Genomic DNA, 288,358 nt, shown 5'->3' on the forward strand with positions numbered 1-288,358 from the left:
AAAGATACAACGTCAAGTGTAGTGAAGATGAAGAAACAAATATATATTTTTCTCTTCCACTCTGCTCTGCTTTAATTATCGCATCTGTGGCGGCATGGTAGAAATATCACCCCTACCAATAGTCCTACCATGCCAGAGTAGTTCGCAGTCGTTACGGTTTCCTTTCGGTATCGGTACCAGCTGATTTTCATGAACAATTAAAATGGACTGCCACTTTTATTTGGCGCTTCTTTGGCGACCTAAACTAACGTAGAATAGATCGTTGCACGATCTTCTCTCTCATAAGATATATTTCATTATCCAAGGGCACGGAAAGTGGAAGCTCTCGAATATACGATCAAATTGCTTCTATTTTGTTCAAATTGAGACAAAACAGGTCTATAAAAGCAAAACAAAGCATAATTTTTTTACGGAATTACGCAAGCTGCGCTATTTTCAATTCTACCTAGAAAAAAATAGAAGAATCATCAAAAAAGACTAAACAGATTAAACTTTGTCTTAATGTATATTTGAAACAAAAAAAAACATCGAATGGTTACTATCAGTTTATTTTTTTATATGAGATGTTATTTTACTACAGATTAGGTGGCAAAGGGGGCTGCCTAGTTTTCCGTTACGTTTATATAATGCTGATATGTATTGAAACAGTTAAGGTTCAAGCACAGTTAATGCACAGTTGTGTCTGAGTGCCGGAAATTTGACCGTTTTTTTTTCATATAATCTGTCAAATTTTCAGCTGCTAACGTATATTAATTGTGCTCTGAAGTTTATGGTAATCGTGCAATTACTAAAAATTGCAATTGTAGACAATACGCAAACACACTAGTAAACAAAGAGACAATAAGCAGAATCAATTTGAAACTACCAAGTGACGATAATTAGTGAGTAATAAATCTAATTCAAGTAAAATTAAAATATACAAACTAATGAGCTAGATATAATCAATATTTGACTTAAGTGACAATAAGGCAAAAGTCAGAACAATATTCGTATTTTTACGACAGTAAGTGAAAAAAAACATAACGACAATAAATATAATGTTTCAAATTTGAATGTATTTTGGACTTTCAAAACTTAGATAGACTAAGAAATATTACAATTCAGTACCCAACTTGTAATTACGTCAAACGTTTTCAATTACCAATACCATGAGAAACATAGAATATTAAGTTTACGTTATGGATTTTATATTTCCTCTTTGTTTTCAACCATTTGTGAACTAGCAAATAACTAGCCCATTAAACATTAAACATCACTTTTAACATTCATAATTTGTTAGCAGAGGGGATGTAAGATAATTGCATATTCGTTGTTTAACATATAGATGAAATCAAACAAAAAAACCTGTAAATTTCAAAAACGAAACTCAAACATAGGCTGGCGAAATGCAATTTATTCAATTTACTACAAAAAAAAAAGTTCTAACGAAACAATGTGGCACTCATGTTTCTTTCGTATTCGTGAATAAGTTTTTGGAACGGACCGAGAAAAAAAATCTTTTACTATCTGGGGGTAACGATAACATGCACGATGCAGGTGAAGAAAAACTGTATGTCGGCTCCACCCGAAATATTTATGTCACAGCACTAAGCGTGAACAAATTATCAACAAACACTTAAATCATGTAAATATTTCTCATAAATGCATGTCTGTAAGTTTCTGTAAGCCTATAAATATTAAAACAACTTGTAGGAAATTTGGAAACGACATCTGAACTAATAAGAAGACAATAAATGTCAATTAATGACAAAAAAAAGCACATAGTAAAGAAGCACCGTGAGGATGAACTCACGCACATTTTTGTTTATTGTAAATGTCAAAGCGTTAAGGAATGCGTATTAATTTGACAGTTCTCTGGCGGTAGCTTCTTCATTTGGTTGTCATTTTATTTTATTTTTTATTTCTCCCTTTTCGTACTTTGTACGAATTGTTCAAAGTTTAACTTAAATCCAACAACATTTTGAAGAAGATACCGATAAGAATAGGATGGAGCACGTGAAACGAAAAACCATGCTGGTGTAGAAATTTGGACAAATCAAATTAACCTGAACTAAACAGCATTGCCAACTCATTCGTAACGATTGAACCAAATATGACAATAATTAGCAAAGATCGTCCCGCAGGCAGTAATCAAACTTTACGACTGACGGATGAGGAGAATTATAAAAAAAACGGATTGAACGCAAAGAACTAATAATGAATTCATAAATTAATCTGATTCGGGTCGATCAGAACTCAGTTTTAAGTTAAATGACAGCATTCAATTTGAAACGCAGGTAAAACTGTCTAGCATCGCGGTTTCCGGGTCAAACTGCCGAATAAATGCATGTATCGTTTATAATTTCGAGTTCGAGTTTGCACGAACCCAGGTTAATTTATGGATTCGCTATTTAAGTAAAATAAAAAAAAGAGTGCTACATATACAAAAATAACAAAAACAAAGTTTAGCTTTTGCCGGTCCATCGTACGATAAACAGCTATCACTATAAAAAAAAACCATTCATATTTGCAGAAATACACGCCATTTGCTCACGTGAAACCGAAATCATAACTAGAATTAATCACATCTCTTTTTTACGCTGCTTATTCAAACGTAGCACTAAATTAGAAACGTTGGTAAGTCTCGCATTTTTCGCTGGCGATTCAGCTTGCGTATCGATAGAGCAAGGTTAAGTCAATCTCAGAGGTAACGATATTTGCTGAGTGAGAATCGAGAAGAAACACTATAAGGAAAGGGATGTACTAGCATTAAAAACGACAATAATAAAGTAATATCATCGATCAAGGATTAATTTTTTAAATAATAAATATCACATTCTTCCGATATATATTCATACCCAGATATTTTGACGTAAGGCTTTTGCACTGTATTTTACTTTAGTGTCCGTTACCGATCTTGCGCCGAACGAATTATGGTCCTCCCTTACTGTGGGTCCTGGGCTGCCGTTCTTCAATCCCCTCGAACGTGCAGCTTTTCCAACATTCACGTCCGTAAAGAGTCACCGGGAGGATTATTGTTCTGTAGAGCTTTAACCATTCGTCGAGCTCCAGTTCTCATCCGATTCATGACCCGGATCAACACCGGTCGTCGGCAAAACCTATCACAAGATGGCGGCAGCCGCCCACAAGGACGGTTCGAATGAAACACATGGACGGTTCTCCCTACCTCCTCGTGGTACCATCCGGGATACGTTCCTTAGTGAAAATCGGACAACCGGTCGAAACTAGGATCGTATGCGGACAGGGAAGGAGGCACTCATGCGAATGCTGAGTGTAAACTCTCCGCCTGCAAATATCGAACCTCGGTAGAAACAGGTTCGAATGAATCTATAAATACTAGGAACCAGAGCAGAGGGTCCAAAGTCCCAAAAGGAGAATGGTACCACGCCGGACACAGCGGACACAGTGTCGAAGGCAGTACAGACGGACGCCTGCCCGTTGACAGAGTGTCGCAACGCGGCCCACGAGGCCACGGAAAGCGCTACCAGCAGCCGTAAGGTGTCTGCCAAACGTCTGAAACAATCCCCGGGGGATAGCATCCCTTGTGGACCGAAAAAACGCCTGATCGGTAAAAGCCCTCAGGCAAGCGGGTAGGCAGAGCTAACCGATGAACCAGCGGGAAACTCCAAGACGGGTGGCCCGTGGACCGAGGTTAAGGCCAAGAGGAAAGGCAGAGGAGGCTCCACTAAAAAAACAGCTCCACCTAAACCGGCAAGGAAGCGAGCGAAGAAGGGCGTTGCTCTTATACTGAAAACCTACGGGTCGAAATACTCGGAGGTTCTAAAGGCCATGAGAGGAGACGCCCTACTCAGGGATCTGGGCGCGGACGTGCCGAGCATCCGCAGCTTACGTACGGCGATATGATCGTCGAGTTAAAGAAGGACGCCACCAAGAAGAGTTCCGCATACAAGTCCATAGCGGAAAGAGTGCTCGGGAACAAAGTGCAGGAGCGTGCTCTCACACCAGAAGTGACTCTCCAGTTTACGAACCTGGATGAGATCACCGAAGTGCGCGAGGTCGTACAAGCTCTCAAAGAGCAAAGTGGAGTGGTGGTAGCAACCGACGCGGTTCGCCTACGCATGGGTCTGGCCGGGACCCAGGTAGCCACCATTCGACTTCCGCTGGCGGACGGAAACGAAGGCCTGAAAGCTGCTAGGCTAAATGTGTGGTGGTGGGTATGCCCGCTGAGCGTGCTCAAGCTGCGTGCTTCGAGCACGGACATAAAGCCTGGAACTGCAAGGGGCCAGATAGGAGCCAATCGTGCAGGAGATGTGGCAGTGCTGGCCATAAAGCTGGGGACAGCGCGGAGCTTCCCAAGTGCCTGATCTGTACCGGTAAACGGGACGCAAAGCATGTAACGGGAGGTCCAAGGTGCAGGGCCGGTGTACCGGTGACTAAGCCACGTTCATAGTGCAAGTGACACAACTCAACCTGACCCAAGTAACCATAAGCATTAATCTAAAACCGTATATTGGAAATAATTCTGCATCCCAAGTGCCAAACTTTTGTATATTAGCAATCTTAATGCTTATAAAACGTATATTAACATTGTTGATGCATAGAAGCATTAACGTAAATCAGCATTAAAGAAAGCAATATATGCGCATATAACGTAACAATATAAAGCATTTAGTCAATTGCATTAAAACGAGCCGTAAGTGTTGATGAACGGCTTGTACTTGACTTCTTATTTTACTATTCTGCGGCCACAATTTGTGCCCTCTTCCATCTAACGGTTGCCGTCTTTTTCTACCCTATTGGTAATGCAGGACAAGTAACTATGATATGAGAGGGAATATCACCAAGATTTAAATACGACTAATTTCACCTCACTCAATCACATCCGCTATGGTTTAGATAGCAAAGGTGCAAGGAAACGAATGAGGTTGCATGACTAACTCCCGGTTCGAACCCTGTCTAGGTGGTAAGATTATTCAGCATTTTCAAAAATGGTTCGCGTTGGTTTGTATTCGCGGGATCGTGTTGGTTCGAAAGGTTTCGAAAAATATCGCTCTTGTATCGAAAATATCGTTAATTTTGATCACTAAAAATAACGTACTTAAACATTATATTTCATGTGCCAGTAGTACGCAATAATTGTATTGTGAAACGGAATTGTTATTTATGCAACTTTTTACAAATTAAATGCAATAACAAAAGCACAAGCATCGTTTGTTATCGATATTAACTGAATATGCGTTATAAACGAATAACGCATGGTTACGTTTTATTTCAATAATACGCATATTCGCAGTGAGTCAGGTAAAACAGTAGCTTTTTTAGTTTTTTAAATCCCGACCGAATCTATATTTTTATTTACCATAACAAGCAAACGATATACCATCGATACTTTTTCGATACGTCGATAATGTAGACAAAATGACGTTTCGTTTAAGCCTCAAACAAACACTGATAATGCTTATTGGATGCTTGTGGCGTAGCATTTTAACAACCCGCTATTTCGCCTTTTTAGCATTATGTGAGTTCTACAGAAGTATATAAAGAAAAATATGCTTTTAATCATAGTTCTGTATGCTTATACAATGTTGTCCAAGGACTAGTGTTTAGTGCTTACTGGTTACTTGGGTAGTTCCGCCAATGTTTTTAACTAATAAACGTCTCCAAAGACACCTCCGTAAAATCAAATGTTTGCACGTTATGGCACGGTTTAGATCCCCTGAGCGATATAGTTATATCTAATTTTTGCATAAAAATTTCGATTCAAATATAATAAAATGGCCATTACTCGGAGTATATATTTTTTTAATTGTTTTACGATGCTCTTTTGAAGGATTACTCGTAGATTACATGAAAACCTTTTACACACTTTTTGTCTGCTGACTTTTTGTTGTTTTGTCTTTTTTCACTCTCTAGTGCGCTGACTTGGCCTTAAGGGAAAGCATTTTACCGGAATTCCAAAATAAGAAAATTTTAAAAATCTCTTTCCATTTTTTTTGTTTGAAATCTGTCGGCAGTACAATGTTATGAAACATTTTGTTTATTATAGATGAATTCAAAAGTTACAAAACATTAAGTTGGATGATTTTTTCAACGCATATTAGGGAGAAGTTAAAGAAAAGTTCTCGAAGCCATCTAACGGAGAATAGAAAAGGCTAGAATTTTCTCTTTCCGCAACGTCATAATTTTCTTTCTCTATAGTTGCTCGGAATGTGGAAAAAAGGAAAGGGAATTATTGGAAGAGAAAGAGATTCTAGGAATTTCTTTTCTTAAAGAGATTTTTGGGAAATTTTCTTGAAGCACCGGAATTCGGCTGCAGATGGAATTTCCAAACTCGATACAAACGAAGTGCTTTTCCTCACCCGGATACTATAGCTCATTGTTAAGTGAAGATTGTAAACTTGATTGTAAAATATCTTAAAAATTGGCATCCCTGTCGATGACAAATGAAAATAATAATGACCATCATCACCATGGATGATGATGATTTACCTGTCAAATGAAGTTGAACTGCGAAAGTGTGGTTTTGCTATTTTCGTGGCTTATTACTTTGCTGACGGCGTTTTCTAATAATTTTGTGTCTAACTTTGAATTCACAGGAAACATTTGAAAATAAACATAGTAAATAAAATGAAGCACAAAACAACAAGTGAGAAAACCGGTTCTAGTTCGGATTCGCGATCTGTACCACCGATAGACTCCAGTCCAATCCGAAAGTACACAGACGTAAGTTTAATTTCTTGTGCTTTTACACCATCTTCCTAATGCTCCTTTTTCGTAGGATGGCCAAAAATTAATGGTAAACGCCATGAAAGCCGTATTGGCGCTTCCAGCCGGAAATTCACGGGATCTGTACTCGACTCATCCTTCATTCGTGCGAATCATGGATCGACAGGCTGATGGGATATTACACTCCATTTCGGACGTGCTTAAGATGCACGGCATCAAAGGCAACATCATGGTACGAGATCACGAGGAAAAGTTCGAGCTGCTGCAGGAGTTTAACGATTCAATTCTCGAACGGATTAATTCCAACTTGGACGAAATTGCCGGAATAAAGAAAAAGCACGAAACCGTGCTAGTGCATAGTGAGATTCAACTGCCAGCAGAGCCCAATCACCGTTTGAGTGGCACCTGGAACAATTCCGGCATTACTGGTAGCAAAGCCACTACAGCATCGGCTGTAAAAGCTACTTTGATAACCGCGACCAACATTGCTAGACCACAGGTTAATTTTAAAGTTCCGGTGGATAATTCGGCAGTCAATCCTTTTGTGCCGAAAATAAAAGACAAACCGAATTCCCTAAAGCCATTGGCTGTACTACCTGAATACGATGAATCGGGGAATATTGTCAGTTATTTACACCCTTACGAATTTGAACTAGACTGGTTTGAGCCTGCCAAAGATGGATTTAAACCGGTAGAGCCTAGGAAACCAAAATTACTTGAAGCAACCTCACTGGACATTATCGATAAAGTGGAACAGGTTCCAACGCTTTTGAATGAATTGAAGCAAGCGAAACAGCTGGCAATCGATCTGGAACATCACTCCTATCGGACGTACCAAGGCTTCACTTGTTTGATGCAAATATCCACTAGGGAAAAAGATTACATCGTTGATACATTGGCACTGCGTGAGGATTTGCAAGTACTGAATGAAGTTTTTACGGACCGAAAAGTGCTCAAGGTGTTGCACGGAGCAGTCAGTGACATCGAATGGCTGCAGCGGGATCTTGGGCTGTATATTGTCAACATGTTCGACACAGCAGAGGCGGCTAAGGTAAGTCAAACAAAGTTTTCAGATTGCCGATCTCTAACCTGATTGTATTTGTGTTGCAGGTGCTGGAATTCTCTCGCATAGGACTGCAGGCTCTGTTAAAACATTACTGCAACATCGAGACTGACAAAGCATACCAGCTAGCGGACTGGCGCATCAGACCACTACCGGAGAACTTTATACACTACGCCCGTAAGGATACTCACTACCTGTTGTACATTTATGACCGTATGCACAATGAGCTAATCAAGAAGGGGGCCAGTTTCCTGCAGACTGTGTATAACAAATCAACTTTTTTGTGTAAACAGCGCTATGAAAAGTCAATTATTAACGAGGACACAATTATGAACGTTTACCGCCGTTCGAAGTACGTGTTCGATCAACGTCAGATGTATGCTTTTCGGGAGATTTCATACTGGCGCGACCGAACGGCCCGCCTGGAAGATGAATCTCCCGGTTATGTTCTGCCGTGGCACATGGCACTGGACATCGCATCGAAGTTGCCCCGAGAAATGCAGGGCATCATTGCCTGCTGTACGCCAGTGCCGTCGCTTGTGCGGCAACATCTGCATACGCTCCATCAAATCGTACTGAAGGCACGGGATATTCCTCTGAACAAATCGATCCCGCAGGGCATCGAGCAGCAGAGGGACACCCGTCATAAAATGCAAACTACGTTCGACATCAGCAATCCGCTGTTTTGTCCACACGACAACAGCCACACTATCCATCCGGAAACCAATCTACCAACGTTGCTGGATTCGCCCGGAAAGCTGGGTGTGTGCGAGAAGGTGGTTAAAAGCTTAATCAAGTCTCGGCCCGAAGCGGAGGTGTTTGTGGAGGCAAAAACGGTACTTGAGTCGACCATTTGACTGATTGGTTTTTGAACTAATTGTGATTTCTGTTTTTTGTAGAGGACACTAGATGAAAAAGGGCGATTGATTGTTGATAGCTCGAACGCGGATGATGCCAAAATTATGAAATTTGTTGAGCTGCACTATCAGAAAAAGGTACAATCGACATATTTGTTGCTTTGCTGACTAATATTATTCGTTTATTGTTTCATTGTAGCCGGTGAATAGCACTCAGACTATTGGTGAAATACAATCTCTGTCCTATCAGGATCGTAAGTTCAACACTCCTTACGAACGGCACTTGGAAGCATGCCGTAACCGGCAACAGATTGAGGAACCTGAACCGGTTCCACAAAAACCTCCAGTTTCCATCAAGAAGGAACCCGAACCGGAACAAGATGAAGAAACCATTGAAATTAAACAAGAATCTAAACCACACAAAAAGTCGGCTGTGCCGCTAAAAGTTATTAAACGACGTGAGGAACGTGAAGCCAAGCGAAAACTGGAAACAACAGTAGATGCGGAGGATAAAATCAAATTCAATAACAGCGAACCATCGACGAAAAAGCAAAAGACCGAGCAAAGGCAATCCAAGGGTGAGTACCCGATGCAGATCAATCCGCGAACGGAAGCGTCCAGTGATGACGACCAGGAAGAGAGTGACGTTGCAAACCGCAGTCAAAGCCAGTCCGACACCAGCTTTAGATCGGGTGGTGGCAAAAAAGGAAAAAACAAAAAACGAAAAGGCAAGAAAGGCCGACAGAACTCGGACGCGAGACAAAATTCAAACAAACCGATCGCATTCGATTGCACAAAGGTCGACTATTCGCGGTTCCAAGGTGGCTCCAAACCTCTGCAGCAGCATCGTCGAGGAAAACGAGGAAAGCTTACAGCGCGACCGAGCGAGGAATCCGCCCAGCCGGGTGAAGGATCCAGCAACAATACCGGTCTGCGTAAAAACCTTCATCCCAACAGTAGATTAGCAAAAGGTGTCAAAAAGACACAGCAGATGTTCAACTTCAGTAGCAATATTTTGAAAAAGAAATGATGCTTTCTTATAAACTAACTACATTTGTACATTTCTGTGTGCACTAATTGTAAAAGAGAGAGAAATTATATATTAAAAAAATTAAACAAGACCTAGAATAAAAATTTTCTTAATCTAAAGCTCTTGCTTCGGATCGACACTGCTGTATAAGCGGTAGATCTTTTTGCTCAACTCCGGCCCTATTCTGCGTATCGATGAAGTGATCGGACCGGCAGCTCGGCGGATTGGAATGTCGGCTAACAGATTCGGTCCATCGGCCGCAAAACGGAACGCATCGATAAGCTGTTTCAAGCTTGGATACACACTAATGATCGCTTCCGCCACCTCGAGCGTGACAGACGGAATTTTGATCAGCTGGTTCTGATACAGCTGGTGTAGTCCTGCCGTACCTTCGACACGGACGCATCCTTTTTTCTCGTTCCCTAGATAGAGCTGTTCTCCGCTGTACTTCTCGTACTGCTGCTGCTTGTACGGTAGTTCGGCCAAACTTTTTCCCAGCTGAGATACAAAATTGCCAACTTCCTCAGCAGTTTCCAGCAACTGATGCGAGCACCCAGTAAACAGCTGCGCTTCTGTCAGGGCTGTTTCGGTCTCCGTGCGTCCAACGCAGCCACGATTCTGACGACAATAGCCAACCAGACCAAAAATTAGCAGTGAAATTGCTTTGCCTGGATGTAACTGCTGCAGATTTTCGACACACGACAATAAACTACGCTCCTTAACGTGGTGCACAAGATCCTTGCCCGGCATCAGGTAGATGAGGAAGTTTTGATCGATCGCTTTGCTGGTGAGGGTTCCTGAGGGTTGGACTAGCGTTTGCTGGCTAGTTCGGTAGAATGTGACAACTCGTGGCACCAGCTGCTGTTTGATTTCATACTTGAGATTCAGCTCCGTTAGTTTAGCGAGAACATCCGTGCCGTGGGCACCCTGCAGCAACTCGGGATCAATTACGGCGTGCAGGAACTGAAACGAAATAAGACAGGAGAATTTCAACGGTGGGGATTGAATAATAATCTACTATGGGAGATCTTTAGAATCCGTTGTCCTACAGTACGTCTGAAATAATGAACGAACTAATCAAACGCCACTACCAAGTCCCTCAACTTGTCGCCAAACTTTTTGCTGTTGCCTCTCTAAAAACACGCAAGCAAGTTAGTCCTACGAAATGCCATAGCCGGGATTATTAACAGTTAGATCTTTAGAATCCGTTCAGTCACCGCCACCGATGTTCTGCCGAAAATATCAACGTCGTCGGCAAAGCAGACGAATTACCTAGATTCATTAGAGATCGTGCCCCGCGTGTTGATACCCGCTCGGTTCATAACACCTTGTAGTGTTATGTTGAAAGACAATCCGCTCAAAATTCGAACACAGCACTGTGTACCATCCATCGCAGATTGAAACTTCCAGGCGAAGCTGTTTTAGTCCATGATTTTCCATATCTCTTTTCGGTCGATGGTATCATTTGCGACTTTAAAGTCAACGAACAAATGTGCGTGGAAGTTCTGTATTCACGGCCTTTTTGAAGGATCTGCTACAGAGTAAATATTTGATCCGTTGTTGACCGTCCTTCAACGAAGTCGGCTTGATGAATTCCCACAAATCTGTTCGCAATTAGAGAAAGTCAGCGAAAAAAGGTAAGGGACAGTACTTTGTAGGCGCATGATAGTTCTCATAATTTAAATTGACGCGCTTCTTGTAGATCGTGTAGATAACCCCATCTTTTCGCTCTTCCGGCAGCAGTTCTGTATCCCAAATTCTAACTATTAGCCGGTATAGACACCATCGAAATTGCTTTCCTGGTCGCCATGGTTCTCCGCCTGGGCGCCATTCAGGTGTTCACCGAAGTACTGCTTCCACCTTTCGGTCAACTCAAGATCGTCCGTCAAAATACTGCAATTCTTGTCCCGACACATTTCAGTTCGCGGCACGAAGCCTTTGCGGGTTCCGCGCAGTTTCTGACTTTTACGTTTCCTGAGATCGAAGCAGCCGCTCCAACTTCGCATGCTCCTTCTCTTCCAGGCAGCGCTTTTCTTCCGGAAGATTTGGGTTCGCTGCATCTTCTTCTGTCTGTGTATTTCCACTTTTTATTGTTTGGCACTACGCACCTTGGCCGCCCGCGTGTCGTTCTTCTCATCCATCACGCACCTACATTCATCGTTAAACCACTCGTTTCGCTGATTCAATGCCACGTGTCCGATGGAGCTCTCCACGACGGTGAACCCCCGTGCCGTGAATATGAATGACATTTTCTCATTCAGATTAAGCGACTCTTACTTTACTTATTTGTCCGTGTCCGCCGATTCGGCAGAACAAAGCTCCGATGCCGACGGTTACCCGCCATGGTTTCCTACGCTGTCCTGGCGGATTCCAATCGACTGCTTCTCTGAAAATCTCGTTCGCTCCTTACCTCAAGGTGTGTCCGATCCACTTCCACCTACGTTCACGAATTTCTGTGGCTATCGGCCGTTGATGACATCGATGATGGAGTTCCTTATTGGACATCCAGTTGTCGGGTCACCAGGCACTAATAATATATCGTAGGCACCGATCAATACCTGCAGTTCTTCCGTAGTCTCCGCTGAGACGCACCACGTTTTGCAGACATACAGCAGTACGGATTTTACCTTTGAATTGAAAATTTGGGTTTTCGTATGTAGCGTGATCTGATTTGAGCGCCCAAATGTTTCGCAGACCTGCGAAGACACCTTTGGCCCTCTCGGAGAGGTTATCTACCTTGCCCAGCACATCGTTTCTGCTCCATCGTTCGAGGATTCCAAGGCAATCCTCGATTTGGCCTACTATCAATTGCTCCAACTAATATCTCATTCATAACGATGCGAAACCCTGTCTCACGCCAGCAGTAAACGGCTAAACAGAATGCTGCGTCAGCGCGTTCGTCAGCGTTATTCTCACAGTTTTCCCATGGGCTTACTCACCCTATTAGCAGGCAACCGTGTTTTGGATGCCAACATGATTGCTTGAGCGGAAATGAGATAGCACTACGTCGCTACCAAAGCCGGCGTTTAGACCGGCAAACTCGTGCGGTGGAACGGAACCTCGCGCTTCAGGGGTCCTCGCGCTTGGTGATGACTAGAGAAGAATGTTAAAAATGGATACCATACACTTGGCTGTTCAGAACGGAGGCTTCGATCAAATGGGCACTTAGCTCTTTTGAACCTCGTTTCGTTTTTACTCGTTTTCTTACAATTATAATGTCCAAGCTTATCAACATTTTTCGAGCATGTTTCGCTTTGGGACAGATCCCGGAGAACTGATGGAAAGTAGGCATACCTAAGGCAGATAATAAAGAGAAACCCATGCAAAAGGATTTCAGACCAATAAGTCTGACGCTCTCAAGTTAATAGAGAAGATCACGGATAACTATATCCGCAAAGCGTTGAGGAAATCAATATACATATCAGCACGGGAAATCTATGGAAACCGCTCTGCACTTTGTGTTTTCCTTGATATTGAAGGTGCTGTACATAATGCTTCCTTCGCATCAATTTTTACTGCTCTTTCAAAATGGAACCGACTGCAATGAGCTAGATTTAAGCAATGCTTTCAAGCAGAGAAATCACAGCATCGTTGGAAGATACATCGGTCAGGATTTCGGCGATCGAAGGAAGTCCACAAGGAGCTCCCTCGCGCTTGCTTTGGTCACTGATAGCCGACGCATTCCTTCACAAGCTATCACAGCTTAGTTACAAGACTATTGCTTACGCCGAGGACGTAGTACTTATCGTCAGAGAAAAGTTTGACGCAGTGCAGCTAGGAGCTAACCATGATATGGGCTATCATGTTTACAAGATGGGCTTAGTATGAACCGCACAAAACAGTCGTTGTATCATTCGCTTGGTGAAGCAAACATACTGTTACTTCTCCTGTACTGATTGGTAGGCTGAGCTTCAATAATGAAATCCAACACCTTGGAATAATTCTAGATAAAAAAATAAACTTAGCTGCCCATCTAGATTATGCAGGGTTGTAGACTAGACAGTTTTTTTTAAACCTCTTTACTTTATTAAAACATTATGTATACAACGTCAAATAAAATCTTAAGCTAGAAATATTTTGGTTTGTTTTATAAATATAATGTACCTTATGAACATTTTCAAGACTTTTTTGATATTACTTGATTGATTCACAAACTGAATTTCTGGATTCAGTTAAACAGTGAGCTACGCATGATCATGGAACTCCCAACTGGTCCGTTCCTTTTTTATCATTTAAAGAGCGTGTGATGATTCCGACACATTGTAACTCTGAACTTGAAAGTTCGGCGCATGTGTTTTGCGATTGCGACGCTCTTGCGTTATCTAGGCATAACTTCTACAAAAGTTTGCTTCGTACTCCATACCGAGCATAGAACCTGATACTCAAAAGGTCATTGATTTTATTATCCATAAGTACAAAATTGGGACACAGAATTACAACTATCTAGTTCAACTTTATCATTGGCTGTGAGCAGTTTACAACAATCGAAGCCTGCTCTAAAGACGATCATTAAGACTGTCACAATGGCCTTTTAACCCACCGCCCTTATGGGATACTGCTGGATAAAACTGGGCCTCGCTGCTTAATCTGCACTGGGCCTCGCGCACTGTAACGCCGGCTCTGGTCGCTACGTTTCACTCGCCAATGTTTTGGGCCCGCTGTCAAATTTTGAGCCCGCGGGACATTTAGTCGCTGTCACTTACTGCAGCTCGATATAAGCACCCCTATTCTGTATTTCGAACGGGTTTATGTTTCGTTCGAAACTGACATTTCGTTCGAAAAAACAGCGGTTCGAACGAAAGATCTACATATGAAAAAAAAACAACTCGAACGAAATATTTGCCAAGTCGATCAAAATATTTCAACTCGTTCGAAATACAGAATATGGGTGAAGGTTTTGTACGTCGACGTTAAGGCCCAGATACAATGCATACGGATTTTACTACGTTGCGGCAATTTGACAGAAACCCCATGGAAAAACTATCAAATTGCCGCAACGTAGTAAAATCCGTATGCATTCTGTCTGGGTCTTTACGGATGAACGCGATTCACCCATTTGACATCTATTCGGGGTTTGTTAACAATCTGTTAGCCGAATTTTGTGAACGCATAAATTCGACTTAAACGTCTCAAAGGCCTATTACCCAGCTGTATTCCCCCCTCTAAACTACTTGGAAGGCAGTTTCGTGCTTTTCTGACCTGCCGTAAACGCCTTTAGCAATATTCACTTCCATCATTTTAACCCGCATGCTAAGTCCATGTAAACAAACTACCGATAAACGTCAAAGAAGCGAGGTTATGTTCGTCTGTGCAAAACTCTATGGAGATGCCCATAGGGTGGGTTTACTGTCAAATTGACGCTGACGGATGCGTTGACGCAGCATTCTGTTTGGACCTTAACCCTAATAAGGTCAGTCATGGGGGGCTCCGTAGCCGCAAGGTTACCGAGTCTGCTTTGACAAGCGAGTGGTCGTGGGTTCGAATCTTAGTAGAATCAAGCCATTCGATGTCAAGTGACTTTAGCATGGGTTTATTCTCAGGCCCCTCCATTTACCCTTCCTTCGTGCTGAATTCTATATTTACCCTCTGAAGCCTCTTGACAGTGCAAATGTCCCTCCTATAGTTAAGTGTACTGGTCAGAGGTACGAATGAGTCCTCGCCAGGGACGGCTATAATATGGGATAGTGCTGGCAGCGAGGAATAAGTGGGTAAAGTAGATTAAGCTTTGAAGAAAGGGTAAACCCCATTACACGCAAGCACGCATAAAATTTAATAAGCATATCGCTCACTCAATAGCGATTATAGCAAAAAGAAATGCAGTGCAGGTCATACAGCAAACACCCGGGCGATATTACAATAGATCAACTATACTGGTCGCAGTAATGAGTCCACACATGAAAAAAAAGGTCAGTCAACTTAGAAGTTTTCCTGCAATCAGTAATAACCTTCCTTTTTCAATAGCACTAGTTACAATTAGCAACATGACTTGTACATAAATTAAACAAAACTTTATAATTTATCGACACTTACTTTGTTGCAGACGCCTGGCTTCATATTTCTCTGCTCCTCCAAAAAGTTCTGCTGTTTTCTTCTTTCTATAGCATCATCACTATTAACTACACTATTTTTCTTATTATTAGGCATTACTTTAGTAAAAATATGTGATCCTATATTATGCGAAAACTTATATTTTTGAAATTTTCGTTGCTACCTTTAGTGAGACAGCCAAAACTTTTGTTATTACTAACGCTTACAAACAGCTGTTTTGCTTTTGCGATCACGACTTTAGCACTAGCCTATGAACCCAGCCGCTAGATGTCGTGCCGCACTCGTTAGGATTCTAATTAGATTGTCCACTCACTGCTCATCACTCACATATGTCATGTTAGAATACAACGGTATTTAAACATAAAACACGAATCAAACAAGATGTTCTATCCTGCTCGCGCTCACAAGAAATCCAGCGTGCAACTGTCAACCGGTGCGCACTGCCAAACGTGAAACTATCTCAATTTCTCTTTCTTTCGCACATAAAAACCAACCAAACATCAGCAACGGCGTCAGCTACTTGAATGAGAAACATTCCAATCCATTCTCAAAACCACAGTTCACTTTCTGCCACCCACCACCCACCACCCACCGCTCTTCTCATAAGCGTTGAGTTCGCGCGTGCGATGGTCGTCGTTCACGTCGTAAAGGTCTGACGGACGACACAGCGAGCAGCTCATCTGCTACGAACGACGGTGGTACGGTTTACGGTAGAGCAACAGTAACAGCAACACCGCGGCGACCTCAGTTTCAGTAGCAGAACAGAATCAGTGGGATTCGGTCAAGTCGGGTGCGGAAACTGGAAACGTTCATTCATTGCGTATGCTGCTCGCTTTGCTGTATGTGTGTGTGTACATTGTTTACCCTAAAAAAGTTACAATCTGAATCTAGTCTCTTCCATCGGAAGCAACCAACAACAGACAAGTGTGCCCATACTATTGTGCAATAGAAGTTTTGTACTGTGTTAACTCCGGAACGAGAACCTGCTACAGTGAAAAAAGCTGTGGCCTTAAAAAACCAATCTATACGAGTACCCTTCAAAGACGGCGACGTTTGTTTTTCTATGCGCTGAGGAAAGGAAAATCAATGCTCTATCGTTTCGTCTAACACACAAAAATGGCGTCGCGGCGTCCGCGCGGATCGAGTTCTTCCACTGCTGCTACTACTGACCCGGACTTGAAATGGGCATTTGATGAGCAGCATTAGTAAACCACGAAGGAGTCGAAAAAAATCTTAGAATCATTTCGAACATTTTGGTTCTATAGGTGGCCCGAAGATAACGTGAGTTTCGATATGGTGTGCTCTTCCCCACGGGAGGAAACAACCCACTAAATGGGAGACGATACAAAAATCGATAATTTCGTGTGCTCGTTTCGCAATCGCCTCCACCTCAAAAAGCACCACATCGCAAGTAGAGTAGAGGGCGATGTGCCAAGGGATCTTTGAACTTTCGGGTGCTCATTTGACCTCATGCCGAGCGAAGAACGGCGATAGTGGTGTTGTGCTACTGTACCTATGCACTGTACGACGGCAGTATCGTCTCAAAAGTGTAATTCAGTTATAGGTTAGAGCCGATAGGGGGAAAACGGTTTCGGTTGTATAGGGTCCTTCGCCGATTCAACCCATCAGTGATACGTAGTATAGCACAGAAGGTGGAAGCGACCGAACGAGGAGTGGGAAGATATCGATTTTTTGTTCGCTTGCCTGTGTTAACTCGTTGACCACAGGGGCGAGGAGAGCCCTCGTGACTAATCGGAACCCGTGCTGTGTGTCTGTATTGTTATTATTCTTTGCTTCCAGTGTCGATGTGAGTGAGCGAGTATACGCAACACACGAGTCAAAACCAAAGTTGTCCTTCAAGAGTCTCAAGTAGCTCAAGGTAGTTCACTTTTGGAAAGCAGATTAGTGTTTAGGAAGATACACGCGACAACGATGAGTTCCGGACAGTCCCAGCAATTTTGCGTGCGATGGAACAGCCACCTTGGCAGCATCGGAGCAGCGTTTCCACAGGTAAGTTTGCTGAAAAAAATGAAAAGGTCTCTGTTTTGGATAAAACGGTGTTTCCGTGCCAGCCTGTGAAGGGTACTTCATTCTCTGATTATTCTTTACCATGCACCCCTTATCAGCTTCAGTTGTAGCGACAGCATACATACAAACGCCGTACACGAGTCAGGGTTCCGTTTGCTTGTAGGGGTTTCCATTCCTCGATTGTATGTATTACACAACGACATAAGTCGCTGGGAGATATCCGATAAAAAGAAGGGTCCCAAAGATTTAAATACCCTCCGCAGTGCCGTTTGCTTGTTAAGCTTCGTTTAATACCGTGCGCCAATGAATCCCTTCGCATATGGCACCACATCGGTGTGTCGTTTGCCATCCAGAAGAAGCCAGAGAAGGCAATGCCAGTGCTGCTAGATTGTAAGGGTGTTTACACGTTTGCTATCAAGTTATCGTGCGGTTCGTGAATTTGCGGATAAACGTGACTCAGAAACGAAAAGTAATGCTATCGTGACTCGATTTTACAAATGAAAGATTTTAAATTCTCAAACAATAAAAAGTATGTTAAAATAATTCCTTTAGGTATAATGTAGTTTTTCTGTGCACTGCATGGAATTTCATCGTTAATATGTCGTTGGACAGAAAAAATATCCAGCAATTTTGTTTTACGATATTTGTAACCATTGTGCAGTTGCTAAATACAGTCAACCAAAAAAGTATTCGGACAGCAGCGCATAAAATTTTCTTTTAGTAATTTTGCACACTATTTTTGCAAAGAATGGTAACACATATTTTTTAAAACAATGTTTAACTAAAGCATATTTAGATGCACAACAAAAATTCGGGGAAAAGCTTTCCGTTTTGAAGATAGGGTACATATAGTTTGAATTGCTCAAAAACGCAGCCAAAAAAGTATTCGGACAGTTAACTATTAGTTGAAACAAATGTCCTTTCTCGCTCAACTACTACCTTGTAGGACCATTTACATTCTTGATGACCTGTTTTAATCTGTTTGGGATGAAATTAATAATTTTTCAAATATCCCTCTGCGAATTGCTGACTATTTTTTTACATGAGCTCGGTTTAAGTCATTGTGATAAGAAATCGAATGATTTCTCATTTAGAAATGAAATTATCTAAAAAGGTGTTCAAAAGGGTTCAAATCTAGACTGAATACTGATGTTTCGATAGCTCTAGGACAATTGTATGGTGCCTACCGCTTACAATTATCGACAGTATATTTAGATTCAACATTCCGGTACAATATATATGTACCACACAATTACAATTTTGCTTCAATTGCACCTAAAATTGTTCAGACAGTTGAGTTTACATTTAGTTCTATCCAAAAATATATATCTTTGCTGCCTCGGAGCTTTCCATGTACCCCAACAAGGTACGACATCAACAACCCCTATGCAAGAATAACTAAAAGAGAAGGGTTACAAGAGAAAAATCACTCGTCAGCAAGTAAACACGCAATGCGGTTAGTGTCATATCTTGTTGGGATACATGCAAAGCTCCGAGGCAGCAAAGATATATATTTTTGGATAGAACTAAGTGTAAACTCAATTATCTGAACAATTTTAGGTGAAATTAAAGCAAAATTGTAATTGTGCGGTACATACATATTGTACCGGGATGTTGAATCTAAACATACTGTCGATAATTGTAAGCGGTAGGCACCATACAATTGTCCTAGAGCTATCGAAACATCAGTATTCAGTCTAGATTTGAACCCTTTTGAACATCTTTTCAGATAATTTCATTTCTAAATGAGAAATCATTCGATTTCTTATCACAATGACTTAAACCGAGCTCATGTAAAAAAATGGTCAGCAATTCACAGAGGGATATTTGAAAAATTGTTAATTTTATCCCAAACAGATTAAAACAGGTCATCAAGAATGTAAACGGTCCTACAAGGTAGTAGTTGAGCGAGAAAGGACATTTGTTTCAACTAATAGTTAACTGTCCGAATACTTTTTTGGCTGCACTTTTGAGCAATTCAAACTATATGTACCCTATCTTCAAAACGGAAAGCTTTTCCCCGAATTTTTGTTGTGCATCTAAATATGCTTTAGTTAAACATTGTTTTAAAAAATATGTGTTACCATTCTTTGCAAAAATAGTGTGCAAAATTACTAAAAGAAAATTTTATGCGCTGCTGTCCGAATACTTTTTTGGTTGACTGTAGTCAAAATTTGTTGAAAAGTCTAATTTTTAAATTTGCATTTTTAACTAATCAATGCAGGACACTTCTTCCTTTGCGCGGACGACGATTTTAAACACCTGCCGCGATTTTGTTCACTTCGATTTTAGAAAAAGGTAACCAAGCCATACCGTGATTATTTGTTTCCAGTGAACCTAGACGAAGTCGATAGAGTAAACCGCATCGAACATGTACACAACCACCCTTATCGACCAATTTTGACGGAAATCTCATCAAAACTGATGTCTTTAGGAAAACGTAGATAGCAGAATGTTATATTATTCTGTGTATCTTAACGCAGTTATTCTTGGAATGAATGTGCCATTTTTTACTCTTGAATTTGTTGCATTTATTCTGATTCTCCTGCTGCCCAGCTATGTTTATTCATTCGCGTCTGATACCAATTGACACAGGGACATGCGCACGAAATGCATCCCTCGATTCAATCTGAAAAACCCTGTTCGTGAATTATGTGCCATAGCTGGTCTCGATCGACTGTATCGTATGCTACTTTGAAATCAATCAAGATATGTGTGGGCACGTTGAACTTCCGACATTATTGCAAGATCTGCCGGACGCATCCGGCGGACGGCAAAAATCTGTTCCGGAGTTGCGCGAGCCTCAATTAAGCGCAACCTGCTATTTTCCTGTGCTATCGATAACAGTCGGCATAGCAGGATCTGCGAGAGTACCTTGTAGGCGATGTAACTCTAGCCTGGCTGCAGCAATCGAGCCAATCACTTTTTTTGTAGATAGGATAAACCACTTCTTCCATCCATTCCGCCGGTAACTTTTCCTCCCTCTAAATCTTGGAAATAACCCAGTGCAGAGCCGCACTGCCAGCGTTTCTCTGCCACGTTTATAAAGATCTGCCGGTAGACGGTCCTTATCAGCGGCTTTGTTGGTCTTTAGCAACTCAATTTTTCATTTGACTTCTTGGAGATCAGGTGCTGGGTCATTACAATCTTCTATGGGCACTCTTAGGTAAAATTCAGTTCCGCCTCCTTATGCAACGCTGCCATTGAAGTGTGAATCGAAGAACTGCTCCCACCTGTCGACCACCTTGCGTTCGTTTGTGATTAGATTTCCTTCCTCGTCTCTATACATGTCAGGCTTCGGTGTGTAGCCCCTGCCTGCAGTGTCACGAGGCCGAACTTTCGTAGGTATGCCTCGAGATGGGGCTGCTGTCTTAGGTGCCGAGAGAAAATTCGCGAACTCAGCTTGATTTGGTAGCTTAAAAAATGATGTTTGAGATGTTTCTAGTGCTTTCTTTAGCGTGATTATTGCACTACGGACATAGTTATTAATCCTATGTAGTTTTCGAACAGTTTAATCGATTGCTTTGCAGCATAGAATTTCGTCGTTTAACTTAGCATTTCAAACCTCAAAAAAATGGCAGACTGTGTTGGTGATTGTTGTTTGATCGAAAGCGATCCGAATGTAGTCTTGTTTGTCCGTAATCCGAGTGTGTTTACTGAATTTACTGAAGAATTCGGTGTCGAAGGAATTCAAGTGGAAGCTGGATGAAGCTTAGATGAAGTGCACCTGTTTAAGTGGGATAAAGACGATTAACCAGCAGGATCGATTGTACAGGATAATCGTCTGGAAGCTATTCTCAGTGTTTTGCTGAACAGTAGTCACGCGGATATCAAACTCGGTTCGACACAGTGAGGTTTCACGAAGTTTTGCATTTCATTTGATGCCTATAATAGAGGACTAGCCTTGAGAAATGCTGTACAGATTTACACGGTGTATAATTCGTTCGCTCGTCAACTGTTGTTCGAATTGGATAATAACCATGCGAACAAGGATGAGGATGTTTTTCATTTCGTTGGTTATATTCCAGTTGACGGAAGATTGTATGTACTGGATGGTTTGAAAGCCGGTCCGATTAATCTAGGTGCTGTTGGTGCTGACGTAGTTTGGCTCAACGTTGTTCGACCTATAAACAAAAACAGTATGCAAAAGTACAGCGAAGGTGAAATTCATTTCAACTTGATAGCGATTGTTTCCGATCGCCAGCTGATCTACCAACGTCAAATCGATACGAGTGGGAAGGATGAGATGGAATCAGAAACGAAGCATAATGAAATCACTAGACTGCGTATTTCATCTAACATAAAAATTCTATTTCTGTGCAAATAAGTGCGATGGTTCACCGAACTCAAATAGTTCCTCCTTTCGAAAAAGTCCGGATGCATTCCGCGATTGGTTCGTTATATCCAAATGTCGTTCGATGAAATGTAGTTTGTAGCAGGCCCGTCGATCGTTGTGATATCCGGAAATTTACCAAGAACAACAGTTTTGGAGACTTGATTTCGCCATTGATTGGTTTAGCTACAAATTTCGCCTGATGCAGTTTGCGTCCGTGGTCGAGCGTGTCTAGGTCAATTAATTTAACGGCACCGGTTTGCATACGGTGGCAAGTTATCTGGATGACGCCAAGGGAGATGTCGCATAGCCAGTCGAACAAATCTTTTTTGCACACGTTCGATGCGTAGATTCCAAGTAATCTTCTTGGGAATCCAAACCAAATTCCAGTTCTCCAGCAGTGGCCACTTCGTGTGCAAGGATTTCAAATAACATCCTTAAAGTCTCGTCCAATCCTTGAAAAAATCCCAAGCTGTCGAGATGCATAATAAATAATCAATTCAAATGCGTGTAAATCAAATTTAGCATCCAGCAAGACACCCAGGTCAGTAACTCGAGCCAATCTGCGTAATTCAATATGGTTAATTGTGTAATTAAAGCGGATAGGGGTTTTGATGCGGTAGAAACTAATAACTTCACCTTTTGGTATGCTCACAATGAGCCATTTCTGTCTTCACCAATCGGCAAATAAATTTAGTAAATCTATATACACTATAGTCGACGGCAGTCGTCTTCTTCGCTAATAGCAGCGTACAGTAGTGTTGCCACATGTACAGATTTATCTGGAAAAGTACAGATTTTTTCGAATTTTTTGGTACAGATTCTTTACGGTACAGATTACAGATTTTTGCCGAAAAGTACAGATAAGTACAGAATTTTTTGAGTGTCAAAAACTCATACTTTTTTCTCATTGCTGCTTCTTAAAATCAATAGAGAAGCAATTCTTATTATGAATGAAAACAAAACGAAACGTTTTTAGGTCTAAGTTCAGTAGAGATATGTGCAAACATCATCAAACAAATAAATGATTTGAGGCTCGTGCATTTTTTAATGCTAACAAACCAAATTTTTCTATGCAATAAATATTTTTAATGGTACAGATTTTTGGAAGAAAAAGTACAGATGAAAAAGATTTTTGCCCCTTCCAGTACAGATGAATATGCGGCAACACTGGCGTACAGTTTCAAATCGTGATTGCGTACACTAACTTGCTGCCAGATTCTAGTAATAACGCAACATCGTTGAAGAATAGCAGAAAAAGCAAAGGCCTCATGTTGCTGCCTTGTGGCAAGGCACTCCAGATTTAATAGTAAACATCGAGGAAATGCTCGATCCGAGTTTCACACGTAGTACGCTACCGCTAAGGTATAAATTCAGTCATTCAATCATTTGTTGGGAAGCACAGAGACGAGACCGTTTCCGCAAAATTATCCCGTGGTCAATTCTATCAAAAGCCACCTTCAGATCAGTATAGATGTCTTCCATTCTGTTGTAGCAAATTCCAGTAAGCTAGTACAAACGGATCAACCAGGCATGCAACCGTGTTGAACAGTTGAAATGTAATTGTTAGTGCAGGATAGTATTGCACCACTTACAATTATTTCAAACAATATAGATGCCGCAGAAAGACTGGTGATCCCGCGAAAATCCCTAACATTATGACGGTCGCCATATTAATAAACGGGAAACATAAACGATTGCTTCGAAATGTCAGGGAATCTACATGAACACTTATAAACTAGGATATCACATAATAATTTGTTACACGTACACGAAAAACGCTAGCACTAACATTGAAATCAAACAAATGGTAACACTGGTAAACTGGTAAATGGTAACAAATGGTAAATAAAAACACATAGATCGAATGGGCTCATTTTGTGCATAATCCGTTCAGTACTGCTGAAGTTTTGTGAAATCCCGGCGTCGCAGAGGTCGTGGTACTACATTTATGTTTATTTTGGAGAGAATCCACGGTGCATCGATTTCCCCCAAGAACAGTTTGCCGACAAATTTCGCCAGATTTCGCCAAGGAAAAAGTCTTTAAGCGTATCTGATGAATCTCGATTGAACTTTTTCAATTCTGTGGATCCAAATGCTACGGAACGGACTCCAAACGATAGCTGCTATTTCAAACACCGATCGAACTAAGCTGAAGTACAAGGCGCGCAGGCAGTATGGGTCGCGGAATTCAGTTGAGATACGGACGATGAACCCGAGGTTCCGTCGAGATTTAGCAACGATATGACTATAATGCTCCCGGAAGCTTAGTTCTGAGTCTATCAAAATCCCGAGGTCACGTACTACATTGGATCTTTGTATTTCTTCGTTTCCTATTCTATAACTACATAGAATTGGGTTCTTGTTCTTCGTCAACGTGATTACAGAACATTTCGCCACGCTGATAGTAATAAAATTCACCAGTTGTAAAACTTGTCAACCCTTTTTTACAATAATTGACAGCAGGGATGGCACCTCCTCAGAAGAAAAAAGAGAAGAGAAAAATTCAAACTGTGCTCAGTCTTCAACGCGATTTATTCTGCTCCGTTTCATTTTAACTGTGCTCTTTCTTGCTGAACGCAGTTGTATGAGCAACCGCACACTGTGCTACTCATTGAGGAGAATGTTAATACACTTTGAATACGTTGATGCGATGCGCTGACGTATGACAACTACGGATAGTTTTAACATGGGTAGTGCGTTGAGAAAAAACGACGATTGTCAGTAGCGGTCATTGCCATCAGAAAAATATTAATCCATTAATGCAGTTGAATCATGATTCTTACATTTAGTATATTCAGTTGAGTTTGGCTGCCCGTGAACGCAACTGCATCATATGGTTAGGCATGTCACAACGGCAACAGTGCGAAAAATGTTATTTAGATATGGCAACATTTGAATTCCCATACATTTGCTTCTTGACGCGCACCAACAGGAAAGCCCCATTATAAACAAAGGCAATTCTCCGCTAAGATTCAAAATTTAACGACTTTTGATTGTCTTGACGCCTCTGAGTCTATAGTTGCTGTAGGCGCACCGGTTGTTTTGTTTTCACGTTTACTGCTGTAGCTACCGAGAGGACCGGGAGCAAAACCGAAAGTTGCTCATTTAAAGAGCGCATTAAGAAGTTTTTCTGCGCGTCAGTTTTTCTCATTGTGTTTAGTCTGTTTCTCATTGTGTGGATTTATTTCTCATTTCTGAAAGCAGTTCTGCTCATTGTGTTGAACAAAAAAAGTTGCACTTTTTGCACAATGAGTGAGAAAATAACAAGCCTGATTGACAGTCTGTGAGAGCACTGATAGTCCAGAAATTTTTTAGATCATCAGCATATAAAAGTTTGCAATTTCTCGGTAACACTTGGCAGACGTCATTAAAGAATATGATAAACCACAATGGTCCTAAATTGCTGCCTTGTGGGACACCTGACGGATTCCGTTGATCCCTATTTGATGTACAGTCGGCGATTAGTCAGATACGACTCGAACCAGCGAACAAGATTTGATGACACACCTAGAGGATTGAGTTTGACAAGCAGAATATAGTGGTTGACTCTATCAAAGGCTGCTTTAAGGTCGGGGAATATCGCGTCGACTTGAAGTCTAGTTTGCTATTGCCGGAGAGCAGCGTCGACTTTCTCCCGGATCCGGTTGAGGATTATCTTACAGAGTACTGTGAGAGTAATGCAAAGCATCACGATGCCACGCCAGTTACCGCATTCAGTTAGGTCTCCTTTTTTAGGGGACTTTGACCAATATGCTCTGCATCCAGTCCATCGGAAAATTGCGGTTTCCTTATTGCTAATATATTGCTAAAAAGCTGATGCATCATCTGGGCTGACAAAGATTGGTTTGCCACTAGCGGAAGGCTGCAAAAAGTAACGACGACATTCATCAGCTAGATAGTTGACCCTGGCTCTCTAGTCCAGCTTACAGGGCCCTTCCCAGCTTGGCGTATCGTTGACGGGCTGCTGTCTGAACTGATCCTTGTTTCGCTTATAGGCTGTCAGCAAGCTCATTACTCTCGTTTCCGCAGTGTCCAGGCACCCTGAATAATGAAACTTTGTTTTGGCGGGAAAGTTCCCTTAGTTGTGCTGCACTCTTAAACTTAGTTGGATGCACACTTAGTGAACTTGAGACCCAGTCGTGCCCAGGCTGTCCATAAAGATACCTGCTTTTCGGCTACTACATTATTTGAACTTTCACTTCTGTTTCGTGGTAGAATCGACGAGTGCACTCCATAGACTCATAGTAGAGTGATAGTTGCAAGCTTGCTTGAGCTTTGCTCTGCAATGTACACAGCATATGTTACCTTTATTTTATAACGGAAAAATGAAGGAAGTTTCTGTTGGGAAAAACTTGAATCCGATCGGGAAAAAGTCGGGAGTTTTTTTTTTCAAGAAGTTCTGTAGCCACCCAGGAAATGTAAGACTTCGCAGGTGTAAAAAGTTCTTTGTTTACCAATATTTCAAAAAATTTAGATGCGGCACATAAAAAGGTTACTCCACGGTAGTTAGAAATATTGCATTTATCACCCGTTTTCAGCACTGGGAGCATCATTGATTTCATCCAGCATTCTGGGAAAACTGCTTGTGTAAGGGACAGATTCATGAAAGTACACAGATTTCATGAAAGTCACTCAAATGAAGCTAAAGTTTTGATTTTAATGGCGAAATAATTATCGAAAGTCCAAGTTCTCTTTTTCATTTTTCATGTCCAACGCTCTATAAATTACTCATAGGAAGATTTATAGGTCAATCACTTTGGACTTCATGCTCTTTTTGTTCAAAAGTAGGAAAGGAGTATTCGTGCAATAATTTTTCCGCAATTTTCCTGAATTTTTGGTTTTGAAAGATGATCGCTTTAGAACGCATGGTCAGAATGTTGTGATATTAATATCAAGATGTTAGGAAATCTGTCCTGAACACATTTTTCATATTACCAATCTAAAAAAAAAACAAATCTCGTATCCGACTCTAAAGTTGCAAAAGGACCCCGTTAGAGGGTTAAGAAATTTTGCGTTGAAATGCGCTTATGTCTTATGTCGCCGTGGTAATCAGAAGAGAGTGACACTGAAAAAGATCTCTTTCTTTTTTTTTTTTTTTGTTTTGGGATTTTGTTGGCTAAGACCATGGTAAGATCTCTTTCTAAGTCCATAACCCTTCAGTCCAAACTTGCACGATAATTTTGAAAAATATCCTAAATATCAATCAATAGTTTCTTGGGTTACCATAAGCCGATAAACCTAAAAATTATAACCGAGCGAAACCAAACGGACAGGAATATTGCAAAACGGAAAAATGTTTCACCAAGTTGGCGGCACTGCCGTATTGGACTGTATGTAACTGTTCACTGTTATTACAGAGGGTTCGTGATATATGCTATGTGGGCCACACTGGCGCGGCGACGTACGTGGTCTTCGGCAGCGAGAAGATTTGCCCTCCGCATCAATGAAACGACATCAGAAGGGGCTTCGGCGGCTACGCGGAAGGGGATGAACAACGATGTTGCCGTAGCCGCCAGTTAGTTAGCATCACCCTGGTAGCTCTGGTTTTTTTGTTACGTGCTAACTAACTGAGCGCAGACAACGCAGCGCTAGGAAACTGAGGGTCGTGATGACAATCTTGATGCTGATGGCAATGCAATGACGATGACGATGACGAAGATGCCGATGATAGTCACTAGTCAGGTTCAGTTTAAGGGCGTTGAGGGACAAACGATCGGTGTGATTGTGTTGGAAAATTCAGCGAGGATGATGGCTTACGGCGGCACCGTACCGTGTATACAAATTGTCGCTTTATGGATGTAGAAAAACGGGTCAGTGTTCGTGGGTATCGGATTAGACTGATAATGGTTATGAGCTCTAGGCGTGAGGGTCGCTTTTTGGGAAAGTTCCACTGAGCATTTATACATATATTTTTTTAATCATTTGGATGCCATTTTAAATCGAATGAGTAATTCCCGCGCGGTAGATTTTTAAATCGTGCACAAATGTTTAAATGACCTTGCAAATTGCTACTTTGCATGGGCGTGCACATTTCAAAAGTGGTTAGCAAAGTCATAAACGTCTGTCCTCAGCATATTTTCGCTCCGTGATTACGTTATAAGAGCAAGAATAGCGGATGGCAAACTAAAGATTGTCACGTGCGGATTTTCTCTTCATCTATTTAACGAAAAGCACGCCGAATGCTAGGGACCTACACTGCATTTTTCTTAAATCGAATAACATTTATCAGACATCTGTCGAAACCTGTTCACGTAAGATTATTGCATAATGCCGGATAAACTCTTCTTCTTAATATACCATTTTATTGGAATATTTTCTACAAAAGCATCTAATTTGACCTGTTCAAGTTTCAGAACAGAAAATACACTGGACCTGACAGCCAAACAACATGACGTAAGCTATATTAAGCACTAGGATGTCAAACCATGTGCACAATGTTGGTCATTATGTAGCTGTAATGTTCTTGCAGGCCTAGAAGTGAAACCGCAGCCGTCCGTCGTTCACCTTCAAATGTAACACCATGAATGTGCTTACACAAACACTATAGGTACTACTGAGACTGATAGCCAAAGGAAAACATGATTGTGGGTTTCGAAAAGGATAGACCTGTAATCGGCTCCGTACCCTCACGTTAGCATGAGCGTTAGTACGTGACATATCGGTTCGTAAACGTATGTATGTAAGAATGTATGTCTTTCCGACTGGCTCTTAACGATGAAGTTGATGTTTACAGCTAGGCACACATAGGCTTTAATCAAAAAGGAAGGGATTCGAGTCTGTTTTATTAGTACGTAGAGCCGTAGGAAGTCTTACAACTTCCTGTTTTTGACTTCCCTGGTCATTGGCACGGTTTCTGTTTCTTGCTGTAATGGATTAAGACTTGGATCCACAATAAGAAACACAAAACATTTTTTGGGTTCAATGAATTGAACGGCGATAGTCTTATGTTTAAACCGCGTATAGATTTCGTTATTTTTCACCTGCTGAGTGTCTATTTTATTACTAGTGACTGTTTTCATCGTTCAAACCAGTAGTGGTTACTCGGTCAAATATCTAGTGGTGTGCCTAGCGCTGAAGCTCGTACATCGTACATCGCACTCCTTCTGTGTATCATCAGAATGTCAGGGGTTTGCGGACTAAAACTGCTCAACTACGGTTATTACTATCCAGTTGTGAGTATGTTGTTCTTATCTTTACGGAAACATCGCTTAGGGCTGACATTGACCAACAATCACTCACGGGGCGGTGGAGTATTGATTGCAATTAACAACTCTGCGGAATGCAAGTCCTGCATTGTTCTTGCGGATTGTAGTGAACTCGAACAAATCGCAGTCCGTATCAAATTGCTACGTCGCTCGATTTACGTAGTTGTTATTTATCACCCGCCCAATCCGAGCACCGAACCGTGCTCGGCTCACGCAAAAGCGGCACTATGTGTTGCGGATTGGCGACTTTAATTTACCCGACTTCAGGTTGCATATCGACGATGAAATTGAGCAACACTTTACAGATCCAATATTTAGCAAGGGCTTGAGACATATCAATCATTTTGTCAACACCAATGGTAGACTCTTAGATCTTGCATGTACCAATCTCCCGGAATGCTGAGTCATTATCGCACCATCTTCTCCGCTGTCGATTGTTACCACGAACCATTCATTTTACTACTGGACGAAATAGAAGCCATCTTTCTGATATTGGTTCAGTTGGCCAGGTACTTTTAGTTTTCTATGATTCGCTCTTAGACACGTTGTAGCTCGCCACGTACCTAAAAAAGAGCCAAATATTGGCCTCTAGTTTCGAGCAGCCATGGTGGATTTCTGAACTTCGAAACCTGCGTAACAACCTTCGTAGAATGCGGTACCATTACTTTTCAACTAAAAACGAATTTGATAGAGTCAAACTTCGTGAACGTGAGGTAGACTACAAAGCATTTTACGTCCGAAATTAGAATTAACGTCCTCTCATTTTACGTTCAAAATTTTAATTAACGTCCTCGTCAAATACCATGAGGTAATCTCAGGAAATCCGAGATAACCCTTTTTCTTTTTACGTTCAAAATTCGAATCACCGTCCTCTTTTTTACGGCTAAAACTTGAATTGACGTCCGCTTTTTTCACGACCAAACTTTGAATTAACGTACTCTCGTTTCACGACCGATTTTTTATGTCCTACAATTATGGACGAAAAACGAGACTTGAGTGTATATCCATCCTTTGCTGCCTTAATAAAGTATTTTATAAACGGATTTGAAACAGGACTTTGTACAGAGTAGTGGTACTGATAACTTCACGGTCAACACCAGTCAGCATGGACTCATCAAGCATCGCTCTGAACATTGTATATAATGTAACAACCAGAGCAATTGTAATCTAAACATTCCTTCCGCTGAGCTATTTCCGGCTTCCAGCTTGGGATCCCCACGTGCTTTCTGCACACGCCAATAACGTGGATGGTATTTGTGCATACTATCAGAATGTGCGAGGTTTAAGGACAAAAGTGTACAACCTATTCCTTACATCTAATGACTGCAGTAACGACGTAATCATGTTAACTGAAACCGGCTTATATGGCTGCATAGATTCTCTGCAGCTGTTTGGATCCGCCGTCAACGTGTATCGTTGTGATCGTAGCCCGAAGAATAGTAACAAAACAATACAGCTTAACAGTTCCCTAGTTCGCTGGTCAACTTAAGACATGGAACTTGTTCCAAACAAGTCTGTGTTTCTGCTGTCATCAAAGGAATGAAGTTTTTGCTTGCTACAATTTACATCCCACCTGACAGAAGTAAAGTTATCAAGTTTATCGACGTGCATATTCTTTCAATCCGTAAACTACGTGACAAAGTGTCTGCAGACGAAAGAATTCTCATTTGTCGTGATAATAACCGACCACAAATTTCTTGGTTTAATGGAGAGCATGGAATACAGTACGACAATTCTCTCCCGCTTCCTGCTGCTAGCGCTGCTGTGATCAATGGATTTGAATTCCTGAACTTGAAACAGGTTAATTCACTGCATAATAACCTCGGACGAATACTGAACCTCGTTTACTGCCTTCCTGAACAAGAGACCGCTGTGCATCGGACCATTTCTCCGCTACTTCCTGTTGATCTTTCCCATCCTTCACTGGATTTATTCATGAGTACTCTGGCATGTCCCGTTGAAGGAGTTGCACAGATTGAAACGGCATCGAAACAAAGCATAGACTGCTTCATAAGCAACGAACACCGCAGAAGAAATGCCCTTTCAAATATGTCAGCGAAGCATACCGTAGTAGGCTAACTAGTTCTCTCTACAAATCATATGTACTGCGGACGCAATTCCGATTGCGAACTATTCCAAAAAGCTTTTGGAAATTCGTAAGCTCCAAGTGGAAAGGATCTTCCATTCCTTCTAGTGTGATCTTGGGAGGAATGGAAACATCAACTGTCACCGAATATTGCGAATTGTTTGCTGATAATTTATCTTCTATGTTCTCCAATGGATGTACCACGCAGTCGGGTGTCCCCGATGGTGCTGTGTATCTGGTCATTTTTGACATCACTCCCTACATTTCTGGTGCAAATAAGTTGAAGAGCTCCTACTCACCTGGTCGCTGCGCTACTGCACTTGCCGTGCCAATGAGCTCATGCATCCGCACTCTCACGCTGGTCGAAGAATTATTTTACTTTAAACACATTTCTTCACGCGCATTTAGTAGAAGACTGACAACGTCTCTAGGATGCTACAATAGTTTTGTTCTAGATTTAAGTTTCATATTCATGTAGGTAATATCAAAACTGTCAGATGAATCAACCAAAATACAAGTACACTTATGTTACAAACCAGTTGCTCGAACCGATATATGACTTATATCAGTCGTAAATAAGTTGCTGCAACCAAAAGTACACAAAGTTTGCTGCTTGGGATACAAATACAGGATTGTAGACATTCAAACAGTTTATTCACCCAAATCCTGCAGGAGCTAAAAAACTACTGAACTTGACTCGTAGTGAACTACGCACAATCACGGGACCTAACTGGACTTTGTCCCGCTTTTATTATCCCAAGAAACATTTATGCGGTGATATATTTTAGCAAAATAAATAGGACGCGTTCCATTTTTTTTTTTAATTTAAAAATAGATTATTTTTTGGCTGCATAAAGGTTGAGACGATTAAGCGACTGAAAAATAATTGACAGCATTGGCGCAAATTGGTTATTTAAAAACACGCAAAAGCCTCTATTAAGCTCCATTGCACCTTTAAAAGCAGCTACCCAAGTAACAATTTTAGGCTGATCAAACGCTTTTATAGCTGAATTTATTCAATCTGTTGGTGAACTATAGTTTAGTTTTAGAAATATGTAATAAAAACCGTTTTTCAGTTCTTAAACATCTAAATCTGGTGATTTTATCAAACTTCGGGCTTGCTTATAGCTGCTTTCGAAGCTGCAATGGAGCTTAATAGAGGCTTTTGCGCGTTTTTGAATAACCAATTTGCGCAAAGCTGGAAACAAAACGCACAGAGGTTATATAAAGGGCGATATAAATACTTAACAAGTGTTTTTTCTGCCTCAAACGAAATAGGTTGTATAAGTTCCCCAATTTCGGCTGAATAAGTATTGTAGAATTGTTTACATAAATTTAATTCGATGGATATTCAGCTATGGCTGAACAATAATGGCTGCTAAAATGCTTAATTAGCGCATAAATGTTTCTTGAGAGGGCTTGTTTGTTAAGATGACAATAGTTTATTCAGCTAGCAGGGTTTATTTCTAATTCCCGTCGTAAAGCCATTCTAATTTTCATCACTTGTTGGATGGATTTAATGAATACTCCAAAAGTTCCTGTGCTGATTTGACTAAAACACACTTATCTTCCAATTCGTGAACTTTGAAATCACTGAAAAGCGATTATTAAAGCATATTATTGAAATTACGCAACTGACTTTATATCTTAAATTCGTCGTACCGTTTTAAAATCCGTCCATCAAAATTTTTCATCGTCCGAACTAAAAATCACAATAATGTTTACGAAGCTAACGCGCATGTATTTGTGTAGGACGGCATGACAAATGTTATTCTACAAAATTTCTGCAGGTCAGGCAAGTTTTTCTGGCTGTAGAATAACGACAATGCCTTGCGTGAGTTATTTTCATTTATGAATGACGGAAATTAAAACGATTAGTTGACATTTTCTCCTTCGTCGCACGAAAAAACGTAGGAAATTTGGCTGGTAGGAATTCTTTAATGATAAAAAGCATTTAAATAGATCTCAGCTCACTTTGTTTGATCACGCATGATAGACAACAAACTAAAATATTAGGGAATAACTAGTTTTGCATTGTGTGTCATAAAAATGCTTTGTGTTGGATAGGACGGGAATAGGCAATTACGACGAAGCAGCGACATACCCTATAACACAATTACTGCGAACATTGACGGATTGTGGAAAGGTTTAAGATGCGCCTAATCTGCTTGTGACACTATTATGTGTAGCAGGATGCTACTAGCAGCTGATTTACAGTGCATTCGTTAGTTGCTTAAACACTTATAGAATACAGAGGCCTTTGCTTAAATTTATTCAGCGTCTACCATTTGTATTCAGAGTTAAATCAGCTGTATCCAAATCAGTAGCATTTTAATTCAGCTTTAATACAGCTTAATTAATTCAGGGATTTAAAGAATATCGGATAATACTGCAACCTATCGCTTTTGTAACTCTGAACATTGCATCTACTCTGCAATTACATGGCTTTTTCTTTACTTGGGAACAACTTCTCCGGAAGTTTTCTACCTAGAGCTGAAATCCCTAAAGTTCATTACTTTTACCAGTACCAAATTGGGGCACAAGATTACAACTATCTAGCTCAACTCCATCAATGGGCATGAGCATTCCGAAAACTGTGCAGAGCAATCAGATACTGCCCCAGAAGATGATCATTTAGACTGTCACAGTCCAGTGGCATACAAAAAAGCCTCGCTGCTTAATCTGCACAAGGCCTCGCGCGATCTGAAGCGGCAAAACTGCTTCGCACAAATACCGTTCCTGATTGAGTGGAGATTTTCCAGGGCTTTCTGAACTTCGTCTGCAGAAAACTGTATAACCGGCAGCAGAAAGCCCTGGAAGATCTCGACACAACGAAAGGACCCAGAACAGACGGCCATTTTGTCTGAAAACATGTGCCACATCGATTGTGTTGTTACCAATTGCCGTTTTCAACCGCTCGCTCTGGGAAAGGATTTTCTCAGCTACATCAAAAGTGGCACCTATTAGAGTGCTACTTTGCTCGACCGGCCGATTTTTAGTATTACATAAGTCACACGATTTTGTCAAGTAGCTTGACTGAGTCGACCGCTAAAAAGCTAGTGACTCAACTGTCAGCAAGTGACGTCTTAGTTTGCTTTGTTTTAGTTGTGCATTGAGTCGCAATGCTGTCAATTTTGTCGGTATTTGACACTCGACAGTAAAAAAGTCGAGTCGAGTTGCTCGACGTGACTTATATAATAGGGCGCTATAGTTCCAATTCACAAGTCGGGTCGTTATAATTCGGTTACCAACTACAGGTATACCTCCATAGTACGTACCCTCGTTAGTACGTACCCTCGATAATACGTACCCTCCATAATACGTACATTTTGCCTCGATAGTACGTACATTTTCCAGCAATAATTTTTTTTAGTTTCTATATAAAGCAGAAACATTTTTATGAATATTTATGAGCCAATACAAGCAAATACGTATTCAATAATTATAAATTTTTGAATAATATCATTTATTTCTATTATGTAAAAAACCATTATTATAAAATTAAAAACAGTTGTTAAATAGTAAATTAATCAAATATACCTTCTGAATAACAGTTATTTTAGCATTCCGGGCAGACTCATTGTCGGTACTAGATTTTGCAGATTTTTGCTCAGAGAATTCACCTTTTCTGTGATTCACATTCTTCCCAACTGCGACGGGAAAATATATGTTGTCGTCATTATACAAGGATTATTTTACTTTCTTCGGAGAAAAAATTACGTTACACTAGTAATTAAACTATCCACATTAATTTTGTTGTAAAGTTAAACAAAAATGCATTTTTTTTCAAAATTTCGAGGATTGGACAATTATGCTTTTATTTACAAGCGATTGCTAAATGCAAGCATGTCTGTCCCATATGTATTTTTTTAAATTTTCAACAGTACATGGGTGGAGATAGTTCCTATGCCAATGTATGCGCAACTGGAACGCTCCTATAATATTTCAGGACTTTAAGATCGTGGATAAAGAAGTCAAGAAAGACGTCGCGGTCTTGGACATAGAGTCATTGGTCTGGTTTCGAAATACAAAATTTATAAATCCCAATATCTCGAAGGCATTTGAAATACTATATTTAAAAAAGCGCAGCTTCACTGCTAAATACAAACTTGATGAAGTTTGAATTTCGAACTTCAAGTATGCTCTGCTGTCGAAAAAACAACACGAGCTATTTTTTGAAAACTTCTCAAATGGAAAAAAAAATCACCATAAAGGACATTGTGGAATCGAATCGTAGAAAAGTCGCTCTATCAAATACTCTTCTCCATGTCACCGCCGAAGAAAATTGTGTCTGTGTGAAATCTTTGCCGATTAAGAAAAAATCGTGGTAGAACTTTGATATAAACTTATAAACAAATATAACTGTCATATTACTTTTTTGTTAAGTTATTATCACACTCAATAGAGGCGAAAATTAAAAGAATATTATTACCTAAATTGACAAAAAGAAAATGTTTATAATGGACAATATTATTATGGGACAGTTACGCTTTTATTTTGCATATGGAACTGTTCAAGTTTGATATTTTTTGGAATATTTTTCGAACAAAATCCGTCTAAATTACAGTTTTTAAGGTAAATTAGGATATAAATAAGCTTCTTCCGTGTTTTCTCAAAATTGATCAATATTCACATGGGACAGGTATGCTTTCATACGCAAATAAGCAGCTTTATAGGAACTTCTGCAATTTACGCAGCATACAGCTGAAGCTCCGATTATTGTAGTTAACTATTTTCTGTTCATAGCACTCACTCAACTTATTGTCCAGCATATAGACTGGAAGCTCACTCGATTGATATTAGTGGATTTGGAATGAAATATCCCGAATGATGCTTCCTCATTCCAGCATATATTTACAACTATGTACCAAACCTTTACCTAAATTTATTCGATTAAAATAGGTAAATTTTTAATTTGAGAGAGAATTTTGAAAAAAAATGTTTTTGGATTCCTTTTGCTTTACTTTTCAACTATTTTTTAACATTTGTAGTTTTTTTCTAAAATAATTTTACTTAGATAATTATTTAGTTTATAATATCTGATCTGATCTATCTAATTTGGAAGTTTTAGGTAAAATAAAAATAATACTTTACCTTAAAAATTGTGATTCGATAGTACGTACGTTTCGATAGTACATACGCTAAACGATGCGCGGGTGTACGTACTATCGAGGTATACCTGTATTTGTATTTGAAAAACAGATCCACAGAACATTGTACAGAGCATTGGTTGTGGACAAATTGAACCACATGGGATTTCCATCATGCTTCATTGAATGACCAGGCTCATACTTGTCCGACCGCAGGGTCTACGTTAAAGTGAATTCCGTGCACTACGTAATTTTTTTGCGTATCCCCTAGTGTACCCCAAGGCAGTGTGGTTGGCCCTCTCATCTTTATCATCTTTTTCAACGACTTGTTGGAGCTGCTTTTATCATCGAAGCTTCCTTTTGCCGACGACCTAAAAATGTGTGTGATTGTCACTCCCGTCGATTACGTCGCATTACAAGCAGATATCAACCAATTGCTTATTTGGTTGTGTTCCAAGTAACACAATCCCTTAGACTGTCGCAGTGGCCTTTAAACCCAATGCCCTTCTGGCATACAAAAAAAACACAATCCCTTGCAATTGACCGAATCCAGCTGAAATTTTTGCGATTCGTTATGCGTCAGCTGCCTTGAAATGATCCAGGTAATTTTCCAAGTTATCCACACCGTTGTCAGTGTTACTTAACCTGGAGACTCTCTCTGCCTGGCGTGTCAAACAGGAACAGCAGCGGGTATTTATCTTTGATCTGGTATTAGGAAACGTTGAATGCTCCGAGCTCCTGGATCAGATTCCGATGGAATGTACCTCGTCGGTGGCTTCGTAAAATCCGTCATCATAAGAAATTCCGGTTCACAGAACAATCTTAACGAATTCGTTTCGTAAAGTAAATATCAAACTTATGCAAAAAAAACTAGATCAAAACTTTCATTCAAGATTTTAAGCTAATAAAAAATGAACAGTTTTATGAAGTAGATCAGAAGTTAAAAGCTTTTGAATTGTTTTTCCTATTTACAGCTATTGGCTGGCCAAAGGTTTGTGGACGTGACGCTGGCCTGCGAGGGCCACCAGGTGCACTGTCACCGGCTAGTGCTGGCCGCCTGTTCGACCTTCTTCGAGAATCTGCTCGGCGAAAATCCGTGCAAACACCCGATCATCATCCTGCCGCGGGAAATCAAACTGTGGGCCATCCAGGCGTTGGTCGATTTTATGTACAAAGGAGAAGTGAACGTATCTCAGGCTGGTCTGCCAGATCTGATGAAGTGTGCCGAAATCCTGAAAATTCGCGGCCTGTGCGGTTCGGATGCGGCACTTAATCTCAACCACATCAACAGCCCCAGCAGTGGTAGCGGAGGAACCGGCAGCTTTAGTAATAGTGGTAGTACGGTGCCGATAGGTCCGACTGGTTCGTCGAATTCAAGTGGCCAAAGAGGAAGCAGTAAGTATATCAATTGATCAGCTGAAAAAGATTTTCTTTGAACAACGGTTGTTCGTTGCAGGCCCTCAACGTGCAGAGCACGGAAAATTACAGCAGAACAGTGCCCTCAAAGGTACCAAAACTGGTGGCAATCTTTTGCACAGTCTCAGTCTGCAACCGGTAGCATCGTCGACGCCATCGAAGGCATCTAGTCAACAGCAACTGCAAGAGCGGGAGCCACAAAGCAACCTTCAACAGAGCGGCGACGATAGCGACAACGGAGGCAGCGGAAATGAGATGTGCATCAAAACGGAAGATCTGATAATAGGTAATGGTAACTGAGTTTGAATCTCAGAAACTCACATTGAATCTTTTTCTACTATCGTAGATGAAGATGCTGACAAATTGGACGAGGAAGATGATGTGGAAATGGAAGGGAACGACAAAAATCAAGCAGGTTAGTAAGGCTAGAATACTGGTATACCATTGTATGATTCCATCCGAAACCGGACAGTGACTGAATTCTACCGTACCGACCAAATAACAAATAACCTTAACTTTCAAAAATGGCTTCTGTCAGGCAATTGTTTCCCAGTTCTGCTTTGTTTTCTAGCATTTTTTAACATTGCAATACCCCAACTATAATTTGACTGCGTTTGATTTTTACTAGAGAAAAATTCTATCAATACATTTGCGTATTACTAGAGTTTCTAGAAAAAAGTGAAATAATATTGTTATAAGATCCCGTCACAAAAAATGCTATAGCTTGATAAATCATTTCTCGGAAATAATGGCCTGTGCGCGGACCACAATTTAAGAAATTTTGACGTCCTTAATTTCCCCAGTTAGGTAGTTAGTGTCACTCAATGCAACCTAACACAAAGAGAAGCTTTCGAATCGATTCCAAAACCCGTTCCCCTTAGTACTAACACGCATGATAACTATCGGGCAGGAGATCTTCTCTAGTAACGACACGATGATGACGAGCGTGCGGCAGGTAGGACGATGCGAGAACTTGGTTTTCCGTTTGACACAATATCAGTGCAGTAGGCAAACACTAAAACGTCCCGGACCCGCGGTTGTCTAACTCTTCTGCCCTTCTTTCTTTCTCTCGCCCTGTTATGCCTTCCCCCCCAGTGGACGACGATGCCGTCGAGGATGAAGACATTGACGACTACATCGAAGATGTAGATCAGGAGGGCCTCCGGCCGCTCGACGAGCAAACTCAAGAACGTCCCGGCAGCCGGACAAGTAACAGTAACAATGAATGCACGATCACCGTCACAGACGACAATAGCACTGGCTGTACTAGTTATCGGGCCAATTCCAAACGGACACCTCAGACGAAACAAGTGACCTCTCTATCGTCATCCTCCTCCTCTTCGCCTCCTCCTCCTCCGCCGTCGTCATCGTTGCTGTCGATACTAACGCGTGGCTCAATCCGGGTGAAATCGAATGAAAATCTCTTTGAAAACTATAAACACCAACAACAGAAACAAAAGCAACAGCAAGATCAACCACGAGAGCACAGAATCACTAGGCAATCCGCGTCACGACAGCACTTTTTCGCGCCTTACGGTGTCGGTGGTAACGGTGGTGACGATGGTGATGGTGGTGGTGGTGGTGGTGGTGGCTTAAGTGTTGACGGTGGGACTGATCCCGGTGTACCCGGTCTTCCCTCTTCTTTAGTGTACAATCGAAACACGATGGATATCTACGTGAAACCAAAGACAGATGGAGGCGGTGCCAGCACAGCTAGTAATCCGGATATATCACTAGAGGAAGCAGGCAGCGAACTCTCCACCGATGGCTACGAAAACATTATTTGTTCCCCCAACTTTCCTCAACTCAGTGTTAGCGCGATGGGAAGCTATCAGGACGACGATTACGACGATGAGTTCGATATACAAATCCTACCGGATGAGAACTCACTGACGAACGGGGAGAGCGATGGTGATGAGTTGAACTATCATCCCCCGCCTTTGCTTCCATTCGGCAATTCCGAAACCAGCATCACACGTGTGCCATCCGCTGCTACCAAAGGAACGATGCGAACCAACGGTGGATCAGGAGGAGCCTTACTCACTCCTCGCCGCTACAGCCGCCAACCGGGTGGACGAGGTGGTAGACTTTTAAGTCGGCTTACCCGCGATGGTGGAGCCAGCAAAGGATCCGTATCCAACGGAATCGCGATTCCACCGTCGGCTTTCGTATTGCGAAACCCGCGAGGTAATCAACCCCGGTCGTACAATACGGACGCGTTGTGGTCGGCCTTGATGGATGTCAAGGCGGGCGAGAGCATATACAGGTACGTGCAAGTGGGGTCAGAGGGGTTTCTAAAACACGATTTTTTTTAACTTTCGGTCCATTTTTTGTAGAGTTCTGTTTGTGGTATTTTAACTATTTTTTCGACGAACAATTATCGTTTAGTGAGCCACTGACGTGTACCACCCGGCTGTAATTTCTGCTTACCAACTCTGGTCAAAACTTTGTGTGTCTTAATGAACGGTAGACTGCCTTTTTCGAGGTGCTCTTGCTTGTACACTTACGTAAAAAGCAAAACTTCTCGTCTTTCCTTTCGGGCATACTTTATACCAAATTCCTTAAAATTTCCATTTTGAAATCCTCCCATATTTCCGAAATTGCTTCTACCAATTCATCAATGCTATTCTATCGCTTCTTGTTGACACAGGCCCTGAAATCCATCGGATAATAAACTTGAACTTTCAGAAGCTTGTTTTGGCTTGGAAAATCAAGTAATCGTAGGATGGCGAATCTGTTACTTATAACAAATGACAGAAACCGATCGATTATGTTGATAATTGAAATTATGTTGAAATTGCACTTGAAATCGGAGCTTGACGTCCTATTCAAATTATACTTGACTATGGACTAATTTGGGCTTGAAGCTTTACTTTAAATTAAACTGAAATTAGACCTCAAATTGGAATTTAATTTTTACTAGAAATTGGACTTGAAATCAGAATTTAAATATAACTTAAAATTGAATTTAAAATTGGTATTAAATTTGACTTAAAATTATACATGAACACGAAATTAGATACGAAGTTTTATTTAAAATTAGAATTGGCATTGTTCATTTTGTTTTCTCTCTCGTTTACCTCTTTTCTGTTCCGTTTTTACTCTTTTCCTGTCCCGTTTTTCCACTTTCGTTCGTTTTTTATCCTTTTCTGCAATATTTTTCTTTGGTTTTTGCTCTGTTTTACCTTTCCCTTCCGTTTTTCCTCTTTTATTATCGTTTATTATTTTACTGTCCCGTGTTTCCTGATCCATTGTTCCGTTTTTCTTCTTTTGTGTCCCATTTTTGGTTATTTTGAATCCAGTTTCTGCTCTTGTTTTTCACTCGTTTTTTCCCGTTTTCGTCTTTTCACTTATCTTTTTCCTTTTTTCGTTGCTGGTTTTCATAATTAAAGGGTTACCCTTTTTATTTTTCTTTATCGTCATTCGTCTTCGTTTGGTTGTCCCGTTTTTCCTTCTTTTGTGTTACATTTATTCTGTTTTGGCTCCTTATTTTCCCCTTGCTTTCCGGTTTTCCATTTTTATCTCCAATTTTTCTTCTTTTTCTCTCCCGTTTTACCTTTCTCTCTGATTTTTTGCAAAAATTACCGTTTTTCTTCTTTTTCTGTCTCATCTTCCCGTTTCTTTCTGCCCCATCTTTTTCCTTTTTATATCCCGTTTGATATACAAATAAATATATTTCCCGTTTTCCTCATTTCTTTTATCGAGTTTCTTTTTTCTCTCTTTAGCAAGAAACTTCTAGTTCTTTTCTCTTTCGGTTTCACTTTGTTGGTTCGTGTTCCTTCTTTTTCTCTCCCGTTTTCCCACATTTTTCCGTCAGGTTCCTTTTCGCTTATTTTTCCTTTTTGTTTTCGTTTTCTCTCGTTTCGAATCTTGTTTTTTCCCTTTTTAACTTCTTTTCTATTTTTTCGTTTTCGTCTATTCCGTTCTTCTTATTATATCCTCCTCTTTTGTCACGTTTTCTTTTTCATTCCCTTTTGTCTTCCGCTATCATTTTTTTTTCTCTCGATTTTCTTCTTTTTATATTCCTCCTGTTCCTTATCCTCCTTTTCCATCCCGTTTTTCTCCTTATCTGTCCATTTCCTTTCTCGTTTTCCTTGTTTTCTTTATCGTTTTTCTTTCTCTTTACCATTTTTCTTCTCTTCCGGTTTTTCTGTCCAGTTTCCATATTTCCCTTTTTTTTCCTTCCATTAATTTTTTTTCGTTTTTTTCTCTTTTTGTGTCCCGTTTTTTCCCAATTTGTCACGTTTTATTTCGTTTTCCTTTCATTTTGTTCCGGTTTTTCATGCTTCCCTCTCTATCTCCCCTCTCTCTCTCATGTGTTTTCTTATTTTTCTATCCCGTTTGTTCAGACACGATTTTTACGTATCAAAAATGTTGATGTTTTTCCGTTTTTGCTTTTTTTTCTGGAGAGCAGCAGGAGATGTACTGCTTCTGTGATTACGCTTTTTTCTTTTCGTTTTCTCTCGTTTTAAATCTTGTTTTATCTGTTTTCCCTTTTTAACTCCTTTTCTTTTTTTTTCGTTTTTGTTCGTTCTTCCTCTTATGAAATCTATTTAGAAAAGGCGATTTTTCCAGAATTCTAAAACTTATTGATTTTTGAATTCATAGCACTCCACAGTTAAGCTGGATGTCAATTTATTTTTTTTCAAGTAAACTCGATAGCTTTAAATAACGCTTAATTCCGTTTGCTGTAGTTGACCGTTAATATGATTGAAAATATATATTTAAGCCAGCAAATTTAGAAAATAAAGGAACTATTTTTACGCAAATAATTTACAAAAATAGTGGCAGATTAAATTACAAACTGCAAACTTTTGGGTTACAAAAATTATTTTGTTTCATATTAGATTCTAAAGAGAAGGTGGGGTATGTGTCTGGGAACGCCAGTGGTTAATTGTTAGTTTAACACTGAAAGCGTTGCGATGACGCTTAGTATGGAGCATAGATTTTCGCATTGCATTACGACTCATTGAGCTTACTGCTGAAAAAGAGGGAGTCTTTTAATTTCTTTATTCATATGATTATATTTGTTTTTTGATTTTCTACAAATACATTGTTCTATAGCAGTAATTCCTATTGTTTCTTTGCATTGTTTGTAAACTTACCAATTGTTTTCTTTTTTTCGATTTTCTTTTTCATTCGTTTGTTCGTTGCTTTTCCATTCCGGATATTGCGCAGGGCCTCACAAATCCACAAAGTTCCTCGCAAGACGCTCCGCAACTGGATGAAACGGTGGGACATTAAGTCCGCCTACCCGATGCCCCGGCAGCTAAAGGAAGCCGCCGAGAAGAAGCGCATCATCAAAGAACTGACTGAACAGGCGCAACATCTCAGCGACGAACCAATACAGTAGTACTAGCGTTTCATTTCGCCATAGTGATAGTGAGTGCGGAACGACTTCCGGAACAGAAGCAGAACGGCAACGGAAACCAATATACATATTTATATATTCATTTTATACAACAAACAAACGCAAAGAGAATGATAGTCAGTTAGTCGGTTTGGAAGCAAACCGCAAGGGAAGACAAAGTAAAGAGCCCTATAAATAATTTAAATCTATATATATATTTTCAGTTTTAGATGCTAAGATTCGAATACCATAGAGAGCGAGAAAGCGAAAAAGTGCAAAACATTCGTGAGTAAAAAATGGAACGCAAAAGGTTCAAAGCAAAATCTAGTTCGGTAGCGTTAAGGTTATGTTTTTCGAAAGCATATAAATGTAATGAATAAAGAAAAATCTCCTAATTTTAGTTCTGCTAGTTTACGTACAACATACACACACACAAACACATTCAATGCGAGTGTGGGATTTGATTTCCCCCAAAGCAGCACTACCTTGGGTAACACTAATGTACCATGGTGTCGCTAGATCGACGTACTTTTCATGTAGGATGTAGTAGACTCTATTTCTAGTCAAATGTTGCAAAACCAACACCACTAACATTTTCCCAAGGGCTTTATACGATTCTAGTTTAGGTAAACGCTTTAGTCACGATCGGTTGCAATGTACCATTTTTTACCCCTATAAGATAGAATATTTCTTCTAATACGATATGTAACGTGTACTGCTAAGTTTTGTTTCGGCACCACTATTTTTCTATTCTAGTAGGTACTTATAAGTGTACGAAACCATACAGAGTGCGAGCAGAGTTTTATTTAATTATTTTATTTGAACCAATCTAGTGTCGTTTCATCACCAAAAAAAAAGTCAAGAAAGTCAATAAAGTGATTTCAACAAAACCAATCAAGTCGTTTCGATCTTGTGCCATAAGAAAAGAATTAATTTCTCAACAACAGAAAAATAACATCCCTGAGCAACCGTTTCACCCGCAGAGTTCGCAATGGCCAACGTAACGTGTGAGTATGACAGTGGTAGTAGCAATAGTATGCATCGATCGGCAACCGGCGCTACTCAACATCCAGCAACCGACGCATCGACAGCCGGTCGACGGGTTCGGCGTTCGGAAGACATTCTACGTCAAGCGGCCGAATGTGTCTCTCGCGGAGAAACATTCCAGACCGTTAGCGACATGTTCAGCATACCGATTTCGACAATAAGGTATAATCGATATTCTGCTTTACTACCGACATCCGTTGACGTGCGCTTTCCTATCGCTTACAGATTCTACATGGCCCGCAAGGGAATACTCCCACGTAGAAAACGCGGTCGTACAGCCATTCTGCCGTTCATGATGACCGCAAACAATCAGGCTCAGCAGCCACACTCACAGGGCGGTAGCCTCATGCAACAGCTGCAGCAAAATCCGCTGAGCCAAACGGCGCAAAACCGAAGTGACTCGGTAAGCCCTACGGAACCACCATATCATTTCGCCAACTACAAACTACCGGAGCTGAGACCCAAGCTAGTCTAGCCGCCGAATGACCCACCGAAATCCGAAACACAAAACAGAAACTCTCAGGACGGCCCTTTCACCGGACGAAATAAAAGTTCATCAATCAGTATTTTATGTGAGTGAAAGTGAGTGATTGACGGGAGAACTCGTTGAATAATGATCGGTACAAAGTAGACCCTTTATCTTGAGGGGAAATGTGGTTTGGTTGTTTAATTTTAATCCGTTAGTCAGGCCGTGCTCACTCATAATAGGATCAATCGATCCAATAAGTCTATTTAGGATATTTTCATATCGTGGTAAAGATGTAGCATTCCTCACAGTAAATTGCATATTTTTAACCCAGATTATATTAGGTCAGATTTCCGATTTCGACTGTAATAGTGTGCAATAGTAATACGTTGCGTAGAAAGCTACAATGTAATAATAAACTGTACCTTACAGCTAACTTAATGTTCAATTGGCCATCTAGTTATTACAGTGATTGTTATTATGAAGACGGATAACACCAAGCGAATAAAATCGATGTAAACTAGCATTTACTGTATAGTCGAAACCATGCCATGGTGGAACAATGGTTTCATGTTTGTCTTTTAAGTTGCATGACAGATTGTGGGCAAATCGGAACTACTCAAACAGAGAATTATTAGGCCATGGCCATATACTATTCTATGTAAAGTTAACTTAGTAAGAATCCAACATTATAAACAGAGTAGCGTTGGGCGTTAGCTTACGCATCAAAGCAAATGTTTCTTTCAATCGATTGTGTAATAAAATGCTTATTTCAAATTATTCTCTCTCGATTCAATAGATTTCCCCATTTCACTCGCCCTACCTTAGTCACCGTTAGCTCATGGATTCACTGAAGCTCATATGAAATTAATATAGCTTTCTTTCTACAACACAAATCATTCGAAAGTTTTATGTCATGGACCGTAACGGTGAGTCTCCTGGCATCCTAAATTAATCTCCAAGTCCTTGGGGAACCATACCTCATGGCATAACAGTCGAAACCAAGTTCTGAAGAGTAAGTATTCTATGAAATAGAAAGCTACAAGTTTTTAAATAACAGCCTAAACGAATTTCTTCTTCTAACAGCATAGAGACCGGGTGCCTCTTGCCGTATCAAGATCAAGAATTCCTCTCCACTGAACTCGGTTCTAGGCTACTCGTCACCAATTCGTTGAGTGTCTCGACACACGCAAGTCGGTTTCAACCTGGGCAAGCCATCTAGCGCGTTTGGCTTCTCTATTCCTGGTACCGGTCGGAGGCGTTCTTGAAGAGAACGGATTTCCCTGTAGAGTCGTGCAGCCGGCCCATGGTCCCAACTTTCACCAGGTTTTCGATGGGAATTTCTCTAAGTAGTGCGCATATCCTCCGTAAGCAAAGTAACTGTCTCAAGTCCGCAGAGGACTTTAGGTTTAAATCCAGAGATCCCAGATATACGAACCCATAAACCACATCCACTTCATCACCGTCAATAGCCACTGTCCATGGGAGACGAACGTTGTTTTCACTAAAGCCTCTTCCTACCATATATTTGTCTAATCCTCCTAGTCTCCGTTCACCCACTTCAGGGTAGCTACGATCAGCCGCGCCAATTTGTCCGGAAAGCCTTTCTTGTGTACTATCTACCATAGCTGTTTGCGCTCGACTGTATCGTATGCTGCCCTGAAATTCACGAAAATATGATGTGTGGGTGTGAACAGGCTGTACTCCCGACATTTCTGGAGAATTTGTCGGAGAGTGAAAATTTGATCCATAGTGGCACGGGCCTCCATAAGGCCGGCCTGGTACTATCCTACGAATCCTCTTGCTACTAGTGATAGACGACGTAACCAAATCTGGGAGAGTAACGTGATGCTGCGGTAATTACAGCAATCTAGTCGGTCGCGCTTATTCTAGATGGGACAAACCACACCTTTCAGTCATTCCTCCTGTTGTTTCTCCTCTTTTCAAATTCTTGAAATTATCCAGTGAAGTGCCGTTGCTTGCGGTTCCTGATTATTTTTGTAGAGTTCTGCCGTGAGTCGGTCATTTCCGGTCCGAGATTTGTAACCGAAACGCTGTTATCGTTTGTAGGCACTCCTAGGTAAACTTTCGTTCCGTCTCCTTCTGTTATATCGGTGTTGAGATGCTCATCGAAGAGCTGCTTCCACCGGTCGACAACCTTGCACTTATTTGTGACCAGGTTTCTATCCTCGTCTCTGCACCCTTACCTTAATCAATATTTGGCCAAATTCCTTCTCGCGGCAATGCATAAATAGTTTTTCCAAGCTCTTTATTCCCCTCCATCGCTTTTTCGCGTTGCCCGTGAAACCAATCATTTCATGCACTTGAGGTTTCTTCACCTAGCACCGTGGGTGCGGTCTCATTGACGGCCAATCGTATCCTGCTCCATCCTTCTTCAAGGGTCGAAGCACTTAGACCCACAGAGGAAGACAGAATTTCATTCAGTAGGCGCGCGAAGTTTTCGGTAACTCGCGGGTTGTTTAATTGCCAAATGTTTAACCGAGAAAAGCAGCTTTGTCGCAAGGTAAAGAATCCGCACCGGCCATCGATGAGAATATGTTCGATTTGGTTTAGGGTTCGTTGGTCAGGTGATCTCCAATTGGTTTTGTGGATATCTTTGCAGGGAAAAAGTGTTTCTGATCACCAGATCTCGGAAAGCTGCAAAGTTGATGCATCGCTGGCTGGCTGATGATTTTTATGTCCAGTGGCGAACAACTGTCATATGTTGCCTCCAGCTGCGTTCTCGTCGTCGAGTCTACCTTCGTGTGGACAGTGCACGTTTAGGATGGTGGTGTAAGCCCTTAATCCTCAGCATACAAATCCTTTCGTTGATCGCCTTTCAGTTCATTACGCGATTTCGCATTCTGCTCATCACTACAGAGCCTGTTTCTAGTTCGTTTGTTGCTCCACAGGTTCTGGCCTTTGCGACAGCGTCCATTTCTTGTCCTTGTTTGTGTCTATGCCGAATGGTCCAAGTCGATTTTCTTGATCGGTCGTAGTAAAAATGTTTAGGTAGGTAGGCTTACTAGGGCTACGCTACCGTGTCTCGTGACGGAGTGATGCCATCTTACGGGCCGAGACAACACAATGCCTTTTTCCCTGTCATTATACGACCTTAATTTCCACCCGGATGGTTTACTCGATCCCCGCGCTAAGCTTGCTCGTGTTTCGGGCTAGTGCCACGAGAAGGTAGGGATAGGAGTTGTTGGGTATATATATCCTAACTGATGGGCTCTCGATTTCGCCAAGAAACTCTGTCCCGGCTCAGAGATATTTTCGTGACGAGTCAGCTTCAATTGCAAGTGAACCTTCGTTTGCTGGAATTTTCTATAGCTCGCCTTTAATGCAACGATAAGGCTCTAGGATTAGACAGAAAACAATTCAACATGTTGAAGAATTTGGCTGACCAAAAAACATCTCTGAGACGCTTGGGGAAAATATGGAAACTTTTGAGTTTTTCAACTGATAAAAAATTTAAGCTTGGGTCCCTTCTCATAATGAGGTAATGAAAAGTCTGATCCGTTAGTTAAGGGGACATAAACGACTAAATTTTTTGAAAAGGTCATACATTTTTTTATTTCAGATTTTGATTCTGCAGTCTTTTCCGCTTATTTTGATACTAATTTTGTGATCCGACCACGGGAAGTGGCCGAAAAACCTTCGAGCACATAAGCATTCCAGTACGGCGTGGAAGAACCTCGCCGGAATAAAACGCCGCTCCTGTAAAATCAAACTTTTCAAACTTTATGTAGGGTATGTTGCTACATCGTCGTAATTGCCTACTCCCGTCCTATCCAACAGAAATTATTAAAAATATCAGCATTTTTATGACACACAAAGCAAAACTAGTTATTCCCTAATATTTTAGTTAGTTGTTAATCATACGCGATAAATCAAAGTGAGCTGAGATCTATTCAAATGCTTTTTATGATTAAAGAAGTCCTACCAGCCAAATTTCCAACGTTTTTTCGTGCGACGAAGAAGACAATGCCGATTAATCGTGTTAATTTCCGTCATTCATAAATGAAAATAACTCACGCAAGGCATTGTCCTTATTCTACAGCCAGGAAAACTTGCCTGACCTGCAGAAATTTTGTAGAATAACATTTGTCATGCCGTCCTACACAAATACATGCCCGTTAGCTTCGTAAACATTGTTGTGATTTTTAGTTCGGACGATGAAAAATTTTGATGGACGGATTTTAAAACGGTACGATGAATTTTAGAAATAAAGTCAGTTGCGTAATTTCAATAATATGCTTTAATAATCGCTTTTCAGTGATTTCAAAGTTCACGGATCGGAAGGTAAGTGTGTTTTAGTCAAATCAGCACAAAAACTTGGAGTATTGATTAAATCCGTCCAACAAATGATGAAAATTAGAATGGTTTTCCTTATTACGACGGGAATTAGAAAAAACCCTACCTTTTTCTCAGAAACTACACAACGGGTCGGAACAAACTTTTTTTTTTGTTTTTTTGGCAGAAGCTTGGCAAAGACTTTTATAACTTTTGAACTTTGTAAACGAAACACAGCCAGAGAAAAAGGAAAAAGAAGACAAATTTTAATTTTTTCAGCCATCTTTTTTTCTTCATTTTGTTTTTTCTCAAGCTGTATTTAGTTTACAAAACTCAAAACCTTTGCCAAGCTTCTACCAACAAAACAAAAAAAGTTTTTTCCAATACGTTGTGTAGTTTTTGAGAATTAAAGTTTGAAAATCGTAGTTTTACAGGAGTGGCGTTTTCTTCCGGCGAAGTTCTTCCACGCCGCACTGGAATGCTTATATGTTCGATCGTTTTTTGGCCGTGCGACTGATAACGTTAGTTATGGTAGATCAAATGCTTATAACAAATTTTTTGAAACTTTGCGTCAGAGGTTGCTCATTAGTTGGCAAACATCATGGAATATAGATGAGTTGGGACGATGGCTACATTATATCGGAGAGATACAATTTTGATGAATTTTCAATAAAGCTTTATTAGAAAGACAATTAATTTCTTCATATAAAAATTTGGTAGTCCTTAAAAGGACTGCTTTTTGATTCTACCACCTAGCGGTTATACGTTTACTTTTTAGCAGCAGTTTTTTTCGGAGCGGCCTTCTTGGTTGGAGTAGCAGCCTTTTTCGGGGCGGCTTTCTTGGTTGGAGCAGCAGCCTTTTTCGGGGCGGCCTTTTTGGCTGGAGCAGCTGCTTTCTTTGGCTTAGGGGTCTTCGGTTTCTCGGTTGCAGCCTTTGATGATTTGGTTGCTTTCTGCTTGGAAGCAGCGGCATTCTTTACTCCGGCAGCGTTCTTGGCAGATTTGGCCGGAGTAGCCTTGACCTTTTCATCAGTTTTATTGGCAACCTTTCTCTTGTCAGCTGGTTTCTTTGGTTTTTTAGCCTTCTTTTCGCCAGCTGGTTTCTTTGCGTCGGTCTTAACCTTGAAAGAACCCGAAGCACCAGTTCCCTTGGTCTGGACCAGCTTTCCCTCCTCGACACCGGATTTCAGAGCCCTCTTGACGAACGGAGCCAACTTTGCAACGTCGCAAAGATAGTTGCCGGCGATGTACTTCTTGATGGCCTGCAGCGAGGATCCGTTACGTTCCTTCAAGGCCTTGATAGCGCCCAAAACCATGTCGCTGACCGGCGGGTGCGTCGATGGTTTCTTTGGTTTCTTGTCGTCCTTGGAGCCCTTGGAGGCTGTGGTTTTCTTTGGTGCCTTAGTTGGTGAGGCTGCGACAGGAGCAGTAACAGCAGGGATAGTAGCAGCCATTATAGTTGACTTTTGACGAGTTATGATACCGACTAGCAGAACGAAGCAGCTTAAATATGATTGCTGAAATGCTTACCTATGCCTTATTTGACATATTACTACCTCGATCATGATTGGTAAAACATTCATGTAGGTAAGAGAATGGCATCAAATACGTAAAACACACTTTTCCATTATCACTACCTAAAGTAATTTTATTGTATGCGTTTATTAGCACCTGGGTATCGAATGAATCGAAGACTGGCACCACAGATATTAGGGTTTGTTTCTAATTCCCGTCGTAGTAAGTAAACGTCGATGCCAGAGTTTTCCAGTTTCCACGTCGCAGGTATTCGCACAGTGATTATCCACCAATAGTTCGATTTCACACAAACTTCCTACAAGATGACCTGTGGCCAGAATAATTCCGTCTTTCTCCAGAACTGCTCTGTCGCCCGAGAATACTACATCAATGCCCATTTTCGTAATTTTCTTCACTGACATCAAATTCTCCCTCAGTTCTGGCACGAGCAAAATATCCTTCACATTAAAGTGCACACCTCGATTGCTTACAGCGTTAATCTCTCCTATCTCCTGGACTACCATTGTCTGACCTTCCTTTGCCAACGCTGCCGGTTTTTCTTCCACGTACTCTTCCTGAGGGTCTGCCCGCTTGGATTCCTCTGCTACAAGCCTCTCCTTTACTAAATCCAGTATTAGCTCAGCCTCTGTTTTATTTTCCAAAGCGGTCACAAGGGGATCATACGATTCTGGCAGTGTTAAGAAAAGCTGCGATACCAGATCCGCCTCCACCAAAGTAGCACCAGCCGTCTTCAACTTTCTGACAAGTGCATCGAACTCCAAGAGATGACTTCTCATATCAGCTGCATTTTTCATATGAAATCGTGCCAATTGCTTCCGAATCAGGGTCGGACTAATGACCGATTTCTTGGCGTACGTTGTTTCCAAGCTTTCCCACATTAGTTTTGACGTTGTCTTCTCTCTAACGATTTCCAAGCAACCGTCAATTAGGCAGCTCACCAACAGCGCTTTTCCTTTGCGATCTTTTTCCATGAATCTGTTCTTCTCAGCTTCTTCCACTGGCATATTTTCAGTTAGAACTTCTGAGACTCCGGCTGCTTCCAAGAAAAGCTTGACACGGTAACTCTAGTTTTCATATTCACCAACGTTTCCACGAAACTGCTGTATTCCGTGAGCAAGGTCCTTATGCGTAGTGCCCATAACCTATTGAAAGACTTTAATGAAGGTACAGAAAAACGTAGTTTGAACGAAGAACTATTGATTACGCCTAAACTCCACTGAGTGTAATGTTGGAATGAACTGTTAGGAAAAAATAACAACTCTCGGTTTCTATGTGAAACGATTACATCTATATGTTAGGCGATTGCTACTAAGTTAACAGAGTGCTATAGTATTCATTTTGAACCGAAGTTAGGCCAATGTGCCTACCGCGTGTTAGTAATTAAGCTAAAAATTTATACGCAAGAAAAGGCTTACATTAAACGTAGAAAACAAAGTGAATACCATAAAAACCAAACGTCAGTTAAAATTTGTTTAAACCGTTGAACAGGAAAAATCCCATCGTTCAACGTGGGTGCAAATCCAGGATCATACGTAAGCAGAAAGGGCGCGTAAGAACGGTTCACCCTTTGTTTCCGCCCATGAATACGGAGTTAAGCACATCGCTAGCAATTTTCGGGAAATCTTCAACATCACCACCCGCTACTAGTCACTCAAAGGGGTTGACGCGAGCTTTCATCGGTGAGTGTGCCGATCGTTACGTTACAACTTCGAACCACGCTCTGTAAAATTCGTCGATTTTGCTAGTAGAATTGACTAGCCCAGCCGTGCGAAAAAGTTTGTGGACCGGCTGCTTCATTCCGGTGCTTACAGATAGATTTAGCATTTAGATTCGAAATGTTTAGTATGTAAGCGAAAATGTGTAACAGTTAAGCTACAGAGTCCTGTTACTGCTAGGCAGGAGAACACGTGAATATAATGCAACATTGAAAATGCTCGTGTGCCTCTAAAGTTTGTGTTCTTTTGTTAACCGAAATTGGCTCGCACTGTTATTGAAACTCGTTCGGCTCCCAAAATCCATTTATCAGTTCTGGCAATTGTCCTGATCCCATAACTATCGTTGGAGAAGCCAAATTTGATTCGAATATCCGAACATTCAACCCGCCCGAGGTAGAGTCTCTAGCCGAGCACTCAAAGTTACATCAGCAGCCTCTCACTCTGTGGGAGTGGCGCTTAAGCTGCTGACGGTACAAAAGGAATTCGTTACAACTTTTTGTTTCTGCTCACCAGACTTCGCAGCCAGCTGTCAGAGTACATACAGGACAATTGCAGAGCTAGGCTAGGGCTACAACCCTATTGACTCTAACAATCTCTCTCAGCCGAGATTCGAACATACGACGAGTGACTTGTTACCCTGCAGGAGCTTGGGGCTAACGTGGTGAAGACCCGCCGAACTCAGGCCGGGGATATGCTCTTCGAGCTCAAAAAGGACCCAACAGTCCAGAGCTCGAACTACAGGGAACTGGTTGAGCAGTCCCTGGGCAAAACGGACCAGATCAAGTGGGTTGTCGCAGCGTATTCTTGTCGAATGTAAAAACCTCGACGACGGCAGTTGACCTGAAGGAGGCTCTGAGGGATCAGCTAAACGTTGATGTGGCACCCGCAGACATACGGCAATATGCAAACTCATTATAACTCATTTCACGTTCGTTCTAAGATAGAAACAACCATATTTAAAAACCTTTAAAATTTTATCGGCTGATTTTGGTGTCGCAAGTCATGGATCACCTGTGCTACCATGGGACAGAGAGGGTTAACACTAAAGTAACTACAAATCGCCAAATAGCAGCGCAATGAAAACTGATTTGTCCATCACTCGACTCGCAAAATAGACCCCAATGATCCCCCCTACCATAAACGGACAAATCCACCTTAATTCACTATAACTGTCATACAAACAATGAAAACATTAGCTTCTTGTACCACAGAAGTACAATTTCCAGCATTTATTCCCTTACATATAATTATTTAAACAGGAAAAAATTGAAAAGAAGCCATAGACTTTCTACTGTCAAGAGCCTAACCTGCTTTCCCTTCCGTCGGTGCGCATCTACTTCTTACTGGGCGCCGCTTTTTTGCTGGATGCCTTCTTAACTTTCTTCGCTTTCAAAGCCGCGGCTTTTGCCTCATGCTTCTTCTTCGACTCGGCCTTCTTTGCGGCATCCTTCTTATCGCGCAGCTCGTTGTTCTTCTTCAGCTGATTCTCGCGATTCTTCTCCGAAGCTAGATATTTGAATGCCGCATTACTCTTTGAAAGCTTGATGTTGCGAGCCTTGCACGATGCTACGATGCGCTCGTACTTGCGTTTCTTGGCAGCCAACAGCGCACGACGCTTGGTCACTTCGGCGTAAGGATTCAATTTCACCATCTGGGCTGTGTTGGTCAACGGATTCAGACGACGCACGTGACGATGCACAGTCTTCTTGGCTGGCTTCAGGACCTTGCGGATTTCTTCGCTCTTCAGGAGACGAGCTAAATCGGTGTTAGCCATGATCGGGTTCGGCAAATTGTAATCCTTCTTAGTGGTGGACTTTGTCTTCCAGGTTCCGTAAATGTTGTTCAACTTAGCGAAAGCCGATTCGGTCCAGACGCACAGACGACCGACATGACCACCGGGAGCCAGTTTAAGCAAATTCATTCGGCTCACCTTCATAGTGTCGACTCCAGGAATGTTACGGAAAGCCTTGCGTAGGCCTTCGTCCTTGGAGTAGATGATCAACGGTCCCCGACGTTGAACGCGACGACGATTACGCATCTTACCGCGACCGGCACGGAGTCGCTGCGATTTGTAGACCTTCTGTACATCGGCCCACACCTTAGAACGACGCAAGAAGACAACGGCTTGCTTGGTCTTTTGGAATTTCTGGATATCGTCCGACACAACCAGTGGCAGCTCCGATAGTCCATCAATAACATGACCTGAAAGCAACAAAGGATAAGCGTCTGCTTGGCTACTTTTTTATACTATCACTTACCTCTCGATTGCACCAGAGCTGGGACACCGGAAGCGGCGATGGCAGACACCAGAGCATACCGCTTAAGGTTGACATTGATCTTGCGATGCCAACGGCGCCAGGTTTTAGTCGGGGCAAACATACGTCCACCACGGCACATATTACCGAAAGCACCCTGGCCAGAGCGATGAGTACCACCACCACGGACACGGGGAATACGTGCTACAGCACGACCAGTACCCCACGATTCGGCCGAAGTTTGGTGACCGGCGGCTTCGCTTACGGCATACGGCTGACGTCTGTTGCGGCGCATCAGCTGCGAAACTTCGCTTACCACATCCGGTCGAATCGGTGCCTTGAATACGTACGGCAACGAGAGGCTCTTGTCCTTCTGAGCTTCATTTTTGTCAGAGTAAATGCTGACTAGCGGGCGAGATGCCGTCAGACTCTGGAAGCAAATAAGAAAACAGGTTATCAACTAATGTAATAATGCAACTATAATTGCTATGCTTATTGCGTTGCAATTATTTTTATTGTTCATAATTCGTAACACTTCTTCGAAACAAGCATTTTCGCTAACTTGCTGGTCACACCAGCCATTTGTTTCCGTTCTGTCAAACACAGCACCGAATGTCAACACACGCTTCAGATCCGGTGTCACCACGCACATCAATCTTAATTTAGCAATTATTTCGCAAAATTGCCGCAAACCAGCACAAATATTTGATAACTAATTACTTTCCGCATAATTTAATACAAGTACTAACCATTTTCGTTTGCTATATCACTTGCAAAATTCAAAAATAACCACGACTTCAACTCTTCAAAGCACGTCCGCCATGCCACGGAGGACTGAAAAAGAAATAGCGAAAGCGGAAACAGCCAAAAGACACTTTTCGCGAGCTGTCAAAAAACCGGAAATTTCAGTTCACTGGATTGAAAGCGAAAGTTTCTCTGCTGCATGGGCGAGTATACCGAAACGAGTCTGCATGCGAGTTGTTCAGTGTCGTCAGACATGTACCGGATGAGAATTTAGTTCCCATGTGAAGTTTTTCATTTTTACAAAATCCTACAAAATCGCTATTTTTTATCCTTCTATAAAATGTGCACAGATTTGGAATAGAATTTCTCGAGCAAAATTCAATTTATTTTGTTTTATCACTTTGATTTATGCTTTTGTTTTTTCGATCACTCTGGCATCCCTGCAGACTGTTTTGTTTACCTTCAAAGGAGATGCAGCTCAGAAATTGATTGTTGAACTAAATCATTGTTAGTTCGCGAAGATCCTTCGAATTTAAGTTATTCAACTGTAAAAATGGCCGGTGAAGTGCTTGTTGATGCTCTGCCGTATATAGACCTTGGATACGATGATCCTGGAGTGCGTGAAGCGGTAAGATAAATTCACCGATGGTGAATGGAGTACTTTCTGTGCATTGTATTTAGGCCTCAACTATGTTCCGACTTTTCAGGCCATTGCAATGGTCGAAGAGGAATGCCGTCGGTATCGACCAACGAAAAACTATCTGGAACATCTACCCGCACCTAGCTCATCCACATTCGAGACGGAATTGATGACGGCCGAATTCGAGCGAATCCAAACCCGCTTACCAATGGAATCTCTCAGCATGAAGCGGTACGAGCTTCCACCGCCACCCGCAGGGAAAATGTCAGAAGTATCGGCCTGGACCGAAAGCGTCGACAACTCGATGGCCCAGCTGGAACACCAAGCCGTTCGGGCGATGAATCTAGACCTGATGATGGAGTACGGCTGTGAGATGTGGAAGTCCTATCTGGAGGTGCTGACTGCGATGCAGGCAAAAGCCCAGACCCGTCTGGAGGCAATCAAGAAGGAAATTCAGGACGTTAACTGGAAGCGAAAATCAAAGCAAACTCAAGGAGGTGAAAAATTGCGCTCTTTGGAGGCACAGTGGGTTATGCTGGTGTCGAAGAACTACGAAATTGAGCAAGCTTGTGCTAAGCTGGAGGAAAGGATTTATCAGAAGAAAATCGAGAAAGGCTTGCTACCGAGTGCTGGGGTCAACGGTGATGATGTGATGTAATATGCGAAATAAATGGCTTACGTACTGAATAATTGTTTTTTCATGGAAGAACTCGCAATTCCTGTTACGTAGTTCTTTCGTCTGCGATGTTTTCAGCTGGTATTTTTTTCCCTAATCAGTAGGTTCGAGTAGGCTGAATCACCTGATTTAGAGTCTACTAATCGCCCGATTTTTGCAACAACTTTTTTGAGAGCTTAAAAGAGGCATTTACTAATTCGTCGGTATGTTTATTCGATCGACTAAGAGCCCACTTGAGCATGCACCTCAAATTTATCTTCACAGGTTGTTAGTATTGATCAAAACAATGTATTTAAAGGTCTAAAAACATATTCTATCTTGGGTTTTTTGAAAAATTCAATTTTTAAGTTTATATTGCTAATTGCAAGGAAAATTGTCGCTCATAAAAGTGCTATCTCAGCTTAAATCGTTTCGGTTTCTTCGGCGCACTTATTGCTTGGAATGCAACGAAAAAGTGCGCCGAAGATCCCGATACGATTTAATGTAAAATAGCACTTTTATGAGCGATTTTGCTCTTTGGATGGTACAATTTTCCTTTCAATCAGCAATAAAGGGGTCATTTCTTCTCAAGTGATCTTACCTGTTGTAATCGACCATTTCCAATTTCAACCAAATTTGGTATAATTGCTCATTCTAACCCCACATTCAATTTCCCAAAGTTTTGTGCGGACTGAGCAATCCTCCTTGCAGCGACATGCAGTGAAAAATGAGTTTGTTTTTCGAAAATCTGAGAAAAATAGAGAAGCGGCACTGCGAGGGGGATTGATCAATCCGTATAAAACTTCGAGAAATTGAATGTGGTATTATACCAAATTTGGTTGAAATCGGAGGTGGTCGATTATACCGGGTAAGATCAGTTGAGAGGGAATAATCCGTATGGCCCTATAGGGGTGGTAGGGGCAATATGGGCCACCTAAGCAAAACGCGCCATAAAACATGTAGCGCGTAATCAAAATTCTGGTAATTGCCATAAACTTACGATTTGATATGTCTTTGATAAATTAACAATGTTAGAATATTGATTAACTATAAACAGCCATCAAATTGGAATGTTTAAAAAATGATACTTTTTGCTTCGTTCAAAAACCATACGGGGCACAATGGGCCACTATACGGGGCAATATGGGCACTTCAGTTGAAGTTACCATTTTAGCCAGTTTTTAATAGAAAATAACATAAAAGATTATATCAATACAAAGAAAAGAGAAATGGTGACTATTTTCATTTCATTTAGCGGTTGTTTTATGATTGTTTTTATTTCCCGATTTTTTTCAGTTGAACAACATAGGCAACATGGTGGTTTAAGTAGCAGGTAGATGAAAGACACCACTTTTGCTCTGTAACCGCTATTTTCGGGCTGATTGTTGCGTGCAATCACGCAGCATTATACTTGACTGTGTCATTTTAATGTTTATATTACTTTCCAGCGTTTATTGGTTATGTACAAATACATTGCCAGGTGTGCTCATTATGCCCCTTACAGCTATGCTAATCAAAAATAATTATAATAACGCGATAAAACAAAAAAATATCTCAATTATACATAGCGATTGTTCATATATGGTAATAGTAACCATATATGGAGTGGAGAAGTCCAGAGCACGCAACAAATAGCTATAGAGCTTATTTTGAGGGTTGCAATTCTTATAGTATTTTTACAATCCTGAGTCGGGTCGAGTTTTTTCTCAATATCTCAGACATGTCAGCGAATTTGGATGCAGTTTTTGTTGAGATGCTTATTAAGAACATTATCAACAAGTTCATTAATCAAATTAGCGAAATTGATTGTCCAATATGCCCAAACGAACGGTGGCCCATTTTGCCCCGTATGCTCATTATGCCCCTATTACCCCTATAAACATAAAAATTGAATTTTTCAAAAAAAACCCAAGATAGAATATTTTAAGACCTTTTTTAAATTAATCGTTTTGATCAATAGTAACATCCTGTGAGGAACGTGCTGCTCGAGCCAAAGATGCTGAACATCCTGTGAAGCGAAATCTGAGGTGCTTGGAAGTTAAATGTGGTTAAATAATAAGCGCCTTCGGACATAGCGTGCCCTACACTGTAAGTCACGTCGAGTATGACTTTGCTGGACTAAGTAGTCGACTTTTGGTATCGACCTTTTCGCGTGCTTAATGGCGGCTAGTGAAAGCCCTATCCACCTCTTCACGCGCGTAATGGCGGCTAGTGGGTACACCTTTCAAAAACGTTTATCTGCTTTTGGCAACTTAGCTCATGTAGTGGCTAGTGGGTACACTTTTTGACAATGTTTATTTGCTTTTGGGAACTCCGCTCACGTACGCTTGAAAATTCTATAACAACAACCAAGGCTGGAGATATCAACTTGACGTGTATAAAGTTGCCAAAGGCATGCTAACGTATTTTGAAAGTTGTACCCACTAGCCGCCAATATTTAAACGCTTTTGGCAACTCTGCTCACGTCAAGTTGACATTTTGCCCAGGGGCTTGCGATGGATGCCATGCTTTTGTCGCCAACATCTCAGCACTAGAGTGACTATATACAGAGTGGCGCCAAGTCATCCCAAATGTATGCAATGCGGTTTATCCTAGGTTTTTCTTTCTCTTTCCTGCATACGCGTTGGATAGGTTGTCTGCTCGATTGGAATGACACTGACAGATAATTATCATTCCAATTTTGACATTGTCGCCACTCTGTATATAGTCACTCTACTCAGCACATGCGAAAAAGAAGCAGCCAGTCGCTGCATACGTTTCACTCGACAATGTTGGTAGCAAATTTACCTGTCATGAGGGCGCTTTTTCTGCAATAGCGCCTTTCGTTAAGTCGACTGTCAAACACCGTTTGCAGGGATAGCACCCCGTTGATTTCCCTCCTTGATTGTTGTTTTAAAACTGTCAAGTGCACGTTAGCAAAGTTGCCAAAAGCGTTTAAATATTGCGATTATTATCTAAAATTTTTCTTTCGTAGGTTTAGTTGTGCGCCTAACAGTTGCGCGCAGCTCTGTTCTAGTTGCTCGCAGTCAAAGTATCTCTTTTACACTCACACGAAATCTCGTAAGAAACTGTCAACGCAAGAGTGATGAGAAAAGCAACAATATTTCTCTCTCGCTCATCAGCTGAATGCTAGGGTAGCTTGCTTCGTGTTTGTCCGTTCAAACATGGACAAATTTTTTACAAACGCAATCAGCATTTAAATTTTATCATTTTCGGTTAACGTAAGACATTGTAACTGTGTTGTTTGTAAGTCTGTACGTAATAGAACAAAACAAATGTTATTTAAGCAAAGAATAAGAGCATAAACATAGAAAACTTACACGTGCTTACACTGTCAATAATACATGATTTACCTTTGCGCACAACTATATGAAGCTGAAAAACGAAATATTTTCTCGGGAAGCACAATATTGTCCGAAAGTTGTGCCCACTACTGTTTTACCTGACTCACTGCGAATATGCGTATTATTGAAATAAAACGTAACCGTACGTTTTATTCGTTTATAATGCATATATTAACTGCATCGATAACAAACGATTTTTTTTATAAGTTGTGCTTTTGTTATTGCATTTAATTTGTAAAAAGTTGCATAAATAACAATTCAGTTTCACAATACAATTATTGCGTACTACTGGCATTCGAAATATAACTTTAGGTACGTTATTTTTAGTGATCAAAATTAACGATATTTTCGATACAAGGGCGATATTTTTCGAAACCTTTCGAACCAACACGATCCCGCGAACACAACGCATATTCGCAGTGAGTCAGGTAACACAGTAGCGAATAGCACTCCTCTGTAGAGTGACTATATACAGAGTGGCGACATCCCAAGTAACAAGAATTGCAAGAGCAATTGCTGTTTACGGGTTGGTTTAAGGGCACAAAGTGCAAGCGACATGCGACGCGACATTTCTTGCCGTAGTTATACGCGCAGCCCTTTTTCGCCCGAAGCAGGACTGTGCATTTAGCAACATGAGAGCGAAGTCGTGTCGCGTTTACTCTGTACGGGGTCTAAGGCGATCAAAGCTGCATAAAGTAAGCACTTAAATGGTGTTTGAATAAGCGATGTTTAAGCTACTTTAAGTTTTTCAAACCAGTTCTCTCCTAAAAGCTGACAAACAAGCTTAATAGCGGATTTTTATACTAAAAAATTTGCTTCTAAACAGCCATAAACATCAAACCGTTTTACGGCTGCTTAAAGGTGTTAAAGTTTAGAGTGGAAGCTTTCATTAGGCTCACAGCTTTCAAACTACTTTCAAACTGCTTAAGGGTGTTAAAGTGGCTTTACAAACTTCTACCAAGTTTTCTTTCGGCTCACTGCACACATACTTTCAGATCATAGAATTTCGCAATTCGGCTGACAGCAAAAATTTGTCCATTATCGACTGCTTCATGCTAGGCGGGCTAGGCTTCAGGTGTAAAGATATTCTCACTGTCTGTTCTGCAAATGCAAATGGGGCGAATCATACGGTGAGTACTTATGGATCAAAAGATGGCAGGTTCAATTCCGGAAAAAAGACAAGCATTTTTAATTAGCTCAGTAGCTTATCAGGAATCTTCGATCTAGCGAAACCTCACCCTATTATCACAGAGAACAGACATCCAAGCGAAAGGTCCCTTCTTGGATAAAACTTATGTCAAATTAATTGGGAAACTATAGTGATGATGTCGCTAAAGGCGTATAAAATTCTCCACTAAACTCACAACAGCTAGCTTCTGGCGCTAGCATAACGCTCACAGTCCATATATACTAGCGCCAGAGGAGCCAAAGGTTGTCAGTGTACAAATCAAAAGAATCATTTAGTTGGGAAACTATAGTGGTGGGGACGCTAGCATATTAGGTGATTTTAATTTGAAATTTTATCCAAGAATTCCCGAAAAATTTGTTTCTGAATGGATGTCTGTTCTCTGTGCTATTACACTCAACCCCCGCTAATATGAAAAACAGCTCGTTCAGATTGGGCGAGTTCATTTTTAATCAGAATATTTGGTAACTCTATTCATTTTCACACACGCGCAAGACGCGCACCCTATGAACTTGTTGTTTTGATTTGACGAAAACAAACGTTTCGAAAACATCTCAAACATGCGCGAATTCTAAAGGTTCGGTTTGTATAATACGAAATTGGCTCGGCAGTTTCGACTAAAATGGTCTATTTTGAGTACTGGAGAGAGATAAGTTGCATATGAGCTATATTGCTAAAGCTCCTAAGCAAGAGGAAACGCATTGTTCTGGCGACACTGGCCATTCAGCGCAGTCGTGAGTCGGTAAGCACACCCCTGCGGCTGACTACAGAGGTGACGTTATGTGAGATACATCAAAATCGAATATAAACAAAACAGCATAAGAAATTAAAGATCGAAATTGTAAAGGAGCAAGATTGCGTAGAAGAAAATTGAGTGGAAGCGAAAGTTATTAGCTACGAATTTAATAATTTTAGAAGTGAAGTGATAGAGATAGTACGTGAAAGGTTTATAAGGAGTAAATAGCTGCGAGTAACCAGTTAGTTGCAGATACGACAGGTTTAGAACCAACCCAATCGTTGCGCCGTTGAGAAGGATTTTAACCTAAACAAGTAACAAAAGGTACGAACACGCTTTTCCTTTTATTCGCTGAAAAATAACCTGTAAAACCAGAAAAACCCATACTTACCGTTGTTAGAACCTGTAAAACCAGAATAAATTATACTTACCATTGTTAAAACCTATGAACCTGTAAAGAATATTATACTTACCATAGTTTAAAAACTTACTCGTAGATTTGCCTTACGTTTGTCCGTGGCTGACCGTGAATTGTTCGGATGGTTCAGAACTACGGGAAAGACTAAAAGTAAGTTAAGCGATTTTCAAAACATATAGAGGCTAAAATTGTAAATAAATATTTCTAGCTTTGAGCATCAGTAAAAAGTGCTACAGAGAATCTGTGTACCGAATCAAACTATCCGAACACGCATTAAGAATTTTTGCTTTTTTTTAATTTACCGGTCCAATTTAACGTCAATTGTGTGTGACGCTTGATCGGTTTTTAATCTGAACGCATTCATACCACCGGGGTACAGATTAAAAATGTTCAGATCAAAGAAGGTCATACCAACGGGGGTACACGGTATTACATACGCATGCAGCACAAATTTAAAGTACCAACCACCGTCCATCAGCTAAAGTTTGGCTAATGCCTGCATCAGGGCATCAGCTGAGTCAATCAGCGCTGGCAGCTGTCAAACGTCTTGAGCCGACTCCTTAGTGCCACCCTGTCGTGAAATGGACCAATCACGGCTGCAGTGCACCTCTCGCGGACAGTGCGGTGTCTCGCGCTGTCATTAGATAACTTTTCACATGTGATTTTCGCGTATCGGTTTGCGGTGTCCTTTTGTTCCGTGCGGGTATCCGGTAGTGCAGCAAATAAAAGTTACAAAATAATAAATTTCGATTGATAAACAAAGCCAGTGAAATCGGTGAAAACGGGGCAAGTGGCAGTTTTAGGCCTAGACTGTATTGGAAAGAAAAATTTCGGAGCCAAAAAAAAAAAAAAAATAGTTTGCACGTGAATTTGGACGTCACCCGTAGCTGTTGCTGTTTCAGCAGAATATTTTAATCCGTTGTTACTGGCGGTGTGTTTGTGATGTGGGGGGAGATCAAGTGATTGGCGTGTAACCCAAAATCGGAAGAAGTGATGACATTTTATGGAATGTCCAATGATTGTGCTGAAAAATATGAATAGTTTTGTTCGATTGCATGCAGTAGGCGGCGTCGCCTAGAATTATTGTCGAGAAAGTATAAGTGAATGGTATGTGCTACCTATAAATTGCTACAAAGTATTAATCTTTTGGCGTGAAAGGTGAAAAACGTGGCAGTCTCAGTTTTGGCAGGCAATTACAGAAGTTATACATAGTTTTGATTAGCTTTGTTGGACCAAGAGATGTATGAAAAGTTATCTATTGGAAAACATAGGTTTAATATACAATATAATTCTTTTTGTGATTAAATGCGGCTGAACCATTGTAGATAATATTTCTCCATTGTGTATTAAATACGAAGAACTAAAATAATTTTATCACATGCGATGGAATCAAGCTCCAGCAATAGATGCTGGAACGTAAACAATAATAAATTAGACACTGTACATAACCTTACTTATCCATAAGGTCGATGATTTTCATGGTGGTTTAAAGAAACCAGGTACGAAACGTTTCTTTTAATTCAGGTACCTACTGCTCGAAATTCACGGATTTCCTCTGAACAAATTTGCCAATCTTACTTGAACTATAGTAGTTGAATTGCACAATGTTATTTGACTTTGGGTTCAAAAACTTGCCGACGTAGGGCTGCTCATTTAACTACAGCAATAAATATTGCGTCGAACCGCAATAATTTGTGTTCAATCTTAACATAAGGGTTCTATTCTAGCGGGTTTATGTAGCTTATATTTAAGGATTTTTTTTATACAAACGAATGCTTAGATACTGCCTACAATCATTTCCAAGTTATACCAACGGGATAGTCCTCGACAGTCAGCTGATCGGTTAACAGACAGGCTAGAAGCATGTGGTAGGTCACACCGGATTATAACCTTATCATTTATACACGAGAGCGATTGCACAACGGTGCGAAGTTTGTTATGAGTTCTCATCTTTACTTCTCTATTTAGCGCATTCGTGGCTTAAATAAACAAAAAACTGAGTTTATTTAAAACGTGACGCAACCAAGCCTGATACCGCTCAATACCCGGGATAGAGTGATGGCAAGATTGCAAACTTTCAAGATAAATGTTTTAGCATGTATGCCAATAAGAATTCAATAATAAACGAAACGGAAAGTTAATAATAATATACGTTCTTGCGGAATATATTCGGTAATCATCTATAATTCAAGATTGTGTTGATAAATTTATTGGACGGGTGCTTGTTTTACTAAAAAACAAGCTGTATTTCCACATCAATTCAGCAGCAGTTCCCAAGACTAGTTCAAACCTAACTATGCAATACCATCTAGCGCTAGCCGGCGGTAAACGAAAGTCATATCTTCAATTCATCTGCGACAATCCCTTAGCTGACATCCAGCCAAATCCTCGTTAAATGAACTCATGAACTGTTGAGCAAAGAAGCCGCAACTCTCGAGCTCAAGGCTTGCAACTTTAAGAATAATAGCTTCTTAGCCTCGTTTGGATGTTTGGATCTCGGGTGGGATAGGCTGCAAGAGTCAATAGAATCGTAGCATGAGCCTCACAGCTTCGTGTGCTTTCATGTGCTCAAATATCTGGCTACGAAGTCCGCAAAAAAAAAATACCAGGTCCAGTTCCGAAAGCGGAAGGCAGCAACCAAGCCTTTGCTTTGATTTTGGCAAAAATATTCCCTTTCGATTAAATCTATATGAGACTTAATAGAAATTCTTAATAGAATTAACGAATAAACGAGAAAAAAATTGTAGACTGCAGCACTTAACTTGCCTGGTAGTACTTGGTAGCCTACCGACTTTCGTCATCTGTACGATGGAAATCTCTACAAGCAGTGCCTGTAGCTTGTGATTCATACGCCTTCGCCACTCTACGCTTTCAGTTTCTCCGTGAGCAGCGTTTCGATGTTCGCTCGTCGGATCACCCCCTTAAGAGTGATGTTGAACAGCATGCAGGATAAGCCATCCCCTTGTCACAACTTTTGTCGCGTCTTGAAGGCACTCCAGAGTGTCCTTGAAATACGCAAGAAATACATTACTCGATGCAATGTAGCTCTGATCAGTTGTGGCATTATCTGCCATAGTTTTCTCGATCGACTGTATCGCATGCTGCTTTGAAGTCAATAAAGATGCGATGAGTGGGCAAGATCTGCCGAATGTTAAAAATTTGGCCCGTGATACCCACCTGACAATTTCCTACGAAGTCCTATGCTATCGGCGTAGCAAGATCTGAGAGAGTACCTTGTAAGCGGCGTTTACCAGCAAGCCCATGGCAGACAACCATGTTCTCGCCGCCAACATCTCGTGTGTGCGAACATGAGATAGCAATTCAGCACTGCGTTTCACTCAACTGCCAGCAGTCTGATTTGGGCCCGCTGTCAAATTTTGAGCCCCGGACATGCTGTCGCTGACGTTTACTGCAGCTCGATATAGAGATGTCGATGGGGTGTTTACCAGCGATATATCACGATAGATGCAGTAGTCGATCCGATCACCCTTTTTGTTTCCTTCTACCCATTCTTCCGGTAGCTTCTGTTCCTCCCAAATCTTGTAAATAATCTAGCTTTTGCCAGCTTCTCTCGGTCATGTTCACAAAGCTCTGCCGGTAGGCGGTTTTTACCAGTGGCTTCATTAGTCTTCAGCCACCCGATTTTTGACTTTTTCTGGTTGATTTTGAGGTGATTTAGATAAAAGTCTACACTTGGCTGGGTCGTGGTTGAGCTCGTAGACTGATACGGTTAAGAAGCCATGGACAATCGGCCCTCGCCATTAGGAGATCAGCTACAAGGATTGCTCAACTCAGATTTCTAGGGTGTCCAGTTCAATTAGCATCAGCATCCATATCTTGGTAACTGGAGCGGATTGTTCCAAGGCAGGAGGGTGATTGAGTGAATTTGCGTTGTATTTTCTCAAATCGATCAGCGCCGTTGAGATAACGGGGATTCCAGGCCGCCGAACAATATTCCAGCGTCGAACGGACACGCGCGCAGTACAAATTCTTCAAGCAACGTATGTCGGTGAAGCTTTTCGCAGTGCTTATTACTAGGCCAAGACTGCGGGATGCTTTAGCAACGATGTTGCTGATGTGCTGCTTGTAGGTCAGCCGTAAGTCAAGAAGAACTCCCAGATTCATGATGCAGGACTCTCTTTTAATCAGTTCACCGCCTAGATGATAGTTAAAAAGGATAGGCCGTTTTTTCCTGGAGAACGACGCATTCCACATTTACGTTACACCATCTAGAAAAGTTCTCCAGTTGCTGTTGCAGAAACATGGCGGCTTCTACTTTTTTGACTTCGTGATGGATCGTAAGATCATCAGCAAAGGAAAGCCTGGGTCCTCGCAGTGAAAAGTTTATATCGTTGAAGCATAGTACGAAGATGAGCGGACCTAGATGACTGCCTTGTGGAATACCGGACAAAGCAAAAAACTCGGTGGGTAATGATTCTCCGATTTTAACAGTCACACGCCGATCAGCCAAGTAGGACTTCAGTCAGAGCAGTAGGGTGCCGCCAAGTCCCATCCTGTCAAGTTTGGCAATCACAATCTCATGATTTAACTTACAAAAGCAGCAGAAAGTTCGGTATAAAATGCATCCGTTTGGAAACGGTTCGACATGGTATCCGTAGCATAAGTAGTCAATAAATTGCTTACAATGGTAGAACACTGGTTCCAAAATTACTTTTTCGAAAAGCTTGGACACCGCGCACAAAGCGGCGATACCTCGATAATTATCATTGCCCTTTTTATCGCCTTTCTTATGAATCGGAAACACAAACGACGTTTTCCATAGCGTCGGAAAAATGCCGCTAGACAGAGACCAATTGTAAAGATGACGAAGAGGAGCAAGTAAAACTTTGGTGCATTTCTTGAGAAGAATAACGGTTTCCCCGTCCGGTCCAACGGAGGTGGACGGCTTCATTTCGGATATCCGGAAAGCGGAGCATTGTTTGCAGCCAAGGAAGTTTGATCAGCTGACAGTGTCTCACATGAAAATGCACTGGAGAACTTCTCGTAGAAAAGCTTACAATTTTCATCTGCATTCGTTCCCGTTTTGTCTCTGTACTTCATTGCTGAAGGTAGACCGAATTCTTTCCTTTGTTCGTTGAAGTATCTCCAAGACGAGCGCGGCGCTGTTTTCAGTTTACTCTGTATATTACGCAGGTAATTCGCATAACAGCGTTGGCTCGTTCGTTTGTATGCATTGTTATTATCTGCCTGTAATGATCACGCAGCGATAGACCACCATATTTCGAGAGCCTTCTTAGAGCTGCTCTTTTCGATGTCTTCAAGCGTCGTAACTCTGCAGTCTGCCAAGGTACATGTTTCACGGATGGAGGTGTGCGTTTAGGAACATGTCGATCAATAGCCAGCGTAATTGAGGATATTCGAGAAAGTCTGCACAGCAACATTGACATCGTTGTTGTCAAGAATCTCGTTCCAATTTATATCTACTGTGTTACCTGACTCACTGCGAATATGCGTTGTGTTCGCGGGATCGTGTTGGTTCGAAAGGTTTCGAAAAATATCGCCCTTGTATCGAAAATATCGTTAATTTTGATCACTAAAATTAACGTACTTAAACGTTATATTTCAAGTGCCAGTAGTACGCAATAATTGTATTGTGAAACTGAATTGTTATTTATGTAACTTTTTACAAATTAAATGCAATAACAAAAGCACAACTTTCAATAATACGCATATTCGCAGTGAGTCAGGTAAAACAGTAGTAGTATATCGAGAATATCAGTCAGTTGGTCTAAAATCGTAGATAACGGCATCCGCTATGCTACTACTACTACCGCTTATTTAGATAAATTTCGGAAATCTTGGACAAACGCAGCTAAATTGGTTGCCAACAAGTCTGTACTGACCCGCATGGCAAGGGTTAACTCCAATTTTCGCTAATTTTTCATGTAGACCAAATAAGTAATGTTAATTTGTTTGATAATTATTAACGATACACCCATAAATGATATAAAATTGTTTCATGGATATGGATTAAACTTCTAGCAAATTTGTTTTATTGCATAATTGAGGCGTCCAGATTTTGTCGCGAACAAGCCTTACAGCTCTCCTACTAGGATACCCGCGCGTGCCGGTTCAAGTAGAGTCGTCCAGGTCCACACCGATTATTCCGTCGTGATTCATTTCATACACCGTTTCATAAGTCGGAGTCGCCCGTTCCGGATCAGTCGCTATTGTAAGCCGCCCCTAACCAAGAATTCAACCGCGTACTTGGTAAGGAAACTACGATCCGTGCAGAGGGGTCATCGTCATGAGCCGTCCCTAACCTGGAGACAGGAGCTCATGGCTGACAAGACTATTCCTTTTGCTAACACTCAACGGAAGCATGAGTGCCTCCTTCCTAAGTAGTCGGTATAACGATCTTAGTTTCCACTGGGGTTGGTTACACCATTTCCGTTATGATTGCTCGTAGCCCAGCTGGTACCATGAGAAGGTAGGGACAGGACTTACTGGATAAGAGCCTGTACAAGTATACCTTATTACACAAGTAAGAAATTAGTTCACTTCAAAAGTCTAACCTGAAAGAAAACAGAAAATTCGTATGCTTAGAACTAATAGTTGCGTAGTGTTTCCGACAAAGAAAACAATTACAAACTAAAATCAAGCTTTTGTTTTTTTACTCTTGGCCAACCGTGGTCATTCTTTGAAACACAAACAAAAGAAAACACGTCTTTACCTTATTTCCCCTGGTGGAAAGCAACATGACGTGTGTGCCGACGAACGAACGTTCTGTTCTAATTAACAAGATTTTGTTGTCAATTTCGTCATCATTGCGTCTTGACGTTGAGTTTTTTTTGTGTTATTTCCCAATTTTGAGATAAAAGTTTTCTAAAAATAATCAAAGTGGTTTTCGATTCTACTGTTCAACAAACGGCGAAAAAAATGCAATAATTGTTTAAAGGGCGTCCAACCTGCACAGCAGTTTTCAGGCCAACTTTTCAGTGTGTATATTTATTAGAGATGATCTAGAAGTTGATAAGCTTGCTCGACTCATCCTACGCTATTGTCCCAGAAAACGTCTCTTGCTGTGGTCGGTGTGGTGACCGAGGCATGGTTAGTTTTTTGTGCCGCCTAGCCAGGCAGCACGCGTTCAAATGCTGTAAGTATTCATCAATCGTCGAACGAGGCCGGATGTGCCAAAGGGCCGCCGTACAACAATTTACTTTTACCTACTGCGAATCTGCTTCATCGCAATAAAATGGATATTTTTAAATCAGACGCGCTTTTGCCCTGCCAGCGCGGGCGAATACGGTGGATGACCAAGCAGAGGTCGTTCGTACTGTAAACCAGCTGTTCTTTGTTTACAGCATACCGAATTAATTTTCGAATAAAGCGCTGTAGCACGTCACCGTTATTAACATTTAGTATGTGATTTGTCGAAGGACATTATGCGTATTGGTTATGCCAATCTAACCGGAAAGACTGGATTGACACTCAAAACTTAACACGCATGAATCGGTTAAAAATGCTAGCATTCGAAACAAACAGATTTTATGTAGTCCAATCACAGCAGCAGTCATGTGATTGGTATTTTCTCATCGTACCCTTTCTGGTCAATCACATGAAACGTCGTAGGTACAGTGTTTTTGATATATTTAGAATGGCCGGATATACATACAGTAAGTTGAACAAGAGAGGTATAGTAGCGACAATCGTATTGAATCTCTGTTTATTCATCGATTGGCAGGATCACACATACAGACACTAATGTGTCATAGTGTGGTTTCTTTCATTTTCATATTTAGTTTGTAAGCAGTTTTCTTTCTCGCTGAATAAGAAGAAGCGTTTCGCATATTTGCTTTGTTTAGGATTAGATAACATGTGCCGAGCAGAAAAAAGAACGGCATTTCTAACCATCTCTTTGGTGATCTATATTTGCAGTGAATCCCCAACCACCAGCCCTGTAGTAGAATCCAAACAGACACAAACCGAGAACGGTCTCGGTTCTGGAGAAGACCCCCCTCCCAGAACCGAGATATTCCCGCCTGCAGCAACCTGTAACGGTTAGGAGCCTATCATCGTGGAAGTGGATTCGCAATATTTATTAGTCAATACATTATACATAGAGCCTTAGAATATGGAATTTAAAATACTTAATGTGTCGGCTGTGCGGACAATTCCGACAGCGTCACATTTTACCGCAATGGGCCGCGGTCACATGTACGATGCAAGCTTTCAAACCTTTTCGGGAGAAAAGTGAGTAATCTTAGCTTTCACTATTGTTTGTCTTTGAAAAAAAAAAAAAACTAAAAATTGTTTTCCGACGCGCAGATTAATTCGTGGCTTGCCGTACAGTATTCCGGCGGTCAGTCACCACTATGGCAATGCTTTTACACCGAATGATGGTGATGAGGAGTTGGAAGAAGAGGAAATTGATACGGAGGAAGAAGGATGTACTGAACGACAGATTCAGCAGCAACAATTTGGCATTGCCGATATAAGCGACGGCGAGTACTACTACGAAGAGGAAGAGGTAAGTATCCTGTTGCTCGGTATGAGCTGTGATTCGAAATAGGTTGCTTCCTGATTCACAGGTTTTACTAGAATTCTAGCTAATTTTGACTACAGAAAGTACTAAGAAAGGACACAAAAGTAGCTTTAGGTGACACCTTGCCACGATTTCTCATAGACTATGGATTATTGTATAACTTTATTGAAAAACTTGCCTTTTTTCGTTTTTATAGCTTAACGATTTGGATTTTTTTGCATAAATTATGGTGAAGGTGTCACGGTAGGACATGACAAAACAAATCTTTTGATTTCATAGTCGTAAAAGTCGTGTTTTGGTGATATGATTTTCAGTCCGTGATTTTTACTATGAACCGGTTTGAAACAAAAGCAAACAAAACTGACAAAATGGTAAATTAAAATAAACGTCCAACACAGACAAATCCAGACGTATGAAGAATGCCGCCACTTTTTTTATGAGTAAAATGTTTCAAAATTTTGCTGACTTACGCTAAGACTGATGCATGGAGTCACAGTAGACATTCATTGTCAGAATTTAGCATCAGCTCGAGCAGCACGTTCCTCATAATCATGTGGAAGATTTGTGTCTGTTGACTATGTATCTATGAGACGTGATATTTTGAACCGATTTAAAGAATGTCTAACCATCGACAGGAAAACGGAAGATGTGACAAAGGCAAAATCAAAGCCTTGGGTTTAAACGTTTTCTAAAGACTTGACCCTTCTTTAGCGACAGACTTTGCAGCCAGCTGTTAGAGTACAGGATAATTACGAACTAGTGGCAACCATGACTGACTGACTTCTCTAGCTGCACCGCACGCACAGTCGACATACGAGCATACGACTTACTGGCTTGTTTGACCATCATGGTACCTCGAAGTTCACTGGGAGCCGAGCTAAGCCAATTGATTCTAAAACTCATTCGAAAGGATAAGTTTATTTGAAACGCAAGTTATCACCAATAGAAGCGACAAAAATTACGAATGAGTAGTTATGAAAGAACCTTTGTTGGCGACGGAGCAGAAATGTTGCGAGTTGCGACAAATCCTTGACAAATTCCAAGAATTCACCATTATAGACTTCAAGGCTTCGATTCAGTCAAGCGAAATGAGCTGTGGTGAATTAAGCTTGAACATGGTTTTCCACCAAAACTGACTAGACTACCCTTGGTGGTTCAAAATCAAGCGTCAGAATAGCCGGTGAGACATTAGACTCGTTTGTGACAACCCTTGCTCTTGACGGACTATCGAATTGGCTATTCAACATTGCATTGGAAGGTGCTATTCGAAGGGTAGGCGTGCAGGGAAGATCCTACAGTGGTCCATAGTCTCTTACTCAGCATTGCTACCTACTCGTGTACCAGCCGGGATACGAGCAATCTCGGTAGAGATCAGGTAACCAACCCTGGTAGAAACCAAGGTCTGAACCACTAGAAAACCAAAGCAATGAACTCCGTAAGTAATAATAACTCTAATCGGAACAATCGGCAAAGACCCAGACGACGAAAACGAACTAACGATTGGAAATTAGGAACATGGAACTGTCGGTCTCTAAATTTCCTCGGAAGTACACTGAAGTTGCTTTTTACGCGGTTTTTTTATACGCGGTTTTTTTATACACGGTTTTTTACGCGACTATTTTCACGCGGTTTTCGGAATTTACGCGGTTTTTTTACGCGGTTTTCGGAATTTACGCGGATGTGCTCAAAACGTCTATTTTTTCGCGTAGTGTTGAAATCCACAAAGTTTTTTTTACGCGAAATTTTTGTTTTTTTTACGCGGTTTTCGGAATTTACGCGGTTTTTTTGACGCGGTTTTCGGAATTTACGCGGTTTTAATTTACGCGGGACGTATCCTGCGCGTAAAAAGTGACTTGAGTGTACACACGTGCTTTCTATAGAAGTGAAGAGCCGCAAGTTCGACATCGTAGCGCTGCAGGAGATATGCTGGAAAGGAACGATGATACATACGTATAGGGATGGCATACCACCTACCAGAGCTGCGGCAATACACACGAGCTGGGCACAGCTTTTATAGTGATGGGCGAGTTGCAGAAGCCCCGAATAGGCAGATTAATAAACAAAAGCCGATTCATTAATATTAGCATAATTAACGTGCACAGCCCTCTCTTCGGAAGTACCGATGATGATGACAACGACGAATTTTACGCGCAGTTGGAACGCGAACACGACCGCTGCCCAAGACAAAATCATCGTCGGGGACTGTAATGCTTAGATTGATCAGGAGGAGGAATTTAAACCGCTGTTTGGACGGTTGAGTGCACACCCGCAAACGAACAACCATGGCCTAAGACTTGTCGACTTCATTCGGATCACGGAATCTTGCGAATTGTTGGAATACCATGAAAACAGCCATTAACGGCGTAACGGAGAACGTCCTTGGCAGTGTGGCACCGAATCGACGTAATCAATGGTTTGACGAGGATATTGGATGAGAAGAACGCAGCGCGGGTACAAATGCTGCGTAGAGTCACCCGTCACAAAGTGGAGACAACAAACCCGACTCTTCCAGGAAAATAAGCGCCAGCAGGAGGAGAAGGAGTGCGAAGAACTCGAGCAGCTGTAGCGCTCTCACGACACACGGAAGTTCTATTAGAGACTCAACGAATCTCGCAAAGGCTTTGTGCCACGGGCTGAAATGTGCAGAGATAAAGACCGTGCGGTGATCGAAAGGCGGAAGCAGCACACTACGGCGGAAGACCATGATAGCGGAGGAAGTGATCACATTGGTCAAGTAAGCAACGAAGATTTGCCACTTCCATCGATAAGGGAAGTTGAAGAAGCCATCCAGCAGCTGAAAAACAACAAAACAGCGAGAAAGGATGGCATTGGAGCGTAACTTATTAAAATGTGCCCGAACAAGCTGGCCGGTTGTCTGCATCAACTGATTGTCAAGATTACGGAACGACTACCGGAGGAGTGAGAAGACGGGGTTATCTGCGCTATCTACAAGAAAGGCGCTATGTTGGATTGTGAGAACTACCGAGTGATCACTATCCTGAATGCCGCCTACAAAATGCTGTCCCGCTAATAACCAATAGATTTGTGGGAAGTTATCAGGCCAGCTTCATGGAAAGTCGGTCTTCAACGGACCAAAACTTCACCCTGCGGCACATCCTCCAGAAGTGCCGCGAATTCCGAGTTCCCACGCATCATCTGTTCATCGATTTCAAAGCCGCATATGATAGTATAGACCGACAAAAACTATGGAAAATTTTAGATGAAAACGGCTTTCTGGGTAAGCTTACTAGACTTATCATGGCTACGATGGATGGGATCCAGTGCTGAGTGACAATCTCGGGTGGATTGTCGGACCCATTCGAATCTCGCAGAGGACTTCGACAAGGAGATGGTCTTTCCTGCCTGCTATCCAATATTGCACTTGAAGGTGTTATAAGACGAGCGGCGATCGAAATGCGGGCACGATTTTTAATAAGTCCAGTCAATTTATCTGCTTTGCTGACGACGTGGAGTTTTCGTACAGCGGGTGTTAAGAATAATCTTTGGCGGCGTGCAAGAGATCGGTGTATGGAGACGAAGAATGAACCACAAGCTCGCCTATATTCCCAGTACCCAGTATTTAGAAAATGGCAAAAGCTGGACGGATACGTTGTGCAGGACACGTTGCTAGAATGCCGGACAACTATCCTGCAAAAATGGTTTTCACATCGAATCCAGTAGGAACAAAACAAAAAGGGGCACAGCGAGCGAGGTGGCAAGATCAGGTGGAGCGAGATCTGGTGAGCACTGGGTACCTACGAAACTGGAGACCAGCTGCCATGGACCGAAATAGATGGAAAAATTTTGCTACGCAGGCCCTGTCATAAAACGTTAGGCCAACTAAGTAAGTAAGTAAGTAAGCGTGCAGAGAAGCGGTACCATCATCGCGGAATCTTACATGATCCTAGGGTTTGCGGACGACATCGATATTATCGGTGCTAAAAGGTGATAGAAGAGGCGTGCATGCATCTTAAAAAGGAAGCTTCGAGGATATGGCTCATAAATTCTACCAAAACAAAGTATATGGTGACTGATAAAGAGCATGGTAGCCCTTCGGGTGTTGCAACGGCAGTGGTGATAGATGGTGATACTTTTGGAGCGGTCGACGATGGGAGCCGTGAAGTAATAAGGCGGATGGTGGCTGCCGACAGGGTCGTATACGAATTACGTAGGCAGCTGAGGTCTCGTAGCATGCGACTTCGTACAAAACTCGCGCTATATAATATACCAATTCTCCCGGTGGTTCTCTACGGTCACGAAGCGTGGATGTTAAAAGAGAGCGATTGACGAGCTCTAGGTGTTTTGAGCGTAAGATCCTGCGACTAATTCCCGGCGGTATATCAGAAGAGTGTGGCGCAGGCGCATGAACCACGAAATTTATCAGTATTCAAAGATGCGGATATTTTGAGGCGTATAAAAAACGGCAGTTTACAGTGCGATGGCGTAGCACGGCTGCCGGATGAGAGATTAGCAGAAGTAATATTCAGAGGAGAACCCGACAGAGGCCGTCAACTTCGAGGCAGACCACATACCCATTGAATAGCGCTGCTAGAACAGCAGGTGTTAGGGGCGACTAGAGAGTGGTAGCCCAAGACCGTGAAGCGTGAATATGATTCCTAAATTCGGCCCAGATTTGATAAGCGGATTGTCGTTGAAAAAGTAAAGTTATAACGATGAAACGTGCTCTGTTGAAATATAGTTTGATTTTGAATACAGTCCTGGTCAAGAATATTATACCTCGTTCGATCGGCAGAGAGCCATGGCAAACTGTAAAATAAAAAACATGGTTATGTTCCCATAAATGCTTCTCGTTTAGCAAACAATCTGCCGTTACGGGCTGAAAAATAATGTATTCGTAACTTCTGGAAACGCAATCCAGAAAGTTTATCGAAACGAATGCTTTCAGAAGACGTATCTGCCTCTGCTGGAGCAGCATGAGGTTAATTTGTTTTTCTGGTCCTACATGGCAAGCTGTCATTACTTAAATTTTATTATTCAAGTGGTACAGTGACAATTGCGTCACTATAGTTATCGTGGATTGGGTTTGGCTGATGTTTCGGATCAATACTGGTCGATTGCGAATGCAGATTACAAGGCTGATGGAGAAGAAATGTGAACCGAAAAATTCGTCAAAATCGCGCTTCCTAAAGAGGACCAACTGGATGAAGAACCTTTTTTGTACATCGGCTGTGTGCATAAAGGCCAAGCAGGCTGAAGATCAAGATAGCGAAGGAAACGACTTCGTTGGAGCAGCAATCGACGGAGATATGCGTTCCCCTACTCACAGCGAATGATGAATTACGGTAACCCTATCCTAATAGGGTCACTTTATCTATAAGACAACAATCGAGTCGACAATCTGGATTGTGAGCACTATTCAGAATATAGCCAACAATGTGCTCTCCTAATTTATCTTCCGTGGACCGTCGCCACTAGCCAACAGATTTGATAGAAACTGGCAAGTTGACTTCATGCAAGGTTTGTCAAAAACGGACTAAATCTTCACTGCAGATCCTCCAAAAGTGTCCCGAATCTTGCAGGGAATTTCAACAGGGTCTTTCCTCTTCTTGCTCTTCAGTATTGCTGTGGTAGAAGGTTACATTTATGAGGCTTAACCGGATTTATATATGATTCCGTTTCCCAGAATTTAGGTAATTGCAATGCGACGAATGTTCGAAGGCGTTCGTAGCGATTGCCAAGTTGAGGTTAGATATCATTTCGTAACTGACAAGAAAATAAAAACGTGGTAGAATTATGGACAATGTTACGTTTCTTGACGACGCGAGACATTCCTTGATAAAATCGTTCAAGTGTACGTGGTAAAAAACCTTTTTTTTTGACAAACAACTGACTCTTCTACGATGTTGCTAGTAATAATGTCATAAGTTTCACAACCCTATTTCCATAGTTAATACAGAATTCTGATTACATCCCAATTTTACGAACCTGGCGCTGCTGTACGCTAATCGCCTCTTTACCGTTTGCAGATGGATGTCGAAATGTCACCGGCTATCGAGGTAATTTCGATTGATCCGAACTGTGATTATGATTCGGAGGAGGAAACCGACAGAGAATGCCTGCAGCAGCAGCAGCAACGGTCGACGACGGCAAACCAGTTGGAGTTTGTAATAGAACACCCCTTTGACCAGCCATCCGTGGCGGGAGAAACGGTCATCGAGAACGTTTGCGTTTCGGATGACGTCGAAACGACGGCGATAATAGAAGCTTTGGAAAGTGACAACATAGAAGCTGAGCTGGAGAATCTTCATCGTGATTCGGATGGCGAAGACTCCGACAGTAGTAGCAGTTCAGACAGTAGCGCTAGTAGTAGTAGTGCTAGTAGTAGTAGTGCTAGTAGTAGTAGTAGTAGTAGCGCAAGTAGTAGTAGCGACAGCGATAGTAGTACTGATAGCGATAGTGACAGCAGTAATAATGACAGTGGCGACAGTAAACAGAGCAGAAGGAACGCTTCCGGTTCGGAAAATGAAACCACATCTACAGCGTTCAGTCCTTTGGGTTTAAATCATTCTGACCATGAAGATGGAAGTGTGAAAAACAAAGAAAATCTGCAGCGTGTATTGGAGCGTCGGAAATTGATGGCCAAGGAACGTTTGAAGCGTAGAAATAGCACCGATAGAAAGTCGTTTTCTTTGCCGCACTCTCCGGTTGTGCCAGTTGAAGCAGCCGGATGGCCGCAAGACGCTACCAGCTTGAGTTTCGAGGACCTCGACATATCGACAATTGCCAACGAGCTAAGTCCATTGAAGGTTCCAGGGCGTGCTGGCGTGGCTGATGACAGCTTAATAGAAGAGATGGCACAAAGCAATTTCGATTTGGCTTCTTACATCACCGATGATAAGTCTCCTAATGTTTCCCACTCGGCTTACAACGCGGCACAAAAGAAACCGCAAAGTCTACGCAAAGCTTCCCCTGTTAAAAAACAACTCAAATCACGTGGGAAACAGATCAAAATGCTGCGAGAATTAATGATTTCACCGAAGTCTAGAGCCTCTGACTCGGCTGGTACACGAAGAAGCTGTACAAGCAATGCACGCCGAATCGTGGAGAATAGTGATTCCGAAACGGAACAGTCTGAAGTGGAAGCAGACATTACAAGCAGTAGCAAGATTTTTGGAATTGACCAATTAGCTAATAAATCGAAGCGAAAGGATGATGATACCAAGGCTGATCCAACATGGAATCCAAAACCTGTTCATCGAACAATGGCTCAGACTCACAAAATAACAGCCATTCCTACGCCAGCTGTTGCCAATGAGGCACTGCCAACGGAAATAGGAACAATCGACGTAAAACCCCAAGCAATCCCAGTAAAGTCAGTTGAAAGCACAAAACAAACCAGTTCAACAGTCAATAAAAGTAAAGTACTAAGCGCTAATTCACAACTGGCGCGCAATAAGGTGCTATCGTTGATGAACAAGAGCAAACAACAGAAGTGTCCTGTCAAAAAGAAATCCACCAGCTTCGTCGAACCAAAATCAAACAATGTCAGTAAGCCGAAAACTCCCAGTTCGTCAGAGCAACCAGAAAAGAAACCTCAATTTACCTCCAACATTAAACTTGATCATGACTATTGCTCACCAAAGAAAAAACTCACCGTAAACTCGTCAGCATCCGGTGTTTCGCAAAGGAAGGCAATTGAGATTCCCTTTTTGCTGCCTACCATAGACCAGCCGAAGAGAAAGAAGAAACAATTGAAAAGTGTCAACAAACAACGGCCCCAAGAGACGGATATCAAAAACAAACAAACGGGTAATAACTGTGATAAGAAAAATAGTCAAAACGTGGAACGCGTCGAAAAAGTGGTCTCCGTAAAATTAGAGCCAGTTGCAGAGAAAATAGCGGAGCATAGTAGTGCTATCGATTTGGCTAAGCCACAAGCGATACGGCAGCAGCAGCCGCCCAAGCAAGTTTCACTATTGAAGGTCAATCAGAACAAACCGTGTGCGGAGCAAAAACCAACAACTTACCCACTCAACGTAAATGTCAAGTCTGAACCCTTACCAATCACCAACACCCAATCGAACACCAAAGCTGAACTGCCTGTTAAAATAAAGAAGAAACTGAATCTTGAAGAATACAAGAAAAGACGTGAGTTACCAGCGGAGGAGAGTACACTCCCGGCGGCCGCTGCAGCAGAAATTAGCAGCAGCACTAGCAGTGATAGCGTGAGTACCAACAGCATTTCTTCCAGTAGCGAGGAGCTGATAGCAACGGATCAGGCTGCAAAGAAAAGCCAGACACCAGCGCGGGGCGTTCGTGCTCTTGCCCCTCTGGATCCGATTTCGGCAGCTAGACTGAAAGCGCTGCGAATGCAGCAACTCAAAAAGGAAGCAGCTATCAAGTCGACCGAAGCGAAGATCATTCCAAAAACTGTTCCTACTACCATAGTGCCGCTTGCAGAAATTACCTCCATCAAATTCGACGAGCACGGAAATCCTGTGCCATACGACAAAAATGCCGAGAAAAGCCAGTTGGAAACGAAACTGCACGTGGACTTTGAAGAAATCGTCATCGTTTCGATGGGATGCAATACGGACCTCACAATCGACCCTAGACGAGCAAAACAGGAGACTGTTAAAATAAAAAATACTTCCACCGAACTGCCAGAGAAGTGTATAGCTAAAAGCGAACTTCTCTCCAACATTACGGATACGATCAAGCGTTGCCAATCATCCGGACCGGCTATTATTTCCAGCAGCTCGCTGATTTCAGGCATCCACGAAATGGTCATCAAAAAGAAATCGGACAAGTTGTTGCTCACCGGCGGACTAGCCAGTCAGCAAGGTTCACCGAACATCGGTGGTTCCCCACCGAATGCATTTTCACCCGGCAAACCGGAGAAAGCAGGTGGTTCTTACGAGTCGTGTTCTCCCTCATTTGACTATGACGAAACCAAACTACGTCAAACAGCACCAGCACAAGAAGAGAAACCGGTGGAACATGGTGAAGACAAAATCATCATGCATTTACGTAAAGATCGGCAACGGCCCACCTGTATTTCGGTAGCAATTCAAACTCTTCCTCTGGATCGATTTCCACAGTTGAAGATCCTATCCCCAATCAAGAAGAAGCAAAAGTCACGCAGCGTGTCGAACAGCAGCGTTGAATCAGTACAACAACGAAGTCGCAGTCGACAGACGGAGGACAGAGATCGCTCGCGTCGACAGTATCGCCGACGACGCAGTAGAAGCTCTTCCGTTGAAGAATCAACAAGCCGTAATAGATCAGCTAATTCGTATCACAGCCGCAGCAAACACTCATCGTCCAGGCGAAGCCGCAGTCGGTGCAGATCTCGATCATGCTCTAGATCTGGCCGCTGCTCTAGACGCAGCCGTAGTCGCAGCCGTAGCCGCAGCCGGTCGTATCGTTGCCATAAGAGCATATCATCGGAAAGACGGTCACGCTACGATAGACGTGATCGCCATCGTCGGGACCAAAGAGGAAGAAAACGCAGTTACCGAAGCCGGTCATCAAGCTACTCGGACAGCAGTCGATCTTCGTACTCTCGTTCCAGGTCTGGTTCAAGGCGATCACGTTCGCGTTCGCGGTCGCGGTCGCGGTCATCTTCTCAGGCTAGTCGGATGCTGCAGCAGCAGCAGCAGCAGCAAAGCAACAACTACAGGCAGCCGGCAGTATCACCTGGTGCGTTTTCAAACAGTAAAGATGTAGCCTTGGCAATGTATTGAACTAGAATTTTATTTCTTTCCTTTCAGAACGAAAAATTGTCTACGTGGGGCGATTGGAAGCATCGTTGAAACGAGACGATTTAAAGCGGAAATTTTCGCATTTTGGTCGTATTAAGCAAGTCACGATTCATTATAAGGGATCAGGGTAAGAGTCAATGATCACATCTGAAAAAATATATCGTTATTCATAGCCTTTTTTAATTTAATTTGACAGTGCAAAATATGGATTCGTGACATTCGAGAAACCGCAGGATGCCTACAGAGCCATAGATGAAAGCGGATCCGATCCTAATCTGGGTGGCTACGATGTCAGTTTTGGAGGGCGTCGTGCCTTCTGTCGAACGGAGTACGCTGATTTAGGTAAGGCAACCCTCAAACCATCATGCTTTTGTAAGCATACCGAAGCATTAATCCTAATCCATCTTTTGTCATCAAGCCCGAAACCGTCAAGCTAACCTTTCGCGTAAACCTGTATCCCTTCGGAAACGAATCCTTCTGAAGCAGTCTCTGTTGAGGTTCATATCGCGTTCGGAAAAGATACCATCAATTAACAGCGTATTTCTTCTTCTTTTACTGCTATCGCAATTTACTTTTATTAGATGGCGATCTCTCCCAGGACCATGAAGCGGTACCCTATTTGGCTCCGGACGGAACGATGCTCCTTACGCCGAATCCTCTGAGCGTTATGCCACGTAATGACGGGCCCGAATCGTTTGAAGATATGCTGAGAAAACTGAAAAAGGAGATTATTGCCAAAAAGCCGCGCAAATCATGACCACTGTGCCAAAACGTGAACGTGAGTCCCAGGTGTATGTTTTTGGCGTGTTACACAGTACTGTCGGCGTATTAGGTTGGTTCCTGCTAGGTTTGTCGTTGTCCCCCGTTCGACTGATGAAATTTCAAAGAACAGCTGGACAGATTTTGTGAATAGTTAAAGTTGATTCATCGTTTTACAATGCTTGATTGTCGTTTTGGCACATTTCCCACGTTTTTTACAGACTTGTGCAGTTGTACTTTTTTTCATTCTAACATTTTAAAGATTTCCAATGGCACACCCGATAATGATTTTTGCAGCAAAAATATTCATTAACGGTACAAAGCTACCCCAATATTTTTTTTATTTTAAAACAAATGAAATAAACTTCAAAATTTACGCTAAGGTAGCTGCGTCTTACACAGAAACCGTGTGATTTTATAATTTATATTTATCATACAATCAAACTGTCAATAAAAAATAATTGGAGTCTGTTGCATTGTATCTGCTAGACAAAATTTTCTTCGTTGGTTTCTGATTGCGAAATTCAAGGAGAGTTTGGAAACCAGTTTTATAAATCAAATCAAATTTTATGTTTCAGATTTCTATTCTATTCGACTTCTTCGCTTATTTTGATACTAATTCAAAAACGATTTGACCAACGGTTTCAATTTTTCATTCATTTTATTTCATTCGACCACCGGAAGTGGTTGGTAAAATCATTCTAGTGACTCGCAAAACAAACTTTGTTGGTAGACGTTTGCAAAAGATAAGCAAACAATAAGATTTTAATTTTTCATTTACCTTTTCTTTTGTTTTTTAATATTTTTTAAAGATGAAAACACAATTTTACAAGAGCTAGGTAACATTGGATGGAGTTTTTTTTCGTAAGAAACTGGAATGTTTATTTGTTTGAGTTTTTTTTGCCACTCACACTTCCCTGGGACGGATCGCCGTAAAATTAATATCAAAATTAAAAGCCGAAATGTCCATAGAATCGAAGTCCGAAATAAAAACAATACGATTTTAACTCAAAACTTCGACTGCTGAACACCTTCAACGTAGAAGAATTATGGAGAACAGTATGAATGTTTACTTGTATCTGAATATGCAGCTCTATCATGAGTAATTTTTCATTGTCTCAATTTTATTCAATTGTTAATGGATTACTTGTTGAATGGTAAAGATTTTTTGCTCAATTTTCTATTAATTGTGTAGTTAATTAACTAAATCGGCAGGGTGGTTATTATTTGAAGTTTAATTCTTTCAAGTATGGCGCTCCAAACTATAGGTGTATGTATTGACCAGCATTCAAAAATTCGAATTAAAACAAAAAATCAGTGCTTAAAAAATACAGATAAATTTGCAGCTTAGCTTGTTTACCACCGCGATAAGCTGTAAAACCATATTCGAGTGACTAGACTATCATAAGTGTTGTATTTTGCGTAAACAATAATGAAAGAAATCAGGAAAACTAGACGTTTAAAATCTGTGATTTTTTTAATCCTAAACAAACAGTTCCCAGAGGGGCTATTTTCAGGATAGGAAATAAAATACGTTCACTTCCACGATTATAGAAGCTAAGTTTAGTGTTAGCAAATCGACCGTCTGTCAGGGCGGTTTTCTTTTGGTTTTGTTCGTCAATTAGTTAACAACTTAGTACATATTGAATGGATCTAGATAGCAGTTTTTTTTGGCAATTGATAGCTTTTCAATATTTTGACTTCGATTTGTTTTAGCAATAGTTTAGTCAGTTAATTTTACTTATATATACCTCTTTATTGAATTAAAAATATTGTCATATATTTGTTAAAATACAAAATGTAAACGCTTGTTCGTCACTATCCGAATTCCGAAGATCGGACTTTTGAACTCCATTGAAAATCTTTGGGATCAACTCGAAACTTGAAATTATTCAATTTCTAATAACCTACCTCTACTGTCGCAAAGTGCTGTGATATCAAAGATAGCTGCAAAACTTACGAGTTGGCAAACCGTTAGAGAAAATCATGCCTCTCGTTTCGATGCTCGCTCGTCGGATCACACCTTCAAAAGTGATCTTGAATAGCATCAGGACCAGCCGTCACCTTGTCTCAACCCTCGCCGCGTCTCGAAGGGACTCGAAAGTGTCCCCGAGATGCGCACGAAACACATCACTCGATTCTAGCTCTGTTCTAAGCTCTGTTCAGTCGGGTCAGTTTGTCTCGATCTCGATCCACTGTATCGCTTGCTGCTTTGAGGTTAATAAAGATGTGATGCGTGGGTACGTTGTATCACGATCTCTGTCCTCTTCCTGGCGATTTTTGTTTTGGTAGAGTTTATGACAAACCCTATCCTCGCAGGTTGCACGTCCAGTTACCTTCGGGGTGTAATGCTGGCCTAACAACCCAGACGCCGTATGCTCGAATCTCGGCTGGGTGCTGCTGCAATAGAGTTAGTAGAATCGTGGCAGTATCTCTGTAATTGTCTTGTACTCTAAAAACCGGATGTGTAGTCTGTCGAGGGTCAAGTTCTAAAGGACCTTTATATCCATGGCTTGACTTTTATCCTCGCGGCAGGTTCGTCCTCAAGATGCGTGTACCCCTCTTCCACAGCTCTACGGTTAACACCGATGATATCGATGCCGTCAGCGAACCCTAGAAGCATGTGAGATTCCGTGATGGTTCCGCTTCTCTGCACGCCTGCCCTTCGAATAGCACCTTCCAATGCAATGTTGAATAGCAAAATCCATAGTCCGTTTTCTTGCTTCGAATCATCTAACGTCACAAACGAGTCCAATGTCGCACCCGCTGTTCTGACGCTTGAGTTTAAACCATCAAGGGTAGCCCGCAATCCGGCACAGCTCATTTCGTTTAACCGAATAGCACGCCGTCGTGGAGCGTCCCTCTCGAAAACCGCACTGGTATTCGCCAACAAAGATTTCCTGCAACGGTCTCAGTCTTTGAAACAGGATACGGGAGAGCAGGGATAATTTCTCCTCAGAATAAAAAAAGAGAAGAGAAAAATTCACATTTTACTCCGTTTTGTTTGAACTTTTCTCTTTTTTACTGATCGCGATTGCTCAGCAACCTGCTCATTGTTCTTCTCATTGAGGAATAAACTGAGCAACAAAGTGTTAATACACTTTTTGGTTGCCCATGATATGGCACAAAAAAACTGTTTAGACTTCTCACAGCGGCAACAGTGCAAAAAATGTTGCATATGACGATGGTAGATGATAGATATGGCAACAATGTAATTCCCGTGCCGTTGCTTGCTGCAGCACGAGCGATTTTGAAAGTTTCTCATTTTTCGCACAATGAGAATCTAAAGTTTGTTTATATTTCATTTTATTTTTGGTCTGTTTCTCATTGCGTGGATGGATTTCTCATTTGTGGCAGCAGTTCTGCTCATTGTGTTGAATGAAAACAGTTGCACTATTTGCACAATGAATAAGGAAATGGCAAACCTGCGGGAGAGAATTTTTGTATGCAAAATTGAGGAGAGTATTACCACGATGGTTGCTGCATTCAAGTCGATGGTCCTTTTTGTAAATGGGGCATATGAGATCTTCCAACCAGTTCGTAGGTAGTTCCTCCTCAGTCCATAGCTTAGTATCACCTGACGGATTGCACAATGTAGCCATACGCTTTCCGACTCCTAAAAGTCGAGCGGGGATGCCGTCTTTTTCAGCTGTTTTGTCTCTTTTCAGCTCTCTAGCTTCTTTTTTAACCGCGTCCACAGTTGGTGGAACCACTGCTTGTCCATCCACCTCAATCATTATCCTGTTTTCGATGACAGCGTTATCTTGTTCACCATTCAACAGTACATCGAAATATTGTTCCCAACGCGTGACCACCTCTGATCTTGCGGTAATCAGGTCCCCCTCCTTATCGTTACCCATAACAGGAGTTGGCACGGTCTAGTTCCTGATTCCGCTAAACGTTTTAAAAAAGCTTCTCGTATCGTGCTTCTCGAAGCAGTTCTCCGTTTCGGCAAGACCGCATCCCAGTGCTAGCGTTTCTTACGATGGTGAAGTCTCTTTTCGGCAGCTCTAGGCCACTAGAACTCACAGGAACTGATGGTTACAGGATCCCAAATTTATGCATGTACAAATGTCTGCCCATCTAACATGGTTGGTTTATTCTACTGTTAACGCACAATTCTGTTTGATTTTTTATATACCAAACACATTGTTAATGGAATGCTAGTTAATACACTCAAGTCTTTTTTACACGTCAACGAGGCCGCAACCGCGGTGCTAGGTGAAGAACACCTCGAATGCACGAAATGATTGGTTTGACGGGGACTGCCAACAAGCCATAGAGAGGAAAAAAGAACTTGGAAAAACTATCTCAGCATATCCACAAGAGAGAATTTGGCTAAGCATCGAAGAGCGCGGAATGAGTTGACCACGATCCTGAGGAGAAAAAAGCATCAGGAGGAGGACAAAGATCGTGAGTAGCTCCTCATCATCCAACTCGTCATCAGGAACAACTCATCATCCGGGCTAATGACGCGCAAATTTTACGAGAAAGTGAACCAAACTCGCATGGGCTACACACCTAAACCTGTGTAGGGATGAGAGAGGGGTTCTAATCACAAACGAGCGTGAGGTGGTCGACAGGTAGAAGCAGTTCTTTGATAAGCACCTCAACGGTGATATAGCAGAAGGAGACGCAACGGAAGTTAACCTAGGCGGGAATCACGGCATCACGTTGGTTAACGCCGCCTATGGGCAAGGTGCTCTCCCAGATTTTGTTGCATCGTCTATCCCCAATAGCAAGATAATTCGTAAGGCAGTATCAGGCGGGCTTTATGGGGGCCCGTGCTACTACAGATCAAATTTTTACTCTCCACCAAATCCTCCAGAAATGTCGAAAGTACCACGTGCCCACGCATAATATTTTCGTGGATTTCAAGGCAGCATACGATACAGTCGAACACGAACAGCTATGGCAGATATTGCACGAGTACGGGTCTCCGGATAAACCGGTTACAAATCAATGCGTTGAAAACCAAATATACTAAATACCGTGTACCCCCGTTGGTATGATCTTCTTTAATCTGAACATTTTTAATCTGTACCCCGGTGGTATGAATGCGTTCACATTAAAAACCGATCAAGCGTCACACACAATTGACGTTAAAGTGGACCGGTAAATTAAAAATCAGAGGGGTTGTGTACAAGACACGACCGCATATATAGGTGACGCAGGACTACGTAAGTCTCTTTATAATGATAGTAGCATGTATTCATGCTTGTAATCATTCGATTCTTCATGTATACATGCTATATGCAACATATATACATGCTACATGCGTTGTACGTAACATTTATCAAAGTAGTAACATTGCATATGCTCAATTCTCAAAAGATTGTGCATTTGAAAACAATTTAACGAAATCAAGAACACAAACTATTGCTTTCCTGCTATCTTACTGAAATTGAAGATTGTTTTTATTACCCATGGTTCCCCACGTTGAAGGGATTTTACCAATTCAATCCTTTTTTATCAACAGCACATCTTTTTACGGCACTTCTAATGAAACGGCAAGCATGCGTATTCACAGAGTCGTATTACAACCGAACACTACAGCTGTAGCACATTTTTCCAACACAGATATCAAATTCGCCTAGGTTTAATCGTCTCGCAGTAAAGAATTTGCGATCTGTTGGGACAACGAACTTGTGTCATTTTTTCTGGCACACTTCCCTAACACAGACATCAAATTGAACTAGGTTTAATCGCGTTCGTAAGAAATCGTTTGGCACGAGGGGGCTTTGTCACTCTTTCTGGCGTACTTCCCAAGCAGGGACATCAAAATGGTCTAGGTTTAATCGCGGTGTTAAGAAATCTTGTTGAAATGAGGAAACTTGGTCACTTGTTTTGGCTTACTTCCCAAGCACAGATATCAAATCGGTATAGGTTTAGATCATCACAAAGAATCTTCCAACCAATCACGAAGCGAGAATTCTGGTAAAACATAGGTTCATTATTTACAATTTTTCAATAGTTCAACATCAAGAATCCATACTTTTCTTCATTTGGGTCAATTCTTAGAAGATTTTCCGATCGATTGGTGTAAGAATATTGAAAATCGATCGGAAAACCGCTGAGCTATTAGCGCTCAAAACCTTTCATTTTTCGTGACGCTCGCATTTTTCGATTTTTTGAAATGACACCCTATCTCAAAACTTGCCGTAAGACGTAGTCCTACGTCAAAAAAAGCAAAAAATCTTAATGCGTTTCCTCTTGCTTAGGAGCTTTGGCAATATAGCTCATATGCAACTTATCTCTCTCCAGCACTCAAAATAGACCATTTTAGTCGAAACTGCCGAGCCAATTTCGTATTATACAAACCGAACCTTTAGAATTCACGCATGTTTGAGATGTTTTCAAAACGTTTGTTTTCGTCAAATCAAAAGAACAAGTTCATAGGGTGCGCGTCTTGCGTGTTTGTGAAAATGAATAGAGTTACCAAATATTCAGATTAAAAATGAACTCGCCCAATCTGAACGAGCTGTTTTTCATATTAGCGGGGGTTGAGTGTATATGGTAGGAAGAAACTTCGCCTCCCACGAGCAGTCACTATTGACGGCGATGAGCTGCAAGTGGTTGATGAATTCGAATTCGTATACATACTTGGGATCTCTGGTCATCATCGACAATAACTCAACAAACATTTTTGTTTAAAATAGCTTATCCAACTATTGTACTGCTAATTCTCACGGAGCAAGTGCTTGATAAGCAATTATACAACAAAAATGTTACTTACTAGTAAGGAAATTCAACAACGCATTCAAGCTGGAAATCGAGCCTACTTTTCCCTCCGCAAGACGCTTCGATCAAGGAGTATTCGCCGCCGCACAAAGCTGGCGATGTACAAAACGCTACCGGACATACCAGCACTTTGCCGTATTTGAACGGAAGGTGTTGCGGATTATTTTTGGCGGAGTACAAACGGATAGCAAAGGATGGCGGAGGGGTATGAACCCAAATCGTGGCATGGCATTGGATTGGATTGAAGGGATTCCCTTCGTACACCTGGCGAAAGTTGGGAGACTACGGTGGGCCGGCAAAGGCCACCCCGGATCTCGGCTGGTAAAGTAAGTAAAGAAATCTTTGGCGTAAACTGTAGCGTAGCTGTAGTGGCGTAAAACCTTGTAAAGAATCCGCTTTAATCAAAATATCGTCGGAAACCGTGTTGACTCAAAAATCATCATAAGATCACTGAAAAAACTATTTAAAATCCAAAACTATTCGAAAAAACCGCTCGAATTTCAAAATTGTTTTAAACACTCACCTTAATTTGAAAAATGTTGTAAAAAACCAAAACCGTGTTCATTCAAAAATAGTCGTAAAAATACTTACTTAAGTGGCTTGCAATCCTAAGACAAAGCGTGTTGAACAGGGTTCTCCATATAACTCGGTTGTGGGCTACCGCTCTTCAATTCCTCGGACATCGAGTACTCTTCGCTAGATCTCGCTCCACCTGGTTCAACCATCTTGTTCACTGCGCTCCTGGTCGTCTTGTTCTTACTGAATTTGAGGCGAACACCATCTTTGCAGGGTAGTTGTCCGACATTCTTGTAACATCCCCTGCCCATCGTATCCGTTCAATTTTAACCACCTTTTGGATACTAGGTTTGCCATAGAGCTGTGCGAGTTAATGATTCATTCTCCGTCTCCATACCTCGTTCTCCTGTACGCCACCGCAGAGCGTTCTTAGCACTCGTCGTTCGAAAACTCTGAGCACTCGCAGGTCTTCCTCGAGCATTGTCCATGTTTTATGCCTGTAGAGAACAACCGGTCTAATAAGCAACTTGTACAGGGTGCACTTTGTATGGGGGCACATAGTAAGTACCCCAAGTAACCAAGAGTTCGAATAATGGTGTCTAGCAAGGGTTAAACAGCTTTATGTATATCAATCTATAACTTGCTAAGCAGTGTCACTTTTAAGTAATTAACCGAACTTTCAAGCTGTCTTGGGTTCACTGCATAGAACGCTAAGCAGCTTCGAAATAAACTGTCAAAAACTAAGAAAAAACAAATTTAGCAGCACTTCTATGTTCTATTTTTATACTTCTACCTAACTTCTATATTCGTTTCATTTGCCTGCTGTTGGGTTTGAACCCGGGTGTTACGCGTTGTAAACCTATACCGATCCACTGCGTCACCTTTGTCGTATACAAGCGATGTGAATTTTGCCAATGAGTTGTTAAGTAAAAGTTCGTTTTAGAATTTGCAGCAGATTTATGCAGCGCGAGTTAATTATAGAACATAAAGTTTGGAACCAGGCAATTAACTATAGTAGTGAGATACCGACAGCATATGCTACACAACACAGCACAATAATGAAGAGCATTACATTCTAATTTATATTTGTAATTAGAAATGTGCGAGGATTAAATTTATTGAAGTGAAATAAAAATAATTAATCTCCAATAGTTTCAGGTTCTGCTGGTTTGATCACCAGAAATGTAAACAAAAAAGCAGCACGCAGAACTTGTTAGCAACTCAAGTTAGTTCAGAACTTCATGTAGCATCCTAATAGCTTTGAAGTATCTATGAAGTACTCGCAGCACTTCTTAAAGCATTTAGTTCCACGTATACTTGATATACACTACTAATCAGCAAGAAAGTTCCACGGAACTGAATCTGAACTAATTATGAACTTTAGAGTTCGCGTGTCAAGTAATATTCGAACTTTTGGTTGCTTGGGATATGGTATCATTGTCCGCCGTTACCATCATTGAACCAAGGTAGACAAATTCGTCGACTATCGATCATTATACCTACTACTGCCCGTCGTAAAAATGAGTCGCGTTATTTAAAAAATCGTCACAAAAAACTATGTTTATACAAAACATTGTAAAAATAAGTCGTGTAAAGAAGACGAGTGTTCGAAGCAGTCATCAAGCCGCATGAAAAAAAACCTTCCCTCACCTTTGTATTAATTATCATTGATTTTACATTTACCTAGATGAAATATTTCAAGCTTCCAGTGAAGTTTTAGGTAGGTGGCGTTTAGTTTGAAAGCACCTGTCGCTGTCAAGTCGGTCGTATTTTGGAAGATTAACCAAAACAATCACAAGACGAAGACATTATCACAAAAACTGCAAGGCATCCGTGTTCATAGGAAACGAAGAGTAATTTATATGTGGTCTACGAAAATTTCCAGTTCAAAAGTTATTTACACATCGACCAGATATATTGGCGGCATAAGCATTGCTTGCCACAAACGATGGCTTACACTCGGTCGACCGAACTGTGCCAGATTCAATTCGAACTGGACACACTTGCTGATAAGCTAGAGGATGACTGGCGCACATTATTCTACCTAATCCCTCGGCAGATTGACGACATCGATCGACCACCGGGCAGCTATGCGATTAAGTATAATGGCACTCAAGAGCGGTGAGTCATATCGACCGTTGGTCACAATGCGTTTTATTATTGGAATTGTTTTTATAGTAAGAATTTTGCTTTTAGGGAGTTGGAAGATTACGGTGAACGACAAAACATTTCCCGTGCTAGACAGTTGCTGGAAGAATGGAGCACTTCCGGCCGTAAGGAAAACCGTCCCCGTCTTGGCCACTTGTTAACACTGTTGATTAAGGGAAACTTGTTTAGAGCGGCGGATTACATAGCTAGGGATATGCTTAAAGACAACCTTCCAGAGCGGCCCAGTTGTGGCCCGGCTGCTCCGATAGACATCGATCGGGAACTGGACTGTGAGCTGGAGAAAATGCTAGATGGGGTTACCTATCCCGACTCTGCAGCCTTACACAATGGAATGCAATCATTGACTTTAGAGGAAAATTTGGATCGTCCGGAGCCGCCGAAACGAGAACAGGTCACGGTTTTGGGTGAACTGATTGCCAGCGGTGTGTCGAACAGTGAGAACAATGAGCAGTCGAATACTGGTAGTGCGGTAATGCCGATGCTGAGCGCATTATTAGCGCCGGATGCCGAGGCAGGCCCTTCGGGTGTTGCTCCGGTGTTTTCGATTGTTGGTAACACTTTGTCATCAACTTCGGACAGTATGAGCGATACTAGTAGCAGCGCTAGTACTAGTACTAGCGAGAGTCGTTCAGCTCAGATGTCAACGACTTTAGGGACGATTGCCGAGGATGACGGAGTACCTAATTTATCGATATTCGGAGCGACTTCGTTACACAGTAATTTATCAAACGGAGGGTAAGGTTTTGAGTGTAGGTGTTTGATGGTTTTTAGACAATCAAATATATTTTATTTTTAGGGACAACCCCGTTCCTCGATTTTCAGCCATCTTCACTAGCACTCAGCAACAATCATCGGTAAGCGGCTCTCCTCAGTTGCCTCGGTTTTCCATTATTGGTTTGTCACAGGAGGAAAGAGGCGATATTTCGACGGTCAACAATTCAAATCTAATTCAATTTTCGTCCGTAAACTGCCCGATTTCTTCGATAGCTAACTTTCCGTACAGTTTGCTCAAGACAGCCACCGCAAATTTTGATAAACGTCCGTTTTCGAAGGATAAACTCGAAGTGGCAGAGGGACGATTGCTTGGCACCGGTGGTTTCGGTGAAGTTTTTCTTGGTATTAACTTATCTGCAGATATTGCCCTGGCTGCAGTCAAACGGCTCTTTCCATCTAATTATAAGTATCGGGAAAAATACGATAGAGAACGGGAGATTCTCACTAAATATAGCCATCCAAACATTGTCCGTCTGTTTGGTTACTCGGAAGACAACGAATTGTGTTTAGTTTACGAGTTTCTTGCGGATGGGAACTTGGAAAGCGCTTTGGAGCGTTCCCGCCGGCGGCAATCGCTGCTGACTGCCTCTAGTCGTATCGACTATCTGCTCGGGATTGCTTCTGCCATCGAATATCTGCACAGTCCACAAGTTCAGGTAATCCACCGCGATATTACATTAGCCAATGTGCTGCTGGACGGTGCATCGGTTGCCAAACTGTGTGATTTTGGTTTGGTCAAACGCATAGATAGCATGACGGCAACCAGTGTGATGGGAACGGGACCGTATCTCGCACCAGAATCGCTGCGCGGCACCGTAACACCCGCGATGGATATTTACTCTTTCGGAGTTGTCCTGGCTGCGGTTGGCACCGGCAAGGAAATATTGGTGTCGGTTCCAGGCGGAGAAGATCTGCTGGAACTGGTTACCAGTGAAGTAACTGATCCGCAGGCTTTAGTGGATCGCGCGGTGCGACCGGAGGAGGTGGATAGCTGGCTAGAGCTTGGTCGATGTATCCTTGATTTGGCCAAACGCTGTCTACGGGAGCGATTACAACGACCAACCGCACGGGCAGTTAGGGAGCGAATCGGTGAAATAGCGGTAGAAAGGCCGGAACACTTCAGTCACAATTATTCGACAAACCAGTAATCGAATTAGTTAGCTAGAGTAAGAGACCCCAGTTGCCTTATTTTGGTAAACGTTTAGTGCAATGTAAAAATTTTAAATGCTTAGATTAAAGACGTATTTGCTTGGCAAAAGAGAATGATTACTTGACAATGAGGAAAAGAAAAAAGCTTCCGTGTTTCACCGGCCATTCGCTAGAATCGGTCTTACATATCTTCCAGGAAATCGGCAAAATTGATGACGCAAATCAATTGATCAATTCTAACCGATTGCTGCCAGCCACTCTAAAACTTTCTATCGTTCGACTAGGTACTGCTCATGGCGGCGGCTCCTTGATACATTCTATCTATTTACGGTAGCTAGCTAAACGATTTTCATCATCATCATTATCATCATTGCCGTCACATTAAAGATCATGATCTTGATCTTCACAAATCATACATGTATACACACCTCTGCGTCACTTATTGTTCTCCAACGCTTCGACAGCGCAGAGTGACTTTCTTCTCCGTCCTTGAGCACAGGACAGAGCGCTAGTCGTTGGTTCCGCATTGGTCCTGCTCGGTCGCGACGACTATTCCAAAATTCCACGAATAAGGTACAACTGTTGTCCGTGTGTGCTCTATACGATCACGAAGCGTGAAGCGAAAAAAACAAAAAATAAATTGATCATTCAACAACGGTCAAATTTTAAGGTTCAACTTAGCAACATACGTAGTGAGAAAACCGGTTGAAAGCGGTCATCTTAACTGTTGTAGGTAGCTCAGTTTTACTTTTGCTGCCGGTGTCGAAGTATCCGTTCTTTTTGAAAGCGAAATCCGGGTGACCTTCGAATTGGCGAACAAAAAACCTCCGAGCACGATTCATCCGTCAATCTACGGCGGCGGCGGCGGCGGCAGCTGCGGTGCACTTGATCCGGTCATTGACAGGAAACAGGTACATGACTTCCTGTTTGATTCCGTTTTACACGTGCAGGAGAAGAGGGTGAAGAGGGCTAATTATATATGTTATTGAAATTAACGGGTTTTCGGGTGATTCCATGATAAAATCATCATGTTTTATAGACGTAGGTATGTAAATTTATTACGCAGCGTACAACATTTGTAGCATGAATCACAAGTCGCTGTTCAAGTTCACGAACGGTCGTTGCACCTTTTTTGCCTAGCCTAGGGCAATCCAGCAAATATAATATTATCAATAGCACATATAAATGTAAAATGTGCACATGCCTATAATCTGAAATATGATTAATATGATCTCGCGACCGGAAGCGGCTGGAGTGCACATAATTTTTAAATGAAATACCACTCAATCGTGTTATTGACAGTGTAAGGAACAATTTCGCTGATTCGCTAATAAGTGATAAACCCTTGAAATCGCTAATCACTAAATCGCTAAATGCAATTTTAGCAATTAAAAAAATATTCCAATGTTTATCTCGCCGTTTTTGGGCTTGCTCATTCCCTTCTCGCTGATCATCAGTCACAGAAGGACCTTCCTTGGAAAATTTGGTGTAATCGCTTACCTTATTGGCGGGGAGCGTAAAGTACCCGCTCCTTTGTCAATCGTTACCGTCCAACCATCCAATCCGGTATGTCTCGTCATCCATATTTTCGCCGGAAAGATGTTTTTCACGAGCACAATCAGCCGTGATTGCCTGTTGCCAGGATATGACCGACCTGGACTGACGCATCCACATAAAAATACCCATCTTAAGGTACCAGTACACTGTTTGCTGAATCATCCAATATTTGATCTATTTCATCAAATAAATTTGAAAACCCGTGTACTGACCCAACCAAATATTCGAACAAATTTTATTTTTCAAAATGTCGCCGAGCTTTTCCAATAAAATTTGGCGGTTTGTAAAACAGTGTAATATGCCAATCAAATTAAATTTGTTTTCGTAACATTTTGCGCTGTTCGCCGGTTTGTTTGCTTGAAACTTATCAAAAAAGCTCACAATGTTTATTATTTGAACTGCTGTCAAAATCGAATTTGGTACAGGAAAAATCGTGCAGAAAGGGAGTTTTGCAAAGGAAATGACACTGGAATAAATCAGGACATTATTAAATCAATAGTGAAAAGTTAAAAAGATTATGAATAATGAGGAGATCACTTAATAGACCTGTTTTTCGAACATGATTTGTTTAACGGGAAAATAGCAGTCATTAACTTTTCGTCGGAGAGCCTAATTTCGAAAGCAGTTTTTGGACCCAATAGCTGGGGTCTGGTTGTAAAAATATAAATACTGCCTTCTTCTTGCCAATCTGAACACAGCGAATATATTTTCATTAACAGAATTTTTGTTTCAAACAAAAAAACTGCTTTTGAAATTGGCAGAATCGATGACGACTAATTTCACCTTAAATACCCTCTAAAATTAGGCACTACCACGTATATAATACTACATATGTGAAACATTATTCTAGTAAATCTAGTAAATAGTCAGCATGTAAACGTTCATTTCAGGATCGAAAGGCTACATTCTGTTTCTGTTAACATGGATAATTTACTAGAAAATATGAACAATAATTGTATGCATATCCACCTTTTCGCGCGCTTAATGGCGGCTAGTGGGTACATTTTTCGACAATGTTTATTTGCTTTTGGGAACTCCGCTCACGTATGCTTGAAAGTTCTACAACGACAATTAAGGCTGGAAATATTAACTTAACGTGAACAAAGCCAAAAGCATGCTAACGTTTTCCGAAAGTTGTATCCACTAGCCGTCATTACGCACGTGAATAGGTGGATAGCTGTGTGACATTCAATTTTATTCTGGTTTTGTGTGTCGCAAGAAGTGCGCTGTAATCGCACAGTGATGCGCTATCCAGCTTTTTACACCATCTGCCATAATAACGGACGGTATCAGGATTGCTAATGTGCGACTAATACAGTGCATCGTGTTACAGTGTTTGTGTGCATCGTGAAAAATTTTTCGCAGCGAAAAAAAATTTGGAGATGCAAACAAACCGCGTATACGTATACGCGGCGAACTGTGCGTGCGGTAAATGTCAGCAATCTCTATAATACGTACTAGTACTTCATGAACTATGTACATTATAGCAAAAATTAGACTGCAAAAATGAAATACTGCGGAAAAATAATGTCCCAAATTTATGTGCATGCATAAATTTGGGACATTATTTTTCCGCAGTATTCATTTTTCTTGAATAGTAGGGGTATAGATTACCGGGTAATAAGCGCTTGATTAACTGTTATTCAACAGAAATGTTTGTTGCATATATCTGGCATCTGCTTACGACCTTTTGAAAAGTTGGTGCCGAACTTATTATATACCAAGCAATGCCTTTATGTAAAGAGCATTTTAAGCAAACTGTGAAACCCTCCGAGGGTAATAAGACGCAGTTAGCTCCCGACAATCAGTGGGAAACAGTGAAAAAGAAGAAGGCCAGGAAGAAAGAGGAGGATCGAACTCCACCGAAAGTGGCCAGAAAAAAGAGGAGCAAAGGCGATGCCCTTATCCTCAAAACTGAGGGGCTGAGCTATGCAGAAGTTTTGAAGGCCATGAGAGGGGATGAGCAGCTGAAGGGTCTTGGCGCGGATGTACGGAGTATCCGCCGCTCCCGCACCGGCGACATGATCCTTGAGCTCAAAAAGGATGCCACTGAGAAGGGTTCTGCCTACAAAGTGCTGGCAGAAAAGGTCCTTGGTGATGGCATACAGATCCGCGCACTGACGCCTGAGATGACTCTCCAGCATAAAAACCTGGACGAGATCACTGAAGCGGTCGAACTGACACGAGCTCTCAAGGAGCAATGTAACGTGGTGGTGACTACCGAAGCAGTTCGTCTGCGCAAGGGACCGGCGGGAACCCAGGTAGCTACAATAAGACTTCCACTGGTAGACGGGAATACAGCCCTGAAGGCGGCCAAGCTGAAGGTGGGATGGTCCGTATGCTCACTGAGCGTGTTCCAGCAGCCGGAGGCTTGCTTCCGGTGCTTTGAGCGAGGGCACAAGTCCTGGAGCTGTAAGGGGCCTGACAGAAGCCACCTGTGTAGAAGATGTGGCGGTACGGGCCATATAGCGAGGGACTGTTCGGCGCCGCCTAAGTGCCTGATATGTACAGGCCAACGGGACGCTAAGCACACAACAGGAGGCTCAAAGTGCCCGGCAGGCGCGCCTGCGACTAAAACACGGGCGTAGTGCAGGTAACACAACTAAACTTGAACCACTGCCATGCGGCCCAGCAGCTGTTATACCAAGCAGTTACTGAGTCGTTGACGGACATTGCCATCATCTCGGACCCATACCGCATCCCTGCCGGAAATGGTAACTGGGTCTCGGATAGGTCCGGGTTGGCGGCTATATGGACGACAAGCAGGTTCCCGGTTCAAGAGGTTGTGTCAACTGCAGACGAGGGATTTGCGGTTGCCAAAATGGGTGGAGTGTTCTACTGCAGCTGTTATGCTCCGCCGAGTTGGTCGATCGAGCAGTTTACGCGGATGGTAGACCAAGTATCAGTTGCGCTGACTGGTCTAAGGCCGGTGGTTGTGGCGGGCGACTTTAACGCTTGGGCGGTTGAGTGGGGAAGTCGTCGCACGAACCATAGGGGTCGGATTCTGCTTGAGGCTCTGGCAAAGCTCAACGTAGACCTGGCCAACGTCGGCACCACAAGTACCTTCAGCAGGAATGGTGCAGAGTCTATTATCGACGTGACATTCGGCAGCCCTGGTCTGATAGGAGACTGGAGGGTAGACAATGGCTACACTCACAGTGACCATCAGGCGGTCCGCTATGGTGTTGGTCAGATAACGAGGCGGCAGGCGGCGGGTAGAGCCAACACTCCAACCACCCGTGGGTGGAAGACATCATACTTCGATCCTGAAGTATTTGTGGAAGCGATCCGAAGAGAGTGCGGTGATCGCGATATGCCCGATCCGAACGCTGATCATTTGGTTGAGGTGCTGTCGCGAGCGTGTGACGCCACCATGCCTAGGAAAAGCCGACCTAGGTATGGTAGGTCACCGGTTTACTGGTGGACAGAAGAAATTGCGGAACTCCGCGGAGCCTGCTTTCGTGCAAGGAGAATTATGCAAAGAGCTCGTTCTGACGAGGGCAGAGCAGAATGTCGAGTAGCACTAGTTTCTGCACGCGCAGCGCTTAAGAGTGGGATAATAGCTAGCAAGCGAGCCTGCTTTGAAAGGTTATGTGCCAGTGCCAATGCGAACCAGTGGGGTGATGCCTACAGGATCGTAATGGCAAAGGCCAAGGGCGTGATGGCACCCGCAGAGAGATCGCCAGAGATGCTGGAGCGGATCATTGAGGGCCTCTTTCCGCGCCACGAGCCAAGGCCCTGGCCTCAGGCCGCTGAGTCGTCCCACGGCCGACGTTCCAGTATCTCAGACCATAGCGTAGGATGGTCGGTCTCCGTGCCGAACATCCAAAGTAACGTGGGCGACGGTGGTTTAGAGGTCGGGGAGGAAGTAACGGTTACGAACGAGGAACTCATTGAGATCGCTAAATCCCTAAAGGTGAGCAAGGCACCGGGATCAGACGGAATCCCGAATATGGCCCTTAAAGCGGCTATTCTGGAGACCCCCGAATTATTCGGGGCAGTAATGAGTAGATGCCTGGAAGCTGGCAACTTCCCGGACAGATGGAAACGACAGAATCTGGTCCTATTGCCGAAGCCGGGAAAACCTCCGGGTATCCCCTCGTCATATAGGCCGATCTGTCTGCTCGATACTGCCGGCAAGGTGTTGGAAAGGGTTATCCTTAACAGACTCGTACAGTACACTGAGGGTACAAACGGTCTGTCAAGGAACCAATTCGGCTTCCGAAAAGGCAAATCTACGGTGGATGACATCTTGTCTGTCACTAAGACAGCCGAGGTGGCAATCCAGCCCAAGAGGACAGGTATTCGTTATTGCGCAGTTGTCACGCTCGACGTGAGAAATGCGTTTAATAGCGCTAGCTGGGACTCCATAGCCAACTCGCTTCGGAACGTCCAAGTGCCGGTGTCGCTGTACAGGATCCTGGAAAATTATTTCCAGAATCGTGTGCTATGCTACAACACGGAGGAGGGTCAGAAGTGCGTTCCAATCACCGCAGGGGTTCCGCAAGGTTCCATACTGGGCCCGGTGTTGTGGAACGTCATGTATGACGAGGTGTTGAAGCTAAAGTTCCCGGTAGGGGTGGTGATTGTCGGCTTTGCGGATGACATCACCCTGGAAGTCTATGGTGAATCTATCAGAGAGGTTGAGTTGACGGCTGCCCACTCTATAAGCATTGTTGAAGATTGAATGCGATCCAGGAAACTGGAGCTAGCGCATCATAAAACGGAGGTTATCGTTGTGAACAACCGCAAGTCGGTACAGCATGCAAAGATCAGCGTCGGGGACTGCACTATTTCGTCAACGCGGTCCTTAAAACTTCTGGGAGTCATGGTCGACGACAAGCTCAAGTTCGGGAGCCACGTCGACTATACCTGCAAGAAGGCTTCCACAGCTATTTCGGCATTGTCTCGTATAATGTCTAATAGCTCTGCGGTATATGGCAGCAAACGAAGGCTATTAGCCAACGTGGTCCAGTCTATACTTAGGTATGGCGGGCCGGTGTGGTCATCGGCGTTAGGTACCAAAAGCTATCTAGCCAAGCTGGAAAGCACCTATCGTCTCATGTGCTTGAGAGTGGCGAGTGCGTATCGCACAGTTTCACATGACGCAATCTGCGTCCTAGCAGGTATGATGCCTATTGGCATTATCATCAGCGAAGACGTAGAGTGCTTCAACCAACGAGGAACTAAAGGCATACGGAGTACCACAAGATCGGCCTCGATGACCACATGGCAGCGGGCATGGTCTAATTCCACAAAAGGTCGGTGGACACACCGACTTATCCCGGAACTATCTGGGTGGGTCAACAGGCGCCACGGCGAAGTCAACTTCTACCTGACACAGATTCTGTCAGGGCATGGTTGCTTCAGACAGTATCTGCATAAGTTTGGGCATGCGGAGTCCCCCGTTGTCCCGAATGCGTGGATGTTGAGGAAACGGCAGAACATGCTTTCTTCATATGCCCTCGTTTCGCGGGCGCGAGACGCAGCATGATGGCAGTGAGCGGACAGGACACTACTCCGGATAACTTAGTCCAAAAGATGTGTTCCAGCTCGGACATCTGGGGAGCGGTCAATGCGGCTGCTACCCAGATTGTACTCGAGCTACAAACCCACTGGAGAGCCGATCAACGGCGAATAAACAGCCTAACTACCATAGTCCAGTAGTTATCTAAGCGAGTGCATTAAGCACAATACCCCTCCCTGAAGTAATACCGATAAGGTGGTGCCAGGGGGGATTGAGGCTGGAGACTCGAGTAGGGTTTTAGTGGGTCTGGATCCTCACGCCCCATTAGGGGGGTCGGGATACCTAAACCCCACTCCCTGAGGTATCTTCTCAGGTGTCTGATAGTACCGTATCTTCTAAGGCGCTCAGCAGATTTCCCAACTCGTAAAAAAAAAAGAGCATTTTACGTGACAAAGCGACATGCTGACTTGCTGATATCGATGTTGCGCTTTCCCTGTGCTGTGCTGGTACTTTGACAATCCGCAGATGCCCCACGGGAAAGCAAAACAGAGCTGCCACAAATACAGATATTTGTGCATACATAAATTTGGGACCCATCAATTATTTCAGTTGCTGTGATTCCTGGCGCTACTAATGTTCCTGAATTTTAAAGTAGTCCATAAACTATTTATGTTATTTAAAAGAATTGGTGAATGACCAATTGGTTAAAACCACATTAAATAGCAATAAGCAATTATGAAAAGATTAGATTGAGAAAATTAAATACTCCGGAGAAAACGGTAGGGTCCCAAATTTATGCATGCACAAATATCTGTATTTCTGGGAGCTGTGAAGCAAAATCAATATCAGCAATGTTGTTATGGTTCGTAAAATGGTCAATTCGGCTGATATTCCAATACCAATATCAGCGACACGGCTGACATTGGTATTGATATTAGTGATGTCCGAAATTTTTAATTATTCGATTGCCGATTAATCGATCGAGTAGGCACTGGTCGATTAGTTCAGTATTCGTGCTAGTAGTAGTGTTCGACATCGGAACGAAAATTGAGGTCCGGGTTCCGGTCCGGTAAAAATCGGCACGAATTTTCTTATTCCGACTTTATTCCGGTCCGATTTGGCTCGGTTCCGGTTCCGGAACCTGAGCAGAGCCAAATCGGACCGGATCATTAGTCTTTATAGTCGGAATAACAAAGTTCGTGCCGCCTTTTAACCGGACCGGCCCGGAACCCGGACTTCAATTTTCGTTCCGATGTCGAACACTAGCTAGTAGTATTCGACTATAAATATTCGAATATTTCGTTAAATTATTCGATTAATCTTTCGATTATGAACGATTAATGGGGATTATTCTCATTTTTTTAATCTTATTTAAACTATTCGCTTAATGAATTACTCGTGTCGGCAGTATTCGATTACAAATTATTCGATTATTCCATGCTGTAATCGATTAATCGAGAAATTACCGGACATCACTAAATGTAGAAATTGAATTTACACTCAAGTCGCTTTTTACGCGAAGGATACCTCCCGCGTAAATCAAAACCGCGTAAATTCCGAAAACCGCGTAAATTCCGAAAACCGCGGTAAAAAAACCGCGTAAATTCCGCTTAAAAAACAAAATTTCGCGTAAAAAAACTGTGGATTTCAACACTACGTGTAAAAATAGACGTTTTGACCACATCCGCGTAAATTCAGAAAACCGCCTAAATTCCGAAAACCGCGTAAATTCCGAAAACCGCGTGAAAATAGTCGCGTAAAAAATCTCGTAAAAAGCGACTTCAGTGTATATAAATTGCATTTTTTCGTACCGCAGTAATTTGTATTAATTATTTTGAATTAATAATAATGCCTGTATTAAAACGTGTTTAAAAAAATTAAAATGGATTTCAGCTTCCTGTTAAATGAATTGCCTCACTTTGCGAGCGTACTTTTTTTTGCGTATTTTCTCTGTTTGATCTGCACAGAAATCTGCTGGCGCAAACATTTTCGGGCCGAATGTATTTGATAATCTCACGAATTTCATGCTGTTTTGCAAACAGTGTACTGGCCCCACAAAATATGTCAAAATTTATTTGATTTTGTAACACGGGTAACGTCTCAGATCGAATTTTTGACATCAAATTTGACAAACAGTGTACTGGGCAAGACAAATATGTCTGTCAAATACCAAAATTTGCCCAAATTCTGACAGGAAGAAAATTTGACGATAAAGCAAACAGTGTACTGGTACCTTTAGCGAGGTACGTTTTCACCGTTTGGCTTCGACCTCTCCAAGACGTGGAAGGATGAGGCCACCTTGCTCTCCGTGTTCGTTTTCAGCTTCTGTGAACGGATTTTGCTGGATTACATACCAATCGACTCACAAAACGTGTGCCTATTCTGTGGTTTTTACAAAAAGGTGTGTCATTACAGCTAACTGCTGGAATTTTCACATAAAGTCAAACAGTTTTAGTGAATTTACCTAAGCTTCTTGCCAATCAAAGGCTGGCAAAGGGTGAACATGTGCATTCCATAACCTCAAATCCTGGGGCTGAGCGAGGTCCGCTGGCTGGGTACTGGCGAACACAAGACATCATCCGGACAAGTCTTGCTCCACCCTGGCATGAATGAAGTGGGAACCGCTAAATGAGAGAATAATCGTTGCCAGATTCAGAACACGGATTAGAAACGTTACAGCAATCCAGTGCTATGCGCAAACAGCGAAAACGGGGAGCTGTTTACAGAATTCTGTGGTAATAACAACATGGTCATTGGTGGATCGCTCTTCTCCCATAGACGTCACGTGGGTTTCCCACGACGGCCGAACAGAAAACTAAATTCACTACATCTGTATCAGCCGAAAATGACGAAGGAGCCTTCTTGATGTACGCAACTAACGTAGAGCTGATATTGCATCCGACCATCACCTGTTATCGCTGAGATACGTCTGCGCATTGCACGTGTCCAACGACGGGTGGAGAAAGTTGGGTGCCGTTACGACGTCCGCCGATTGAAGAATTCCGAGGTGAGAAGGGCCTCCCGGGCCTCGGAATTGCCACCTGGTGGAACCGACGCAGAGCAATGGACCGGCATCAAGAACGCCTTCATCACGACCAGTCATGAAATCCTCGGCAAAGCGCGCAGTGGGCGGAGGTAGTGGATTTCGGAAACTTGGAACTTGGAGGAAATCGACGAGCGGAGAGAGGCGAAAGCTGGCATTGAACGAGCGCGAACCAGATCGGCTAAGACAGCTGCCCGTTAACGATACGCCGAACTGGAGAGGGCTGGTAAACGTGCTTGTAGGCGGGACAAGAGAGCCGGGCTAACCCCCAATGGCCAATGGTGATATCCGTTTGTTGTACGATACATCTCGCCGCCCTAGTGGTGTCAGAATGAACACAAAGATGCCGCAAAACGACAGAGCTGGTCAGAACTGACTGACCGTACAGAACAGCTTAAACGATGGACTGAATATTTTGAACAACTCTTCCGAGTTTCGAATGTCAGAGACCAACAGAACCAGCAGCGTATGACGCCTACAGTTCGTCGAATTAATCGCGTCAACTCGGAGGCGCCATCGCTGGATGAAATTGTAGCAGCCATCAAGAGTATGAAACCCAATAGAGCGCCAGGGATAGACTGTATTTCAGCCGAAATGCTCAAAGCTGACCCATCTTTGTCAGCCCAGATGATGCATTTACTTTTCAGCAATATATGGGAAACCGCAACTTTTCCGGTGGACTGGATGCAGGGCATATTGGTCAAAGTCCCTAAGAAAGGAGACCTAACTGAATGCGGTAACTGGCGTGGCATCACGTTGCTCTGTATTACTCTCAAAGTACTCTGTAAGGTAATCCTCAACCGGATCCAAGAGAAGATCGACGCTACTCTCCGTCGGCAGCAAGCTGGATTCCGTGCTGGCCGATCTTGTGTAGACATATCACAACTTACTTACTTATGTGTCCATGTCCGCCGGTCCGGCAGAAAAAAGGGATGAAATCAGGACAGGTTCTCGTCTACAGCCCGGATATTGTTGGCTAGGCTGCGTTGCCATGAGCCTCGGGGTCTGCTTCTTCTACGCTGTCCTTGTGGATTCCAGTCGAGTGCTTCTCTGCAGATCTCGTTCGCTCCTTTCCTCAAGGTGTGTCCGACCCACTTCCCCCCACGTTTAAGAATTTCTGTGGCTATCGGCCGTTGATGACATCGATAATGGAATTCCTCATTGGATATCCAGTTGTCAGGCCACCAGGCATGATACATCGCAGGTACCGATTGATAAATACTTGCAGTTTATGCGTTGTCTCCGCTGAGACGCACCACGTTTCGCAGGCATACAGCAGTATGGATTTAACGTTTGCATTAAACATTCGGATTTTCGTACGTAGAGTGATCTGGTTTGAGCGCCAAATGTTTCGCAGACCTGCAAAGGCACCCCTGGCCTTCCTGATCCGTGTGGCAATATCTGTCTTGGTACCACCATCGGGCGTTGTTTGGCTACCAAGATATTGAAAGACGGCTACCTGCTCAACTTGTTGTCCCGCTACTGTAAAGTTGGTGGAATTGTCAGTGTTCACTACCATAGACTTAGTTTTCGCGACATTGACTGTGAGACCTGCTGCCTGGGAGCTCTTGGAGAGGTCGCCTCTGCACTACTTGCTCTGCATATCGTTTCGGTGTTGTGCGAGCAAGACAATGTCGTCGGCTATGTCGAGGTCATTTAGCTGCTCCTTCGTTAGAGGATTCCAAGGCAATCCTCGATTTGGTCTACTGTCAATTGCTCCAACTAATATCTCATCCATAACGATGAGAAACAGAAGCGGTGATAAAATGCAGCCCTGTCTCACGCCAGCAGTAACCCTTATAGGGTCGGACAAGACGCCGTCGTGCGAAACCTTGCACGAGGACGCCTCGTACTGAGCCTTGATGAGATGGACTAGCTTATCTGGAACTCCTCTACGTCTAAGCCTAAGCCCCAGATATTTTCGTGGTTGAGTCGGTCAAACGTCTTTTCGAAGTCAACGAACACCATCAGAAGAGAGTCCTGGAATTCGTTGATCTGCTCCAATATAATGCGGCGCGTTGTGATATGGTCTACACATGATCGGCCAGCACGGAATCCAGCTTGCTGCCGCCGGAGAGTAGCGTCGATCTTCTCCTGATCCGGTTGAGGATTACCTTGCAGAGTACTTTGAGAGTAATACAGAGCAACGTGATGCCATGTCAGTTACCGCATTCAGTTAGGTCTCCTTTCTTAGGGATTTAGGGACCAATATGCCCTGCATCCAGTCCAGCGGAAAAGTTGCGGTTTCCCATATATTGCTGAAAAGCTGATGCATCATCTGGGCTGACAAAGATGGGTCAGCTTTGAGCATTTCGTCTGAAATACAGTCTGTCCCTGGCGTTCTATTGGATTTCATACTCTTAATGGCTGCTACAATTTCATCCAGCGATGGCGCCTCCGAGTTGACGCTTTTAATTTGACGAACTGTAGGCGTCATACGCTGCTGGTTATGTTGGTCTCTGACATTTGAAAATCGGAAGAGTTGTTCAAAATGTTCAGTCCATCGCTTGAGCTGTTCCGTACGGTCAGTCAGTAGCTGACCAGGTCGGTCTACAACAGATCAAATATTTACACTGCGGCAGATCCTTCAAAAGGGCCGTGAATACAGAGTTCCCACGCACCATTTGTTCGTTGACTTCAAAGCCGCATATGATACCATCGAACGGCAAGAGTTAAGCTCATAAAACTGATTGTCAAGGTCATTCGAATCACACGAAGACTAAATCGCGAAGCAGAAAAGATTTGGTTAAAGGTAAATACGTCTAAGACAAAGTACATGCTGATCAGAGGAACCGAAGCCAACCGACGTCGCTTGGGCAGTAGTATAATGGTCGACGACAATGAGTTTATGGTAGTCGACGAATTGGTCTACCTAGGCTTATTGGTAACAGCGGACAATGATACCTGCCGTGAGATTCGGAGGCGTATTATCAGCGGAAATCATGCTTCGCTTGCCTTCACAAGCAATTGCGGTTGAACAAACTGAGCCCCCGTACAAAGTGTGCCCTGTGCAAGACACTTATTAGACCGGTTGTTGTTCTCTACGGGCATGAAACATGCACAATGCTCGAGGAGGACCTGCGAGCTGCTAAAAACGATCTGCGGCAGCGTCAGGAGAACAGAACCCAGTATCCCAGTACGGCGGTTAAAGCTAGATGGATGCGAGGGGCAGGGTATGTTGCAAGAATGCCGGACAACTACTCCGCGAAGATTGTGTTCGTCTCTAATCCGGCAGGAACTAGACACTCAGAAGCGCAGCGAGCAAGACAAGGTTAGAGACCAGGTGGGGTGAGATCTGGCGGAGAGTACTCGGTGTCCGAGGAATTGGAGAGCGGTAGCTCACAGCCGAGTTCGTAGGAGGAACCTTGTTCAACAGGTTTTGTCTTAGGACGGCAAGCCACTTAAACTTGCAAGTGATGTGCAGTGATAGTGTTGGTGACTTACTTGCTGGAAGTGCTTAGGAAGGAGCACTTCCAGATTTTGTTGAATGGAGAAGTATACACGGAGATCAGCAGAAACAGGATAATAATTGTGAACGATGGCTAAGCTATAGAGCCATTAATATTCTTATTAGCATCTAGAAGGAAGAACAAATGTCGAAGGAGCGGTTGGCCTCATTTGCCCTATTTTTAAAAAAGGACAAGGACTCGAATGTGAAAACTTTCGAGGCATTATATTGCTCAATTCTCCCTATAATGTGCGTTTCCGTATTCTGTACTGGAAACAGAGGCTATTAGGGGAATCCTGCGTCAGTGAGTACTCTGCACCAGTTGCTAGACAAGTTCCGAGAGTACAATCTTCAGACTATTCATACGTTTATGGACTTTAAGGCGGCGTACGATTCAGTTAAACGAAATGAGTTGTGGCAGATAACACTAGAACATGGTTTTCCGACGAAACTTGTTACGCTGATTCGTACAATGCTGGACGGGTCAAAGCATGCGTCAGAATAGCGGGTGAGACCTCAGTTTTTTAAATGTGATATTTAAAAGCACGTCAATTTTTGATCGTTCCACCCTTAAAATTTTTTATGAAAATCATATGGGAAGGTAAAACACTGTTTTAAGAAATAGCTGCCATAAGTTTGAAGATGAAGTAAACACAAATGGGCAGTGTTGAGCACCCCGAATTCGCTAGTTCGCTAACCGACCAATCGCGAAACGCTAATTTATAACCTCAGACTAGCCGAATTGTTGCTGAACCATAATTCCAAATGAAGTGTCGCAGTGTATTTTAAAATAATGAACTGTAAAGCATTTTATCCATTTTAACAGATTTTGATTCAAGTTTCATTAAGAAAAGCCGTGTAATAGATATAAATTAGTAATAATTTTGTACAATGCAAGTTGTTGCGATATGTTTAAAAATAAACAGTGACTGTTAATTTGCAGTTTGTGATTAGTGAGTAGCAAAATTTTCTCAATTATCGAGCAAATTGTATCGGTAAGCGAATTAGCGGTGCCCAACACTGCAAATGGATGCTCAAAACAAAAAAAAAACTACTTTGTTGTTCAATTGATAGATGCCGAAAAAAGAAACATATTATTACTACTTCGGCTTGAAAATCACGATTTTTACTTGCATAAAATATCCTGCATTCATGACACACCAATCGAGCATTGATCTTAAGTCTACGTCAACAATATAAGTTCGTGTATCGCACATGGCATGCACTGCAACATAATGCCGGGCGCGATCAACCTCAGCCACTGCGAACTAACCGATGAACCTTGAGTGATTTCGTCGAGTTCTAGCGGTGTCTGCGTCAGTCTTTGCACAACACGGTTGCGGTTTCATGCTATTGTGCTTCCCGATGCCGTTGTTCCTATACCCATTCCGGAACTGGAGCTCACCGATTAAACCAAATGGAAACGCAATAGTATAGCCTGCCGCAGGCCCGCGCCTAATGGCTTTCAATTAATCATAATTTTTTTTGCATATATCTCTCATTATGAAGATTTGCCCCCATCACGCACCGCACGACCGCAAAGACGGCCCGTCGGAGACAGGAAGCAAAGCGCTGTTAAGCCTACCCACCCTTTCACGTACCGTTTTTTTTAATTTGATCCAATCATCGAGAACACTATCCGTGCTCAGCAAACGGTTACTATTAATATTGGACAGATCAGCGCGCGGTACGATCCAAGATCTTGAAAGTTGACTTCCGTTAGTATGCGTGTGTGTGTAGTTTCTAAGCAGTTTCACTGCATCAGCTCACGTCAAGCCGTTCGTAGGAAGCGGTCAGCTGTGACCAGCTGGCTAAGCAAAGGTTCATGCCTGCCGGAGGTAGAAAGAGACAGACGGGGTGGGCAAAAATATTTTTTCGAAAGTTGATTCAGCCAGGGTCCAGAACCTCTCTGTCAAGGCGATTAGCATGCATTTCTAGACGGCCCGCGCTTACGGTACAGTTCACAGGTACTAATTGAAATCATGTTCAGGTGGTGCAGGAAACAAATCGTTCGTCAAATGACAGGTCTGATGGATTTTTTTAACTTTTTTGTTGAAACGCAAAAAGCCAGGACTCCCCCGGCTGTCGATAAACTCGTTTTCGCGAGGATTCCCTTCTGCTTCACCCACCGGAAAGCAGCAGACAATCGTGATTTAGTTTGTTAGCTGTAACACGTGTTCTGTGTGTGAATTGTGCAGTCTAAATTTGGACAAATCAACTGATACTGGCGTTCACTTCCTGATTCGACTTGATACTTTTGATATTTTAAATAGTAAAAAAAAATTTGATTGGCGCAGCCACGTAGCCAGAATGGGGGGCCGGGGGCCCAATTTTGATTTTAACTGTTTTATATGCATATTTTTGCGTTTAGAACTGCAATACGTTAAATGTATTGTGATGTATTATATTTATAAGCAGAAAGATATGCATATAATGCATTAGAAACCAAGATAGGGCTCCTGGCCCCCACCTCTGGCTACGTGACTGGATTGGCGACCAACCCCTTTTCGAAGCTGCATAATTTTGGTGACGAATAAATTCTCAGTTTGAAAAGGTGCAGCATTAATTAGTTTTTTTTTCGTAAGCTAAAAACAACTTCATCTCTAACGGTACTACGACGCATATTAACGGCACACAACCGGCATGACACCGAAATCAATTAGCCCGTATGAATAAATTCTTCTGTAAAACTCGACGCCCTTACTAGACTACCTGCATTATTAACACCTTCCGTTTCAATTTTCCAACCAATTAAGTCTCGGTATCGGTTCAATTCACCTAACATTTAGATGGCGTGCCCCCTTTCGGGGATGCCAGCCAATCTCAGTCTCAATTTCATCGCTGAACTGCATGATTGACATTGAAGATATAGTTTTTGGGCCAATCAATCGGAAGCGCTCATGGAAATGACTTTTATTGATCGCTCTGGTTCGATTGGTTTCTTCGAGTTGGACCCATAAATTTGCCGCCCTACTGTAAAGGTACTCGAAGGTTAAATTCTGTAGACACTGGACCGTTAATCAACGAAGAAAAATGTCGCTAATAAACCAAACCCGCATTGCGCTCAGCTTGGCTGATTGATTTTTTTTTTCTAATTACAAAACCTTTAAATTTTTGTAAGAACCTTGGGTGGTTATATGGGTTGTAAGGTTTTTCTCAGCTACTTAGCAATGATTTCTATTTGGACACTGACAATGGTGCCGGCACAGCTATGCAGGTATGCATAACCAGTCAGCTGCGATTGTTGATTCGCGTCAACTCGATTGATTGTTTTGGATGTGAAAATATGGACACCACAAATAAACCTACATGCTAAAAGTTTGGTTGGTGAAAAGTTTTCTAGGATAATCTTATGGTCCTTACTAATAAACAACAACTTTTTAGCCAGATTTCAAATGCATGTTCAAAGAATCAAAAGTCCAGACTTTAAACTTAGTCAAGAATTAAAACTTGGTTGTCCTTGAAATCAGAACGGAATTAAATTAAATTGTTCTTTACTAAAATATTTTAGTATTTATTTTAGCCGCACAATGGCTTTCCCGATATTTCCTGCTGGAATTAGAACCAAATTGTGAGCTAACCACCATGATAAGGCTCAATTCTCCGGCTGTCGGGTTTTCTAGCCTCGTTGTGAATACTAGTCTTGCCTTGTTGGAACACGAGTTTTTCGCTTTGACCAGGACCATGTAGTTTTTTTAGAATTTTAATATACAGAGCACTTAATTACTTACTAATTATAGTGGGATGTCCTTTAGGATTCCACCTGCATAACAATGTTCCGCTAACAAACTTGGCCCACGGCTGTCCGTCTCAAATTTCTCGAATGTCCCATGCTTCCCAGGTCTTGTTCCACTTGGTCTAACCATCGAGCTGCGCCATCTCTCGTGGTTCATCCTTCTCCTCCATACACCGTTCTCATATATACCGCTAAGATGGTCTTATTAGCGTTTCGTACGCGGTATATTTGATACGGGGGTCAAGCTTACCAGCCGTTAGGGTCTTGTGGGGTCCATAGTAAGCACGACTTCCCGCAAGAACGACCCGAAGTATACAAATTCGTCCACCACCTCGTACTTATCGCCGTCGACTACCACAGTATTACCCATGCGAGCTCATTTCACCTTTGTACCTTTGAACCATAGAGGCGCTGGACAAAAGGAGACCGCAAAATCCACTTCTCAAGAATAGCGACGCGTTTTGGTTGGGTTATTGACACATATTGTGCCGCTTCCTGCATCAATTGCAGATTACCACCGAGCGAGAAGTTTTATTCTAACTACTATTTACTTTCAGGACGACGACACTATGCCGGCCCTTACGACTTGCAAGCAGGGTTGCCACATGCACAGATTATTCTGTGTTTAACAGATATTTGAAAGAAATCGCCTGTACAGAATCTGTATGCATAGAATACAGATTTTCGCCAAATTACACAGAATCAACAGATTTTTGAGCTTTTACACGAGAGTGAAAGAGACGGAAATAGTCAGCAAAATGACTCTCTATCTCTTTCACTCTCATTATTTTGCATTGGACAGATTTTTGCACAGATATTTTTCCTCGCCGTACAGATTGTCAGATTTTTCCAACAAAAAACACAGAATTATATGTGGCATCCCTGCTTGCAAGGTACTGCACGTGACGTTGTTCGTCTGTCAGCGTGTGTTAGCCGCGTTTCTCGGCACGGGTTTTCGAGGGAAGGCCCCGTTCCTATGTAATAGACTAATCTCAAGTTTTTAGTCTTGACCTTGAAATGAGGTCATACATATAAATTAATATTTTTTGAAACGATGGTTCTACAATTGATGAAGGGACGGTAGGGGAAAGAAATGAAAATTTTTGGTAAAGGAGGGGAAGAGCGGAAAGGAAGGGGGGGGGGTATTGGTAGCTGGTCTGACAAGCCAGTCGTCGTGCATCTCTCGACTGGGCGGTGCTGCTATAGTCAGTAAGATCGTTGCACTGCTTTCTATCCCGGAAATACTGGGTTTGTTGTGTACGTTTCTGTCTATATCGTTCCACATTTTGACGGGTCCCAGGCAGTATTGATGCCCCGCTGCATTCTTTTCGTCTAACAATCAGTCGTTACGTCGACTCCTTTCAGCGAATCCAAAGGTACCTTCCGCTGCACTGTTTATGACTGCTTTAACGCTATCACAGCAGTTTTCGAGAGAGTCTTCGTTCGTATCCCATACCCAGCGCTGCCTCAAGGCATTACGCGTACTCATTAGAGATGGTCGGGTAGCGGAAAATTTGCCCGAAACCCGCACCCGTACCCGCCTGGTTCGGCTCGGGTTTGGGTATTGAAAAAAAAATAATTTGCGGGTTCGGGTCGGTTACGGGTTCTTAATTTTTGTTTTTGAAACCGGGTACGGGTCGGGTCGGGTATCTCTATTGACCACATTTAACACTTAAGATGGTCGGGTACCCGGGCCCGTTCCGTACCCGTCGGGTTGCGGTCGGGTTCGGGTTCCAAAAATAATAAACCTGCGGGTTCGGGTCGGGTACGGGTTTTTAATTTTTTTCTTGATCGGGTACGGGTCGGGTTCGGGTATTCAAATTTTCATACCCGACCATCTCTAGTACTCAGTAGCGACTTCAGGTAACTTGAGTCGTTCCAGATTGTACCGTGACGGGTGACGTTACCGAATGTACCGAGGTAACAACGGAAAAAGTCTTTGGCGCACCTTAACCATCAAAACGTAATTCGATATTTGCCCCGCAATAGGTTCTAATGCCGATGATACCTGAGAAATGCCTTATACTAATCAAAACGTGGTCGATTTGCGACTCGATTTGTTGTGGTGGTCTACAAGTGTACAGGGAAGCAATGCTGGATGCAGAGAAGCACTCGACTGGAATCCACAAGGACAGCGTAGGAGAGGCAGGCTCAGAGGCTCATGGCGACGGCGCTTAGCCAACGACATCCGGGCTGTAGACGAGAACCTGTCCTGGCGACAGGTAAAAGCCATGGCGAGTAACCGTCAGCAGTGGAGATCTCTGATTTCATCCCTTTGTTCTGCCGGACCGGCGGACATGGACACATAAGTAAAAGTAAAAGGCTATACTGGAAGTAGATACTTCGTATGGCCATATTTTTGGTTGCGGCGAAGTCAGTAAGTCGATGGCCGTTTTCGCTAAACTGGCTAAACTTTTCAATAATAGATCTGAATTGCTCCTCCTGGCTGGGTGCGCGATGTTAGGCATACGGACATTAGGCATAATGGACGTTAGGCATAACGGACGATACGCATAACGGATGATAGGTAGAATGGATGATAGGTACATGAACAACAGGTATAATAGACGTAAGGCATAATTTACATAATTTCGCTTTCCTACGAATACGCACTTGATTCAATCATCGCTGCGTCACAATACAATAAGAACCGGGGCCGTCCATTTAACATAAATCCAGCTTTTTACTAGCCCTAGTGGCGGAAGGCACACTCCGTGTTCGTAATATTTGAACAGCATTTTTGACAGTTCTTAAATACATCGGACGTTTTCTTTCCGCACGTTCACGGTAAACCTAAAGGAACGTGCGGAAAGAAAACGTGCGATGTATTTAGGAAATGTTAAAAATGCTGTCCAAATATTACGAACACGGTCCGCCATTATGGCTCGTAAAAAGCTGGATTCATTTGGCATAGTGCTGCTTGGCATAACGTTGTTTGCCATAAAAAACATCAGCATAAACATAAGGGGCCATTTGGCAGAAAAATATATTCGCCAAACATCCGTCCATTTAATTCAGACAATTTTTTTTTGTGGTTGTGGCTTTCCGGTTGTGAAAGTAGTACCTACATAGACTAAAACATATGTACACGGTAGAGGCGCGAGTTCAATCTTACGGGTTATTCTTATGGGCTGTCTTAACCTACAAATTGTTCCGTATACCACTGTGCACACATTCTGGCGATACTTTTTTCCTCGAAGGCCTCTAGACTTGTGAGCGGCTTCGATCACGCCGATACACATTCCGGCAAGGCGGTATGCGGTAGACTAGTAGAAGTAGAACGTCAAACGAGCGGCTCAGTGCAGCAACACTGTAGGTACATAGAGCCGCAGCAAGAATGACCGCCAATTTTCCGGGCGACCTGCCGCTACCACTGATGGTTGTATTTCCATGATCATGTATCTGCCTGCAAGTACGCGATCGCGTCTTGTCGGCCCTTCAATGGCTCGCTCAGGAGCTAGCCAACTGGCTAGTGGCTATATCTATTGTCTAGATCGCGGAACACATAATAAAGTGCATTCAGGACTGCTGCCGGAGCGGACCGCTTATTAAATGGTTCTGCACGCGCGTCTATCAAACAGCGGCGAATTAAATCGGAGAACCTGCACAGTGTCAGAAAATCTTAACTGTGGTACTGGTGATGGAAAAACATGGTCACCATCACCAAACGGCGAGAAACCATTGGCTTTAGAGAGGGGGTTACTGGTTTTAGTCACGTACGCCATCCCGGGAGATACCCTCCGGTTCCGCACGCGCGATTGTATTCTCCGGAGTTGGTCGGAAAATCGTTACACATATTCTCGCGCGAGAGCCTCATAAGGCTTCCCATTTCCTGTTCATCACACGAGCAGAGCGCAGATTTTTCCGCGCTCTCGCAATCCTCATCGTCTCGTCATGCCGCTCGTTTGAACGTAATCGTGACCGTAGTCGTTAGCAGCAGCTGAGCGAGAGCGTTTTTTAGGCTCGATCGTGTAAGTTTTTATATATAAGATCGGGTACCGTAGGCTGGCCGTAAGTCATTTACTGTTCAGCAGTCAGTGCAGTGTACGAAGCGTTTGAGTTTTCCCGCCAAACAGTGGTGACTATCGCCGTGTTGAAACACCGTTTGAATCCTTTTCTCAGCCGGGTCGGTCGCTTTCGTGGGAGTGTGTGAATGTGTTTTACGGTGTGATTGGAGGCTGTTTCCCGATCCCCTTTTACCAGAGCCTAAATTGCCATTCTAAGTTGGAGTGACCGGTGGGACCAGTCCAGGAAGTTCGTGATATTATCCATTAGGAGTCGAGAGTGGAATCTGTGATCTAGTCTCTGAAACGAACGTGAACAACAGTCAGTCATAATGAAAGTAGTAAGTTTTGTTTTTTCTCATGTAAATTCAATTTTTTTTCGTGCACTGTATGGGAAAAGTGCGTAGAAAAGCGATCCAACACCTTTTGATTGCGGTAGGCTAATTTGAGTTTTGGTAGCTCACCTTCATATGGGGCGTGCAAATTAAAGTTCCGAAATGCGGAGGTGGTTAACAAAGCGAAAACAAAACAAGTAGTGACGTTGGGTGAACACAATATTAAAACGGAAAATGAAATTAAGATGAAAAGTAAAGAGCTTATTTTCGTGGTGTTGAAGGAGGGTGTTACACATGTTTACAGACTCGGTCATTGTAAACTGACCAGATGAACGAATAGGGAAATTCCTCTTTCGGCTGTACGTGTGTGAGCAATCACCATCATCACAAACGATGCGGACGATGGAGACGCGTCCATATGAACCGAGGCTGCGTTTGTGCATAAAGTCGTTTTCAGTGAAAGTTTGATGACATCGAGGTGAGCTCGAACATGGGACACTGCCAAGGGAAGGTTAATTCGTTAATTTTTAAATTGCGCCGGCTTCAGGAGCTGCTTGTTGTACAGAAACCCGAACAGCTTCCGCCTTCAAAGTGGTTCGATTGTACTTGTCTTTCACCATTTACGTGATTTACCTACTTTATTGTTAGACGGATACATGCGAAGCAGGCGGGTTTTGCAAAGCGGTTGACAATTACGGTGCAAAGTCACAATATTGTCAGGTAGCGAGTCCTTCGGCATTGTGTAGATATTAACGCGTTAATGGACATAGGAAGTGCAAGTTTACGAATTTGATTAATATCCGAACGTTGAAACAGGCTTTGCAAATTTTTCAAAATTTTTATACAGATTGGGCCGAAAGATCACAATTTTATCGACTGTAGTTTTTGGAGTGTCTTAGTAGAATACGAAACCTGAAATTAAAGAAAAGAAAAACTTCCACTATTCTTCAAATTTGCACTCATCAATTTCCGATGTCATCAATTTTCATAAAAAAATCCACTGAAAATTTCTCGATTTTTTTGGGAGTCGGCTGTATTAAAAATTCATAATTCGAGAACAGTTTTGTTATATCAAAATGTAAGAAAATTCTCTTAGCAATCCGGGAAAAATATCTGCAAAAAAGTTTTCCACAAAAATGCATAATCAACCGCCCAGTTAGCTTCGAGGTACGATACTGGTCTAACAAGTCCGTCGTCGTACGTTCGAATCTTAGCTAGGCGTTTCTGCTAGAAAGAGTCAGTATAGGACAGGGTAACAAGCCCCGTAATTGTCATGTACTCTAATAGCCGGCTGTGAAGTCTGTCGATAAAGAAGGGTCAAGTCTTAGAAAGATGTTTAAGTCCAAGACTTTGCTTGTTTTGCCCAATTGAAGTCTGGGTTCCTGGTCATTGCGCTATATAGGGATATGAACTTGTGGTTTGCGGATGAACTAACCAGATGTGGCTTTAACTCTCCATTCACTGATCCAGTCACTGCGCAATCTCTGACTATGTGCTGTAGAATGAGCTGAAACAATGGAAAAGCCAAAAAGTTAAGGCCAATTCGATGGCCGTAAAATCACTTAACCAATCAAAAAAATTTAAAACGCCGAGTATTAAATTTACTTGATACTGAGTCATCATCTTAAAAATCCTGGTTTCGTACAAGATGATATTTGATTGCTATTGCAGCGCCGAAAACGAAACCTCGAAGCCCTTGTTCTGCAATTGCGGATCACCAATAGGACGCATACTGCAGTATCTCAAAAAGGGCATGTAACAGTCTAGGGAGATCTGGTTAGTATCGACGATCGAGGTACCTAGGTTTATAAATCAAGTTATGATTAACCGGCAACCCTCACGCTAAAGATACCAGCCTATCACTTCCTTAATAAGTGGTAGGTAAGCTTGAAGCGTAACGAAAATAGAACGGGGATTCAGAGGTGTGATAGAGAGTAGTCACTATGGTAGTCGGCGACGGTGGGAAAACTGATTGGTCTTGCCTACTGTCAAACGACATGAGATACTACACTTTGATCTTAGCCTTTAGGCCGAGAAGCGATAAACGACATGAGTTGGAAGGCGCTAGCAGTTGTTAGATCACAAATCAAGGCACTTTCAGTGAGAATTTCTTCAGAATTACCAAAGCGCTAAGGTAACAGAATGCTTCTTTTTAGGTCTTGTCTCCTTGAAAAAAAATGAGTCTGAAGGCGCTTATAATGAGGAAGACACTCCACGGATGTACAGTAACAGAAGGCTTCCTGATTGGTCCTGTCGAACGTTACGGATCTAAGGGCCTTGCAGTTGTTACACCTTGAATCAATCACCCCTATTCTGTATTTCGAACGAGTCTATTTCGTTCGACTTGCTTGCAACTCAACCGTTAAATCTATACTGATATATGCCTGCGAAATGTGGTGCGTCTCGGCAGAGACAATGCAAATACTCCAAATAGTTATTAATCACTGCCTGCGATACATTTTTCGTGCCTGGCTCATGGCGACGATGCTTAGCCACCTGAGTAACAATGTAAGTTTTATTGTACTCTATATGGTGGTCTAATGACTAATTTTGGTCTTAAATGCCATCATATGAGTGTAATAAGACCCAAAATGTTATTTGGGCAATGGCATCCAGGCTGTTAATTCGTTGCAGAAGCTGTTTAAGTTTTTTTTATCTCCCAGTTCTGCTTCACACTGCTCAGCTCTCCTTTTCTTTTTCAGAAATTCTTTAAAAAACAAAAAGAGGTAATTCTTTGCTAGTTTAAGATCTAAAGAGTAACATTCTAATGTCTTTGACTTAACCTTGTTGTAAGAATTTTTAATGTTATTTTTACCCATTCGCATTCCATTTTTTTAACAATGGATGCTGTTGTAGATGACTTAGATTTCATCTTATGACTTACGCGGGTCAATTGATATTTTAGACATTTTCTTAAAAAGGCGATGTTCTTGTGTATTGCAGCCATCCCTTTCCTCAGTCCCAAAAATTTTTTCGGCTCATCCCCTCAATCAGATACGATTTATTAACATGTATATCTGTACGTAATGCTGATTTTTATCTCTTAGAGTAGGGCGGGGCATAAGTGCGATGTTTGAAGTTGTCATCAATTTTCGCGAGATATAAAGAAGAACAACAACAAAATATATTTTATAGTGATGCAGCAACTCAATGTCTTTACATTCAACTATAAATCATCTGGAATAATAGTGTTATTGAAAATAAATTCTTCATTCTTCTGAACAAGTACCGATTCGCACTTTTACCCCACTAACGGGGTAAAAGTTCGATTACCGCGGGGCAAAAGTGCGAAGCTCGAATCCATGAATTTAGCACAGCAGTAGCTAACAAAACCATATTATCGTCAATCTGCGGTATGTTTCGGTAAGGAATATTCTCAATTTACACCTTTCCTATTTTTCGCTGGTGTATTGCAGCCTCCGACAGATCGAAACTTTCCCAAACGTTTGTTTTATGTTTCATCAGCGGAAAACATTGTTTTCCTTTGACCAACATCTGTAGAACACAGTTTTCTGCAGATCTTCCATTTCTAGTATCTGTAATATAGTGCCAAAAGCTGTATATAAGCTATACATTTTTGCCCCGTCCGTGAATCGCACCTTTACTCCGCTAGGTGCTTCACGGGGTTTGATTAAATTATGGAAAAGCGAAACTGTTATTTTCTTGATTCAAATAGAATTTCGTTTCGAAACAAAAATATTTTTAGGTTGTTATAAAAATTTCGTTTGAAACAAACGAATTTTTTCGCTCCGTGATAGAACTAGAACTCCTTTCCCCGAACAACCCCGTTGAGAATCGCGGCTATAACGCTGACGGACGAACAGCGTCGCCCGCAGTACCTTACAAGTCGCAAGGACTTGCATAGTGTCGTCGTCCCGTCAGTAAAATGAGTTAGATTCTCGATCCATGAATCGAACTTTTACCCCGTCAATAAATCGAACTTTTGCCCCGCTAGGCGCTTGACGGGGTTTGATTAAATTATGGAAAAGAAACATATATTTTGTAAATTCTTCTCACCGCAATTTCAAGAGAGATATCTGAGTGATGTAAAACGCTGCTACAATTTGTGAATAAGTAATATCCTCCTGTTGATATCGTATTTGCCGTACAACGAAATATTACATCAAAACCGTTCTAAAATAACTTTTACCCATAACTCAGCAACTATGATTCGTAAACAACAAATGTTTATGATGGATTTAAGCTGTCAAAGTACTCACCCATCCATGCCAATGTAGTTAATTTACTCGGAATCCGCACTGATAAATCATTGAATCGCACTTTTACCCGCATCGTACTTTTACCCCTCCTTACTCTATATACATATAAAAATGCGAGCTGGGGTGACCACACGTCCTGATTTACCAGGACATGTCCTGTTTTCGCATGCGTTGTCCTAGTTCCTGATTTACAGTGAAAAATCCTGATTTTCGAAATGAATCCTGTTTTACTAACAACACTATCAACAGTTTTGTAATTACGAAATTTGACGTATGATAGGGACGAGAGAGGAAATCTAATCACAAGCGAGCACGAGATGGTCTTCAAGTGGGAGCAGTTCTTCGGTGAACACCTCAGTGGCGAATTTGCAAAAGGAAGCGGAACGGAAGTCAACCTTGGAGTGCCCATGGAAGCTAGCAATATCAAAGCACTTGATCTCTAAGAAGTCTAAACGAGATATCAAGTTGCTGAAGACCAATAAAACCGCTGGTAAGGACCGTCTACCTGCAGACTTTATAAATATGTCCGAGAAACGCTGGCAATGGCTCTTCATTGCGTATTTTCCAACATTTGTGAGGAGGAGAAGCAACCCATGGAATGTATTCTCCCAGATCTTGTTACACCGGCTGTCACCGATAGCACATGGTTTCGTAGGGAATTAGCAGGCAAGTTTAAACGGGACTCGTGCAACTACAGACAATATTGTTACTATCCGACAGATCTTGCAGAAATATCGGGAGTACAATGTGCCCACGGATCACATCTTTATTGTTTTTAAAGCAGCATACGATACAGTCGATCGAGACCACCTGTATGGCAGATAATGCCAGAACACGGTTTTCCGCATAACCTGACTGAACTGATCAGCATTACATTGGATCGAGTGTATGTTTCGTGCGCATCTCGGAGACATTCTTGAATCTCTTCGAGGCGCAGCGAGGGTTGAGACAAGCTGACGGCTTGTCCTGCATGCTGTTTAACATCGCTCTTGAGGGGGTGATCCGACAAGCGGGTTTCGAAACGAGAGCTACAATTTTTACCAAGGACCCACTCCTAGCAAGGAAATTTGCATCGCGAAACGCTACGATCAAGAAGTTACGATCGTCGCCGTACGAAGCTGACAATTTACAAAACCGCTATGAGATCGGTAGTTCTTTACGGAGTTGAAGCCGGGACGCTAGTCGCGCCCTTGCCGTGTTCGAGCGGATTTGGACAAACTGAAAGCGGAGAGTGGTGGAGGCGTATGAATCACGAGCTACAGGCGCAAACACATTCAGTGATGGTCGATAGGCTACTGTGACCCAGACGAATCGTAAGGATGCCTGACAAGGACGACAATGTGACGAAAATAGTTGTCTTCAACAACCCCACCGGCACCAGGAACAAGGGGGCTCCATATGCAGGATGGCTCGACCAGGTCGAAAGTGATTTGCGACTTCTAAGACGACATGGAAATTGGCGACGAGTGGCAAGCTCGAGTTGAATGGAGACGACTGCTTAAAACAGCACGAGCCACTCCGGCTCTGTAAACAATTAAACAACCCGCAAGATGCACGCGCCTGCTAAACGAGGCTGTATCTTCCTCTGTGGAGCTAGATGAATCAACACTCGAAGATCGATGGGATACGATTCACCGTCGATGAAGCCTCAACCGCGGTGCTAGGAGAAGAAACCTCAAGTGTACGGAATGGGTGGTTTGACGAGGAACGCCAGCATTCATTGGAGAGGAAAAAGATCTTAGCTTAGCTTAGCTAGGATCAGGATTTACATTGATAAGTGATGTGATCGTACAAGCGATGAAGAAGAGAGCTTAGAAAAACTAGGAAAAATTTGGCAAAGTATCGACGAGGGCGGAGTAAGTTGACCATGATCCTTAGAGAAAAAGCGTCAGGAGCAGGCAACTATACTACACTTAGACAATTCCTTCCGGTATATCGGGAGTTCAAAATGTCCACGTATCATATTTGCGTGGATTTCAAGGCAGCGTACGATACAGTCGAGCGCGAAGAGTTATGACAATTAGTATACAAGAACGGTTATCCGGACAAACCAAATAAGGCTGACCATAGTTACCCTGAAGCGAGTGATGTTCTACGCACGTGTTTCGGTAGCACTCTCGAGTTCTATCGAAACGGTCGGTGGACGGTCCCGTATTCTATTTAACATCACTATTGAAGGTGTGAGCGGGCGTCAAAACAAGAGGAACGATCTTCAATAAAAGTACCCAACTCCTAGCAGAGGACCATGGCATCATTACTAAAAACCTTTGGACGGCGGAGGCAATCCATGCCGATCTAAAAACGGAGCTGGTGAAAGTCGGAAGGCTACGGTGGTCCAGCCATGTCATAAGGATGTACCACCAATATCAGGAATAGCCAGACCCTACGTACTGAATAGCTCAACCAGGTTGACTTGCGAGTGTTCAGATGCTCAACAAATTAGGGACGAGTAGCCTAGGTCGAGTACAATGGAGACAAGTTCTTGATACCTGTTTCTATAATCTAAACATAGGGAGATTACCAACCTAACGTGGTAATTTGTCCAATCTAAATCTCCATCCGCATGTTTGGGCGACAACTGTCCTGATTTTTAAGTGTACCCTCCTGGGTTGCCAGTGCATGTAGGTAGAATTACAGTATATCCAAATTTGATTATCAAATGAATTTCACACTAAGGGCCAGAAGGCATTGGGCGGACCCACAAGCAGAGTCACTTGTGCGCATTCCGGGGTTATAAAAGTCGTCTTCCAGCATTAGGATCCTTCCATGGAATAATCAATTTCGCTGTACCAACTTTAACCCACGTGATGATTTGTTTGTGAGAATTGAAAACTGCCATATTTGTTTCAGACCTTAAGGATTCAGGTTGGCAATCCACTCCATCATCCAGCTTTCCACATATATGATATCAATAATAATTCTATTAATAATACGATATTAATATGAAATGTTGTATATATGGGCAAAAATAGAACAATGTCACCAGCAGTCCTTCGAATTGAATAGTGTTGCGTCCTTTAAGTTTCCATAAATAAATTAATTTTTTCTTCTGGTATCCATGTGCAATATTAAAACTCGTTTTAGCCAAATTTTTCACTATATGACTTACCTATTAGCAAGGACGCGTGGCTCAGCCGTCTGTCCAAAACCACGGTTTTGAGATCAGGCAGCCGGGGGGAACCACCCGGCATCGCACCTCCTAGCTCGACTACTCAATAGAGCATAACCGGGTATGGCCACGTGAAGGCGCTAGGTAGGGGCTTGAGATGGCCAGAGCTATGTTGGACGCTCATCATTTGCCTTTCCCCATTTCATGCCCTTATTTGAGCGTCTTGGTGGAGTACCTGAAAAGATAAAAATCTGGAAACAGATCATGTACATCAAAGCTGCCGAAGATTGTACGCGATTGACTTCGCCGGATTCCTGATTAGTCTGTTCTGAGGTTGGCTAGGCTAGACATGGCACTCGGTAATATTTTCAGTTGCTCTCAAAGCGACATTTGTGGCATCAGAATATAAGCAGAGGTGTAAAATTGCTTCTGGTTTTCATAGATAAAGGTGAGAAAGGAAGAAACTCAAAGACTGAAGAAAAAGAAACTCAAAGAAGCTCAAGAACATCGTGCTTTCGCATCTCTTGAAATCGAAATCGATAAAAACATTCCCGCGTCAAACTCTTTTGGGAAACGGTTTATACCGATAAGGCTTTTCAACTTACAACCCGGCATCGGTAACAGTGTCAGCGGGTAAAGGTAAAACACATTACTGTTGAATTAATTATGCGCTATAATGGAAGCCCGGATGATCGACGATTGTTGCTGGGAAATGGCAGCGGGCTCCCAAGCAACTCGTGGCGCGCGGCTCGCGGCTTGTTGTGTTGGCATGCACGACCATAGCAAGACGGAATTCGCAATCATAGCTCGCAGTATTTAATGTAGTGATATTTGCAAAAAAAGAAGAATAAAATACAAATTAGACGAAGCTAATAAAATCGCACTAAACCATCACCGCCGTCATGAACAATAAGCCACTCGGATGTGGCTGTACACACAATTCGGGCCATTACCTCGACATTGGCCGACTTGCGGCCGGGCCATGCAGGCGGACACAAGCCATCCATCCAGCGGGCGGGCTGAGAGTTCACACATGTAGGCTTTCATCATCGGTTGGATAATAGCCTCGTGATGACAGAACGACGATGACGGTGTGATAAGCCCGCACAAACGCGACAAACTTGACCCAGTAAAAATTGCGACGGCTACCTTGGCAGCTTACAAGCGGGGGCGACAGCATTTTCCCCGGTCCGGTCAACTGGTGTGCCACTCACGCCGTGCACGGATTGGCTTCGGTCTTAAGGGTAATCGGTTGGGTTTGATTGACGTAGGTGGTGATTCAGACTGACTTAATCACGATTGGTGCATTCTTGCGGTCTAATTGAGTTGTCAGAAGCTTCCGCCTAAACGTACCCCCAAGCATTGCACTTCACACCTGTTCATATAGACTAACACATTGTAGCATTCGCTCAAAGTGGCAATCGATCAGTTAAACCGTTTGGATCTTTCGTCAGCTTTGTTTCTCACCGTACAGAAGGCACGTAATGTTCACAATCGAATGATATGTTTCCATACGAGAGACCAACACTAATTATAGCCCTCTGTGGAGTGCTACTCAATCCAATAGCCATACGATCTCGTTGAGTTTAGCTGAATAAACCGTCTCCCCAAACTACCAATCTAGCTAAGTATAGCGATTATAACGTACAAGTAGCGTGGTAATTCCGGGCTAGTCCGGACTATCGTCCATCCAGTCGAACTTCGGCAGCCGGTGCGGTATCGAAAGTCAAGGACCCGTTTTGAGCGAACCGGCGCGGAGCGCGCCACATACCAGCTCATTACACGTGCGCGCAAATTCCGATCCGATCGATTATCCAATCGAATCGCCAATCAACAGTATGGTCTCTCGTCCTCTCTCTCTCTCATTCTTTCTCGACAGCGCACCACACAGCTGATCAGGTTATGCTGCTGCCGGCTGCGGACCAGAAGGAATCACAATTCTACCCGGCCCGGCAAAGCGATCGTGATCTCCGGCCTGCTGGCAGGAAACCACTGCGTCACCGCATTTTTCGATTCGCTCGATGCTCGACGATCTATTAATGCAATTTGCGTCTGATCGGTTTCCATCGGCGGCGGGAGGCTCTTTCCGTATGTTGAGTCTTTGTTGGGTTTGTTAGGTATGGATGGGATTAATTGATGCTAATCTAAAAGGCATTCTGCAAATTTGAATGATTTGCATAACTGAAACAGTAACGGTTCCATAACGGAAACGTTTTTCGATATTGGAATATATTTTTCGCAGGCTGGTTACTGTAGGCTGTAATGTTGAGCAGGGAACGTGGATCATATTTTTCGACTTATCGGAGTCTTGGTTGAAGAGTCATTGTGGTTTTACTAATAAAAGCTTCAATGTTCTGCTGATTTCTGCCGATTAAATGAGTGATTAATGATTGTAGACTGGATGCGTTCAGTTTGATGTGCTTCGATTATCCAAAAGCACCAATGACAGCTAAGCAAATTCAAACAACACATATATTTGTCTTATAGCGTGCTTCATAAACCGTTCAATTGAACACGCACTAACAGTTTTAACAGTAATAAACATGTTCAAAACAATCGTTGCTGGAAAGTATGTACAAGGTGCCTTTCAAGGTAAACATATCGTTTGCGTAATAATTTTAGCGGCATAAGCTGTAATGAACCATATGGACTGGTGCCTAAAATCTTCCGCCGGTTTTCTATCAAAATGAAATAAAACGGTAATTAAGTGATAATACATTTATTGATGCGTTTGCTATTCATGAATATAGACAAAATTAATGGATCGATACTCACCATTCAACTATTCATTGCAATATTAATTGCCAGTAAACATGGATATAGGTAATAATATAACTTTAATATATGCTGTTTTTTATCCATATTTATTAGTCGATATATTGACAAAGGTTCTTTTGGATAGTTTATAAAGCTGTAACATAGTGTAACATCAAAGCAGAATTCAAGTCAAATCTTATTCTAAAATGGTGTGGATAAAAGGTTCATATTTTAAAACTACACTCAGGTTAGAAATTAAGTAACAAATCCGTCAAAAATATTAAAAGAAAATATTGTAATCAGTTTTACAAAGATTGATGCTCCTGTTGTTTGTCATCCATTTCCACATAGACTGCGGCGGACAGTAAAAGTTGATATTTATACAGAACTGCGTATAAGTTTTCTTGTGTATTAATCCGAGAGAACCTCTCGATGTACTGCTCTAGAGCGTTCAGTTTGGCCGCCATATTGACACTATGGTCTCCCACTACTCGCATCAATGTTTCGAAGTGCTGCACAGGGACTGCCGGTTGTAGTTTTTCCTTAAATAATCGCTCCTCAAACTTGCGTCTATTGCAAACGTCACAGATGCATCTAAAGGGTAGTGACTTCATTAGCCGTTGGTTTGCACTTGAAGAAAACATTCGAAACATTGGTCCATAAGAGATGGTAATCTGTTCACCTTTGGTTATGGGGCGTTTGACAATGAACTCCAAGTTACCGAAAAAACTTATGCAAAATGTATTGGGATCGCATGAATGGTTACAGAGGGACGCGATTGGGTAGATGCTGTTGATTAAGGTATCCGAAGTCATGTTAAGATTATCAATCATTTTAAAATAGTCTTGCATGCAGTGTATCATAAACAGTTTTTGTTCTTCGGTAGTGAAGATGGATCTAACAAGTGGATGCTGAATATAGATTGAATAGAAAACAGCCGCGTGAAACATTAGAAGTAAGTTTATGTCAAAGCCTCTGTCAGCCATTTTTTTGTTACTGGGAATATGCATTTTTTGAAAAAGCTTGAACTCTTCAATTGGATCGTAGCTAGTGTAATCGAAGCTCAACGGATCACTTCCGTTTCTGGCATTAGCCTTACAGAAGTCCATCATGCGCTCGACATTATCATCAAACAGGGTAAGCGCATAAAAAAACATCCGAGAAGCCAGTCGAACAGAAAGTAGCGATAAATTATGAAGTTTCGTAGAAATGCCACACTCAAACCGATGTGCGAAGCGCAATCCTTTTTGTAAGCACTCCTCATTGCAGTACATAACTGATGGACAGCTTGGACAAGGAATCAAACTATAACCATTGTTAGCTGAACAGTAATCACAGTTTGAATACTTCATTTCATCATTAACACTAGACAATAGCAGTTTTTCCTGCAAAATTACATCACCAGTTTTAAAGTTTCGTTCAGCGACCATACTGCGGCCATATACTGGCAGTTGTTGCATCCGAATCCCGTCTGCCAGGAAGGGGATACGAGGATTGCCTAAAGAAACAAAGATTTAAAGCTCAGACCTCCTTGCATATGTTATATACAGTTTAAAGAACATTTTTGAACAAATTATTGTCTTGTTAGTTGAAGGAAACGCAATATTCGTTCAAACTATACAGGCATTAAGGGCAAAAAGAACGCTCTTACCTGGGAGTTTTACTGGTACTCGCCGAAGTATATCAGCGTTTGGGTTAAGATTACGAATTTTCTCTTTGCATTTCGTTTCACGTTGCAAAAGCTTCGGCAAAAGGGTCTCAGGATAATTGTGAACTTTAGCGAGCATTATATCTCTTAACGCTGTACGGTGGTTTCCCTGTTCGAAATGGACTGCTGACCTAAAAAATGAAAGTTTTTAATATTATTTATGAAGCGGAAGTGCCATACAAAGAAGGAACTTATGAATAATGACTGGTAAGGGTGACGCACCTGTTGGCATAACCGATAGCCAAATGTATGGAATCTGTTTCTGACCAGCAGATACTCTCATTGTACTTCTCTAAGGCACACTGGAATTTTTTCGCCAGATACAGTTCGTTACCATTTTGGCGAACTTGAATGGCCTTTTCGTTGTTTTTTTGATGTTCCGGAACATTAATGAAGCGGTTATTTTTCAGCACATAATCGCGACAGGCAACTGCGTCATTATCGCGATCGTCTGCCGTAAGCATGAATTGAGCGGTGTAAATACTTAACGGTCGTTTGAGATTCCTTTCATGGATTAATGTTGGATCAATGGGAAACATGATTATTCCTTTAACGTGAAGTTTTGCGTTTATGGAACGATAACTCAACTCAGATGGACCGTAGACACAATATTTATGACCGACTACGAAGAACTACAAAACACAACTACACAACTGTACTGAACACCGCACAAGAACCACAAGAACAAAAAAACCAAGGCCACGTAACGACGCTAAGGCTAAATGCCGGCAGTATTAACGCTTTTGGAGGTTTTGGAGCCTCTCGTTGTTGCGCTCGCTGACAGATCCAGAGATGCCAGATGTTTTTTTATTTTTCAATGCTTGTAAAACTGCTCGAAAACTGGTGCCCGACCAAGGGGTTTCCAATAGCTATGATTACTACGCACTTTCGAAAATAGTTACATCAGAGAACGCAGAGAACAGATTAACATGCTCGAAGAAAGTAATTGATTTTGTGTGTGTAAATCTGCCAGTGGCGCCCTCCAGAAATAGTTTACCAAACGCATAAAAAAGATGCATGCACCTTTACCAATATTACTTTGTGCTGCAGTTACATTAGCGACTTCATAAATTAACCTGGCTCAGGTTGATTAGCACTAAGTTTTAATCGAAGTGCTGTCAAAGCGTTCATAAATTAACCGAGATTGCATTTCGGTTAAACTGACAGCATTCAGTTTGAAGCGCATGAACTGCCCGTATCGTTAATAAATTTCGGGTTCGAGCTAGCACGAACCCAGGTTAATCTATTAGCGAATTCATAAATTAACCTGGCTCAGGTCGATTAGCACTCAATTTTAATCGAAGTGCTGTTAAAGCGTTCATAAATTAACTGAGATTGTATCTCAGTTCAACTGACAGCATTCAGTTTGAAGCGCAGGTTAAAACTGTCTAGCATTACGGTTTACGGGTCGATCTGTCAAACTGCCCGTATCGTTCATAAATTTCGGGTTCGAGTTAGCACGAACCCAGGTTAATTTATGAATTCGCTATAAGTCTCTCTAGTTTTAACCTGCACTTCAAACTGAATGCTGTCAGTTTAACCAAGATACAATTTCGGTTAATTTATGAACGCTTTGACAGCACTTCGATTAAAACTGAGTGCTAATCGACCTGAGCCAGGTTAATTTATGAATTCGCTATTAGTTTGCCACGTAGGATTACTCCTTGATTACACAAAAACTTTTTACGCACTTTTCGTTAATTACCTGGTAGTCTGTTCTCTATTTGGTGAAAATTTATTCGGGAAATTATATTTAGCCTTCATTTTAAGATACAACTATTGAAGGCTTCTCAACGTACTGATGGATTTTAAAACAAATAGTTAAATTTTTTGAATGAAAACTTTTTTTAACATATATGTGTGAACAGCACTCATTTATTCTATGTAGTATGAGCTCTGTATTAAGGCTTTACAGAATATGCAGTACACCGCTGAAAAGCTGCTTGAGTACCGTCCTGCCTAAAAGGTTTTTGCAACCGCAAATAGCAGTCGCACAAACTCTTGAAGGGTTACGGGATGCTACCAGAGGTCCCACACAGTTCGCGTTCACAGTAAAACTAAAGGAATGTACAGAAAGAAAACGTGCGATGTATTAGGGAAATGTCAAAAATGCTGTTTAAATATTACGAACACATCCGCCATTATGGCTCGTAAAAAGCTGGATAAGTAATATGAATTACTAGTGATAAATCTACTAGTAATAAATTTAGCTTACTAAAGGAATAAAAATAAAGAAGATGGTGATCGATACAAACTACTCAAAAATTTCAAATCAGAAGTGAGGTTAGACACCGTGCATTGGTCTATTATAAACACGGGTTACGGGCTTCATGCCTTCCGCCATTGTGGCTCATAAAAAACTGAATACTTCGGAACCGGCTTTTCGAATGAGCCCAGCTGTTAACAGCACAATGTAAACAAACCAAGTGAGAGTAATTTTTTGTTGGACTAGGATAAAGACAACAGCATAGGTGGAAACAGTTCTTCAATGTGCACCTCAGCGGCGATATATCAGGAGGAGACGCAACGGAAATTTACCTAGGAGTGCCTGCAAACGACAACAGCGTGCCGGCTCTCGATCTCGAAGAGATCCTGCAAGAAATCGGTCAGCTAATGGAGCCGCCGGAAAGGACCGACTCCTGGTAGAACTCTACAAAAATGACCAAGAACAGCTAGCAAAGGTACTTCACTGGATAATTTCAAGGATTTGGGAAACTACCGGTGGAGTGGATGAAAGGGGTAGTCTGTCCCATCTACACAAATGGTGACCGGCTAGATTGCTGTAACTACCGTGGCAATATGCTGGTCAACGTCGCCTACAAGGTGCTCTCTCAGATTTTGTTGCGTCGTATATCCTCAATAGCAAGAGAATTCGTAGGGCAGTATCAGACGGGCTTTATGGACTATGGAGGCCCGAGCTACTAGGGAACAAATTTTTACTCTCCGACAAATCCTCCAGAAATATCAAGAGCACAACGTGCCCACGCATCATATTTTTGTGGATTTCAGAGCAGCATACGATACAGTTGAACGCGAACAACTATGGCAGATAATGCATGAGTACGGTTTTCCGGACAAACTGACGCGGCTGATCAAAGCTATCGTGGAGCGAGTGATGTGCAACGTGCGCGTTTCAGGGGATCCCTCGACTTTTCGAATCGTGCAGAGGGTTGCGGCAAGGCGATGGACTGTCCTGTCTGTTATTCAATATCGCTATTGAAGGTGTGATCCGGCGAGCGGGCATCGAAACAAGTGGCACGACCTTCAGCAAGAGTAGCAAGAGAAACCTTGGGACGGCGGAGGCAATCAACGCCACACTAAAAACGGAGGCTAAGAGGATAGGGATACACATCAATGCGTCGAAAACCAAATATATGGTAGGAAGAGGCTGCTACGGCTTTGCTAAGTATCAATGGAACCTAAGCTTTTATCAAAGTAAGAAAAGAAAAGCGTTTGGTAAAACGTCTTTAAAACTTCCCAACAAACAATTTTTTTGTATAGTAGCTTGTTCAACCATTGTGCAGCTAATTACCATGTAATAAGCGTTTGACAAGCTGTTATACAACAAAAATTTTTGTTGGGTTGACCCTTCTTTATCGAGAGACTTCGCCGTCGGTTATTAGAGTACCGGGCAATTACGGGGCTAGTGCAACGATCGTACTGACTTCAGTATAGCACCGCCTAACCGAAATTCGAACGTACGGCGACTGGCTTGTTAGATCAGCATCGTACCTCAAAGCTAATTGGGTGGTTTAGAATAAAGTAAAGTAAAGTAAACAAGATTGCGAAGACAGCTAGCTAAGTAGTTGTTTCTATGGTTCTCAAACAATTGTATGCATCCTTTAGGGTCATATGTCGGCAAAAATCGGTTCGGCGAATCAAGCTCGTTAGCGATCGCGTGTCGATCACTCATCCGTAGAATTCGCATCCAAATTGCTTTTTTTCTCACATCAGCATGTCACTCACTACCACCGATCTTCGCGCTAACCGTTTCGCGACGCGTCAGATCGAATGCCCGAGCGGGTGCGCGATCGATAGAACAACACCGTTCCAATTAATTCAGTTCCTATAGCTCGGCACACCACCGCCCGGATCTGAGATCGCTGCCGTCATCGAGAGGAATGCAAACTAACTTCCCTTCCCTCCCGATCTTTACTTGCGGTGCTAGGATTCGGATGACTTTCAATGCGAGTGAGCTCATTTGCGGTAGTAGGTAATATATAAAAAAATATTCTTACACGAAATGCTCGCACAGGTCGCAGCCGTTGACGTTGCTTGTTGCTAGCCTCTGATCTGGGTAACCTTGATATAGTTATTTATGTATGTGTACGGCAATGCCGTTGGAAGCAACAGCTTAAAGTACTGTTTAATTACCATGAATGACGCCGGTCCAAACGGCACTTCGAATTAATTCGATCCGGGGGACGGTACGCGTGCGAGATCCAGTCTATTGGCACGAGGGGTCAATCACTTATGAACGAACCGGGAAGAAGATTCACTTCCGCGAGTAGTCGCATCGTTACAATTAAACGGAATATGGCTTTGGGACCGAATACGGTGCTAATTATGAAGATTAAGATCACAGTCGAGACGCCGGTATTGATGGTATGAATCACATCGGGGAGTAATTAATTCCACATCTCGTAAACAGCTCATCGAAAGAGGAAAGGCAATCGTCGTATTTAAATACCCTGGGCATCAAAGTACCTATCTCAGAGAGTAACCGTTACTTTCCGAGGTGAGGCGAATAAACCGTATCGGATAGGTCACGATCGTGAGATTGAGCTATGGCATCTCTCATGCATGAGATGCATCTTCAACTCGATCTATTTCATGGTCTGAGTGCTCTTATAGATTTCACAGTTATTCAAGTCAGTGACCTAACCGGAGCTCGCTCGTCCAACGATTTGCTCTTCCGGGTAATAACCGGTCGAAGGTGGCGAAGGCAATTTTTCAAGTTCTCTGTCAAACTACTTTCAAATATGGTCAGAACCGGACCGGATAGCAACGCAGGCTTCGCACAATCTGCAGCCCCCGTGTTTCATTGCTACGCATTGCAATCACGCGTTTTGCAGATTGGCCTGCGACCGTCCGTCGTCCAGAGAGCTGCGAGTAGTGAACCAAACATGCACTTTAAATTCATCTCGTGCCTTCGTTTTTCTTTTTGAGACATACTGCAAACACAACTCAGCCACCGGCTGAGATAGTTATATCAACGAGGCCGGCCAGGTACGCAGAGGAAAGTGAAAAAATACATAAACATACAACAACAAACCTCAGCTTCAAGTGATGCCGGTCAAAAGTCGGAAGCACCGCTGAAAAACTCGTTTCCGAACGCATTTAGCGCGCCGCATTTTCGACCTTTGCTGCGGGGGCTGAGCGCAACCTACCGTAACAGAGCCGCAGTGGCTAGCCGCTGGAGCCCCCTGAAGAGCATGTTCAACCAACGTGAAGTCACTAATTAAGAAGCGTGCTCGGATGGCTTTGATGGCTTATGGCCCGATCACACGCGTGCCATCTTTTGTGCGGTATTTAGCTAGACGATTTGGTTGACCCTGGCGAAAATTGACTACCAGATCGTCGTCCGTTCGTAACCAAGTTCGAGGTTTTCAATCAACGACCACCGAATAACTGTGATCGGCCTTCTGTAATGGAAAATTAGTCTGCTCTGTGTGTCACGTTGACATTGACATTGACTGTTCATACTTGAAGAAGACGTTGATTAGCTCCCGCAGTGGTCCGCAGTGGCCGTTGCGTTGATTTCCAAAGTGCAACAGTGACTTGCACTATATGCTGTACACCAAGGTTTTATAATACTTATAGGCACACACCCTAGCGGGCGACGAATGCCAATTAAATTCTTTTGCATCAGGTAGTTAATGATAATGATTGCCGCCGGTCTGTGATATTAGCCCTAATTGCAGTGCAACTAGTTTGTTTTAGCGTTCTGGCGACGAGATGCTCATAAAAATTTATTAGAAAACAAATTCAATCGTTGTTTTGATGGATTGAGGATTGACCGTCGCGTGACACAGGCTGCTATCGGAAGCATCTTGGGAAAAATCGTCCTGCAGTGTGTGTACGAATTTTCGCTTACTTGCGGATCTAATCGTCAATTGTTTTCATGCAATTACAAAGTGTAATTTAGGTCAACAACAATTACAACACTAAACAACAATACGATTTGTTTCACAGCATTGCCAAAATTTTGCACGTCCAAATAAAGTCGTATAGGTACGTAAGTTAGCCGTATTGCTTCTCGTATTATCTATCCCGCAAAGCTGGGTTACGTTCGTTCCGTTCGTGAAGATGCAACCCGATTAGCACTGCGGAACGGAACTTCCTTATCGGTTGCCGCGAGGCCTATAGTGAACGTGATTGAAAGAGAAAATCGGTAAGAAAAAAAAAGTAAGATAACCGTTCGCAGAAAAAAGCGAGTGAAATGGTACATAATGGCCGGTAAACGGGTGTTGTGGTTCACTGAGGCTTTGGAGTATGAGGCAGAGGAGAATGGCGAAAAACCGTGATAGATAATGCTTTGGTCATATTTCAGTGATTATATTGATTGAGGTGTGAAGGAGGATGATAAACTATTGCTATTGATTCGATACTTTAGTTCGTAGCAGTTTTGTTGACTATCAGGAGATACGAATCATGTACCTAGTTGGGCTTGGGTTGAATTGACGTCTACTATTATTATTTATCTCAAAAATACCGGGAGATTAGCGTAAAACTCCAGATTTTCTGGTGCAATTGGATTTAATATCAAAGTTGAAATCCGGCTAGAAATTAGACTTGGAACTGGGCTTGACATTAGATTCCAAATTGGACTTGAAACCGGACTTGACATGGGGCATTAAATTGAATTTGAATTGGATTTGGAGTTGAATTTGGACTAATTTGGGCTTGAAGTTTTATTTCAAATTTAGCTGGTGATTGGATATTAAATTGGACTTGAATTTGGAGTAAATTGGACAAGAAGTTTTACTTCAAATTGGAGTTGAAATAAAGTTGAATTTGGACATGGGTATGAAGTTTTACTTTAAATTAGCATTTTTCATCGCTCACAAATTTTACCTCTTTTTTGTTTCTTCTTTTCTCTTTTCTAAACCCATTTTCCCACTTTTTATCCGTTTTTTCTTTTTGTACTGTTTTCTTAGTTTTTGTTTTCATTTTATCTCCTTTGTCGGTTTTTAATTGTTTTCTCGTTTTTTTCTGTCCGTGTTTCCTGTTTCATTGTTCAATTTTTCTTCGTTTACTGTTCCATTTTTTCTTATTTTCAGTTCTGGTTTTCCTCTTGTATTTCTTGTTTTTCACTTATTACAGTTACAGTTTTTGTTGCAGTTTTCGTCGTTTTCTAACTCCTTTAATCCTTTTTCTTCTCGTTTTTTATCTTCGTCTGTTCCACTTTTCCTCTTTTAAATGTCCCGTTTTTTCTTCTTTTCGGTCGCGTTGAATCTGTTTCTCTCGTGCGCCTCATTTCTGCCCGCGGTTTCTTCTCTCTCTTCTTTTGCTGTCCCGTTTTTCTTAATTTAATGTACAATTTTTCTTGTTTTTTGCAGTCCCGTTTTCTTCTTGTTTTTAACTCAGTTTTTCTAATTTTCTTTCTGATTTTCCGTCTTTACTCTTTCCTTTTTCCTTTTTTCGCTTCCAGTCTTAATATTTTTCTAACTCTTTATCTCTTTTCCTACTCGTTTTTTACCTTAGTCTGTTCCGTCTACTCTGTTTTTGGCTTCCTGTTTTCGATTTGTTCGGCGGATTTCCTTTTTTATCTCCCGCTTTTTCTATTTTATATGGTGTTTTTGCTCTTTTTCGGTCCCATTTGCCCATTCCAGTCCTATTTTGTCTCAGCTTTCTTCTCCTACATCCCGTTTGACCTCTTTTCACGTTTCCTCGTTGCCCCTATCAATTTTCCTTTTCCTCTCTCGTTATTCCTCTTTACTCATTTTGTTTCTCTTGTTTTCTATTCTTTTCACTCCTTCTTTCCAGTTTTCTTTCTCGTTTTTCTTTTTTTCTGCTTCCTCGTTCCTCTTTCTCTTCTTTTCTTGTCCCGTATTTCTCTTTTCTTTTTAGGTTTTCGTATTTTTTCATCTGTTTTCCTTTTTTTCAGGCCCGTTTTTACTCTTTTCCTGCTCTATTTGTTTTCTGTTCAGTTTACTCCTTCCGCTTGACTCGACTGCTCGACTCAACTAGTCGACTGGACTGCTTAACTGAACAGCTTAATTTAACTACTCAACCAGACTGCTCGACTTCACTGTTCGACTCGACTGCTCGACTTGACTTTTCGCTCGACTGCTCGACCCAATTGCTTGACTCGATTGCTCGATTCGACTGCTCGACTCGCCTGCTCGATTGCTTGTCGCGACATTATATGGTCGGTTTTAAATCAGACCGGACCAAGTCGCAAAATTTAAAAAAATTAGTTATTGATAGCAAACGATTAAGAATTTTCTTAGCAACATTTTACTCTAATCAGACAGACTGCACAAATGTTGCAAACAGCCAAAAGTTTTTATTCAGTCCAATAAAATCCAATACGACCATAAAAACTACTTGTTTCAGTTTTCGGCTATGACTCTTTTCTGTACAACATCTTAGAGCTATATTATGGAATATAAGAACTCAAAGAACTAATACAAAGATTAAACATCTTCGCAAACACTGGCCAATGGAATATATCCACAGTTTTCTGAATTCTGACCAGACATTTATATTTTCCGGATCGTAAGATTCGTGCTCAACTAGTATAGCGCATATGCAACTTATCTCTCTCCAGCAGTCAATAGTCAGTAGACTGTTTTAGTTGAAACTATCGAACCAATTTCCTCTTCTACAATCGGGATGTTCAGAATTGACGCATATTCGAAATGTTTTCAAAACGTTTGTTTTCGTCAAATCAAAACAACAAGTGCATAGGGTGCGCCCCTTGCGCGTATGTGAAAATGAATAGTTTCCAAATATTTAGATTAAAAATGAATTCGCCTGATCTGGACGAGGTGTTTTTCGTATTAGCGGGGGTTGAGTGTATTGAGAGTTGTTCATTTTTTATTTGTGAATTAAATGGCATCCAAGTTCTTCATTTCCTAACAAGAGGATCAAGTGTCGCTGAAATTTTGTGGATCAAGTGTACCTGTCGTAGGAGGTTTTACTTTATTGAGAATTATTTTTGTGAAATATGTACCAGTTTTATTGTAAAATGTATACAGCATCAATGAATCCACCAATTAAGCTGATTTTTAGTTTGAATGAAACGTTTAAACTGGGAAACAAAGAATGGATCAAGTGTCCCAAAGATCAAGTCTACTTGGTCTCCTCTAATAGTTAAATACAAAGATCCAGATTTTTTGAAAAGTCTTCACGAATCAAGGAAAAATGTCTTCATTTGTCTGCTTTCGGCTTTCCGCCCATTTAAATTGCATGGTGAAGACATGTCTTCACTTCTGGCATCTCTGAGTGTGGGTGCTTGAGTTGTCAGAAAGCTCTACATCATCTGTCACTAACACTTGTGTAAAATGAGAAGGTCATACAAAGCTATGATAGTCTGGTACACCTTACCGCCAGTAGATAGTGCTGATGGCATACTTTTTACTCATGTTCATGTATGAGGAAACCAAAGACTAGCGTAACTAGTTCCTTTAATAATCTAAAGCAGAAAGGCTTATTTTAATCGGGTTTTAGATAATATGGCGATTTCTTTTATGTGATAAATAGATAGCGGCGGTTCGCCGGGTTGAAAAAAATATGGTGAACTATGAACCCTTGAAAGCTTTCGTGGAAAGTGATCGGTGCCGAGAAAAGGAACGATAAAGCCATTTCGTTTCATAACGATACGCTGTTGTCGTCGATAGCAACTCAATCGAAAACGTCTGGAAAGGCATCTCAACAACCTTTCCATTCGGTAAGTCTCGTTTCGGTCGCTGGCAACATAAACTATAAAGAAGGGAAAGTTTTAAAACATTATGTACAGTGATTGTCTGAATTAAATTGGGACTAACAAAGTAATTTTTCTCTCTAGCACCGTGACCTATTCTGACACTCATTTTCTGCCAGTAGTTTAATATTTATGAATACTTTTATGTTACAGAGAAAAGGTTTCAATGTATTTTTGTTTGCTTCCGAACCGATTGAAACTCAACTCCAACACTTTTTTTCTGTTCCCATCGAAGCTTCTTCAACAGATAACATTATGCAATCAAGTTGCCACTTTTCGCGCTTAACTGTCAGGTGCAAAGAAACAGTTGAAGTTAACTCCATCTGCATTTCACACTGCGTTTAGGTTTGTTTTTTCATACTGGTTCATCATGTCAGACCGGTGAAGATCCTCTTCCTTTATGTTCGCCTAATAATGGGCTCGGATGTGAGGCAATTTATTTAGATAAAACGTACCCGAGCATCAAACTGCCTGCAGTAATGCTATTATTATCAACGAACCGGATCGCGTGTCAGTGACAATAGATGCGCTGCACCAAATTATGTCACCTCGGTTGTTATAATAATGCCGATAATGAGAACCAATTTAATTGACAACCAACCACCGACCGCCACCATTCATTGAAGGCACGTTCGGATGGCGCAATTTACGACCAATCAGCGAACATTTCTACCACCGTGTTTGCGGCTGGGTAAAGTCGTGAAAATGCTTCCCCATATATCATGAATATGCGATGCGATAATCTGAGCTCGGGGCCACCGGCTGAAGAGGCTGTACGGATCGGTGAGAAAGTTGCAGCTACTATGCCGTCAATAGGTTGAAAAAACCAATCGCATCGCCAAGTGATGTGTTTTCGAGCGTAGGGACCAACCGGTCGTACGGACCAGGGCGGGATAGGGCGAGTCGATTGCTTCGTGCGCGCATTGTAGATTGTGCAGAAACTATTTCGCTTATTTGAAATTACTCACATTTTCTCCGGGCCTAATCGGTTTTTACCACCGTGTAACCTAGCTCTAGCTACCTCATATGTAAATGTATATTTTACGCTAGGGATTGCGAAAATTGCTTCACCCGCACTTTGAAATGAGGCTGGATATGTATGTCTTCGAGCACCCGAAGCTTTGGGATCCAGCAGTACCAATCGTTGAGTTTATTTTTCATTGCAATGGTTCATAATTTTGATGCATATATTGATACAGGAGACCTCCCACTTAGCTTCAAGGTACGACGTACGATGCTGCTGCTCTGACCAGCCAGTCGTCGTGTATAAGAATCTCGGCTGGGTTGTGCTGCTAGAGTCAGTAGGATCGTTGCCCTGTAATTGTCCTGTACTCTGGAAGCCAGCTGCGAAGTCTGTAGATAAAGAAGGGTCAAGTTTTAAGCGGTTTATCAATTTAGGTTAATCAATTAATAAAGAGGTAAACAATTTACAACAAATGAATCAGGCATGGAAAATGTGTTAACGTCATACACGTTAGACTAGATAATTACTTAGTTGAAATATTTCAGAAAATAGTTTTGTTTAGAAATTACACGAAAAATCAATCAATGCAAGGCAGTCTGCGGGCAAGCTTTATGTAGCAAATAAAAACTTCTAGAATCGACCAAGTTTCCTTTGGTACACCATAAGCAAGTTGTATTAAAAACCTATTAAAATGTAATGTACTGGAACGAATGCCGGGGAACCTGCTGACCAGGCGAGGCTTTATAAACTCACAAATATCGAATTAGCACTCCACACATGCCAGCTCTACACATACACAAAGCAAAAGCACAAATCTGAAGGTTCTGCGCTGCGGACGATGGATTAATAAATACTCTTTTTTCATAGTCAATAATAATAACCAACGGCAAGCCGGTACCTACCTGTGTGGCGATAGAAAATAGCTGTGGAACCACCACCGAAGTTATGCAACACGCGGCCGCCCGGGGCTAAGATTCTATTAGCCCGAAACGAATGTCACCGCACCGGTATCGTGAGGCGCCGTGACTAAAGGGAAACCGTAAAATCGGTTGAATCTGAACGACAAACAAAGGAATACTGTCACGCTCATTTAGTGACAGTTTTCGGTAATTTTGCGCTTATTTTCCGCCACGTTCTGTTAGCTCTCAACGGTCCCAGGTGGGAATTGATTTTACGGTGGTTGTCAAATCGCCTAATTTGACAAGATATCCCGATTTTCACAGTGAAAAGCTTCCGAAGCGACACCGGAACGCGGCATCCGACGGAAATCCTTCGATGAGCCAAATTCATTCAACGGATTAAACACTTCGATCCGCGTAGAGCGCATTGTGCATGACATTCTTTTGTTTTCACCTGCACCGGCGCGCGTGGCCCTCGACAATGTCGACGTATCTCTGAAGGATGACCTTAAAGTCCGATGTGGTCCATTCATGTGCAGCGCTCAGCGCAGGTACTTAGGCTGGCAGTGCGAAGAAGAAGTGAGCTCAGTAACGGTACCGCAAAGTTGGCCACATAAAATTTACGACGCGCCGCGTTTCGCTTTCAGTGCCGATATGTGTGTGCGATTTTTTTTATTCATTTTGAAGAAAAACATGAGCCGCGCTGTCATACGACGCGGCATGAAAAATCCGTCCGTGATCTTAGCTCCGACGATGAACGGTACACTTAGGAGGCCCCGGTGTGGATTTTATGATCGATATTTGTAATAACTTTGCCTTGATTGCCTTGGTTGCGAGGTCCCGGGAAAAAATGTGCAGTTTCAGATAAATCAAATCAATTACCTACATCGCTTCAGGTACCTACTTCAGATTAAACTAATGAATTCTTGCTTAATGCATGGCAACGTACCGGGGACGCATTTTTTTACGAAGAATCCCGGCTTTTGTCTCCTAAGGTGATGTTTCTTGTGTGATGAGGTATAGCCATAACAGAAGTCATCACAATAAGACTTAATTGTGATGAAACTATTATAGCTATGCATAAATTACCGGCTTTAGGAACCAGGTTTATGATAAAAAGATTACGTTAGTGAATAGAAACAACTTCTTTGGATCACGTTTTTTCTTGTTTTAATCGACATTTTGAATCAAATTTAGGAATATTTGAGTTTCGGTGAGCTTGCCCAACGTACAGATTAGATTTTGAAGAAGGTGAGACATTTCATTTTTAACTGATTATTTATTGATGATGAAGAAAAGGTTTAAGCATTTTTAAACACCTTCGACCTTGGTTCAGCAGTAAATATGCACATCGAGATTTCCCGTGATCTTAATCGACTTTGTTTTCTTTTTCCTAGCGGGTTTTTTCGTACCCAACTACATACAGGGTGAGTTGCAATAACTGTCAGATCAGTAAAGTAAAACGTCATAAAAATAAGACGCTCACGCTTGTTTACATTTTAATTTTGAGTGTATTTCGTGTTAAATTAGTCCAATTCAAATCTTTCTCCCTTTGCCTTAATTGCCACTATTGCCAGTCACAATTGTTGTTGAAAAGCGTTACATCTGGCGTCCTAGAAATTTGCAACCTTCTGCAAAAACGTGTATTTTGAGTTCTTCAACAATCGCCTAGAACCATATAGATCATTTTGCGATGACGTCATTTTGCCGTCAAATGACACCACTTGGTGGTTTGTTTACATGTTTTTTGTTACATCCAGCAGTTTCGATTTAAAATTTCGTGAAGGATTACTGCATCAGTTGCTTTAAAATGCATGTAAGGTGCTTTCTCATAAATAAAAACTATAATTCTTGATCATTATCTGCCGGACAAAGATAGAAAATTCAATTCAAACTTTAACACCATGTAAACAAACCACCAAGTGCTGTCGAAAAAGTGTGGTTAGGAGCTCCCGTGTAATGATCTATACTCTTGTAAAATGCAACCAACATACGCTAAATATGAAAAACTTGTTTTTTAAAGAATTTCCTAAGAAAATTCTCTGTAACTCTGCACTTGATAGAGATAAAAATGTCATTTCTTTAGCAAAATTGTTTACCTTTATATTTTATATAACTTTGCCGCAGAAACCATGTGCCTATCTACGAACACAAAAAAAATGGACGTGTATTGAGCCTTTAGCGAACGCGAAACACATAAAAGGTATGCTTGCCGTACTCTCATTTGGGTGGCTAGGGACAAGCGAAACCCATGCAAGTTTATAGTACTCGACTTAAGCTTTAAGATGAAGTACTGATTTCATAAATTCGTTTGCCCCATTTTACCCCATGAGCTCGTGAAGCTATGGAAATTTAAAGCTTGAATGTGTGATAACTCAGCAAGTAAAAGTCCAAGAGATTTGCGGTCTTCTGCAAAAACGTGTATTTTGAAAGCTTCGATAATTACCTAGGACATTGTATTCTTGTAAAATGCAACTAAGAAAAGCTAAACATGAAAAACCAATTTTTAAAGAAGTTTTAAAGAAGAATATGCCCTGTAGTCCAGCACTCGATAAAGATATAAATTTTGTTTCTTAAGCAAAGTTGCTTGTTTTTACAATATTTACAACTTAGCCGAAGAAACTATATCTATATTTCCTAACACAAAAAAGTTATATTTTTTATTTTCATTATAGTAAGCGATGACTAACTTTTGACAGTTTTAGATTAATGGGGATATTCATACGAACAAAAGTGCGGAAGATCATAAATGATATAATGAAAACAAGAGACACTAGAAAAAAAGTTCCGCTTTTCGCCCTTTGGACTACTGTTTTGCGCGTCGGCGAGATGATTAAAACTAGGCGAATTTCGAATTTGATACCTGTATTGGAAAAGTTCGGTTCGGTTTTGAAATCATCCTGTATGGATGCTCAGGTTTGCCGTTACATTGGAAGTATAGAGTTGTGTTGCTGATAAAATGGGATCGAATTGGTAATTGGTGATTATGGCTCATTGGCAGCTCATCAGCAATTTAAATTTCGTCAACCGGTAGATCTCTATTCTCTTATTCACTCGCGATGAATCGCTGACGCGAAAGCTGGTGAGAAAATTATGAATTGAATACGCTCGCAAATACTCGTTCGGTATCACTGCCTCACACTCATTGTTCATCGCTGTCTACAAGTCGAGACTGTATTTGGCAATCAAACGTAAATATACATTTTTTCCAAATTACAAAAAAAAAAATATTCCTCGATCAAATATAAAACGTTATTCGAGTCACGTTTGATAATTATGAACTTGTCAAACGTCAATGTATACTTGCAACCAGAGCTACCACAAATCCAGATACTTGTGCATGTATAAATTTGGGACCCTGCCGTTTCCTCCGAAATATTTTATTTTCTCAGTCTAATCTTTTGAATAACACAAATAGTTTATGGAGTACTTTAAAATTCAGGAACATTAGTAGAGCCAGAAATCTTACTTACTTACTTTAGTGGCAACGGTCCGCTGCCGATTCTGCGTCGAACGAATTATGGTCCTCCAGTACCGTCGGTCCTGGGCTGCCGTTCTCCAATCCCCACGAACACCAGCTGAACGTGCATCGTCTTCGACAGCACACACCCAACGGGTGCTTTAGTCCATCCCGAAAGCAGCTGAGGTCTGCCCCGCTATTCTAACGCATGATTTGGATTCGTCCAGCGTCGCACGAATCAGCGTAACTTGTTTCGTCGGAAAACCATGTTCTAACATTATCTGCTACAGCTCATTTCGTTTAACTGAATCGTACGCCGCTTTAAAGTCCACAAACAGATGGTGTGTCTGCAAGTTGTACTCCCGGAACTTGTTTAGCAACTGACGCAGGGTAAACATCTGATCCGTCGTGGACTGAAGTCACGAAAACCAGGTTGGAACACGCCAACGAAAGACTCCGCTAACGGTCTCAGTCTGTAATTCCTCGATAGTTTTTACACTCCAGTCGATGTCCCTTTTTGAAAATTGGGCAAATGAGACCATCCAACCGGCATTTGTTCTTCCTCCCAAATCCTGACAATGATCCGGTGGATTGCTTCGTACAGTCGCTCGCTCCCCGCTTTAAGAAATTCAGCCGGGATACCGTGCTTCCCAGCAGCTTTACCGTTTTTCAGCTCACTGATTGCGTTTTTAACCTCCTCCTGTGTTGGTGGTTCCACAGCTTGACCATCGCTTACAATTCCTATCCTGTCCCTGCTGATCTCCGCATTTACCTATCCATTCAACAGTGTCTAGAAGTGCTCCTTCCACCTGGCTGCTACCGCCGTTTTGTCAGTAAGCAGGTGGCCAGCACTATTATTGCACATCACAGGCATGGCAAAATTACTGCATCTCTCCGTTTTATAGAAACTCCGTGTGTCGTTGCTGGCGTATCGCTCCTCTGCGCCGGCGAGCACGTGCTCCTCGTACTCGCGTTTCTTTAGACGATGGATTCTTTTGTCCGCAGCTCTAGTCTCTCTGTATCTCTCTCTCTGTTTTGACGCGTTGTCGCAGTGAGCATGCGACTCCTGGCCTGGTTCTTTTCATCTGTCACTCTCTAGCACTCGGCATCAAACCACTGTTACGCTGTCTTCCACGCGTCATGCCTACCACCCATCTCGGAGCTGTTTCGATGGCACCATGGATGTTCCTCCACAGCCCATTTATATCTTCTCCTTCTACCTGCTGTTCTGCGATTCGATGGTCAAGCTTCCTGGCGTACTCCACTGCTACGCCGTCTGTCGTTAACCGCTGGATATTGAAACGCAGCGTCCTCTCAGTGCAAGCTTTCGCCGTGTTCGCCTTGTGCGAATCTTACTCACTACGAGATAGTGGTCAGAGTCGATATTTGGTCCCCGAAAAGACCGTACATCGATAACATCCGAAAAGTGTCGACCGTCAATCAAGACATGATCGATCTGAGAGCTAGAGTCTCCATTTGGATGCCTCCAGGTGTGTTTCCGAATATTCAAACGTGGAAAGTAGATGCTACAGATGGCCATTCCTCTGGCCATGAGCTTCAGACCGTTATCATTGGTCGACAGATGAAGGCTATGTCTTCCAATGACTGGACGGAAGAATTTCTTCCTCCCGATCTGCGAATTTGCATCTCCGATGATTTTCACGTCGTGTTTTGGGCACTCTCCATAAGTCCTCTCAAGCCTGTCGTAAAACTCGTCTTTAGCATCATCGGATTTATCATTTGTCGGTGCGTATAAGTTGATTAGGCTGTAGTTGAAGAATTTGCCCTTAATCCTCAACACTTTTTGCTTTTGTTTTCCCAACCCCTACGTAACCGACTCTACGTTCTGCTTTTTTTGCCGCCACAGTAGTAAATGTGGTACTTAAAAGAAGTGCCTGCAATAGGGTCTACTGCACGGAACTCCCTTTCTCCGGAATTTGGCCATCGAACTTCCTGAATAGCAGCGATCTCCACTTCGAGTTGATGCAGCTCTCGAAGCAAGCCAGCCCGTGCCGGTTCATTCAGAGTTCGAACATTCCAGGTACCAAGTTTCCAATCGTTATCCCTTAATCGTTTCCTTGTCCCTTGCCGTGTCCTATGCCAATTGTTTCGTCATGAATTTCTTTCTTCGTAATTCGTGGTGATTGAGTTTTCGGTATACTACCTCACCGGAGTCGCGATACCTACATCCCGCTGATGGGTCTGCCATCTTAGGTATAGTTTGCGGGATACAGCATTTCATATTCAGCCGGATGTTCCGAGACAGACGCTGTGTGAGCCGCCCCTCAACTGGAGAACAGGCGCTCTAGTTCGCACCTCTTAGTTTAGTTGCTCCAGTAAGTACATGAAGCAATTCCGGGTAAGGCCATCGAATGTCATCATTTGACTTAGATCCGTGTGGAGGCGCTAGGTGGGAGCTTGAGAGAGCCAGAGCTATATTAGACGCTCCTTCCAGGTAACTCTCTCCATTTCATACCCGTATCCATACAGAATCATATTATAACCGAACACTACAGTTGTAGCGCACTTTTCCAACACAGATATCAAATTCGCCTAGGTTTAATCGTTTCGCCGTAAAAAATTTGCAATCTGTTGGGAAAATGGGTTTTAGTCATTTTTTCTGGCACACTTCCCTAACACAGACATCAAACTGGACTTCCCAAGCAAGGACATCAAAATGGTCTAGGTTTATTCGCGGTGTTAAGAAATCTCGTTGAGATGAGGAAACTTTCTCACTTGTTTTGGCTTATTTCCCAAGCAGATATCAAATTGGTGTAGGTTTAGATCATCGTAAAGAATCTTTCAACCAATCACGAAGCGAGGATTTCCAATCGGACAATGCTTCATTGTGATAAATTTTTCAATAGTACGTACTTTGAAATCAATAGGTGTCATTATTGGTGTGGGTAGAAGATTTTCAATTGGTGTAAAAATATTTAAAATTGACCTGGAAACAACTAAGCTATTAGCGCTCAAAATCTTTCATTTTTTCATGACGCTCGCAATAGCAACACAGTTGACCATCAATCTTTAATTTCTGTAAGGCAACAGGAAAGCTATAGTTTGTGTTCTTGATTTTGTTAAATTGTTTTGAAATGCACATAGATAACTATGAAGTCTATTGAAAATTGAATATATACAATGTTACTACTTTGATAAATGTTACTTACAACGCTTGTAGCAGTAGCATGTATATATGCTGCATATAGCATGTATAGCTGCGAAATTTCCAGTTCCTTTGACATCTTACGCCTAGACTGTTCTGGTTTCCGTCGTATTCTTTCTCTTACTCGTTTGGTGACTTCCTTACAGTGCGTTTGCGGCCAGGTTTGGGGAGTATTTTCCAAGAAGAACCGGCTTCCTTTTATCACTTGATAGTATGAAAGATGAATCTATCGTTTATCCCGAGTGACGTCAGCTTTTTTAAAATGTCACACGGTAGAAACTTGTTCAACATCAGACCTCTCATAAGTATCCGTTTTGCGTCCATGATTACCGCGACTTTCAAACAAATGAAAATTCAAAACAAACTTACAAGTTATGTTGATATTTGAATACACTCTCAATGAAAAATATGCAGACACATCTGTGATTAACCCATTTTTAATTAAACACGTCCAAATACAATGACAGTTATTATTACTCACCCTGTAGTGGAAATGTGCATAATTTTTATGATCTGTTTCATTTATTTCTAAGCGTCGGCGGTAATTTTTAGCACCACTGATGACTACTTGTTATACATAGGTATGTTGCAGTTATTTCAAACTTCATTTAGCTTTCGTGAAAACTACCGTCGGATAAGTAACGCTCAGCCAATCATTCACCTTTGATCCATTTCTAACTGCCACTTCACGTTTATGTCTTTTTCCAGTTCGCCATCTGCTTCTCCCTGTTGCTGTCCCTGGCGGTAACCACAGCGCAGCGCTTCGGAAGTCCGCTGTCATCGTTCGATCTAACCTCGCTAACCGGTGACTTTGGCGGACCGACTGCCTTTGCCGGACAGGATTTCAGTTCCAATCAGCTAACGGCCAGTAGCGGGCGCGATCCACGACAAAACCGAGGTGAGTTTAGTTAGTCCGGTAGAATATTACAAGCTTTTCCAATTGCAATCAGCACACGGATCGGCTATTTTACATACAAACGCAGTTCAATTCTAACACCGTCGATCGGTACAGCAAACAATGTTTGGGTCAGTGTGTTTTTTGTTGTATTTTCCACACACTTGAATTTAAATAATTCATGAACCGCAGACGCCACGGAGCATGGTTCACTGACGCTGTCAGCCCAGATTCGGAAGCAAACGTTGCTATTAAGGCTGTGCATGTCGGTGTGGTGTATAGGCAAATGAGCGTGAGATTAAACCTGCCGCCGATTGCTTCCCTAATGGGCGCAAATTAATGAACCATTATTGAGATCTTGGCGTGCAGCACACACCCGCCGCCGCCAAATTAACCCACCTGGGACCGGAGTTGGGTGTCGATTCGGTTTACTGTTACATGTGTCTGCTGTCTGGTTTGATGTTACATGCATGGGATTCTGAGTTGTTTATGTCTATGGTCTATTTTTGTTTGTGTTCAAAAATGGCTAAGCATAATTAAAGACCATATTATATAAGATGAGTGCAGTAAAACGACTCGACTAACTTACTGTCGAGTCGAGCAAAATGGTCGCATTATGCAGCACTGAGTGGTCGACTTGATCGAGTCACTGGAACAAAAAAGTGTCGAGTTTGACTTCTCTAATACCACAACACACCAGTCGAGCAAAGTGATACTCAGTACCTACAACTGCCCAAGACAGGACGTTAAAATCGTCATCGGATGCCTTAACGCTCAGGTTGGACAGAAGAAGGAATACAGACCAGTTATTAGAAAGCCCAGTGCACACCCGCTTACGAACGAAAACGGCAAAGTGATACTCGACACGACTTACATAATATAGGACCCTATCATCGGTTCACAGAACAGACGCTTTTTACGTGAATACGACAACTGCCCAAGACATGACGTCAAAATCGTCATCGGAGACCTTAATGCTCAGGTTGGCCAGGAAAAGGAATTCAGACCAGTTATGAGAAAGTCCAGCGCACTCGCACTCGCAAATCAACCACGATTGAGAGTCACTTCTTGCATATCACTGATGCTAGAACCTACCGCGGTGCAAGCATCGATTCTGACCGCTATAACCTTCGATGGTTAAGGTGCGCCAAAGTCTTTCCGTTGTTACCAACATTCGGTACCGTCGCACGCTACGGTACAATCTGGAACGAGCCAGCTTACCTGAAGTTGCTACTGAGTACGCGCAATGCGCAATGCGGAAGCCCCCCTCGAGGATTGCCGGGACACCATAAAGCAGTCATGAACAGCGATCCAGTGGAAGGTGCCATAGGGTTCGCTGAAAGGAGTCGACGTAACGACTAGTTCAACGAAGAATTTCAGAGGATGTCAGACTACAAAAATGTAGCTGCAGGTGTCAACATTGCAGCAGGGAACCCGTCAAAACTTAGAACGATATAGACAGCAGAGCCAGTTTTTCCGGGATAAGAAGCTTCCCTTGAAAGAAATGGAGTGCGAAGACATGGAACGGTTGTATCATTTTCAGGAACATGGCGGGATAAAGACGGAAGGATCTTGTCGGATGAACGTGAAGTGATCGAAAGGTGGAAGCAGCACTACAATGAGCACCCGAATGGCGCGGAGACGGAATACCAAGACAGCAGACAGCGGAGCCCAGCGGAGTTTATCATGATGGACCTGGATAGGTTGGCTACCTGTCTGCATCGGCTGACAGTCAGGATCTGTGAAAACGATCAGCTACCGGAGGAATGGAAGGCAATAGAAAAGGCAGAAAATAAGGCAATATTCGATTGAAAGAAGCTAAGTATAATGCTTTTTAATTCGGGATTTTTCGGATTAACGGAATCCGGATTAAAGAGTCGTCGGATTTGCGGGGAGATACTGTACACTTATAGAAATGTACAGTATCCCCCTACTAATATGACACGCGATTATTATCGGAAGACTCTTTAATCCGGATCTCACTAATCCAAAAAATTCCCCAATAAAAACCAAAGGGTACATGCCGTATTGCGAAAATTTGATCCGCGGTAATTCGGGCATCCATAAATTAGATATAAGATTTATTAATCCACTTCCGACCACGAAATTTTCTAAAGTAGTATGAAAATCAGCAAAAATTACATAGAATTGCAATCTAAAATAGAAAAAAACACACAACTAAAAAGCCAATTTCAGAAATGAAGCGCACCGTCTCGTAATAGGTATAACCGGCCCGAAGAGGGTTGTTTTATTAGCAGGAGGGCAAGCGTTTAGCGTGAGGTATGTTAATTCCACGCCCGTACCCGAGACTGACGCGTCGTCGCGGCTGCGGTTAACCGATGCGATGTGGTGGCAACTGCTGAGGGCATGGCATGGCACTATCTAACCAGCTGCTCATGCCGCTGGTGGTTGCTGGTGGTGGCAGCAGCAGATCAGCCGATCGACACCAGATCTCCAGATCCATTGGTTGCGGCGATAAGATTGACATTTAAATATCTCTATCGGGGCGGGTGGTTTCTGCTAAGTGCGATTAGCACTCGCGAGACAAAGTACCGAGCAAAAGCCATAAAATAATGCTGATTTATGTAATCTGATTCGCTGTGTCTCCTGCACGGCACGGTGTAAGTGTTTGTGTAATACCGGTGGATGAGAAGTGGCCAAAGTTTTGAGTGTGGTTTTCGCGCTTCTTACCTACCTACGACTGGATTGAAGGACTGCGAAAGTTTGTCTAAATTTGTTGAAAAGTTGATATAGCTGAACCAGAATCAGTTGTTGAAACAGTTGTTAAAAGTAAGTCGAACAGGAGACTTGTCTGAAAACCGTAACGATTAGAGAGCCTGTATCAGATAGAGAGACGCCACATTAAACCGAGATCATATTTTGGGTATATTTTTTCAATTTTTGGCAATCATTTGGCTCGAAAGAAAGGATAAGTGAGTTATCATTATAAGTGGCATCATGATATTGAAAATTTCTAACTTTAATTTGGTAAGACTCAAAAGCACCACCCAGGGTGAAGGGCAGTTATATATCCACTGTTTGAGTTTGTACAGGTAATTTATTCTAAATATCTGTCAATCGGAGAATAATTATAGGCTCTATAGCTAAGAAGAGCAAAGCAAGCCAAACAGTTTAATTATTCCTAATTTACGGTGCATGATGCCCTTAGACTATTTGAAGAACATCTGACCATGGATAATATTAGAAATTATTTCAATTTTTTGTGATTTAAGGTTGCTCCTTCTGCGACAAAAAGTCCGGTCCTACGTGACTACTTGTTGGGTAACACGAAAAGACAATATAACAATATAATACTAATTAGTTGATTGAAAAGGTACAAGTCGTGAGTATTTATGAAAATAGAAGTTTGTTTAGGCTAATTAGAGTTCAATCTAAACCGTTTTAGAACGAGTATCGTCAAACGAGACAGAAGAAAGGCAAAGGAAACGACTGTAGCGTGCAAGAAGGGCAAAATTGACTTCCTATTGTAAGATTATTCAGAAAAATTTGATTACATTATAATTGATTACAAGCTGAAACTGATGGAGGAGAAGCAAAAGCTGCTCTTGGAGCTGGAACTGGAAATAGTGGTGCTTATCAAAAGAAATGAGATGCAATTCAACCGAGCCATTGAGATAAAGCGGATGCTGATGAAAAAACAGTTACTCGAGGAGGAAGAAAAGAAAGATAGGGAGATGCAAGAAGCCGTTCCGTAAGCGCGACAGCAGTAAATAGTCTGCTAGAAAAAGCAGCAAAAGTCATTTGCTGACAAAATGAAGGCAAAGGATGAAGCAATTGAAACAATCTACCTCGAAAAAGTCCGTCGTTATTGGTGAAGGAGCGTCAGGGGAACGTAAAAGGTGGAGTCCGAAGGTGAAAAAACTGACAGAGCGGAATCTGGAGAAACTCGAAGAAGGCCATGAAGAAGACAGTGGTTTCAGTGTAGATGACAGTGAGGGTGAAAAAATTCTACACGAAGATGAATCGGACGGCGAATCTAATGGAGCTTCTGAAAAAAGTTAAGGTATGAAGAAGAATACAGTTTCAAGAAGTTCGATCAATTGAGTCGACACGGGCAGGGGCAGGCACAAGCTGGACCTAAACAAGAGGCAACTGGTAGCGCGAAATGGGGTAAGCAAGAAATTACCAATTTTCTCGGGAAAGCCAGAAGAATGCCGTTGTTCTTCGGAATGTACCAAGCGTCCAACGAAGCCTGTGGGTATTCGAATATTGAAACCCTTGTGCGGCTACAAAAATGCCTAACAGGTCAAATTCTGGAGATGGTTCGATGGCAGCAGCTTCTACCGAAGTCGGTTCCGAAAGTAATCCATGGGCCTTCGCCAGTTGTTTGAGGGTTCGGAATAACATCTGCAGAGCTATCTGGAGAAAGTACACAAGCTGGAATCACCGAGGCCGGAAAGTTGGCCTCATTCATTCCCTTCGGTATAGCCGTCGAGCAGCTGTGCGCACACTTGGAGGTGCCGGATCTCAAACAGCACTTAATCAATCCGCTGCTTATTGGGTGATTGGGTACGCTTCAAGCGAGGGAAGAAGAAAGTAACCCTTAGGACTTTCACAGATTTCCTCTTCGAAATAGTGTCGGATATCTGCGAAGCGAATGCCAGCATGGAGTTCGGGTCTGCCGGGAAAGTCGACACCAATCGGGAAGAGCCCAAAGCAAGTTGAAAGAGTTTGGAGTGGTATACAACCACAGCGAAGCCGAAGGCCAAACCAGTGACGAAGAAAGCCGAAATATGAAGCCGAGCAAAGTGCGTCAGCGCTCAGATAATCGGTTACGGTATATCCGAGACTTCCAGAAACCCATCGTATACAGAACGGATGAAAGTCATCGATCATTGGAAGCTGTGCCACGTGTGCCTGAACGATCACCGGTCGGCTGTAATGCAACATCGGGGGATGCAGACAACAATGTAATGAACTTCTCCATCCAATCGACGGTATCATTGGAACCAGCGCGTACAACGATACGCTGTTCCAGATAAACCGGTTAGCCTTGCCTTGTGGGGATAAATCCGTCACTGACTTGGCGTTCCTGGATGAATGAGCGGCGGTAACCCTGGCGGATCACTTGGACGTTACTGGAGTCCACGAAAAGCTAAAGATGAAAATGACGAACGACATTGCTAGAGTGGAGGAGGATTTCCAACGGATAAACCTGTGAGTGCGGTGGGTGTTAGGTGTCGGAGAGGATGAGGAGATATTGCTGCAGACAGGCCACACCGTCGAAAGGTTGATGCTGCCTAACCAAACGTCAGACGCACGGGATCTCGCACAACAATTTAAGCACATGCGAGGTCTGCCTATTGCGTCGTGCAATGGACAATAAGTTGTCCTAAAAGGTCAAAATAACGGTCATTCATTCGCCCGCTTGAAACCAATATCGAGACATGATAGCGGTGTGCTGCAAGCTGGGATGGACGGTTTATAAACCGAAGCCGTTGTCTACTCTCACGCGAGTGAGTATGAGAAGCATAGCATGAAACGCTTACGCCGCACTCGCAAGCGTAAAACAAACAGCCACCGTTGCTATGTGCAGACATTCTGCTACCTACATACTCGCGCACGCACATCCTCACATCGTCTTCCTGCATATTAGCAGGTCAAATAACTCCTGAGCAATAAGCTGGCCGTTAGGCATAGAGGCGCACCGGGATACAGGTTTTGCATTACTTTTTCTTTTCTTCTTCATTTTCGCCCTCGGTTATGCTCACGGGCGAGAGTGCAAATCATCGCGAGTAATCGGTTTTGAGCAACTCGGACTGCAACGAAGAACGAAAGCGACGAACGTAGCTGTTAGCTAAACACACACTCGCAAAAACTCGTCGCAATGCATGAATAATTACGGGCGAGAGTCCGAAAGGGACGCTTATGCCGGCAAAGTGTTGTCCAGGAACTGCCTTCGGAACCAGACGGACGAGTGCGACAGCCGTTGAAGCGAACAGCTACCCAAGTAGCACACGTTGTCACAATTGAGTCGCAGCGGCTGATATGCGACAAATTTAAATGTAAAACTTCGGTTACAGTAACCTAAAATATAACAGTTGTGTAACCGAAATAGCGCAACTTATGTAACTAAATCTGGTTGCATTATCAGTTACTCAATAACCAATATGTAACATGTATAGTTACAAAATGGTTACTATTGAAGTTACACATAAACTGTAAATTGACTTTCAATTGGTGGCAAATTAGTTATCTTGTAACTTTTATTGCATAGCGAAAATGTAGCAGGTTTATTATTTCAATCTATGGCTGTCAACGTCAAGCAGTAAATTTAACTGTTGAATATAGAAGAGTGTATAAATTATTATTTCAACACAAATTTTAATGCAGTTTCAAATTTATGGTGAAATGCATGATTCTAGCTTTGAAAAATTCACGCGCTCTTATTTAATATAGCTTTTCGTTACTTACTTCTTTGAAAAATTGATGTTTTGTAAATCAAATATAAAAATTTAAATTTAAATTTTTTGATTTTTTAAATTTATTCTTAGCAATAATGAATTAGTGGAGCATTCACCTAGAAACCATTAAAAATCAAGTTGTTTTCGCTATCACTTCTATCACAGTAAAATTCATAACCATTTTGCCTTTGGTTCTAACTACTACACCATCGTCCTTGAAGTTTTGTATCGTTTTCGGCATATTGCATGAAATGATTTTAAGCAGCCATTGTTCATTGTTCACATTGTTGATATCGGGAAAAGGTATTTTTAGTGATTGTTGTGAAAAGAAAGTGTTAATTTAATATTAAAGAATAGTTTCAGTTTGAATAAAACAGTTACCACCAGTGTTAATCATAGAAGGTTACATTTCAGTTACATTCTAGTTGTACGTAACCTTAGCCTTCGACCTGGTTACGGTATCGGTTATACGGTAACCAATATTAAATCTTTTGTAGTCACTTATTTCTTATGTCGTCATTTCTAAGTTACACTGTAACCTATTTTCATTGCCGGTTTCGTTTCGATGTAACTTGATCGTTTTGACGTTTGAGAATAATCATCATTTGTTTACTCAATACCAATGTCTGGGCGGAGAAGATTCCAAGTACCATCAATTAAGTAAATAAACGCATTTACAAGAGCATTTCACAACCCGTGTACCAATTGTTTATCTTTACCATTAGCAATATTCTTCAGGTCTAGTTTTTCCTTAATCCGTTGTGTTTACAAGGAACAGTGAACAACTTGTTGCGAAAATGTTACTAGCCGACTTTTTTTGACTTCGTAACTGCTCGTAACGGAAAATTAACTGTTTTGCGACCAGCAAGTTGATGACAGTTCGAAAAAAAGGTTTCAATTTGGTCATTTGGTAACTACCTGGTAACTTTTTGAGATTTTTGTCACTAGAAAACTAAAAAGTAACTATTTTTAATTTTATGTAACCTAACTCGTTACAAGTATCCTAAATGTAACTGCTGTGCAACCTTTTTGTATTTTTTTATTTTTATGATTAGTTACAAGTGCTACTTGGGTACCAAGGTGTACCGGTGACCCGTAGCCAACTTAGCGGTGTTCGAGGTCATATAAATTCAGAACTTTGCTCCCCTAAAATTAGGCCAATTTTTAACTTTGAGATGCGACACAATTTCAGTCTGGCAACCTTGAGCCTTCTAGTTAGCCTCAAGAAACAACACCGTGCTGGTCTAACACGCTGGTCCACCGTGGTTGAAAAGAGTGAAGGGTGGAACTTTCTACTTTTTGTTTTCATTTTAGAAATATAGTGACTTTAGGACTTTTGTTCGTAGAAATACCCTCAGAATTTGAAACTGCCAAAAGTTACTTATGATTTTCTATGATAAAAATAAAAAAATAACTTTTTGTGTTGTGAAACACACACAAAGTTGTTGCCAGCATAAAAGTAAACAAATTTGCGGAAGAAATGATATTTCTATCTTTTTCGGATGTGGAGATATAGTGCATTTTCTTTGGAAGTTCCGTAATAATTAGTTTTCCATGCATAGCTTTTGTTGGTTGAATTTTACATATTGTTCCAAGAAATTATCCTAGCACTCAAAACACGTTTCTGGAGAAGATTGCAAATCTCTTTGTAAAGAACTTTGTAAAGAAAGGTCACAGAGATTTAAGGTGTTCTGCAAAAACGTGTGTTTTGGGTACTTTGATATTTGCCTGGAACAATGAGTTCTTGTAAAATGCAACCAACAAAAGTTAAGTATGAAAAATTAATTTTTAAAGTACTTTTTAAGAAAATGCTCTATAGTGCCGCTCTGGATAGAGATAGAAATGTTTTTTTTCAGCAAATTTGCTCGTTTTCACATTTTCTACAACTTTGCTGAAGAAACCATGTCTCTAACAACAAAAGCGCTAAAGACCCGAAATGTTATAATGAAAGCAAAAGACACTAGGAAAAAAAGTTCCAGTTTTCGTCCTTTTGGACCACCGTGCAGTCATCGTATGTTCAAAACTGGACTGGGAAAGACTGCAGGAGTCAAAAAAATCGTAGCACTAACCCCGCCATTGCCTTGTTCTGGTTGCGAAGTCTGTCAAAAAAACAAAAAATTAAGTTCTGAATGCGGAATGTAGAACCAAGGTTTTCAACCTTTAGGTCAACCATGCGGGCAAATCTCGAATGCCACCTTTCCACATTTTTCATTGTTTCAGCACCCATAGTTTTTAAGGATAAAAAATTTAGATTAAAATTAAACAAAAAACTGTTTGGTACACACGTTTTTCAGCCTGTTATAAGGCTGGCTTTCAGTGCTCTTTGTTATTAATTGTGCATAGCATACGAATACCTTACCAACGTATGTTAATGGTTTTATTACCTAGGCCAATCGCCCACTACATTCCGACCATTCTTTTAAATTTTTTTGCAGGTCCAGTCGTGTTTCCCCCACCTCCTACCGATGGTCCAATGGAGTCCAGCGGAGTGATTGTTGGCGCTTCCGGTTATGGTTTCGTGCCCCCAAACACCCCGCAAAGTAAGATTGAGTAATAACTGACGTATACTTGCGTCATCTTAAGTTGGCTTCTAATACTACCACCGCTACTCGTACCGCTGCCTGGTCAAACTGATACTAACAAAGTGCCGTTCTACCTACCGTCTATTCTACTAAGGCAGAAATTATTTAAATTCCGCCACTGTGATTGATTTCAACGTCTAACACTGCCTATACTTTGTACTGCATGCCACTGCATACTTTGCGATGTTTTCTCATGCCAATTTCTGAATGGTGATTCCAAACAATTCCAATTAGTCTACGGAAGGGCGACGAAGCACCACGTGGGAATGAGGTAGTGGGACACACCGTAACCTTTGAGACCGCGCTATAGACATAAAAAAAACAAACAATTAGTCGCTAATCACATACAACACGAAAAACAGTTATTCGCGAACAAAACACATAAATTGCATGAACAGAGCATGATCGTGTGGAATTTTGTATATATAACAATGGAATGAAACTAAACAGTTTACTGATAAGTTTAAATGGCTAACATTTTTCTGCTTTGATCCGACTAAGGGTTCTAATCTATCACATAATTAAGTTTAACTCACGCTGTCTAAAACAAATCCAATGTAAATAATCAATCCTCCTAATTCCCTGTTTTGTTGTTCTCACTGTTATTAATTCCTAGTGTTCTTTTGAGTTCCCTACCCCGCGCAAGGTCGACCGGAACTAAACTGGCCAATGTTTGGTAGCGAATGTTCGTGTCAATAACAAAAAAAAAAAACACAATCCCGAAACGATCCGTCACTTACTATAATTGTCGCAATTGCAATTTGTGATACAAAGATACAAAATCTGATAATTCGATTCCCATTTTTCCTGCTTTTTTTCGCAGATTCGTATAACTCGCTATTCAGAAGTCTAAGATACTTCTAAGTCCAGTTTAACTGCCTTTTAAAAATTAATTCTATCCTCGTTTGACTGGCGACACTAGCTAATAAAGTTTGGTATTTTAAAGAAAATGAAAAAAAAACCACAACACCGTTCATAGTCTATAGGTTAGCAAAGTTAGAAGCAAAGTGATAACCCGACCCGGCTCGGGTAGAATTTGATGCCATATCAAATTTTCTTAAAACTGTTAAAAACCCTATTTCCCGAACCCTCTTGAATCTTGTTTTAAATATCCCCAACACATATTAGTGATAGCCCTGTACAAATCAAACCCAAGAAAGACAGAAGCAAAAAAGGAGAAACGTTAAACAAACGAATTGTGTAGGAAAACCTTGTATTATAGATTTAATTAACAATGCTATTTAATAAATTATTTTAGTTGACATTGTAAAAAGAGCCAAACATTGAATGAATGAAAACAATCTGGTTTCCTTGGTGGTCATTAACCTTAATTATTCGGCAGTTGTAAATATGATTGTGTGCGAATTGGTAGTTCGTTTTTATTTTCATCCAAATGGCGAGTGGATTTAAATTAAATTACTTGTTTTCGGTGGTGACATTGACAGCGACACGAACAGCAGCTTGGTGACAGTGACTGACTTTCACCTTAACATCGACTAACCAACCAACCAACCAACCAACCAACCAGCGGACGACGGATAATCGCTCAAGGTCGTCCTGATGTCGCAAACCGAATTCCGATCGATGAAGTTCCTTGTTATTAAAAGCTGAATGCTTACACCGACTGACCGACTCAATTATAGCCAATCATAAAACACTTTTGACACACTGATCATTATTGTCGATCGACGACGACGACGACGCGTGGATCGGCCGGAGCGCGGGCTGGCATTCCACAGCGGAGCTGAATGCCGTGCGTCGTGTGCTGGAGAAAAGAATTAAATTTTATGGTGCAATAATTGCAATACTTGCTGCTCGATTATGGGCCCCATGATAGGGTACCGTGGTATTGGGTCTGCGGGGAGGGGTGGGGGCTATGGAACGAGGCTTGGCGCACATAATCTTGCCAATTTGATCGCCGCCGCGACAATTCAGTTGCAATATGTTTGTCCACCAGCCGTCCCCGGCACGGCCCGTCCCCGTCGTGGCCCGGGAGATGGTGGACTCTGTGTGGGCTCGACCGTTGTTATTGCTGGACGAAGAGAGCTCCGAGTCGTGGGTCGATTGGTTTTGTGGGTATAAATTAGCTTCCTTGTTAGATGGTAATCTGACGTTTGTGGGAAGGTGCACGCGTGTGTGTGTGTGCCTGAAAAGGGAGTAAAGGGGTAGATGAATGGTGAGGAAAGGTTAGTTTTTGAAGTGCGGTTCAACTTGACAGCTACTATTGCGAATTGGTGGACAAACAGGCTGCTAGGAGTTCATTTCTGTAGGTTTGATGCATATCGAGAGGTGTTATATTGGGTTCAAATCAAGCGGATTAGTTTTATTGTGGTGATGTAACTTTCTAACATGCCAAAACTTACATCCGTAAATTTGCAACACTTGCCAGTTGCCATTTATAAACAGATTCATATCTTAATTGCTAGTATGGCAACGCTGTTGTTGAATGTCAGTTTTTTTTTAAATCAGGCATTTCTCGTTCAGAACCACTTCTTTATTTCTTATTAGAACAGCTGAGTAAAACGAACTCTCGCTCGGTTTGCTCACACTTGGCCTATATTCACATGTTAGGCGAAATTCGTTGGTAAATCATTTTAAGTAAACTGAGTGGCCTAGGTGCATATAACAATAGTACTCGATAGTTGAGATTCTATATTGATGAAAAAGTGCTCCATGAACTTTAAATTCATAGGAACTTCGCATTAATACATCTGGAGTTTCCCAGATGTACTAAGACCATTCGCTTGTCGAAGCAGACTTGGTAACCTTGCGGCTACAGAGCCCCCCTATCAGTGATAACATGCAGAGCAGTCCATCACCTTGCCATGAACCTCTGGGCAATTCGAAGGGGCTCGAGAGTGCTCCCGGAACACCCACGTAGCACATCACTCGCTCCAGGATGTCTCGATCGGCCGCGTCAGTTGGCTGTTTGCGCTCGACTGTATCGTATGCTGCTTTAAAATCCACGAAAAATGATGCGTGGGCACGCTGTACTCCTGACATTTCTGGAGGATCTTTCGGAGAATGAAAATTTGATCCGTAGTGGCACGAGCCGCCATAGAGCCCGCCTGGTCGTAACAAGAAAACGTAACAAAATCTGAGAGAACACTGTAAGCGGCGTTGACTAGCGTAATACCGTGGTAATTACAACCATCGAACCGATCGCCCTTTTTATAGATGGAATAAACCACACCTTCCATCTACTCCTCCGGTAATTTCTCCTGCTCCCAAGTCCTTGTAATGATCCAGTGAAACGCCGTTGACAGTGGTTTTTGCGATTTTCGTAGAGTTCTGCCGTTAGCCGGTCCTTTCCGGCGGCTCTATTATTCTTCAGCTGATCAGTTCGCTAGATCTCTTTGAGATTGGGAGCCGGCACGCGCTATCATTTGTAGGTACTCCTAAGTTACTTTCCGTTTCGTCTTCTTCTGTTATATCGCCATTGAGATATCCATCGAAGAACTGCTTGGAACTGTCGACCACCTCGTGGTCGTTTGTGACCAGGTTTCCCACTTCGTCCCTGTACATATCAGAACATGGTAGAACATAGAACATAGTTGTTTTAGCTCATCACGATTTCCGTTTTATTTCCTCCTCAGCATCATGGTCAACTCATTCTGCGTTCATCGATACTTGGTCAAATTCTTCCTCGTGGCAATGCACAGTAGTGCCAAATCGAAAAAACGCGATCATTAGCATTTGTGTAAAAAACGCGCAATTTTTGTGTTTTTGAAGAAGTTTAATTATAAAATATTGTGTATCTTTTTGCGTTATTGATATAACCCCAAGCAACCAAAAGTTCGGATTTCACTTAGGGAACGAACTCGGAAGTTCATATTTGGTTCAAACTTAGTTCCGCAGAACTTTCTTGCTGAACAACATGATACTACATTTCCAAACCGAACTTGATTCCTAATAAAGTATCGTTAATATTTGTAGCAACTTGAAAGTTCATCATGCAACTTGAGAGTTCAACATGCGTCGTGAAAGTTCAACATGCAACTTGAAAGTTCAATATGCTTGAAAGTTTAACATGCGAATTGAAAGTTTGAAATTGAAACGAAACTTCGACGCAGACACTGAAACGGCGTTTTGATTGAATAGTGAAATTTATTCTCCGGTATTTAAACAAAAACTGGATTTTTCTAAAGCAATAAAAAGAAATGGTTTGTTCTATGCCTGCGATAAAGCGAGTGGTGATTGCATTGGTACGGGTTGTGGCTGCAACGGTGCGGCGGTTGGTCGTAGTAGAGCGACTGGTGGTTCCAGCTCTGCAATTACTGGAGGTAAAGGCAGACTTGCACTATCCAGAACCAGCATGTTTTGAAAGCTCACAGGATTCTGGTTAACCTTTTTCTTGCGTTGGCTGTTGGCTGGTCGCGCATCTGACGAGGACTTACCGGAGAGCTCCTATCATAAGCCCATCGCCTCATCGTGGGACCGGATGCCATTCCGCTTGATCGTACATTTATATTTTAGTCATGCTTTTTTGGGGGGGATTACCGCCTGGTGCTGCTGGAACATTCAAAACAAACTGCTGAACTGTCAATCGCAAGTTCACATAAAGCTTCGCGCGTATTTTTTTCGAACCATCCAGTTCGAAAAATGTTTCGCGCGTACTTTTTCTGAACTGTCACGTTCGGATGAAGTTTCGCGCATACTATTTCAAAACTTCCACGTTTGGATGAAGTTTTGCGCGTACTATTTCTGAACTTTAAGTTCAGATCATGGCTTTCAAGTTCAAAAAGAAACCAGGGGCTGTCCTTGATGTTACAGTAAATGAGAAACAGTACATCGAGTCAAATTTATGCAGGTCTCATATTTCAGCAATGGAGCAGTGGTATGTGTCTAGGTTACCAAGAAGAGTACTCGAGTTCGAAACTCGAGGCAAGTTATGAAAATAAATTAATATTAATAAACAATCATTATTCTTCTGATCTAGGTTTTCGATCTAAGCTTATTAATAACCAAAATAAATGGTTTAGCTAAGGAAAAAACAAGGAAAAGTGGAAAATTACTTTTTAGTTTTGAGATTATCGAAGTTTTCTTTCGAGCTGAACAGCGATCTATACAGCAACCTAAGTAAACTTTTTGAGAACTTTCTAGTTCTGTTTGAAAATTGCTTAGCATTCCCACTTGAAACTTGAAAGTACGGTTAGTTGCTTAAAAATTAAGCTGAATAGAATTCCATTCATGATAATTTGGGTAGCTGATTATGCTAAAAATCCACTTTTATCGGAACTTTTGGTTGCTTGGGACCGCCTCCCAGTTGGCCTCGAGGTGTGATGCTGGCCTAACAAGCCAGTCGTCGTATGTTCGAATCTCGACTGGAAGAGGCTGTTAGAGTCAATAGGATCGTAGCAACTGGCCCTGCAATTGTCCTGTACTCTAAGAGCTGGCTGCGAAGTCTATCGTATAAAAACAGAAGGTCAAGTTTCGATAACGGAACGTAGCACCTAGGCTTTGCTTTGCTTTTGGTATAACCGTGAATCCAGCTATTAGGGCGATACAAATTGCCAGAAAACTTGTAGAATACACCAAATTGGGCATCTTTGCTGGATATAGTAACTATCTATTTCTTACTAGTTGCGAAATATAACGATTTGTTTAAAAAGTGCATTGAAAAATTAATTCTGCTCAATAACTTTGCACACGATTCTTTTAGTGCTTTCAAATAGTCTACAAAGTTATTCAGTATATTAAACTACGCATTTTTTCCAAAGACTGTTTATCGCTAGGATACATATTCAATGAGTTATGGAATATTTAAGATAACAATTTGCACAATCCTATTTTTTTTCAATTCAGGGCTACTTTGGGCATACCAAACAACATTCATAGAAAAGCACTATATTCTATCTACAAAAACCGTAAAAGTCTCTTTATAGTCGATAAAATTCTTTATAGCTCGCTCAGAGAAAGAGATAGAGAGTTCCTGTATTTACCAAAGTTGCATATTTTAATATTTTCTACAACTTTTTTGAAGACACTATACCGTTTTGGGTGCCCCTAACTCCAAAAAAAAAAACGAAAATTTTATCACCCTAATAATGAGAGGAACAAAACCATCGAAATCAAAATATTTTTTATAGCGTGTAAATACTTGCTTTCTCAAGGATAGTTGCTTCAGAGAACTTTACCCATTTTTTGACATCATCAAGTTGATCGTATATCCACCTATTAGGGTGAAACAAATATTTGTGTTTTTAATCTGAATCATCCCAATGATGCCATACGGCATCACTTGACAAATTTTATACTTCTCGTTATAAAATGAAAACAAATCGCTATTTCCATAATTCAGTAACACTATTTTGAAGGCAAATAGACATAGTTCGACAATAAATATCACATTAAGTATTTGAGCTCTGTGCCTTGAAGCAATAGCATTTCAAAGTTGAAAATTTGACTGATTTTGCGGGGTATTTCGGGTTAAATGGGCCCAAAAAAAATTGTCTTCCCAAAATTTGTGGAACACACTAAAATGAGCAAAGATATTGAATGCAATATCTTTCTATCTTTTACTGTTGGCAAAATATAATGATTTGTTGGAATTGTGGTCAATATTTTTGCAAACGATTTTTTTATTGCTTTCTAATGCTCTACAAAAGTATAGAGTATGTTTTAAATTACATATTGTTACTGAAGACTATTTGTCTTTAGAGTGTATATTTAACGTGTTATAAAATATATTCCGGGGTTTTCACGAAGTGCGGTTGGTGGATGTTTTTGTTTTTTGTATATAAAATACAGTGCTTTTGTACAGTGCAGTTGTTTGGTTTGCCCTAAGTCGCCCAAAATTCAAATAAAAAGTTTGAGTAGTGCTAATTTTTTTCTCTTAAATATTCCATAACTCATTAAATATGCATCCTAGCGACAAACAGTGTTTGGAGAAAATCTGTATTTTAATATACTGAATAACTTTGTAGAACATTTAAACGCACTAAAATAAATCGTCTGCAAAGTTATAGAGCAGAATTTATAATTTATAGGTACTACAGTCAGTAAAGATGCCCATTTTAGTGTGTTCTACAGGGTGTTCAATAAGTTCGAATACACTTTAAAAATTTCTGAGTCAATTTTTATTGAAGCAGTGTTTATTGAGAACCTTTACGACATATTTTGTGGAATCACCCACTCCTATGTGCTTTATGACGAGCTTGAGACGTTTTTCAAAGGAATCATACGCGGCACGCACCCGGTCCATGGGCATCTCGTTCCAGATCTTGGAAATAAGCTTCTTAGTTTGGTCCATAGCGCTCACTTTATGTTCGCTCTGCTTGGCCTGCATGTACAACCATACATAAAAGCCCAGGGGATTAAGATTCGGGGAGCTTGGAGACCACAAAGTCTTATAGAGAAAATCAATCATTCTCTCGACATCACGCTTGGACGATATTCGCCGTGTGGACCGGTGCGCCGTCCTGTTGAAAGACGTAATGTTCTTTCCCGTAGAGGTCACGAAGTTCCGGTTCTCCAGAACCTCGGTCTTATAGTACGCGGCGTTGATTTTCACGTTTTTCTTGATAAACACGAGTGGAAGCTTCCCACGCTTGGATACGGCTCCCCAAAACCATCACTGACGCGGTGCTCTGGAACCGCGGGATGTTTATGTGGGACAGGGGGATGCTGGCCAACGTCGGTCGGCCCAAAGCCGATCACTTTTGTGCGGCGGTTGCAAGATGAAGAGTTTCTCAACAGAAAACCCGAACTCCTGACAAGCCCCAGCTAGCATTTTCATATTTATAAAAAAGGTAAAAATCAGCATTACGTACAGATATACATGCTAAATAAATCATATTTCATGCGCAAAATTGGCATATCCGTACTATTTTGGAGGCGATATACGCGATTACGAATAATTTTGAGCGTTTCAACTATAAAAGTATTTATATACGATAATATCCGATTAGACGCGAGTCGCTCCGTACTACTCTACGATTTTATGCTGAAAATTGTATGTATGTCAGTCATTATCATTATATACGACAGAAAATCAACTTGATCCCACTTTATCCAGCTTTAGTTACGATTTTGAGTTTGTTAGGAGATATTTGCGATAGTTTTCGTACATTGATATACGAGTTGGTGCTAGCTGGGGCGTGCCGCGAAAGTATCAGTTCTGCTCTGGCCAGCCTCTTCTTCGCTGTAGCCTCCGTTACCCCGTGAACCTTGCGTTTTTTATATGGCTTGCATACCAGGTCCTCCGCCATGATGGGTTGGACAGTCTCGATCGACACATTCAGGTCAACAGCGGTCTTCCGGATCGGGCGGTTCATTTTTCGACGAACCCGATCCCTCACCACCTCGATGGCTGCTGGCGTCCTCACCGAACGCGGCCGGCACCGGGATCTAGCACGGTCCTTGGCCGAGCCCGTCTCATGGTACCGACGGATGGTGTTATAGATGTAATTCCGCTTCACTCCGTGGGACTTCAACCGCCGAAATATGTCCCCGGGTCGCTCACTTCTCGCAAACAACTTTACTACGACGATGCGGTACTCCTTTATCGCGCGCGGTAAACAAATAACAAATGACATTAAGTCGACACCTTGCGCGTCGGTTAGCCTATATATAAGGCTAAAGCTGACACCAATACCAATACACAGAATGCACATGATGCGCACTTACACAACGATGAAAAGTTGTATTCGAACTTATTGAACACCCTGTACAAGTTTTCTGTAAAAAATATTGTTTGAACAAATTAAAAAAAAACAAAGTTTTTAATACCCTAATAGGTGAATCCAGGGTTATACCAATAGTACAAAAAGATGCGCTGTATTTTATTAATAAACTTTTCCATAGACACTAACCCTCAAAAACGAAACATCGTTAATTACTAGCGAGAAGAGAAGCGGTCTCATGTTAGTTCCTTTAAGTGACGACAGAATTAGATACCAGTGTCCGTCGTATTCAAAAGTTCAAAACTCCACAATTACTATAAACTATTTTTTTATATTAATCTAAATTTTCTCAAAGTCAGACTTATCTGATATCTGCTCGTTTGTTGATAAATGGTTGGCACTATCATGGCAATGCCATTACGTTGGTTATACAGAACCAGTTTTCTTGGGATAATTGAAATTTACAAACATAAAACTGATGCATTGAATATTAACATTGGTGACCTTTAATCATAGAACATCAAATGGTTGCCCACTTATTCCTCAATGACTCGTCAAGAAGGTTATCAAGTTCAACAATACAAGTGTTATTATTCTATATGAGTCATAATAATTTTATTCATCCATTAGAACTGCGCTTTCTGGTAGTATTATAAAATGCACAAAAGCAGTTTTTGAAAAGAGCCTGTTTCTTGTACGATGTACATACTGGCACTTTTCACATGATTAAGCTGTGTGCTTTGTATAACCGTTTCTTGACGGAACGGACCGGTGTTGACAGTAGATCTGCACCACAATTTGTGGTCAGAACATGCATAATATTTAAATACTAAAGCATACTATTAGGATGCAGTTTTATGACGCAGCAGGCGTCAATTGTCAAGTCCGAAATGACACCCACGTGGACGGCGCTAATCAACGCCTGCCGCGCATTGGAAATCACCAGCTGCTGCTGCTGCTGTTCGAGGAAGTCTCCACTCTTGATTAAAAGCAATCGCCTGCATAGTATTGCAATAAATGCTCCGGTCAGTCCGGTGCTAAGACAGGCACCCGGTCGATTGAAGTCATTCATTGCGCATACTATTATATGTTATGTAAACACGATACTTGACTGACAAAGAACTTAGACGTGGATATATGTAAATAGATTGGAATTGCATTAACCGACTTTTATTTAACCTGAAGGGAACCGGTTTTTCGATGGGAAACAGCTGGATACTACCGCTGCTCGGGATTTGCAGCCTTCCATTCCTAACTACCAAGGTGACAATGAACTTGTACAGACACATACTTCTTCAAACATCACGCCACCAAAAGTGAACAGTGGACTAATGTGGACCCAACCTCGACTATAAATCCTCGCCTTACCGATCCGAAATCCTCCCGTGCCCTCTCGTCTTCGCTTCCTCTCCCTCTTGTCTTTCCAGAGTACCGCAAAAAGTATCCAAACCATCGTCATCCGGTAGTCGCCGGCTATTACCGGAAACCCCCGAGGAAACCACCGCCGCCCCCTCCGGTACGACACAGTGGAGTAAAGAAACCCTTGCGGCATCCACCGCCATCACCAAAAGTACCGTATAAAATTAGCCGTCCGGTAGCACTGGTGGAACCGAAACCACCACGTCACAAGCGAACCCAACAACGGCCGGGTCAACTAATCGCTGCGTTCAGTGTTCCCGTGTCTCGAGTCGGATGAAGGCACACCGGTTGATAGATTATCGAACGTGGACCACCTCTAGGTGGTAGTCAGTGTATAGTGTATAGTATCTGTAAATAGTAACTGTTTTGATTGTTAAAAGAGAGAAAAAACAAAAGCAAGATAAGGGGGGCTCCGTAGCCGCAAGGTTACCGAGTCTGCTTTGACAAGCGAGTGGTCGTGGGTTCGAATCTTAGTAGAATCAAGCCATTCTCGATTGCAAGTGACTTTAGCATGGGTTTATTCTCAGGCCCCTCCATTATACCCTTCCTTCGTGCTGAATTCTATATTTACCCTCTGAAGCCTCTTAACAGTGCAAATGTCCCTCCTATAGTTAAGTGTACTGGTCAGAGGTACGAATGAGTCCTCGCCAGGGACGGCTATAATATGGGATAGTGCTGGCAGCGAGGAATAAGTGGGTAAAGTAGATTAAGCTTTGAAGGAAGGGTAAACCCCAATACACGCAAGCACGCATAAAATTTAATAAGCATATCACTCACTCAATAGCGATTATAGCAAAAAGAAATGCAGTGCAGGTCATACAGCAAACACCCGGGCGATATTACAATAGATCAACTATACTGGTCGCAGTAATGAGAGTCCACACATGGAAAAAAAAAAAAAAAAGCAAGATAGAAATTTAAAAACAAGAAGTACAAAGATTAAATGCCAACAAACGTATAGTAATAAATTTAATTTTGTGAACAAAATAGTCCCTAAATTGAACGTGAGCTCCTGGAATAAATAACTCTTGAAAATGGATTCCAATTGAGGATTAGATGAATGTCTTTGAAATTACGTTTTTCACGGATAATCTTTTGACGTTATGCCCCAATACAGCAGCCGCCCAGTTAGCTTCGAGGTACGACGCTGGTCTAACAAGCCAGTCGTCTTATGTTCGAATCTCGGCTAGGCGGTGCTTGCTAGTTAGAGTCAGTAGGATTGTTGCACTGGCCCCGTAATTTTCCTGTACTCTAACAGCCGGCTGCGAAGTCTGTCGATAAAGAAGGGTCATCCGGTCTAAAGACGGTATAAACCCATGGCTTTGCTTTTATGCCCCAATACGCTCCCATATCCTCCATGAGTAGCGTCACGGGAAGGTAAATCCAATTGCCAGTTTAAATTCGTCGTTGGATATCATTTTTCGTGATCTTGTTGGCAGCGATTTCAAATATGCCAAATATGTCAATGGGAGCCGAATGGCGGTTTCTTTTGAGGCCTCTATTTTTTTATATATTTAGTCTTGGACGCATTAGCATTAGCCTCTGCTTTCAGTCTAACGTAGATTAATTACACCGTCCCAAAGTTTAAGACAATAATGGCAAAGTCATCCGCGAAGCCGTTTTCTGAATATCGTGCCTTTTGTTTCGATGCAACTTATCGGGATGCAAATTACACCCTCACAACACGATCCAATTTTGCTTGGTTCAGATATTTCAGTTTATTCCGAAATCTACCAGATTAACATGTGACAACTCGGGAAGGTAAATGCGACGAAGTTCGACGGAGAAAATGGCCAATGAGCTCTGTGAATTCATAAAGGACAGGATCAACATCCACAATAGGATTTAGCTGCTAGTGACCGGCATCAAATCCACCATGATTGCTGTAGGACGAGAGCATCCAGCGCTGAAAACTAGAGCCGGAAATGCCCTGAAGGCACTTATTGAGGCTAAAGAGAAAGCCACGCCGGATGGAAGGAGTGGTTTGTCCTATCTACAAAAAGGGTGATCGGCTAGACTGCTGCAACTATCGTGGTATTACGCCAGCCACGTAGCCAGGGGGGGTGCCCTGGGGGCCTTGCCCCCCCCCGAAATATTTTGGCTTACATTTAAAAAAAAATTTCAATGCAGAATAACAATACACCAAGCTAAATCTGTAGCACAAGTATATTTTTGAAGAGTGCGCCTTTGAATAACAATATAACCGACATCGTTTTGTATCTCTCATAGTCTGTGAAAATTCTCAACTATGTAGCTCTCCGTTACTTGGAGCATTCGGCATGAACAAAGGCGACGAAATAAGGACATGGAATGGAGACTTGGTACCTGGAACGGCAGATCGTTTAATTTTGTTGGTGGCGATAGAGTGCTGCTCGATTAGTTAGAACCGCTAAAGTTTGGCATCTGGCACTGCAGCGGAGATATGTCGCAAAGGCGAGAAGGTGTGGAGGATCCGTGGCAGTAAAGCCCAATTTTTTTCAGAGCAGTGGAGCGACCAACGAGCTGGGAACGGGCTTCCTAATGTTGGGCAAAATGCAGAATCGCATAATGGACTGGAAAACGATCAACGAGAGGATGTGCGTGTTGAGGATAAAAGGCCGTTTCTTCAATTACACTATCATTGACGTACACGAAGGTATACCCGACGACGAGAAGAAAGCGTTCTATGCGCAACTGAAGGCAACGTACGATAGCTGCTCATGATAGGACATCAAGATCGTCATCGGGGCTATGAACGCCCCGGTCGGCAGGGAAGCAATGTATAGACCTGTGATCGGGCCCCATAGCTTGCACACTGACACAAACGACAACAGCCAGCAATGCATCAACTTTGCAGTTCCTGAGCACTTTCTTTTCTCACAAAGATATCCACAAAGCCACCTGAAGATCACCTGACCAACGAACTTCGGACCATATTCACATCGAGGACCGGTTTTTCTCGAATATCACCAACGTATGCTCCCTATCGACTCGGACCATTACCTAGTAGCAGTACATGTGCGCTTAAAACTATCGACGGTATATATCTCGCGACAAAGCCGCTCGTCTCGGTTAAACATTCGGCAGTTAGACAACCCGCCAGTTGCCGAAAACCCCGCGCGCGTACTGGATGAAGTTCTGCCTACTTCTGTGGAGCTAGATGCTTCGACCCTCGAAAACGGATGGAGTATGATACGCTCGGCCGTCAACTAGGCCGGTCAACGAGGCAACCATGGTGCGAGTGCACGAAATGATTGGTTTGACGGAAAATGCCGACAAGCGATAGAATTGTAGGAAAAAAAGTGCTTGGGAAAACTATCTAATCATATCCACGAGAGAGAATTTGGCCAAGAATCGGCGCGGAATGAGTTGACCATGATCCTGAGGAGGAAAAAGCGTCAGAAGGAGGACAGAGATCGTGAGGAGCTGGAACAACTATTCTGGGCTAATGACGCGCGCACGTTTCACGAAGAGATGAACCAAACTTGTGAGGGCTACACACCTAAACCTGACATATGTAGGGATGAGGATGAGGGAATCTAATGATGAGCACAAATGAGCACGAGGTGGTCGACAGATGGAAGCAGTATTTCGATGAGCACCTCAACGGCGATATAGCAATAGGAGACGCAACGGAAGTTAACCACGGAGTGCCCACAAAAGACAACAGCGTGCCGGCTCCCGATCTCGAAGAGATCCGGCGAGAAATTCGTCAGCTGAAGAATAGGATTATCGGTCTGATTAGCGCTTTGTACATCGTCAGCTTTGTGCGGCATATCCTCCTTGATCGAAGCGTCTTGCGGAGGGAAAAGTAGGCTCGATGCGAGAATGCCAGAAGCTAAGCAGTTTTTAAAAATATTGTAAAACATTCTTCTCACCAGCAAACTAATTAGCAGAAATCATATTGTACGCAAACTTATGAAAACCATTAGAAAGTTACTTGTGTTACATGAATACTTAGTTAAACAAATTAATTAATTAATTCGAAAGAACATTCTGTAACATAAGCATTAAATATATTTCTTAAACTAAAGGTTTTCTGCATACTAACTTGACCTACCTCCAGAGACGAGTGAACCTCTTAAGTTTAAAACTTCTCTAATAAAAAAATGACTTGGCCCCCCCAAACGAAAATCCTGGCTACGTCACTGTATTACGCTGGTAAATGCCGCCTACAAGGTACTCTCCCAGATCCTGTTACGCCGGCTGTCACCGATAGCACAAGGTTTCGTAGGGAATTATCAGGCGGATTTCATGGAGTACAACGTGCCCACGCATCACATCTTTATTGATTTCAAAGCAGCATACGATACAGTCGATCGAGACAAGCTATGGCAGATAATGCACGAATACGGTTTTCCGGACAAACTGACGCGACTGATCAGAGCTACATTGCATCGAGTGATGTGTTTCGTACACATCTCTGGGACACTCTCGAGTCCCTTCGAGACGCGACGAGGGTTGAGACAAGGTGATGGTCTATCCTGCATGCTGTTCAACATCGCTCTTGAGGGGGTGATCCGACGAGCGGGCATCGAAACGAGAGGCACGATTTTTACCAAGAGTAGCCAACTTATAGGCTTTGCAGATGACTTCGATATCATTGCCAGGAACTTTGCGACGGCGGAGGCAATCTACGCCAGACTGAAAGCGGAGTCTAGGAGAATTGGGCTAAAAATAAATGCGTCGAAGACCAAATACATGAAAGGAAGAGGCTCAAAGGAAACAAATGCGCGCCTCCCACGGACGGTAACCGTTGACGGCGACGAACTAGAAGTGGTAGAGGAGTTCGTGTATTTGGGATCGCTGGTGACCGCGGACAACAACACTAGTAAGGAGATCCAGCGGCGCATTCAAGCGGGAAATCGGTCCTACTTTGCCCTTCGTATAACGCTACGATCAGAAAGCATACGCCGCCGCACGAAGCTAACAATGTACAAAACCATTATTAGACCAGTAGTTCTATATGGACTTGAAGCCGTGACGCTGCTTACGGAGGACATACGCGCCCTTGCCGTGTTTGAGCGGAAAGTGCTGCGGACGATATTTGGCGGAGTACAAACTGAAAGCGGAGAGTGGCGGAGGCGTATGAATCACGAGCTGCAGGCACTGCTTGGGGAGACTCCCATCGTACATCTAGCGAAAGTTAGCAGGCTACGGTGGGCCGGACACGTCGAAAGGATGCCGGACGACAGTGCGGCGAAAATAGTCCTCTTCAACAACCCCACCGGCACCAGGAACAGGGCGGCCCAACGTGCACGATGGCTCGACCAGGTCGAAAGCGATTTGCGACTTCTGAGACGACTAGGAAATTGGCGACGAGTGGCCCAAGACCGAGTTGAATGGAGACGAGTGCTTGAAACAGCACGAGCCACCCCGGCTTTATGCTGCTGAAGAAGAAGAAGAAGAAAGCCACGCCGATGCGACGGAAGCACAGCTGACGCCGAGAGGATCTCGGGATTGCTTGGAAAAACGACAAAGAGAAACGTTTGGCGAAGAAAAGGAGCGAAAGAAGCTCAAACGAAAGTAACCATAAGCAAGCAGATGAGGGATGGCGAACCATCGAAAGTCTGCGCAAAAACAGGAAAGGCAACAAACGGAGAACAACGAGGTGAGAAAACAGCAGAAACCTAAACCTCATAGGGAAAGGAGTAAGAGAGATGCCCTGATCGTCGAGGTGAAAGCGGAAACGATATACGCTGCACTGGTCAGTATAGTGAGGGACGATCCTGAGTTGAAGTTCGACGCCAGATACTCTTTGAGCTTGGAAAAGATCCTATAGTAAAAAGCTCGACCTTTAAGTCGCTCGTCGATAAATCGCTAGGCGAAGAGGTGCAAGTTAGAGCGTTGTCCGAAGAATCTGTTGTTGAGCATTGCACTGAAGTAACAATACAACCTAGGAGAGGTGCCAATGGTAATCCGGATGTGGAAAGCATACGTCGGTACACAGATAACTTCAATCCGACTATTGACGATAGCTGCCAACGAGCTGCTGGAGATAGGACGAATTAAAATTGGTTGGTCAGTGCGCTGTTTTAAGGTTGCATTCCGACCTACCAAGAAAATGAAAAGATGCTTTAGGTTTATGGGCTTTGGTCACAAGGCAAGAACATGTAAAGGACCCGACAGCTCAAATCTGTGCAAGAAATGCGGAAAGAATGGATATTGCGAGTGATTGCTAGGAGTCCCCAAGGTGTATGCTTTGTAAAAGAGAAGACGGAAACGATCACATGACAGTGGGCTTTTTATTCCCAATTTATAAACAGGTAAAGGCAGGCCAAAAATAATCGAGGTTAACCAAATAAACCTCAATCACCTCACAGCAACTGTTATAGCAATCTACAACCAAAACAAGATGCATTGCGATACCACAGATAGAACAGGTATGGCGGCAATACATGTAATGGGCAGATATCCTATACGGGAGTTGATGTCAATTATATGTGAAGGTTTCGCGATCGCCAAAATCTACGGTTTCTGCAGTCCGTCACTGATGGTAAACACGAACTGGAGAGTTTGCGAAAGCTATACTCATAGCGACCATCAGGCAATCCGGGTCAGCATCGGGCAGCAAAACCCAGAGGTTAGCGGAGGGATGTGATATAACCATACCAAGAAAAGATGAGCAAACAGTCGGCGCCCGGCCTATAGGTGGAACGAGACGATCGGTGCATTTCGTGCTAGTTGTCCTAGAGTCAGGAGTCCCAGAGTAAAGAATGGGTGACGCTCATCGAGTTGTGACTGCGAAACTCGGAGGACCGATCACGCCCGCTGAGATGTACCCGGGCAAGCTAAAAGTCACTGTTGAAAGAATTCACCCGTAGCATCCACCAACGACCTGATCACTCTATGGTATGAGTGAGGTGAGGAGGTGGATAGTACACTTCTCTCCAATGAAGAGCTTACAGCCAGGGCCGGCGCTAGCTAATTTGTCGCTCTACGCAAATTCTCAAAATGGCGCCCCCAGAACAAATGTGCAGACATTTTGCTACCTACGCACTCGCAAACGCACAGTCTCGTAGCGTCTTTCTGCATAACCAGTCACGAGGCAAACAACTCGTGAGCAGCCAGCTGCCCATGAGGGTTAAGGCCCAAACAGAATACTGCGTCAACGTGTCCGTCGGCGTCATTCTGACAGTTTTCCCATGGGTTTATTGCCAAATTGACGCTGACGGATGCGTTGACGCAGCATTCTGTTTGGGCCTTTAGCGGCACACTGGGACATAGATTTTGCATTACTTTTTGTTTTCTTCCTCATCTTACACCCTCGATTCTACACGCGGGTGGGAGTACGAGTCCCCGTGAGTGATCGGAATCAGCTGCTCAGGCTACAATAACGTGCGAGAGCGACGACCGTGGCCGTTAGCTGAATACACACTCGCAAAAGTCGTTACAGTGCATGAATAACCAAGAGCGGGAGTCCGAAAGGAATGCTTATACCGGCGTGTTCACTAGAACGAGTAGAGCTTCGTAACACTGGTCACAGTCAACAGCCATTTCTTTTGAATAATTGTCGGTTTCTTGAAACCCATTATTAGAAATGATAAACCTTCAAAAGCGAAAAAGTTCGGTTCATATTTCCCGTTACTTCAGAACTTCGTCTTCACACCTTGCTAGTTCATCGAAGATGAATCTGATGATTGCGGATTCTGAAGAGTTTCGAAAATCTCTCCCGGAAAATTTCTAAATAATTTAATATCATCAATGCCACTTTCCCACCACGTTTATCTGAGTGTTTTAATTGTTGTGTTTTGTTGCGAATAAATTTTCATCAGGAGGATGTGGAGCGCAAACGGAAAGCGAAGAATGGCGTAGGCGTATGAACCATGCACTGCAGGCACTACTTGGAATGATTCTCAAAGTACACTTTGAGTACTGTACTGTTTGATGCTTTTACATGCTACACAAATATGAATTAGCTTGTTTTACACCAAAATAAAATGCGCATTCATAATTTTACAAAATAGTTTCCGCGTTTTTAAACAATTGATAGCATGGGCCATTCTACCCCCCCGGTGCGTTCTGGACAGTCTTCCCCTACAGAATAGTCCCGCCCGAAGCTGTATGCGTTATCGCCGAAATGATGCCAATTCTTGTACGATTCTTGCAGAGGACAGTGAGTGTAAAGAAATCCGTAGAATTCGGAAAACTGCAAGAACTGAGTCGTTGGCCAAGTGGCAACAAGAGTGGAATACGACGGACAAAGGACGATGGACTTACTGACTTATTCCAAATCTCCCGATTTGGATATACAGAAAGCATCGAGGGGTAGACGTTTTCGGATGCAAATACTCCTGGAAGAGCAAGCACACCAAAATTTTAAATTGGATTTCAGCAATATGGTGTTCTGAAATGTAACCAGCAAGTGATTTCCTTGCTCAGTACCAGTGTTTTGGTTTCTGTTACTGAAAAGCTTTGTGAGCTGGAAAGCTTTGGAGTTGAGGTTTTGGAGTGCGCGAGGTCCTGTGCAAATTAAGCAGCGAGACCCTTTTTTGTATGCCAGAAGGGTATTGGGTTGAAAAGCCACTGTGACAGTCTTAATGATCGTTTTTTGGAGTAGGGTTCGATTGCTACACACAGTTTCTGGACTGCTCATACCCATTGATGATGTTGAGCTAGATAGTTGTAAGCCTGTGCAGCGATTCGGGACTACATGCTTAAAATTAATGTCCTTTTGGAATTTAGGTTCTATACTCGATATGGAGTAAGCAGGAAACTTACAAAGAAGTTATGCATATATAAAGCAAGAGCCCCGCCATTTCAAAACAAATACTCTGAACTTTCAAGTGCAGAGTAACAAAAGCGGATATCATTCGATACTTGAATGATAAAGAGCGTTAGGAGCTCCCTGATTGTGCGTAGCTCACTGTTTAACTGTTTTGTCTACAATCCTGTATTTGATTCCTACGAGATGCTGTCTTAACAGCATAATCTAGGTGGGCTGCTAAGTTCAGTTTTTTATCCCAATTTCCTTTCACGATAAGTAAGCAATAGTCTCGTAACCAAGATGCGTTGTTTGTGAAGGAATGCGTCGGACACCAGTGACCAACGTAAGGGTGAGAGAGCTCCTTGTGGACTTCCTTTCATCGCCGAAAATGTTAAGCGATATATCTCCCAATGAGGCTTACTGCTTGAAAACCTTGCTATAATCAAGCTTATACCGTTTTGAAAGAGAGTTGTGAAATCTGAAGCGAATGACATGTTATCGAAAGCGCCTTTAATATCAAACAAAACCCAAAGTGCCGTCTCTTGATATTTGAGTAATTTCTTAAAGAGTTTAAAAGAACTAACTAACCCACTTGATCGAATCCTCCGTAAACAATCGGTGTGCAAGCAGAGCCCAGTTTTTTGGCACATTATGTAACGACACGTTCGGGGGGCTCTGTAGCCGCAAGGTTACCGAGTCTGCTTTGACAAGCGAATGGTCATGGGTTCGAATCTTAGTAGAATCAGGCCATTCGATGTCAAAGTGACTTTAGCATGGGTTTATTCTCAGGCCCCTCATCGCCCTTCCTTCATGCTGAGTTCTATATTATCCCGATATGGCCTATTGACAGTGCAAAAATGAGACCCTTGTAGTAAAAATGCACTGGTTTGCTACGCCAGGGATGACTATAATTGGGGACTGTGCGCTGTCATGTGGAACGAGGTGGATAAAGTAGAGTAAAGCATTGAAAGAAGGGTACCCAATTACACACAAGCACGCATAAAAAAAAGAAATTCAATAAGCATATCGCTCACTCAATAGCGACTATAGCTAAAATAAATGCAGTGCGGGTTATACAACAAACACCCGGGCGATATCACAATAGATCTAACTTACTGGTCGCAGTGATGAGTCCATACAGGAAAAAAAAAAAAAAAAACGACACGTTCCAAAGCAGCGAGACCTAATTTCATCGATTTTTTTTAACACTTTACACTCAACATATTAATAAAAGAGGATAGGACACAATACAAATATTTCTGAACAGTCAATTGTGTTGTATACAGCCAAGAATTGTCCACTAGAATTTTGAACATTTTTCTCCAGTCATCACCAAGCGCGAGGCCACCCTGAAGCGCAAGGCTCCTGCTCTGTTGGAGTGCGTCGAGTCGTATGTAGTAGATAACCCGTGAAAGTCCGGGCGCGCAGCAAGCGGTGGAACGAGAGCGGAAGAATAAGAAAGATCAGAAGTGCAAATCTCTTCTGATTTCCCGAATTCACAATTCACAGTTGGAGTACGTCAAAGGTTAATGGTATCCAAAGGACATTTAAGATATTCTCCACCGGGTGTTTCAGCGAAATACTGTAGCAAGCCGTTTATATCTTCAGAAACAGTTGACTGCACTTGAGTTTGACGGTGAGTCATTGCGAAATCATTTTCTAAAGTTCGATAAGCTTGTGCAAGAGTTTAGATCCACCGGTGCTGTGCTGGATTAACTAGACACTGTGTGCCGCCTGTTACTTTTGTTAGGTACACATAACTCGGGAGTGGGGACGGTTTTGGAAACGGTAAGGCCCAATTTCGTCGGAACCAGGACCTTGCTTTGCCGTGGAATGCGTTCCTCGCGTTGATTTTCTACAATAATTTCTAGTTTGACATTTTACACTCCGGAAAACAAAACTGTAGGCGCAAAAATCTTCAATAGCCTTGATTGGTTAAAATCTTTGAAACATTAGAATCTGAGACTTGAATCTGAGAATTTGAGACTGAGTATTGAAAAACATGGATGCTATGCATTGAACATGAAATCTTGAACATTTCAATCTATATAATTTTCTTGAACTATAAACTGACAAGTTTTTAAGCAAAGATCAAAATTAGACAAGCAGTTCGAAAATTATTGACACTTCACCAGGGTAGAGCCAATGAGATCAAGTGGTTCAGTAAACACAATTCCCTTTCTAGTGGTTTTTCCTCTACTACTTGTTGCTCAAATGTTCTATTTACAAACAAATCATCCGGGAATGCAACTGGCGAGCCACCCGGTTCGGGTCGAACGGCTGTTTTTCCCCTCCGCCAGAAGCACGTTTGTTTACATCCTGCTCGGGGACGCGGCGCATGCGTTCACCGAACGCACGTGTGTTTACATCCTGTTCGGGTATGCCACGCATGCGTTAGTTAAATTCCGAAAATTTTCGGCTCCGTCTGGTTTTTCATTTTTCCAGTCTGCAGTTTGCACTAGAGCGATTTGGTACCCGTGACAAATTGATATCGTAAAAAGTGAGTTTGGAAAAGCATTGCCCTTGAAAGTAATTTGAAATAAATTCAGTAATTTGGGCACGGAAATAGTTCAGGTAAGTTAGGATACGCAAAACGTAGACGTTATGGTTTAATCAAGGCCATTTGATATGCATCTGTTCAATTGAATGTAATTTTCTCGAAGGCCATTTTGTTTCAAGCCTGATGTTGCAGAAAAAGTTTTTTTTCATTGAAATAATCTAGAATCGACCAATTTCTACTTCGCAATTGATTGAATCTTCAGATTTTTGTGCACATTTTAACTGAAAATATTAAAAATCAGTCTATTGGTTGATTAGATTTGAGAATCAATATATCTGAATATTCCACTTCAGAAATCGGATGAAAATTTATTTGCTGTGTGGTCACAGGTGCTATGTAGCAGAAAATTTGCATGCTTTAGATGATATTGAATACGTGTTGAACATTGTACCATTTGTTATCCGACGTAAAAGGTGTTTTCTGCTAGTTTATTAGATAATTTTTATTATTCGATTTACAGCATTATGGTTTACATCAGTTTGTGATTATTCCGAAAAAATCCCATCATGCTGTATACATCTGGTGAGACGCATATCGAAGATTATGGCAGAAAGTGCAGCTCCATTACAGATAGATTGAAGAAAGATGACAATCTGACCGAGAAGCAAAACTCAATCACGAGACGAAACCTGTCCGTTGGGTCCAAGAGTAAATCCAGCCAAAAGGATGCATTCGACGAACGGTGCAGTTCGCGGATTAGTGCAAGAGCGAAGACGAACGAATCGAGATCGTCCAGTGGAACTACAAATTCGTCGGGTAGTACCTGCAGCGATGGAGAATCGTCCTCCTCCTACGGGGAAAGCAATCTACCTTATCCGGGCTTTGTGGAATACTCGCTCAAGTACCTGCGGCAGGATACGAAGCCTCGAATTTGGTGTCTACAGCTAATCACGAATCCATATCCTTTTGAACATTGTTTTTCATTTGTGTTAAGTAATAATTTCCAAATATTTTACAATGATTTCCTTAACATAATTTAAATACGTGGTTCGAGCGAATTTCAATGCTGGTAATATTATTGAATTGCGTTACTTTGGGAATGTACCAACCATGCGTGGATGACGCATGTGTTACAAATCGGTGTAAGATTTTACAGGTAGTTAGGTGATGGTGTATTTAATCAGTCTCAAACTTAATTAATGTAACTTTTCAAATGACTGCAGATATTCGATGATATCATATTTGCCTTTTTCTCGCTGGAAATGACAATCAAAATTGTGGCCATGGGTGGATGGGGAAAGGGTACCTACCTGGCGGATTCCTGGAATCGGTTGGACTTTTTCATAGTGTTGGCGGGTGCCCTGGAGTACTTTCTGCAAGTGGAAAACTTTAATCTGACCGCAATAAGAACCATTCGTGTGCTGCGACCACTTAGAGCGATTAACCGAATTCCAAGTAAGTAACGTTACCAAGCAAGGTTTACTTACGAATATGCTGTAAAAGCTTTAACTCTAGTGCTGTTAGAAAATCTTCAAAAATCCGAACAGAAGAAACTGTTTCGATTTCATTCTTTCAGGTATGCGCATTCTTGTTATGCTTCTACTGGACACGTTGCCTATGCTTGGAAATGTGTTACTGCTGTGCTTTTTCGTCTTTTTCATATTCGGAATCGTCGGAGTTCAGTTGTGGGAAGGAATTCTTCGGCAGCGATGTGTGATAAAGCTACCGGATAACGTGTCGGCTCCTGAGTAAGTATGGCCAGAAAGTCCTAGAACAGTATGAGTTGATGTTTTAGATTTTACTTTTCCTATTACATTGTTCCCTTACAACTCAAATAATTGCTTATATCAATGCAATATTATTCGGACTGGCTTACAAAAATGTAATATAACAAACATAAAGCAAACATGTAACAGAACAGCCCCTTACTTACATTCAACCAAATGCTCCAAACATAGAATGACATCAATTCTATTGCCAACATTAATACGCTCGCAACAAGGAAATCAACACTTTTTTCGAAAGTTGTGTTTTCATGTTATGTCCAATCTATTCCTAAATTATAGCATGCCTTATTTTAACTCCATTAGAATAGTTGTTCCTATGCTTTTGTCCTTTGTAATAGGGAAGATTCGGTAGTTTTAAAAAGTTTTTCTGTTAACCTTCAGTGAATTGTTTTCTTTCAAATTAAGTGATGCGTTTTTTGACATGATAAAATTGTGTTTTCATAATAGTGAAACACTTTTTTTGAAAATACTATAACTAAAACTACCGAAAACGTCTTAAATTCTGCCAATGGTTCCTAATTCTGCGCAACGCGCATTTTCATTAAAAACTGTAATATTCTCAAATTGATAACTAAGTTTTAACTTAATTAACACATCTAGAAAGTTATGTATACATAAATTTTTTATGTATACAAAACTATCTAGATGTGTTAAATAAGTTAAAACATTGCAGGAATGCGAAAGTTTTGGCTGAAATGTGGCGGGCGCAGAATTAGGAACCATGCGCAGAATTAGGTGCATTTACGTTAATTAGTTTGGGTGTATAATAATACATTAATGTAAAAAAAACACCAATAAAATCAGAGTAAAGAACATTTTTTCGAGAATATTGCTTAACTCTATTAGACTTTAAGCGTATTATTAACTGACTTAAAGGCCTAATTGTTTTTAATGCTGATATTTTTGTATGAACTTGTAAATGGCTGGATAACGCGTTTCATCAATACCGCGCGTATCTGTAGGCATAATATACATAGACCCCGCAGTGGTTCTCAGCCACTTTTCCAGCAACTCCTACCTCTACTTCCTCACCTACCGGAATAAGAATAATCTTAGTGGAGATCGGGTAACCAACCCCGGCGGAAAGCGGTCTTATACAGTCTTCCTCGCCCCGTTACTGACAGAAAAGCTTCAGCCTACCACAAAAAAAAAACAATGACTACTGTGATTTTTTGCCCAATGTGTAGAATTTAAAATAATTTATCACCCCACCCAATGTATAGCTAATAGTTTCTTAAGTATAGTTGGTTTGGTTTTCTCTTCTTTGGTGAATGTCTTACTTGCGAAAGCTATTGGATTGTCTTCTTGGTTGGTGACTTGCGATAAAACAGTTCCACAACCGATCTCGGATGCGTCTGTATTCAATTTATTCAATTTATTTTTTTGTAAAGTCAGGGTATTGTAGTACCTTTGGCAACTTCAACCTGATGTCTTAAGTGATCAAAAGCCCTCTGACATTCTGTAGTCCATTGGTCGACTGCGTTATTTTTCAATAACTGATTTTCAACAAATTTGCGATAGTAGTTGCAAAATGCAACAAAACCACGCACATCGTCTGCATTATTCGGGACAGCGTACTTCATGATGGTCTCAAATTTAGACTCATCAGGTAATATTCACTTGCTGTTATATTATATCCTAAGTAGGTAACTTCGGTTTTCAAAAATTTACATTTTTATAAAGTTAATTGTAATTTGGACGTTCATTGAAAGCTATTTGGACTAATGTTTAAGCCAAAGGGGCCATCCATATACCACGTGGACAGTTTAGAGGGGGGTGGGGGGTATGGAAATGTCCACGCTTGTCCACGGAAGGGGGGAGGGGGTATCGTAAATGTCCACGTGGACAAGTTTTTTTTTCATACCAAAAACAGAAATTAGAAACAGAAATATTAAATTAATAATACATAACCATTGATCAGTGATTGTTTTTAGGCTCAAATAAAGTTTTATCTTCTGATGAGGCTTATGTTGACGTAAACACATGAACCGAGCATTACGGAAGGATTCGTCTTCAGAAGATTTTACGAACCGCGTCGCATCGGAAAGGTCCTGTGTTGTGTTGAAGTAGACGGAAAAGCTGAGGTGCTCTAGTTAGACAGGGATACTCTTGACGGAGAAGAATCATCAAGCAAAAGTCAAACTGTAACTCGCTGTAGGCAAGAAGTCCTAACACCTTGCATACGGATTTTAACGCTGCGAAAATTCGATAGAAAATGCACGGAAAAACCCAAATTTCCGCAGCGACTCAAAATCCGTATGCATTGTGTCGACCTTTAGACTGGAGCGTATGTTTTTTTATAAATACTGCATAAATCAAGTTGAAAACAAAATTTAGCACCATGCATTTCTGTTTTGTTAAATTCCACATAAGAAAAAAAATGTCCACGTGGACAAACAGGGAGGGGGGTAGGGGTTGAGTCAATGTCCACGCTTGTCCACGGTGGGGGACGGGGGGGTTTAAAATTGGTATTTTTCTGTCCACGTGGTATCTGGATGGCCCCAAATGGCAATCTATTGAAACGATAATGACCAAAATTGGTTGAAAACGTCGTAAATTTTCTTGAATTCTGATCCAGGAGAATTTGATGAAAACCAGGCACCAGAAATGTACTGAAATATTTTGCTCTACCGAGTTCATCCAAAAGCTATCAATTCTCGGTAAAGGGAATTTGTCGTGCAAAATCTTTTTATTAAGTTGTCAATAACTAAACGCCCAAAGTCAATAATTAAACGCCACTTGCTATCTGCATATACCGATTTGTTGGGTACTAGCAATGCTAAAGGTATCGATTGTGGAGGAAATACCTACGGACTGGTTGGATAGTCTCATATACCCCATTTACCAAAAGAGTCAGTGACTCGAATGTAACAATATTCGAGGCATTACTCTTCTTAATTCTCCATACAAAATTCTCTCTCGGATCTTGTTTCATGACCTGAGGCTGGTGCAGGAAACCTTTGGTGGCAAATACCAGTGCGGTTTTCGAGAGCGATACTCGGCGATGAACCAAATGCTCACCTTGCGACAAATTCTCGACAAATTGCGGGAATTCAACATGCATATTCTCCATTGGTTTGTAGATTTCAAAACAGCGTGCGATTCGGGCGTGACGGACTATTGAAATTGCTATTCAACATTGCATTGGAAGGTGCTTTTCGAAGGGCAGGCGTGCAGAGAAGTGGTACCGTCATCACGAAATCTCTCGTGCTCCCAGGGTTCGCGAATGACATCGATATCGTCGGTGTTTACCGCAGTGCTGTGGAAGAGGCGTACACACATCTTAAGCAGAAAGCTGCGAGGATAGGGTTTATTATAAACTCTTACAAAACGAAGTATATTGTGGCTGGTAGAGAGCATGATAGCCCAAGTAACAATTCCAAGTTTTATTACGTTCGTATAGTGGTTTTCATGACCGATTTCATAAAACCGCTGATAAAACTATGAGCTCCATTAGAACTTCTGATGACCGCTATAAAACTGCTTTCTGACCAAGTGGCCCACTCCTTAGAATGATTTCATAACCTCTATAAGCTTTCGCTGCTTGACAACCATCGCCATAATTTAATAAAGCTTTTCGCAACTTGAAAATACACCCGTGAGCAGCAAAGTTAAAGTTTTACTGTCAGATTTTTCAGTTCGACTTGGTTGATAGCGACCATCCTATCAAATATCCTATAAAATATTCAAATAATTTTAAGCAATTGCATTGGTTTGCAGCATGTGCGCATTTAATTTTATCGTGCATATTTATATGATAGATGGATAAAATCAACGCGCCTCTGAAATTTTGCGATTTTCGAAAACTGGTTGTTTAACAAAATAAATATATTCAGTTAGTCAATCCTAATTTCTAGCAAAATCATTTTAGTTGCTTCCTTTGACAGGAAAACCGATTGATAATAACTTTCTATCTGCAAAACACTTTGCTTTGATGAATTTTTGATTGCGAGCTAAAACAAAATACTAAAATAGGGCAATATAGCCTCGCATAAAAAATGATTTTGGTGTTGAACTTTAATATTCTTCATAATAGCAGCAAAAAAAACTGTTTGGTCAGGGTGTTACTGTTTTAATAGCTCTATAAAAGAGATTTATTGCGGTTTGACAAGTAACCACGATCAATTTTGATTGGTGCGCCATTTTGTATTGATACGCCACACTTGCGGTAAGTTTATTAGAGACGTGGTGCAGCCAACAAGTTTTAACGTGGTAATATAAGCAACCACAATAAGTTTACTTTACTAACAGTTTTAGGCGACATCCGTTTAGTACGTCACGCAAATTTTGACCAAAATCAGGACTTTTTGCTGACGTCTTGTAGCAACACGTCTTGGAAGAACTTTTCTGACGGACTTTGACATTTTGTATATTTTTCCAATCATTCAACATTACCTTAGATGCGAAATTTATTCCGCAAGTGGCATAAACTCTATCCTTCAGGGAGCTTTGGAGTAAGCGGCGGTATAGGTTATACGGAAGAACCTTAAAAACAGCCATGGAACCTCGGTATGAGTATGTTTATCGATTGAGTTCAGCACGAATATCAAGGGGAAACATTGCCATTGGTCTCTGGTAGCACCCCGTAGCCCCTCAGGAGTATATGCGACTGCTATTTGCGGTTGCAAAAATCTTTTAGGTAGGACTTCACTCAAGGAGCCATCAGTGGTGTGTAGCATATTATGTGAAACCTGAATGGAGAGTTCATACTAGAAGAATAAATTGAGTCCTGTTCGTACATAAATGTTAAAAAAATTTATTCAAAAAATGTAACTATTTCTTTTATAGTCCATCAGTACGTTAATTTTATAGAAGCCTTCAATAGTTGTATCTTAAAATGAAGGGTAAATTATAATTTCCCGAATAAATTTTCCATTTGAATTTTTTTTTCGTGTGACGTCACATAACTTTAATCCCCCCTCCCCCCTACGTCACAAATCGTCACGATTAGGTCAACCCCAACAAGGTGGTATTGCGCAATACCACAATAAAACCAGAGGTAATGATTAGTACCGTAATGAAACTGTTAGAAAATTCATGTAAAATCAAGTGGCTCCAGAATTGTTACTTGGGAGCCCCTCGGGTGTTAGATCTGCGGTGGTGATACATGGAAATTCTTTTGAGGTGAATGACGAATTTATTTACCTTGGTACGTTATTAACATGTGACATGTTAAAAGGCGCATATCGGCTGCCACCAGAACCTTCTAAGGATTACGTAACTAGCAGAACTTCCATAGTCTGCCACTCTGTACGGAAGACGCGCTCTATAAGATGCAAATTTTCCAGATACTCTACGCCTATGAAGCGCGGACGTTGAGAGAGAGCCACTGACGAGCTCTTGGCATTTTTGAGCGTAAGATCTTGCGATCAATTCTTGGCGGCATATTAGAAGAAGGAGTGTGGCGCAGGTGCATGACTCACGAAATTCATATAATTCATTTATATACTTGGATAAAAATGCGGATATTGTGAAGCGAATAAAACACGGCAGGATACAGTGGGCTGGCCACGTAGCTAGGATGCCGGATGAGAGGCCAACGAAAACAATATTCAGCTGAGAACCCGATAAAGGCCGCCGACTTCGAGGTAGACACCGTACCCGCTGGATGAGCGCTGTTGACAAGGATCTAGAATAGTGGGTGTTATGGGCGATTGGAGAGTGGCAATCTAAGACTGACAACCGTGGACACGACACGAGATTAGATAAGCGGATTGTCGCCGAAAAACTACAGTAAGAACTTGGTTTTTGTGATTTTTCTACACAGTTTTATCATCGTACACTCATTCTGCGAACACTTTTTTTTTATTTTGACGTAGGACTACGTCTTACCACAGGGCATCATTCCTATATTTAGATTCACGCCAGAGTCATCAAATAATGAGAGATTTTGAATGCTAGTGACTCTGTCATTTCTGAACAATTTTCAATGGAATGTGTAACAATCGATTCATAAAAGATGTCGCAATTTCATAGTAATTAGTATGGGGGTTTCGCAGCCGCAGCAGGGATGGAAAAAATCGCTTCTAGCGATCAAGATCATAGGAACGATCAGATTCAGATTCATTGACATCACTACTTACAAGCGACAAACACTTTGTCGCGATCCGCACAGATTATGACAAACCTCATGTCAGATCTTGTTCATTGCATGATTGCGTTGAGAAATATAACAGATACAGACGATTGGTTGTGTGCATCGCATGAATCGCAATACAAACAACATGTGTGACCTTTTTTCTCGCAGCTAGGTAAAATGTAACACTATGATCGACTGCTGAGACTGTTTAGAGAACAAAATCTTGTGATCAACGCTAAAGATTCACTATTTGTCATGATCTGTACGGATCGTGTTCTGTGCGTGTGGCGATAACTCATAGATTTTATCAAAATCACTGATCTTCCATCCCTGAGCCGCAGTCGTTACCGAGTCTGCTATGACAAGCGAGTGGTCGTGGGTTCGAATCTTAGTAGAATCAGGCCGTCAAGTCACTCTTAAAGCTTAAGTGTACTGGTCAGAGGTACGCATTGAGTCCTTGCCAGGGACAGCTGTAATGCATTCTATTAAATTAAAACCTTAAAATCAACATTTTCAACAAGTGTGGGTCCATCATATGGTTGATAATACATAAAGTGTTGCCAATAGTGGACCCTCTCCATGCCATACACTCTTATTTCTTTTATGGACCGGTCGTTAACCTATTGTAAACCACAGAGTTCCATAAAAGGAAAACGGACACTCCAATCTGTTTTGAAATGTAAAATGTAGAGATTTTCAACGTAAATTGATATTTTTCAGGCTTAATCGAAAGTGAGTATTTAGCATTACCAGTTCAAGATAATTTGTTGAAGAAAACAATGCAAGCACTAAAGGGTCCACTATTGGTTAATTTATCCTACGTTACCATTTAGTGGTACCCGTAGGAGATCGAAAAAAAAAATTGGAAGCGAGAAACAGTTTGAGACAAACTGACATTCTGCAACGAACGGTACAGAATCTGATTGTAAGAGCTAAACGTAAGGCGGCAAGGCCCCGCAATTCGGATTCAGCTACTAGACACAAAGTTCAGTATTCTTTCTTTATTTTATACTAATTAAACTTTAGAGAGAAAAATAATTTATTTTGTTGATATAAAATTTAATCAATTTACATGCAATCATTTTTCTTGTTTTCATTTTGTAAAACTGAATCTGAAATGAAGCTAATAACAGTAGCCTTCGAGACAACACAAAAAAAGATTTACACTCAAAATAATCCGCACATAACTAATGGAAAATTTCCATATGAAAATCCTTATGATTATTATGTGCCACATATAAACACGGTCCGCCCAGAAGTACACATGAAAATTATATGCATATGAATAGTATGTGCAAATTTTAAAGGTAAATTTTAAAAACACATAAATGGCACATAAAGTTCATTTACTCGGCATGTGGAAAAAATCTATGTGTGAAACACATAGAAACTACACGAAAAGTTTTCTCAGTGTAGGCTATTTTCACAACAAATATAACCTCTAATGATTCAGTGATGTCAGCGCCACAAGTTGTACAGGGTTTATCAGGTCTTTTGGTATAAAATCTCGATCTTGACTTGCACCAGAGTTGCTAGTCTTTTTGATGGAACGACTTGAGACAAAATTGATTCCGAATTAAAAATATCGGCATGTATAGATGAGTTATTTCGAAGATCAACTCAATTACCCACCACTAACAGTATCGCATCACAATAGGTACAGAAATACAGGCTCACATTCAATCTGCACCGCCGCATGCCACTAACGTGAATTTGTAAGATTGGGAACCAATCTGGAGTCGATGAAGCTGTTTGTCGCTGTTATTCGTTCGCTTTTCGATTAATTCAAATTGTTCTGTAAATAGTTTCTATTCCTCCCGTTTTCTTTCTAGCTTTTTCTCACAGCGCAATCTTTACTATAGAATTGTGACCCAAACGCAAAGGAAATCTGAGTAATGATATAATTTTATTGTATTATTTTTGGCTTTATTCCAATATGTGTAACATCTACCTTCTAAGTTGGAAATGTTTTGTAAGCAAATAACACCGAAGACTGTGTTCTACATTTAGGTCGGGAAGCAGTGTGCAACTTTTGAGAAAATAGATTGAAATGCATGAGTTAATATACTGCGATTTTTTCCCATAACAACTAGAGTGCAATTGAAGTGAAAACAACAGAAAACAAAAAATATCTTTCAGCAGAGGAAAAATCTTAACGGTTAGACCAGTCAAACAACTAACAATGGATGTTAACTTATACGATAATTTATACGTTCTGATCTGATTGATGTTTTTGTCATCAACTACATGGCATTGACAGCTGGCTTCTTCCTTTTTATGGTTTCAAATGGCTGAATCTCTTTGTGAGGTTGGGTTTTGATATCATTCGAATGATACTTTGAGGAAAATTATAGCAAAATATTTAACTGTAACGCCATTGTCCAATGCTATTATCCTGATCCCGATAAACTTTATGTTTCGAGGGAATTCATAAACTTTTCAACAAGCTATGTTCTTTCGTGTATTATCGATATCTTTTGTTCGGATAACCTACCGTAATGTAAATTGGATACTGAAACTAATTTCTCTTGACTTTCCTAAACTCTGTTCAACTCTATTTCAGGGCGGTTCCAGATGAATATCGAGTCCGTGTTCGCGTTAATTCGTAAGAATTTTGTGGTAGTTTTTGACGGTGCCAAACTTTGTAACGTGTTCTGTTAGAAACTGTTTTGTCGTCTTTCAGTCTTTTTTACTTGCTACAATTTCTACCAAAATTTTAATTGATATTATACTTTCGGTATACTTTCGACATCAGGTGCACAGTGCTAGATTAGAATTAATGTTTCAATGTTATATGATTTTTTTTCTGTATTCTGTACTGTACAAGATACTGTTTCCAGACGCGTAAGTTTTGTCTTTGGAAGACGTGGAAAAATACTGAAAGCATTATTTCATCTGGAATAAATATTAGGAAACAGGTGAAAATTGGATTTGCTCCGTTTTAATTAAGTTTTGCTAAAACAAAAACAATTAACGGACAAAAGAAGTTTATAACAAATTGGTAGTACAAACTGTTTTTTCGGTTGAAGAATATGTGAATTCCGAAAGTAAAAGATTAAGAGTTATTTTATTTCCCTCAATTTCGTGACTTTTCATGCCAGGTGATAAAGTGCTTGATTTGTCAGTTTTCTAATGAAAGTGCTATCTTTGTAAACATGCTTTTTCAGTGAATATTTTTTTTTTCAAAATTAAAAAAATACCAAATGCTGGTTTGCGTTTTACTAATTTAATCATCGGAGACATTGCGACAAATATGTTCCGTAATTGCCCTGTGTGTACACAATTTGGCATTAAAGTTTAGTAATAAAAAGCTAAGTTAGAAGGAAGAAGCCAGTCATCTGGTCTCATTTCACAAGTTTCACATTGAACTTGTTAACCACTTTATGACGTTATAAAATATGGTTCCCTTTACGAATAATCTATCTAAAATAAATCCTTGTTCTATTATTATAATGATTAATTTAACAAACTGTATCGATAATTTAGCAGCGTCGAGCTTACCTATTAGGAGTGCCGGTATATTTGGTGTGAGATACTTTCGTCAGCTATCTTTTTGTTTAGTTCATAGTTTCTAAATGTTTAACCCTAATATAGTATGTCTCCAACAGAATGAATGTTTCAAACCATAGGATTTGATAGACTGCATGATCCATTTACCATGTCTATTTCTCAATTTGCGTAGCGTATTTAAGATTGTTCCGTGGTGTTTCTCCGGTTGTTTCGATTTCGTTTCCACACTAATCACTTTATCGATGTTTTTTTGCATCAAATATGTATTCGCAGCATATCGTTTTACTACGAGTTTTCGAAAGAACAGGATTACATATGCTCTAAGCCAGATGATTCAGGAATGCATCTTTGCAAAAACTTACCACCGTACAGAATAGGAGCACTTGTTTGCAATGGTAAATATAAATCTGTTTTATTATTCGAGTGAGTTTCCAAATCAATCAGCACCAGGTCAAGCGTTAAACCTCAACGATTAGTGCGATGGGTGTTGGGTGGAAGCGATTGCAGTTCGCATCACACCTCAGGGGAAATTAATCCTCCATTTCGACAATTAACGGTCGATTGCACAAAATAAGGGGGTGTAGGTAATCCGTTCTTATTGCGGACAGCAGCTGCACTAGCAAATATTTATTGGCATTCGAAGGAGATCAGTTTCCATATTGTTTTTGTTAATAACTCAATATCCGAAAACTATTTGTTGTGGACGAAAAAGTTTTCAAAGTCTGTGAGAGATTATTCTGTTTAATTTTCTTGTTCCAGATTCGGCGGTACCGTTCTCGAATAACATACCAACCAGAGCCTCGTGTGTGAATTGGAATCAATATTACACCAACTGTACCCAGCTGGGAAATAATCCCTTCCAAGGAACTATATCGTTCGACAACATCGGCTTGGCGTGGGTTGCAATCTTTTTGGTAGGTTTTCAATTGAATGTTTGCTGCTCATGACTTCCCAATAGGTTACAATGGAAAAGAGTTATTTTCTATTACTTTTTGGATGGTAACATAGTAATTTGCAAAAATTAAATATTATCTAATGATTGATCAAATTATTAGTGCCACACATGCGTAACAATTTTATCAATGAATTAGTGTAATATTCACGCTTTAATCGGCAGATAAAGCTTAAATGACCCATAATTGTGTGTGACCCGTGATTGTGGACTGACTGTACATTCCATTGACCAGTGTTTGCGAAGATGTTTAATGTTTGTATTAGCTCAGTGAGCTTCACATTAAATTTATTTTCATCATGGCAAAGTGAAATTAAAAAAGTCAAAGCCTGAAATTGAAACTAATAGTTTTTATGGTCACGTTGGGTTTTATTCAACCCTCAAATGATCAACCGGGTACACCTGTACCCCTGTCGATATTTTGAGTTCCAGTTCCGAACTGTTCCTTTTAAAATATCATCAAAATTTTACGTAAATTGAAAGCTCTGGACCGTCCATTTTCTGACGTGAACCGATTCAAATGAGCATGCGTTGATATCGCGACGAGCGATCCAGTCGAGCAGACGAGTCGAGCAGTCGAATCAAGCAGTCAAGTCAGGCAGTTGAATCGAGTAGTTTTATCAAGCAGTCTGGTCGAACAGTGAAATCGAGCAGCCTAGTAGAGCAGCTGAATCGAGCTGTCAAGTCGAGTAGTTCAGTCGAGCAGTCGAGTCGATGTGACCAGTCGAGCAGTTGCGTAGAGCTGTCAAGTCGAGCAGTCGAACCGAACAGTTCAGTCAAGTAGTTCAATTGACCAGGGCAGTCGAGTAGTAAGATAGAGTAGTCGAGACGAGCAGTCAAATCGAGCAGTTGAAGCAAGCTGTCCAGTTAGCCAGTCCAATCAAGCAGTTGAGTCGAGCTGTCAAATCGAGCAGTCGAATCGAATAGTCCAGTCCAGTCTAGTCGACCAGCGAGGTGACTAAGAGACAGGGAGAGAGAGAGAGATAGAGAGAGGAGAAAGATAGAGATAGATAGATAGAGAGAGAGTGGAGAAAGATAGGAGAGAGAGAGAGAGAGAGAGAGAGAGAGAGAGAGAGAGAACGGAAACCAAAAATAGAAGAAATTCTGAACTCAGTAAAAGGGAAAAGGAACCACAAATAGAATAAAAGACAGAAAAGACGGAAAACCAGAGCATCAAAGAGGAAAGTCATCAGGAAAAACGGCACAGACAAAGACGAAAAACGAGAAGGAAAGGAGGTAAAAGGAGTAAGGAAAATACGAAAACTAGAAACGAAAAAAAAGAAAAAAGAGAAGAAATAACTGAAAACGGGAAAGTCAATAACAACACACCAGTGAAAAGCCACAGAAAAAACAGGGAAGTAATCAAGAAAAACGAATAGGAAACGAAGGAAAACGGAAAAAACGAAACAGGGAACACGTGACAGAAAAAAAGGAAAACGAGAGAAAGAGGGGAAACAAAATGAGGATAAACTGAACAGTGAAAGTTAATAATAAAAAGGAGAAAAACGGGATTGAAAAAACGGAAAAGAAAAGGAGAACGTACGACAGCCGCAGAATGGAGAAATGCGAACAGAAAAGTAGGAAAAACGAAACAGAAAAGAAAATAAAATGGGAAGAAAAATATGAAAACAGAGGACAAAAGTGATAAAATGAAAAGAAAAACAGAACGTGACAGCAAAGGAGGAAAGACAGGACTTGATAAGAGGAAGAACGGAACAGATGAACAAAAAAAAGCGAACAAAACACTAAAAACGACGAAATCCGGGAACGAAAAAAAGAAAAAAGTTAGAAAAGGGTAGAAATTGACGAAAACGAGACAGGAAAAGACGAGAAACGGGTCCGAAAACGGGGAGAAACCGAAGAAAGAAAACGGTAAGCAAAACAGAAAGAAAGAAGAGAAAAAGAAAAGTGGAAACAGTGGGTGGAAAAAATGAAAAACGAGAGATAAAACGAGGGGATACGGAACAAACAATAAGAGGAACCGGGAAAAAGAAGAATAGCGAGAGAGCAAAAAGAAGTTAAACGGGATATAAAAAGACAGAAATATTAGATAAAAACCTTTGTTATATGCTATAACCAGGAATGGTTCGATCACTTTGACTCAATTTTGTTTCATTTAAGAGTACCGTCTCAGCCGAGCAAAATTTGATAAAGTGATATATGAGGCATTTATAGAACAAGTTATTATCTACAATTTTGCTGGATAAAGTTTTGCTGTATCTTTTGTAGTTACGGCGCTACAATGCTAGTAACTCTTTAGTGACTAAATGAACGATCATTTAGTTAATAAAGAGGTACTAGCATTGTAGCACCGTACATACAAAAGAGACAGCGAAACTTTATTCAGCAAAATTGTAGATAATAACTTGATCTATAAATGATTCATATATCACATTGTCAAATTTTGCTCCGCTCAGACGGTACTGTTAAATGAATCAAAATTGAGTCAAAGTGATCGAACCATCCTTGGCTATAACAAAGGTAAAAACGGAAAAAGGAACAGAAAAAGAAGAAAAAAATAAATCAGACCAGGTAAAATTGAAGAGAATAAGTCGAAAAACGGTGGATAAAAAGGGAAAGCGAAGTGGAAAGGGAAAACAGAATAAAAGACAGAATAGAGGGAAAACCAGAATGTCGAAAAGGAAAGTTATCCAAGAAAACGGCACAGACGAAGACAAAAAACGAGAAGGAAAGGAGATAAAAAGAGTAAGGAAAATACGAAAGCTAGAAACGGAAAAAAGGGAAACAGAGAAGAAGAAACTGAAAACGGGAAATAAAATAACAAAAAACGAGTAAAAAGCATGACAAAAAAAGAAAAACTGGAACAAGAAACGAAGGAAAACGGAACAAAAATTGAGAGAGATTAAGACGAAAAATGTTTTAGTTTCAAGTCAAAGTTTGTGTTCACTTTTGTGTCTATGTCCGGTTTGAAGTACAATTTTAAGTTCAAGTTAGTCCAAATTCAAGTCTAATGTAATTCCAATATTAGAATCAATTGGTTGGTGTTAGGTCAGTCCGTTGCACAAGTTATAAGGTTTAAAAAAGTGAGTTAAGGACAGCAAACGACCAAGTTTATCCTAAGCTACATTTTACTCTAATCAGATTGTTGCATACAACCATAGATATGAGATGGTTTTGTCACTTGGTTAGCTCTGAACTTCAACTTAATTTCGTATCCAATTCCAAGTCTAATTCAATGCTAATATCAAATAAAATTTCAAATTCTGTTTTAAGTCCGATTTCATGTCTAATTCCAAATAAAGTTTTCAGTTAAAATTACTCTAAATTCAACACTATTTTCTGGGCGAGTTCGAAGTCTAATTTCTAGTCGAACTTCAACTTTCATTTTCAATTCAGTTGCACCCGAAAGACCGGAGTGTTCAGCCAAATCGGCCGGTATTTTTGTGATCAGTAATAATAGATTCATCATCCTACGATTACTCCGTTTTGCTAGGGCAAAACATTCTTCTGAAAGATCTGGTGCCTCACCTTTTGTATATGCCTTGGCATGTCAGTAAAGATTCTAAGTATGCTGCTTCTAAAGTGCGAGGGGGTATCCGATAAATCGTTGACTTTTGAGAACGGTTTTAAGTCCTCGGCGAACGGAAGCCCAAGTCATTAAAATAAATATTAAGAAAAACCAACGGTCCGAAATGACTGCCTTATGGAGCTTCAGATGAGACGATTCGGCAGATACGACTTGAAGCACTGGAGAAGCGGACCTCCCATACCGAGTTTGTCCAGTTTTGCGACGGTGATTTGATGATAGAGCTTGTCTGTCTGTCTGCCTGGGATCTTGGGCTTGGGCTTGAATCCGTTTTGCTCATCGGCGGTGTAGTGTTAGGCGAACGAAGAGATTGGCACAATCACAACGTACAGTGGTTCATAAGGGCGAAAAGTGGAACTTTTTCCCTAGCGTCTTAAGTTTTCATTTTAGCGTTAAAAATCTTCAGCACTTTTGTTCTTATGAATACCCTCCCATATTCTAAAAGCGTCTAAAGTTAGTTGTCATTTACTGTACTAAAATCAAAAAAATAACTTTTTTGTGATAGGAAATATAGACATAGTTTCTTCGGTAAAGTTGTGAAAAATGTGAAAACAAGCAACTATGCTGAAGAAATAAAAATTTCTATCTCTTCCGAGTGCATAACTATAGAGAATTTTCTTTAAATGTTCTTTGAAAATTAGTTGTTCTTACTTAGCTTTTGTTAGTTGCATTTTATAAGAACGCATTCAAGCTTAACTTTTCCATAGCTTCACTAGCCTATGGGGTAAAATGGGGCAAGTGGATTTATGAAATCAGTACTTCATCTTAAAACTTAGGTCGAGTACAGGTATACCTCGATAATACGTACATCTTTGCTTCGTTTAGCGTACGTTTTATCGAAATGTACGTATTATCGAATCACAATTTCGGGTTTTGAAGCATTGTTGTACAGTCGTATTTCGTTTGTTGGGTCACCGCCTCGGCCCAACCACCTATATAAGAATACGGCAAGCATACGTTTATGTTCTGCAAAAACGTGAGTTTTGGTGCTTCGGTAGTTGCCTAGAACAATATGTTTTTGTAAAATGCAACTAACAAACACTAAGTATCAAACATTAATTTTTGAAAAACTTTTAAAGAAAATGTACTTTAATTCTGCACTCGGAAGAGATAGAAATTTAATTTCTTCAGCAAAGTTGCTTGTTTTCACATTTTTTACAAATTTGCCGAAGAAACTATGTCTATATTTGCAATCAGAAAAAAGTTATTTTTTATTTTTATTATTATTTTATTTTTATTCAGACAATTTCAGATTATGGGAGGGTATTCCTACAAACAAAAGCTTCGAAGAGAATATATTGCCAAAATGAAAGCGAAAAACGGTAGAAACAAGCTGTAGTTGTCTACGTTTCTTTTGTTACGCTTTATATGTATTGGAAATATGGAAGTGGATTTCCAAGCAAGAGGAAAGATAACGGAGTTAATCGATGACCCAATAGATGTCGAATTAGAGCAACTATATATTTCTTTAAAAAGACTGAAGGGATATCTGTCTGGTACACTGGAGGTCGAGCTTTTTACCGTGAATGCGGCCAGTTTAATCACAGAATCGTCAATGGTTAGGTTAGTGAGAGAATCGCCGAGATTGGGGTCTGCGGTCTAGTGCATTAAATCGTTCTGTTTCAGATAACCTTTCATTTACAAAGACATTGGACTATTTCCGCGGAAACAGTTGGCAAACCTTATCCAAATTTGTAGTAGTGTCGTTTCCAAGGAATATGGCTGTTGGCAGACCGTTGTTGGTTTCCGTTGGGCACTTACAAGCGCTTGTTGAGAGCCAGCTAATGGTTTCACAGTGATTGGGTCTTATACCTTGAGTGCCCTCTCAAAGCATCCTTTCTTTGAATTTAAGGCGGCGTTACGTAGCGTTTATCCAGAGCAGATACGGCTCAATACGTATCGTATTTTTAGGCACGTCGCTGTCAACGATATAATTTAAAAACCAAGTAGTATCCACTTTCATTGGAGATTTTGCTTAGCAGATGTTTATAAGTGTCCAAAACCAAACTAACAAGCTAATTATAACGCACTATTCAAAAGCTTTTTTTATACTTTTAGGTTATCTCACTTGAAGGTTGGACTGACATCATGTACTATGTTCAAGATGCGCACAGTTTTTGGGATTGGATTTATTTCGTGCTGTTAATTGTGGTAAGTAATTGTGTCAAAGGGAGTCAATTTGCTGGTTCAGCTAATTGAAAGAAATGAAAATTGGAGAGATTTACTGGGTTTTCGACGTTAGGCATACGGACATTAGGCATACGGATTTTAGTCATACGGACATTAGACAAATTGGTGATAGGTATAGTGTAAGATAGGCATTATGGAAGTTATGAACGGTATCCAGCTTTTTACGAGCCATAATGGCGGACGTGTTCGTAATATTTGAACAGCATTTTTGATATTTCCCTAATACATCGCACGTTTTTTTCCGTACATTCCTTTAGTTTTACCGTGAACGCGCGGAAAGAAAACGTGCGATGTATTAGGTAAATGTCAAAAACGCTGTCCAAATAGTACGAACACGTCCGCCATTATGGCTCGTAAAAAGCTGGATACATTATGGATGATAGGCCTAATAAACGGTAGGCATAACGGACGATAGGCGTAATCGACAATAGGCATCATGGACGTTAGGCATAATTTACAAAACTTCACTTTCTTATGAATACAACTTAACAGATTTTTTTTTGACATAACATTGTTTGACTGAAGTTTTTGGAGCGTCTTAGTAGAATACGGAACCTAAAATTAAAAAAGAAGAAAACTTATCCAATTTAATTCTACTATGTATATTTTATTCACGACAGATACGTATTTCGCCTACGACTTGCAGGCTTCCTCAAAGTTCGAAAACAGACACTGAGGAAGCCTGCAAGTCGTAGGCGAAATACGTATCTGTCGTGAATAAAATATACATAGTAGAATTAAATTGGATAAGTTTTCTTCTTTTTTAATTTTAGATAACATTGTTTGGCATAACGTGGTGTTTTCCATAAAAACGTTGCTATAAACATAAGAGACCATTTGGCATAACGACCATTCGGCGTGATTCCGTAAAATTTTTTTATGGCAACCCGATCTATTTAGGTTTATACACTTTGTTAGGTCTACCCATTCTTGTTAGTTTTTCCTAGTCCTCGCTATTTTTCAATTTTTTATCTATTCATTTTCTAATAGTCTAAATCCCTTATTACAGATCGGATCATTTTTCATGATCAACCTGTGCTTAGTTGTCATCGCGACGCAATTTTCGGAGACCAAAAAACGAGAAATGGAACGGATGCGGCAGGAGCGTGCCCGGTTCACATCGACCTCGACACTGGCGTCCAGTACGAACAATTCGGAGCCCACGACCTGCTACGCGGAGATCGTGAAATACATCGCCCATCTGTACAGGCGCCTCAAGCGACGCATTATTAAGAAGTTACGATTGTATAAGTATGAATGTCCTGCTATTATGACGTATTCACTAGTGAACTCTATAGTTTCGATGTGCACACAATGGCACTTAACTTCACAAATTTAGTGAGAATTTTGGAACTGCATCTGCGACCCTGTAGTGTGCTTGAGACCACTGGCGCAAGCTGAGAATATAAGCATTGTTGTAGTCCTTTTATGGTTGTTGTAAATATTAAATAGAAGATCAGTTATTGTTTTTGTGCTGATTGTTGCTTAGTTGGAGCTGTTAGATTGGAATTAAAATGTAAATTAACTGCTTATCAAAGTTTTTTTTGAAAAAATTTTCGCGCTATTTTGCGGTTAAATTTCTAAAAATCGGATACAATATTAAATCCTACTGAATGAATACTCAAATAGGAGAAAAAGACATTATTATTTACTTAATTCTCTTGATTTTAGTGAATGTACCCAGTATAAGAGTAAAAAGGCTTCATTTAATACTGCCGTGTTGTTCCACAGGTACCAATATCAGCATAAAAAGGAAGGATTGTTGCCCCACACTCCGGAGACGTTAACATTGTCACCGAACAGGATTAAGGCCCACCATCCAAAGTGTCCCAAGATGCAAAATGCACCTAAAAACTATCGCGATGACATTTCATCAAGTTCCATTCTACCGAAGGGCATTAAAAATGCATCCGGTAGCGATAAACACTCTTCATCGGACGTTTCGGAAATGGTCTCCGCTGAAAATACGAAGAATAATGCGTTGAATAATTGCGCTTCTTATGCAAGCCTTGAAGACACCCAAAAGTTAGTCCTGCTGCAAATCCCGAATGGTGAAAATGTGCGTGTTTTCGGTAGCCCCTTTGCCATTTTGCCAGTTTACTAATGTTATACTATACTTTTAGAATCAAAACGTATCAAACACCTTCAGCCCGCTGTCAGCAGGTAGAAGAAGATCATCGGTTATGTTTAATGAGTGCGTTGTACATCATATGCCTCCAACCATTCCAGAACCAACAGCCGATAAGAATGTGTATTGTTTAGAAAAAATGACACAAACCAGTGATAGCGGAATTTGGCAGGTGGTTTGATCTGATTTACATCTTTTTTTTTCTCTCTCTCTCTAAAATGCTCATTTACATTATATTTTAAGGTTAACTTACCAGCGTCCATCCAGACGATGACGTCTGCTATCAGCGACTACTCCGACCTATGCCTGACGGATGCCATGACATGCCAGGAACTGCTCGCGTTTTCGGTTGCATTTTCTGCCGCATTGCCGACCGGTCATACGACATTGGAGTCCTTCTATTCTTCGTTGATCAGAAATCGAACGCACGAGAAAAACAGCAGCAAATTGTCACCGGATGTCAACATTTCCAACATCCACGAGTACGGCGAGAAACCGGTGTCGCAAAAATCATCGCCAAGTATAGCGAACTGTTTACCGCAGAACGCGGCAAACATAAACAACATCAACAATGAAGAGTTTAACTGTTGTTACGAACTGTACCAAAATACTGGCACACCGGAAAAGGATAAAACTTCCCATTCCAAAGTGTATTATTGTATAGCGGGTACCTTCAGGAGTATAAGAACCAGTTTACGTTATGTTCGATCCTGTATAAGAGCCCTAGTGGAGCACAAATACTTTCAGCAGGGCATCCTGCTGGCCATTCTGATCAATACGTTGTCAATGGGTATCGAATACCACGATCAGCCCGAGGAACTGACCGCGATCGTGGAGACAAGTAATATCGTATTTTCTGCGATTTTCGCCGTGGAGATGGTACTGAAAATTATTGCCGAAGGTCCGTTCCGTTATGTCGCAAACGGTTTCAATGTTTTCGATGGCGTTATTGTTATTTTGAGGTGAGTTGTAGATGTAACCTAGATTTTCCTTACCCGATTCGAGTACCAATAGTTACTATCACCAGCGTGGGTGTACTCCATTCGGCATACGGACGATAGGTATAAATACATTAGGCATGTTGGACGATAGGCACAATGGTTATCTATGAAAATTCATGCCAAATTATTTTATGGCAAACGACGCTATGCCAAACAACTTTATGCCCAAATGTATTTATTTTAAAAGGGCGACCCTCATTGTTCTCATTGTATTCTGTTATGCCTAATGTTCGCAAGCCTAAAGTCCGTATGCCTAACGTCCGTATGCTAACCCAATGCTAAATGCTTGAATATGGACGTAAAATTAAACTTGGAATTAAACTTGAAATTGTACTTAGAATTAGGTGCAAAATAAGACTGGAAATTGTACTTGAAATGCAATGAAATTGAGTTTGAAATTGAAATTAAATCAAACTTGATATTGCCCTTAAAATTAAGCTTAAAATTGGACCTAGGCTTACACTTTACTTTGGCATGCACTTTGACGTGAAATCGGACCTAATTTTGGACCAATTTAGATTCCAAATTAAACTGAAGGTGGACTTAAAATTGAACTCAAAGCTGGACTACAATTGGGACTTCAAATCTGATTTAAAATTTAATAGGAAATTTAACTCAAGTCCAAATTGAACATAAAATGAGCTTAAAGTTGGATGAGAAATTTAAAGTTGGATGTGAAATTTAACTAAATTAGATTTAAAACTTTCCTTCAAATTGAACTGTTTTGGGACGAACCAACCAACGGTTGAAAGCCCCATCAAATAGTAAATAAATAAATAAAATTGAACTGTGTGTTGAACTTAAAATTGAACCCGAAGTTGGACCTAAAATCGGCATGATATTGGACATAAGCTTGATCCAATTCAAATTAGCAACGTAATTACAAATTGAACTGGAAGTTGCAATAGGACTTGAGATACGGCATGAAATTGGACTTGAAATAGCTTAGTTTAGGTAGACTACCCGGACGCGACATGAAATTGGACTTGAAAAAGCTGAATCTGAAATTTGTTTTTTCTCAACGACGTCATTTTGCCGTTAAATGACACCACCTGGTGGTTTAAATTTTGATAAATTCTGCGGTACCGATTTGAGTTTTCGTGAAAGATGACTGTGTCGATTGCTTTATGAATTTGATTTGATTTGATTTGATCATTATCTGCCTGGCGAAAATAGAAATTTCAATTCAAACTCTAACATCATGTAAACAAACCACCAGGTGCTGTCAAAAAAGTGAGGTTAGGAACTCCTGTTCGATGGTCTATTAACTTCGTGTGGTTGTTGTTTTTCTTTGTTTTTTTTTCAGCGTCGTCGAACTGGGTCAAGCTTATCTCGGAGAGGGTCAGGGAAGCTCCGGGCTGAGTGTCCTGCGGACGTTTCGTTTGCTGCGAATCCTGAAACTGGTACGATTTATGCCGAATCTACGCCGGCAGCTTTTCGTGATGCTCAGAACAATGGACAATGTTGCGATATTTTTTTCGTTGTTAATACTGTTTATCTTCATATTCAGGTGAGTTTCGGTGGATTTTGCGAGACCATACTAACTTAACCATTACCGTAAACATAAATCAGTAAATAGTTCCTAATAATTAGAAGCTTTAACTGAAAATTCATGGTAATTTTATCGACAATAATGGACCGAATCCGATTTAACTTGAAAGTTAGGCGTTCAAACTACCACTTTTCTCAAATTGGTTATTTAATTAATTCAACCAATAAAAATGTATCGATATTGTTTTCATGTGAGAAATATTACGTTCTGAAATTTATTGTACATTTCACGGTTGGATAGACTTTCGGGTATGGGTGACAAAACCGGGATTTTCCGAGTCTCATTGCAGATTCTGCCAAGACCAAATGTTGTGCCTTATTTAGCCCTTCATGTTATGATGGCTTGATCGATTTATTTGTGCTCAATTGCTAACAATTTTTACTACGCAATTTGGAAAGAAATATTGAAATAAAAGCTTTTCACGAAAGCGGAGATATTATGGGTCTATTAGTTGTGTCGGGAATAAAATTTAGAGAACAATTAGAATTACGACTAACAATAATGGCGAAATAATTCAGACAAATCTAATCACAAGCTTGATTAAAGGGAGTTGCCGTCGATTTTTTAGAATATTGCTTATTTTGACATCAATTCTATAATGACCAAAGGATAAGTGGATGAAAAAATACCATACACCTAGGTGTTTCAGCAAGCCTCCGGAACAATATAAGATGTAAGCAGATGCGACTCCTCAAAGCATAGTTTTCATGCACCTTTTCCTTGAAAACAAATGGAGCTTTTTTCAAACGTCAAACCTTTTGTTTATTTTCCAATTAGGCATTGGGGGCAGATAGCTTTTGAGCTTCATTGGTAAAACACAGGATCAATATAGGAAATTCAAGTATTCTCCAAACATCTAGTAACAAAACAAATTGAAAGTTTGATCCAATAAGTTGCTTAGTTTCGTGAAAAACGTTCGGAAAACATCAATTTAAAGGAGTAGCGTCTGTCTGCATCGAGTCTGCTCCGAGTCCGAGGGCCAATGCAATACTTTGCTACACTCAACTACTTCCCTCGGCTGGATCGGTCTAAAATCTATATCAAAATAAGCGTAATAATCTATCAAATTGAAATCCGAAATGAAAAACTAGGTTTTTTTTTATTGTTCGACGGCTTTCTTTATAGTTGGTTGTCTAATTTAGAGTGAAAACAATTCCAGAAAATGTAATTGAAAAAAGGTAGATATAAAACTGAAAATTGGAACTATATTTAGGAACAAAGAATCATATACAAGCAGAATTAAATTTTAATAAAATTTTTGGTTTCAATTTTATCATTTGTTTCTCAACTGTCTACCCTGTTTGCGAGTGCATTTCTATGCAAGCTTGCATACAATTAATGAGATGCTGAGAAGTGGAAAGAGAATACGTTTATCGCTTCGCTATTAGTTCAAAATCAAGCCGCACCGAGCGTGGCTGACAGATCTACGTCCGGCTTGACCGTGTTAACACACACGATTTTAACTAACGGTGCACGCTTGGTATGCCTTTGAGCTCATGACAAATAGACGAATAGAATCAAAAACAGTTGCTAAACACTTCTTCGGGTTAACTACGATGTCGTTCACGACGTACTACCCGGTTGTAAAGAAAGTGACTCCTGATAGTAGGAGGAACCTGGAGGTGCATTAGTATTTGACCACCAAATTTACATTGTTGAAGATGATGAATGGCTTCGGTGGCTTCTTTGAGAATACCAGACGAGGCTAGATTGCTATTGGACCGACCATCTCCGGCAGCAGCTATCAATTGTCGATCGGTATTGCCACGCATTATAAAATAGCAACTTGACGAAGCCTTTTGTGTGATTCGATTGAACTCGACAATCCACTCAAATCCGAACACAGCACTGTGTACCATCCAGCGTAGACTGAATCAGTTTGATGAGTTTCCTGGGGCAGCTGTTCTCGTTCATGATTTTTTATAGTTTTTTTCGGTAGATTGTATCATATGCGGCTTTGTAGTCAACGAATAAATGGCGAACGAACAATTAGCCGGCGTAGACAATATTCGCCTCTATTCTACAATCTACATACCGATCGGAGCCGGATCCGATCAGAAATTGTGCTTCGATCGGAATACATCGTATGCTATGATACACGTCGATCGGGACGTTTCTGATCGGAACGAGTCCGATCGGAATGCAGAATCGAGGCGAATAATTTTAATAAGCTTCGCTCTGATGCCATCTTTCCCAGCCGATTTTTTGTTCTTTTGCTGCATGATGGCCTCCTTATCTTCCCTATCGTTAGGGCTGGCACTTCTTTTCCGTTTGTTGCCGCCATGGTTCTCCCCCTGGGCGCAATTCAGGTGGTCTATGAAGTGCTGCTTCCACTGTTCGGTCATCTCACGATCGTCCGTCAGAATACTGCCTTTCTTATCCCGCCACATTTCGGCTCGAGGTCAATCCCGGTTTAGTGGCCACGTCTCTCACGCCGAGGACCCTGGTTCGAGACATGTTCACGGCAAAATAAAAATGACGTGATCCATTTTTATAAATTTAAAAATAGATTTTTTTTTGCTGCATAAGGGTTGATGAGACGTTGATTAAGCGACTGGAAAAGCATTGCAAAACTATTTCTCATTCTAAAAAAAGAATTGACAGCTTACGCAAATTGGTTATTTAAGAGCGCTCAAAAGCCTCTAATAAGCTTCATTGCAGCTTCGAAAGCAGCTAGTAACAAGCCCGAAGTTTGATAAAATCACCAGATTGAGATGTTTAAGAGCTGAAAAAAGGTTTTTATTTCTAAACCTTAGCTCAGCCACTGGTTGAATAAAATCAGCTATAAAAGTGTTTGATCAGCCTGAAACGGTTACTTGCGAAAAGTTATGAGTAGGCAGAAGGGAGATAAATATTATAATAGAACTTAAAAGGCTAAATATTCGCGTTTTATTAATTTTTGACAAAGTTTCTTTAGAAGCTGCTTAACGTTCTATGCAGCGAACTCAAGGCAACTTTAAAATTCGGTTGATTGCTACAAGTGAAGCTGGTTAGCAAGCTGTAGATCTATAGACATAAAAATTGTAACCTACCTTAGACACCATTATCCGAACTGTTGGTTACTTTTAAGTTGCATGTTGAACTTTCAAGTTGCTACAGATGTTAACGGTACTTTATTGAGAATGAAGTTCAGATTACAAATGTAGTGTCTTGTTGTTCAGTAAGAAAGTTCTGCGGAACTAAATTTGAACCAAATAGGAACTTCCAGGTTCGTTCCTTAAGTGAAATTCGAACTTTTGGTTGCTTAGGGAGGCTTCGTCCAACTCGTCTTCTACCGCAGTAGCGCAGTTTCGAGCGAGTGCACTTAGTTGGCGGCGACGTCTCGTTGTTTCAACCGTCCCGGATTTAACCGAGGCTGGCGTCGGAACCGTATGTTGCACACAACGGAGAGTTTTGGGTGCACCTTGCCCATCACTGGTGGTAGTCGTCCGAGTCAACGTTAGCGCTTCAATTTGGTCTGACGTCAATGATGTCTGAGAAAGGCCGACAGTCCATCAAAACGTGGTCGATCTGTGATTTGGTCTGTTTTAGTAACCTTCAGGTGTGCCCTCCTATCTCACCGGAGGATCAACGAAACTCGAAAGAGCCTTCCGTACGTGTCAGCAAACGACCTTGATTTCCTCCGAGGTTAGTTGCCCGATCTCCCCCAAAGTTGCTCGTATCCGGTTGGTACCACAAGGAGGGAGGGATAGGAGTTGCTAAATACAAGATTGTTTATTTTACTTCTACAGGAGCACAAGACACGGACGGTACGCACTATTCAGCCGTTTACTAGCTAGCGTCTAGTCAATGCGATATACAATGTAAAAATGTAGAGGACAATCCATGCTCTTGTCCAAATATTCTGTGCGATTCGAGAGGGGCCCCTAAACTAGCACGTAGCACATAGCTCGTTTTAGAGCAGCTCCGACCAGGCGCATCATTATTTACCATAGCTGCCCTGTTCGACTGTATCGTATGCTGCTTTGAGATAGATGAAAATATGGTGTGTGGGCACATTGAAGTCAAAATCTGAGCCCACAAAAAGCTGGCTTGATACTACCGTACGAAATTTCTTGCAATTGATTGAGGATAGACAACATAAAAAGTTCTGGGGGAGCACCTTGGTAAAACTGCGTTGCTACTTGCCTTCTGCGAGCCTCGATGCGCTAGTGATGGAACTGCCATCTTGAGTTTAGCGTTCAAAACAACACTTTTCTAAATTCAGTCGCGCTTTCCGAATCAGACGATGTAGTGAGCCGCTCCTAATTTGAAGTGCAGGCACTCACCAGGTTAAGGAAGCGGAGGACCACCTTACAATGGAATCACCGTCAAACTTGAACTAAGTTAAATACAACCATTGAAACTAGAAGAGAAATGAAAAACGAAATGAATAGAAACTGGTAGAAAATTTTGAATTTAGTCAGAACCAAAGAATATCAAGCCCATTCGTGGAAAAATTCATCCAAAATTTCAATTGTTTTATTATGTAAATCACTCATCTTCGGGTACCGTTGAAAAAATTGATCAGACTTAGATCAATTCGGGCCTTGACAAAATACCAAAAGCGTCAAATCTGGGAGCCCTGTTTAAGAATTTAGATGCAATTCCATCGATAACATGAAGTGCGCCAAAAAATATGCATACTTGTATGAACTATATCTTCTGCATTTAAAACTGCAAAAGTCACACCAAAAAGCAAGACAGTACATAGAGAAGAGGACACGTAATATGCAAACATTACACACAAAAAAAACACAGTTTCGTTTAATCTTCACAAGAAAAAAAAAACCGTTAATTAAAACATTGCAATTTCATCAATATTTTCAAAGTATCCTTGGAATGAATCTGTTTGGTTGCAAGTTCTGCGATAAAAATGAGACACCCGGTGGTGAAGTCGAATGTGATAGGAAAAATTTTGACAGTCTCTTGTGGGCATTGGTGACCGTTTTTCAGGTATCTAAGAAAACGTTTCAAACCCTTTTAACCCCTTTCTGTTTTGCTTCCTTTGTACATGCCTCATGCATCATTATAACAAGTTTTAATAAAAGCACCACTTTTTATATTTATATTATTATATATCGAATTAATGGTTCCGAGCTGATATTGCGATAATTTTCAAGTTTTATATAGTATGCTCACGTTTCATTCAGATGTTTTTTCCGTTTCCTTTAATCAAACCAGAAATGTAGCATAAAATTTGTTTAACATTCGATTCGAGTGTATTTACATAGCCAAGTTATGTTATATCATCCAGTGTACAACACATTAAGACACACATTCAAAGGACATGTGTTTCTATGATAGTATTTATTTCTGTTCCACGTGCTTGTTTTTGTTCTGATTTTGCTCCTCGATTATTTACGGTTGTTTATGATATAGTCATGATTTGAAAAATGCTTTGTTACTACATATAACGTTTCTTAGTGTTCACTCGACTAAAACGAATGAAAACGCTTCTTCGTTCGCTATCAAATGGCAGAATTGACCCGTCAAATACGATTTTTTTTGTATGTACACTAATCTATGCGAAAGCGATTGATTTATAAGAAAGAGAAACTTGAAACCGTCGAAGGTAAGTTCATTTGCAAACGTTTGCGTTGTTCTCCACACTTTAGTTTCCCTAACACATTTGTGCGCTTAGGGGGGTGCGGTTTATTCTGTTTGTATACTTTGCAAGTAAATTACGAAAACACTCCCCATCCTACGAAGCTCATCTGTGTACCTGTTTGGCAGTAACTGTAAAATAATCCGTAGAAATGGGAAGAAGCCACCCTTTTTCCCCTAGATTGTGATACTAATAATTTGTGCGAAAACAAAAATGGTTGTAATATACGACCTGAAATGCTGTGTAGATTCGGATAACTTTCTACGTATTTATTTTAACTTTACCCTAAGTACATGCACACATAAATTTGGTGAATTAGTTAGATCGTACTCTGCTACATCTTTGCATAAATTTTGTGACCAACAATGTGTCATACAAACACTAAAAATGGTTGTCGGGTAATCACCTTACACTTACCTGGCTTGAGTTCCGTGAGTTTTTGAAGAGCGAACTGTCAAAAAAAGGATGATTAGTGTAGAAATCTTGTTCTTTCAATAGTAAAACACCAACATATCTTGCAGTGATGGGCGTAGATCGCATCGTTGAATTTGTTTAGCAAGTTTAACCTATGTTTATGAAATTTATAAAACGAATCTATTATTTTTTTCTTTTCTTTGAACATTTCGCCACCAATTACGCCTACTTACAGATAGAATTCACATAACATGCTAGTGGGACAATCGGTTAGTTGATTGTCCGACAGTAGGATAGTTCTATAAAAATCCCGCGTACTTTAGAGACTTCATTAGATTGTGGTATTAAATCTACAGGATGACTGATTTTAAGTCTTACCAAGTGCTGCGTTGGTAATGTAACAGTTCATTGTAATATTCAGGATATTTTGCGTGCTAATAATGATTGCAAACAAAAGCTATCAGAGCCAGAGCCAGGTCTAGCCATCATGCATCCAGTTTATTTCTGGTGCCAGAGAGGTTGACGGCAAAAAATCTTTCGAAACGACATCCTTGCGAGATGTCCGGCTGTACTCGATTGCAGAGAGTTTGCAATACCTTCCGTTCAAAAACTCCAAAGATTTTCAGTCAGGCTTTAGCAATCAGATATTCGAAAGGTATTCTGTATTTTTTTTTGAAGCGAAAAGTAAGCACGAGTTTCAGAATAAACTCGTTTCCGGATATGTTGGTGTGATGTGGTGTGAAGATGAATCGATCTGCTCTCTCGCTCTGTCTGTTGGATGTTACCTTCTCTGACAAGCCTCGACATTGTTTTCTTTTGCAGTGCTTCGCTGCTTCGCTCTGCCACTGAATGAGCATTAGTTTTTTTCATTTTTGCTCTTAAGGTCACGGAGCAAACCGTTTCAGTCCATATAATTCCCTGTCCGATGTTATCGTTGGTTTACGGTTGAATAGAAAACAAAAGCACTTGGCACTGTTGCCAAACAATTTTTTTGAAAATCTGGAAAACAGGTATAAAAATTTCTGGAAAAAATTTGGCATTCATTCGGTGTAATGAACGATAATGTTTGAGAAACACCTTTTTTCGTCTGGCCTGGCATCTAAAATCCAGACAAAACTGCAAGGTTGGAAATACTGCCTAATTCACGAACTTATCGATTACCTCACGGTCCGTGGTATTTGCCATAATGGTCCAAATCAACGGCGAAGACTAGAATTCAAATCATACTCGAGATAATCATGCCACTGTGGATGTTCGCTCTTCATAAGAGATACCTTAATTGATATCTGCAATCGACTGTATCGTACGCTGCCTTAAAGTTGATAACGGTGCGTCCACGTTTTATTTACAAAACCTATCGGTTTGAAACTCCCAGTTGACCTCAGGAAACGACACTGGTCTAACAAACTAGAGTCGTTTAGAGCCAATAGGATCGTAGCACTAACCCCACAGTTCTTCTGCAGACGTCAGTTGCTTCGAACAAAAAATCATATATTTATCAAATTCCGAAGGGAGTATATCACCAGAATTTTACTTACTTTTGTCGGTTTTTGTTTGCTAGTACCTAATTCCACGGAGTCCGCCTGGTGTTGGGTTACGAGCTTCATGGCTAACGACACTATAACATAGAAACATGATCTGAAAGAGAATTTTGTAGGCGGGGTATTGATTAGTGAATGCCAAGATAGTTCTATGCTGTAACTACAGATTACAGATGGAGCAGACGATACCTTCTAGCAACTCTTCCCGTAGTTTTTCCTTCTCTTAAATCTTGGAGTAACCCAATAGTGAGCGTTACTCTAACATAATTGCACAGCTCACCCGTTAGTTCCTCCTTGTGTTGTTATTCTTTGTCCTGTCAATCTCCCATTGGGTTTAACTCATTTAATGGTAGGTGACACATTGCTCAGCGGAAGACAAAGAGACAGAGTAACAGAGACAACGAGTGGCCGGGAAACTGAAAGATCGAAATACTGAGAGACGGAGAGACCAAGAGATCGAGATACTCTAGAGACTGGAAAACTGAGCGACCGAGGGACTGCAAAATTGAGAGATCGGGGGACCGAGATATCGAGAGACCGGGAGATCTGGAGACCGACATACTGGGAGATCGAAAGACCAAAAGACCCAGAGATTAAGAGACCGGGAGACCGAAAGATCGAGAGACTGAGAAACTGAGAGATCGAGAGACCGAGATACCGTGAGACCAACAGATCGGGAAATCGACAGAGCGGAAAATCAAGAGACTGAGAGATTAAGAGACCGGCAGACCGAAGGGTCAAGAAACCGGGAGACCGAGAGACCGGGGGACCAAGAGACTGAGAAACCGAGAAACCAAGAAACCAGAAGACCGAAAGACCGACAAATCGAAAGATCGGAAGATCTGGAGACTGAAAAATCGAGAGACTGTGATGCCGAAAGCTCGAGAGATCGAGATCAAGAGATCGACAGACTACGAGACCGAGTGACCGAGACACTGAGAGTCCGAGAGTCATAGAAACTTGGAGACCAAGATACCGGGAGACCGAGAGACCGGGAGATCAGGAGATCGAGAGACTCAAAGACTAAGAGACCGAGAGGCTGAGAGACCGAGGGATCGAGAAACCAGAAGACCTGGAGACCGATAAATCGAGAAATTGAATTTCGAAAGTTCGAGGGATCGAGAGCTCAAGAGACCACGAGACCGAGACACTGAGAGACCGAGAGTCCGAGAGACCGGGAGACCAAGAGACCGAGAGATCAGGAGACTGGGAGGCCAACAGACCGGGATACCACGGGACTGAGAGACCGAGTGAAAGAGTGATCGAGTGACCGAGAGACCTGGAGACCGAGAGACAAGTGACATAGAAAGACAGAGAGAAACAGAGACAGAGATACTGTCGTATTGCTAACAGTCGTCAAATAGCCACTATTATCAGCTTTTGAGTACTAGAATGGAAAATTATTTTAATTTGCCTGATTTTGTGAAACTTTTTGCTTCAATACTTTTCTGTCCATCGTTGACGGTTCTACTTCTAGCTTAGTTGTGCGAATCTCGAAGAGACGGGCATTGACACTTGTTGCATGGGGGCCCTGCATCCTCCGTACTTTCTCTTATTTCGTTTTCGTAACGATGTCGACTTGTCGAGAGTCCATTACGTAAGGCAAGGAATGTATTGGAACAAAGTGCTCCCCATACGGCATACGGACGAATGACATATGCATACGGACGTTAGGCATAAATACATTAGACAGAATGGGTGCAAGGCATAATGGACGATAGACATAATTTGCGGAATGCAAAATGTATGGTGGGCGTAATGGACATAAGGTAATTGTCATTAGCATGCAATAGGTCTAAGGTTAAGTGCAATAGGGAAACCTTACTTTACTTGCTGTACCGGTAAGGCTCGTTATCGATCCTGTGCCGAACGAATTATGGTTCTCCAGCACTGTCGGGCCTTGGCTGCCTCTCTCCAATCCCCAAACACCAGCAGATCGTGCGTCGTCTTCGACAGCGCACATTTATCGAGTCTACGGTCTCTTGCTGGTTCTCTGCAGAAAATAGTTTTGGCTACTCTTTCGTCGGGCATTCTGATTACGCGCCCAGCCCATGCTACCTTTGTACTATCTCCACTATAGGAAAGAAATGTTTTATAAATTATGCCTAACATACATTATGCTCATCATGCATTATGCTTATGATCCATTATGCCTAAAATTAGGAATATGGACTTTAGACATACGTCCATTCCCAAGTACCGAAGTCACAAGGTCACTCATCTAGGTCAGTTCAGTTTTGTTCATGGTTAAGTTGCTTTTCGCAACTCACATAACGGTAGGCGGCCGAAAGTCCGAGAGACCGAGATCTGGAGAAGCCAAGAGCCCGAGAGATCGACAGCGAGGGGCCGAGAGACCAGGAGACTGAGAGACTGGGAGACCGGGACGAGAGTTTTATTACGTCTTATTACGGTTTTTATGATCAATTTTGGTCATTATGTATCAAGTTTTTTTTACTACATAGTTGTTCTTCGATTGCATCTCCGCTAATACCGAAAACATATGCCTACGTGTAAATGATGATTCTCTTACTACTCAAGCTAAAGCTTGATTCATGTCCTAAACACTTGAGTTGGTTAAATTTAACTGATTGTACAAGAACGGGTGAATACTTACTCTTAAGCGGGGAACATTTTGATAGGCTCTTAACAGCGAGCAAAAAATAAAGTTTCACAAGAGTTTATAGAAACCTTGAAGCAGCTGTGTCATAGACTGTCAAAAAGTTACATTCTGCTAATTTCATCCTATTGTTTTCGACGTTATTTCATACATTGCATTCGATCAAACATACGATTATAGGAGAAAACACTATCACAGACATACCTGGCCATTATTAGTATTTTTGGAACCCTGTTGAATCAGACATTTCAATGTTAATCTATGTATTTAACTACAAACGAAAAGGAATCTACCTTTGAAACTACAAACGAATCAAAAGTTTGACAAAACCAAAAAAAAAAATTACCATGTCCATAAATACAAAAACACTAAATAAAACATTGAACAAATCTTAAACACTCGTCGCGTTTACACAAACATCAGTCATAACATTCAATAACAATTTATAGCATTCTTGGCATGTACTTATTTGGAGGTAAGTTTTGCAAGTTTGTCGATGAATCTGGACAAGAGAGGGAATGCACTTGTCCGGAAATTGTCTCCAAGCATCCTATGTGTGAATGTGACCGAAAGCATTTCAACAATATTCTCTGGGCCACGGTGACAGTGTTCCAAGTAAGTAGTCCTTTGCTCCGCCGTCGTACGTGCGTACGTGCATAGTATAAACACTAATTTCAGGAAACAAGCAAAACAAGAACCTGTGCGTGTGTGTATTAATTGTTGGTGCTTTGCTTTTGTGGTCAATGCGATGCTTTTGCACGTTTCAAACAAGTGTTAATGCTACCTTTTAGTTTAACGTACATTCGTATTCGAACTTGGACAATGGACGTTCTTCACGTGATCTAACTCAAGTCGCTGGTTGTGTTACTTTAAATGGAATGGTTTGTTTAGGATAAAAAGATTGACTAAAGTGATGTATCGATTCGAGATTTAGCAGTGGTTAGTATTTAGTGGAGAGGATTGCCTACTTAACATCACTCAAGTAATCAGAATCGGAGCTAGTAGTGAATATGATGCCATGGCATGTTTGTTGAGTGATTGCAGCTCGAAAGTAAGGAAAAGATTTTAAAACTTGGCATGAGTTCCATATTTGGTAAAAGTTGCATTATTTATCATCTTAAATATTTACGCCGATATACTCGAGCGGATTTTGAAGATATAAAACATAGGGTAAGGAGCCTATTTTAGGCAGTCTAGTCGCCTAGAGCAAGCTTGGGTAGATGGTTAGACTCCGTAATCATCTTGTTCACTTTATTTCTTCAAGCTCTTACCAGTGAAAGTATCTATTATTAAGCTAAACTTCTGATTTCTTACGTTAAAAATTAGCGCTGGAAATAATTTTTATCAGCCCGAACGCATTTTAATCACCAAGAGGCTTTCTTAAGCAGACCTGAATTTTAGTGACCTGTCCCAAATTATTACTGTTATAAGCTTGTGACCATCACATTAACTGACGCAAGCGCTCACATGTCTACTACAATATGGTATGTTTAAATTGTATCCTTGACTTTTAGAAACGCTGTAATCAGTGCTTAAAGAAGCGAGGTGAAGAACATTTTCAGCAGTAGCGAGGTAGCGATTTGCTTAAGCAGCTGGAAAAAATGCAAGTTTTTTAAAAATAATTTTCAAATCGTCATATTTCTTGTAGAAAACACAGTAAATTGTGTTTGTACGAATTACATCTACGGTTAAGTGATTCAAGATGATGTTCTCATCAAAAGATGCTGAAAATATGAACAAAATACTGCATTTTAAACTCATTTATGTTCAACTGATTAAAATAGGCGACCCCTGATTAACCCGTTCCTTACCCTAAATTTTGATTTTCGAAGGAAATCATCTCGTGATGAACAAAGTGCAACTTCTAGTAGTGTCAAGTTAATCAAAATTAATTTTGCCATCCGCTTTTGTTCGTTTGTGTTGATCTCAAACTAGCATCATACTCAGCGAATGTATTTTAATAACCTATTCTGTCGTGTGTGATTAATCACTAGTGGCTAAGGAACAGACTTCCAAAATGCTGTTAACGATCTTGCCGTCGTTCAATACTTGTTTAGTAGGGTTTTTATCCAAAAAAATCGTTTAGGTTCTATTGATGAGCTATTTTAAAAAATAAATATAAATATATTCTTCGTTAAGAATACATCTTAAAGCAAACTTTATCTTTGCCCCCAACAGATATGTATGCTAACATTGTACATATTTCTAGAGTAAAAATGACAATTATTATTTATAGACAAAGCAAGCTGCCGAATTTGAATTGAACAGAGTTCAATTAGGTTGCATGAAAAGTACATATAATTTTGAGCATGTTATCGATGTACAAATGCATAGCGCCACCGGTCGACGTATTTTTCTCCGATAGTTTGCTACGCGTCTGAAAGTATTTTTCTACACAGATTCTAACTCAAGAAGACTGGAACGTGGTACTGTTCAACGGTATGGAGAAAACAAGTCACTGGGCTGCACTGTACTTTGTGACGCTAATGACATTTGGCAACTATGTGCTGTTCAATCTCCTGGTTGCCATTCTGGTGGAAGGATTCAGCTCGGAAGTGAGACCGTCAAATATACTTGACTAGATGACTAGAATATTTTTTAATAACAACATACTCTTACAGAGAAACGAGCGTAGGGAACGCGAGCAACGTGAACTCGTTAAGGCAAAGTTGAACGCTGAATCCCTAGCCGCCCAGGAACAGGGAAGTGACATTTTCGATGATCCTAAAAGCTTCTCGGAGTCTACAACCAGTGACAGCTATAACGAAGCCAAAGGAAAGTGGTTTAGTGCGGAAGAGCTTAGGAAGGTTTGTGCGACATAAGTTTCAACCTTAAAACTGATTCACTTGACGGTGTTTATATTTTTGACAGATAAGAGATATTAAGTGCAACATCCAAAAGCAACGCTTGCTCCAACCAAGATATGATAACATTAATTTATCAATTCCCAAGCTAAATTCGGAGAAAGACATACTCAATTCAGTTGATTCATATTCTTCAAATAAGGTACTTATCAACTGCTTTCTCCCAGATAAAAAGTTGTCCCCATTATCTCATATTCACAGAGAAAATGTGGACCTCTGCTGTTGTCTCAAATACAGAACATGGAACCTCCGATAATTACCACGACTGCCGCAACGCCTCAGGATTCTCCCAACTCAACGCTAAATACGAGTGCTAGCTTCAAGGATTGGGAAAGTACTAACCTGGAACCGCTGGAAAGAAGCGAAAGTGCATCGCTGCTTAAGCCACCGCCCATTTTGGGCTCTTTAAAGGCATTAGACGACCGATCATTCCTTGAGGGAACACCGGTCTTCAATGAAATTCGAAAGAAATCGGAAAACACGACTCCATTAGCGAGCAAACGCTCCAATGAGGCTCAGCTCAAGCAACCGATGCCCAGTAAAGGCAGCTTGAAGCTACGGAATAATGGGATGAAGGATGATGAAATTCTGAACAATGAAAAACCAACCTGCGGTCGAGGTTCGGAAGTGTCGAACCGGGAAATTACAAATTAATTGAATCTAATTTTTCAGGTCACACAATCTTCAATATGCACAAGAATGACACAGTGCAAAAATCGTACCGAATCCAGAATGACACCCAGCGCACGAGGCAGCAATCGCTCCGAAGAAACTCCATGCGAAGGGCGTCGTCAGCTAGACACGAAACCGGCAGTCTGGTCAGCAACATGAGTGCCACCTCCTACTCCAAGTATCTGTACAGTGAAAACAACAAACTGTACATCGATAGGAAAAATTCACTCCGTCTGAGTGACATAAAAGCGCCGAACAACATGCGCCGCATGTCGGCCATCGAGCAAACCTACCGGAAGCAGTCACGGGTTGCGTTGCACAATTTCGAGCTGAGGAAAATCCACGAAGAACTGGCCAAGTGCAAAATCACCAACCAATCGTCGGTTCAGTCCGAAGCCGCCGTACCGACGGTGGATTGCAGTCCGGTTCCGCCGGCTCAACCTGACCGGAAGAAGAACAAATCCAAAGGACGGTTGAAGCAATTCTTCCGTTACGTTACACCACAAAACTTTGTCGAGGAACGAGAAACGTACACCCTGTTTATATTCACTCAAAATAATAGGTATTTTCGACGGAATTGGAGAAGCTATGGACCTAATTTTCCTATTTCCCCCCTAGATTTCGTCAGGTTTGCTCATGGTTTGTAAACCAAAAGTGGTTCGATAATGTGATTTTGCTGTTTATCGCCTTGAACTGTATCACGTTGGCAATGGAACGACCGAACATTCCACCGAACTGTCCGGAACGATATTTCCTGTCAACTGCAAACTATGTGTTCACAGCGGTGTTCGCCGTCGAAATGTTTATCAAGGTAACCGCGTTCAAAAAAGCTCATATTGTAAGCTTTTTCAAGCAAGCTGTAGGGGTTTTCAAGCACGATATTAAATTACCATCCTTGGATTTCAAAATGGCTTCAAACATCGAAATTCGACTCCTGCACCTCGTTACAAAAAAGTCAATATTGCACACTTTTCCAAGCCAAATTTTGAATTACCAACCAACCTATTATCAACGTTAAATGCCTTCCTTTTAAATAAAATATTGAGTTGTTCACTCTTGCGTTTTTTTAAAACCGCAATCATAATTTAAAATAGCTATGAAAGTTTGGCAATAAGAAATTCAAGAATGCACAAATATGCGATTTTCGATCGATAAACTTTTCACGTATTTTAAACATTTTTCATACTCCCGTTTAGGTCGTAGCAACCGGTATGTTTTACGGGCCAGATGCATACTTCACCTCCGGATGGAATATAATGGACGGATCGCTGGTTATCATTTCCATAATCGATTTGTTGATGTCACTGATTAGCGAATCAAGTCCGAGGATTTTCGGAATTTTACGGGTAAGTGTAGTCCCTACTAAACACAGCTGTTACAAAGTAATTGCGGCAACGGATATACGACCAATTCTGGTTACAAATACGTTTTTTCAACTAAAAGTACCTGAACTGTGCTGGTTGGGGTACGATGTGTTATTTCAGCAGACACAATTCTGGGGCGTCCATTTGAGGAGTCCGTCGTTTGCGGCTTCTGTCACGAGGTTGTGCAGCACCTGTCGGGGTTTCCGTAATTCCATTAAATACAGACTTTACTTGTGGACGCTTATCTCGCTACTTATTCAGACCACCAGTCCAGTTGTCTTGGTTTATTTGACTGTGCCGCACTTCATCTTTTAACTCATTGCCCAGGATCTATCGTAGGATCCATTGCTGGCATATGTCAACTGCTCGAAAATCGGTTTGCTTTAACATTGAAGGCAGTAAAGCATCAATTTTGTCCGGTTTCGCAGACTACGGGACCTTAGCTGGCTATGCAATCCACAGAAGACTCTGCATGCAGCCACTATCGGTGTTTTAATGTCATACTCGCTGGTGCAATGAAAGCATGAACAGTGAGTACTACGCTTAAAACAACACGGAAAGAAATTTGATTCCGATGCCATGAATGAAATCATGAAATCATGAAATGTGAATTCCTCTGTCAAATCATGACTGAACAGCCATATCAGACATCATGAATAATAGGTCATGAATTTGGATTGTGTTGTACTGCCAGTAGCTCGTGATATCATGATTATTATTCATGGTGTATTTTCATAAATCATAAGCTAGAAGGCTGAAGTCATGAGTCATTTTGCTCGTTTTAGAAATTAAATTTCTATCCGTGAATAACGTTTGCCTAATTAGTTTTGTTGGGTATAACCATATCCAAGCATAATCTGTCACAACTCGTTTTGTCTCACTGATTCGCACACTGCCTTATAATTCTCTTCCGAGTGGCAAGCGTTCACGTCAACTCTGAGGTTAGCTGTTATTGAAGAAACAAGCAAAATTATGAAGTCCAGCAGGGCACCAGAAACAGATTGCTTTGCAACCGAGATTCTCAATGCTGACCAATGTTGCATACGTTGAAGAACTGCTGAAGAGTAATCGAGTAATCGATCGACTAACACACATCGCGTACAGCGATTCTACACAGATTCTACACAGATTCCGTACAGTTTGATTCTGATCGGAAAGAAATTTCTGATTGGAATGGGTCTAATCGTAATGTAGGCTGAAGACACCCCATCAGCCATATATACGTTTGCCATACGTACGATTGCCATACAGACGAATGTCATAATGTATGTTTGCCGTAATAGACGGTAGCCATACAGACGAATGCCATAATGGACGTGAGCCATAATGTACGTTTGCAATAATTCATATTTTTGGTATGAAGGCCCAGAACTACATTTCGACCAGTTCAAAGCTTAAAGGAGCAGCGCTATCAAGTCGCAATAGGCCTAACTGATTTGCAACCGGCTCGCCCTGAATCATCTAGAAAACGTTGAATATATGGATTATGGCAAACGTACATTATGGCTTCCGTCCATTATGGCAAACATACATTATGGCATCTGTCTGTATAACTCCCGTCCATTATGGCATTCGTCTATATGGCATTCGTACGTATGGCAACCCTCCGTATGGCTATCGTATTTATGGCTCTCGTCCGGTCACCAGTCTAATCGGAATGTAAACTGGACTGCATGCAGGGCATACAAGTATTCATGAAGTTGATATTGAATCGCCTCCAGGAGTGAATCGATGCTACTCTCCGATGGCAGCCGGATTGCCTGCTCTCCGATTACAGTGGTCTCTTCTTCTAAGTGTTCGTTAATTTCAAAAGAGCATTTGACCAGCTCTGGTGTACACTTGGGCATAAAGGACTCCAAGCTAATATGATCCATCTCATCGAAGCTCAGTATGAGGCGTTTCCGTCAAAAGTGCTGCATGACGGTCGGTTTTGGTCGGCCTTATAGGGCCTTACTACTGAAGTGAGACTAGATCTAAGTTGGTGCCATTAATAGTACAACAAATCGAGGATTACCTAGGAACCCCTTCTTTTTATTCTTCTTCTACTTCTTCTTCTTCCACCGGGGTGGCTCGTGCTGTTTCTAGCACTTGTCTCCATTCAACTCGGTCTTGGGCCACTCGTCGCCAATTTCCTAGTCGTCTCAGAAGTCGCAATTCTCGTTCGACTTGGTCGAGCCATCGAGCACGTTGGACCCCCCTGTTCCTGGTGCCGGTGGGGTTGTTGAAGAGGACTATTTTCGTCGCACTGTCGTCCGGCATCCTTACGACGTATCCGGCCCACCGTAGCCTGTTAACTTTCGCTAGATGTATGATGGGAGTTTCCCCAAGCAGTGCCTGTAGCTCGTGATTCATACGCCTTCACCACTCTCCGCTTTCAGTTTGTACTCCGCCAAATATCGTTCGCAGCACTTTCCGCTCGAACACGGCCATGAAACCCGCCTGATAATTCCCTACGAAACCTTGTGCTATCGGTGACAACCGGCGTAACAGTAGCTGGGAGAGTACCTTGTAGGCGGCGCTTCTGTCGACCACCTCGCGCTCGTTTGTGATTAGATTCACTCCCACGTCCCAACACATATCAGGTTTCGGTGTGTGGCCCTTCTTTGGTTGCCGATTCAGGCTTTTCAATAACTATCACGTCGCATAGGTCCTGTCTTTCAAGCAACCAGTGCCTCCGCTGTTTCTAGCAACCCCAATTTGTCTGGCTCAGCTTCAGAAAAGTAATTTTTACACTATCTGCAATTTTGTAACACACGCGCTGCGGAATTAATTTCGATACAGTTAACTTTGTTTATCACTTTTCCACGAATTCCGTGTATCTGGGCGCATAACCTGTGGGCTGAGCCGCGGATTCTGGTGGGCGTACCGACAGCAAGAAAAACCGAAAAACGACGGAAAATGGAACTTATATTTTCCATACCACTTATTTACTTACTTAGGGGGCTTGCCGTCCTAAGACAAAGCCTGTTGAACAAAGTTTCTCCATGTAACTCGGCTGAGGGCTACCGCACTCCAATTCCTCGGACACCGAGTACTCTCCGCCAAATCTCGCTCCACCTGGTCTAACCATCTTGCTCGCTGCGCTCCTGGTCGTCTTGTTCCTACCAGATTTGAGGCGAACACCATCTTTGCAGGGTAGTTGTCCGGCATTCTTGCAACATGCCCTGCCCATCGTATCCGTCCAGCTTTAGCCACCTTCTGGATACTGGGTTCGCCATAGAGCTGTGCGAGTTCATGCTTCATCCTCCGCCTCCATACTCCGTTCTCCTGTACGTCGCCGAAGATCGTTCTTAGCACTCGTCGTTCGAAAACTCCGAGCACCCGCAGGTCCTCCTCGAGCATTGTCCATGTTTCATGCCCGTAGAGAACAACCGGTCTAATAAGCGTCTTGTACAGGGTGCACTTTATACGGGGACTTAGTCTGCTCGACCGCAATTGCTTGTGGAGCCCATAGTAAGCACGACTTCCGCTGATAATACGCCTCCGAATCTCACGGCTGGTATCATTGTCCACCGTCCAAATTCATCGACTACCTCAAACTCATCGCCGTCGATCAATATACTACTGCCCAAGCGGTGTCGTACGGCATCGGCTCCGCTGGCCAGCATGTACTTTGTTTTAGACGTATTTACCTTTAACCCAATCTTTTCTGCTTCGCGCTTTAGTCTGGTGTACTGTTCAGCCACCGCCACAGATGTTCTGCCGATAATATCCATGTCATCGGCAAAGCAGACGAATTGACTAGATTTGTTGAATATCGTGCCCCGCGAGTTGATACCCGCTCGGTTCATAACACCTTGTAGCGCTATGTTGAACAGCAGGCATGAAAGACCATCACCTTGACGAAGCCCTCTGTGTGATTCGAATGAACTTGACAATCCACCCGAAATCCGAACACAGCACTGTGTACCATCCATGGTAGATTTAATCAGTTTGATGAGCTTCCTGGGGAAGCTGTTCTCGTCCATGATTTTCCGTAGGTCTTTCCGGTCGATGGTATCAAATGCGGCTTTGAAGTGAACGAACAGATGATGCGTGGGAACTCTGTATTCACGGCCTTTTTGGAGGATTTGCCGCAGTGTAAATATTTGATCCGTTGTAGACCGACCTTTGACGAAGCCGGTTTCATAAGTTCCCACAAATCTGTTCGCAATTTACCACACCACACGTTTGGTAAAATAAAAAGAACGGTTTTGATCGCATCTATCCGTCTATCAGAGAAGGAGGAAATGTTGGCAACAGTTGTATGTAAACTGGGCATAAGTAATTAGTTCATTGAACCAAGATGTGTGATGTAAGAGGTGGTCATCGTTACTCTCCTATCAGAGGAAAATCCTGATTTCATCTCTACGTTTGTGAGCCAATAAAAAAGCTCATATCGGAGACGCTGCTTGTTTTTGGCACCACGAGCAGGTTGCGACAGCAGTTTTACTGGATATAGTTATAGTATATATATAGTTATACTGGATATCTGTATAGCGGAGACTCCAGTTACAAATAATGTGACGCCTTATTTGCGGATTAGCTGAGCCGAATAAGATTCTGTAATGGAAGAAAATTGTATTTCCTTCGTTAGCAGAATTGCAGTCTTCGATTTGGACGGCGTGTTACAGTAGATTAACTTACCGTAGTTTTCTAGGCTGAGAATTCTTGTGCCGTGAACCCAAGGTTCTTGGATGACGGCAACGGTTAGCTGATGATTTATGAACCTTCGACTAAGGACACTGGAAGCGCCCTTGGCGCACCTTCTTGATTTGCCTACTTCCCTACATCAGAGGGCTTTGATGGCTGCAGTCCACTGGAAACAGAATTACGACCGGCGCTTTTCGGTCGATTCTGAGTTGTGCGAGTGGTTGGCAGTTAATGCAGAGCTCCTTTCGGGAAATCTTGCGAACCTTTCCAACCGTCGCGGATGTGCCGACATTGGTTGGTCGTTGATGCAGATTCCCCTTGCGGGGAACCATGCGAACCTGCGCTCCTCGGCCAACCTGTCGCATGCGAGCATTGCCGAACATATAGTTCAGCATGAAGCCCTGCTTGACAATCAGGTTAGCAGACAGAGGGTCTATCTCCAACGCCAGTTCGACGATGTTCCCTGTCACGCTGCGACGAAGTATTCGCCACGTTTGTGTACAGAAGCCGTCGTTCTGATTTTGGAGCAGACAGAGGATGCTTTCGCTCGAGGTATTTACACTACTCGAAAAATACCTTATGAACCCAAGGAGCCGCGGGAGGTTTCATGGTGTATGTTCTCAGTATGTATAATCGCTCTACGTGATTGCGATGCTGGAGGCATCAACCATCTCACTATACGAAACCCCTGTTCGAGGTTTGGGCCTTTTGTTTTTGCTCACTCTAGGTTGTTTAGTACTTAGACCTTTTGCGCTAGTGTTTGGCGACACAGTCTCCTCAGATCGTCGCCGCTCGTTCTGCTCGAGAGGTTGCGGCAGCTGGTCGACAGAGCAAAGAGCCAGTTTCTTGACCTGGCATTGGTGCCCCATTATCGTTTGGTCTCGTCACCGCATCGGAACGGGAAGATTATACGCTCGACTTTCAACACTTCCTTTTGGCGAACTCAGGATCAGTGAACAGACTGAAAGTCCACCGTTCAGCAAGTCGCTGTCGAGGTTGAAGGTTTCCTCCAGCTCCTCATCCTTCGTTCGACTAATTGCGCTCGATTCCGAAGAATTGCGCGCAATGGAATCCTCCGACTCCATTGGTTCCGGCTTTGTAAGGCAGCCGGTGCCCTGAAGTTTTGATTTTTTTTATATTGTTCTCCATAAAAAATTACACGAGTTGAGGAGGCTCCGTTTGCGGCTGAGTATTTGCAGAAACCCCCTCCCCACCATTCATTTCTTTCATTTCAGAGGCTGTGGACCTCCGTGGACTCTATTTTATAACTGCACGTATAAAATAGGCCGCAAGGTTTTGAAGTGCATTATTCAACCATTTACCATCCAAACTCTGTTCAGTTTGGAGGATCAGCTGAAAAGGAACATAATTGAACGGTTGCAAACTTTTGTGGTCTGTTGCCATAAATTCCTAAAGGCAGAAACTCATAATACTTTTTACAATCGTGCGAATGAAGCACTTCAGTATACTCAGAGGCAATTATTAACTTCATATTGGTCAAGCCGTGGCAAAGTTTGCTTTCGAGCAGCGTCTCGGCTTGATAAGAAACGTTCCGTTGCGTATTTTGACGTTCTCCCCGAAGCTGGCGAAAACTTTGAAGCCACAATCCATAAAACTTATCCGTTCAATAATGTTCCTCTTCAGCTGATCTGCGAAAACTAAGCAATGCTTACATTTTTACACTTGAACAGTAAACATTCATGGATGTTTCCATAGTAACTGCGTCAGGCCGAACCTGACGCACTTGCGTTGAATGTTAAAAGATTGTTGATTGTGGAAAGCGGCGGAAGTTGAGAGCTTCCGAAATGCTAAAGTCGTTGCGTCCCATTGTTGGCACCATGAGGACAGCAGTGTTATTGGATAATGGTAAAAGTTTACCAACATTGTGGCGCCTTTTTTGCGGATTATCTGAGCTAAACAAGAAAATCTCCATTTATTTCTCCAGATTTGGTTCAATGTGGACAAAAATCGAGTCGGTTTGTAATAGTTAACCCTTACCTAATTATGGAAGTAAATTCAACAAATTATAACCAAAATATTACGATTAAAGGTTTTCAGATTGCTCCGCTCACTGAGACCATTGCGAGTAATAAACCGAGCGCCCGGGTTGAAACTTGTCGTTCAGACGTTGCTGTCATCCCTCCGGCCGATCGGTAACATCGTACTGATTTGCTGTACTTTCTTCATTATCTTTGGTATTCTAGGAGTTCAGGTAATCAACTTTAGATTTAATGTTTCTAATTCTAGAAATATAATTCGATTTTATTTTTGTTTCAGCTTTTTAAGGGTACCTTTTTCTACTGTGAGGGTGAAAACATTAAAGGAGTTAAAAACAAGCAGGACTGCAAGGCCATCGAAGGAAACGTTTGGATCAACCGGAAGTATAACTTCGATGATCTTGGCAAAGCGTTGATGTCACTTTTCGTCTTGTCGTCGCGTGACGGCTGGGTGAATATAATGTACACTGGATTGGATGCTGTAGGAGTCGATCAGCAGGTTGCCCGTTTGCTGGAATTCTTTGTGGAACATTATAAAATTTGTTTCTTTTTTTTTTGAACAGCCAATAGTGAACTATAACGAATGGCGTCTGCTGTATTTTATTGCATTTATTTTGCTGGTTGGATTTTTCGTACTGAACATGTTTGTTGGAGTTGTGGTCGAGAATTTTCACCGATGCCGTGAGGAACAGGAGAAAGAGGAGAAAATACGGCGTGCAGCCAAGAGGGCTTTGCAAATGGAGAAAAAGAGACGCCGTAAGTGGATTTTGCAGTACATTCATGATGTCAAGAAATGTTTCAGGTGAAATGCTTTTTTTGCAGGTATGCATGAACCACCCTACTACACCAATTATTCTCCATTGCGGATGTTTGTCCATAACGTGGTTACTTCAAAATACTTCGATCTAGCCATTGCGGCTGTCATAGGGCTGAATGTAGTGACGATGGCAATGGAGTACTACATGATGCCACTGGCACTGGAGTATGCGTTGAAAATTTTCAACTACTTTTTTACCGCCGTTTTCATACTGGAAGCCATTATGAAGCTAGTGGCATTGGGATTGAAGATCTACATGAAAGACAAGTGGAATCAGCTGGACGTAGCAATTGTGATTCTTTCTATCGTTGGAATTGTCTTAGAGGAATTAGAAACAAACATTATACCAATCAATCCAACAATAATCCGTGTCATGCGGGTTCTTAGAATAGCACGTGTATTGAAATTGTTAAAAATGGCCAAAGGAATCAGAGCACTACTGGACACAGTAATGCAAGCACTCCCTCAGGTAAATATGCAGAAAACGACACAGTTTAATGTAAATAAACCATTGTTGACTGCTTGTTTTGTTTCTGCTTCTAGGTTGGTAATCTAGGCTTACTGTTTTTCTTGTTGTTTTTCATCTTTGCTGCCCTGGGAGTCGAACTATTCGGTAGATTGGAATGCTCCGAAGAGCTGCCATGCCAAGGCTTAGGAGAACATGCGCATTTCGCCAACTTTGGAATGGCATTTTTAACGTTATTTAGAGTTGCCACTGGCGACAATTGGAACGGTATCATGAAAGATACTCTAAGGGATGATTGTGACGATGCCGCCGATTGTGTAAAAAATTGTTGTGTTAGTACAGTGATAGCTCCGATATTTTTTGTTATATTTGTGCTGATGGCTCAGTTCGTGCTGGTCAACGTGGTGGTCGCAGTATTAATGAAGCATTTGGAAGAAAGTCACAAACAGATGGAAGATGATTTAGATATTGAAACGGAACTGGAACGTGAATTTGAACGTGAGCAGGAATTTGAAGAAGAGCAAGCTCTTTGCTTGCAGCTTGAAAATGACCAGAAAAAGTTGCAGAAAAAACCATTGACCAAAGTTTCATCATTACCGTCGAATTTTACTTACAGTACACCGGTTTTGGAGAAAAAACTAAATTTCCAACGTCGGCAGACTATACAGTATTTTAACCAGAATTTATCGTCTTGTAGTCCGCATTCAAATAACAGTAATTCGTATGATGAAACTGCGGAACACGACATTAAGAATGAAACTGACGAAGTGCTCAATCCTGTCAATGACACTACCACCAACAACTCAAAAATCCACATTAAGAAATCACTTTTTAATAAAAACATAGAAAAAAGATTGTCAGTTGACGAGTATAAGAAACCATTTAAATCTGGCCAGAATAGAACTGGTAGTGTCAAAAATAGTTCATTGAAATATCCTAACACTTGGAAGGAGAACAACGATAGCCAACCAGCTAAGGAGGCGGATGCAAGTCATAAATTATCCTGTCCAACAATTGTACCAGCCAGCAAGGGAACAACTAAAACCAACAAACCAGATTATCGTCAATTAAGTCTCGATTGTGATGTACGAACCAGCTTCAATCCGGATTGTCTGGCAAGCAAAACTTTCCCGAATCCCTCAACCGGCGCAAGCGTACCAACCGCCACTAATAATAACAGTTCTAATTCTAATAATAATAATAATAGTAGTAGTAATAACAATAAATCATTTTTGTCGGTACCAAAACTGCAACCTAAGAGTCGTGTTGGCAGTACGAAGCAACTATTCAAACAGGCAGCCCTAGATGAGGATACGGAAACGAACGAAAGCTCGTTACTGTTGCCTTCGACGTCACACACAGCAGAACTAACCGGCAATAACACCTTCCCAAGTGAAAGCACCGAATTCAAAGATGCGGTCAAAAAATCAGAATCGTGTGAAATTTTACGGATAATATCCGAACGAAGAAAGATATAAAATTTTGAATGTTGATTAGTTGCGAAAAGATTTTAGGGTTCCCCATTGGATGATTTTTACGCAAAAATAAGCGGTCGAATGTATATATGTTTTATCCTAACCAACCGATAGTGAATGTATTCTGTTAATGTTTGTAGAAAAAAAACAATACTGTCTTTTAAATTTGTCATCGATGATGAACGCATCAGTATAAAATTAACAGTATTCTTGCAAATCTGTTCAAGTAAGTAAATTTACTTTGTCACTCACTCAATCAAGTGCTTTCGTTTGTTCCAAACTACTGTTTGCAGCGTTAGAACTTAAACTCCGTTGGATAGTTTTGTGGTGGCGAACGCAGAACAGAAATTCTGTCGCCTATTTTGCTTATTCTAAAGGTCTATACCCTTAAAGAAAATATTATTTTAATAATATATAAATATGAAAGGTGGGTACACAATTCCCAAGCGCCACTTACATGTTCCAAAAAATAAATTTTGCCCAAGAAGTTTAGAAGTCAATTCATATAGATAATATTAAGAATAAAAAGTTCCTTTCCGAATCCATTAAAAAATCACTCACGAAGAATTATACAATCTCCAATATTTCATTGTATAAAATATTCCCATAACTATTCGGTTAATTTTTCCGTGGGGTAGAATTTGATTGAAAATTCAGTTCAAACAAACTGAACTGGTTTTCGTATCTCTAAATAATAATAATAACAGCAACAACCACAACGTTTCAACATCAATATGCTAAATCTAACGTTGAACAAACTGCCCGTAAAAGAATTGGAGTAATTATATGAAAGTTTCAAGGTTCAAATTTGATATTTTATTGCATTAATCATTCACCCCGAAGGAAGGCAGCAGTATTTCAAAGTAAAACTAGAATGCTTCAATCTGAAACATAAAAGAGGCATAACAAAAAGAAATTGTTGCCTGCTAGACTGCCATGCAGTTGTGACGTTTACTACTTTTACTAAACAAAAAACATAAAGCAAAGATTGTTTCAATTTTACCAACTAAAACGCACTAAAAGTACGCGAAAAAAGTCGTTTCTGTTTACTCGAACAAAAAAAAAACATTAACTTTAAGAAACCGAATGACAACAGCACAAAAATATTGGATGAATTTTCAAAAAAGCAAACAGTAGTTAGAATCAACGGTAAACTAAACTCAACTCATTCAAAACTGGTGCTTCGATGTGTGTTGAATTATAACTTAAGAAACATTTGGTGCAATACTGGTACATTGTAGAAGAAGACTAACTAACTAACTAAAGCAAAAAAATTCTCTCGACAAGACTCTCCGCCGTATATGTAGTTGGAACATTTGTTAGAATTGTAATCATTGACTCAAAATTGTAGCCTAATTCATTCGTCAATATACGTTGCCAAAAAAAAAGAAGGGAGAAAAAACAAAAGCTCTAGAGGTTGTTCTGAAAATATATTGAGCACGGTTAATTTCTCCGTATACAATGAAAATTGAAAAATTACCAAACAATTGTAAAGCATGACAATCTTGTAGAAGCCTTCTATTTTAATATTATTCTAAGAACTTGTAAATCTAAAAAATAAAGAAAAATTATAACCTGAAACTAGTTTCCTGTTGGGTATTTTCTAACAACCTGTTGAAGGTACATTCAACAGTTCTTGGGTATCTACTTTTTCAGAAGGACGGAAGTGAAAATGTGAAAAACGTGAAAAACAACTGAGTGACAGTGCCCGTAAACATAGTGAAATAAACCATCATCAGTCAAATCTGGTTTGTTTACGTAGGTATGCACTTACGTCCTTTTATAGAGTACCCAAGTCGAGAGTTTTTGCTTGCCATAGTAGCTCAAAAATAAATCTTGTCCGTTAAGTTTTATCTTGCGTTCAAGTTAGCGTTGTACGTTTGCGAAATTGCGTGCAAGAAATTGCAAGTTTTCTGCATGAACGTGCAGGTGGCTTCATTTTGGCTAAGCTCTTGTAAGCAAGACATGTTGAATCTATTGGGCCCTAGAGGGACTTCGTAAGTGTTACGCGTTGAAGTTCGATAACTGGTATATTAGGTATACCATGCTGCATCAAAATCCGGACGGTACCAATATCCGGACATCTTCACTAATTTATCCTTATTAAGTAATAATATATCCAATTTCTGATTTGCAGCTATGTGGTTTACTTTGCAAATATATCTAAGATCGTTTAAACATAATGGGTGGTTAAGTAGGCTGAGCGAAATAATTTAAATAAATCCAAACGTAACGTTGGTGTCAAACAGTGTTTTTTCTCTGCGAGTTTTTTAGATTACTAATAAGTAGTGCTCCCGCGATTTAAGGTTTTGGGAACTTATTATTCAAAGAAACCAATTTTTTTAACTTCGACAGCATTTAGCATCGACAAAGAAGGTAAATTTTAATTAATTGAGCCGGTGTCATTCATTAATGTGTTTAAATAAGGTGTATTTTGGTAAATAATTACGCTGTCCGGATTCAAAACCATATTTTTAAATCCGGACATGCTTGACTATTGATGGTAGCTGCCTAATATTTTTCTTAGAAAATGTGAAAGGACACGTTGAACCAGGCAGAAAGTGTGGTACAAGAAGGAGCCTCGATCCATAGAACTGGCAAAATATTTGGTAATCCAAAAGACTTCAAGGCATTTAATGTAGAAGTACTTAATCACTTCCATTTTCTGGTTAGGTAAGTGAGCCAGTGTCGTACTTGACTAGAATCGTACCGTTAATGACACAAAAGTGCAATTAAAAGTAAAAAAAATGTGCAGTGAGATGATCGTTTAATACAACATGTAACAAGTGATAAGTTGTTTATTTATAGGCATACATTTCTTAGACAAAACATGAGAAAGTTTTGCCTGTCCGGAAAGCGATTCAAAGGTGTCCGGATTGATTCACTGAGTTGTGAGGTGTCCGGATTTATGAACAAGACAAGCCTGTTTATTTTTCTTATTTCAATGTATTTTATTGAGTTTTTATTGAAAAATTTATGTGTTTTGCTAATTTAAGCTTTATATTTTATTAAAGTACAAAGCAATTACTAGAATGTTGCGAAATCATATTAAAACTATGACCTGCTTAAGTATCCGTCTATGGATGCAGCATGGTACTAAGCGTGGGGGTTTTTCTTGCTGTGTTTTGTTTACAAAGCTCAAAAGTTATAAAAGTTTTCTCCAAAATTTTACCAACAAAACAAAAAAGTTTGTTCCGATTGTATGTGTTATATCTCTCTCTCTCTTCTCTTTTGTCAATATTTTTGTTTTGTTTATGCTTGTCCAGTTTTGCTTAAAAAGGAGTCGAAAGAAGCCACAGAAATCTCGGCAAAAAGTATACGGTACAATATTTAAAAAGCGAATATGTTGCGGCTTCAACTGTTTACCATTTCCTAAGATGCCCAACAACTATTCGCAAGCAAGGTAGTGGAGACCAGCCAAAATTATGGACGCAAAAGGACATCGTTCTCTTTCTCCTGCCTTCAACAACAAGCCCTCTGGTTTTGCTATCAATGAAGATGTGCACCAGACGAATTTTTGAAGACATTTTTGATCCCGTTTCTACAAAAACATCATGCAGATGGACAATACGTGTTTTGGCCGGATATAGCATCATCGCATTACATCAAGAAAACACAATCGTTTCTAAATACCCATTTGATCCCATTTGTACCCAAAACCCACGACCCGAAAAATCTGTCTCAGTGCGCCCAATCGAAGATTTTTTTCGGGACTTTGAGTGCCTTGGTGCATCATAAAGGTTGAAATGGTAAATGAATGGTTAATTTCTGTTTTATTTGTATGAGAGTCCTTATCCTCCTACCACAAGGGTGAGGGGTCTCAAACCATCATAAAATAAATAAATTCAAAATAAATTCGTGCCTCCTTAAAAACCCCCGTATGCCACTACATTTGCTTGATTAGTTCAGGAGTTATGAAGAAATTTGTATTTCATTTGTATGGGAGCCCCCCCCTCCTAGAAGAAGAAGGGGTCTCAGTACACCATAGAAAAACATCTTACCACCAAAAACCTCTACAACCAAATCTCGGGTACTTTTTCATTTCGACGTATCTGCAAATGAGAGATTCTCTTCGTGTCTCCTCTCTTCCGCTGTTTACGGCGATACTAATACATTTTGGCACATCAGGTTTGCATTAATCGGTTGCCGGAGTCACTAGCTAGCCAAATGTTTTGAAAATTTTCTTTTCAATGCATTAGTTTCGCCGTAAAAAGCGGAAGAGAGGAGACACGAAGAGAATCTCGCATTTGCAGATACGTCGAAATGAAAAAGTATCCGAGAAATGTGGTTCCATTTGCTTGATTAGTTCTAAAGTTTTGAGGAAATTTGTATTTCATTTGCATGAGAGTCCTCTCCCCCCCTTTTAGAAGGGGCCGAGGTTACAGTACACCGTAGAAAAAAACTCATAGCTTCTAGAGTTTTCATTTCTCCATTTCCAAATTTTGCTTGCTTCTTTGAGAAAGATCAACAAATATTTTAAAATAAAAAATAATCGAGAAAAAAAAGTTCCAACTTTGAAAAAAATGCAATTGTTTATAAAAATGCACTATTTAACTATTGAAAAACAATCGAGAGGAGGTATGGTATATCAATTTTGAAAGCTTGTGGAATAGTGAACACATCTGAGCCGGTCCGAATTATAGTGGTCTATTGACCGTTTTTGTCAAAAATGAGATTTTTGCATAAATTGCATCTTTATCGATAGATGTACTATATAAACACTAAAAATTACAAAATAGTAGGTTTCCAACCGCCTTTTTTCATGATGAATTTTTGGTCCGGAACAGAATGACCATTCTGTTCCGCATTATAGTAGTCTATGTGCATGGGACTTACTTATGACAGAGATTGAGATAAAACTCCCATAATTTGGGCATTAGGTGAAAGTAGTTAATAAGCGTAAGTCGACTATTGTTTTTTTTATTGCCGATTGGACTCCCCTTCCCTCTATGGGAGAACCCCCCCCCCCTCCCTAATCAGCAAAAGCCTTGTTTTCGTCAAATCCGCTAATTTTCGTTTGCTCATATCTCCGGAAATATTAAGTCTAGATTCTATTTTCACATTTTCAAAGAAAATTGCCGAAGGAATTCGAAAAAAGTAGTATTTTTTAGCACCAGTGCTGCCAAATATTTTTTAATTCGATTTGAAAACTAAAGTTCTATTTTTCTCTCAATGAATAGATTTTAATCTCAAAAGGTCCAACTCCATCGTATTCCAGGGATATTTTTTACATTAGAATTACTTATCGTCACGAAGTATTCCTTGCCGATCCAGAGACAACGTTTTGAAGCAAGCGGCCTCCAATTTCTTATGTAAAACCAAGAGCAAAATATTTTTTTCAAGAAGCAGTGAGTCTATGTCCTGTTGTGAAAGCATGTATACAATATGTAGTAACATTTTCCTGAGCAGTGTTGCCAGCTTTTTAGTTTAAATTTTGGAATTTGGAAACACTGTCAATTTTTTTTTGATTTTTATATAAAAAATCTGGCAAATACGATGGAGTTGGAATTTTTGAGATCAAATTGTATTCATTGGGAGCAAAATAGAGAAAAATAGTTTTAAAAACGAATCGAAAAATATTTGGCAGCATTGATACTAAAAAAATACTATTTTTTCAAATTCATTGGGCAATTTTCTTTGAAAATGTGAGAATAGTGCCTTTCTAGACTTAATGTTTTCGGAGATATAAGCAAAAGAGAATAAGTCGAATTGACGAAAACAGCCCAAGTAATAATTTGGGTTTTATAACACTCTTATGATATGACCAATTTTGGTCTTAAAAACCGCAATAAGAGTGCAATAAAACTAACATACTTGAGACGGCTTTTGCATATAAAAACGGGGCATCAAACTTGGAATTCTGACCGAATTTGGTAAAAATCCAAGAAGGTCCATTACAAGTTTTACTTTTTCTTGGTCACTTGACGTGGAATGACCCATTTTCAATTTATTCAATATTATTTTATGTTTTAATATTATTTTCAATATAGTACAAGGAAAATTTGAATTGCAATGCAAACAAAAGTGTATGAGATAATTTTTCATTCAAACGTTTATGAAATTGCTCAGAGTAATGCAATGTACTGTTCCGCTTCAAGTTTAACCTCTATAGTCTATGAAAATAGTCTAGTTAAAGTATTTAGAAATTTGTTTGGATTTCGTTTGGAAATTTTAATAAGATGTATTCTTACACAAATCTAAGTGTAACAGTGTAGTTATCTTTCTTCTTCACTTTATCGTCTATTTCATCTCTATCTCAATATTTTCCTGATTTTCATTCCGTTATCGAAGCTTGACCTGCTGTTTTTACACGACAAACTTCGCAGTCAGCTGTTAGAGTACAGGACAATTGCAGGGCAAGTTGCTGCGACTATTGATTATTGACTCTAACAGCGCCTCCCAGCCGAGATTCGAATATACGACGACTAGTTTATTAGATCAGCATCGTACCTCGAGGCCAACTGAGACGCTACCTCACCTACCTCGTCGTACAAGATTATCCGGATTTTAGACTCGATTAACCGGGTGAAGAATTGTTTTTTAAATGATCATCATTATCATCAGTGAAAAAATTATAACAAAAGGATTTTTATGACTCAAATTATAAAATTACTCTTACCTTCAAGATGGTATGGAAAATAATTAAGAATCTACACAATGGGCTTATTAATAACTATAAGAAGTTGTTTTATTTGGAAAGGGTGTTTAGGTTACAGTTGCTATTTAACTAGTTTAGAAATTAGTTAATATTTTACTATTTGCCATTTATTTATTTATGTGACATAATTGCCTATTAAGTTCTTGCAAGTTCCCAGCAAACCAGATATCGTATATTCATGTCGAGATTTAATCTTATATAAATAGATATCACATCGGACTCGTATAAATGTGCACATGTTGTAAGCACAATGTGTAAATTTCATCGTATGTAATGCACACGATGATTGATATACGAATTAATAGTAAAAATCGTAAATAGGTCGAAAGATAATCGGGTTATGCTTCGCGAATATCGCATATGACGATTTCTTAGATTTAGTTGCCAACAATGGCTATCATGAAGATGTAATCGTATTTAGTAACAGTTTTCATCGGATTATGTTTAGCAAAATGTCTTATATGACATCGTTTTAGATTTATATACAAGCAGTGATAATCATGAGATTCTAGGTGCATTAAAATATGATTTGCATCAATCACGTTCAAATTTGTTGTTATTTCTTTACAACAAAAACAACAAAATAGAGAGATTTCAAATGCAGATTTGTCAACCAAAAAAATTAACGGTTTCTTCGCTTTTATTTTAAATTTAAATATCTATATTTCTTTTCTTAAAATTGAATTCATTTTTATAATGGCGGAATATTCAAAAAACTATTGTCTGGTTTGAAAAACTTTTACAATTACCTTATTAACTATTACAAAAATGTTAATAATTCAAATAAGCCCGCCAAAGTATCAAGCAGCAAGCATATGATGATTAAGTCATACTGACAAGACAATAAAAGATCTTTTGAAAAAGCACTCTTTGAGGAGTTTGATTGTTTGTTTGGTGTATTAAAACCACGTAACGTAACGTTTTAAAAATTAAAAATGTTAAAAATAGAAACTCATAATTTTTTAGATATTTCTCTGATAGGTAAGTGAACGAACGGAAATCTTAAAATTTACCAAGGAGAGTATTTCTCAGAACTGGGCAAGTCTAGATTATGATCCATTCCGCTAATCTAAATGCCTTAATATCAGTGCATCTTATGGCTTTTCAGAAGAAATGCAAATGTTAAGTGGAATTGGAAAAAGACATTCACCATTAAACTAGTACAGTAAAAAATAATGTTTGATGTTTATTGTTGTAAGCAATTTGGAGCTATCCTTTAGCATCTAAATGTTCAGTATTCTATTTCAAATAACTTTTAATTTCTTTTTAAGAGTTTCTGAAATAACAGACAACATTTTTGTACTTGAGCTTTAATAATATTATCTCCATGTAATCGAATATGAATATGCATATAACGTGTTCTAATGTATATTTAGAACAATCTGTACCACGGAATGCTAGCAAAGGTACTGCATATCATTCTATGAAGTCAGCATTTTAATTTAATTTTAATGATATTAACGATCAAACGCAAACTTATTTACGACACTGTAATTCAGTCACAATTGACACAAACTCGTATGTCGGATGAGAATAAATCGAATCCGTACTTACATGTTCAATGCATCAGATAAGATCTCATTGCTTACATGTACGATGACTGCGGTCTAAGATGTGCAAAAATATCATTGAGGTACTGATGTACCAGTAGCTTAAAGGTAATGAACATGTACTGTGGTACGGGTGGTTGTTGGTTCTAAACCAGGTGAGTACAGCTTTGTTTTAAATGATATAGACAAAAAAGTTAAATATTGTGACAGGTCGATAATATCTGGAAGCTTGTGAAAAAAAGCTTTCAGCAAAGCTTTTACTTTTTTGTCTCATTAACTTTCAGGGCGAATATTTAGCTATAAATAGCCTGCTCTGTATGCAATTTTTGACACTTGCCATTTACCACATGGGGAAAGGCGAAGGGTAGAGTAGAAATATTATCGTAACTGTGTCGAAATGCAATCCAGTCAATCAGCTCAGTCGTATAAACCGGTTTGTTTTGTCGGCATTTCAATTATTCTGAAGAACTAAATCATGTATATTGTCTCCACTTTTGCATGTATATGCCGTTTCTGCGCATGATGTATGATTTGATAGACCTTATATGCTGACGTTTATCTCATTTAGAATTAAGTTATACAGACCAAAATGTTTGCTGGGTTTGATTTAAAAGAATTAGTGAAGTGTAAACAAACCGAGTGAGGGTTGTTTTTGCTATGCTAGTCCAGCAGAAAATAACTCCCACTCGGTTTGTTTACATTTTGCAGATTGACCCTTTTGAAAAGTTGGTACCGAATTTTCTATGATTATACAATTTTCATGAATCGTGCAAAATGTTTAGAAAGTAACTGGGAATGTGTTCACGTGACTGAGACCAATAGATTAAGTGAGTTGGTGGGATTTTGCTGGCCTTCTTAGAAGTACCATTAATAGATGGTAGATGGATTTTTTACAGGCAGTTAGCTAGAGAAAAAAAAATTGAGTGTTGAAGTTAACTATTTCTCATAGCCTTGTACTGCCCATAAATGGAAGACAGTCACATATGCAAAAACGTGCAACTACGAAAAACGCTGTTGAAGCCACGACAATTTTTCTTTAATTTTCAATCGATTTTGGAAACAAATCGTCCAAATCGCCATAAAATCACTTGAATGTACATAATAGAATACTTTTGCAAGCAATTTGTTCACAAGTGACCTAAAATTTGTTACAAAACTAAGAAAAACTGCCGAAGTTACTGATATGCGTTTATTTGTGCTTGAATAAGCAAGAATAAACGCATAACAGTCACAGCCACAGCATGCCTTGATCCTCGCGTTGTCGGTGACTCGGCAGTACTTTCAAGACCACGTGTCGTTGTTGGTTTGATAATTCACGTGCTCGTTCAATTCAATTATTCAAAATGATCTTTTTGACTCCAATCTCATCCGGGCCTTTTCTCCTTTTTATTGTAATTTGTTATCTAGAGTTTATAGTGAGGTCGCATGACGGGGTTTGTTTGGCTCAGAAGCTTTTCGCTTTCCTGTGTGTCCGGAACACTCCCAGAACGTGTCCGAGTATGACCAATGTGATCCTGGACACTATACGTGACAACAAATGAACTATTTCAAACTAGTTTTGCAATTTCGAGTACCGACTTAGAGATGTCACATGTTGTATTTTAGTTAAATTCAGAAACTGATCCCCGTTGAGGTATCTGGAACATTCACGGACATGTTTAGATGTGGCCAAAGACGTCTTGAGTACTTTATACGACTACCAATAGTCTAGATTTGCAAATCCGTGTATTTATAGGTGTCACATGATGGGTTTATTGTCATTCAAGGTGCTTCTAAGTTCAAATCCCATATATTCCGGAACTAGTTCCCACTGTAACTTCGGAATCGTACTTCCGATCCAAATTCTCCTCAATAGTGTTCTTCTAGGCCATGAAATCTTCCGTTTGGTAGTTGCTGCAGTTGAATTGGTAACGGCGTTTCCAAAAAACAGGTGCTTAATGATATAGTTTTACTACTGTGACTGTTATGCGTTTATTTGTAATATGGGACTGACATAGTTTGATATTTTTTTCAACATTTTGGGAACAAACATAACTTTTTTGTTTAAAATATTGAAAGAACAGTTAATTTAAAGATGATTCCCAGGTTTATCTCAAAAGTGGTGCAAAGTCATATGGGACTGTTATGCATTAATGGGCAGTGTAGTAGTGAGTCAATTCTGTACTATTTTGATATTATCTTAAAGCTGGTAGTCATTGGATTAACCTTCCCGAAGACTGCAACTTTCTAGATAGTCGGCAGCGCAAGATACAGTCTGTATATGAATATTACATATACACTAGCGCCACGTAGTGAGACAATTCTGCGCTATTTTCCATACCACCTTAAAGCTGGTAGTCATTTGAATAACCTTCCCGAAGACCGCAACTTGCTAGACGGTCAGCAGCGCAAGATACAGCCATTTACAAATCTCATGGAGATAGACCACGGAACGTTTTGGGGATTACGGTAAAAATATATATGAAATCATAGTGGTCTATGTACATTGGTGTGAATAAATCGTATATTTTGACAAAAGTTGGGATTTTTATGTATTCTCATGTTGAATCATTTTATACACTACACATTAGAACACTAGGTTTGGAGAAAATAATTGTATAGAATTTATTATAGAGTTTTTTAGACAATTGCGTCTCCTGTAAAATTAACTAAATGGTCAATAGACCACTGTAATTCGGAGCGGCTCATCTGGTAGTAAGTCATTTTTTGATATTACAAACTTTGTTTACAATCAGCATTTAAAAAATAGTATTTTTTTCGGATTACAATACTTTAAAAAATCATGTCTTGCGAATTTCAACAGTAACATCGAAATAAAAAAAATACGTGTCGATTTTTTTTAACAAAGAACGTAAAAAAAATATTCCGAAAAAAAATTTTGACTGTAAATTTCCCGTGGAATGACCCATATATTTTTTCTGTTAATTTACTGTTTGCTGCAAGGATTAGGTATTAAATACATGATGGTTGGATAATTTCCGCTCGAAACAAGCTAACTTTATTAGCGAGATATTGGATTATCTTACAAACATCTTAACCCATCATCCTGGATATCCTATAAGGGAAAACTATCGCAACCCACAACTTTCACACACCATGAAACCAATCTCTTTATCACAACGCCAAACATTCATCAGCCGAAAATCATCGGTTCTGCACCCATGTGTTTCAGTCCGTTCCGACCAACTTTTCGCTGTTGATTCATACAGATTAGTTATCAAAATCCACTTAGCTAAACTTCAGTCCTCTTTCTCCATCTGAAACAAAGCGAAAAGTATAATGTCCTGCCGAAACCGAAACGTACAAATGGGTAGGAATGGCTGTCTACGAATTGGTGACAATTAATCTCCTACCGAAAAGCTTTATCCCGCCTGGTGCTTTCGGTTTGGTTGACTAAAGGCGACGATAGTGCGATCATCCCGCTTGGTGTGATTTTTAATGACCGAGGCGAAAACTTTCACAAAATTGACTTTCCAGAGGATCTGTGAATCGAATTGGATGCATCAACAAGTGTGCTATGGCTACTGTCGTGTACGACCTTGCCGTTGGCTGGCTGCTGGTTGCTATGCGAAAGGATTAGTCGGATTGCCTGCCTGGATCGAACCATAAATCATATGAATAGAGAAAATGGATATTATTTTTTCATCTGGGAAAACTTGTTTAATTTATCCCTTTTTACGCTTGCCGCGGTAGGGGATCCTCTCAGATGTGCGTGTATCCTCGCTCGTATGTTAAGTGCGTACACTTTTGGGTCGTGATTTATTCTGAAGTTTTCGTTCCCATTTCGCCGAAGCGACCGGCCGAAGGAGCAGCCACACGCTCATTAAGCAATAAAAGATGAATTATTAGAAGTAATATAGCGGGGCTGGCTCGTGTGCGGGGAAACAAACGGGTGGAACATACGTTTGGGTCACCCACTTTTAAGGTTAGAAGCGAGTGATTTTTATCGTCAAGTGTACCCCCGAACCGAACGCGCACAATTTAATCTATTTTAATGAATTATGAAAATATATGGCCGGATGAATTTTCGGTCGTTTCGAATATTTTCTGGAGAGGGAAACAGTTTGCTGTGTGACTGCGGTCGGGTCGGGACATGTGAACGGTACGAAGCTGGTGAGAGAAAAGATTTAGGAAAATTTTAATTTAATTTCAATTTTGCACCGACTTACGAGTGCTTCATAATTAATTCGGGTCGCTTCACTTACTACTCAGTTTCAATCAGTGATTCACTTTTCATACCAGTACTTTGATTTACGTATTCAATAAGGTAGATTCTAATATAAAATTTAATCTAAGTGGTTTGGTACATTTGTTTACACATCCACCATCTTAAATCGTCATTCAATGAATACACGTTAAAGAATTCTGAATTAAATTCAAAATTAGCGCCAGCCTTTTACCGGCATCCATGCGCTGTCAGTCAAAGTGAATTTCCATATACAACATCACTGCGATCGATTCGCTTTACATTTTGTCCAGCATCTGTCGACATTGCCACCGCAAACCATTAGGTACCGGAGTCCCGCGCCTGTCCAGATCAATTTCACGCCATGTTTGCGATGATTTTGGCTCTGGTGGTACCCAGCTTGACAGCACGATGGACCGAGCCACTTGTTCCGCCAAGAAACGCAAATCATAAAACCGAGTGACAGGCTTTTTAATCAATCAAAAAACCCCGCGGGAACATCCGAAGGGTACATGGTAAAGCCAGAGCCTGCTGTTAATAAATATTTATTTATTTGTATTATGAAAGAATTGAACCGATTTCGGCTTTGTTTTGTTGCTTCTTCTACCGCCGCTGCAGACCGATGCTCTTGAGTTTGAGTGCAGCGAGGGGAAAGTCGCACTTTCACGATCATTGTCATCAGCTCACGGTCCGTCAACAACTATTACGGCCTCCTGCGTTTAGAATCAATATCGACTGCCTGCCAGAAAACGTCATAACTAGTGCGGAGGGTTTGCCATTCACCTATTATGATTTGATTTGATTTCGAAACCGACCAACCATCCCGTATCACATCGGGTTGACTTTCGGTTGAATGGTTATATCCTTTTGTTTACTCGCCAATGTAATTTTGTCATATTAGATGTCTGAATGCTCGTCGATTCACTCGAATCTTGGGTTGGTCGGTCGCCCTGGAATGACAGTCGGACACAATAGGTTGTCACCCAACAGGAAACTATCATAAGTTTGTTGATTTTAAGCGTAGGGCGCTCGTGGACTCGATTTGATTTGCGGTACAAATTGAATTACCAACAAGAATAGTGACCGATTATTGTGTGTTTCGAGCGTTTCGAGGGAAGAACGAAACGATGAGACGGGAAGCGATTTGGCTGACGGTCGCAAGACCCACAATGAATGGTCCTATCTGCAACGGATGTCACTCACTCGGCAGCAGAAGAATTCAATTTGCTCTTCCATAAGGCATGGCAGTGACTGTTGCGTCGACTATGATTCAACATCAGGACATTAGAATGCTTCAGTGCGAGTGATTTCTGGATTCAATCTATTGCCTAGTATTTTGCTTGTTTCATTCTAACTATAGGGTACATTATCTCTGTTTGGTCGGCAAGCTTACTTGACAGATTGATCAACAATAATGTTAGTATATAGCTGTTAGCAGCTAGCTGTTGTCACTGTAAAACTAATTATCTTCAATGTGCCAGGAATGTAGGCAATAGCGACACGTTCTCCATCGGTCTCTCTTTTGATCTATTTTTGCAAAGCATCTAATCTCTGTGCAGGCTATTTCGGCTGGTCGGATTGAAAAAACACAGACACCACCATAGAAAATGGGCCCAATTAAGCCGCAGCGACTTCATCATTTCTCGCGACTATAACTCAAATTCAGTAGCGTTTCATTAAGACCAAAATACACGCCGATATTCAGTAAATAATATTCTATCAACTGAACAATATTGTTCAGGCTACCGCTTAATGGGGTGGAAATATCCTCCCGTACCCTAAATGGTCTTCTATTAACATACGTACTTCTTGTTATGACAATGTTACAACTCTAAAGCTTCCAACATTTGCAGCAAAGAGATCTTTAGACGGATTCTTGCCGGAAATCGTGCTTACTACGGACTCGATAAGATCCTATGGTCTGGTAAGCTGTACCTTCGTACTGAGGGTATTATGCACAAAAAGCTAATAAAGCTGGTAGTTTTCTAGGCACGAGAGATGGAAGGGAACTTGCGAACTATTTTTAAACGGCTTGGTACCAACCGCTCAAGTGCGCTGCGAGCTAAATCGTTAGACCAAGTGGTGAAAGACTTAGGAAGCGTGAATTATTTCAGAAACTTGGGACAGACAACCATAAACCACGTAAGTGGGAGTATTATGAACTAGTATTAAAAAAAAATAATGAACTACATTTAAGTCGTGAGTTTTTCAATATATAATAACTAAAAATGTTGAAAGTTTGCTTTGAATTCACAATTGCTAGAATTTTTTTCATATCGATATATCTTTAAGAGTGATGCCTATTCATGATGCCTGTTTTTTCAGCTATGGTGCCTTCACAACTAACGAACTGACATGACTCTGGCATTCTACTTTTGATCGTACAAAAACTCGTACGCAAGTGATCGGAAAACGGGGAAGTTACCATAGTATGTGGATCGAAAGTGCTTGTGCAAAGGTTGCTAAACGACTCTGAAAAACCGTTGCATCCCAGAATAAAGATTTTTGGGGTATCCGAAGACGTTTCGAATGATGAAATGCTTGAAATATCAAGATGCAATACACGCTACCGGTGACCGCCAATCTTAAACTGGTTAGAGTACTTAACAACGCTAAGAATAGTATGAAGAACTTGATAATTGAGAGTGTCTTTCAATCATTTAATGCAATCTAAGCGTGTTAACATTGGCTGGGAGCGGTTTAAGGTTTTTGAATATGTCGATGTAATGAGATGCTTCCATTGCTCCCAGTATGGGCACAAAGCAATTAATTACTTTACGGGAAGAGTAAAAGTTTAATGTGACAAATCAAAAATAAAATGGACTGAAAATCTTGATCTTAGACTAAAAATAACGACTAAGCTAGGGTGAGAGTCGAACTCACAGCTTTCAATCTCTAGTTGAGCGTGTTGTTTAACCAATTACACCACCAGGCCGTCTCGATTCCTCAGTCACAGTCGTGCAATTTCTGCCAGCGGCCGGCAGTCGTCCCTGCCCTGTGTGCTGGTGTGGTGACAGAATTTTCCAACCCAGTTATACGGAGTTATTGTAATACGGACATTCCTTCCGCTGATTTCCCGCTTCCAGCTTGCAATCTCCACGTGCAGAGAGTTTTGTTTCGGAGCTTTCTGCACACGCCAATGACGTGGATGGTATTTGTGCATACTATCAGAATGTGCGACGTGGACGACCTATTCCTTGCATCTAATGACTGCAACTACGATGTAATTATGCTAACTGTTCGGTCGCCCAAACGAGCAAATAAATTCTCAGCAGCACGTTTTGTGACAGCTAAAACTACATTCGGTGATAAATTCGGGTAACCCAGCGGGGATGAAAACCAAATTTGAACATCAGAAAACCTCTCTTGACTAACCTTGGTTTGAACAACAATTTGAATTACACTTCCTATTTACATACGATCGTAAACAAATTGCTATGCTAACTATGCTACGAAAACCTCACTGTCATCAAATGGTTGTCAGAATGAGATTTGTAAACAAGAATTCAGCCGCGGTAACACTAACTGAAACCGGTTTGGGCGGCTGCATCGATTTTATTTGAATCCACCTTCAACGTATATCGTTGTGATCGTAGCTCGAAGAATAGTGACAAAAGTAGTGCTGGTGGCGTATTGATTGCCGTTGCACAACAGTTCCCTAGTTCGCTGGTCTACTTAAGACATGGAAATCGTCTCGAACAAGTTTGTGTTTCTGCTACCATCAACGGAATGAAGTTTTTGCCTGCTGCAGTTTACATCCCGCCTAACAGAAGTAATGTTGTCAAGTTTATCGACGAGCATATTCACTCAATCCGTGAATTATGTGACAAGGGATCTTCAGAAGAAAGAATTTTCATTTGTGGTGATTATAACGAACCGCAAATTTCTTGGTTTAATGGAGAGGATGGAGTACAGTACGACAATTCTCTCCCGCATCCTGCTACTAGCGCTGCTGTGGTCGATGGATTTGAATTCCTGAAGTTGAAACAAGTTAATTCACTGCGTAATAACCTCGGACAAACACTGGACCTCGTTTACTGACTTCCTGAACAAAAGATCGTTGTGCGTCGGGCTCTTTCTCCGCTACTTCCTGTTGATCTTCCCCATCCTCCATTGGATTTATTCTTGCCTTCACTGGCACACGCTATTTTTCAGATTTTTCTTCACAAGCTGTTAGTATTGATCAAGATAATGAATTCAAACAAGGTCTTAAAATATTCTATCTTGGGTTTTTTTAAACATTCCATTTTTAAGTTTATGACCTCTATCATTCCCTCTCAAGTGATCTTACCCGTTGTAATCAACCACCTCCGATTTCAACCAAATGTGGTATAATTGCTCATTCTACCCCCACATTCAATTTCTCAAATTTTTGTACGGGTTGATCAATCCCCCTCATGGGGGTCATGGTCATTTCCAGTGCAAAGAAATTGAATGGCTCCTACTCACCTGGACTCGATGGTGTTCCGGCTATTATTTTCTGACGCTGCGCTAGTGCTCTTGTCGTGCCTCTCAGTCGAATTTTCACCAAATCGTTTGAGCAACGGAAGTTTCCAACGCTGTGGAAGTCCCGTATGTTTCCCGTATTCAAAAAAGGGGAAAAGTGAGATGTAAGAAAATATAGAGCCATTACTAGTCTTCTGCTGGATCAAAGCTCTTTGAAATCATTTTAAGGGTTATAATTCTGAACAGCACCAAAAACTACATATCAGTTGACCAGCATGGTTTTCTGCCAGGTCGCTACTCTTGCACAAGCTCGCCAAACTCGGTGTATCTGATAGATTGACTTCATGGTTGAGCTCATATCATACTCAGACCGTACTTTACGTGTCAAGCTGGATTCCACAGTTTCACGTGCATTCAGTAATACTTCTGAAGTTTCACAAGGCAGTAACCTGGGGCCTTTGCTATTCGCCTTGTACTTTAATGACATTGCCTGTCAGCTTGGTTCCGGATGCACACTGGTATATGCCGACGATCTAAAGATCTTCCTCGTTGACAAATCTATCGCTGATTGCTACCGATTGCAAGCGCTGTTGGAAACCTTTGCTGATTGTAATAGAAACAAGCTCACAATAAACATTTCCAAATGTGTGGTTATAACATTCCACCGATGTAATACGCCCATCTCATTTGATTACCGGATAAACGGAGCTTTTCTCGGATGCGTCGATCAGATCAGCGATCTTGGAGTTCTGTTTGATATTGTTATTAGCTTGTGCTCATGTTCAACCAACATTATACTGCTGTACTCTAGAGCTTCGCAACAATTTCATCACAAAAATTTCCTGATTGGTACTTCCAATACTAGAGTACCTGTGTCGTCTGGAATGCTTATAACCTGTGTCGGAAAGCCAGAATAGAACGTGCTCAACGAAGATTTGTTCGTAGCGTCCTGAGACATCTACCCTGGCGTCTACCTAACAATCTTTCCCGCTACGTAGACCGATGCCAGCTTTTGAAATTGGCGACATTAGAGAGTCGTCGAAGGATTCAACAAGCAACTTTTGTGGTTAAGCTGCTGAACAATGAAATAGATACATCGGCTCTGCTGTCCCGTATTGATTTTCGAGCTTCACGTAGACAGTTTCGCTCAACGAATTTACTGACAACCAGATTTCATCGGACTATGTACGGGTTTTATGAACCACTGACGGCATGCATCCGCACCTTCACGCTGGCGCTGGTCGAAGAATTATTTGACTTTGGAACCGTTCCTTCACGCGCCTTTAGTAGAAGACTGACAAGGTCTAGAATACTGAAATAGTTTTGTTCTAGATTTAAGTTTCATATTAATATAGATAATATCAAAATACAAATACAAATATAAATTACTTTCTTACAAGAGAGCGTGCAACGTATTTTGATTCGTGTATTCGCACACAGATTTTATATGGAAAATGCACGTGATAACATGTCGGTTCACCAGTATTCAATTAAACTAATACTAATACTAAAACCCGAGTTAATCCACCTAGCGGCGTGACCTAGCCTTTCTACTGCCACAATAATCATTATTTAATTTCTCAGGAACTTAATTGTAGATGTATAGATGTTATATTAGAAATATCCGTTCCGTATTCCTCAAAATCCTTATTTGCCAGTAAAATTCACAACGCATTGTGTAGAATAATTATATTTTCTTTCCTTGGGTGCGTAAATACATGTAAGCGTCATTTATATTACTTGATGAACACCTTATTTAGTTTTATAATCTATACCTATAAAGAAGGATTTCTGTCTGTCTGTCCTGTGTTCCTTATAGAATCAAAAACTACTGAACCAATCGTTGACGTGAAAATTTGCATGTAGAGGTTCTTGGGGCCAGGAAAGGTTTTAGTGATGGTTAGAGACCCCTCCCCCCACTAAGAGGGGGGGCTCCCATACAAATGAAACACAAATTTCTGCATAACTCGAGAACTAATCAAGCAAATAGAACCAAATTTGGCATGTGGGTGTTTTCGGTGACAAGAATTTATTCTAGGGTAATTTGAGACTCCTCCCCTCTTTATAAGGGGAATTATAACTCCTCTCCCCTTTAAGAGGGGGGGTTTCCATACAAATTTCCTCATAACTCGAGAACTAATCAAGCAAATGGGACCAAATTTGGCATGTGAAGGTTTTCGAGGGCAAGAAAATTTTCTATGTTGAATTAGGACCCCTCCTCACTTTAAGAGGGGGGGCTCCTGTACAAATGAAATACCAATTTCCTCATAACTCGAGAACTAATCAAGCAAATGGAACCAAATTTGGCATGTGTGTGTTTTTGAAGACAAAATTTTTTTCTATGATGAATTGGGACCCCTCCCCACTTTAAGAGGGGGGGGGGGGGGCTCCTATACAAACGAAATACAAATTTCTTTATAACTCGAGAGCTAATCCAGCAAATGGAACCAAATTTGGCATGTAGGTGTTTTTGGAGGCAAGAATGTTTTCTATGATGAATAAGAACCTCTCCCCACTTTAGGAGGGGGGGCTCCTGTACAAATGAAATACCAATTTCCTCATAACTCGAGAACTAATCCAGCAAATGGAACCAAATTTGGCGTGTAGGTGTTTTTGGAGGCAAGAATTTTTTCTGTGATGAATTAGGACCTCTTCCCACATTAGGAGGGGGGGCTCCAATACAAATGAAATACAAATTTCCCCATAACTCGAGAACTAATCAAGCAAATGGAACCAAATTTGGCATGTTAGAGTTTTAGATGGCAGAATTTTTTTTCTATGGTGAATTACGACCCCTTCCCCTTTTGAGAGGGGAGCTCCCATACAAATGAAATTCAAATTTCCTAATAACTTGAGAACTAATCAAGCAAATGGAACCAAATTTGGCATGTGGGAGATTTTGGAGTCTTGAATTTATTTTACGATAGTTAGAGACCTCTCACCCCTGTGGTAGGGGAATATGGACTCTCATACAAATAAAACAGAAATTTTTGCGAAACTCAAAAACTAATCCAACTCGAGAAATTCGAGACTCTTCCATAAAACATTAATCAATAACAAGACCACAAAAACTATCTATAGTAACACTAGATCATTCAGGACGAGCCGGTCGCGAGTGTTGCCGGTGACCCGCCGTCGGAAGCGCCGCCCACTGGGGGGCTTGCAAAACTCGAGAAGTGACAAAGATCATCCGAGATTCATTATTTATGTACAACACAGGTTAATTTGTGGCAATACGAAGTTTGTCGGGTCAGCTAGTATTTATAGAAAAATAATGTAAACACAAAAGATACTTTTTACAGACTTGAATGAATATGTATAAAAAATTAGAAATTAACCCTCTAACGGGTCTACAGACGGCCTTAACTTTCGGGCTTCAGAGCCACATACGAAACTTGTTTTGAATTGACAATATGAAGTATTTGTTCATAGCAGATTTTTTGATATTTTGATATTAATACCATGCATTCAAAAGTTAGCATCTTTGAAAAACAAGAGTTCAGAAAAATTATTATTATATTTCGCTTTTGAAGAAAAAGGATATGTACAACAAAATGATTGATCTCAACATTTTACTATTGGTTTGCTTGGCTTCAATTTTGCAATATATCTGAATTAGAAAAAAATTACTGAATAGAGCATTAGATATGAAAACGACAAATGGAACTATTTCTTAGCTAGCGCTCCTTCAAAATGTCAAAAATTCGGTTCTGAACACATTTTGCATGATGTCAATTCAAAACAAATTTCGTATGCGGCTTTTGAGCTCCAAAAGCGAAGGCCGTCAACAGACCGCCTTACCCGTTAGAGGGTTTAATTAACTGCTTTTCTCCGCTTTTTGCTTTTCTTGTACAATTGTGAGTAACAGCAAGTGAAGAAAATGACAATTGAAATCTGGAATCAAAGAAAAGAAAAAACTTTTCGATCGAATCCCACTATTTAATAATTATTTGCGACAGATACGTAGTTCGCCTACGACGTGCAGGCTTCATCAGTGTCTTATTTCAAAGCGTATACGTATCTGTCGCGAATAAATATTAAATAGTGGAATTTAGTCGGTAAAAGTTTTTTCTTTTCTTTAATTTCAGAGTTCGTATTCCACTAAGAGGCTTCAAAAACTTCAGACAATTGACATGTTTCTCACTCTTGTCACTCACTCACTCTCACTCACTCACTCACTCAAATTGTCATCACATACATACATACATACATACACACATACATACATACATACATACATACATACATACATACATATATACATACATACATACATACACACATACATCACACACATCTCATACATTGAATACAATCAACATTTGATTGATATGTTTTGATTTCACACGTTTTAACGGTTTAATATACGGTGCTTAAGTGTTAAAGTTTGAATAACTTTTGAATGAACCGTCCGATTTTCAATAACTCGGTTTCGTTTGATAGATCTCAACAGTAGTTTTCAAATGATAATAAATCGTGTGATGCTTTACATTGAATTAATGCTTATATGTTACAAAAATATGTTTTAAATACAATTTTTTCACATTTCTTTATGTAACTTTCAAACTATAAGCCTAATCGTCATGAAATTCGGAAGTTAAGGGTTTGCAAGGCTCCTCTTTCATATGCAATCAATTTTGTTCAAATCGGTTAAGAGACCTATGAGATAATGAAGTCCCATATTTTTCGTATTTTTATACATAACTTTTGAACTAAAAGTCCGATCAGTATGAAATTCAATAGCGACCAATGGGACACCTAGACCTTTCATTTGACACTAAGAACATTAAAATCGGTCCAGCCATCTCCGAGAAAAGTGAGTGAGATTAAAAGCGTCACATACACACACACACATACACACACACACACACACACACACACATACATACACACACACAGAAAATGCTCAGTTTTCGAAACTGAGTCGAATGGTATATAACATTCGGCCCGCAGGACCTTCTTTCCATTTCCGGTTTTCCAAGTGATTTCTATACCTTTATACTATATATTTATATAGTAGAAAGGCAAAAAGGAACTTTACAATATTTTGTTTTAACTCAAAAATTATACATAGATAAATTCATGTTTAAAGTTATTACGCAAACTTGCGCTCAAAAGACAAGCAATTCTTTTCAAGCTATCGGGTCATCCCGGGTTGCAGCAGAAATTGCTCCCCATATTAAGATAAATGGAGCTCATTTAAATGATAGATATATTTCTCGGTTCTATACAGGATACTCGTGTAGTCATAAATTTCACAAGTTTCGTCCTTTTATTTTCGACACACACAAATACACACACACTGTCGAAGCACTGAAAATCATTTCTTTTTCCACGATATTACACATCTTCATATGCGGCTGTCATCGTTTCTTATTTTTTCCGCCTCCCTCAACTCTACTACCGACAACGGCGGCGGGGGCATCCATGTCTCATGAAATTTGAATATAAACTAGTCCTTCTTCAGGGTATGGGTGGGGGATAATGTTCGAATCCATAGATCTGCTGTTGCTGCCTTAAACTGCTGGGACTGCAAGGCTGTGATTGAGTGCGGACGACTGCTCTGTGCATCAGCATTGCTGGATGTGTAGCGGTAATCTATCATGGAGTGTTTTTGTATCTATTCATGTGTTCACGTTTTTTTCCGGTAGATTTAATAAAGTAATCAATCGTTCGGTAGAAAAACTTTATATCTTTTTGATAAGAGATAGTTTCTTTGTGCATTCAGTTATCGATAAATATGAGCACAGTAATTCAATTGGGAAGTAACGCTCCATTGATTTTGGGAAAACCATGACGCAAAACATTGAAAAACATAACTAAATTCATATTGCTATTTACTCTTAAAGACTAATTTTAGACTATGATGATTTTGGTATCAGGCATAGTTGAGTACAAAATATTCTTTAAAGTGCTTTAATTAATTGACGTTTTCCTTCACATTTACGTGACAGCTGTCTCTCAAAGACAAACAGCTTCCCCGTGTCAAGAGGGAAAGGCATAAGTGCTGGACAGCAACACCAATTGACAGCGAACCTTTTGTTCACCTTACGCATCGTTGCCGCAACCCCGGCGGAACATGCTCCTGCAGTATGAATAATAATCATAAATATTGTGTTTTTAATTAAAACCGATCCACCTTCCATCGGTTCGGTCCATCAGCAGCAGGAAGGTTTGGTGGTCCAAAAATTCAAATTTTTCCACCTTCTGCTAACGCTTGATGTGACGAGCTACTCCCGGGAGGACCATCGCACTTTCAAGTCAACCGAGGAACGGTTTTCGGATCTCAATTGAATAATTATGTTAATTTCTTTAACCCTGTCTTGTACCCGAGAGAGGCACTTTTCTGGTCGTACAGCTTAGCTTGATAGTTATTGTTATTGCTAAATTGCCGGAAGTGGGCCCATCAAAAAACCGTAAAACACGCACATTTCAGCTGCGTACCGAAGGAATTTAAAAATTTGACTCATAATTTTAATCGTTATTGCCAAGCTGCTGGAATTTTAATAGTGCGTTCTGTGTTACCGATTCTCCTCCTGCAGGATCAACGACGGGTACCGAATTTTCTTTGAAATAACGGTCGACAGCACCAAAAACCGCAGCAGGCCTAGCCAGAAATGACACTCCTAATAGTGAACAATATGGCACCGGACGGTTTTATAATGAATTCAATTCATTAAATGTGCGGGTGATCCCTCGCCCCTCTGGCCCAGCCATCCCTTCGACGGGGTTACTGCAAATGGGGGTAAACTATTATGGGCTGAACTGGAAGGATATTCGGTCTTCAGTGTTGCTGTATGTACGTGTAGGACAATAAAGTACTGCAATATGTGCGCTTTCGGAATTGGAACTGTTGCCTTTAATAGTTATTATGGTGTGTTGGCTTTGCTCTTACGGGCAAGGGAAAGCTATGCCAAATTAGTACAATTTTATCATATGTCAACTATCAGCGAACAGATTGTGTTGAAGGCAAACTAGGGACAAACTGGTTTGGCTAAATGGGCTACAAAATCTAGAGCAAATTACCCATAATCGGCAGTTGGATGTTGAGCTTATTGAGTACTTTAGAGCCATCAGTTTCGTTTGAAATGTTTAACAAATTTCTCTGGCAATTGGCGTGTGAAATAAACTGAACAAAATATGAGGTAACTTTAGCATAATATTTAATTGCTATCAATAATATAATATTTAAAATATGTATATATATTATATTTATTTCTTAGCATTGTGGGTATGAGTTCGTTATTCTTTATAAATTCTATTTACTTTCAATTTTTAGTCACCATAACGTTGTTAATAAAATGTGTCGTTGATTCTTCTCGGTTCTCGGTTTTCACGGAGAAGAATCGACGACACATGTTATTAATAAATTCTATTTCCCTGTTATATTTTCACTGTTAGAGTATAGTCAATTACGTTTTAATTACCTACTTCGTAAATTTTGAGTTTCAACATTTTCGTTTCAATTTCTTCATACATTTTGATAGTTTCCAATATAATTTCTGTAGTGCGCAGTGGTTGAGAATTAGCTAAAAATTGATTATTTGAATCCATGAACATCCCTCATGAACATACACTATTCGGCTGCTTTGCCAATAATGCATCTATTGGCTTCATTTCATTCATTTTCGGCTTCAATTCATTTAAAAATTGACTTGAAGAAAAAATGATAAAGTGGTGAAAAAAACAAAGTCATGGGTAAAACGTGCTTAACATCTTTAACTTGACATCTTTATCGACAGACTTCGTAGCCGGTTAGTACAATGGATAGTACAGTGATTCTACTGACTCTATAGCAGCAGCAGCCCATCCGAGATTTGAACATACGATGACTAACTTGTTGGGCCAGCGTCATAACCCGAAGCTAACTGGACGAAAAAATGATGAGGAGATGGCGAAAATACGTTGTAAATTCGACAAAAAACAGAGCGAAAAACGACAAAAATACGACGGAAACAACATGAAAATGCGATGCAAAGACGTCAAAACAGCGACAAAAATAACAAAACCATGACAAAAAGATGTTTAAAAAGCGTCAACAGGGCGACGAAGCATGCTAAAAACGACGCTGAAAGATTGTACAAAAGTTGAATAATGCGCTCCAGAACCACCATGAGGTTCCACAGCCTCTTATTCAGCAACTCCTATCTCTACCTCCTCGTGGTACCATCCGGGATACGTTTCTTAGTGGAAATCGGACAACCGGTGGAAACTAGGGTCGTATGCGGACAGAGAAGGGGGCACTAAACTGTAAACTCTCCGCCTGCAGGACGGTTCTCTTGACTCCCAGGAACCAAAGCAAAGGGTCCAAAGCCCCTAAAGGAGATGGTTGTAATAGCTGTTATCCATGGCTTGGCTATTATGAAAAAACTTGAATGGATAAACCCCTAATCCAAGGTGCGACGCGACCCGTGTCGAGGGATGAATGGTGGATGAGGGTTGCTCAAAATTTGCTGAATCTCAATAAGAGAGATCTCAACAAGCTTACCGGTCTTGCGACAGGACATTGTCCGAGTAAATATCATCTTCGGAATCTCAGTTTCGTACAAGATGATATTTAACCTCGGAACACTTGCTCTGCAATCGTGGAGCACAAATAGTACGCAGACTGCATCACTATCTCAAAAAGGGGAGATCTGGTTGGCGTCGCCGATCAGGGTACTAGGTTCATAAACCTAGTCATCCCTGATTGGCACATGTCTCGCTCCAGCTACCAGTCTGTCACTTTCTCAATTAGTGATAGGTAAGCTTGATGCGTATAGTAAAATAATAAAACGGGGCATACCACAATAGTTCAAAATAATGGATATGGAATAATAATGGACGCAGTGGTAAGAGTACCCAACAGAGGAGAGAACGAATAGATGTAAAAATGGAGAAATGATGTCAAACAACGATGAAAAGCTGACAAAAAATGAGAAGAAAAGATGACAAGTAGACGCTTGAACAGTAACAAAAAAGTCGACAAAAACGATACAAAGCAAGAACAGAGAGGTGACAAAAAGACGACGAATACGAAAAAAAGACAACAAAATGCCGGCTAAAGGCTTCGAAAAGACAACAATAGGATGACGAAAAGCAGTAAAAACAGCGACAAAACATAACTAAATGCGACAAAAAAAAACAAAAAACGCTTTAAAAAGACGTTTAAAAGTGGCAAAAATGTGTTAAAACAAAAAAAAAAAAAACAAGATAGAAACGGCAAAATCCTACGAAAAATCGACAAAAAATGGCAAAAGCAAAAACGAAAACAGCTTTAAGGGGGCATAGTACTTTTTCAATTTAAAAAAATCGAAAATTTTTTTATTAATTATTTCGAAAGATTAACATTTTGACCATATGTGTTTTAAGCCATTTCGATGAAAATTGACAAAGTTACAGCTATTTGTACCGCGCATGTCTGGAGCGATTATACTGCGAATAAAAACTTCAACGTCGTTTTTCTCGAAACCAGGTTTTGAAAGTCGGTACCATAAATATCTCAAGAACGGCTCAAGCAATTCTCATGATTCTTTTTTTGTTTCAAAGCCAACAAAATTATCTAGTGTTTGACCCATCCTTTTTTCGATATTACAATTTTTGTATTTTTTAGAAATGTTTAAAGTCAATTTTTTCGACTAAAAACCTTACTTTTATGTTTGAATGTCCGCCATTTTGTTATGAGTTCGAATTTTAAAAAAAGGATGGGTCAAACACGAGATAATTTAATATACTTTCATGCCGTTTTGGAATTTTTCAATTCGGATAAGCCCCCCAGCGCCAATCCATGGTACCGCAAATCGTGTTTTTTTCGAATGATCATGTTCAAGGATCCATAGGGGAGAGGGGAAGTGGTTCACATATGCAAACAAAATTGTAAATATTAGTATAAAGTGCAATGTTTAATATACAAAAAACCCGAATCGATTTGCTTTTCGCGTTATCGAGAAAAAAATTTTTGAAATAAGGCAAAAAATATGGTGTAAAAAGTACTATGCCCCCTTAAAAGACCATGAAAAGAGGACAGAAATATCGCAGAGCTGACAAAAAGACGACATATACATACAAAGAGAAGCCAACAAAGTTATGACAAAAAGACGGCGAAAGGTATCGGAAATACAACAATAAAATAAAGAAAAGAAGACGAAGAAGCAGCGAAAAGACGATGAAACGACGAAAAATCGTCTGAGGAGCAAAAAATGCAAAAAAAAAGATAATATAAAACGACGAAATTACTTTTAATAAATGTAGAAGAGGCAAAAAGAAGAGGTATTACAGGGGCAACAAACAACACAACAAAAAATCATTTAAAAGTTTTAAAAAAAGCGACGACGAAAAGATGGCCAATATACGACAGAAATACATTGACAAAACGACGAAAGAACAGTAAAACTCAGATTTCCGTTGTCTTGACTTGCAAAAATAGTCGACGAGATGAGAAAAGATGCCAAAACAACAACAAGAACGTGAAAAAGCCGCCGAAAAAGCCGTGAAAATCAACGATAAATGCCGAAAACGCTGGTCAAAAACGACGGACGAACAGATGACGGAAATAACATGAAAATATGACGAAGACGACGAAAAGACGCTAAAACAGCAACAAAAATGTCGAAAAGTCGTCTAAAAAACGAATAGGAACAGAAACTCGACAAAATGTCATTTAAACAGCGTCAAACCGACGACAAATTATGCAAAAAAGACGACGAATATAGGATAGAAAGATGACAAAAGAACGACGAAACGACAGTAAAGAAAACAACATTTTGGTTGTCTTTTTTATATGCCTGCGACACTGCGACAGTCTCAATGATAGTCTTTTAGGGTTTGGTTGTCCTGAAAACAAACAGGAAAAGTGAGAAAAGGCGATGAAAAGGCAACAAAACACGATGGAAAGGTGACAAAAAAAGCGAAAAAAATCGATAAATGACGATGCCAAAATGAGAGTGTTAAAACAACAATAAAAAAGACTAAACGGTAAAAATTTTAAAATCCATTGAAAAAAGCGACGAAAAATGCAAAATCGGAGTCAAAATATGACGAACAGATGATAGAATTTGTGATGTACGGATGGCAAAACGACCATGAAAAGATGACAAAAATACGAGAGACGATAAAAAACGGCGAAAACAAAACAAAAAGATTATGAAAAGACAGCAAAAGATAACTAGAGGATGATTAAAAGTAGGCGAAAAGCTGATGAAAAAAGACGACGAAAATACTATGAACGGACTCCGAAAAAACGCCAAGAAAATGACAAAAAATGTCAAAAGCAACGAAAAGACTGCATATAGAAGTTTTATACTTGAAAATTAGTAAATGTATTTCGTAACGCTAATCTCATTGCAGGAAAAAATGGCAACAAAGGGAACTGTTTTACATCGCCACGTAATCTATCGTAAATCTCTACATCTGAGCAACAAAAACTGTAGATATTTTGAGGTAAGTCTCCATAACGATCAATTACATTCCAGTACCGGCAGACAAATACTGGTAACTCAAATCGGTGAAAGTTCCGGGTCGCGAACGGAACCGACCTTTCCAACTCGTTTTTCACTCTGCCCCGGCGCGGAAGAGATGGGATGAATTTTAATTTTCCTCTTAAAGGAGTCGTCAACCCTGCCTGCCTGCGGTGTGCCCGCTACACACAAAAGGACATCCGCGAAAGCAAAAGTTTTTTTCCAGCGCTCGACGACCAGTTCTGTTCTGCTGTTCGTTGTTCGTTGCTCACTGGTCCGACGCGAATGGATTTGCTGTCTTTTCTTTTTCTATTTTTGTTTCGTTTTGTTTCCTATTGTTTCGTTGGCTCTGGAGAACGGGTTTGACATTATCATTTCCCCATTTTTGTCCACTTTTCCAACGTGGCACTATAGTTTTTGTTATATTGCTTTTAAGAAGGCGATGGCTTTAAACTTGGTTGAATACTAAAATTTTCTTGAGAATTGATTAAAAGTTTCTGGATTAATACTGACACTGCAGGATGTGGTAAATGACAAATGTAATTAATTTCACGCATCGAAACATCATCGCTCCGGAACTTTTCAGCCGCTTTGCGGTGTTGTACCGTACGCGCTGAATCGAAGTTTTGCCAATCTCGGCAGCAGCGGCAAGCGATGGGAGTAAAGTGACGCACGGCGAGGGTTTTTCCAAAGTTATAAACAATACGGTCGAACTGTGAGTTTAATTTAATTTAGAATTATCTCGTCGGTTTGGGTATTGTTTGTGCAATGTTTGCACTTTTTTGTGCCCCGGCGTTCGCTCGAAGTTTGGGCAGTTGTTTTGCTATTGCACAACCTCTTTTGTTCCGGTGCCATTCCTTTCCGGCGATGGTTGTGATTGTTCGGGAAAAGTTTTTGCATCTCTCTCTCGTCCTTCTTGCCATTTTTACTGCTACCTACCGACGGCAGCGAGAAGTTCCACAGAGACGCGAAAAGAGCTGTAGGTACGTATTATTGACAGTGACATTTCGAAAAGTTTTATAAATATCTTTGCCTGGTTGGGGTCGGAAAATGGAACGGCGAATGGGGACGCTGAAGGGTTGTGACCTCTGGGATTTCACAGTTTCAAAAGAGGTTATCAACGAGGATGATTTGGCGTTACTGAAGTTTGCTTCGGTTTGTACTAGTAACATGTTTGACCGGCTGCGAGATTTAAATTATGGGTAGTTGTAAAGTGAAGCTAGATTTAACGATGACTCTTATTCTCACTTTTAGATTGTGTTGCAACATGATAAGTACACCAATGCTGAAAGTATTCAACCCTAAAAAATTATTATTCCACGGAAGGCTACTACTAAAACTTCTTCAGTACGCAGCGAAACACAGTTCTTCTCATCGAAAAATTAAGCTAGTCAGCGATTGTCCTAGAAGTCATACACGGAAAGTGGTCTACCAGACTGCTGCTGACAGGTAACGGTGGCGCACCAACCAGCAGCGCCTGGAAAATATTCAGCAAAAAATTGAAAAATCACGCTATTACCATTTACTCCACATTTACTGCACTCGCACTCGTACTCGAGCCACCGTTGCGTTGGTTGTTGGTTGTTCCTACGCTAATGACATTGCATGGCCATTTCCCCCGACGCTGAACATTTTCGGGTGCCTGATGGAGAGTAGGGTTTGGGTCATCGAACGCATTTTCAGTGGCCCCATCACATTTGCGGCGAATGTAAATTAACTTAAATGTTTAATGTAGATAATTGCGGGTCTTCGCAATGGTCCTGACTCGTGATTCTAGGGAAAACCTGAGGCAAGGAGGTGCGCTTTCGATTTCTCTATTAGTTTTACTGGCAGAGCAAGGCAGCGAGCAGCGGTGGAGTGTAATCAACTACTGTTGAAATGACGGTCATTATCGTTAGTCCGCTGGAGCTAGCAGCCGATCGATATGACCCGCGTGTATGCAAAAAGGACACGGGCTGACCGGCGAAGGGCACAACACATATGTTTCGACTGCAGTACACATACACTCTTCGGTATATGAGCCTGCTAGCAAAAGCGAGCTGCTTTGATGGTATTGCATGTAAAATAAAGGAAATTTGCACTCCGTCCGTAACGATTGACACTCAGATAAAAAATATTTGTAAAATTCATGTTTAATAACAATTCTGTTTGAGGCTTTTTTTAAATTCTAAACTTGAGCTAGAATTTTATTAATTCTGAGCATGAATTTTGAAAATAAAATTTCTCGGGTGCTGCACTCATCGCAATGAGGCCACTGAGTAATGTATGGCACGAGAAAAACAATCAGAAAACCGTGGAAGAAAATGAAAGTTAAGCACTTTTTCCCAGCCATCGTATAGCTTCCGTCGTCGTCGGGTTGAAGCAAAACAGCCGAGCAAAGCAAGGATACAGTAAATATACGAGGAGACACTTTTGGCAATTGTGATTTATATGTTGGGTAAACGAAATAAAGGTGCATTCCACCTGGCGGATGTTTACGGTTTTGAGTGTCGTTTTCACCTTCCACGCCACCGGCTGCAACCGGTTGCCGTCCGGTCTGTCTCGCTCGGTCTTGGTCGCTGGGACTATAAACTGGGTGTCGTTGCAGTTTTTATAGCGACTGGAAATCTAGATGCCGGATTATGTCAGGGCACTTGGAAAGCATCACATCAGAAAAAAGATTGCTTTATCTTTGCGCTACTACTGGGGGTGCCGCGATTAAGGTACCCGATCAGGACGGCATAACAAGATAACATCAAATTTATAACACATTCTGATATTTATAACACATTGTGTTACAAATCGGAAATAAACTGATGAGGAAGTGAAAACAAAAGTTTCAAGTTTGTAACAGATTCTGATAGTTATAACTCATTGAGTTATATAGGAGAATTAGGGCTTTGGCCACTACTAAAAATGTTACATATCATCACTAGTGTGCCCGGGACACACAATGGGGAACGTGCCATACTTTTTCTATAAAATTTAACGCAAATTTTATGTGTAATTTCAAATCTGATTTCAAGCCAAATTTTACATGCAATACCAGCCTAACTTCAAGTAAAATTTCAAGTACTATTTCAAGTCAAATTTCATGTTTATTTTGAATTCAATTTGAATTCTAAATTTAATTCGAATTTAATGTCCAATTTCAAGTTTAAATTTTGGTCCAATATCAAATCCAAAACCATGTCCATTTAACATGCAATTTCAAATGAAATTCAAAGTGAAATTTCGTGTCTAATTTCAAGTGCAATTGCAATCTAAGTCCTATTCAGTTGATCAGTTTTCAGTGTTCAGTTTCAGTGCATCAGAACGAGATAACGATTTCATGTAGCGAATTCTTATATCTATCAATTTTGCATTAAGAAAATTTTGTCGTCAATTCTAGACTTTTTTTGTTTGTTTGTTTGGATAACAGTTTTTTTAAGCATTCGACAACAGCAAGCGTATAAAATGAAAACGTAAACTATTGCAGTTAGAAATATACTCGATGCAAAATGCCGCTCTTGTTAAGCCATCTTTTATGTATTTTCTGCACTTTATTAGGTTCTAACAACGAATTGAAACGAACAACGAATTAGGATTAAAAAGAAAATCTCTCAAACTTTTATTTTGTTGGTAGATGCTTGGAACAAAACGTAATCGAGCAAACACATTATGAAAAAAATAATTAACGATAAAATAAAATAAAAGTTTTTTTCTCGGTTTACGTCTTGTTTACAAAATTTAAAAGCAACAAGTGTTTTCTCCAATCCTTTACTAACAAAACCTCGTATAATTGAGAAATATTTTCTTCCACGCATCACTAAAATAATTAGGTTCATAATTGTTTTTAATCTTTACTGTGGTTGGTTCCTACCAAAATCAGCAATAACTCATTTAAAAAAAAAGTTTGAATGGCCAGGTTCACTTCAATTTATTTTCTGGTATATTTGAAAGCACTTCGAGCAACACTGTCAGAACGGTGCAACACTGATAAAACGGATTCGATTTCTTTTTCTTGATCACGGTCTCGTACCAAAAGAGATCTATTTATAGACAGCTCGAACAGCAAAAACTGACAACTGACAGAATAAGCTATCGGTCAAATCATATGAGCATTTAAACAACCTACCTTCAAGAGTAGTTCTGGTACAGTGGTTAAGACGATGGCATCGTGTGCGGTATGTCGTGAGTTCAATTCCGACTGAAAGAGTGCGGTTTTTGGAATTGAAAAAATGTGTGAAAATCTTTTTCTGTTACTATCTGTAAATGTTCCCGATAAATAGTTGTACTATTTTTGACAATAGGTCGGGAAAATGTCGATATAGCAGGCAGAGGTAAAGAAGTTTTTGTTTTATCAAAATTATAACACAATTTGTTAGAAATATGGTAACAAATTTTGATATAATTTTGTTCAAAACATAACAAACTTTGTTATATTTTTGCAATCACTGCTAAGCAGTTTTGTTAGAATTTGAGTTATTTTAACCACTTGCAGTAGCTAAATTATAACAGCCGTTGTTAGCAAAAAATCGGTCGAAAAATAACAGGATCAGTTATAATTTTGTTATGCCCTCCTGATCGGGTAGATCGGTAGGAGATATTTGAAGGCTCGTGTTTTGCAGTTGTAAAACAAAAAAAAACAATTCTTCTATGTGAAATTACTATAAAATACAGGTAACAGAAAAAAATTTGATAATTTAAAAACTTATATACTTTTTTGGAAATCGTGACTAATTTCCATATTTATAAACGTGAACGTGGGTATGTATATTCCGCCATAACTTCGAAACGGGTGGACCGTTTTCCACTAAACTGGACATACCTATGTGTCTTTTGGCATGAGTGGATGGTCGTCAGGGGGTTAACAAAAAGGGTGTGCGTCCCGGTCAATGTGGCTCAAATAAGTAAAAGGAGCTGCATATCTGTTGCATTCGGCGGACTAATAACGGAGCAATGGGTAAGGTTGAAATAAGGACAAAAAGGCTTAGATTTTTTTCATATGATTTCCAGAGTGAAAAGTATTCCCTATTCGCCCTTCGCTATTGTCTGCTCACTACTGACTACCCAAATAGCACATTTTAGGTCCATTTAGTTGAAGCAACCGGATTACGACTGAAATTAGTCATATCTCGGTTACCACAACAACTTTGTAACAACCGCGCTAGTAGGGTACTCACTACTTACTACTCTCTACACACTATCCTTTACACAATAATCACTACTTCCAACTCTCTACTGAAAGCAAAGCAAAGCAAAGCCTAGGTGCTACATTCTGTTATCGAAACTTGACCTTCTGTTTTTATACGACAGACTTCGCAGCCAGCTGTTAGAGTACAGGACAATTGCAGGGCCAGTTGCTACGATCCTAAAGGGTGTCCCACTTCAAATTGCATTACGGAATAAACGCTGTAGAAAATTACCCATTGGGTATTTACTCTTGAAAATTTGAGTAGAAGTAGTTTAAAGTGTATTGTTTACACTCTATTTTTATCGCGACCAGTTTTGGAAGTCGAAAGTCGAAAATTGGAAAAAATGGCGTCACCCGAAAAGCGAATATATTTGGTGCAAACACCTGGAAAATCCCCAATTCACTCATAATGAGACTTACGTCAAGGCGGCCTTCCGGCAGCATCCGGTGCTACTGTACTTCACCGCCCAGCACAAGTTTGATGTTTCGGAGGAAGTAAAGATGCAGAAACTTACATAGTTTGCCAAGAAATACATGATTTGGCCAAGAAATACATCATGTGGCACTCAAGTAATGTTTACAAAAACATCTGCCTTTTCTGTAGAAGCAACACGAAGGCCCTACGATCTTCTGGCCGGATCTACTTTCGTACCAATATTCAAAGGATGTATTAGAGTGGTACGAAGCCAACGGAGCCACTTTCGTACCCAAGGATATGAACGCCTCTAACGCACCGGAACTAAGGCCCATCGAAAATTACTAGGCTATTATGAAGCAGGCACAAGCATCCCAAGGAGGTCAAGTCTGAGGAAGGCATAAAGAAAAAGTGGATTTCTGTACAGATTAAGTTGCAGCTATGTAGTACAAAACTTTTTGAGTGCAGTTAAGCGGGATACGGTGAGCATACGGTTATGGTTTTAAAGTTGAATAAAACAAATATGCCAAAAGCTTACTAATGGGTTATATTTTGTTGTCTGAAAGTTTGAAAAGGATCGGTCAATTACATAATTTTCTATAGCGTTTCTTCCGTGGCGCAATTTGATGTAGGACCAGGGCTTCGACCGATCCTTTTTTTCTACCGCAGTCACGCCAACGCGCATTCAAGTTCACACCGTCCGTTTAGAGGTGGAATACGAACGCTATGCATAACACAACTGGCAGTTTGCTCAGTCAAACGCCGATTGCACGCAGCACTACGATCGCGTTCTAAAACTTTTTGACATTTTCGTTTCGATCAAGTTGCCTTTACCGTTTGGAGCAGCGAATGACTGCAAAACAGTCAAATGACTGGCAATCACCACGCTAACGAAAAGCAACCGCACAATCGTATGATTCAATACTACAAAAAAACAACCACTACATGTGCATGGAAGAAGTCGGTCGGACTCCGTCCAATACAAACGAATATTTTGCTTGCGTCCGACCGACGTCCGGGTGACAAACTATTACTGTGAGCAGCCGATTTGGAGACAAAAAGAGAAACGAAAAAATACGTCACCGTATGCTTCCAGTCAGTTTGCAGTTTATATTCTCAAAGCGCAAAGCAAAACGGGAGATCGACTGTTTGCTTTTGCTGAGATGCCGCATGAATTGTACGACGGCAGCAGCGCAAGCGGCAGATTGACTGGTCAAAAAAAACAGTCAAATGATCGTTCAAAAAGCGGAGTTTGAATGCGGAAAGTTCGCATTCACGGCAGTCACATTCAACTTGCGATCCCTTTTCAAGCCCTGTGTAGGACACGTTTTATTGACTCTAACAGCCTCTCCCAACCGAGACTCCCTACTTACTATTTACTATCTACTATTCATTACTCACTGCTCACTACTGCTATTCTCTGAGGCACAAATGCTGACAAAACATTCACTACTCCCTACTCGTTACTCACTTCTCATTAAGCACTCCCCATCAATCACTACTCAATTCCTACTACTTGACTATTCATTACTCACTACTCTACTCGCTACTCTTTACTCTCTATTCACTACTTATTACTCATTACTTCCTACTTACTACTCACTACTCACTTCTCCCTACTCATAACTTACTACTCACTACTCTACTCACTACTCATTACTTTACTTACTAAGTAAGTGCTTTATTGGCGATGGTCCGTTATTGATTCTGCGTCTAACGGATTATGGTCCTCCAGTCAATGTTGCGAAGCTCACATTCGTGTGGTCTAATAGGGTAGAATCGAGGTCGAAGATGAAGAAGAAGAAGAAGAAGAAGAAGAAGAAGAAGAAGAAGAAGAAGAAGAAGAAGAAGAAGAAGAAGAAGAAGAAGAAGAAGAAGAAGAAGAAGAAAAAGTAATGCAAAATTTATATCCCAGTATGCCACCAGCTTCACACGGGCGGCTTATCGACTCGGGAATAAGCCATGCAAGAAGACGAGGTGAGAATGTTCGTGCGCGAGTATGTGGGTAGCAGAATGTCTGCACACGGCATCGGCAGCAGTTTCTTTTACGCCTGCGTGTGCGGCGTAAGCGCAGGGTGTCGATTACCTGGGAATTCAGGGAAAGCCTGAAAATGTCAGGGAAATTCGTTTCAACCTGGAAAAGTTAGGGAATTTCATTTGAAGTCTGTGATTTTGGCATGGGAAAATATACCGGAAAACTTATGGCAAGGATAACATTGATTTTAAGTATCAGGCACCTTTTTATTCAAGATCCTCGCGTATGCCCAAGTCAAATAGAATATGACACGTTATTTTTACTCGCGTGCAACCAATCTGCTGTGTACAAATCTCCCAGAGTTTCGAAATTTCAAATTTCATGCATATGCAACTGACCTGCTTCAAACTAGATCACGTTTCTCAACAACGGTTAGACCAATTTGATTGAATTTGGTTTCAAAGGGAAGGGCTCACAATCTAATTTACTATTATCAATATCTCTTGGATTTGCTTATTTTGTACGGAAAGTGACATAAAAAGTCCTTACCAGGCTGGTGGATGTTGACACGCAAAGCGGATACTTTGTTGGAATAATACTTCTCCTCTTTTCACTGCGGCCAATTCAGCAAGATTGTTAAATCACTTTAGTTGTTTAGAAAAAAAACCAGCATTTAAAACAAGCAAATTTTGCCTCTAGATATTTCCGGACCGAGATCGGACGCTAACTGGAACGAGGAGTAATCCAACTAAACTTTAATTTTTATTCTCATGTCGATCACTAGTGAAAACCTTTGGTAAATGCGTATTCAAATGAAAGACCATCTCAGCCTCAAAATTCGGATTTCTTTCATATCTTTGAAACTCGACTGCGAGCAAAGAGTTCATGAATATCAAAAGTTGGCTGGAAGTAGGTCGAATAAAAGCAAATAATGCAACGGTGCTTAATTGCTGATTCATTAGGCATCAAATATTTTCAAATTTCTGAGGAACAATTTTTTCCTCAAATTTTGATAACAAATCGAAATAGCTGCTCTGACAAATCGCACTTTGTTCTAAACTAAGAACCAACTTTTATACTGATTGCTTTGCATAGTTAAATGTTTGAAGCGGATTTATACCCATTCATTGCATGTTATCAAACAGATAAAATGGCCCATCCTACCACCTTTTGGCAATTGGATAAACCAGCAGACTATTTTTATTTTTCCGAAAAGACATCCTGCAACTTTTGTTTAGCTCAAATCTTACACACCATGGGTGGCTGATATTATGTGCCCGTAAGCACACCATACACCTGGCCATGTCCTTACGATTGTAGAAATAGGTACGTTAGTTGAACACCTAATGCAAGAGGATGCGCAAAAACTCACGCAATCCTCATAGGTGTTCGTGTACCCAGCAATATACGATTTAGCAAAATATATAGTATGAATGGTGTATATATAGGTAAAAGTAGAACAATCTCACCAGCAATCTCTCGGACGAAATACAATTGTGTCGTACCTCCAATATCCAATATCCAATAAGTTATTATATTTCACTTGTTATCCATGAGCATTATCTACTTGTTACAGCCAAAGTTTTACCGTGTAGCAGGACGTGCATGATGAGCTAAAACGAAACAAACCATTAGAGCAACATACTTGGCCCAACCGCCAAGAAAGCCACACCAGGCAGGGGCCTGGGATAACAAGAGCTATGTTAAATATATAATACGATAAATAATATAGATGAATAAGTAGGTTCATAGAAATAGGGTTAATATACCAATAGGTTCCGGAAATCAACCAATTTATAGAAAAGTAATTAGTATTAACAGGTACTTCAGTTATTAGATTATATAATATTGTGATACGTTTAGGGCTGAAGTAACACAAGAATATATACAGCAACAAGCACTTACTTTGTCGATAGATATGAATAATTTTATATGCATGCTGCTAAAATTGATCAGCACTTTCAGCACTTTACTTATGATTTCTTTTTAGTAGATTAGTTTTGATTGTCTGACTGTTCAGATTCTTCTGATTCTGGCACGTCATACAGTTGTTGGATTTTCGGCTTCACTTGCAAAGGAAAAACGAACTCATCAGAAAATAATAATTCAAAAGTAAACAACCAATTAAGCCAAATGAACACTTTAAAAATAGATATCAACGAGATATTCTCTCGAAATACGCTCGCAAAGTCAGGGATTTTTTTTGAAGTAGGACTACTTCTTTGATTTCTATATTGGGGTGCACTTTAGAAAAACGAAAAGGGAACATGTAACGAAAAGTGGTTATGGTTTGCACGCTTATAACTCAGTCATCCGTCAACAGATTCTAGAGATATTGGTATCAATCGATTGGAAATTTTTCAAAAAATCCATAACAATACAATAGATTCCATGTTTCCCAAACAGACGTTTAATAATTGAGAAAATATTAGACGTATATTCATTATTTCATTATTTTCATGTTTTTGCCTTCCCACGCCAATGCTTCCCTAGCACAGATGACAGAAATATATACGAGATGAGCTACGGGTTAAGCTGACCTTTGATTGTATTTAATTTACGCTCTATAGAATCCGCGCGAAAATTGTTGCTTCAGTGGGTGCTGCTTGCTCGGAATAAGGCATCGAAGACATTCAAATTCACCAAGCAAGACGCCAACAAACCGAAGAAGTAACCGACTCGCCCGCCAGCGAACGGTATGGTTTTTGCTGCTATCAATACCCAGTAAAATCAATGGATCCTCGCTGCAAGCCGTTAGAAGTAAATCGCCGCTAGCCACAATTGTGACGTTCCAAGGTTGGACACATTTGTGAAAAAGGTTTTGAAATTAGCTGTCGAAAAGCTGGTCGAAACAAAAAGAACAGGCGCTTCCGATTTGTTCAAGGTTGATAAAACGGACGAAAACAATATCTTTGCTAACTGCTACAAAGGCGGCTCCGATTAAAGCTGTACTACTGGAGTAAATATGCGGGTGCCCCCGAACAAAAATCTACTAAGCCAATGAAAACCGTAGCAAAGGCACCGAAAGCCCCAGTCAAACGAAGTCGTTCCAGCAGAGAAGGTGCCCGAAAAAAACTGTTGCCTAGATGTAAATTTCCTTGATTTGCATTACTAATATCTGGTAGAAAACAATCAGTTCTTTTAAGGACTACTGAATAAAAGTATACGAAGCAGTTAAATTGATTTTTCTCACATTTTAAAGTGATGTTGGCAGTTTAGTATGAGCGTTCGAAGTATGAGAACGTCAGAAATTACATGTTTAAACTGTATTAAGACAAACCTTCCGAAGAATATTTCTGAACAAAATTGTTCATATACCTACACATGCAAAATAATACGAATTTAAGATTCTTTCTAAGAGCATGAAACGAGTAAGCCACATTATCTGGCAAAAGATGCGCCACTTCGTAATTCGAGACTAAGCGTTTAGTGAGAAAATCGAATTGCATCTTCATTTATATATTAGGCCCTAAAAAGGGCTAATTGTTGTATAGTTACAGAAGCCTGACCAGATACATTTACTGTAGGCCGGTATACTTTGGTACCTTCCGAGACGGCGCGCTGGGCAAACTCACCCGGCACAACCACACACAACTGTGAGTGCCCGTCTGCCATGCCCGTTGCCGTGCCATCCCTGTCGGCAATAAATGAAAGAAAATAGCTTTGCTCTCCTAGTGGCGTGGCTTCTTCTTCTTTTTCCTATCGCGCTTTGCGGCCTTTCCACTGGTTTTCGGTGGCATGAAGACGATGCTTCATATTAGGTTGCTCTGCAGAAACTGGTAGCTCTTCATTAAGGAAGCACCGGACACCGGTTTCGTTCAAACAATGTACGGAGTACGGTTTCGTTGTACCGCCTTTCTTTCGTGTCTATGATTCTCTACCCTACGTTGATCCGCCTTTGTTATAACTTGCTGCCGTTTGCTCTGGTATATAATCAGAAGTAAGCCTGCGAACGGCATCATTTTCGCATTGGCATCGGTACGGTACAGAGCACTAGAGCAGACAGCAGAGAGTTGCGGTTATATCTCCATCACTGGACTCGGCAAACTGGTAAAACGCAGCGCAGCGGCAGCACCAGCAGCAGCAGTATCAGCAGCGGATCATTGTTTGGTGTAGAGTGCGTCGAACGCGTTGGTACAGGAGCATTGATCTATTATCAGCTGTATTAGAATATTTGGTTGCGGGAGCGGAAGAGCTTGAATCAATGGAAAATGCTCTGTTCGGTAACCATTGTCACCATTGCCCTGGGAGGTGTTGTTTCAAACATTCAAGCCATTCTGCTGGCCGAATTTTCAACCACATAATTTACCACAACCCGTCCTTTTTAGGACAAACGAATTTGTTTATGAAGAGATGAAAATTTTCTGTATACTAAATTTCTTTAATTAAATTTCCAAATGTCGCTGATTCTTTAAATCATGAAGAATTTCTTCTGATTTGATCTATAAAACATTAAATATGTGGTGACTCACCATGCGATCTTCTAACCCATGACGTTGCTTTAATTTTATTTTTGCTAAAAATTTTTGCCTTCTCACGCCAGTGCTTCCCTAACACGGATGACAGAAATATATAGGAGAAGAGTTATGGATTAAATTCCCTTTGAATCAAAGGGATCAAAGTTTGATTGTATTTAATTTACGCTCTATAAAATCCGCTCGAAAATCGTTGAGCTTCAGCTGTTGCTACTTCCCCGGAATAAGGCAACGAAGACATCCAAATTCACTAAGCGAGACGCCAATAAACCCAAGAGTCAACGGATCCTCGTTGCAAGCCGTCTAGAAGTATATCGCCGCCAGTTACAATTGTGGCGTTTCAAGGTTGGACACATTCGTGAAAAAGGCTTTGAAGTTAGTTCTCAACAAGAGAAAGCTGGTCCAAACAAAGAACTGGCGCTTCCGGTTCCTTCGCCTACCAAACTTGCTAGCGAGAAGCAAGATTACTAAGTCAAAGAAGACCATAACAAAGGCACCGAAAACTCCAAAGCCAAAAGAAGTTGTTTAACGGAGAATGCGGTCCGAAAAAAGCTGCTGCCAAGCAGTAAATTTCTTCGATTTGTATTATTAACAGCTGGTAGAAAACAATCAGTTCTTTTAAGAACTACTGAATACATGAGTATATGAAGCAGTTGAATTGATTTTGCGAACGGCATCATTTTCGCGTTGTTTGGGTTACAAATAATAATGAGAGTTACGATTTTATCTCCCTGTCCGGATCCGGACGCGGCAAAGGTGGTAAAACTCGGCAGCAGCCAATTATTGTTTGGTGTGGAGTGGAAATTACGCCGACCGTGTTGGATTCGAAACATCGATCTATTATTGTCAATTGCAAGGAAAATTGTCCAATCAATAAGTACGCAATCGCTCATAAAAGTGCTATTTTAGCTTAAATCGTTTCGGTCTCTTCGGCGCACTTATTGCTTGGCAGATAACGAAAAAGTGCGCCGAAGATCGAAACGATTTAATGCAAAATAGCACTTTATGAGCGATATCGCACATTGGATGGTACAATTTTACTTGCAATTGACAATAAGCTGCTATAATAGAATATTAAATAAGCTAGAAAACCCAAATTTTGGTCGCGGAAGCAGAAGGGTTCAAATGGGTGGGAATAGTGATGTCCGAAATTTTCAATTATTCGATTACCGATTAATTGGTGAGCCTTGTCTGCACTAATCGATTAATTAAACTATTCGATTAATTCAACTACTCGTGCTGGCATTATTCGATTAAAAATTATTCGAATATTCCTTGTGTTATTCGATTAGTTGAATTAATCGAACGATTAACGGACATCACTAAGCCCATCTGAAGGACGAAAGTTGACAATGGACACTACGAGTCAGAAATTTGAGAATTAGAGATTAACAAACGGTCCTTTTCAGGTCCACCATATAAATTAGCTGAAGAGTTGAAATTATGAATTTCTCACATGTAAGAACACAATTTTTTAATGCGCAACTTGAGCATCTATATATGAAATTCATACAAAAATCACCGGCTTTAGCATTGGGAGACGAATTGCGCTACATTCGTAGTCCTACTTCAAGCCTGCGCCCGTGCCACTAGGCATGGACCTTTGTACTTTTCGAGTACAGTCTTTACCAAGCGACCTATTGAGAAACGATGGAGAAGCACTGACTAGAGCGTTGGGTAGTTGCTAGCATCTGTGACTGTGAGATAGAATCGACACTTAATAGGCTCTTCTCGGTCACGAGAAATGGGTCATGCTCCCGAAGGACTTTGCTGTTTTTGAACGATGAGCTGTAAATGGCACACGACGCAGCAGTTGCTTGGAAAACCATCCACGGCGTAAACCGTAAATTCGGACTACTACAGTAAACTGGGCTCGCCTTAAGAATGCCTAATGGAAGCCAAATGAAAATGGTTCTCAAAAGCGACCCGACTGGAAGCTTTTTTGCAGACTGTTAGATTGGCGGTGTACAACAATGGACCGCGTTTAGTGGAAAGTGGAGCTTCTCAATGAATTTATCATAAACGTTGTCTGTAATTCAATTTTGTCACAAAATCAAAATTCGTGCTAAAAGCAGATTTACCATTTTCGTTGTGAACACTACCAAATCACACTCAACTGATCGAAAACCCCTCACGCTGGAATTACAGAAACTATAAATTCTCTCACGGTTCGGGAATTGGAAAAGTTTCATTTACCTGAAATCGAGAGTCGTCTCCTGGTGCTTTAGCTAGAGCTGTTCGAACGAACGGATTTAACGCGCTGCAGCTTTTGGAGCGGAGGACAAACTTTACGACCGCTGCTAGCGAACGGCAATGACGGATGATGGCTGACTGGTTTCCTCCTGCTGCTGCTGCTTCTTAACACAGGATTTCTTAGAAATATACATCTATATATATATTTCGAGAGCTCTATTTCACTAAAACCAAATGCATGGAGGGCTCCCCCGCTCCGTCTCTGAGACAAGTTGAATCGGAGCGAATTTTATGTTCATGTTTTCATTTTCCACGGTTTGCACAGGTCGTCCGTGCCGGCAAGCCGGTGAAGCGGGCGTGTTTCTTTTGTTGTCTTCTCTATTTCAGAGGAAAATTTTACTTCGAGAGGTGCCTTTTTCGGTGGCGATCGGAGTACGGTAGACAGCCAGACGTGGTGGAGGTAAAACAAACCATCCAATTATAAACATATCAACGCTAATAAATGGGCACTGATAACAACGACCGATAAGCAATCGCATGTTTGTGGAGAATAACGTCCTGGCGGCGGTCGACAGGCAGGCAGGCAGCCACCGGAGGAGAAAGAGTTAGTCTCCGACACACAGCTGGTCAGTTAGTGGCCCTTCTGGTATGTTTGATCTAATATCTCTCCAACCATGTTAAATAGATAGAAGAGTTTTAAAGAATATGCTTTTCAACTTATAGAAGAAGTTCGAAGGAACAATTTTTTCAGCAAACAAATTTGGAATTTCCGTTTCGAAGGGGGCAAAAACTTGGGAATCCCCATCCAACAGGTTACTTTCTTGGTTTGCTACCAACACCAAAGTGGCCATAAAAGTCTTGTAAAGTTCACGCCGAAGCACTCCACGGTTGTCTCCAACACCTTACCTTAGGACCAACCTGTTCTCCGAAATTGTCGCTAACCCGCAGAGATAAATTCGCTCCATTTTAGGTCCTAATTGAACCGTAAAAGTGATAAAAATTAAACTTAATTACGTTGAAAGCTTGTCTTGCTGGGAAAATTACCCAGCAGAAGCTCAGCTCAGTCGGATCGGCCACAGGTTGACTGGTGGGTGAATGCGCGAATGTGTGCTACACCGATTGTCCAGGTCCAAATCGTGTTCCCCCTGCCAATATCTTGAAGCGGTCTTTTACGACTTGTCACTAATGGCGAAAGCTAACCTTAAAACGCGAACGTAATTGTCACTGTTTGCTTTGTTTATTGGCCGAATCCTTATGGTGGTTATTGCCATCGAACATGACTGCCTTGGAAAACTTGGACTAGGACTTGATTCAAAGGAAGGAAAGTATTAATTCAGTAGGGGAAGTTGATTGATTTCGCCCTTCCTGTGACTGCGGTATGCGAGAATAATAAAAGTTCATCAAATATCAAAACTGAGAGCCGTCGCTTTGTTTACTTTTATAGTTCAGTCATGCGAAAACAATGGAAATTTTGTGCAAAAAAAGTTCTATAAATATTGCGCTTACAACGAGACGAAGATCGTAAAATTAACGAATAATGATGCATAAATTTGGGCAGCAGTGCGGGGTTTTTACGATCAGAATTATGTGTGTGTTATTGCAGTTCGATTGCAGCGCTCACTTGGACGCATTTTTACGACAGTGACAGGCGGTGTTTGTTCCCATCCTAGCCAGGGTGTAAACAATCCAGTATTATCCTGGCTTACTGTTCTTATATTGCTAGGCGTGCAATTCAATTTGAGACAATTACCTCAAGTGTCAATGAATACCTAACAATTGATTCTAAACTTTCTTAAAATAAATTTTCTCGTCGAAGAACATTTCATAATGAGTCACAGAAAAACCATCTGCGAATGTCAATAACAATCGAACTCATTTCACGCTGAATTACTAACATCCCTACACGATCCCAAAATATTCATAGCTATTGAAACGCAATCAAGTGCCATTTACAAGTAATGGATACAGTTTTCCCCTGATTAAAATGCAAATAGCACCGTTTTAGTCGGACTACGGTGATTTTCATCAGAACGATGACCAAAATACGAGAAAAAAACCACCCACTAGGTATAGCAACTTGACCAAATCCCTTCGGGGCATCATAACCTCTCTAATCCGTAATCGAACGCGTTCATCAGTTTGCCTTTCGTTGCGCTCAAAGCCCCTTCAGAGACGGCAACTTTTAGTTTCGCCCGTTCGTCCCACAGCTAGGTTCACCCACAATGCAAATCTCACATCACAAAATCCCGGTTCCTAAAGGGAACAATCGGACGGGAATCGAACATTGATTTCAATAACAAATAGCATCGAAAATCACCTATTAAACGTGTCCGTTCCGATAGCACAGGCACTGACGCTCGGCCAACGTTAGACCTCAGGGGAAACTGTCCATCGGTAATTTGGAGGAAATTACATGTGTTAAGAATTGGACGGAAGGCGTTTCAGGAATGGAGTAGGTTTTTTTGTCGTTCCCCCTACTCGCTCGTTGCCATCCGCTTCGTGAGTGAAAGTGCTGAAGTCAAAATTTGTTTACATTAGCAGGATTGCCCGAACGAATGCCCGAGGGGGTGAAATGATTTCGGACGTCGACGGCGCTTCGCTGATGGTTTGATGGATGATGGATTGAATGCGGACTGGTGAATTATGTATTCCAGGCGCAGGCACAGTCCCGGTTCTAACAGAAGGCTTTTTTTATCTTTTTCCGGGAGTTTTTTTATGTACGAAAAGCAAGAATCAAAAATTGTGGTGCATTTGTATTCACCGTATGTCGTTGATCTATGGTGCTGGGGTGAGCGTAGGTCCGGCATTAGGATTATTTCTTCGGCGGACAAGGATGACGCAAATATGCATACAATTTAGGGTGATGTAATGTGATTGTTGCTGCAGACTGAAAGCCTTTCATAAAACATGGAACGATTGGAGCCAAGGCCCACAAAAGAATGGCCTGATCCGCTGTGTTGCGGAAAACATCTGGGCCAAGCTATGGTTTATTGTATTCATTTCCGGTGTGCTAATCGTCAGACTGCATGTATGGGTTGTCTTTGACTATAACTCATAAGGAGGGAATTTCACATGACACAGAAAATAGGATCAACAAAATCTAGTACAGTTAAAAACGACTAATATAAAATAAAATAACAAGATTGATTCAAAACTGTAGAAAGAAATCTTCCTCAAGATATTTTGCGAGATCGTTCTAAACATTTCTGGAATTGGACTTAAAATCAAAATTGAAATTGGATTGGACATCAGATTTTGAACTAAATTAAATAAAAATTAGTGTTGAAATTGGACCTAACATCGGACTTCAAACTGGACTGGAAATCGATCTTAAAATTGGATTTCAAATTGAACTTAAATTGAACTGGAAATTGGAACTGAATTAGAGTTGGATTTGGACTTGACTTTATATTACACTTGAATTTGGGCTTTAAGTTTCACTTCAAACCAGATTTGGACTCGAAATTAGACACGAAGTTTTACTTAAAATTAGAATTGAAAGTTTTCCTCTTACATTTTTAACATTTTCTGTTCAACTTTTTCTCTTTTCAAGTCTCGCTCTTTTACATTTTATTCCATTTTTACTCCTTTTCTGTACCATTTTCTGGGTTTTCGTTCTCACTTTTCATTTTTCTGTTTCGTTTTGTTCTACTTTGCTATCGTTTTTCTTTTATTGGCTCGTATTTTCTGTTCCAGTTCATCCTCATTTTGAGGCTTCGGTATTCCTTCTTTTAAGGCACATTTATTCCATTTTTGTCTTCCTTTTTTCCCTGTGGTTTTCCTGTTTGTCTTTCGTTATTGGTCTTTTTCGCTCCCGTTTTTCTTCTTTAGTTGGATTTTCTTATTTTTCTTTTCATTATTTTCCGTCCCATTTTCCCTTTTTCTCTTATATCCTGCTTAGTTTTCGTTCTAACCTTTCTCATGTTTGCTCTTTCTACCACTTTTCTTATTTCCAGTCCTGTTAATAATCTTGTAAGTTTTGTTTCCAGTTTTCGTCTTTTTCTATCACTTTTTATATTCATTTCTTCTCGTTTCTCGTTTTCGTCTGTTCCGTTTTCCTCTTTTTGATGCTCCTCTTTATTTCTTTTCTGTCACATTTATTCTGCTTTTGGCTCCCTTTTTCCCTTTGCTTACCGGTTTTTTATTTTTATCTCTCGTTTATTCGCTCCAGTTTTACTTTTTCCTTCGGTGTGCTTTTCGTGATTCCCTTATCTTTATTTTCTGTCCCATTTTTCTGGTTTTTGTTTCTCGATTCACTTTTTATATCCAGTTTGACCAATTTTTCCTTTGCTCATAAGGTTTTCATTTTTCTCTCTCGCTATTCTTCGTCTCCCATTAGGTTCTTCTTGTTTTCTGTTCTGTCTTCCTTTTATTGTGTCGTTTGCTATTGTTTTTTTATTTCCTTTGTCTTTTTCTTTGCCGTTTTGTCTTCTGTACTTCGTTTTTCCCTTAATGTGTCCTTCCTTCTGCTTTACATTTTTTGTTCCGTCTATCTTCTTTTTGTTTCGTTCTCCCTGCTTTTATCTTTCGTTTTTCCCTTTTTCTGTTCCTTCTTGTTTCTCCATTCTGTTTCTTTTCCTAGTCCGTGTTTCGTTCTCGTCTGTTCCGTTCTTCCTCTTATTATTTCTCTTTTCGTTTTCGTTTTTTCTCTTTGTCTATCTTGTTTTTCCTTTTTTCTGTTCTCGTTTCTTTATTCTCCTTCTTCACTATTTTCTTCTCTTCTTCTCGCCTAGCTTCTTTTTTGTACCTTTCATTCTGATTTTCTCTTTAGATTGTTCTCGTTTCTTTATCGTTTTTATTTCTTTTTTTTCTTTTTCTCTCTTTCGTTTTCCTTTTTTCCTGTTTAGTCTCTTCATTTTTTGTCTTGTTTTTTCTCACGTTTTTGCTTTTCAGCTTTTCCTTCTTTCTATGTACGGTTTCGCTCACATTCTGTCATGTGTTTTTATTTTTTCATGCCAGGTTTCTCTCTCTCTCTCTCTCTCTCTCTCTCTCTCTCTCTCTCTCTCTCTCTCTCTCTCTCTCTCTCTATCTCTCTCTCGCGTGTTTCTTGTTTTCTATCCTGTTTGTGTCCAGTTCTGCGTCCCGTTTTCTACCGTGTTTTTCCATATTTCCTTTTTTGTTTCTTTTTATAGAAAGCAACAAGAAATAGACTGCTTCTACATCCATTGGTAATGTATCTATGCTTAGAAAATTTAGTTACATTCACATAAGAAGCTGTTTGCTTCATGAGATATACGTTTCTGAACTAGGTAAATATTCAATATCCTGCTTGTTCCGTATTTCTGTCTGTACTGTCTGTCGGTCCTGTCTGTCTGTCCCGTCTGACTGTCCCGTCTGACTGTCCCGTCTGTCTGTTTGTCTGTCTGTCTGTTTGTCTGTCTGTCTGTCTGTACCGTATATAGTATGTGTGTATATGTCTGTCTCGTCTGTCCGTCTGCCTCGTCTGTGTGTCTGTCTCGTCTGTCTGTCTTTCCCGTCTGTCTGTCTGTTTGTCTCGTCTGTCTGTCTGTCCCATCTGTCTGTCTGTCTGTTTGTTTCGTCTGCCTGTCTGTCTGTCTGTCTCATCTGTCTGTCCATCCCGTCTTTCTATTTGTCCCGTCTGTCTGTTTGTCTCGTCTGTCTGTCTCGTCTGTTTGTCTGTTCCATCTGTCTGTCTATATGTTTGTCTCGTCTGTCTGTCTGTCCCATCTCTCTGTCTATACCGTCTGTCTGTCTGTCTGTCTCGTCTGTCTGTTCCATCTGTCTGTCTGTCTGTCCCGTCTGGTTGTTTGTCCCGACTGTCTGTCTGTCCCGTCTGTCTGTCTGTTCCGTCTGTCTGTCTGTTTGTCTCGTGTGTCTGTCTGTCGCATCTGTCTGTCTATGCTGTCTGTCTGCCTGTCTGACTCGTCTGTCTATTCCGTCTGTCTGTTTGTCTCATCTGTCTGTCTATCCTGTCTTTCTATCTGTCCCGTCTGCCTGTTTGTCTCGTCTCCGTCTGCCTGTTTGTCAGTTCCATCTGACTGTCTGTCTGTCCCATCTGTCTGTCTATCCCGGTTGTCTGTCTGACTGTCTCGTCTGTCTCGTCTGTCTGTCTGTTCCAACTGACTGTCTGTCTGTCTGTCTCGTCTGCCTGTCTGTCTATCCCGGCTGTTTGTCTGTCTATCTGTTTGTCTCGTCTGTCTGTCTATCCCGTCGTTCTGTCTGACTTGTCTGTCTGTTTGTCACGTCTGTCTGTTTGTCTTGTCTGTTTGTGTTCCATCTGTCTGTCTGTCTCTTCTGTCAGTCTGGCCCGTCAGTCTGTCTGTCTGTCCCGTCTGTTTGTCTGTTCCGTCTGTCTGTCTGTCCCATCTATCTGTCTCGTCTGTCTGCCTGTCCCATCTGTTTGTTTATCCCGTCTTTCTGTGTGTCCCGCCTGTCTGTTCCATCTGTCTGTCTGTCTCGTCTGTCTGTCTGTCCCGTCTGTCTGTCTGTCCCGTCTGTCAGTCTGTCTCGACTGTCTGTCTGTCTCGTCTGTCTGTCTGTCTGTCTGTCTGTTCCATCTGACTGTCCGTCTGTCTGTCCCATCTGTCTGTCTATCCCGTCTGTCTGTCTGTCTGTCCCGTCTGGCTGTTTGTCCCGACTGTCTGTCTGTCTGTTCCGTCTGTCTGTCCCATCTGTCTGTCTATCCCGTCTGTCTGTCTGTCTGTCCCGTCTGGCTGTTTGTCCCGACTGTCTGTCTGTCTGTTCCGTCTGTCTGTCCCATCTGCCTGTCTGTTTGTCTCGTCTGTCTGTCTGTCCCATCTGTCTGTCTATCTGTTTGTCTTGTCTGTCTGTCTATCCCGTCTGTCTGTCTGTCTGCCTGTCCCGTCTGTCTGTCTATCTGTCCCGTCTGTTTGTCTGTCTGTCCCGTGTGGCTGTTTGTCCCGACTGTCTCGTCTGTCTGTCTCTTCCGTCTGTCTGTCCCATCTGCCTGTCTGTTTGTCTCGTCTGTCTGTCTATCTGTTTGTCTTGTCTGTCTGTCTGTCCCATCTGTCTGTCTATCCCGTCTGTCAGTCTGTCTATCCCGTCTGTCTGTCTGTCTGTCCCGTCTGGCTGTTTGTCCCGACTGTCTGTCTGTCCCATCTGTCTGTCTATCTGTTTGTCTTGTCTGTCTGTCTGTCCCATCTGTCTGTCTATCCCGGCTGTTTGTCTGTCTATCTGTTTGTCTCGTCTGCCTGTCTATCCCGTCTCTCTGTCTGTCTCGTCTGTCTGTTTGTCACGTCTGTCTGTTTGTCACGTCTGTCTGTTTGTCACGTCTGTCTGTCTGCCCCATCTGTTTGTCTGTCCCGTCTGTCTGTCTGTCTGTCCCGTCTGGCTTTTTGTCCCGACTGTCTGTCTGTCTCGTCTGTCTGTCTCTTCCGTCTGTCTGTCCCATCTGCCTGTCTGTATGTCTCGTCTGTCTGTCTATCTGTTTGTCTTGTCTGTCTGTCTGTCTGTCCCGTCTGGCTGTCTATCCCGTCTGTCAGTCTGTCTGTCCCGTCTGTCTGTCTGTCTGTCCCGTCTGGCTGTTTGTCCCGACTGTCTGTCTGTCTCGTCTGTCTGTCTCTTCCGTCTGTCTGTCCCGTCTGTCTGTCCCGTCTGTCTGTCTGTTCCGTCTGTCTGTCTGTCCCATTTGTCTGTCTATCTGCCTGTCTGTCTCGTCTGTCTATTCCGTCTGTCTGTCTGTTTCATCTGTCTATCCCGTCTTTCTATCTGTCCCGTCTGTCTCTTTGTCTCGTCTGTCTGTCTGTTCCATATGCTGTATGTTGTCTCGTCTGTTTATCTGTCCCATCTGTGTGTCTACTCTGTCTTTCTGTCTGTCCCGTCTGTCTGTCAGTCTGTCACGTCTCTCTGTCTACCCCGACTGTCTGTCTGTCTGTCCCGTCTGTCTGTCTATCCCGTCTGTCTGTCTGTCTCTTCTGTCCCATCTGTCTGTCTGCCCCGGCTGTCTATCTGTCTGTCATAACAGTCAGCACTATCATAATCCTTTACTCGCTTTCAGTCTGCATAATCGACGCTAGTCAGGGCGTAGCCAGTTTTTCGTTGTCAGTTAATATATGTCGGGCAAATTTGTTAGTGACACTTTCACATACACATTTTACTTATTCATGTTCGAATCCCTTTGCTCCCGAGATGAGTTCATCGACAGTATACATCAAACAACGCTTACTTTTTATCTTTTTCGTACAATAATGAAATCGATACGATGTATTTGATTATTTGTTACTATACTTCGAAGTTGCGATTGTAGCACATAATAAAGAATACATAAAACTCTTCAAACAGAAACAAGCACCTGTAGCTGCCCAGGTAGTCGAGACGCGTCAAAGGAGCAATATTCTCTTTTGTGCGCAATTGTTTGATAATGTACCAGTTTTGCATCGAAGGTAAACATTCGGCCGAGCCTTGTCAGGTCGGGACAGGAAGTTGACGTGTTCGCTCAGGACGTTTCGCCACTGTTGCACTGCTGCTGATGCAACTGCTCTTGATATCCAGCTAGAGGGTGCAATTTTCTAGATTAGATCACGTAGTTCTCGCATGTTGCCATTTTTACTGCTGCTGCTGCAGCTAATGTTGCATTGTAAGCAAGGGACTAGTTTGAGTTTAAAATATTAAAATAAAACAAACTGCGAGTCCACTCCCGTGGTGTTCTGTCGTTTAGTTTTGCCTATTACTCAGAAGGATAAGAGTTAGTGTACTTCCATGTTGGATTTTGGGCCAACAGACTACCTTGAAGGCGTAATTTATGAGTCTTTGTTCTACTACGTGATTCATCTTTCATTTTTTTTAACAGTCACTATTTTCTCATGGGTCATTCTGGATTCCCTGCTGATAAGCAGGGTGCACATGTCTATATTCGGACAGTCATCTGATTTCAAGGGGTTTCATTGTTTCGCACCTGCTTGAAACGGATCGGCATCGGAAGACCCTCGTTCCTATCTAGTCAGGTGACACGCGTGGGTAAACACTGTGTCTACCCCGGAATTATTTGGCCGACGGTTTCGGATTAACGTGTCATCGAAAATAATGCGACGACGGCGATTGAAGTGGGAATCCAAAAAAAGAGGAGAAATTATTACATTTCGTTGGTTCTCTGTCGCCGATATTCAAGTTTTTTTTGGCGCTGTCATTTAAATTAATCGAAAATTATAGTCATTATTATTAAACAATGGACGGTCACTTGGCATATGCCCATGCCAATACCGCCACGTCAATATCACTACTGGTAGTCAAATTTGTACGATGGAAATATGAAATTGAACTTAAAGGAAAAAGGAGTAAAATGGAAATTAAAATTTCATCCACTTTGGAAGAATTTTGCGCCACATAGTTGTGTATTTTACCCCTCTGAGCTCGAATTATAACCAAACAAAACAATAATTACAATGTTATCTTCGATTTCTATGGTGGTGTGCGTGTACGTTACTGTCACCAGCAGTTGAAACCGTGCCTACTGCGAAATATGTCATTCTGATTAATTTGTTAATAATGGATGATGATTATCGTTCGGAGCGCTTGCAATATTTGAGCAGGGTTGAACGCAACCAGGCTGAACGAGAGTCTAGAATAAATAAACCACTAGCCGGTTGCTCGTGTCAAATGACAGGTTGGGCCACCGTTTGTTAAAGACAATCCAATTAGATTCATTTTCAGCCGAAAATGATTACGTTCCCGACCGGGGAGCTTCGGACCGGAAAGCCTGACGCAAATTAATGCTGCCACTAACGGGAGCGGAGGTTATGTTGCACCGGCCATCGAAACAAGCGAACCTCGAAAAAGCCCCGAAAAACGCACGGAACCGTTGCGAAAACATCGGAACTGCATCATGATTTTTAATGATGTGCTGTTTTAGGGGGTCTCATCCTTCTGCTAGTTATCGCAAAACCGAAGCACAGGAAACCCATTATGCTTGTCGTATGCCGCTCTTTGCAGGCGATAACGGTGCTTTTGCACGGACGGCACATTCGATCCGGAACGATCCGACAAGGGGCGCACCTCTCGAGCGTGACCACACGAAAAATTGCTTCAACATCGAAACGAAACGAAAAATGCAACATAACAGTTCTCATAGCAACAGAGCCACCATACGCGGGGACTAATTTTTATGCGATTTTAATCCAAAACGGGCCATTACTCTTTGTTCTAAATAGTGGGATACTTTCCTTCCAATGAGTACCGGTCGAAATCCTCTCGACGGAAAAAAACAATCCCGAATTGCAATAAATTTCTCCCATCCTAAGGCTAATCCTAGCCCAGGAAGGTTGCACTTTCCCGTGCGGACTAATGACTCCCATAACGGGCAAATGAACAAGCCGGCGGGATTAGCTGAGATGATAATTAAACGTCAGACTGACAGCCTACTTCGATCCCGGACGATTCGCGAACGATAAGACAGGTTGATTACATTTGGTCTAATTATGTTAACTTCGCTGCTTGAGTGAGAAGCTTATTTTGGTGCAGTGGATTTTGGTTCTGAAAACGGCGCAGAAAACCAACTTTTAATTATTCTAATTACCGCTGACAGTTGATTCGATTATCAAAGAAAACCTGTCATTTCGTCGAATGTTTTTTGTATTTTTGTCGGATTTATCGAGGGCGAATTCGGCCAGCACAATTTAATTAATATCAGAACGGCCTAATTAAATTTGCCCGACAAGTGTCTCGTAGTTGGAATGGAAATGATCCAATTGGCGAACCATTCATTGATTGTCGCAGTTAGCAGTTGGAAAATTCGATTATGATCAGTGCAATAGAATCTAATCACGTAAAGAAAGTGAAAACAAAAAAAAAACGCATCATCCAATGCATGACAAGCTAATATCCTCTGTTCCTAAAGTACGAATCCGTAACGCGCAATTGATGTAATTATGATAATTTCCATTAAGATCGACACTTACGAGAACATTTTCCTTACCGTCAACGGGCACATCGTTCTACAGGAAATGTCATCACCCCTCCATTCATTGGCTGGGCTAAGATAAAGACGACAGTTTGGTTCAATGCCCGTACACCGAACCGGAAATTAATAGCTACTTTGCAAAACTGATAATGGTCCAGCACACGACGGCGACGGTGATGCTGCTCCTGTGCGTAAGCTAATCGTACACTATAATGTTAAACGGTAAACCTAAACGGCTGTTGCTGGTAGCGTCAATCGAATTAGCACTTCTCGCAGTGCTGGTAATTGCATGGTTGGAATGACAATTAAAGTGTTCTCCTGATATCGGGGAACCACGCGCACGGGGGAGAACTTCAGATTACAGAACTGGAGTAGCCGTATCAAATCTGCAGTTTTCCCGAAGTTTTGAGAAGAAACGTTGAATATACCACTTATTGCCTGGATTTCATTCAAGTCAACGGCCGTGAATATTTTCGGCCAAATATAACATTCGGTCATTCGTGTTTCGGTCATGCGTGTTTCGCCCATTTGTAGGTAATCCGCTAACTGTGTTATTTTCAATAGACCAAATCATCATACCGTCAATTGACAGATACTGACGCCCTTGTTTACATTTTGGAAAACTTTTCTTTCCGTTTATAGCGAATGTAGCGTGTTTTTTAACATTTTACAGGTATAATGGCTTTTAAATTTAGTCCTAAGGCTGTTTAAACTCTGTATAAACAACAAGCTTGCCGTTTAAACAGCTAAAACTTTTTTGGACTCTGCGGTCTGTTTGTAAACAAGGGCGCCAGTATCTGCCAGATGACGTCACCTTGATTTGGTCTATAGCTGAATAACAAAAAGCCGAAATCCTAATGAGCGAATTTCAACAACTGTCACAAATGGCCGAAACTATATTTGACCGAATCACGAAACGTCGAACCCCCACTTGGCTGAGTCTCAAAAGGTTCAACATGAAAAGTCGAATTTTTCCGTACTACCTAAATAACTATTCAATAAAAAAAATGAATTGGAAAGTAGTAAATAAATAACTTTAATCGAACAACAAACGAAATAAGCAACAAAACATTTGCTACAAAACAAAAAACATCTATCAAGAACGCGTTTGTTTAGAACTTACACACTTACCAACAATTTCGGAGAAGCTCACCAGCATGAACCACTTGGTCTTACGAGCAACCGTAGGCAGATAATCCCAAATCCATCGCTTCCAGGAGGTGTCTGCTAGCACTTACGAATGTCTCTAGCTGTTTCGGAGTGGGACATGGTTATCGTCCAGAGGATCCCAGGATATCAAACCATTACCTCACCCCAACAGAAAGTGATTGAGCGTCAATACCCGAAAATCGTCTCCATCAACAGGAACGTTGGTCAGAGGGCGAGAGCTTACAATGTTTTCGATTTCTACCGAAGCGTTTTTTAAGACTTCGTGTGCTTCGAATGTCTGCTCGTCTACATTGCTTCGAAGTTTTGATTTACGCTGCAGGTCAAGCGTTCCCACGCTCCACCCATGTGGGGTGCGATGCGAGGATTGAAAGACCATTCCGTGTAACTCGAGATGAACTCGCTTTTTAGGGCGTTATGGTCGAGTTTCTGCGTTGCGCTCAGAACTCTTTCTTGCTAGCAGGTCGGAAGTTAGTTCCCCGGTCAAAGTAGATCATCGCAAGAATTTCCTTCCTAGCTAAGACATTTCAGATAGCCATAATGCAGGATTCAGTGGTCAGTGTGTAAGCGATCTCTAGGTGAATGACACGACTGATAATTCCCCTGATAATCTGATAATCTTGGTAAACGTTGGTTGGTTGGTAAACGGCTGGATAATGCGGAATATAGACCCCACAGTGGTCGTTAGCCTCTTATCCAGGAACTCCGATCCCGATCTCCTCGTGGTACCAGCCGGAGTACGAGCAACCTTAGCGGAGATCGGGCAACCAATCCCGGTGGAAACTAAGGTCGTATACTAACCGGGAAGGAGGTATAGTGAGTCCCCAGCTAGCACCAACTCGTATATCAATGTACGAAAACTATCGTAAATATCTCTTAACAAACTCGAAATCGTAGCTAAAGCTGGATAAAGTGGGATCAAGTTGATTTTCTGTCGTATATAATGATAATGACTGACATACATACGATTTTCAGCACAAAATCGTAGAGTAATACGGAGCGACTCGCGCTTAATCGGATATTATCGTATATAAATAGTTATATAGTCGTTACGCTCAAAATTATTCGTAATCACGTATATCGCCTCCAAAATAGTACGGATATGCCAATTTTGCGCATGAAATACGATTTATTTAGCATGTATATCTGTACGTAATGCTGATGTTTACCTTTTTTATACATATGAAAATGCTAGCTGGGTCTCGGCATTATAAGATGGCAGCCCCATCACGAGACTCGGCAGTGTTGCCCCAGTACGGCTACACACCTAAATTCAAAAACTAACAATATTCAAGCACATTCGGAGCGGAATATTCGGCATCAACCTAGGCGACGGAATAAGGACGACGAATGGAGACTCGGGACTTGGAACTGCAGATCGCTAAATTTCGCAGGTTGCGAGCGGGTGCTGATTGAACAGCTGGAACCCCGCAAACTCGGCATCGTAGCTCTGCAGGAAATCTGTCGCATAGGAGAGAAGGTATGCAAGATCCGTGGCGGAAAGGCCCAGTTTTACCAGAGCGGTGACGCTATCAACGAACTGGGAACGGGCTTTGTAGTGCTGGGCGGAATGCAGGATCGCGTGATAGATTGGAAGGCGATCAACGAGAGAATGTGTGTATTGAGGATAAAGGGCCGTTTCTTTAATTATAGTATCATTAACGTGCACTGCCCGCACGAGGGTAGACCCGACGATGAAAAGAAGCGTTCTACGCGTGGCTGGAGGCAACGTACGACAGCTGCTCGTCACGGAGACGGGACATCAAGATCGTCATCGGGGATATAAACGCCCAGGTTGGTAGGGAAGAAATGTATAGACCGGTGGTAGGACCCCATAGCCTGCACACCGACACAAACGATAACGGCCAACGATGCATAAACTTCGCAGCTTCCCGAGGCCTGGTGATCCGAAGCACCTTTTTTCCGCGCAAGGATATCCACAAAGCCACCTGGACATAACCTGACCAACGTACAATGAACCAAATTGACCACGTTCTCATAGAGGGCCAGTTTTTCTCTAACATCACGAACGTACGCTCCCGTCGGGGTGCGGATATTGATTCTAACCATTACCTAGTAGCAGTACATGTGCGCTCAAAGCTGTCCACTGTATACCGGACACGTCAAAGCCGCCCTCCTCGGCTGAACATCAGGCAGCTAGATAACCCACAAGCTGCCGAGAACTACGCGCGAGTACTGAATGAGGCACTGCCTTCTTCCGAGGAGTTAGGTGCTTCAAACCTCGAACACGGTTGGGGCAGAATACGCTCGGCCATCGGAGAGGCCGCTACCGCGGCACTAGGTATTAAGCCTCGGAGTACACAAAATGATTGGTTTGATGGGGAATGCCAACAAGCGGTGGAGGAGAAAAAAAATGCTTGGAAAAATTATCTAAGTATTGCCACTAGAGAGAACCTGGCCAAATACCGACGAGCTAGGAATTAGTTGACCACGATCCTGAGGAGGAAAAAGCGCCAAAAAGGAGGACAGAGGCTAAAAATAAATGCGTCGAAGACCAAATACATGAAAGGAAGAGGCTCAAAGGAAACAAACGCGCGTCTCCCACGGACGGTAACTGTTGGCAGCGACGAACTAGAAGTGGTAGAGGAGTTCGTGTATTTGGGATCGCTGGTGACCGCGGAGAACAACACTAATAAGGAGATCCAGCGGCGCATCCAAGCGGAAAATCAGGCCTACTTTACCCTTTGTAAAACGCTACGATCAGGAAACATACGCCGCCGCACGAAGCTAACAATGTACAAAACCCTTATTAGCCTTACAATGGACTTGAAGCCGTGACGCTGCTCACGGAGGACATACGCGCCCTTGCCGTGTTCGAGTGCTGCGGACGATATTTGGCGAAGTACAAACTGAAAGCGGAGAGTGGCGGAGGCGTATGAATCACGAGCTACAGGAACTGCTTGGAGAGACTCCCATCGTGCATCTAGTGAAAGTTAGCAGGCTACGGTGGGCCGGACACGTCGTAAGGATGTCGGACGACAGTGCGACGAAAATAGTATCTTCAACAACCCCACCGGCACCAGGAACAGGGGGGCCCAACTATAGCGCTATAGTCTCTATAGCGGTGGCCGGATATTCGTGGCTTCCCGTTGCTACGTTTCAGTTTGTTTGTTGACGAGTTGCAGCCGCGAATCGGGCTTTCTACGGATTACATAGCCAGCTGAAGTCCCGTAGTTTGCAAATTTGCAGAAAACTGGCGGTCTACAGAACACTAATCCTCCCGGTGGTCCTTTACGGACACGAATCATGGACGCTAAAGGCAGCTGATCGGAGAATGCTTGGGGTTTTTGAGCGATAAATTCTGCGATCTATACTTGGTGGCAAAATGGAAAATGGAGTGTGGCGCAGACGCATGAATCACGAGCTATACCAAGTATACAAATATGCTGATATAGTGAAGGTAGTGCAATCTGGCAGGATGCGGTGGGCTGGACACGTGGCTAGAATGCCCGATGAAAGAGTAGCCAAAACTATTTTCAGCAGATAACCAGGAAGAGGCCGTAGACTCCGAGGCAGACCCCGCACCCGGTGGGTTTGTGCTGTCGAAGACGATGCATGTTCAGCTGGTGTTCGTGGGGATTGGAGAACGGCAGCCCAGGACCGACGGTACTAGAGGACCATAATTCGTTCGGCGCAGGATCGTTAACGGACCGTTGCCACTAAAGTAAAGTAAGTAAGCTCACTTTATGTTCGCTCTGCTTGGCCAGCATGTACGACCGTACATAAAAGTCCAGGGGATTAAGATCCGGGGAGCTGGGACTGGAAGGCCACAAAGTCTTATCGATAAAATCTGTCAAATTCTCCCGACACCACGCGCGGACGATATTCGCTGTGTGGGCCGGTGTGCTGTCCTGTTGAAAGATGTAATGATCTTTCCCGTAGAGGTCACGAAGAGCCGGGGCCACAACCTTCTCCAGAACCTTGGTCTTATAGTACGCGGCGTTGATTTTCACGTTTTTCTCTATAAACACCAGTGGAAGCTTCCCACGCTTGGATACGGCCCTCCAAACCATCACCGACGCGGCGCTCTGGAACCGTGGGATGTTTATGTGGGACGAGGGGATGCTGGCCAACGTTGGCGCCCACAGCCGATCATTTTGGACATTGTGCGCCTGTTGCAACATGAAGAGTTTTTCATCAGAAAACACGAACTCCTGACCAGCGTACCGCGAAAGTATCAGTTTTGCTCTACCCAGCCTCTTCTTCGTTGTAGCCTCCGTTACCCCGTGAACCTTGCGTTTTTAGATACGGCTTGCATCCCAGTTCCTTCGCCATGATGCACAGTGGTCCAAAAGGCCGAGAAGCGGGACTTTATTCCCCGTGTCTATTGCTTTCATTTTATCACTTGTGGTCTTCAGCGCTTTTATTCGTATGAATATCCCCCTTAATCTAAAATGATCAAAAGTTCGTCATTGCTTACAAAATACATGGTTTTGCCGAAGACCGCAAATCTTTTGGACCTTTACCTGCTGAGTTATCGCATATTTAAGCTTTAAATTTCCACAGCTTCACGAGCCTATGGGATAAAATGGGGCAAGCGGATTTATGAAATCAGCACTTCATCTTAAAGCTTAGGCACTATAAACTTGTATGGGTTCCGCTTTCCTCAATCACTCAAATGAGTGTACGGCAAGCATACGGTTTTTGTGTTTCGCGGTCGGTAAAGGCTCGATACACGTCCATTTTTCGTGTTAGTAGATAGACACATAGTTTCTTCGGCAAAGTTATAGTAAATATAAAGGTAAACAACTTTGCTAAAGAAATAACATTTGTATTCCTATCGAGTACAGAGCTACAGAGCATTTTCCTTGTAAATTCTTTAAAAATTAGTTTTTCGTACTTAGCTTATGTTGGTTGCATTTTACAAGAATATAAGGTTCTGGGCGATTATTGAAGGACTCAAAATACACGTTTTTGCAGAAGATTGCAAATCTCTAGGATCTTTCCTTACAATGTTATCACTGTTGGTTCGTGAAGTTAAAGAAAAGTAAAGCTTAAATAAGCGATAACTTTGTAAGGCTTCTGCAAAAACGTAGTCCTTCATCAAAAGAGCAGAGAAAAGACGGAAAACGGGTAAGAAAAAAGCGTGTGCAAAATATAAGGGAAAACAAGATTAAGCTATTTGTAACGAAGTTACGATAGTATAAAATCCCTTTAATTTCGTGATATCCTAAATACCAGTCGAAACCTCATCAGCTCACTAGAGGCAGTTCTAGTCCAGATTCCAACTGCCAGTCGACCAACGCGCTCGGTGATGTGCAAATATTTGCCTTTCATCCGCCGCAAAAGTCAATCCCGGGGGAAAGGTATCTCCGTCCGATGCGTCCAGCAGCGCAGTCCTCAGCGCTAAGTACCATACCAACACACAGAGCGGAGAGCAGCTGAATTTCGAGTGACATTTATTGGATTGTCGCCATTCTCGGCGTGTCGATCAACGCACGCCGGCAACGGGATTTGTGAGTGACGATTTATAGCGCAAACGAACTGCCGCGCTTTGGCAATAATGGCAAAAGTTGCAACTTGAGATTTCCAAGTATCCGACTCGATTCGACTGACAACCTGCCCCCGGAGGATGGAGTGCTTTTCTGGGAAGGAGAAAAAAAAGCAGCAAAGGGTTACATTAGCGTAAACGTGAACAGAATGCTTGTACTGTTTCGTATTCAGAATTTCCCGAAGGGGTTCTCGGAAAAATATTCGCCGCCTGGTCCGGTGTGGACTTCATCTTTCGCAGAGGATGCAGAGGAGGAGCAGGATATGAAAATTCACGCCCGCATGACGATAAATCTGCCACTAAACTTGTAGATCACCAAGGGTTGCTGCGATTCGATGATGCGAACACAAGCGGTAACAAGTTTGCCAGGATCGGAAAATGGAAAACTTTAGTCGTTGCTTTTTTGTTGCAGCCTCTTGTCGCAGTCTGAGATGACGAAAGTTTTTCTGTGACATATTGCCGGGTGAAGCAAGGTTTGTTTGCACATAGATAAGACTATGCTAGGATTTGGGGACGAGACGCTTGCATCGTGGTGTATGAAAACGAGGAATGGGAGGTTGTTTTTCACCTCACCTTATACGCAATAAACCTTACTTTACCATAGTTGCATAGTTTATGAAACAAGCGCAGCAAACGATATTGCAGCTCATAAAACAAGTCCCTGCGTTTCATCGTCATGACCTCCGCCGGTGTCGGGTGACCCAGCCGGAGAACAACGGAATGCATAAGCCAAAAAACGAAAAACGAAATTTTTTTGTGTTATAGTCATCTTTTATGACACGTGACCGTCGTCGCACAGACTGCCATGACACCTGGTCCTGCAGTGGAACTTTTGCTAGTCCTTTCCCGGTCCGGACTTTCCTCTGAGTGTAGTCATGCAGAATATAGTTCTTCACCAGTAGCCAGTCAACCATTACCGACTGCAGACCATTTGACCCCATCCCACTCGATGAACTATAAAAACTGCACGCCAACAATTTCGCGACAAATCGTATTAATAACATTAATAAAGCATATTCTCCCGACGTCTCACTGCGAACTTGGTGACGCGCAGACATTTATCCCACCGTACCCCGTCCTTTATTACCACCCATGGCATGGCAACCAAGCATCCGCCTTCGGGTCTTTACTTACATCGACATTTCACTTCGTTCCGTTGGTTCGTTTTATGACGTTTGAACGGTTCGCCTGTATGATTCCATTTTCTGCTGAACTGGCATCTAAGCAGAACAACTTTCATCACAAAGTTGGTCGTCCATCCGTGGCGGCTATCAGAGGATCGAAGGAATCCACGCCGTACCGAAGCCACGCCACCATGGAGATGAAGTTCTTTTTACGATTAAACTGTTGTTATTATTATCATTATCATTATTATTGCTCAGGAGGTGCCGAAAAGTTTTTGCCTCTACACCAACTCTGTTCGGCTGGCAAACGGCAAAGAGTGTGAGTCTCTACAACATGGGCGACTTTATGAGTGCAATTTTCTTTGACTGGAAGCGATTCCTTCAGGAAAACTGTAAACCTTGATGTCTCGTCCAAGCTATTCAAAGTATGCTTTTGGGATGACGTTTTATGAACTGTCAGTTTCAGTTGGCGAGCCGTCAGCTTGCGTTGGATGGGACCGCCGCATCCGTTCTTTCATTATGTTTCTAAAAGTGAAATGAAAACCCATAGAATAATTTCGAGATATGCATAGAATAATTTCGAGATATGCGTATTCACCAAAAAGCTTCCAATGTACTAAATTTCAGTTAAATAGTTAACTTCATATTTTGCCTCCCCAATGACTAGCGAATACAGTCCAAATCCCTACAACATATTATTCTAACCCACCCGGCCATAATTTAATTAATTCAAACTTCACAGTCGACCGGTCGCAGAGAAAGCGAACATTTTTATGGCCTTTCACCCGATTTAGTTAAACGTTACCGCATTGTGTGTTAACTTTTTCGTTCTTCCTGAGCGGTCGGGCGGGCGCGCGCCTTTGTGTGTGTGTATGCGTGCCGCTGTCCGAAAGAGGGAAAAATCTCATCTCCAAGTAAGTTCCGTGCTTGTTAATAATTTTCCCCCAAGTTATCCCGCCATACAGTTTCCGCGGCAGCTTGGACAGTAGAACCTTCCACCACTTCATTATAACTTGTAAATTTTTTCACTGGCTTCCTTCTGTCTTCCAACCCCTGGCATACCGGAAGATAGCGGAAAAGTTTTTCCTCTAGTTAATTTTGCACCTTAAAATTCTTTTTCCTTCATGTCGTGTCCATCTCACCCTACTCCGTTCGAGTTGCTACGAACATGCGGTGAATTATTATTAATTTTTAGCCTGCAAATCCACAAACTGCGCAAATATACCAGCAATTTTCATAATCCAACTGGCTCAATTGTAGGGTAATTTATCCTGAAAAAAAAAATATATGAGAGCACAAAAACCGTAAAATCATGTTTTTTCCCTGTTCCAGTCAAAATCCGCCACGAAAATATTTGCTCAGATTAAAAACACATTCCTTATTAGGAGCTCGCGACCACCAAAAGCAGAAAAAAAACACCAACCAGCAACCAAAATCAAATCTCCGCAGCGGAAGATCCTTGTTACCCCTTTTTGATTGTTTTCAACAACGCCGCCGAAGGGCCACCGCCGCCGCCGCTGTCCGTTGCAACGATTCGACCCTGGCGCGATCGGGTCGGGCGCGGTACGGACGCGGCAGGATGGGTGCAATAAAATTAATTAAGGATTAATTAAATGACTGAACAGAAAATCAAGAGTTCGGGCAGACGACGACGACGGTGGCGAACGGTTCGCGATTTTTCCGCCAAATATCCACTCTTCAGTCTGCGGCGGAGCGTAAGATTCTAATTAAGCATGTTGTTAATAAATTTTACGCTTGCTTAACCGGAGGGATTTATTCGGTGCAGCCCAAGACTGGAGAGAAATTCGCCAAATTTAAATGGAATTCGGAGTAAAGCTGGAAATTATACTGATAACGAAAGGGTGGGTGATTTGCATAACCTGTCCGAGGAGAAGCTCCAATGTTAATCGTTGTCCAAATTTAGAGAATCTTTGAAATGTGTAATTCGTATAAAATTCGTAAAATTCCCTAAATTGATGATTTTCATCAAAACTAAGTTTCTAGTCAACTGTGGAACAGATAATTATTTTAAACTTTCCACAGTAACCCAAAACGTTTATCAAAATCTTGGCTGTCAGAGCAAAAATATATAGTTCTATCTATTACACGGTGTGACAAAAATAAATTTTTTTTAATATACTTTGCAAGTGACTTAGTGTACGTTGTAGTAGTACATCATAAAAACACGTTTGAAATCTTCTTACCACCCCCAAAATTTCAAGTTATTGCAAAAAAACGTTTGTTGGCTAGGTGTACATATAACTCAATAATTTTTCAAACAATTTTGAGTGTTTTATACATTTTTAGAAAGCTTAGAGGACAAGCTTTCAGAACATATACACATAATCTTACAACTGAGTGATATATGAGAAGCAACAAATCTACAACACTTAAAAATTGTCTCAAATTTGTAAATGTTGACCGATTTGGCTGAAATTTTGACCAAAGTCTTAGGATTGAATATAAAACAAGTGATGTTGAGCTCAGGATTCTGGGTCATTTTTAAAGTCACTTTAAGGACCCCTAAAGTGAGAAAATTTTCATTTTTGTAGTTAAATTTCATATTTAATTGAAAAACCCGATTTAATCCACCTAGTTGTGAAAGGAATCTTTGTTATACGGTCTCACTTGCTATTTGAGATAGAAATCGACACGTTTTCGCAACATAATTAATCTATTGGTCAACGTTGCGTAATGCGTTGGTTTACATAAATTTTTTAAAAATTGAATAACTTTACGAATTTGAACAAAATAGGAACAGTTGTTATTAATCTGAGTAAGTGCAAATAAAAGTAAGTTGTAAGAGGAAATCTTATTCTTTAACATATACATTGCCTAGTAAAGGTCTAGTTTATAGGTTTTTGAACTATGTATAATTTTCTGTTCTATTCCGGTTGCATAATGCCATTCTATTTGATTCACATCAATAAAGTTTTCTTGAATAATTTTCATCAATTTTTATTAACCTTCGGTTACTCACGCTGTTGTATTTTGTACAACACGTGTAGGTTTTTCAACGCCATATTGTTATAAAGTTACAAATCGTTGTTTAACTAACGTATATTCTTCAATAAACTTATTCTGAGCAAAATGTCATAATTATTCAATGCATTAATAATTTAAATTGTTGGGAAAATAGATCAGCATAAACCGCCATCACAGAAACGAAGCAATCAGCAAGCGAGGTGTACCACAATTGACCCCAAGTGGAATTTTCTCTCGTTTCTCCATATGGAAAAATGGTGTCTGTATGCAGCAAAACTACCCAATGTAAAATGTTTAAAATGTATCCGTCTGCTGGTAGTCGAGTAATTCGTAGTCAAAATTAGGGTATTTTTTTATAATCAAAGTTCTTTGTTACCTTTGTTATATTATAACAAAGGTTTAAAAATTGGTCGAAAAACACGAAATTGATCCGAGGCCCGGAGGGCCAAGTCACATATACCAATCGATAGGGTTCGACGATTTGAGCAATGTCTGTGTGTGTGTGTGTGTGTGTGTGTGTGTGTGTGTGTGTGTGTGTGTGTGTGTGTGTGTGTGTGTGTGTGTGTGTGTGTGTGTGTGTGTGTGTGTGTGTGTGTGTGTGTGTGTGTGTGTGTGTGTGTGTGTGTGTGTGTGTGTGTGTGTGTGTGTGTGTGTGTGTGTGTGTGTGTGTGTGTGTGTGTGTGTGTGTGTGTGTGTGTGTGTGTGTGTGTGTGTGTGTGTGTGTGTGTGTGTGTGTGTGTGTGTGTGTGTGTGTGTGTGTGTGTGTGTGTGTGTGTGTGTGTGTGTGTGTGTGTGTGTGTGTGTGTGTGTGTGTGTGTGTGTGTGTGTGTGTGTGTGTGTGTGTGTGTGTGTGTGTGTGTGTGTGTGTGTGTGTGTGTGTGTGTGTGTGTGTGTGTGTGTGTGTGTGTGTGTGTGTGTGTGTGTGTGTGTGTATGTATGTAATGATTTTTTCAATCGCCTGTTTCTCAGAGATGGCTGAACCGAATGGTTCGCTATTACTTTCGTTTGAAAGGTGTTATTGTCTAGTAGATCACTATTGAGTTGTTTCGTGATACGACGTTTCGTTTAAAAGTTATAGGCAAAAATGTGAAAAATACGTGACACGGGTTTCTTCGGAACTACATGACCGATTTCAACGATCTTAGTATCAAATGAAAGCCCTTATTAAAGCCAAATTGTTCAGGAATTTTTTATTGAAAACAAACAAGTAGTTTAAAAGTTATGCTTAAAAACCAGTTTTGACAAGGTAATAATTATCGCCTGTTTCTTAGAGATGGCCAAACCGATTTATGCGCTATTAGTCTCATTTGAAAGATCACTATTGAATGGTTTTTTGATTGGACGTTTAATTTGAAAGTTATGAGCAACCGTATACACCACACCAAAATTAACAATAATTTTTAATGATTTTAACCAAGATAATTTACCTAATTTCAATTATTTTAATATCAAACGAGAGGTTTTGACACTAGGAATATATATGCAAAATTGCATAAGAATTGGTTT

The 288,358-nt window shown here is 41.2% G+C and overlaps 10 protein-coding genes across 11 annotated transcripts; 7 read left to right on the forward strand and 3 right to left on the reverse strand.

The window, feature by feature from the left end:
* The first annotated feature begins 6,496 nt into the window (after positions 1–6,496).
* LOC128737962 (exosome component 10) lies at positions 6,497–9,760 on the forward strand. Its single transcript, XM_053832755.1, has 5 exons — positions 6,497–6,684; positions 6,740–7,738; positions 7,798–8,586; positions 8,650–8,745; positions 8,807–9,760. The coding sequence occupies exons 1-5, from the start codon at positions 6,589–6,591 to the stop codon at positions 9,635–9,637; spliced, it is 2,811 nt and encodes a 936-aa protein (XP_053688730.1). The 5' UTR covers positions 6,497–6,588; the 3' UTR covers positions 9,638–9,760.
* LOC128737981 (crossover junction endonuclease EME1) lies at positions 9,685–15,804 on the reverse strand. Its single transcript, XM_053832777.1, has 2 exons — positions 15,668–15,804; positions 9,685–10,600 (listed from the first exon to the last, which is right to left on the reverse strand). The coding sequence occupies exons 1-2, from the start codon at positions 15,779–15,781 to the stop codon at positions 9,752–9,754; spliced, it is 963 nt and encodes a 320-aa protein (XP_053688752.1). The 5' UTR covers positions 15,782–15,804; the 3' UTR covers positions 9,685–9,751.
* A 605-nt stretch (positions 15,805–16,409) lies between these two features.
* On the forward strand, positions 16,410–44,053 carry LOC128737970 (protein bric-a-brac 2-like). Its single transcript, XM_053832766.1, has 7 exons — positions 16,410–16,966; positions 17,486–17,695; positions 37,405–37,825; positions 37,887–38,132; positions 38,193–38,261; positions 38,942–40,112; positions 43,025–44,053. The coding sequence occupies exons 2-7, from the start codon at positions 17,618–17,620 to the stop codon at positions 43,197–43,199; spliced, it is 2,160 nt and encodes a 719-aa protein (XP_053688741.1). The 5' UTR covers positions 16,410–16,966; positions 17,486–17,617; the 3' UTR covers positions 43,200–44,053.
* A 5,719-nt stretch (positions 44,054–49,772) lies between these two features.
* LOC128736975 (late histone H1-like) lies at positions 49,773–50,399 on the reverse strand. Its single transcript, XM_053831501.1, has one exon. The coding sequence runs from the start codon at positions 50,319–50,321 to the stop codon at positions 49,773–49,775; it is 549 nt and encodes a 182-aa protein (XP_053687476.1). The 5' UTR covers positions 50,322–50,399.
* Positions 50,400–53,448: 3,049 nt separating this feature from the next.
* Positions 53,449–55,366, reverse strand: LOC128745545 (60S ribosomal protein L4). Its single transcript, XM_053842623.1, has 3 exons — positions 55,261–55,366; positions 54,515–54,941; positions 53,449–54,458 (listed from the first exon to the last, which is right to left on the reverse strand). Exons 1-3 carry the CDS (start codon positions 55,261–55,263, stop codon positions 53,590–53,592), a joined length of 1,299 nt encoding a protein of 432 aa, XP_053698598.1. The 5' UTR covers positions 55,264–55,366; the 3' UTR covers positions 53,449–53,589.
* A 356-nt stretch (positions 55,367–55,722) lies between these two features.
* LOC128745274 (pre-mRNA-splicing factor SPF27) lies at positions 55,723–56,572 on the forward strand. Its single transcript, XM_053842306.1, has 2 exons — positions 55,723–55,883; positions 55,963–56,572. The coding sequence occupies exons 1-2, from the start codon at positions 55,809–55,811 to the stop codon at positions 56,551–56,553; spliced, it is 666 nt and encodes a 221-aa protein (XP_053698281.1). The 5' UTR covers positions 55,723–55,808; the 3' UTR covers positions 56,554–56,572.
* Positions 56,573–62,847: 6,275 nt separating this feature from the next.
* Positions 62,848–82,970, forward strand: LOC128741713 (serine/arginine repetitive matrix protein 2). The gene is made up of 7 exons (XM_053837702.1): positions 62,848–63,341; positions 70,134–70,448; positions 70,524–70,725; positions 76,728–80,403; positions 80,475–80,592; positions 80,662–80,807; positions 81,047–82,970. The coding sequence occupies exons 2-7, from the start codon at positions 70,330–70,332 to the stop codon at positions 81,220–81,222; spliced, it is 4,437 nt and encodes a 1,478-aa protein (XP_053693677.1). The 5' UTR covers positions 62,848–63,341; positions 70,134–70,329; the 3' UTR covers positions 81,223–82,970.
* A 7,309-nt stretch (positions 82,971–90,279) lies between these two features.
* Positions 90,280–92,666, forward strand: LOC128744255 (interleukin-1 receptor-associated kinase 4-like). Its single transcript, XM_053841116.1, has 3 exons — positions 90,280–90,602; positions 90,678–91,385; positions 91,447–92,666. Exons 1-3 carry the CDS (start codon positions 90,430–90,432, stop codon positions 92,570–92,572), a joined length of 2,007 nt encoding a protein of 668 aa, XP_053697091.1. The 5' UTR covers positions 90,280–90,429; the 3' UTR covers positions 92,573–92,666.
* Positions 92,667–113,882: 21,216 nt separating this feature from the next.
* Positions 113,883–155,512, forward strand: LOC128736619 (uncharacterized). 2 transcript variants are annotated; one of them, XM_053831117.1, is made up of 4 exons: positions 113,883–114,169; positions 145,086–145,275; positions 154,133–154,237; positions 154,896–155,512. In XM_053831117.1, exons 1-4 carry the CDS (start codon positions 114,161–114,163, stop codon positions 154,904–154,906), a joined length of 315 nt encoding a protein of 104 aa, XP_053687092.1. In that variant the 5' UTR covers positions 113,883–114,160; the 3' UTR covers positions 154,907–155,512. The 2 variants fall into 2 exon arrangements, with proteins under 2 accessions (XP_053687092.1, XP_053687084.1); XM_053831109.1 differs by having other exon boundaries at positions 155,103–155,512.
* Positions 155,513–176,074: 20,562 nt separating this feature from the next.
* On the forward strand, positions 176,075–222,703 carry LOC128737074 (voltage-dependent T-type calcium channel subunit alpha-1G). Its single transcript, XM_053831630.1, has 26 exons — positions 176,075–176,466; positions 176,553–176,664; positions 176,732–176,963; positions 177,085–177,256; positions 185,207–185,266; positions 187,158–187,279; positions 187,644–187,798; positions 193,442–193,534; positions 194,583–194,824; positions 195,305–195,632; positions 195,697–195,873; positions 195,945–196,663; positions 198,009–198,212; positions 208,863–209,028; positions 210,813–210,968; positions 211,035–211,220; positions 211,285–211,419; positions 211,479–211,896; positions 211,950–212,511; positions 212,568–212,760; positions 213,146–213,295; positions 219,996–220,157; positions 220,223–220,441; positions 220,506–220,698; positions 220,765–221,228; positions 221,303–222,703. The coding sequence occupies exons 1-26, from the start codon at positions 176,075–176,077 to the stop codon at positions 222,701–222,703; spliced, it is 7,413 nt and encodes a 2,470-aa protein (XP_053687605.1).
* The last annotated feature ends 65,655 nt before the right edge of the window (positions 222,704–288,358 follow it).

Source organism: Sabethes cyaneus, chromosome 1 (genome assembly GCF_943734655.1).
Source record: "Sabethes cyaneus chromosome 1, idSabCyanKW18_F2, whole genome shotgun sequence".
Classification (NCBI taxonomy): domain Eukaryota; kingdom Metazoa; phylum Arthropoda; class Insecta; order Diptera; family Culicidae; genus Sabethes; species Sabethes cyaneus.

Bases quoted from the DNA above. Each gene is read 5' to 3' on its own strand.
- LOC128737074 (XM_053831630.1), top strand. From the start codon at position 176,075: ATGCTGTATACATCTGGTGAGACGCATATCGAAGATTATGGCAGAAAG. The intron at 220,442-220,505 runs GTTGCCCGTTTG...TTTTTTGAACAG, and splicing joins CTGTAGGAGTCGATCAGCAG to CCAATAGTGAACTATAACGA. The intron at 221,229-221,302 runs GTAAATATGCAG...TTCTGCTTCTAG, and splicing joins TAATGCAAGCACTCCCTCAG to GTTGGTAATCTAGGCTTACT.
- LOC128741713 (XM_053837702.1), top strand. From the start codon at position 70,330: ATGGAATTTAAAATACTTAATGTGTCGGCTGTGCGGACAATTCCGACA. The intron at 70,726-76,727 runs GTAAGTATCCTG...TACCGTTTGCAG, and splicing joins ACTACTACGAAGAGGAAGAG to ATGGATGTCGAAATGTCACC. The intron at 80,808-81,046 runs GTAAGGCAACCC...TACTTTTATTAG, and splicing joins AACGGAGTACGCTGATTTAG to ATGGCGATCTCTCCCAGGAC.
- LOC128744255 (XM_053841116.1), top strand. From the start codon at position 90,430: ATGGCTTACACTCGGTCGACCGAACTGTGCCAGATTCAATTCGAACTG. The intron at 90,603-90,677 runs GTGAGTCATATC...TTTTGCTTTTAG, and splicing joins TATAATGGCACTCAAGAGCG to GGAGTTGGAAGATTACGGTG. The intron at 91,386-91,446 runs GTAAGGTTTTGA...TTTTATTTTTAG, and splicing joins AGTAATTTATCAAACGGAGG to GGACAACCCCGTTCCTCGAT.
- LOC128737981 (XM_053832777.1), bottom strand. From the start codon at position 15,781: ATGCCTAATAATAAGAAAAATAGTGTAGTTAATAGTGATGATGCTATA. The intron at 10,601-15,667 runs GTAAGTGTCGAT...ATTTCGTTTCAG, and splicing joins AGCCAGGCGTCTGCAACAAA to TTCCTGCACGCCGTAATTGA.
- LOC128745545 (XM_053842623.1), bottom strand. The intron at 54,459-54,514 runs GTAAGTGATAGT...TGTTGCTTTCAG, and splicing joins AGCTCTGGTGCAATCGAGAG to GTCATGTTATTGATGGACTA.
- LOC128736619 (XM_053831109.1), top strand. The intron at 145,276-154,132 runs GTGAGTTTAGTT...ATTTTTTTGCAG, and splicing joins CGATCCACGACAAAACCGAG to GTCCAGTCGTGTTTCCCCCA. The intron at 154,238-155,102 runs GTAAGATTGAGT...TTTTTTTCGCAG, and splicing joins GCCCCCAAACACCCCGCAAA to ATTCGTATAACTCGCTATTC.
- LOC128745274 (XM_053842306.1), top strand. From the start codon at position 55,809: ATGGCCGGTGAAGTGCTTGTTGATGCTCTGCCGTATATAGACCTTGGA. The intron at 55,884-55,962 runs GTAAGATAAATT...CCGACTTTTCAG, and splicing joins ATCCTGGAGTGCGTGAAGCG to GCCATTGCAATGGTCGAAGA.
- LOC128737970 (XM_053832766.1), top strand. From the start codon at position 17,618: ATGAGTTCCGGACAGTCCCAGCAATTTTGCGTGCGATGGAACAGCCAC. The intron at 37,826-37,886 runs GTAAGTATATCA...TGTTCGTTGCAG, and splicing joins AAGTGGCCAAAGAGGAAGCA to GCCCTCAACGTGCAGAGCAC. The intron at 38,133-38,192 runs GTAATGGTAACT...CTACTATCGTAG, and splicing joins AACGGAAGATCTGATAATAG to ATGAAGATGCTGACAAATTG.
- LOC128737962 (XM_053832755.1), top strand. From the start codon at position 6,589: ATGAAGCACAAAACAACAAGTGAGAAAACCGGTTCTAGTTCGGATTCG. The intron at 7,739-7,797 runs GTAAGTCAAACA...TTTGTGTTGCAG, and splicing joins ACACAGCAGAGGCGGCTAAG to GTGCTGGAATTCTCTCGCAT. The intron at 8,587-8,649 runs GTACTTGAGTCG...TGTTTTTTGTAG, and splicing joins TGTTTGTGGAGGCAAAAACG to AGGACACTAGATGAAAAAGG.
- LOC128736975 (XM_053831501.1), bottom strand. From the start codon at position 50,321: ATGGTTTTGGGCGCTATCAAGGCCTTGAAGGAACGTAACGGATCCTCG.